The following is a 248997-nucleotide window of genomic DNA, read 5'->3' as shown; positions in this document are numbered from 1 at the left end:
AGACCAGTATCCCTTCTTTCTTTTCTCTCCAAAACTCTTGAACGTGCCGTCCTTGGCCAGCTCTCCCGCTATCTCTCTCAGAATGACCTTCTTGATCCAAATCAGTCAGGTTTCAAGACTAGTCATTCAACTGAGACTGCTCTTCTCTGTATCACGGAGGCGCTCCGCACTGCTAAAGCTAACTCTCTCTCCTCTGCTCTCATCCTTCTAGACCTATCGGCTGCCTTCGATACTGTGAACCATCAGATCCTCCTCTCCACCCTCTCCGAGTTGGGCATCTCCGGCGCGGCCCATGCTTGGATTGCGTCCTACCTGACAGGTCGCTCCTACCAGGTGGCGTGGCGAGAATCTGTCTCCTCACCACGCGCTCTCACCACTGGTGTCCCCCAGGGCTCTGTTCTAGGCCCTCTCCTATTCTCGCTATACACCAAGTCACTTGGCTCGGTCATAACCTCACATGGTCTCTCCTATCATTGCTATGCAGACGACACACAATTAATCTTCTCCTTTCCCCCCTCTGATGACCAGGTGGCGAATCGCATCTCTGCATGTCTGGCAGACATATCAGTGTGGATGACGGATCACCACCTCAAGCTGAACCTCGGCAAGACGGAGCTGCTCTTCCTCCCGGGGAAGGACTGCCCGTTCCATGATCTCGCCATCACGGTTGACAACTCCATTGTGTCCTCCTCCCAGAGCGCTAAGAACCTTGGCGTGATCCTGGACAACACCCTGTCGTTCTCAACTAACATCAAGGCGGTGGCCCGTTCCTGTATGTTCATGCTCTACAACATCCGCAGAGTACGACCCTGCCTCACACAGGAAGCGGCGCAGGTCCTAATCCAGGCACTTGTCATCTCCCGTCTGGATTACTGCAACTCGCTGTTGGCTGGGCTCCCTGCCTGTGCCATTAAACCCCTACAACTCATCCAGAACGCCGCAGCCCGTCTGGTGTTCAACCTTCCCAAGTTCTCTCACATCACCCCGCTCCTCCGCTCTCTCCACTGGCTTCCAGTTGAAGCTCGCATCCGCTACAAGACCATGGTGCTTGCCTACGGAGCTGTGAGGGGAACGGCACCTCAGTACCTCCAGGCTCTGATCAGGCCCTACACCCAAACAAGGGCACTGCGTTCATCCACCTCTGGCCTGCTCGCCTCCCTACCACTGAGGAAGTACAGTTCCCGCTCAGCCCAGTCAAAACTGTTCGCTGCTCTGGCCCCCCAATGGTGGAACAAACTCCCTCACGACGCCAGGACAGCGGAGTCAATCACCACCTTCCGGAGACACCTGAAACCCCACCTCTTTAAGGAATACCTAGGATAGGATAAAGTAATCCTTCTCACCCCCCTTAAAAGACTTAGATGCACTATTGTAAAGTGGCTGTTCCACTGGATGTCATAAGGTGAAAGCACCAATTTGTAAGTCGCTCTGGATAAGAGCGTCTGCTAAATGACTTAAATGTAAATGTAAATGTACAAAGCATGTGACAAATAACATATGATTTGAAAACCCACTACTGGTGTGCATGGCCAAAAAACATATGGAAGTGTCTGTGTCACGCCCTGACCTTGGAGATCCTTTTTATGTCTCTATTTTGGTTTGGTCAGGGCGTGAGTTGGGGTGGGCATTTCTATGTTTTATGTTTCTATGATTGTCTATCTCTGTGTTTTGGCCAGGTATGGTTCTCAATCAGGGACAGCTGTCTATCGTTGTCTCTGATTGGGAACCATACCTTGTGCTGCTGAATGAAAAAACAACGGCCTTTCTGAAAACGAGTCTCTCTTGTGCTGCTTACATGCCAGACTGGCCTGCCTACAGCATATTGATCGGCTTCAAGAACACTGAGGTCGTGCGATGAGAATATCTGTTTTAATCTTCAGCCACAGTCATTTTTTATGTCAAGTGATGTTTTAGAATTAACCAGATGTCCAACGGATTAATAATTTATGGAAGATCAATATCATATAATGACGAACAAATACAGACTGTACATCAGACACGGAATACCTTGAACTTTGTATCAATCCGTTGTTATTTGACAATGGCAAATATGTTGTGAAATTGAGGTCATATGTGTGAGTCGGGATATAGGCCATATATGTATGTGTATGGTATGGGTACTATAACAAGGACCCTGGCTTCCAGTTGTTAGGTGTCTGTGTGAGTGCCAGAAGGGAAGTGATCAGTGCCTGTCTGTTTGATAAACACAAGGCGGAGGGCTTTCAAAGGCCCACACTTTCCCTAGCGAGATAGACCTTATCTGGGCCGGCAGCCATTTCCCCTCCATGCCCCTGCTCTCCCTGGTCCTCTCACACGATGTGCCTCAATTGACACCCTATTGTCTATGTAGTGCACGACTTTTGACTTGGACCCTTAGGCTCTGATCAAAAGTTGTGCACTATATAGGGAATAGGGTACCATTTGGGATGTACACCCAGTTTCATTTAGTCATGTGTCGACACCAAACCACCCTGCCACTGGATAGTCCTGCTGCCCCACTTCTGCCCTCCAATCCTCCAACCACTGTCTGTCTATACGTCCAAGCCATGGCTAACCTGACTCGTCTGAAGTTTCGTTTCAAATAAAATTTGGTTTAGAAGTTTATTTCCTAGCAAAAATGTTTAGGTAAGATATTATATCCTCCATTTACTTAGTAGAACCCCCATTCTCTCCGTTCTGTAGCTGTTCTGAATACTGCTAAAAAGAGGAAGTTTCATCAGCTCTTATGAAACAGAGTCACGAGCAACAGCACATGTACGTGCACGTGCGTCCTGCTGTTGTAATGTTCAGAATCACCCTTGCTGCCTTTATCACCTTCTTTAATATCGACCCTCCCTTCTTGCTGCCAAGTTTACTGTAAACCTAAGCAGTGAGGGTACAATAACAGCTTTGGCCCAGACATAAATCATGTCGGAGCCTCTACTGAGATATCTTTCAGCTTGTTTCTTCACTTTTTCCATTATGTGTTCATACCATAAGATGAGTTTGATAGATAACCCAGAAGTTACAACCTCAGCTAGACATAAAAAAGACACAATCCAACAATGGATTGAATTGAGACATTCCCCTTCAATATACCGATAGAAGCGTATACATGTCCAAATAAGGGCAAAACCATTCATAGCAGCCTCAGCCACCAATGAGACCTTGTAGGCCTGTGTGTCCGTGTGAGCGGCAGACAAAAGAGGATGCGCTTTCGTTCGCAGAGGGAGGCGGAGTCTGATGATCTCTTCTGCAGGGGTTGGTGGCATGACCACATAGGCGGAGCTGACAACAGAATGAGCCTTCCCGACAGCGCCTGCCTACCCTGGCTTGGCCTGCGGTTGACAGGGGTTTCTGTACCGAGACGCTGATAGCTGGTTCACATGTTTTTTGTTTTTTTTCACCCACCAGCTTTCGTGAAATGACTCAGAATGCCCTAAACTATACATCTAGTATGTAATCAGAAGGACCATGCAAAATGTGATAGAAGTATAAAAATATATATATCATCTTACATACTACACATGCAGTTTTCCATTAGTTAGGGGAACATTCTATCTATGTTAGCAAAAACCTTCTGAGAACCTTTTTAGCATGTGTTTGGTGCTAAAGTTAGAACATTCCCTTAATTTCAAACAGAAGTTATCTAGAATGTGGTAACAATGTTCTCAGAATACGCAACATTAATGTTCTAGTTGCATTGCAAAAACATTCATGTTTTCTGAGGGTTAGTTACATAAACCATGTAGAACAAACATGTGTCTCTGATTAGGAATCACATCAGCTCTTGTCATTGCATTTCTATCTGAGAATATTCCATCAACGTTCCACCAAACATATATAGACCATCAAGGCCCTGATTGGTGAACCACTGAGCCATTCACAGCTCTTTTGGTAAGGGAGTCACCCATTGTGCCTTTAACATTGTGTTTTCAATGTACATATGTGACATACATGAATACATTATGCATGTTCATTTATATAGAAATTATTATTCAACGTGTTCCACCTGGGATTTGAACTCACAACCACTTGGTTCAAGGCATTCAGATCTTCCTGCTTCTCCACCATGTCAGTGTCATTTACCAGCTAATTTGACTATTCTCTCATCATTGATTTGATTGACTTATTTCAACAATTTAAGGGGCTTCTGTATAGTTATCTAATGTTGGTGGGGTATATTAACCTGTTTTAATGATACTCCTGAATCACTATGATCAATAAAAGTGTTTCTTGAGTGTACTTTTAACAGAGCTGAGATTTACTTCAAAGTGCATTCATCCTATTGCTTACACATATGAAGTTGTATCAGATATGCACAAGTGCCTAGGGAGGAAGAGGTTAAGGTTGCTTCTGGACAGGTCCTAATACTGGCCCAATAAGTACATGCAACAGAATATGCAACATTAATGTAGATGCGTTTTATGGGACGTTGCAAGAACATTCATGTATCCAGTTTTCTGAGGGGTAGTTACATAAACCATGTAGAACATTCTGATTAGGAATCACATCAGCTCTCGTCATTGCATCTCTATCTGTAATATTCCATCATCGTTCCACTAAACATACACAGAACATGGTTGCCCTGATTTCAGAATATATTATATTAATGTTCTAGACACCTTCCATGAGAACATTCCTGTTCATAAACAATGTAGAACAAACATGTCTCTGATTAGTAATCACATCAGCTCTCGTCATTGCATTTCTATCTGTAATTGTCATGGGTGCTCCCCCTGGCCTCTTGGTCTCTTGGTCTCTGGGCTGCTCGTTATGGCGCACACATGTCACCATCGTTAAACGCACCTGCACATCAACCAGACTCACCTGGACTCCATCACCTCCCTGATTACACTCCCTTTGGTTCCTTCCCCAGGCGTTATTGTTTATGTTCCTGTGTCAGTTCAGGGGCCTGTTGCACAAAAGTAGAATTAAGACATCCGGGATAAATGACTCAGCTGAGCTCAATGAAGCCAAAACATGTGCGTCCAGGCTTAATTGGTTGCACAAAGACCAAGCCAGGATGAGCAGACACGGATTCATTAAGCCAGGTGAAACCAATCCTGGATAGGTGCGCGCTCACGGCTCACTCAAATAGACCCCGCCACAGATCACAGATTAACTGATTTACCATGGCAACTAGAGCCGCGTACTTTTCCCCGTCGAAAGCACAAATCCTCATGGAGGCATACGAGGAGGTAAAAGATATAATTAAGAAGAAAGGCAACACCGCCACAGTGATAAAGCAAAGAGAAAAAGCGTGGCAAAGTATTGCAGACCGCCTGAATGCGTAAGTAGTGCACAATTACACACTCACCGCTCCGCTGAAACATCACAATTACAATTCAAATATTTAATTCACATCTCCAAAAATGCAGTTGTACTGTAATTATGAAACGGTTACATTTTTTAATTGAAATGCACTGCAGATATGAGTGAAATTGTGTAAAGTAACTCCATCACACTGTATAAAGCTATGATACATTTTTTGATATTTTTACTGAAAACAAGACAAAAATACCAAGTAATTTTTTGCAGTGTGACTCCATTAAATGTGTGTGTGTGTGTGTGTGTGTGTGTGTGTGTGTGTGTAGATTAAACATGAACGGGCCAAAACGGACATGGCAGCAGGTCAAAATCAAATACAAGAACATTCTGCAGAATGGTATGGTCCCTGACTAATATTTAACAAAGCACAAGCATATATTGTACCCAGAAGGTGCCTGCTCACACATTGTCTGTACTGTTTTAGCAGTGAAAAAGAATACCCACAGACAAGGCACGGGTGGTGGGTCACCAAAGGCTGACCTTACCCCAGCAGAGGACATGGCCTTGGAGCTAAATAAAGGCAGGCCCGTCTTAGAGGGGATCCCTGGGGGGAAAGAGACGAGCATAGGTTCCTCCCAAGATGCCACCCGCTTCATTCAAGGTATGTCCTTCCATCTCTACATGGGATACAACCACATTCATATTGAATCAATTTGGACTGTCTGACTTTGGTTTACCTATTGCCTTGCAGTGCCTGGCAGCACTGTGTTCCTGTTAGAGCCACCAGCACAAGCACCAGACGATGCTGATCCAGTGAGTACTCCATCAAAGGCATACTGTAGGCCTGGCATGTCTTGTCTACTAGCTTCAATATGAATCCGATTAAATGTGATAGGGTGAAGGCCCCAGTGCAGCAGCAACAGCACATGATGGAGACGATGATGAGGAGGAGACCATCTCTCTGGATTACAGAAGGCATGAGGTATCATGTTAAGACTTTGAAAGTACTATTTACTCTACAATGGTGAGGAGTCCTCATCAAAATCAAAAAATCTAATTTCTTTTACAGGACCCAGATGCTATACAGTGGGAACCAGCCTGGCAACATAGTGCGTATTAATAAAAGGACACCACATCCTGCCAAATTCCAGCTGCGCTAATTGTATTGTGTTCACAGAGCTCACAAGCTATCAGAAAGTTGTATGGCAACCACCTCCGGCGCCAAATAGAACTGGCAGACATAGACATTCAGTACAAGAAGAAAAAGATGGAAAATCTTGCACTGGAGTCCGAAATAAAAAGAGGACAATTAGGAAACTGGACCTTGAAATAAAAAACTTGAGAGGGAGGTGAGATATGCCTTCAATGTACACTGTATGCTAACTGTAACACAAATGTATTAATCATTATTTTCTTTCCTCCCCCAGCTCCAAGAAGATGACACAGCTCAAAATAAAAAATTAGGTATATTCTCGTAAAGTCAAGTGAGCCATGACATATGAGCTCTTATTGTGAGCACACAGGACGGTGGCATCTTTCTAAGGTTTTTTTTATTTTCCCAGCAATCAGTACAACCAAGTCATCGTTATAAGGCATCGCCCTCTTTTGCCCACCCCCCTAGCACCAGGTGTGGCCACTAGCCTATATGAAGGCCCAAAATTGTGTGTTCCTTTCTGCTCTGACAATGGCATGCCCATTCGTGCGAGATGTGGTGGATGAAGAAGCACTTGTGCTGAGGAGAGCCTTCAGGCGAGAAAGGGTCTTCAGGGACCGGTTGGACCCACTGGCCTTCCCTGATGACCATCTATATGAAGGATACAGGTTTTCTGCAGATGGCATCAGGTATCTATGCAGACTACTGGGTCCCAGGATTAAGCACCGCACTGCACGGAGCCATGCACTGAGTGTGGAGCAAATGGTTTGTGTGGCCTTGCGCTTTTTTGCTTGTGGAGCCTTCCTGTACTCAGTGGGGGATGCAGAACAGCTGAACAAGGCCACAATTTGCCGCACAATAAGGAGTGTGTGTCTGGCTATCAAAGCATTAGCAGATGTCTTCATCTCCTTCCCTGGCCACAGAAGACTCTGTGACATCAAAGAGGAGTTCTATAGGATTGCAGGTAAGAGGATCTACAAATTACAGGACAACTGTTAACACATAGTAGGATACTCATTACTTTGTGTGACAGGTTTCCCCAATGTCATTGGTGCAGTGGACTGCACACACATAAGGATAAAAGCCCCTCAGGTGCCCATGGGGCCGATTTTGTGAATAGGAAATCCTTTCACAGCATTAATGTTCAGGTGAACATAACTTTTTGATATTGTCCATTGACGAACACTCTGCATTGCCAGTGATGTGCATTGATTGGTGTAATATTCCTCATCTTATGATTTCAGATGGTCTGCAATGCTGACTGTGTGATCAGCAATGTTGTGGCAAAATGGCCTGGCTCAGTCCATGACTCCAGAATCTTTCGGGCCTCTGAAATCTATCAGTGCCTATCACAAGGTAAGCCACACAACCCCTATTTATAACCATCATGGCTGTGTCAAGAATATCACTGTGTTTATGAGGTAGTAATGATGAGATTTTGTGTTGACAGGTGAATTCTCTGGTGTGTTGCTGGGAGACAGGGGGTATGGCTGCCAGCCTTTTCTCCTGACACCTTTCACAGACCCCAGGAAGCACAGCAGGCCTACAACCATGCCCATGCCAGGACCAGGGCCAGAGTTGAAATGACCTTTGGCCTCCTGAAGGCACGCTTTCACTGCCTTCACAAATTAAGGGTCAGCCCTGTTAGGGCATGTGATATTACTGTGGCTTGTGCTGTCCTCCACAATGTGGCCTGCCTGAGGAAGGAGAGGGCCCCCAGAGTGCCACCAGCCATGGACTGGGACAATCCGGCAATCTTCCCTGATGACGACAGTGGTCGGCTGCTGAGGGACCAATATGTGTTGAATTATTTTAGTTAGTATGTGTGCTTTCAATTTTGGTTAAATATGTCCTGCGGTGGCAGAGGAATTTGGGTTTTTTTTTTGGGTTCGTTTTTGGCCAATTTGGCCTCTTATGATGTTTGTGCGGTATACTGTGTGTAATACAAGGCTGCAGGGAGGCTACTGCATCCATTCATTTGTCTGTTCAGTTGATGTGTATGGATTTGTCCTGCATTTATTTTAGTGTGCAGACATGCAGGGTGTGTTATATACAGACCTTTGAATGTGTATGTATCATTTTGTATAATATGCTTGGATTCTGTGCTTTCCATCTTGTAGAGTCACTGTGACTTCAGTTTCGAAAGGAGCTGATGGTTTACCTGCTTTGTTTTGTCCTTATTCAATAAAGGAACATAATGTTACACATTGTGTTTTTATATTCATATGGAATGTGTATTTGTTTATATGACAGAGTACTAGGGCCACACTGAAGAAAAAGGATAAAGTCATAAATTTATGAGGCTGGTTCTTTCTGCAGAAAAGCTACATATTGTTTTTACAGTTTTGATACTTATGACAATGTGATACTTAATATTCTGGCACATCAGCATGTCTTTGTTTATGAAACCATACTGAAGTACAATTTCACGAAATGCCCCACATCTGTCATTTTAACAACTGTCCTCCTTTAAAACAACTGGTTACAATATTATGACTTGTGTTTTTTCCCCTCTGTGGCCCTAATATTCTATCATTTTATATATAGCCTTATAGTCTATGGGAAACTGTAAATTATCTAGTGATAGCAACATCATCTAAAAATCATTTTTTATCCAAAATCATTGAAATTAATGATCACAAACGTTTAAATAATAACAGTGGGTCTAGTTATATGTGATAACAATGTATAGTGAGCAGTGAAATAACTATTGGTTTCCATTTGTGGTGACTGCTGACTGACATTAGGGATGAGATTAAATAGATCCTGGAATTTAGCCTGGTCTGGAGCAGGCTAGCTCCACAGAATAAATCTCCATGGTAATTTATACCATAACATATCCTCCTGCCCCCTATCCATCTTTAGTGCAACCGGATTACGGATCAATTGAGCCAGGATCACCAAGATATCCTGGCTTAATCCCTTATCCTAGTTTTGTGCAACAGGCCCCTGTGCGTTGGTTGTGTTTCTTATTTTGTATTATGTTTTGTGTTTATTTATTAAAACTCTCACTCCCTGAACTTGCTTCCCGACTCTCAGAGCACGTCGTAACAGTCCTAATGTATTGCCGAAACATGGCCCAATTGATAGCGTTACTTCTGATAGAAACATACCCAGAACATGGTTGTCATATTCTCAGAATATCAGATACAGTGCCTTGCAAAAGTATTCATCCCCCTTTGCGTTTTTCCTATTTTGTTGCCTTACAACCTGGAATTTAAATTGATTTTTTATTTGGATTTCATGTAATGGACATACACAAAATAGTCCAAATTGGTGAAGTGAAATGAAAGAAATTCAAAAGAAATTTAAATGGCAAAGTGGTGTGTGTATATGTATTCACCCCCTTTGCTATGAAGGCCCTAAATAAGATCTGGTGCAACCAATTACCTTCAGAAGTCCCATCATTAGTTATATAAAGTCCACCTGTGTGCAATCTGTGTCACATGATCTCAGTACATATACACCTGTCTGAAAGGCCCCCAGAGTCTGCAACACCACCAAGCACCATGAAGACCAAGGAGCTCTCCAACCAGGTCAGGGACAAAGTTGTGGAGAAGTACAGATCAGGGTTGGGTTATAAAAGAATAGTGGAAACTTTGATCCCAAATGGGGCACCATTAAATCCATTATTAAAAAATTGAAATAATATGGCACCACAACAAACCTGCCAAGAGAGAGCAGTTCATTCACTTACATTTCTCAAAATCACCAAACATTCAAGAAAAATCAAAAATTGTCAAATTATATCTCAGGCCTGGAGCATGTAATATCCAATGCTTATTTGTATGACTTATTAAAAACTGTCCATGAATGGCTGCAAAAGATATACAAAGCCTCATAGGCATATATTTTTTAAATCTGTGATTACACTGGCAAAATTGGAAAGAAGTGGAAAATGTAAAAAGTGTGAGGAATAATGGTAATGTCTGCTGACAATTACTGACTAATTACCTTTATATTTTAGCCTATTGTGAAGAATGAGAATTGTTCCACTGATCAGGTAAATAAAGTAGATAGATAATAAAATCTCCTGAAAACAAGATTACATAAATCTGCCCCTACACCCTTACCAAATAACTGTTCTATTTATTGTTCCCCCTTTAGAATCAAACTTACACTTTTGGATGATTTCATAGTTACAAATCAGTTTACTATACCAAAATTCCCTGATAAAATATACTGTAGGTCTGTCTGCTGCCTTTTCGTTGCCACAGCCTAAATGTCAATCCCCAAACGAGGGGATTAATGCAAGTGTGGATTACAATGACTTTAGTACATGCTGTCAAAAGGCTGCGTTCTGCAATAGGGACGGGAGTAACAGCAACCTACGTGAGGCGACGTTGGCTCCCTCTGCTGGGATTACGGGAGCTGGGCACCCCGACACGGACCGCTCTAAGTGGAGGTAATTAGAGAAAAGTGCCAACCAGCCGTGGAGGCCAAATAAAAGGAGCACGGTGGCACACCGCGAGAGAGAACGGGGAGAGACCGACACCAAGCCAAACCTAAGTGATTTTCTTTATTATGTTTGTTTTCTGTCTTAAAGTTGTTTTTGCGGACTAAAACCTCCCTGTCAATCTCTGCACGCTCAACCCAACACCCCACGGTTTACCACACCTAATTTTCTTGGTGGAGAAGGTTCTCTCTCCATTCACCGCTGCAATCTTGAGGGGCGTTTCTTTAAAACATGCACCCAATCCCCTTGATCCTTTACATAACTAGACCAATCATATGCTTCAATGTAGTTCAGTGTTGTGGCAAGACAGGACAATTAGTGGTTCCGCTCGTGATGTTTAATTGCAGGCGCAGATGCTACGATTTCAAAACGATTTGCAGCACAGTTGAAAAGTTAACACGCTGACTATACAATGGACTAATTAGTCAAATAAATGTAGTCCTTTTCAATGCGTTAGATATAAGAGGTGTGCCGTGAGAGTGTGAGAAGAGGGTCAAATACGTGTCTCATGGCCAATGCGTAAGAGTTGGCAGCTTTGCTTAGTCTTGCAATTAAATCAAAGGGGCAATCACAGATCTTTATATTTTTGTCTCAAATCCAGTATTGCGTCAAATCAAATATGGCTGCCATAAAAACTGAATTTTGTAAATAAGAAACATTGATGTGTACAACACTCATGCCTATAAGGACAGTTGGTGTGAATCAATTTTATTCTGAATCCAATATGGCCAACATGATTACACTCAAACACCTTAGCCAGCATAAACTAGCCCTTGTTCATTTTGTATTGTTATTCTGTCTTTAAAATTGTTTCATAAGGCTCTTGGTATATCTACTGCAGTACTATGAATGTATTTATTATGGATCCCCATTAGCTGCTGGCAAGGCAGCAGCTACTCTTCCTGGGGTCCAGCAAAATTAAGGCATTTGTAAAATTTAAAAAACATTACAATACATTCACAGATTTCACAACACAGTGTGCCCTCAGGCCCCTACTCCACCACTACCACATATCTACAATACATAACCCATGTGTACACGTGTGTGTGTGTGTATAGTGCATATCAAATTTTATTGGTCACATAGATGTGTTTAGCAGATGTTATTGTGGGTGTAGCAAAATGCTTGTGGTTTTAGCTCCGACAGTGCAGTAATATCTAACAATTACACAACATATACCCAATACACACAAATCTATGGAATGGAATTAAGAATATAAAAATATATGGACAAGCAATGTAAGAGCGGCATTAAAACAAGGTACAGTAGAATAGTATAGGATACAGTATATACATATGAGATGGGTAATACAAGATATGTAAACATTATTAAAGTGACTAGTATTCCATTTTATTAAAGTGACAAGTGATTTCAAGTGTATGTATATAGGCAGCAGCTTCTATGTGCTAGTGATGGCTATTCAACAGTCTGATGGCCTTGAGATAGAAGCTGTTTTTCAGTCTCTCGGTCCCAGCTATGATGTACCTGTACTGATCTCGCCTTCTGGATGATAATGGGTTGAACAGGCAGTGGCTCGGGTGGTTGTTGTCTTTGATGATCTTTTTGGTGTTCCTGTGACATCAGGTGCTGTCGATGTCCTAGAGGGCAGGTAGTTTGCCCCCGGTGATGCGTTGTGCAGACCGGACCTCCCTCTGGAGAGCCTTGCGGTTGTGGGCGGTGCAGTTGCCGTACCAGGTGATACAGTCTGACAGGATGCTCTCGATTGTGCATCTGTAAAAGTTTGAGGATTTTAGCCTCCTGATTTCTTCAGCCTCCTGAGGTTGAACAGGCACTGTTGCACCTTCTTCACCACACTGTCTCTGTGAGTGGACCATTTATGTTTGTCAGTGACGTGTACGCCGAGGAACTTGAAGCTTTCCACCTTCTCCACTGCAGTCCCGTCAATATGGATAAGGGGGTCAACTATAAGTGCTGTTATTGTGAAGTGGAAACGTCTAGAAGCAACATCAGCTCAGCCGCAAAGTGGTAGGCGACACAAGCTCACAGAACGGGGCCGCCGAGTGCTGAAGCGCATAAAACTCATCTGTCCCCGGTTGCAATACTCACTACTTAGTTCCAAGCTGCCTCTAGAAGCAAAGTCAGAACAATAACTGTTCATCGAGAGCTTCATGAAATGAGCTTCCGTGGCCGAGCAGCCGCACACAAGCCTAAGATCACCACGCGCAACGCCAAGCGTCGGCTGGAGCATTGTAAATCTCACCGCCATTGGACTCTCGAGCAGTGGAAATGTGCTCTCTGGAGTGATGAATCATGCGTCACCATCTGGCAGTCCGACAGACAAATCTGGGTTGCCAGGAGGACTCTACTTTCTCCATGGGGCAGGTAGTGTCCTCCTGGCATCTGTCAACTATAAAATTTGGTGGAGGAGGCATAATGGTCGGGGGCTGTTTTTCATGGTTCGGTCTAGGCCCCTTAGTTCCAGTGAAGGGAAATCTTAACGCTATACCATGCAATGACAATTTAGACTATTCTGTTCTGGCAACATTTCGGGGAAGGCCCAAAGCAAGGTCCATATAGAAATACTTTGTGGAGATTGGTGTGGAAGAACTTTACAAGCATGGCCAGTGCCCTGACCTCAACCCCAATGAAAATCTTTGGGATGAATTGGAACGCTGACTGCAAGCCCAACCTCACTAATGCTCTTGTGGCTGAATGGAAGCAAGTCACCACAGCAACGTTTCAACATCTAGTGGAAAGCCTTCCCAGAAGAGTTGAGGCTGTTATAGCAGCAAAGGGGGGAACCAACTCCATATTAATGCCCATGATTTTGGAATGTTTGATGAGTAGCTGTCCACATACATTTGGTTATGTCGTGTATCTAGGAGCATATGCGACCAAAATGGTAGCACTTTAGAGCCCTGGTCGAGTATTGAGAATATACAATTAACTGCCTTTGAACGTGACATACCTGGAGGTAACTGGCCTGTCACTGAAACAGGTTTCTCAAGTTTGGTATTTCATCCAGTTGCTCATCTTCAAAAAAAAAAAACGCACTCCTACAAGATAAATGGGGACTCTAGCTGAGCTCTTCATTTTGTTCTCCAACACAACTTTGGTCCGTTTCCCATTTTTTTGGACAACAGTCCCATCATCCTCGATTTGGCTTCTACCACCATTAGAATCTAGATCCACATTTGCTACTGCAATTTAGTCAAATAAAACCCTTAGGGTGTCTCTCACAGTTGCAGTGCATCTGCACATGACACGATAATTCAGACAGCCAAGCTAGCTTTGCCCTCATGTGGGTGCTAGCAAGCAGGCTGGGTCTGGAAGCTATAGTGAGCTTTGATTGGTCAATAGCATTGCTATATCGCAGAGTATTTGCATAAAGTTCAGCTTTCTCCTACTTTGGTCCTGCCCTGTTCACGCACCCTCGTCCATGTTCCCATCGCCCAACAGTACCTCCGCCAACTTCGCTTCTCTCCATTTCAAATGAATGGGGATCCTTTGTTTCATCGCCCCAATCATGTTATGTGGAAATGCACTGTTATAATAGATTTACACATGGAACGACAGGGGGAGATGACACATCCGAAGACATTCCGTTACTATTCTTTGGGTACTGAATTCATTTTACGTGACGTCGGCACTCTAGTCCAACCACACTAGTCAAATCAAAATCAAATAAAATGTTATTGGTCGCATACATATATTTTGCAGATGTTATCACAGGTGTAGTGAAATGCTTATGTTCCTAGCTCCAACGGTGCAATAATACCTAACAATACATGCAAATACAAAAAAATACAAATAAAGGAATTAAGAAATATAGAAATATTAGACCGAGCAATGTCAGTCTGGAATATAATATATATGATGTGATGGTGTGTATAGACTTTATGGACAGTATGTGAATAGAAAAGGTATACAGCAGTAGTTATATAGGATGAGCCTTGACTAGAATACAGTAAATATGTATAAGAGTTAAAATGGTTATTCCATCAAACTTAAGGTGACCAGATTTCTGAAATGAAAACCGGGGACATTTCCAGTTCGGCGGTCAATATATCGTTAAAATATCCAATGTTATTATCTATGAAATAAAAAAGGGGGACAATTCCGGTTTCATGTATTCAGTCTAACAGGCACCCTGTGATAGACAGAGAAAACAACTATATTACAGAAACACTACAGACAAGACAGAACTGTTCAATCTGAACAGCCATTCAGTGGTCCTGCTAGAATAAGAGCAGAAGAGAACATGAGCAAAATTGAAAAAACAGACAATAGTATATGTGAAATACTTAACATAAAAGAAATAAGATGCTAATAAGAAATAAGATGCTAAGATGGTAACTACATAATATACTTATACCAACCTAATCTGTATATTTCTCAAAATATAATTTTCTTCAGGATTGCTCTGCCTTTGGCCAGCTTCTCCATGAACTCCTGGCAGGGGAGGTTAAGGTTTGTCTTCACAATAAGCATGGCCTTGATGGTAGGAACAGTGAAGCTATTTCTTGCTGCTGTCCATATATCATTCATTTGGGAGAACACTCTCGACTGGTGCATTACTTCCAGGTAAGCACATGACAACAGACGCTAATCTAGCCAGGAGAGTGTGTGGGATGTCATTCTATTTGAAGTCTGTAACCACCGTGCTCCATCTCTGACTAAGCGGTGTCTCAGATGTTTTCCATTCTTCAAGCGATCCCCCCTTTAGGAACTCTTGCAGGCCAGAAACTTCGTAACACAATGCATCCTCATTGATGGTCACATTGGGGCATTTTTCCTGCAGTGTGCCTGCTGCCTTCTGGATCTCTTCACGCAGAGGTTGCCTTTTTAAAAGGAGACAATGTAAATCTTTTAGATTATCTGTGTGCTTTCCCCATGCTTGCAAGTAGTTCACAGCCATAGTGAAGAATGATTGGGCTGTTTTGAGAAAGCTCTCTTTAGACATGTCTCCATTTTCCTCTAGCTCTCTCAGAAGTCCTCTGACCAAAACCGGAATGAAGTTTTCATCACGTCTTGCAGTCAATTTTGCCTCAACGTTTCTCAGAATTGCAGCGGAGTCCACAGCACAGTGGTCCTGGCCTCCAAGCATCTTGATCGTGTCACTGAATACAGTCAAGTTTCCATGGACAAAGGCCAGCCAAAGTTCAGTCAGTGGATCTTCGAACATTGTTCGTAGGACAACAGGGCATTTGTCTTCAGAAATAAAAAAGGATTTCAATGGCACATACCTTTTCAGCACTCTTTCTAGAGCAGGGAGCCTGGACCGCCAGGGAACATTGCTGTGTCCTAAAATATTATGGTACTCCTGGCCAACAAACTCACAAAAGCCCTTCAGTCTTTCGACCTCTGACAGTGAAAATATGAACATAATTCAAATATCTTTGTGAGCAGATACTCAACATCATATCCAAAGCTGTTCTGGCCGTGTTATGAATGAAAACCTAAGCCAATCACCTCCCGCTGCAGAGCATTTTTAACTTTGGTATGGACATTGACCCTCCCCAGCCTATTCAGTCCTCCAAAGTTGGTATTTGTTGTCGGCAGAGAATGTTTTTCCAGGTTACATTTTTGGATGACCACCAGGACCTCAGCTGCAATTTCCTCTGCTGTTTCTCCATTCAATTCAACAAAATCAAGCAGTTTTGTTTCCACAGATGTGCTGCCATCATATATCTTACAATATCTGACTACTATTGGCAGCAGCTTTACATGTCCAAGATTGGACGCATCAATGGACAGGGACACAAATTCAACCTGGTCTAGGTCCTGTTTTTACCAAAGTAGTTGCCCATGTTACTAACACGTTACTCACTATGGCGTCACATTTTGTCCTAGCACATGTAAACTTTGGCTCATAAAGCTTCCGTGTCAGTTGTGCTGTGCAATCCATAGATCTGTAACTATGATTGTGTCTCATAGTGTGGTATGCAAAGACACCCTCCTGCACAGCTAAACCATATTCTTCTTGGGAAGGCTCTACCTTCTTGAAGAATGTGGTGACAGAGGACATACCAACACGGGCAATCAGAGGCTTTATGCTTTTTCGTCTGCTGATGTTCTACCACTGCCGTTCTTCACTGGCTGCCAATTGAAAGAGAGGATGCAGTGAACCATTCTATCGTCTTGACCTATGTGTATGAAATGGAAATTATCTCATCACGTTTATCATAAAAAGTGCATTTCCATTTCTTGGAAAGAGTCATTGTATCTCCTCTGTCTGCTCTTCTTCACTCTCCTTGTGCCACTCTTAATTACGCTCTTAACTTTTTATTCTCCTCCAATCTTTCTCCTCTTTTCTTCCTTTCCTTCTCTTCACCTTTCCACCTCACTCTCCTTGCTTCACTCTTTTTACTCCCTTCATTTTTCCTTCTCCTTCCTCTCCAATCTGTATTAATAAATAGCATACTATTAGATAACCAAAGTATTTTAACAGATTCCCATTGCTTGCCTCATGTTTGTATTTTATCTCAAAAACATTGTTTGGAATAATACATTGGCAGGCTCTGTAACCATATCTTTACCTTTCCTCCTCTGTCTCCTTCCTTCTCTTCTTCCTATCCAGTCTTCCTCCTCTCCACTGCTAATGCTATTCATGAACATTTCTAAATATATTTTCACACTACTTATTATAATGCCAAACCATTAAAATTGTAATCTACAAAAATATTTTCTGAATAAATTGTGCATTCATTTAATATCATATTTTCAAAATAGCCCTTCCACTGCATGTTTACATGTGAACGTTTTTTAACCTAGCTACCATAACAGTAGCTAGCTAACCTAGTCGACATAGGTTATGCTAGCTAACGTTAGCTATTTAAAACCTTATAGAGCAGATCATATATCTATATAATAAATTGTGACATTATGATATCACTAGCTAGTATCTCAAACTAGTGTAATTTACCTGGCTTGAAAAGACGTTTGTGGTGATGTTGTGGATTCACTTGACACTTGCTTCTGGACGAGTTTTCCACAGCAGTTTTCTCTAAAACTATCGCGAGCAAGTAGTTAGTAGAAGAGTGAATGAAGCTGCTATAGCGAGCAGGCCCCTCAGTTGGCCTAAAACAAGCACAACGCGATTGAGACGTCAACCCGTAGGCTCTGCTGCCCGGTCTTTCTTGCCAAGTAAAATATTTCACTTTGCGGTCTGTTTTTAACGCACAGTTAAAAACGGGGACATTTTCGGGGACAACTCCAGCCGGGGACAGGCCACCAAAAACGGGGACCTTCCCGGGAAAACGTGGACGTCTGGTCACCCTAATCAAACGTCAAATTATTAGAATAGTACGCAACGCAGAACAGAACAACCAGGTTAAGGGTCAGTGGCCGAAGCCAGCGAACAGGAATATTCCAAGTTCAGACAGAAGGGGGGAGTCAGATCGCTATGATCGCCAGGAACTTTACTTTTGGTGTCTAATTTTAATTGTTGCGCTACTTGTGCTGCCTGTTGATGTTAAGTAGGCAGCTACAGTAGCTGAATGATGTTAACATCTTCGGGTTTTATTTAATTAAATGTATTTTATTTCATCTGGGTGCTACGTCACCTACTAACACCCTAGTACTATCCGTAGCTCCGGTTCTCCTCAGTCCGAGAAAACACTGAGAGAAGGGCATGTTTTGCAAATGACTCCTTTGTAAAAGTCCATAACGTGAAATAAAACATCCTATGTTTGATGCTGTAGATATTGTTATAAGGGAGTGTGAGACTATTGATACATGTCACTTTCAGAGTTTTATTGTTATTGATCAGCTATTCCTACCCTAAACACTAACCTCTTACCCTAACTATAAACCTTACAAGCTCCCAGCCATCCAGGACATACATGCCAGGTGGTGTCTGAGAAAGGCACAAAAACTCAAGCCACTCGAGACATGGACTGTTCTCCATGCTCCCGTCCATCTGGCGGTACTGTGCATCAAGGATAAGACCAACAGACTCCTAAACAGCTAACTATATACTGACTATGCTCTTCCACCTACTCAGCCACACACACATTCACTGTCACTCTTACTCACACATACTCATTACTGACGCGACACACTTACACCCACATGTACACACCCCTGCACTGCTACTGCTAAGATGATTATTGATTTAGATGTATTTTCTTTCTACACACAAATACCCCATAATGTCAGAGAGTGAAAAGAAGGAAGCCTGTACAGAATAAAACAATTCCAAAACATGCATCCTGTTTGCAATAAGGCATTAAAGTAAAACTGCAAAAAACATGGCAAAGAAATTGCATTTATGTCCTGAATACAAAGTGTTATGTTTGGGGCAAACAACACATCACTGAGTACTGTACCACTCTTCATATTGTCAAGCATGGTGGTGACTGCATCATGTTATGGTTATGCTTGTCATGGGCAAGGACTAGGGAGTTTTTTGGGATAAAAAGAAACAGAATAGAGCTATGGTAAGTACAGGCAAAATCCTAGAGGAAAACCTGGTTCAGTCTGCTTTCCAACAGTCACTGGGAGACAAATTCACCTTGCAGCAGGACAATAACCTAAAATGGCCAAATATACAGTGGGGCAAAAAAGTATTTAGTCAGTCACCAATTGTGCAAGTTCTCCCACTTAAAAAGATGAGAGGCCTGTAATTTTCATCATATGTACACTTCAACTATGACAGACAAAATGAGAAAAAAATCCTGAAAAACCCTGGAGAGAAACAGCACACATAGAGATCGTTCACTACAATCTTGTGGGTGATAACCAAGTTTTGAGCCCAACACTAGAGGTAAAAATAGTGCCTGCAGTCCTGACGGATCATAAAGTCATATGGCTGACTGTAAGAATGTGCAGTAATTATGATAAGAAATACTCTGGATGTTATTGGAAATTAAATAACTCATTGTTATTGCATGATTTAAAAAATGTGATTAAGAATCTAATTTCTGTTTACTGGAATTTAGCTACCTCTAAGCAGAATATGGGAAATATTGGGAACAGCTGAAATGTAAAATCATCTCAGCCTGTATTACCTATGGGAAACAGCTTGCTTTAAGAAGGAGATGTGAGGTAGTTGTGCTCTCTAAGAAAATTGCTGACATCACAGAGATTGAGCATCTTGATCTTAATGAGGAAGCTAGGAAGGAAGCCTTCATAAGATCCAGAAAACAATGGCTTCAAAAAGAACAGTAGATACTTTTTTAATTTGGAAAAGAGAGAGGAAATCGACACACTTTGAAAATGTAAGATTAATGGGGTAACCTCTAAGGATAGAGAGGAGTTATCAGACTTTACCACTAAGTTTTATGAGAATCTTTAGTCTTTAGATAACAGTTTGAGTGACTCTAAGGATCTCCTTGATTTTATAGAGAATTGTGGTATCCTGGGAGGTCTATCGCAGGGGTTGGTGATAGAGGGGAGGTATGTACCGCGACGTTGGCTCCCTCAACTGGGAGTATACGGGCTGGGCACCCCGACGCTGATGGCCCAAGTCGAGGTAATTAGGGGAGAGTGCCAACCAAACGTGCATGCCACATAAAGGGAGCACTGTGGCACACCGTAAGGGAAGACACGGAGCAGAATTTAAGAAGGACCGAGCCCAAACCTAAGTTATTTTGTTATGTTTATTTTGTTACCTAGTAAAGTCGTGTTTTCTGACTACAACCTCCCTGTATCTGTGTTACTCTGTCCCTGTCTCTGTGTTAATGCACGCTCAACCCAACACCCCACGGTTTACCACATATGGTGGAGAATATGGGCACCTCAGTAGCTTTGGGTGCCGTGCGGTCGAGAGTACGGAGATTACCATGGAGGAACTGGACGCTCAGTTTATCCTCAGCCAGCAGAAGCAACAGGCTCTCCAGGAGCTAGCACTTGTGGAGCAGCGCCAACAAAACCTCAGACTGGTAGCGGAGGTAGCCCAGTTGAAGGGTGGGATGGTTCAGGAGTCTAGCCCGAATCAGTTCCTGGTCAAGTTAATGGAGGAAGATGACGTGGCGATATATTTGTGCACCTTCGAGAGGACTGTGCAGAGGAAGGATGGCCCAAGCCCAAGTCGGCCAGCCTTTTGGCACCCTATCTCTCTGGGAATGCCCAGAAGTCCCACTTTGACTTCAACGTCGACCACTTCAACGTCGACCAGGCAGCGAATTATGAGGGACTCAAACGTGAGATCCTGAGCCGATATGGATACAGCCTCGCACACTGTATACAACTGGTCCACCATCTCCCCCGCGCTCAGATTAACGACCTGATGCGTCTGACCAAGGGCTGGCTACTGATAATCTACCCGATAATAGATCATAGATTCAATTTAGACTACATACGCCTACAAACAATTACAATGGCAAAGTCACAAGAAGGGCTCTCGACTTTGAGCAGAAGCCATTCTTGTGATTATTGTGACTATGCCATTGTAATTGTTTGTAGGCTTATGTAGTCTAAATTGAATCTATGATTGTATGCTATCCATTTGTTTTTGTATGTTCTTTAATATTTGAGAATTAACTAATGATATTAGGCCATACTTGGACATGATTACAGACACCCGTGTGTGTGTCTTTTGGCACTATATAAATGAGTCCCCCTGCAGTGTTTGTGATTATACCCTGATGAAGACAGCTTGCCTATCGAAACGTTGGACATGACATTTTTTCATCTGAGCTCTTAGAGTGTGCGGCTCTCCTTTATTTTCAACCAGCTGCTAACCCACCTGATGTTCTCGGTGAGCGAGGTACCCCAAGCGTACACTGGGTTCTCCCCCGTTGAGCTCCTCTATGGCCGTAGGGCCCTGCGGACTGCTGGACCCAGTCAAGGAGGTCTGGAAGGAGCAACCGACCCCCCTTCGCAGCATGGTGGAACACATGGAGGAGATGAAGGAGAGGATGATACAACCGGAGGCCTAACCACAAGAGTTCCAACCGGGTGAGAAGATCTTGGCAACAATCTCTGCAGCACTCCACCAATCAGGCCTTTGTAGTAGGCCTGATTGGAAGCCACTCAGTAAAAGGCACATGACCGCCCGCTTGGAGTTTGCCAAAAGGCACCTAAAGAATCTCAGAACATGAGAAACAAGATTCTCTAGTCTGAGGAAACCAAGGATTGAACTCTTTGGCCTGAATGCCAAGCGTCACGTCTGGAGAAAACCTGGCACCATCCCTACGGTGAAGGGGATGTTTTTCAGTGGCAGGGACTGGGAGACTAGTTAGGATCGAGGCAAAGATGAATGGAGCAAGGTACAGAGCGATCCTTGATGAAAACATTATTATTCTACATTTTCCCCTCTCCCTTATTTCTATGTGTAATCCCTCTGGCTGTTCAGTTTGTGTTTTGCATGTTACTGTTTAATAAAATTGCACGCTGTCACCATGTGCCATGTGCTCAAGTTGAAGCCAAATTATCTTAGCCATTAGCCCAATGTTGATAGATGCATCCAGCTATATACTTATGTGGGTGAGTGTTTAATTATTATTTAATATGATAATAACATGTATTCAATATGATTGAATACATGTTATTAACACAGTGTGCTAATAACATATCTTGAGACTTCAGGAACTATCTTGACTGCTATGTTAAACAACTGCATTAATCGTTGCTTCGGTTATCAACAGCCTTGTTGTGGCTATTGTAGTCTTCACTGTAGAAAAACAGGGATCTCTAAAGTTGCCCCAGGTTGTAACGGTATTCGTCATCGGGAAGATGAGGAATCATCGGACCAAAGCGCAGCGCCGTAAGTGTTCATGCTTACCTTATTAAAACTGAACTCTAATAACAAAATAACAACGGGAATCACCGAAACAGTCCTGACAGGTGCAAAACACTAAACAAAAATTAACTTCCCATAAAAACCCTGTGGGAAAAAGCTACCTAAAGCCTGTTAGGGATGATGCGAATTTTCGCAGCTTTTTGTAAAAAATCGTCCTGCTACTCATGCCAGGAATATAGTATATGCATATGATAAGTATGTGTGTATAGAAAACACTCTGAAGTCTCTAAAACTGGTTAAATTGTGTCTGTGGCTATAACAGAACGTGTTTAGGAGTAAAAATCCCAGGGAAAACTGTTCACCAAAAACACAAAATAAATATTCATCCGCCAGTCAATGTATTGTCTAAGGCGATAGAAAATAAATGAGGTTCCCATTACAATGCCTACAGCTTCCACACGATGTCGCCAGTACTGGCATTTCATGGCTGGTTTATCCTTGGTGAGATGACGTATAGGCACTTCCTGTCTTGGGGCGCACCGGAGGATGTTATGAAAGTGGAAAAATGGACGATGATTTCAAGACTTGCTGCTATCGAATACAGATCGCCCCGTGATCAATTTGATCGATTATTAACGTTTATTAATACCTAAAGTTGGTTTACAAAAGTAGTTTGAAGTGATTTGTAAAAGTTTATAGGCAACTTTTGTAATTTTAAAAAGTGCGTCTTGTAAAGGTGAATTTTCCTGGATCAGACCGGCCTTCATAAAATGACATTTTGGGTATACAATGACGGATTTAATCGTGAAAAAGACCCAATTGTGATGTTTATGGGACTTATAGGAGTGCCAACAAAGAAGCTCGTCAAAGGTAATGAATGTTTTATATTTTATTTCTGCGTTTTGGGTAGCGCCGGCTACCGCTAAATCTTTTGTTTAGGTCTCGTTCAGGTATTTCGGGGGGTGCATGCTATCAGATAATAGCTTCTCATGCTTTCGCCGAAAAGCATTTTACAAAACTGACATGTTGGCTAGATTCACAACGAGTGTAGCTTTAATTGAGTACCTTGCATGTGTGTTTTAATGAAAGTTTGAGTTTTATCGAGTACTACAGGTGGCGCTCTGAAATTGCATGGATTTAGGTTCCTGCACAGGAACTAAATTCCGCATCATCCCTAAGAGGAAGTATGGTTCCCAATCAGAGACAACGATAGACAGCTGTCCCTGATTGAGAACCATATCCGGCCAAAACAAAGAAATACAAAAACATAGAAAAAGGAACAGAATGCCCACCCAAATCACACCCTGACCAAACCAAAATAGAGACATAAAAAGTCCTAAGGTCAGGGCGTGACACAGGTGAGGCAGGCAGCATGCAGACGCATTACCTAATCGGTCTGGAACCAATTGGCACGTTCGAGCGAATCACTTTTGTCAAGATGGTGACCATAGTTGGTCAACGTCTTTCAATGTGTGTTGAAATAGGTTATAAAAATTGTCCAACTACATGTCGACTGCATAAAAGTAATGTGATTAAAAGGTAATGTTTCTTATGAAGTCGCCTTCAAGTTGCTGCAGTTCTTCTTTGGGTTTGATTGGCGGATCGCAACCAACTTTTAGGTGTATACACCACCACCTGCACTGGTGTGAGGCCATTCACAGCGTACCTACATTAAATTCTTTGATACGGTATTAGTCAGGACGTGAGCTGGGTGGGCATTCTATGTTGTGTGTGTCTAGTTTGTCTGTTTCTGTGTTTGGCCTGATATGCTTCTCAATCAGATGCAGGTGTCTCTGATTGGGAACCATATTTAGGTAGCTTGTTTTGTGGGTGATTGTTTCCTGTCTTTGTACCAGATAGGACTGTTTTCACATTTGTTGTTTTGTAATTTGAAGTGTTCAATTGGGATTTATTATTAAAGAAGATGAACACTCACAACGCTGCGCTTTAGTCTTCTCTTTTTTTAAATTTGTTTTATTTTTACCTTTATTTAACTAGGCAAGTCAGTTAAGAACAAATTCTTATTTTCAATGACGGCCTAGAACGACAGATTTGTACCTTGTCAGCTCGGGGGTTTGAACTTGCAACCTTGCGGTTACTAGTCCAACGCTCTAACCACTAGGCTACCCTGCCGCCCCAGGAAGAAAGCTAACAACACTGTTTGACATCGCTAGAATTTCTGGATTTTCATCGTAAAATAAAAATAAACATTATTATGATAACATTCCACCCATGAATCCAAATAGGGAACTTATGGTCATTGACTGCAGGAAAGGGCTACAAAGCTAACTACTTTCATTAGCTATCAATATGCACTTGATTAAGTTGTCACTCTGATTTTGTTTGTTTTTGGATTCTCAAACAGCTGAAGATATGGAGCTCGAAGAAGCACACCTCACCATCCCCATCAACCCCAACAACTTCCCTACGAAACTGCCATGTGAATAACCCCAAAACTGCCATGTGAATAACCCCAAAACTGCCATGTGAATAACCCCAAAAATCAAACAATATGTTGGGGATCCCTGTGGTGTTAAAGCAGAGCTGCTGTCACCTCAGAAGCAAATGTTTGACACCATCGACTGCTTCAAAACGACCAACTTTACAAGTTTAAACCGCCAGCTGAATCTTTGTCGGTTCAGGAAGATGACCCATGGCCCCAGGGGCTCGGGAAAATAATGATTGCTCAATGGACAGGATACAACACCACTTCCAACCCCAACTTCAAACAAGATCCATCCAAACTGCTGGTGAATCTAAAGAGGCTGACGAGCAAAAACAAGGCGAAGATGGAAGCTGCCCAATAAGTGAACTGTCGGTCCCCCAAAAGTTTCCGGCGACTCATGGCCAATAGTGATGGTGGTGAGGAGGAGGTCAAAGTAGAGAAAAGAGCTTCACTCAAATTGTCAATCATGTCTGTAACCTGTATTTAAAATGAAACCAGTAACTACAGTAATTGAATTGCCAATAACTCAAAGAACAGTCTTATTTGTGCCATAACATGTGTTTCATAATTTCTCAGCCTTGCTATAATTCGATGTTTCCACAGGCTACATGTTTGTTTGACAGGTACACCGACCGTCTCCTTACCAACAGTACAACCAAAGCAGAATCCAGACCATGAAGGAGTATGATTGGACCCCCATCCCACCCCGTGGCTGTATCATGGGTCATGGGGATGTCCCCTCCCCTACGACCATCTACACAGACAAGGGAATCCCCATATCCGTCATCCACCGCTTCCCTTCAGACACTTCCTGCTCTGTGCAGCCCAGTCCAGCTACTGCACACATCCAGCAGGGTTCACAAAGCCTGGAAAACCCTAGGCCCAAGTTCAACACCTTCATCCCTCACCATGCTGGTTTTTATTCCCCTGGTAACTATAATAAACCGTGCCATGGAAGCACCCATTAACTACACACAGAAACACTGTGATTTCCTCATAAACTGCCGTAGAAGTTTAATTAACATACTTTTTGATTGTGTTTGTTTCAATGGACAGGTTCAATGTTCAATGGACTCAAACTGCCATAGTGTCCACCAGACAACTCCCTCATACTCTCATTACAGCTACTACCAGGTAGGTTGAAATCAAACTGCTAGGCCTACTCATACAGCAGCATGTCGGTGAATCTGCCCAGTTAGATCTAAAATTCATATGCATGGAAATATGGGGAGCATATAAGTCAAAATGTAATGCTTGAACATGAAATTGCGGGGCTTTTATGCATTGCTATGAAATTGATATGATTAATCCTGATTTCTAGCCAACCTGTCCTGTGGGGTTTTTGTATCATGGCAATCAAAACCAGGACTGGCAGAGCAGGGAAAACAAGGAGACCAAGAAGAGTGAAGTCAACTTGGACACAGTTTTCCAGATAGTGGACGAGCTGCACCACAGTTCTCCCAAAATACGCATGGTCAAACTGTAAACCCCAGAGCGCCAGCAGCCGGTCCAGGCCACCTCTATATCATCAGGGCCCCAGCCCACCACCAATATCAACAGCTCACCATCTCTTCCCAGATTGACTCCTCTGTCAAATCCAGCTTCCTGCCTGGCACAATACTGATGGATGCCAGCACAGTGACTCCACGAGGGTCCATCATTATAACAGTCCCGGTGAACATGCCTTCTCAAGGAATTGCCATCATGGTCGGTGGTCATGCAGCTGATCAGCCAGTCAAGAGGGAGGAGGAACCTTTGCCTGTTGACGCCTATCAGAAGGTTAGCTAGCCTAGCTTAGTAAAAACATGATACATGGAGGCTATTATTCATCAAGAAACAAACCAGTGTACCTAAGCTCATCGTATAGTTTAATAATTGGGGGTTTAAAGAATTTAGAATTGTGAATGTAAAGAGAAAGCAAAGATACTCAGTCCATATTCCTTGGTAATATTATTTTTTTTAAAACATGTATCGTATGGATGGTTATCAGGGATCCTGATGAACTCTGTTTTATAATAAGAGGTTGATCATGCTGCGATTTATCCCAGTGCCCTAAGGAAGCATCCAAGTACATCACCAAGGTGAAGGACGTAAAGGAGATCAAGGGGGTGGATGCAGAGGTCTGCAGTGTTCTACATGACGTTTCAGTGTTCTACATGACGTTTCAGTGTTCTACATGACAAGTTTCAGTGTTCTACATGACAAGTTTCAGCATCCTGGCAGAGGCATCTAGGTTTTTAGCTAAAATGTCCTGGTACTGGGTAAAGTTCACGATACCACCACCATATTTTACAGTAGGTATGGGGTTCTTTTCTGCAGATGCAACTTTCTTTCGATGGTGTGTGTGGCCAAAGAGCTTTATATCCATGTATTCAACAAATGTATATGCCTGGTGTTTGCTGAACGGCATTGGCACTTGGATTGCAACTACTGCTATGGTTAGATGAAAATGAAAGTAAAGCTCTTTGGCCACGCGCACCAGTGAAGAGTTTTGCGTCGAAAGAACAATGCATATGCAGAAAATACCTCATCTCTACTGTAAAATATGGTGGATGTTATGGGGCTATTTTGCTTCTACATGTCCTGGGGCCCTTGTTAAGATCAACGGCATCATGAGCTTTACCAAATACAAGGAGGAAATGTTTGCCAAAAACCTAGTTTCCTCTGCCGGAGTGGATCTTCCAGCAAGACAATAACCCCAATTACATAAATGGTTAATTGGCCACAAAATCAACAGTTTGCAGTGGCAGTCTCAGTCTTCAGAATTGAACCCAATTTGAAAATCTGTGGTTTGAACTGAAGAGGGCAGTCCATGAGCACAGACAAAGGATATCAAGGGCCTGGAAAGATTCTGTATTGAGTAATGGTTTAAGATCCCACTCAATGTGTTCTCCAATCTCATAAAACATTTTAGAAAAAGGCTGTGTCGTTATCCTCGCAAGGGGAGTTTTTTTTAAAGAAGTAATTTCTTGTTAAACAATCTCTTTCTCTGAGCAATTCTATTAAGTTTGAATTTTATACTTTTTTAAAAATTTTACATACACTATAGGATCCAATCATTTTGATAATCTTCCTGCGGCCATACATAACAAGACTTATTTGTCTTTTTTTTGTTTTTAGTTAAAGCACAAGTAACCTTAATTTTTATTCCTCATTTGTTTTAGTTTGACACCAAAAAGGGACATTTTTACATAATTTTGAAATGCAGAAAAGCAACAAATCTATTTTAACCTTGAGTCATAAAAAAAATATCTTATCATTATTATGATTCAAATGTGATATAATTAATTAGATGTTTGCATTTCATTTATTGCATCATGTAGTTCTTTATATGGGGCCCTCAAAGGTGGATTGTCTACATTCCAGAATCTTCGATCTAAACGAGGTCAAAAAGTGGCCTTTGGCTGTTACCAGGGTTGTCCGCTGGAGGCCGCCCGGTGTCGTCTTTAGTGTCACTGTGTAGCTCATGCTCCACCCTCCGTAACAGGCAGTCAGCAGGTAGACGGTCAATGAAAGCCCAGGGGAGGGAGACTACGAGAGGCAGGCTTCGGGACTTCGCTTAATGTACAGTGTCTTTTTCCAACTTTTCAATGTTTTTTTTATGAAGATCAATAACAGTGTTTTAACGACTTGCGTTCCTTCGATTCTACATTTTTCCTACATTTTCAGTATCTTCAGTAAATTACTGGAGTTTAGCGTATATATCTTTTTTCGGCAACCGCGGGAAGTATTTCGTTTCAGAATTGTTATACATTTCAGACGTGGTACTCGGGAAAAGACACAACTTTTTTGGAAGGTGGCAGGAAGCAAACTGGTTTTAGATGCGTAACAACTTTAAGCGGGCGATAGACATGTGAATGCGTCGGCTGCAGAAATGACACGTGATTTCTACTGCTAATTAATTAACTAGTTATAACATGCTATGTAAATAATTTCAACGGTTCCATTGGATTAGCTAGTTAAACATGTCAAAAGTCCGGAATGCTCCGTTGTCAACTTTATTGTGGCATTTTTGTCGAGATTTAGTCGCTACAGAGTTTATGAAAGTTACTATAGCATTTCCGTCGTTGTTAACTGTATTGTCGACTGTCATCTTGGAATCAGTCTTATCAACATCAATTTGACTTTGTTCATCTCGGTTTCTGAAGTTCAACAAACTTTGCCATTCGTTTGAAACCTATAGGTATACAGTGCGGTGGGGATAGCCTACATTCACACGTCCAGCGCAAAGAATAGTAGGGGGAATTGCTTTAGATACTTGTTGCATCTAGAGTCCGTCAGCGAGATTTTACCATTTTTTTCCTTGCTCTGGAAATGTGACATGGAATACCGGTAAATTGGATACATTTTTAAAACCAGACGTTACTGTAGCATGTTTATAGTGGGTTGGTCACATAATTAATTATCAACATTGTTGCTGCAAAAGGTTTTTTGAAATATTGCCAGTGGTGGAATATTACAAGAGCCGGTGTTTTGGAAGTGTCCGGACTGAACCGACTGACAACTTCAACCTGCACGTTGAAAATGAGAACTGGGCTACTGTTTATCTCCTGTAAGGACTGGAGCTCGTGTTGTATGTGAAGAGTGAAATCAATAACTTTTTCAACTGGAACAAACTTTTAAAGCGGGGTAAGAATTAACCAGAAATCCACAAGAAATGCATCCACAAAGACAACATGGCAGTCAGTGAGCCTTAAAACGTTGGATTTAACCCTGTTTTTCGAATAGTTTTCACGGGTTTGTACATTTTAGAACCCACAAAGAGGAGGACCGTTGCTGGGCCATATATTTATTGTCCTGAATCAACTCCGGTTGTTGCCAGCTTTGAAGTCCACGATGTGCGGCCGGAGCCCGCCGCTGCAGCCGATCCAATGACCGTTCCCCAGCGGCGATTGGCCGGGCTCTGGCCGTGGCTGCTCATAGCGGCCCTGCAGGTGGTGTTCGGCCAGACGGGCCTGGAGCTGGCGGCGGCCGTAGAAACGGAGCGCTCGGCCCCCAGGGCTGTCATCAAGGTGACACTGCTGAGACACGAGCCCACGGGGAAGCCCATCACTCTGGAAGGGCTGTTCGTCGGAGGGAGCGCCGGCTCTGCAGAGGGGAAGCTCATGCAGGTATGTGTCACGGTTATATGTTTCCAGGTCCACTTGATCATGTGCAATGCAAGTCAAGTGCATACTGGCTACATTTTCTTGGTTAGCTATCAATAACTCCGTGGCAATAAGTTTAGCAAAGAGTCGTTATTGTGTTAAAATATCCCATGCATCTTTAATCAATTATGTCACATGAATTCAGTCCATGGATACATCTTGTGATATAGGCTGGCCTGGTAGTCCATTGGACTGTGGAGTATTGTTTCAGATTTGTATGCATTGCTTGGTACAGTATGTCACATTGTGAAACATCATCCTCCAGAGGACCACTTTAGGCATCAGTCCTGTCCGATCTGATGGTTATGGCTTGTTTTGACAAGATTTGATTTGACTGTTCTTGCCACCCTGACTCTTCACCTTGGCAGATTCACCGTGGCAAACTCTGATGTTAACACTGTGCCATATCCTAAACCACAAAACCCCCATGGCAGTGTTACATTTCAGGCCAACTTTTTTGTCATCTTGTTGTTGATCTCAGTCACTATAATGTAATAGGTTATTGAGCTGCTAGTGATATAACCCTTCGTTGTCACTCTGTCTCATATGCATGCTGTCTGTGTCAACCATAGAATTAGGAATTAGAATTGAATAGGATACCTATATCAACATTCCTCATTAACAACAGTGTTGACATATATATTTATAGGGCTCTATTTGTTTTAATTTTATCTTATTCCCAGTTGTCTTCTTCCTGCCTGCCAATAAAATACTGGTTAGAGGTGAGAGTGCCAATATCTCCACCCAAACCTTTTATCAAGCTGATGGATTTGTAGAACCTAAATTATTAGGGACAGCCATGCCCAGAAGTTGCCAAAAAACTCCCTTTTTAATGTTTTTTTTTACTGAACAGTGTGATTAAATACCAAACAATGCATTCCATGCAAGTTCAACAGTTGAGATCAAAAGCTGCATTGTTAAAAAAAAAAAAGTTAGCTTGCTCGTGCCCCTACTGTAAACAATGCATAATTCAAATGCTAAACGCATAGGCTTACATGTGGGCTATACTATAAATGTTCCTATTCTGCAAGCCATGCCAGTTCCTGCGCTCTCTGTGGTGCATAGTTTGGATTCATGCATGGATTAAAGTTGTTGGGGAACTAATGCAAGGCTAAGTCAATTTATTTCCAGTCTGAGAAGAAAAGGGGACGACAGATATGAGATACATAGGGTCTTGTCTGTCCTCACTCACCAGGTGCATGAGGCATTTTGAATGGAGAACCAGATGCTGCAGATGGCCATAATTGATAAAGAATTAGCCTACACAGACTTTTCCACTGGGAATGTCCAATATTAGACATAGCGGTGAAAATGATGACAGTAGATTCATTTAATATAAAATATATACTCAGTACGTCTAAGTGTGTGTGCTTGCGTGTGTGTGATGTTGATTTTTTAGAGGTGTATTGCATAGCAGTGCTGCTGAAAAGATCAAAGGCATAAGTCAGCTTTCCGGGTCTTTGTTCATTTACATTGAGGCAATGAAGCCTTTCCTTTGCGCTGAGTGCTTCTTTGATATATCACCTTAGATATGAGTGATAACATTTGACCTGATTTTGAAGGAGTGGATTACAGTTTGAAAACAACACTGAGGTGTAGACCTAGGTCTGTCTGTCAGAAAGTGATTCCTAGATTACTGTTTTACTGAGGCTGCATCCCAAATGGCATCCTATTCACTATATAGTGCACCACTTTTGACCAGGGCCCATAGTTAAGTATACAGGGCCGATTCAGACTAAGGAAATGTATATCATTACGCCTTTCCTACTCTGCATCCCAAATGGCATCCTATTCACTATATAGTGCACAACTTTTGACCAGGGCCCATAGTTAAGTATACAGGGCCGATTCAGACTATGGAAATGTACATCATTACGCCTTTCCTACTCTGCATCCCAAATGGCATCCTATTCACTATATAGTGCACAACTTTTGACCAGGGCCCATAGTTAAGTATACAGGGCCGATTCAGACTATGGAAATGTACATCATTACGCCTTTCCTACGCAGGTGAGTAATGGGCTTTGCAGGCGTGGTTCCTTTGCTCGCGCTGAAAACATTTAATTCAACCAGGAAGAAAGGTAAACTAACGATGTAATGGAATGATGCAAAATGTTAGGAAACTAACTCTAGTCAGTGACAGTTATAAATGTATGTGGGTATAACTGATGGTGGCTACCGATAGTGGCCAATATTTAACACAATACAAATTCTAAAAAAATAAATACAGTGAAAGTCTGGGCATATAATTAAAACATTCTAGAAATCATAAATCAACTCGGTAGGTTTGGCGATATACTGCCATTTTCAGAAGCCTATAGATTGGGTCCCCAAATTTCATCCCAAATTATAAGACCAGGATTTCAAAAACTTCCCTGTGGAAAAGGTGATATGTTGATATGCTTCAGTTTGCTGCTATATGACTGGTTTCCAGTGATCATTAGTGTGTGTGTGTGTGTGTGTGTGTGTGTGTGTGTGTGTGTGTAAAAGGTCAAATAGATCTAAAACAATTGTCATTTATATTTACAATCCCCTTATCCAAATGGCTTCCTCATTTACTTCCTATCAATTTGTAAATTACAGTGCATGGCGAATGGTGTTATTTATAGGGGGAAAAAATAAATTAGATGTTGTTCCACTTAGAACCGACAGGTTGCTCGACCTTATTCATCGTTTCATCGCTCGTAAAGGTGGTAGAATCAGAATAAGGAGCATCTGTAGACACACGTCCACCACACCTTCATTTCTTTCATCTCGACACCCAACAAATAGCGGATGAATAGCATGCTATTCTCATGCTTAAGTTCAAGGTTAGAATACACTTAGAGAGAAAAGCGCATCAAAAGGGAATTAAGTTCCATTTACGCGAGCTTAACTCAGGTCGGAATTCCCCACATAGCGAATAAGGTGCTATTTAGGCTAGAGGTCGACCGGTTAATTGGAATGGCCGATTAATTAGGGCCGATTTCAAGTTTTCATAACAATCACTATTTTTGGGCATTGATTTGGCCGTTTTAATTATTATAATTTTTTTACACCTTTATTTAATCTATATTTAACTAGGCAAGTCAGTTAAGAACACATTCTTATTTTCAATGACGGCCTAGGAACGTTAACTGCCTTGTTCAGGGGCAGAACGACAGATTTTTACCTTGTCAGCTTGGGGATTCGTTTTTGCAACCTTCCGGTTACTAGTCCAACACTCTAACCACCTGCCTTACATTGCACTCCGCTCTAACCACCTGCCTTACATTGCACTCCACGAGGAGCCTGCGTGGCAGGCTGACTACCTGTTACGTGAGGGCAGCAAGAAGCCAAGGTCAGTTGATAGCTAGCATTAAACTTATCTTATAAAAAACAATCAATCTTAACATAATCACTAGTTAACTACACATGGTTGATATTACTAGTTTATCTAGCTTGTCCTGCGTTGCATATAATCGATGCAGTGCCTGTTAATTTCTCATCGAATCACAGCCTACTTCGACAAACGGGTGATGATTTAACAAGCGCATTTGCGAGAAAAAGCACTGTCGTTGCACCAATGTACCTAACCATAAACATCAATGCCTTTCTTTAAAATCAATACACAAGTATATATTTTTAAACCTGCATATTTAGTTAATATTGCCTGCTAACATGAATTTCTTATAACTAGGGAAATTGTGGAACGGTTCCGTATTTCATTGAAAGAATAAACGTTTTGTTTTCGAAATGATAGTTTCCGGATTTAACCATATTAATGAACAAAGGCTCGTATTTCTGTGTGTTATTATGTTATAATTAAGTCTATGATTTGATATAGCAGTCTGACTGAACGATGGTAGGCAGCAGCAGGCTTGTAAGCATTCATTCAAACAGCACTTTCGTGCGTTTGCCAGCAGCTATTGCGCTGTTTATGACTTCAAACCTACCAACTCCCGAGATTAGGCTGGTGTAACCGATGTGAAATGGCTAGCTAGTTAGCGGGGTGCACGCTAATAGCGTTTCAAACGTCACTCGCTCTGAGACTTGGAGTGGTTGTTCCCCTTGCTCTGCATGTGTAATGCTGCTTCAAGGGTAGCTGTTGTCGATGTGTTCCTGGTTCGAGCCCAGGTAGGAGCGAGGAGAGGGACAAAAGCTATACTGTTACACTGGCAATACTAAAGTGCCTATAAGAACATCCAATAGTCAAAGGTATATGAAATACAAATCGTATAGAGAGAAATAGTCTTATAATATCTATAATAACTACAACCTAAAACTTCTCACCTGGGAATATTGAACATTCATGTTAAAAGGAACCACCAGCTTTCATACCAGCTTTCATTCTCATGTTCTGAGCAAGGAACTTAAACGTTAGCTTTCTTACATGGCACATATTGCACTTTTACTTTCTTCTCCAACATTACTCCAACATTATTTAAACCAAATTGAACATGTTTCATTATTTATTTGAGGCTAAATTGATATTATTGATATATTAAGTTAAAATAAGTGTTCATTCAGTATTTTTGTAATTCTCATTATTACAAATTAAAAAATGGTCCGATTAATCGGTATTGGCTTTTTTTGGGTCCTCCAATAATCGGTATCGGTATCGGCATTTAAAAATCATAATCGCTCGAATTCTACCCCTTAGTTCAGCTTGTTTGGACTGGTGCGCACACTCTATCCGCACTCGCGGGCGCACAACACACCATGGTTCGCTCAAGGGCCGATTCAGTTCGTACTGCAATCAGATTTTAGCTGGCTAATGTTAGCATTGCTAGCTATTTTTGACGAACTTTGCTAGCTAATGACAACATTGCCATCTGTCTAAATAAAATTTGATGACATGATACTGCTGGCAAAGTTGTTTCCTACTAAATATATTACTTTAGCAATGTCATCGTATTTTCCAGGCACTATAGTGTAATTTAGACGAAACAGTACTTAGCCTCTGTCCAGAAAGACAAGGCTTATCACCACTTTAGGGCACCACTATGGTGCCGCCGATGGAGGGCGGCTTGAGAACGTTGATAACAATGGATGACGCGACCGAGTGATGGAGGTGCAAGCTACGAATAACTTTGGCAAATGCATTTCAATCTATCAGGCGTGATGCAGTTCCTCCAGAACCCTTCAGCAATGATTCTGTAAGTAAATAAATGCTGAAGTGCAACACTGGAGAGATGAGAGTTGCAGGCTCAAGGACATCAGAGTAGAGAGAGGGTGAGAGATCATATAAAGTTAATCTCATTTTAGTTCTGTGAGAGATACCGGCACGCTTCTCACACTTTGGTCTCAAACATACAGTTGAAGTCGAAAGTTTACATACACCTTAGCCAAATACATTTAAACTCAGGTTTTCACAATTCCTGAAATGTAATCCTAGTAATAATTCCCTGTTTTAGGTCAGTTAGGATCACCACTTCATTTTAAGAAAGTGAAATGTCATAATAATAGTAGAGAGATGATTTATTTCAGCTTTTATTTCTTTCATCACATTCCCAGTTGGTCAGAAGTTTACATGCACTCAATTAGTATTTGTTAGCATGGCCTTTAAATTGTTTAACTTGGGTCAAATGTTTCGGGTAGCCTTCCACAAGCTTCCCACAATAAGTTGGGTGAATTTTGGCCCATTCCTCCTGACAGAGTTGGTGTAACTGAGTCAGGTTTGTAGGCCTCCTTGCTCGCATATGCTTTTCCAGTTCTGCCCACAAATGTTCTATAGGATTGAGGTCAGGGCTTTGTGATGGCCACTCCAATACCTTGACTTTGTTGTCCTTAAGCCATTTTGCTACAACTTTGGAAGTATGCTTGAGGTCATTGTCCATTTGGAAGACCCATTTGTGACCAAGCTTTAACTTCCTGACTGATGTCTTGAGATGTTGCTTCAATATATCCACATCATTTTCTTTCTTCATGATGCCATCTATTTTGTGAAGTGCACCAGGCCCTCCTGCAGCAAAGCACCCCCACAACATGATGCTGCCACCCCCATGCTTCACGGTTGGGATGGTGTCTTTGGCTTTTCCTCCAAACATAATGATGGTCATTATGGCCAAACAGTTCTATTTTTGTTTCATCAGACCAGAGGACATTTCTCCAAAAAGTACGATCTTTGTCAATATAGGAATAATTTTACTGTGAATATAGATACTTTTGTACCTGTTTCCTCCAGCATCTTCACAAGGTCCTTTGCTGTTGTTCTGGGATTGATTTGCACTTTTTTCACCAAAGTACGTTCATCTCTAGGAGACAGAACACATATGCTTCCTGAGTAGTATGACAGCTGCTGGTGTTTATACTTGCATACTATTATTTGTACCCTTGAACGTGGTACCTTTGCGTTTGGAAATTTCTCCCAAGGAACCAGACTTGTGGAGGTCTACAATTTTGTTTCTGAGGTCGTGGCTGATTTCTTTTGATTTTCCCATGATGTCAAGCAAAGAGGCACGGAGTTTGAAGGTAGGCCTTGAAATACATCCACAGCTACACCTCCAATTGACTCAAATGATGTCAATTTGCCTATCAGAAGCTTCTAAAGCCATGACATAATTTTCTGGAATTTTCAGGAGCTGTTTAAAGTTTCAGTCAACTTAGTGTATGTAAACTTCTGACCTACTGTTAACAAGAAATTTGTGGAGTCATTGAAAAATGAGTTTTAATGACTCCAATCTAAGTGTATGTAAACTTCCGACTTCATCTGTAGGTTACAATGTTGCTCAAAACATAAGTCCACCTCAAATCACCTCTTAGAATATCAGACACATGCTGAAAATTACTTTTTCAAATAACTTTTTTGTTGTGGGGGAAGGATAATTAATGAAGAGGCAACACGAATGAACTTTGATCGCTTATTATAATGGTTTTATTTTAACAAGTCCTCAACTGGCAGCTTCATTAAATAGTACCCGCAAAACACCAGTATCAACGTCAATAGTGAAGAGGCTACTACGGGATGCTCGCCTTCTAGGCAGAGTTCCTCTGTCCAGTGTCTGTGTATTTTGCCCATCTTAATCTTTTATTTTTTGTGGCCAGTCTGAGATATGGCTTTTTCTTTGCAACTCTGCCTAGAAGGCCAGCATCCCGGAGTTGCCTCTTCACTGTTGACTTTGAGATTGGTGTTTTGCGGGTACTATTTTAGTGAAGCTGCCAGTTGAGGACTTGTGAGGCGCCTGTTTCCCCAAACTAGACACTCTAATGTACTTGTCTTGTTGCTCAGTTGTGCACCGGGGCCTCCCACTCCTCTTTCTATTCTGGTTAGAGCCAGTTTGCGCTGTTCTGTGAAGGGAGTAGTATACAGCGTTGTACAAGATCTTCAGTTTCTTGGCAGTGTCTCGCATGGATTAGCCTTAATTTCTTAGAACAATAATAGACTGACTAGTTCCAGAACAAAGCGTCTTGTTTCTGGCCATTATGAGCCTGTAATTGAACCCACAAATCCTGATGCTCCAGATACTCAACTAGTCTAAAGGACAGTTTTATTCCTTCTATAATCAGCACAACAGTTTCCAGCTGTGTTAACATAACTGCAAAAGGGTTTTCTAATGATCAATTAGCCTTTTAAATTGATAAACTTGGATTAGCTAACACAACGTGCCATTGGAACACAAGAGTGATGGTTGCTGATAATGGGCCTCTGTACACCTATTTAGATATTCCATAAAAAATCAGCCGTTTCGAGCTACAATAGTAATTTACAACATTAACAATGTCTACACTGTATTTCTGATCAATTTGATGATATTTTAATGGACCAAAAATGTGCTTTTCTTTCATAAACAAGGACATTTCTAAGTGACCCCCAATTTTTTAACGGTAGTGGATATTATTTGGATATTATTTTTGAAGGTGTATCTTATCGTTTTAACAAGATCGCAATATTATTTTTGCGCTAGTTTGCTGTACCTGAACCAAAACTCAAGTATTTTTCCTTTACAGCTTCTTAAATAGGGAGACAATTAGTTTATTCAGTTTTATTTACATGACTGAAGAACTCCTTTTCTCATGGCTCTCTCTTGTTCCCTCTGCAGCAGACATATGGTAAGCAATATGTTTGGAACCTTTGGTTCGCAATTAAATCACAGTATCGAATCATAATACTTATAGAATCGTGAGAATCACAATACATATCGTATCGAAGTATTGTGATAATATTATATTGAGATGTCCCTGGCAATTCCAAGCCCTAGTACGAAATGGCACCCTATACCCTATTTGGTGTACATCTTTTGACAATATAGGAAATAGGGTTCCGGTTCAGCCTCACCCTGTGCGATGATGTGTCTTTGTTGCAGTGCAGGGTAGTAGACCTGTTCAAACAGGCCTATATTGCCTCTGAGCGCTGCTTTATGTTCACCGCTTTATGTTCCTGTCTTCTTTCCAGGGAAAGAGGAGATTGGGGGGGGCAGGTTTAGAAAGGAAGAGGTTGTGTCTGTCCCTTTCTCTCTTTTTCACAAAAACGCCAACACACATTCCAGATTCCACAAAGTTCGTGACTTGTGTATTTGTTTTGTCTTAGACTGCTAAAAGCACTACCTATAGAGATATGAATTGTAATACCATTAAAGCTTGGATTCAATGAATAGGCTACACATATAACTGGTTTATCAAAGGTGTTTGTGTTTACATTGAAGTACTTCAGGGCTGAGTAGAGTGCAACAGCACTGAGTCTTCTAAGAGAGAAACACGGTCTTAGCTTTAGCCTAACTCACCTGTTCAGTATCCAGCAGCACTAGATAGATCTGTTTTTCTCTGTATCCTTCTCTTTTTTTGTCATCACTCAGGCGTGCCTGACTTGTAGCTCCTCAGGCTACTCTGAATTTGACTCTCTCAACCGTGGTGGAGCATGACAGCCAGTTTTCATAACCCACAGTAATTACACCTCTCTGGCCACGTTTGATCTTCTTAAGCATGTTGTTTCTCTGGGCCACAGGTTCTCGCTCTCTATTTGATCACAGAAGAAAAACAAGATCTGGCATGAGAAAAAATGAAGTTTTATTTGAGGAATTATCAAGCACCACAACCTTTGGGTTTTTTCCCATGGATATTTTTATTTTTACCTTTATTTATCTATGCAAGTCAGTTAAGAACAAATTCTTATTTTCAATGGCGGCCTAGGAACAGTGGGTTAACTGCCTTTTCAGGGGCAGAACGATAGATTTTTACCTTGTCAGCTTGGGGATTCGATCTTGCAACCTATTGGTTACTAGTCCAATGCTCTAGCCACTAGGCTACCTGCCGCCCCCACCTTAGCCCCTCATATTGAGTTTGTCCTGTATAGAATACAGTGTTTAGAATGTTATGATTTTCTGTTTGACAATACAGAGAAATCATTGTTGGTATTAAATGCCTGTCATATAATATTTGATCAATGTGAGCAGTGGGGGATGTGGGTGCTTTTCTTTTCCCTGATATACACTGAGTATACAGAACATTAGGAACACCTGCTTTTTACATGACAGACTGACCAGGTGAATCCAGGTGAAAGCTGTGTTCCCTTATTGATTTCACCTGTTAATTCCACTTCAATCAGTGTAGATGAAGGGGAGACGACCGGTTAAATAAGGATTTTTAAGGTCTTTAGACAATTAAGACATGGATTATGTATGTGTGAATAGGCAAGACAAAAGATTTAAGGCCTTTGAACAGGGTATGGTAGTGGGTGCCATACTCATCGGTTTGTGTCAAGAACTGCAATGCTACTGGGTTTTTCACGCTCAACAGTTTCCTGTGTGTGTCAAGAATGGTCCACCACCCAACGGACATCCAGCCAACTTGACGCAACTGTGGGAAGAATTGGAGTCAACATGGGCCAGCATCCCTGTCAAATGCTTTTGACACATTGTAGAGTCAATGCCCCAACGAATTGAGGCTGAAAAAAGGGGGTGCAACTCAATATTAGGAAGATGTTCCTAATGTTTTGTACACTCAGCTGAAATAGAATGTGCAAAGCCAACACTTGTTGGTAATAAACAAACACAGCCACATAAAGGACTCTCTAACATGCTGTTTGCTATTCTTATCTCTTTCATATCCCTCAGTGTATTCAGGTCAGGGGACTGTTGCCACATTCCCCCCTCAGAACTAATATCCAACGGTCTAATCTCTCTGGTAGGATGTCCTCAGGACACACACACAGCCTACATTGGCTGGCTGGCTTGGCTCAGGCCTGTACTGTATGTTTGGACGACTCGAGCGGTCAGGAATTTTGACTCCCTCTCTCTGCCTTTCCCGCTACAACGCCAGTCGAGTGGCTACGGAGAGCCAGCCTGTGGAGGAGAAGAAGAAGTGAAAAGGTTTCTGGGATAACTTTGAACTTGAAATGAAATCCAGCTGTCCTCTGGGCCCAGTGGAAAGGAGGAAGAGGAGGAGGTTACGCCTGCCGCACCTCCTTTTGAAGTTAATCCTCTGATGGGCTCTCTGTCCAATTAAAATAAGCTAAATGGTTTTAAAAGGGCTATTTTTTCCACTAAGTCCCTTTAGAATTATTCTTTACTCTCTCCTCTGTCTGTCGAGGGCTTTGTCCCAGTGAAAGGTCAGATTGACCTTTGTGAGGGCCCACAAAAACATCAGGTATAATTGGGGCAGGCAGGGCACTAGACAGTGCATACTTGTTAACTCTGCACCACTGTATGGCAAGCAGGCTTTTCATCCCTTCCTCCCTAGCCTGACGACCCCTGGGGAGGCCCTGTTTCTCAGCCACCTCTCTCCTCAGACCAGAGGAGTCCCAGTGTAGACCACTATCTCTCTCTGTGGCCAGCAGGCAGGCAGGCTCACCTAGCCCAGAGAGAGAGAGGCTTGGCCTGTCAGGTTGATAGTTAGTGGGCTGGGGATGAGAGGAGGAGGGGGAAGGGGGGCTGAGGGAGAAGAAGATCAAAGTGTGTGTTCAGTTAAAAAAACATGAGCTGGGATGATTAAAAAAGGATTCTGTTTACTCTGCACTTCCGATACACACCCAGCTCCCCTCCTTTCCCCGCCTCATGGATTTCCTGTCCGTATTTCCTCCCTCTCCTTTCCTATCTCCCTGGATGTGATAACAGCTCTCCAGGGCTCCTCATCTCCTCACTATGCTGCCCTGGTGGGATGAGCTGTTCTATCTGGGGGCTGGGCTGGCTGATTTCTTCTAGCTTTAGACTCACCGCCTCACTGACTGTCCTCTGGATGTGTGTGCAGTCACTGTGCACACCATAGCCATAGAATTACTTGCACAGACATCCATTAAATGATCTCAGGGGTTTTATCCATTGTAGTATTTCTATTTCTATGGTGTGCACAGCCTTTTGTTGTCATCTATCTAATGAGTAATGTTGACATTGTCATGATCGTCGTATGGAATGGACCAAGGTGCAGCGTGGTAAACGTACATTTTCCTTTATTTGCAAATGTCGCCAACAAAACAATAATAAAACAAAAACGAACGTGAAGCTCCGTAAGGCTACACATGCACAAACGAAGACAACGACCCACAACTACCAAAAGGGAAAAAGGCTGCCTAAGTATGATTCCAAATCAGAGACAACGATAGACAGCTGTCCCTGATTGAGAACCATACCCGGCCAAAACATAGAAACAAACAACATAGAATGCCCACCCCAAATCACACCCTGACCTAATCAAATAGAGAAATAAAACCGCTCTCTAAGGTCAGGGTGTGACAGACATATCTATTTCTTTGAAGCAAATTGTGTATCATTTGTTTATAATGCATTCTATTACACTTATAGCAGGGATGTACATCTTTCCCTTTCAAGACAATTCAATACGTATCTACAGTGCCTTTAGAAAATATTCATACCTCTTGACTTATTCCATATTTTGTTGTGTAACAGCCTGAATTCAAAATGGATGAAATAAAAAAAAAATTCACCCATCTATACAAAATATCCAATAATGACAAAGTGAAAACATGTTTTTAGACATTTTTGCTAATTGATTGAAAATGAAATACAGAAATATCTAATTTACATAAGTGTTCACACCTCAATACATGTTAGAGTAACCTTTGGCAGTGATTACAGCTATGAATTTTTCTGGTTAAGTCTCTAAGTGCATTGCACACCTGGATTGTGCAATATTTGCACATTATTCTTTAAAAAAATCTTAAACCTCTGTCAAGTTGGTTGTTGATCATTACTAGACCATTTTCAAATCTAGCCATATATTTCCAAGCAGATTTAAGTCAAAACTGTAACTCTGCCACTCAGGAACATATAGGGCTTTAGTTTCATCTGGTGTTAAGACAGTGCTAGTGTCAAACGTTGGTTTAGTTAGTTTGCAATTTCGCAATTGGCGCACTGGCATTTTCCAGCCGTAACGCCAGGTTCGGCAATTTACCTGTCTTACAGTTGAAGTCTGAAGTTTACATACACATATGCCAAATACATTTAAACTCTGACATTCCCTGTCTTGGGTCAGTTAGGATCACTACTTTATTTTAAGAATGTGAAATGTCAGAATAATTGCAGAGAGAATTATTTATTTCATATTTTATTTCTTTCATCACATTCCCAGTGGGTCAGAAGTTTACATACACTAAATTAGAATTTGGTAGCATTGCTTGAAATTGCTTAACTTGGGTCAAACGTTTTGGGTAGCCTTCCACAAGCTTCCCACAATAGGTTGGGTGAACTTTGGCCGAGCTGGTGTAACTGAGTCAGGTTTGTAGGCCTCATTGCTCGCACACGCCTTTTCAGTTCTGCCCACAAATTTTCTATAGGATTGAGGTCAGGGCTTTGTGATGGCCACTCCAATACCTTGACTTTGTTGTCCTTAAGCCATTTTGCCACAACTTTGGAAGTATGCTTGAGGTCATTGTCCATTTGGAAGACCCATTTGTGACCAAGCTTTAACTTCCTGACTGATGTCTTGAGATGTTGCTTCAATATATCCACATCATTTTCTTTCTTCATGATGCCATCTATTTTGTGAAGTGCACCAGTCCCTCCTGCAGCAAAGCACCCCCACAACATGATGCTGCCACTCCCGTGCTTCACAGTTGGGATGTTGTTCTTCGGCTTGCAAGCCTCTCCCTTTTTCCTCCAAACATAATGATGGTCATTATAGCCAAACAGTTCTATTTTTGTTTCATCAGACCAGAGGACATTTCTCCAAAAAGTACGATCTTTGTCCCCATGTGCGGTTGCAAACCGTAGTCTGGCTTTTGAATGGCGTTTTTGGAGCAGTGGCTTCTTCCTTGCTGAGCGGCCTTTCAGGTTATGTTGATATAGGACTTGTTTTACTGTGGATATATATACTTTTGTACCTGTTTCCTACAGCATCTTCACAAGGTCCTTTGCTGTTGTTCTGGGATTGATTTGAACTTTTCGCAGCAAAGTACATTCATCTCTAGGAGACAGAACGCGTCTCTTTCCTGAGCGGTATGGCAGCTGCATGGTCCCATGGTGTTTATACTTGCGTACTGTTTGTACAGATGAACATGGTACCTTCAGGTGTTTGGAAATTGCTCACAAGGATGTGCAAGACTTGTGGAAGTCAACTATTTTGTTTCTGAGGTCGTGGCAGATTTCTTTTGATTTTCCTATGATGAGGCATGGGAAAACGAGGCACTGAGTTAGAAGGTAGGCACTGAGTTAGAAGGCAGGACTTGAAATACATCCACAGGTACACCTCCAAATTATGTCAATTAGCCTATCAGAAGCTTCTAAAGCCATTAACGGCGAAGTGAAAAATCGATGTCAAAGCTGACATGCATACCTATATAACGTAAGTAGATTACGTAATGACACCTTGAAAAATACAGCGCTACACAGAACAAAAACAGAAAAATAATTACGCGCACATTTCCAACAACTAAACAAGTTAATGTTGAGCAGTCATTTGAAAGAGTAAGACACTTTCAGCGAGACAACTCAAAGGTGAAAACCATTAACGCCAAGATAATGGAATTCATTGCCCTTGACAATCCACCGTTCTCTGTCGTGGATGATGTTGGCTTTCGCCGACTGGTCGAGCACCTCGAGCCCCCGGTACACACTAGGTGCTATTTTTCAGATGTTGCCCTACCGGAGTTACACAGTTTTGTTGAAACACACATTCATGAGCTACTTGCTATGGGTGTCACCGCTATTAGCTTTACGACTGACATTTGGACAAGCGATGTCAGCCCCATGAGCATGCTGAGTCTGACAGCAGTGGGTCGATGAGGATTTCCTACTGAGGAAAGCTGTATTGCATGCTCAAGAATATGCTGGTTCTCATACTGCTGCTGCCATTTCAATGGCATTTGAGAACATGTTTGAAACTTGGAAACATAAACACACTCCCAGCTCCATTCGAACAACTGACTGGAGAAATAAGCTCATCAACTGCGTCTGCAGCAGACGTGATACCCTCTGTCATGGCATTGATACGCCTGGTCGTCAAAACTGACGACAATGACCTTGGGGTTAAAATTTGCACAAGTACTCAGCTGTGAACAAGCGATTCAGTGGCATTCTCCCTGAGTTTCTTTACTGTGTCGCCACCATGCTCGATGCTAGGTACAATGACCGCTACTTCCATGCTCGATGCTAGGTACAATGACCGCTACTTCCATGCTCGATGCTAGGTACAATGACCGCTACTTCCATGCTCGATGCTAGGTACAATGACCGCTACTTCCATGCTCGATGCTAGGTACAATGACCGCTACTTCCATGCTCGATGCTAGGTACAATGACCGCTACTTCCATGCTCGATGCTAGGTACAATGACCGCTACTTCCATGCTCGATGCTAGGTACAATGACCGCTACTTCCATGCTCGATGCTAGGTACAATGACCGCTACTTCCATGCTCGATGCTAGGTACAATGACCGCTACTTCGATGCAGACAAGAAACAGGGTTTACATGAAATGTTGCAGACACAGCTGGACAAGATGGAAACAAACATAGTGACTACGCACTGAGGAAGAGATGCCACGGACAGACAGAGCTGGAACTTCACTGCTTGACATGCATGATGAAATCCTGGTTGAGAATGAACAACGAAACAGCACAGCAAGTAAGTGTGTGTGTGTGTGAACTATTTAACTGTACTAGATTGCTTAAAAGGCTGCTAAAATTTTAAACATCGGTCATCTGTATCTCGTTTTTTGGCAAGGAATATTTCGGATATCGGTATTGGCCAAAAAGGTCATATCAGTGCATCCCTAGCAAAAATGGCTTGTTTTCCGTTTTTATTTCTTCAAAACCCAAGCGCTCCCTTAGGCCAACTATAATGAAGGCCGGTTCAACAGCAGTGCATATCTTTTTTATGCTGACAACGTCTGTGGTGCACTTGCCAATACATCTTGTGGAGATAAGTGAATACGATCTGATCCTTAAAATGGTTCTGATTATGTTCATAAAACATAGGCCTATTTGGGAGCCATATAACGGTGAGTGGACATTCTCCCTTATATTGGATCTTTGTCCAGCTACTGTGAAAAGTTTGGATGTGTGTAAAACCCTCCGTAGTCTGCGTTGTTTTAATATTATATGCCCACAGGGAAAAATGATGGTGCCTGTAAGTGTGACAAAGCTGATTTAAAACAAGTTTGAATCAGTGATGTTCAGGTTGGAAAGTCGAGGCTCTAGAAAGATGACAGAGTTCCGAGTTGGATGACCGCTCAAAAAACAAATATCCCAGTCGGGTCTATTTTTCTTGAACACACTGAAGTCTGAGATTTCCCAGTTGTTTTGAACACGGCATTAATCTCAGCGGAAGGGTCAGCAACTCTTTCCTTTCCTCCGGTGAGAATAGCCAGACTGAGACTGATGGAGAAACTCGAGTCGCACCGCAATTCCTGTTGTTCCTATGACCAGAGAAAGTGAAATAGTCCTCGACATTAAAATAAACATGACAAGCTGCTAATAATAATAAAAACACAGGTCTATTGATACACTTGGCTACTCATTCATTGTAGGTGCAGCGCGACTGGGAGTCGGGAGAAGGTGTTTTCTGTTTTGTAATAGTGTTGAATAAAAACAGTGACAGTGCTGAATAAAATGCTCAACTTGAACTCACTCATAAAAACAGCAGCTCTTTGCCATATTCTTTGACAGTCTCTCTCTGGTCATGTTTTTAAAAGTTATGAAATCTCACGTAGGCTAGTATTAAACTTGTAGGCACGGTGATTTGAGCTATTCGCAGAGATTGGCCACCGCAGTTGGTGCACTCGGTTTAGCAACAGATCTTCAGGTCCACCGGGTAGGTGGAGTATGTCTTTTCAGAGAAATGAAATGGTTCAAAATGGGAACACTTTGCCTACCTCATTTCCCTTTCCCCAGTGCTCAGGGCGTCTGAATCAAGTGCACCTACCTCCAAAAGCACAACGAATAATAATGAAAAAGGAGAGCAAGCCTTTATCGTTGGCGTTTTTACATAAATGTTTAATGATCGACTGGGAATACCCTGTAGATCGACCAGTTGGTGACCACTCCTCTAAGTTTTTGTCTAAAGTGCTGTTTGGGGATAACATTTTTTGTTTTTAATGCGCTTACTAAAACATCTTCATCTGGATTGGTAACAGATGGTTTTGTTCCGACTTCATATTTAAATAGCAGAGAAGTAGTTGTCATACCCTCTAACTTTTTGTCTAACTTGTAGGAAAAGTGGTCAAAGTGTCAGTTGTTCATGACAAGTTACAGAAAATGTTGTTGATGCGGTTACAAAAACAACTGTAATGTTTGATTGGTACCAGATAATTCTGTTCCAATTTCAGATTTGAATAACAGGGAAGTAGACCAAGATGTCATATCGTCTAACTTTTTATCTAAGTTGTTGGCAAATTGGCAAATTGGCAAATTGGTCAAAGTAGCTGATTTGTGTAGTAAGGAACAGATGGAGACAGAGTGTGTCCCATCCGATAGTGCAGTCTGATAACAAGACGATGACCCCGCTCCTTTATCCTGTCTGTCTCCCAGGGCATCTGATGCCCTTGCCTTCCCGGACTAACGCTTTAGCGATCTCTCTCTATCCCTGATAGTGAGTCCTGTCTCGTCATGTCTCGTCCCCGTTCCACTGGGGCTGGCTGTACTGTTGAGATGTTTCTCAGGGCACTGGCAAAAGGTACATACAAGGGGGAAACATGGCAAATCTCCAATGCAGCCGTTTTTATTTATCAAATCATTTCTGAGCAACAATTAAGTATCTTACTGTGATTGTTTTCAATTAAAATGGCCAAAACGAACAAAAATAGCTTCTTAGCGATGAGCAATTTCTCAAGTTAAAATCTAGCTAGGCTAAGCCCAGTCAAAGCTCTTCTCTGTCCTGGCACCCCAATGGTGGAACCACAGCAGAGTCCCTGCCCAACTTCCGGAAATTTCTGAAACCCTACCACTTCAAAGAGTATCTTAAATAATCCCACTGCACCCCCCCCCCCCCCCCCCCCACCTGGCCTGGAATTCCTGAATGTGTTTGCGTCTGTCAGGCCCATGTTATAAAACACATTTTCCCCTCCTTTTTCATGTCTCTCCCCACGCAAAAAACACTGAAGGCTTCCATCACTCTTCCTGACTGTCCTGTACACAAACACACACACAGGCACATACAGGCACACAAACACACAACTGTTCATACACACACTGTCTCTTACAAAAGTACTCTCTTCGTTACATGTATTTGCACACTCTCACTCACTCACACTCATCTACTATTAGTGTCCATTCAGGAGCCCTCCTGTCAGGCTGCGGGCCAAGTGGTGCCTGGACTCCAGTCTCACTCTGCTGATGTTTGTGGCTGCTACGTACTACAACACACACACACACACACACAGCACTCAATATGTTAAAGGCATTACTATTGGCCTTATCCTTGAACCGGCCCACAATTGGGATGAGCCTGAGGGGGAGGGAGGGAGGGAGAGCGAGAGAGAGGGAGGGGGGAAGTGGGAGATGCACACACGCTGAAACACACACGTCCTTACCAAATCAGCCCGCTCAGATTAAAGGGTGACCTGCCCTCCCGCACCCTTGTCACCCGCTAGTTTATCTACACAAATAGTCTACATGCCAAGTTAGTTTTGGAGGGTTGGCTAGCTAGCCTGTAACCTGTTTTGAACTGGGGCCCCCTTCCTTCCCTTTCTCGCTCCCTCTCTTCTCGCTGTTTTGTTGCATTGCAGAGCGAGAGAGGGGGCGGTTCCTGAATGATCCTCACCTGGAGCCTGTGTGTGTAGACAGACTGGGAAACAGACCATCTGTTGCACTGGGCACACACACTCAGGGTGAATCCCAAATCAGCCCCCCTACCAACTCGCATGGGTGACTTCCAGAGAGTGGCGAGGGCATCAATAAACCCATCAACGTCGGGACAATGAAATAATAAAACAAGCATTCAATTCAAATGAACCATTCCCCTTGTCTTTTTGCAAGATATAAACCTCAGTAACAGTTAACCATTTAAGGTGCCCGGGAATGTGCAAATGGAGGGCCAATGGGTGAGAGAAAGGGGAAGCATGTGATTTGGGATTTAGCCTCACACTCACACACACGTATGTTTTACTGTCCTGTGGGGACCAAACAATTGATTCCCATACAAAATCATATTTTCCATAACCCTTAACCTGACCTTAACTCCTAAACCTAACCCTAAATCTAACCCCTAATCCTTGTGGGGACCAGCGAAAAGTCAAAATTCTTGTTTTACTATCCTTGTGAGGACTTCTGGTCCCCACAAGGATAGTAAAACCAAAAACATACACTTACACAAAAACTCACACAGACACACACACACACACACAGCGACACGTACACAGAGAGACGCGCACACACACACTTAGATAACACTTCCGTGTGTAGGTTAGCGGAATGGTCACCTGTCATTCATTATTTATGTTGTTTTTCATGGCTCAAAGAAATCTTTAGGTAATCACTCCACTCACTAAAGGACCAGTCAGTGACTGTAGTCCGTAGTGTAGGCTGATCTCCGTGTGTGTGTGTGTGTATGTGTGTGTGTGTGTGTGTGTGTGTGTGTAGTGTAACACTCACCTCACCGCCTGAGTACTAGTGAACACACTCACACACACACTCCATGGAGGGAAAGCTGTGATGTTGAGAAACAGGTCAGGGTGGAGTCGGGTCAGTTGAATTCAATTATCCCAAGGTCACGGGGTCAAATAGTTGGTCAGAGTGAGTCAGACAGACCTTGGTGGATTATGGGTCTTGTCATTTCAAAGGAGGTATTTGTAACAGATGTCAGTGTTGCGTAGGCGCCCCTTGCTGAAACAAGCAAGGTGTTGTAGCAAATGATGAATAGAATGGGCTTGGAATCTCTAACTAGTGTTGTCACGGTACCGACACCAGGTTTAGTATCATGATTCTCGATACCATCATAATACTCAAAAACAAAACGATACCAAAATGATACCACTGTAAAAAAAAAAAAGGCATACAGTTGAAGTCGGACGTTTACATACACTTAGGTTGGAGTCACTAAAACTCGTTTTTCAACCACTCCACAAATTTCTTGTTAACAATCTATAGTTTTGGCAAGTCGGTTAGGACATCTACTTTGTGCATGACACAAGTCATTTTTCCAACAATTGTTTTACAGACAGATTATTTCACTTATAATTCAATGTATTAGAATTCCAGTGGGTCAGAAGTTTACATACACTAAATTAACTGTGCCTTTAAACAGTTTGGAAAATTCCAGAGAATTATGTCATGGCTTTAGAAGCTTCTGAATGGCTAATTGACATCATTTGAGTCAATTGGAGATGTACCTGTGGATGTATTTCAAGGCCTACCTTCAAACTCAGTGCCTCTTTGCTTGACATCATGGGAAAATCAAAAGACCTCAGAACAAAAAGTGTAGACCTCCAATAGTCTGGTTCATCCTTGGGAGCAATTTCCAAATGCCTGAAGGTACCACGTTCATCTATACAAACAATAGTACGCAAGTATAACTGAAAATAACTGAAAAGGCATGTGCGAGCAAGGAGGCCTTCAAACCTGACTCGGTTATACCAACTCTGTCAGGAGGAACGGGCCAAAATTCACCCAACTTATTGTGGTTAGCTTGTGGAAGGCTACCCAAAACGTTTGACCCAAGTTAAACAGTTTAAAGGCCATGCTACCAAATACTAATTGAGTGTATGTAAACTTCTGACCCACTGGGAAAGTGATGAAAGAAATAAAATCTGAAATAAATCATTCTCTCTACTATTATTCTGACATTTCACATTCTTAAAATAAAGTGGTGATCCTAACTGACCCAAGACAGGACATTTTTACTAGGATTAAATGTCAGGAATTGTGAAAAACTGAGTTTAAATGTATTTGGCTAAGGTTTATGTAAACTTCTGACTTCAACTGTATTAATTAACCAAAGTCACAGATTGGAGCTTGATCCATTTAGATCATCTCAGCTTCTGGTCTGTTCAATCGTTGGGCATCTTTTGAGTTCAATATCATTAAAATAGCATTACATTTTTTATGTAAACATTTTTCAGAGGCAGCCATGTAGGCTTATGCATTAAAGAATAAATCATACAATCAATTTGACTTTGTTTTTACCATTTTAAATATGTAACATAATAGTAATAATTTATTTGAATGGTAAATCTCTTGATAAACTGGGTAAATAAAATACATCTGAATGCATATTATTCATTAGGAGTGTGTGCATGCAGTGCATATTGAGCTTGTTTTGGCTGATTTCATGGGGCTACAGATGACAAACAATCTGTTTCCCTTCCATTTGGGACTTATTTTATTGTACTGATTAACAACATTTGCATAGAAGTAGCTTATTCTTTTTAAAGTGCACTCTGTCTTTAACCAGTAATGACGTCATTCCCATGACGAGGGGGGCGGCCCAGAGTCAGTTCACTGAGACAATAGATCATTTTCGGGAATCTGTCGCATTATTCAATTTGGTTAACTTTTGTGCAGCATGAGTGGGGAGCTAACATGATGCAGCCTAGACTCCCAGTACAGGCTAAGTGGAGCAGGCGCAGTGCTTTTGCGCTATAAGGGGGAAATCAGCTGTTTGACAGATGTACCGAAAGTAAAACAAATTCTAGTACCGAGCCGTTTTTCATGTTCTAGTATTCAAAAAATACAGAAGTTTCGGTATACTGTGCAACACTACTTGTAATCTTGCTAATTTGACTGGTAATCTCATGGGCTCACTCGCAATGGCTGCCTGGTATTGCGATGCAATAATTTCTATGGTAATGTAGAAGGTTCATTCAAATGATGTTAACTGATGTGGTTCATGCAATGGAATGTATTTTTTTAATGTCAGTTGAATTGAATCAACAATCACATCACAGATTGATGGGTACATTTCCTGCTTTTACTTCCTGCTTTGGTTGTAGGTTGAACAATTGCAGGTTAAGACAACGGTATTCTAATATCCCATAACTCTTTGCAACAATGGGACCAGCTACGCTAGTTAGCAACGGTACTGCTAGTTAGCAACGGTGCCGGTCCCAGATTTGTGATGACGTTGTCTTAACCTGTATATTTTCGACCTAGCTTCGCTATTATGGGTACACACGCAATGGCCGCCAGTCCACCCATTATGCAAGGAGAAAAAATGCTATTCTATACTTCAGTCATTTGTCTGGACAATTACCATCATCCAAAATTCTATGACCATTCCAGTCCTAATATTGTGTCATACTGTTCTGTACTGTATGGCACTGTAGTTCAAAGCTACTCAAACAACATTGAAAATGCATCAATGTTATAGGAATTTTTTATACATTTACCATTTGGCATGTCTCTGATGATGTTCACAGAAGCACTGACAAATGTGTTGACTTGACAACTGTGTCTGAGTTTTGAATGACCCTTACCCCACTATTGATCTGGCTGGCTAAAGAACTAGCTAGACAGTAACTAGCTAACACCAGACACAGATGAAATGGGAGACATAAGTATCTATGCCATAGATCATCAACTAGATTCAGCTGCGGGATTATTTTATTCTTGAGCGGATGGTCGGGTGGCCGGAACATAATTACAAATCATTTGTAGACTGCAAATTAACTGCCCAAACAGATATAATGTTTGAATACATTTTTTAAACCTTGCTTACATTTGTTTATGATCACGTGTCTCTCTATGTGTGAGAATATTTGGATTTTTAAATTTCTTAAAAATTAAATCACTTCCTGGTGTTTTTACATTCCGCTCAGAAAGATTTGGGGGCCAAATACAACCACCCATGGGCCAAATTCATCCGGGGGGCCCCCAGTTGAGGAACCCCGCCATAGATGAATAGGGTACATTTGAAATTATATACAGTCAAATTCTGGCACCAGTAGAGTAGCTATCCAGCTTTATAAACCACATTGTACCTGTCTTTGACTGCATCAAACCGAGAAAAGCTAGTTAGCTAAGCTAATTGAGACTACATAACCTGAACTGTGCGCTTTCTCCTCTTCCAAATCCTACAGTAAATAACAACAATGCCATTGAGATTATAAAGTAGCAGCCTAACTGTTGGCTCTTGGTGTCGTACGTAGCCTGTCCTTCTCAATGAACTTTTAGTTCTGTCATTTTAATTCCATCTTCCATTGATTAGCTTAGAGATATCTCCTAATAACTTGCCACACGGAGGCTCTAGCTCTATGACTGTAGCCTTAAAGCCAGTTTAATGACTTGTGATTGGATGACAACAACAACAAGCTACACGGGCCACTGTTGTGAAAATCAAGAGACCAGCAGCATAAATGATCACCTTTTCTCTCTGCTGGAAGCGTGATGTAGATCATCTGCATTGTGAATTAACGTGGAATGTTATGATTTTTTCGTAATTTTTAACAGAAAATTGATAAAGAAATTGCCATTTCAATTTTAAGAAAATGTTTCCATTTGTCACATCCCTAGCAGGAAGTACTTGGTTTGCTAAGAGAGTGGAGGAAAAGAGTCATTACCATACCGCACATAATGCTCTCTGACAAACTAACCCCCTCTGTCTTCTCATTGTCTCTCTCCGTCCCTCCCTCTGCCTCTCTCTCTCTCTTTCGGTCTCTCATTCTGTCTCTCATTCTGTCATTCTCACATTCTCTGTCTCTCTCAGTGTAAGTGGCTTTTTTAATAAAAATCCATATCAATCTCTGAATCTCAGTGAGAGAGTTAGATAAGTCACACATTCAAATTGGTATCAGACTAACTCAATTTACAGCCTAAACCCCATGTCTGGGTCAGTAGAATTAAACACAGCTCCCATTTGTGTGTGTGTGTGTGTCTATGTGAGAGGTTGTGTATGAACTATGAAGGAGACTGTAGCCTTGGCCCCTGCACTCTGTGATCGTTTACCAAACTCTATTAACCGGAGGATCAAAGTGACTTAGATCTGGGAGCGAGCGGCCATGGCAACAAAAACCATATTGTAACCCCCGATCCAGGCAAATACCAAAGCTGACAGAAAATGCTTTATGTCTCCACAGTCACATGGTCACCTCCTCCAAACATCCAGCAGAAATAGCATGTCCTGTTTCTGACCTTTTTGTTTCCTTATTCTCAGAAAGTGTTTAGTGTAACTCTGGCTCTATGATTGTGCTTAGCTTACCCTAGGCCTGCCCTGCTCAAATATCCTGCCCTGCTTAACAAATCAAAGGCTTCGAGACACACTGTCACATACACAAACATGTGCACACACACACACACACACACACACACACACACACACACACACACACACACACACACACACACACACACACAACACCTGCCCGTTTACTAGAAGCCCCTGAAAAGGTGCCTTTGGTTCGTCAAACAGTATTCCCCTGTGAAGATTAGTTACCATGACAGTTTCTTTGCTTACACTTCAACATATGTTTCATTTGGAGGAAAAAATAACACTTACGCCCTGCCGCTTCCAAGGATAAGACAGTTGCAAGTTGCAAAGTGGAGCGAGTAGCATTTAATTTGCAGTGTCATTGTCTGAAGAAGCTGTGAATGTTTCTGGTGAGATATGCTGTCTCGTGTTGGCCAGAGTAGTAATGGTCTCTCATTCAAACACTCACTGGGCACAGACTGGTGGTGCGCAGGTCAGCTTTTGTTCAACCTCAACCACCCGCAATTGCTAAAAACCCATCCGCAATCGCCCAACTATATGTGTTTAACTGAAAATCTGAGGCCCACACGCAACCCTAACCCGCAAAAATAGGAGATGCGCTATAGGCTACAGTCAAAGACTGCAGAATGATTTTTGACAAAGGGTGCAGATTATTAATTTTGTTTTGCCTGATATAGATATGTTTCTGCTTAATTAATTCCCGGCATTAATTCCCGGCTATTTGTTAGTCAACTTGTCTAGAATCAGTACTATTAGCCAACGTACAATCATTGGATAACAAAATAGACAAACTATGATCATGAATATCTTACCAACGGGACATTCACCGAGTCCTGGCTGAACGACGACATGAATAACATACAGCTGGCTGGTTTTACGCTGCATCTGCAAGATAGAACAGCCGACAAAGGGTGGCGGTCTGTGTATATTTGTAAACAACAGCTGGTGCACGAATTCTGATCGTTGACTACAGGAAAAGGGGGACCGGGCACGACCCCATTCTCATTGACGGGCTGTAGTGGAGCAGGTTGAGAGCTTCAAGTTCCTTGCTGTCCACATCACCAACAAACTATCATGGTCCGAACACACTAAGACAGTCGTGAAGAGGGCACGTCAAAGCCTATTCCCCCTCACGAGACTGAAAAGATTTCGCATGGGTCCACAGATCCTCAAAAAGTTATACAGCTGCACCATCGAGAGCATCCTGCCTGACTGGTTGCATCAATGTCTGGTATGGCAACTGCTCGGCCTCCGACCGCAAGGCACTACAGAGGGTAGTGCGTACGGCCCAGTACATCACTGGGGCCAAGCTTCCTACAATCCAGGACCTCTATACCAGGCGATGTTAGAGGAAGGCCCTAAACTGTTCTCTCTGCTACTGCACGGCAAGTGGTACCGGAGCGCCAAGTCTAGGTCTAAAAGGTTTCTTAACAAATGTAAGTGCTCTGAAATCATGTTGGCTCAGTATTTAAAAAGATGGAGAACTAGCTATAGGATGCCATAAGCCATAAGACTCCTGAACAGCTAATTAAATGGCTATCTAGACATTTGCATTGCCCTCCCCCCCCACTCTCCGTTTATTATTTTCTATGCATAGTCATTTTAACTCTAACCACATGTACATATTACCTCGACTAACCTGTGCCCCTCGCACATTAACTCTAAACCAGTACCTCCTGTATATAGCCTCGCTACTGTTATTTTACTGCTGCTCTTTAATTATTTATATTTTTTACTTATCTATTTTTAACTTAACACTTATTTTTCTTAAAACTGCATTGTTGGTTAAGGGCTTGTAAGTAAGCATTTCACTGTCAAGGTCTACTACACCTGTTGTATTCGGCGCATGTGACAAATAACATTTGATTTGATTTAAATACCCCCCAGCCTTCAGATGTGAGCTAAACGGCTAACTTGCACTTAATATGCGTCTTTAGGCTATGGATGAGAAAGTGAACTTGTTCAAATGTTTAGCTCAATTGTATGATGCTTTGCGATTTATTAACAACAAGGGTTGCATTAAATAGGCTCAGTATTATTTTTATCATGCATTTGGTGATGTTCAATTCATTCGCAAAAAAAACATATAAACAAAAGCATTCACTGTGAAAGTCGATACATGTAGACCCTTCGTATATAGGGTATGCGCAGAACTTCGTTCAATTTATCAAATCAGTTATTGTTTTCTTTCTCAAACCGCAAGCAACACCTGTAAAACTCAGACATTTCTCTCAAAAGGGATGCCGATTTGCACGGGACTGGTATTATCACAGGACTTTGAAGTTTTCCAAAAAAACATTAGGTTAGTCAATGTCCAGATTTCAGTTTCCATTTAACCCATCTAAACAGTAGGCTACAGTTCCCTTGACATGCCATAGGCCTATTTGATGTCCTATCTTGTGACTGTCGAATTTGTATAGAGCCTCACAATCATCACACGTCATAACAGTCACTCTCACTGCTATCATCCTCTTTTACCACTTCACCAAATCTTTTCCAAACATGACTTTTCTGTCCCTCCTTTCTCTTTATTTTCAACTCTCCTTTTCCAGCTTTTGTCTTATTGAATTAAACTTCAACAATGTCATTTTTGCCTCCGTGGATTGACGTGAACTTTTTCTGACCGTTACCAAAAGCATTATTTGGCGATTGGCTGTGTAGGATATTTAGCGACCTGAGGGAGAGAGCGAGAGTGTGTGTGATATGCTCTAAGGTTATCTGAGTGATGTGATGCATCCTCTGGTCACATGGGCTATTAGAGGCCAGCGGGAGGCCCCAGCCCAGTCAGCTTCTCCCTCTCCATGTCTCTCCCAGGGCCTGATGGGAGGCTTGGGGCCTGGCCTTGCCTGCCTGCTGTCCCTGCCCTCTAGCCTATCCTCTCTGCTGGGCCCTCATGGACTCTACTCTCTAGACCAAGGGCCATACTCTCACCAGGCACTCTCACTCTTTCATGAGTCTCTCTCTCGCTCCCTCCCTCTCTCGCGCTTTCCTCTTTCTCTTTCTCTCTCATTCCACCCGCTTTCTTTCTTTTTCTCGCTCTCTCCTCTTTCTCCATCTCTCTCTCTTTTTCTCTCTCACACAGCAGTCTGCTGTGATGTGTACCAGGGCTGGGAATTTCCAGGGACCCCACGATATGATATTATCACGATACTTAGGTGTCGTTACGATGTGTGTTGCGATTCTCACAATTATATATGTATTGCTAGTCGATACTGCGTTTTTATTACAATTTGATGTTCCAAATATATTGCTCACTAACTATACGTCTGCTGCAGAGAAAGAGAATGAGAAAATGTAAGTGCTGAAATCATGTTGGCTCAGTATTTAAAAAGAAGATGGAGAACAAGCTGTTGGATGGCAGTCTTCCTGGGGCTGTCACGAACCGGCTCAAAGCCCGTAACAAAGGGAGACAACATGGAGATAAGGAGTAGCAAAATATATATTTATTAACTAAAGCAACTAAGTATAATATACAATCAGTAATCAGTAGTGTAAGTGAGTGTTTTGCATGCATGAATGTGATAATGCAGGGTGTTGAAAGGTGCCAAAGCAAACAAACAAAAGGCCACCAAGAACCACAACACAATCTACAAAAGGTGTCTGCATGGAGAGAGTCTCTTCCATGAATGTGGAAGAGGTCTATTTATCCTGGGAGACACCTGGCCCAGGTGTTTCCCATGTAGCTGACGACCCTCTCAACTCCGCCCACCGGCATCCTAATAAGGAAACAAGAACAAAGACAGAATACGGCAGACAGAGTGGGAGGGTCGTCACAGGGCATACATCTGGAGAACAAGCTGTTGGATGGCAGTCTTCCTGGGGCATACATCTATCTATACATCTACATGATTATTTATTACATTTTTGCACCGCTGCTAAATTAGAGCCTCACAAAATCTGCATTGCAGAAAACGTAGACGGAATCACGGAGTCCAGACATTACAACGGAATTCAAACAATATTAAAAGCTTTATTGAACTTAGTAGGAAATCAGTTAAATGTATTGAACTTAATCATGAGATGAACAAAATGCATCAGTGAGTCATGTTTATTTCTGCAACTTTCTGAAACGGCACAGGATTGCCTCTGCACGTGTGTCGTGTATGTGTAATTACACTTTGTGAAGCTTAAATATTTTTGATCAATTAGCCTATGCCTACCTGCCAGAATGATATCGTGATTATTTTGCATCAATCCAGTGGCCATTTGTTTTGCAAACTCTGCAATCACACCAGTGCTACAGAAATGCCTCTAACCAAACAACCAACAGTCTCTGGCTGGTGTACATTGCATTAAAAAAATGATGTAGTGCTGCAAAGATCATTGTTCTTCTGGAAGGTTCTCCCATCTCCACAGAGGAGCCCTGTCAGAGTGACCATCATGTTCTTGGTTCCCTCCCTGACCAAGGATCTTTCTCCCCAGATTGCTTAGTTTGGCCAGGCGGCCAGCTCAAGGAAGAGTCTTGGTAGTTCCAAACATCTTCCATTTAAGAATGATGGAACCCACTGTGTTCTTGGGATACTTTAAAATTTTTTTTTTTTTTTTTAACCTTTATTTAACCAGGCAAGTCAGTTAAGAACACATTCTTATTTTCAATGACGGCCTGGGAACAGTGGGTTAACTGCCTGTTCAGGGGCAGAACGACAGATTTGTACCTTGTCAGCTCGGGGGTTTGAACTCGCAACCTTGCGGTTACTAGTCCAACGCTCTAACCACTAGGCTACGCTGCCACCCCTGACTTTAGACGTAGCTCTGTTGCTCTGTTTGTCCTAGTAGTGTGTTTGGTCTGCCTGCTCCAAGATTAGAGTCCCATATTGTCTGGTTTAGTTTGGACTGATGACACGTCTGGTCTGCCCTCTTGAGTCCTTGGACTGTCTGGGACAGGCGACAGTGGTGGTGGCAGCATGCAGTGCCACTTTATCAACCCCCCACCAACACCACCAGGCAACCGACACACGCGCGCACCCACACACACACACCGCTAATCCCACTGTAATGGCAGTTGATGTTAATTCAGACCATATAAAGTCACACACTCACACACACCATTACTCCCACAGCAATGCCAACTGATGTAATTTAGACCATAGTCTAAATCAGGGGTTTCCAAACAATTTTACACAGGCCCCTCTTCCAGCATTGGGGAACATCTGCCCCCCCCCCCCCACCCCAGTTGATCTAGACAGTTCTAAAAAGTTATAAATATCTCTCTAAGGTATGCAATGACTGACATGACAAGAGGAAAATTGATGATGCACAACCCCTCTCGCCCCACAGTTTGCGGACCACTGGTCTAAATGATTTGATAGTCTGTGTGTGTTGCTGTGGAAAGACACTTCTCTTTGTCGTAGCCTAAATAATGAACTGAGAAGATGCCTCTTTGGTGGTTAAAGCAACGTTTGAAGCTGTGACGTTGATGTTCCACGCTGAAATTAGTCATTACATGGTCGAGCAGCACTGAGAATTGATCACACCAGTCCCAGATAAGCTCTCATTCATCAAAAGGCTTTTAGTAATACCATTTTACTCTGTGCTAGTCAGCACAGCATTCAGTTGATCATTTCCATTCAGGCTTTTACAGCTTTGTTTTTCTGTCCTCCAGTTGTAGTGGTTTTGTAATACAGACTGTGGGTGTGTCCCAAATGGCTCCCTATTGCCTATAAAGTGCACTCGTCCCTGTGGGCTCTGGTCAAAAGTAGTGCACTAAAAAGTGAATAGTGGGCAATTTCAGATGCACACTGTGCGTATTAGAAGATGTAGGTGATGATGATGATGATGATGCTGACTGTCAGGTGATGATGAACATGTGGTGATTGAGATGGCCTGATGAATGCTTAAAGCCCCACTGCAGTCAAAAATTAGATTTTTCTGTATTTTATATCTACAGTTGAAGTCGGAAGGTTACATACACTTAGGTTGGAGTCACTAAAATTCGTTTTTCAACCACTCCACAAATTTCTTGTTAACAAACTATAGTTTTGGCAAGTCGGTTAGGACATATACTTTGTGCATGACACAAGTAATTTTTCCAACAATTGTTTACAGACAGATTATTTCACTTATAATTCACTATATGACAATTCCAGTGGGTCAGAAGTTTACATAAACTGAGTTGTCTGTGGCTTTAAACAGCTTGGAAAATTCCAGAAAATTATGTGATTGCTTTAGAAGCTTCTGATAGTCTAATTGACATAATTTGAGTCGATTGGAGGTGTACCTGTGGATGTATTTCAAGGTCTACCTTCAAACTCAGTGCCTCTTTGCTTGACATCATGGGAAAATCAAAAGAAATCAGCCAAGACCTCAAAAAAATTGTAGACCTCCGCAAGTCTGGTTCATCCTTGGGAGCAATTTCCAAACGCCTGAAGGTACCACGTTCATCTGTACAAACAATAGTACACAAGTATGAACACCATGGGACAATGCAGCCGTCATAACGCTCAGGAAGGAGACACGTTCTGTCTCCTAGAGATGAAGGTACTTTGGTGCGAAAGTGCAAATCAATCCCAGAACAACAGCAGAGGACCTTGTGAAGATGCTGGAGGAAACAGGTACAAAATTATCTACAGTATATCCATCATAAAATGAGTCCTATATCGACATAACCTGAAAGAACACTCAGCAAGGAAGAACCACCATTAAAAATCCAGACTACGGTTTGCAACACCATCCCAACCGTAAAGTGGCAGCATCATGTTGTGGGGGTGCTTTGCTGCAGGAGGGCCTGGTGCACTTCACAAAATAGATGGCATCATGGGGAAAGAAAATTATGTTATAATATTGAAGCAACATCTCAAGACATCAGTAAGGAAGTTAAAGCTTGGTCGCAAATTGGTCTTCTAAATGGACAATGACCCCAACCATACTTCCAAAGTTGTGGCAAAATGGCTTAAGAACAACAAAGTCAAGGTATTGGAGTGGCCGTCACAAAGCCCTGACCTCAATCCTACCAAAAATTTGTGGGCAGAACTGAAAAAGCGTGTGTAAGCAAGGATGCCTACAAACCTGACTCAGTTACACCAGCTCTGTCAAGAGGAATGGGCCAAAATTCACCCAACTTATTGTTGGAAGCTTGTGGAAGGCTACCTGAAGCTTTTGATCCAAGTTAAACAATTTAAAGGCAATGCTACCAAATACTAATTGAGTGTATGTAAACTTCTGACCCACTGGGAATGTGATGAAAGAAATACAAGCTGAAATAAATCATTTTCTCTACTATTATTCTGACATTTCACATTCTTAAAATAAAGTGGTGATCCTAACTGACCTAAGACATGGAATTTTTACTAGGATTAAATGTCAGGAATTGTGAAAAACTGAGTTTGAATGAATTTGGCTAAGGTGTATGTAAACTTCCGACTTCAACTGTATTTACATTATGAGGTAATACTGTGAAATTGTGAAAATTATGATAATGCCCATTTATTGTAAGAGCTGTTTGAAAAGACCGCCTGAATTTTCAGCCTGTTTTGGAGGGATGGAGTTTTGACCTGCCTTGTGACATCACCATGCAGTAAATTAGTTAATAGACCAATGAGAAAGAGAGTTCCAAACCTCTACTTAGTTTCCCCCTCCCCATTCAGACCACTCCGACAGTCTTTTCTAAGAAGCTATTTTTGTTTATTTTTTACCATTTTCATTTAAGTTAATCACAGTAAGGTACTTCATTGTTACCAAGAAATGATTTGATATTAAGATAAAAACATCTGCATTAATACAGGGGCTCAATTAGCATTGAATTCGCTCAGGACTCAGTTTCACATTCCTTCTATTTTACGCACATTCACAGACACACGTGTGTTCGGACATGAGAGGAATGTGTGCTCCCTTCCCAAAGAGAATTTAATGTTTCGACACATCAGTGTATTCACTGCCAGGGCTGATACTCAAGTAATCTGTAATGGATGCGTAATGGTACTTTCAGCGGTTTTCATACATCTCATACTTCACTCTGCCCCAGATGGCACACTTTTACCTTTATAGTGCATTACTTTTGGCCAGGGCCCATAGGGAATGTTAGGGACAAATCCTCTGTGTCTGTCCTGATGTCTGTGGAAGATCATGCCTTCCTATCCCGAAACCCACAAAATGGCCACTTTTAAAGATGACAAGTCTTTACGGTCCCCCATGATAAAAACAGACTGTTACAGATGTCATTTTTTAATTTTCAAGATATGGGGCAATGAAACATTTTATTAGATGCTCAAATAGACAGTGTTCTTATGCAGCCCTTTGACGAGGGCATGGTGCTGTGCTGTGGTATGATGGTGTGAGACTGTGACACAGAAAATATAGTTTACCAAGCTACCAATTACTTTACACTGGAAGAAGTTACACTACACTGAAGCTACCTTTTTAGAAAAACATAGTTTACTTAACTAAAGTTACTTTGAAAAAGTAGTTCACTACATCCAAACTAGAGAGGGAGTTAGGGAGACGGACAGAGAGAGAGAGAAAAGCTGTGTGTAATGCAGGAACTCCCTGACCTATCTCCTCTCGTCTCCACACCGTTGCCTTCCTTCCACTGTTTGCCCACTCTGTTAACTGTTACGAAAGGCTGCTGTGTACTTTGGCTGCATCCCAAAAGTGTTAAACACACGCATCGACTGGCGGGCCATCATCAAAGAGGACCGACCTGCACAGCACTACCACTAATGGAGAGAGGTCCTTGTGGAACGCAACAATCAGCATTCATTTCTTAGCTGGGAGCTGCGTGGCCTAGTTCTGTGGGGGGCGCAGCACAGGCCTGGTTCTCAGGACAGCATGTAACTGATTTCTGTAGCAGGTCAGAAGAACATTTTCGCTAACCCCTTTTACTTACCTTAACCTAAGTCTCCTAACCTGCTATGTTAATTCTCCTAACCTGCTACGTTAATTCTCCTAACCTGCTACGTTTATTCTCCTAACCTGCTACGAAAAGGTCACTTCGGTATTGAAGTGGCCTGAAACGAGTGTTTCCCCTGTGCTGTATGCAGCTTCCCATATACACTTTGGGGTGGCAAAGGTTTGATGGAATAAATAGTTCCCCACAAGCCTCTGATCAAATTGATAAATAATATCCTCTCCAAAAAAATAGCTTTCTATGTTTATTCACACCTTTATATATCTCGTTGTATGGGAGTCTATGCAATAGAATGTTTTCAGGCTGATAAAAGAAAGTTGGAATGTTCACCTGCTCATTGAAAATGACTGTCAAACAACAATGGGACGTTCTATTGGGTGGATCTCATCTTAAAAACCATGGGATCTGACGATTTACCTAGACTGACTCATCATTGAAACAATGTTACAAATTGCAGAACTGCATTTTAATTGCATTGTTTTAGGGAAATTGGTCATACTGGGAAATAATACAAGTCCAAGAGATAGAAATCTGGTAGAAATCTTGTATTGTTTTGATAGTTGCCACTTGTAATAGTCTGTTGTATAGCAATACTCTGCATACTAGGATGAAAGGCTAGATCTGCCATTTGTTGTCTTGTCCCAGCAAGTTAACTCAAAGATTTATGCAAACACAAATTATCTCTAAAAAGGAACGTTGTTGATTATAAGCTCTTCTGTCCCTGAACATCTTAAAATGATGTTCTCTAACCTTCTACCTTATTTATTTAAGTTATTTAATTAAATATGTTATCTAATGATTTTGTAGCCATTAGTTCAGTGGCTGTTTGTCAAATTTAATTGAAATTGAATTATGCAATTGGTGATTAGAAAAAAATCCAGCCTTTTAGCAATTGGTCTATTGCTGATGCCCCCGACAAACCTCAGCAAACTAACCAACACATTTTTCAGTAGGCCCTATACTACAATATGCAATTATTTAATAAATAGTGTAACTAGACACCATCTATAAAGGCTTTAATACTTAACCAGCTATGTAAGTTGATGGCTTGTTAGAATGTTATGTTGGAATGTATATATGACAGGATTCAAGAAAGGATGACAGGATGCAAATACTGACCAAAATAAATTGGCATATTTTGTTAACAAATTTGCTAATATTTTACAGATGATATATTTTGCAAACGTGGCTAAATTAGTTGTGATATCTGCATACCTATAAGCATTTTTGTATTATCCTAGGCATATTCCACCTATTATTGAAAGAATTGTGGCAATGTCAGACCAATCAAAATGAAACCGATGGAGCCTGTTGACAGACATATTGGATAATGTGTACCCTATGGTTAAATCGGCAATAGCTAAACATAATTGTTTAGACTTTTCCTAGCTTTCTGTACAGTTTGGTGCACTCATTATGAAGGCATTTTGTGAAGAATGTGTTCCCTGTACCGCTTTGCTGGGCGTAATGCATTCCTGTGGGATTTCATATAGAGTGCAATGTACAGAGCAGGTTTCACATTTCTACATGTTAATGCAATTTACAGAATCATATTACATATCATTTGAATCAATAGACATCAGTGAAAGCTTCTAAAACATTTTCTAAGTGTTTTAATGTAATATATTTGAAACCACTACAAAACTCAGCAATTTGGACAGCTTTTCTGCCATATTTTCCCCACTATTCTGCTAAATACATATAACTGACATATGTGGGCCATCATTTTGTGTTGTCCTCATTGTACCACACATTTTAAGCCATTACCCTTACAGAAAAACCACATGATGTGGAAAATCACAAGATTTTGGAACACTTCACATGTGATGATATTCAACAGGAAGTTTCACATAATCACAACCTTTCACATCTGGATTCAAATTTTCACTTGAGATTTCACAGGTGATGCAGTGCAAGGAATTTTTGGGGGTTAGGATTTCCTTGGAATGTCATGAAATAGTCAAAGTTTTCAACTTACATATTTGACACATGATTATTTATTCTTATTTATATAGAAATTGTTGCTCAACATGTCCTCACCTGGGATTTGAACTCACAACCTCTTGGCCCACTGTATTCCGATCGTCCAGATACGCCACCATGTCTGTGTTAATGACTGATTTCACCTGTTTTGCTACACTTTGGGGTTCAAACCTTAAAACTCTGATAAAATGTCATTACTTCACTTACAAAAAAACATGTGAAATTTGAAATCGTGTTTTCACATTTAAAGCAACTGTTTTCACATGTTGAGCTGAAATGTTGACATGTGAAAACAAAAGAGACATATGTGAGGTCGAACCATGAAACCATACACGCACATGTATTACATTTAAAGTTCACATTTACATTTACATTTAAGTCATTTAGCAGACGCTCTTATCCAGAGCGACTGTTAACACCAAGTTTACAAATTTCAGGAGAAGAACACATTTGCAGTTTCACATGTGAACACCTAACTCTCACATGTGGAATTGCATGTAAAAATCAAATTTGCAGTTCTACATGTAGGACAATTTCACATGTGAAAATCGAATTTGTAGTTTTATATGTGAAAAACGTTAAAATGTTGTCACAGGTGTAGTTTCATGGTATTGCACATTGAAATGTGCATCCCCGTGTTGTCACATTTATTTCACGTCACATCGAAAGGGTTTTAGTGGAGCGGGTCAAGAGCTTCAAGTTCCTCAGTGTCCACATCACTAAGGAATTATCATGGTCCACACACACAAACACAGTTGTGAAGAAGGCACGACACTGGTTCATCCTCCTCAGGAGGCTGTAAAGATTTGCCATGGGCTCCTCAGATCCTCAGAAGTTCTACAGCTGCACCATTGCGAGCATCTTGACTGGCTGCATCACCACTTGTTATGGCAACTGCTTGGCATCTGACCGCAAGGCGCTACAGACTGTAGTGCGTAGGGCCCAGTACATCACTGGGGCCGAGGTCCCTGCCATCCATTACCTCTATACCAGATCTCTATACCAGAGGAAGGCCCTAAAAACATGTTTTCATAGACTGTTTTCTCTGCTACCTCTCTGCTACCGCACGGCGAGCAATACCGATGCACCAAGTCTGGAACTCACAGCACCCTGAACAGCTTCTACCCCCATGCCATAAGACTGCTATATAGTTAGTTAAATAGTTTACTAATAGCTAGCCAGAATATTTGCATTAACTCTTTTTGCACTAACTCTTTTGACTCGTCACATACAGTGGGGAGAACAAGTATTTGATACACTGCCGATTTTGCAGGTTTTCCTACTAACAAAGCATGTAGAGGTCTGTCATTTTTATCATAGGTACACTTCAACTGGGAGAGACGGAATCTAAAACAAAAATCCAGAAAATCACATTGTATGATTTTTAAGTAATTAATTTGCATTGAAGCATGTGACAAATACAATTTGATTGAATTTGGTCCCGTGTGGCTCAGTTGGTAGAGCATGGCGCTTGCAGGGCACGGGTTGTGTGGTCAATTCCCACAGGGGACCAGTACAGAGAAAAAAAGAAGAAATGTATGCACTCACTACTGTAAGTTTCTCTGGATAAGATCATCTGCTAAATGACTTAAAATGTACAAAAATAAAATCACGTGCAAAAGAAACCCACGTGTTAGTTTCATGGTATCACATGTTGCTTTTACATGTTATCACATTCACTTCACAAAAGATCACGTGAAACACATGATCACATGTGAAATTCATATGGTTTTAGCCGCATTTATTTATTCAGCTATGCAAAGCCAATGCAGTTTCTCCCCATTGACATGAATGGCGGCCATCTTGAAAATAGGCTGCTGGGACTGATTATAGACTAAATATATGATGACTATATAGCAAAGAAATATATAGCATAAATGGGTTTCCTTGTTCTGTGTGAAATTTGGTGTAGTTATCTTCTATGGTACTGTAGGTTGTAAGGCCATATTTGCATATTTCCCAGCATGCCTTTCGAGTGGATGTGAGAGACCTACCCATGACTGTGTTTGTTAATAATGACAGAGAGACATGGTTGTTGTATTCAATCATTTCTATTCCTGAAGCATTCACCAAGTGACTGCCTAAGTAAATGTGTTTCAATTAAAAGTAAACCATTTATGACCACATACTATACAGTTCGTAAGGCCTTTAGTTATGGATTACTTATCCTCCAAATTCTGGTCTGTGAATTCTGGTTCTTGGGTTGCATCAGACCTGCAGGTCACAATACACTGGTTTCTGAGGTGGTTATTTCTATCGGAAATCCATCCAGAGGGAAGCTATCCAACAGAATATTTTATCCCCTACAACTTGCACACAGAATGACTGCTATGGTAAAGGACGATCAAGACCACCTAAACCATTTAAACTGGTTCAACTGTCGCAGTAATGGGTGCAATAAGTCCAAACCCTTACAGATTGTATTAGTTTAGAATTTAAAAAGCATGTTTAATCTTGCATTCTAAATGCCTAATGTTTTAGGTTTAAACACTGACATTTAGGTTATAAACGTGTCATGTTCATGATTTTACAGTGTAGAGTGCATCCCAATACTGCCCATTCTGTCTCGATGTACCCCAAAATTCATACATACTGTATATGACATTTGAACCCCCAAGGTGGGCCCCTAGAGATGTCATTATCAATCCAGTTGTTTCCCACCTTAATTTGTGTTGTATTAGGAAGTTAATAATATATCAATTGCCTTAGTATGAGATGATAGTTCCCTGATAATGCTAAATTACATTTCATACCCTCAATCCTATTGGCCCAACTGACCACATAGGGGTCATAAAATATAATGCTGTGATAACCACATTTAGCTACCTCCGATAAGTGGTTATCATACTAAAACATACCCACAGACATGGTCCTTAATAAAAATCACCATCATCAAATGTAGCCCTCTGGCCCATGGACTATGAGGCTGGAGTCCTTCCAACAACCCACAGACAGACAGACAAGACAGCTGGGTTGGTTCTGCTTGGCTCAGTCACTATGGTCAGCACCACAGCACAGCAGAACCTCTCTCTCCATCTCTCTGTTATCTCCTTACCACTTACTTATCACTCATCTCACTACCTCTCTCTTTCTTCTCATTCTCTCTCTCTCTCCCTTTCTCTGTCTTTACCACACATAAATTCACTAACCTGGCCTCACTATGTGCCTCACCCACTCCCCTCACTCACTCACTCACTCAGTCCCTCTTCATTATTAACTGCTGCTTGATCAAAGAGCCTGTGTGTGTGTGTGTGTGTGTGTGTGTGTGTGTGTGTGTGTGTGTGTGTGTGTGTGTGTGTGTTTGCCCACCCTCATATTTCCTACATTACCAGGGCTGATTGGTAAATGGATGCATTCCTTCTTATTTTCTTTGCTTCAACAAGGCTTTATTTCCCTTTCCATATTTACTGTGTGGTGCCACCAGGTCTGAAAATTAAAGCAAATCACCTCCACTCTAGCCGTGCTTTCTGAGTAATGATGATGATGAACAGTTCTGGTGGTATTAAAGAATTACATTAAGGGGGAGTTTGATGAGGAGGATGGTATGATTCTATCTAACTGGTATATGAACAATGAACATAACATAGCGGTCGTCTGAAGTGCAGCTATGTAGCATAGCTCTAGCTAATTTGAGACAAATAGCTAATTTGACAAATTTCCACATTGCGTGGACAAAAACGTTTTTCAAATTTCAATTAGCTGCTGTGTGTGATGTCGGAGAACCACCATGGTCTTGTGTGTTCTCCAGAGCCAGACCTATACTGTAGTAACAGTAGAGAGACCCTCACCCACGACTTCCACCCCATACCCTCCCAGCCAGGGCACGGCACTCTGACTTCCTCTCCCTAGCAGGAAGTTGGGGTGCTTCGCTGGCTGTTCCACTCAGACCAGGGTGTGGAGACGGGACCTTCTCATTGGAGCCCTTATCGCCACCAATCGGAATCGATTTAGTGGCTGTTACCTCACTGCCCTTTCATCACCGCTCTGCCTTTCCTTTCATGCCAGCAGGAGGGAAAGAAAAAAAATAGGGTGATTTTAAAAAAGGAAAGCGGAAGGGCAGACAATGGCAGAGCCTATCTATTTCATCCAGTGACCTGAATACATGATTCACACACACAGAGCCAATGCTAAATACTGTAAGTCAAAAAAGAAGAGCTGCGAGCTGCTGACTGTTCTGTTCCTCTAACCCACATATGTCAGAGTCAAGGCCCTGGTGCAGAGGTTTTTTACTGCTGACTGTTCTGTTCCTCTAACCCCTAGGGACATGGAACAATGCTACTGTCTGGCTGGTGTGGAGAGGTGCACCGTGGAAGTCACGGGGACAGGAAGTGGATCTGGGCCCGTATTCACAAAGGGTCTCTCCACACCAGCCAGACAGTAGCGAGTGCTGATCTAGGATCATTTTAGACTTTTAGATCATAATAAGATTATACAGACAGATTCTAGATCAGCACTCTTACTTTAAGATGGTTTGTGGATACGGGCTCTGGTGAGGGGACTTACTTTGTTACTATACTACACTAGACATGGATAGGCTATAGATTTGTCAGCAAACACAGGGCATGTATTCTGGGTGTCTTTCTGTCTGTCATTCTGAGAGTATGTGTGTGTGTGTGTGTCCACTTATCGTATGTGGTTGGATCAGAAAGTCACAAAACAGGTACAGATGCTAGATGTAGAGTACGAGGCAGAGATGGCGATGAAATTATCAGTCGTATGTTCTGTGCCTTTAGATGTGACTTGGGTGACTTTGTTGTTGGTTATATAATGAGCATAAAGTAGCCAGTGTTGGTTGCATGAGGCTTTTGTTACAGGCTGTTAAGTAGAAACCCAGCAGTGGCAGCAGACTTTGATAAAGCATTGGTTCATTTAGTGGTGTCTGGTGTCTCAGCCCCTGAGGACAGACACAGTGATTCTGATCCAGCACGGTGTCAGTGGGTTGGTTATAACCCTGATTTGGGGACAATCATGGACACTTGGGGAGACTTGATCTGGCAGAGTCTGTGAGTATGAGAGAAAGTGGAAAACCCCATACACACATATGCATAATTGCAATGACCTGAGTGGAGCCGAGGGGAGGGAAGGGAGATGGGGGTAAACCAGCAACCTTTAGAGGGGACCCTCCACGCCTGCCTGCAAAAGGGTTCAGCGCTTTTGTTGTCTCCAATAATGATTTCCTTTTGGGTCACTTTCACCAGCTTTCAGGCCAGTGAAAGTGGATCTGGCCAGGTAGCTAGCGGCCTAGTGTCTATTCAGCAGCCTGGTGGTCTGGGGGTAGAAGCTATTGGCTAGTCTGACCGTTTTTTGCTGCTCCCCCTATGGATGTTCTACTCCCACCCCCCAATGGACCTGTATCATTGTTACAGCTGTAAATACACATCTCATTCCAGAATCATGGGCATTAATATGGTGTTGATTCCCCCTTTGCTGCTATATTAGCCTCCACTTTTCTGGGAAGGCTTTCCACTAGAAGTTGGAGGGACTTGCTTCCATTCAGCCTTAAGAGCATTAGTGAGGTCGGGCACTGATGTTGGGCGATTAGGCCTGGCTCGCAGTTGGCGTTTCAAGTCATCCCAAAGGTGTTCGATGAGGTTGAGATTCAGTACTGCCTTGCATACTCTTGCCTGATCTAGGGTGTCATCATTTGCAAACAATAATTTCTATTGGACAAATTCAGCTATGTATGTCACCATTTTGTTCCGTTTAAGAAATGATTTTCAACAGAATTGGCTGAATGAATACACCTCTGGTCATGCATAGTTCACATTCATAGCAGCCATGTTGTATTACTTCTTGCATCTATGTGCTCTCCTCCTCCCGCCTTTTCCCTTCCTGTGTGGACTTCAATGCACAACACATCAGCTGTATGTGACCAGGCGGAAAAACCTTTCCAAGCCAAATCACATCCTAACTGATTCACACAGCTTACATCGTTGTCACCATATTAGCTAAAGTAACGTCACAGTCAACATGGCTAATAGAACTAACGCATTAGTAAATCTGCTACAATCATGCAGTAACTTTACAATGTATAGTCAGTAAGAAGTTTAGCAGTTACACCGGCAGGCCCCGGAGGCAATAAATGAGTAAAACCAAAAGTTTACCTTGACTTGGAAGAGTTCCAGTGTTGTGTTGGATAGTCATAGCCAGCTAGCTAACATAGCATCCCTCTATTTGAGCAGGATATTTAGCTAGGATATTTAGCTATTTAGCTTTTTGAGTAGGCTAAACTAGCTAGTTGCATTTGCTAGCTAAGTAAGTGAAACTGAACGTGAAAAAATTGACAATGTCTCTCTTGCTTCTCCTTCATTTTTGAAGAAATTAATTTGTTTAAAACTGTTCAACTATTGTCTTTCTCTTTAACTTCTCTAGGTTAGGGGGCAGCATTTGGAAATTTGGATGAAAAGCATGCCCAAATTAAACTGCCTTCTACTCAGGCCCAGAAGATAGGATATGCATATAATTAGTAGATTTGGATAGAAAACACTCTAAAGTTTCCAAAACCGTTAAAATAATGTCTGTGAGTATAACATAACTTATTTGGCAGGCGAAAATCTGAGAAACATCCATTCAGGAAGTAGGTTTTTTGTTGTTTGTAGTTCAATGTTTCTATTCAATGCCATTACAGTATCCATTGACTTAGGACTCAAATTGCAGTTCCTATGCCTTCCACTAGATGTCAACAGTCTTTAGAAATTGTTTCAGGCTTGTATTCAGAAAAATTAGGGAGTAAGAGCAGTCAATGAGTGGACCCTGCCGTGTCACAGAGCTTTTTCATGCGCGCGACCGAGAGAGTGCCTTGTTTACCTTTTTTATTGACAACGTTATTGTCCGGTTGAAATATGATAGATTATTTAGGATACAAACAACCTGAGGGTTGAATATAAACATCGTTTGACATGTTTCTATGAACTTTACGGATACAATTTGGATTTTTTTTGTCTGCCTGTTGTGACTGCGTTTGAGCTTATGGATTACTGAAGAAAACGTGAGAAGAAAACGGAGGTTTTCAGATATAAAGAGAGTCTTTATCGAACAAAAGAAACATTTATTGAATAAATGAATGTCTTCTGAGTGCAAACATATGAAGTTCATCAAAGGTAAGTGATCCCAAATCAAATCAAATTTATTTATATAGCCCTTCGTACATCAGCTGATATCTCAAAGTGCTGTACAGAAACCCAGCCTAAAACCCCAAACAGCAAGCAATGCAGGTGTAGAAGCACGGTGGCTAGGAAAAACTCCCTAGAAAGGCCAAAACCTAGGAAGAAACCTAGAGAGGAACCAGGCTATGTGGGGTGGCCAGTCCTCTTCTGGCTGTGCCGGGTGGAGATTATAACAGAACATGGCCAAGATGTTCAAATGTTCATAAATGACCAGCATGGTCGAATAATAATAAGGCAGAACAGTTGAAACTGGAGCAGCAGCACTGTCAGGTGGACTGGGGACAGCAAGGAGTCATCATGTCAGGTAGTCCTGGGGCATGGTCCTAGGGCTCAGGTCAGTTGAAACTGGAGCAGCAGCACGGCCAGGTGAACTGGGGACAGCAAGGAGTCATCATGTCAGGTAGTCCTGGGGCATGGTCCTAGGGCTCAGGTCAGTTGAAACTGGAGCAGCAGCACGGCCAGGTGAACTGGGGACAGCAAGGAGTCATCATGTCAGGTAGTCCTGGGGCATGGTCCTAGGGCTCAGGTCCTCCGAGAGAGAGAAAGAGAGAATTAGAGAACGCACACTTAGATTCACACAGGACACCGAATAGGACAGGAGAAGTACTCCAGAAATAACAAACTAGCCCCCCGACACATAAAACACTCTCTACACTCGCCAGTTTTAGCTTTAGCCAGCACCATCTTCAGATTAGCCTTAACGTCGGTAGCCCTGCCCCCTGGTAAACAGTGTATGATCGCTGGATGATTTGTTTTAAGTCTAATACTGCGGGTAATGGAGTCGCCAATGACTAGAGTTTTCAATTTGTCAGAGCTAATGGTGGGAAGCTTCGGCGTCTCAGACCCCGTAACGGGAGGAGTAGAGACCAGAGAAGACTCGGTCTCTGACTCCGACTCGCTGCTTAATGAGCAACACCGGTTGAGCGTTCCTACAGCATTTCCTTCCAAAAACCGTGAGAAAGTTGTCCGGCTGCGGGGACTGTGCCAGGGGATTTATACTACTATCTGTACTTACTGGTGGCACAGACGCTGTTTCATCCTTTCCTACACTGAAATTACCCTTGCCTAACGATTGCGTCTGAAGCTGGGCTTGTAGCACAGCTATCCTCGCCGTAAGGCGAGTACAGCGACTGCAATTAGAAGGCATCATGTTAATGTTACTACTTAGCTTCGGCTGTTGGAGGTCCTGACGAATCGTGTCCAGATAAAGCGTCCGGAGTGAAAAAGTTGAGTAAAAAAATATATATATATATAAACGGTAATTAAAAAGTAAAAACCGTAAAGTTGTCAGGTAGCAAAATAGGTTGGCAACAAAACGCACAGCAACCCGAAAACAAAGTCTGCAAGTTGTGACCGGAAATGACGTCCATTTTATCTATATTTCTAACTTGTGTAACTCTTCTACTTGGCTGGTTACTGTTTGTAATGATTTGTCTGCTGGGCTATGTTCTCAAGTAATTGTAAGATGTGCTTTCGCTGTAAAGCATTTTTTAAATCTGACACCATGGTTGGATTCACAAGAAGTTAATCTTTAAACCTATGTAAAATAGTTGTATTTTTTCTGAATTTTTATAATGAGTATTTCTGTATTTGAATTTGACGCCCTGCAATCTCACTGGATGTTGGCCAGGTGGGACGCTATTCCCACATACCCTAGAGAGGTTAAGGCAACTACTCACCATATTTTATGCACTGCAGTGCTAGCTAGCTGTAGCTTATGCTTTTAGTACTAGATTCATCCCCTGATCCTTTGATTGGGTGGACAACATGTCAGTTCATGCTGCAAGAGCTCTGATAGGTTGGAGGACATCCTCCGGAAGTTGTCATAATTACTGTGTACGTCTATGGAAGGAGGTGAGAACCATGAGCCTCCTAGGTTTTGTATTGAAGCCAATGTACCCGGAGGAAGACAGAAGCTATCTGTCCTCTGGCTACACCATGGTGCTACCCTACAGAGTGCTGTTGAGGCTACTGTAGACCTTCATTGCAAAACGATGTGTTTTAATCAATTATTTGGTGACAGGAATATATATTTTTTTATAGTTTTATCTAAAAAGGAGGAAATGTTTTACCATTTCTATTTTTATGAAATTCACGAGGAGGATGGTCCTGAGGAGCCTCCACATACGTGTATATATATTTTTTTTACATTTAAAAAAAATCTTATTCACTTCTCTTTTTTTGAACTGCACTGTTGGAGCTTGGAGCATAAGAATTTCACTGTACCTTGCAATTACATTACAAGTCTTCCAGTATTGTGTATTAAATACCACCTCCAGAGATAGTGTCCACACAGACACATACACAAACACCCACTCTCATGAATACACCCTCACATACACCCTAACACACACACACACACACACACACACACAGTATAGTTTCCTGCTTATTCAGCCTCTCCAACCTTTCAGGAAGCTTTATGGAGCGTATCGTAAACGAGTTAACCCCCCACCATGCCCCCATACCCTCCCCCCTCCTTCCAGTGCAGCAGAGGGAGAGCAGAAAGCTTTTGCATCACAGGTTCAAAGTTCATCCACTGGCCCCAGCAATCATTGACCCGGTTAGGCAATTGACACCTTTTAATGGGACTCGATCTACTGTGAAATCAAAGGGAATAGAAGGAAGAACCAAGTCTTAGTCCCACATGGCACCCTCTTCCCTATCTAGTTTAGTATTGGTCAAAAGTAGTACACTATATAAGGAATAGGGTGCCATTTGGAAGATATACCAATCCTCCCTGGCTGGCCAGAGAGTAGAGAGATAGACAGAGACAACAGGTAATAAAGTCTGTCGGAAAATAAATAGTGGGCTAGGGTGAAATGACATACCTGCCTTGTTTGTGGTTATAGTATTGCAGGGCCATGGTTTAGAATGACAAGGGAGGCAACCCTAGCCATGAGTTAGTGTTTCCCCCACTCACTCCTCAATTCTTCAGAGGTACAAGTAACTGCCAAAATAATGGAAACACTTGAGTAAATGAGGGATTCAAAGTATATTGAAAGCAGGTGCTTCCACACAGGTGTGGTTCCTGGGGTAATTGAGCAATTAACATCTCATCATGCTTAGGGTCATGTATAAGAATGCTGGGCAGGCCATTCTTTTGGCTACCATGGCTATGCCCCCATCCACAGGGCAGGAATGTTCACTGAATGGTTTGATGAGCATGGTTTGATGAGCATTTGATGAGTTATGTAAACCATATGCCATGGCCGTCTCAGTCACCAGATCTCAATGCAATTGAACACTAATAGGAGATTCTGGAGTGGTGCCTGAGACAGCGTTTTCCACCACCATCAAGAAAACATGAAATTATGTAATTTCTCGTGGAAGAATGGTGTCGCATCCCACCAATAGAATTCCAGACACTCATACATTCTATGCGAAGGTGCATTGAAGCTGTTCTGGCTCGTGGTGGCCCACGCCCTATTAAGAAATTTTATCTTGGTTTTTCCTTTATTTTGGCAATTACTTGTATGTGATACAGACCACTGTTTAGGCAACAGCTAATACGCGGCCTGCCCTTCTCTTGTTAATCATTTTTCAGGGTGATACATTTAGGGAAATCACTCATTGTCTCTAGTGTAGCTACTGTACTGTACTACAGGGCAGGTGCGTTCCACCTAAGCTCCAAACACAACCCCCATTTTACCCCATCCCTCGTTGGGCTTGCTGGGACCATTGCTTTCTGGAAAGACGGGACACATTTGACACACTTTTGTGTTTTGCATCATGCTCCCTCCCTCCTCCCTCTCAATACCGCCCTTCTTCTCTCAATACCTCCCTCCCTCCAGTCTTGTGCATCCTAGGGTTTGAGTGGGCGGTGGTTTCAGCAGGCCTATCATATGAAAGCACATCCAACATAGGCCTATCACACAAGAGTGTGTACAGTGTGGCTAATAGCAGCTGAGGTCAAAAGACGTTTCACTCATATTTATCAAAGCGGAGTAAATAACCACAGTGACTTTGGCTCAGTGGTAATGAATCTGTGCTCTGTTATACTGCACTAATATTGGTTTGGACTGTATTGTACTATACATTAGCGAGGCTATATCCCAAATGGATTGCATTAATTTACTGTACATTATCGTTCATTTCTTCCATAGTATTTTTAATCTCTACCATATCCACCGTTTGAGAAACTTGGAAACGTTGCATTGCTCATTGTTCAAATTCTGACCTGGAGGACTAATGTAAATAGATGACAAGTTCTCAATTCCAGTTGGCTATTTTAAGGTTACAGCCAGGCTCAACAGATCCACGATCCACGCAATTGCCATTGTGCTGAAGAAATTTGGCTTGGCCCCTAGACCCTCACAAACTTCTACAGATGCACCACCGAGAGTATCCTGTTGGGTTGTATTACCGCATGGAACGGCAATTGCACCGCACGGCTCTCCAGAGGGTGGTGCAGTCAGCCGAACGCATCATCGGGCAGATTGCCTGCCCTCCAGGACAACCACAGTACCCGGTGTCACAGTAAGGCCAAGAAGATCATCAAGGACCGTAGCCATCCGAGCCACAGCCTGTTCAACCCGCTACCATCTAATATATGCCATTTAGCAGCCACTTTTATCCAAAGCGACTTACAGTCATGAGTGCATACATTTTATGTATGGTCCCGGAAATCGAACCAAATACCCTGCGTTATAAGTGACATGCTCTACCAACTGATCTACAAAGGACTACTAGAAGGTAGAGACTGTACAGGTGCATCAAAGTTGTGACCAAGAGACTGATAAACAGCTTCAATCTCCAGGCCACCAGACTGTTAAACCGTCTCCACTAGCCGGCCTCCGCCCAGTACACTGCCGTGAACCTTACACTGTCATTAGCCGGCTATCACCCAGTACTCTACCCTGCACCTTAGAGACTGCTGTCCTATGTACATACAACTTGGTCAAAATATTTCTTTTTTAAAGACTATCAGAAAGAATGTTGGTACTTATTTATTTTTATCCAAAGCCACGAAAGAGTGAGTCACTCAGCTTTATGCTGCAAAATAGCCCAAGTCTAATTGAATATATTAAGTTGCCTAAATAAACTACTACATTTCAAAAATAAATGAAGTAGCTCAGGTCTTGAAAATATGGGCAACTTTTTTCCCCTCCCTATCCTCACTAGACTCTTTTTCATTCACTTTCTTCTTCACATCAGCAAAGAAGGACTCTGTGTTTCAGAAACTCTATATAGAGGGGCTATCAGTCTTTCACACAGTGGTAAATGAAGCCAGTTTGTTATTTAGAATGATTTCTTTCTGTTTTTAGAGGGAGAGAAACCAAACCATAATCAGCGTTCTATCTCCCCCTTGTGATAGTGTGGCGCAATGACAGAATGATGCAATTTACCACAATCTGCCACCATCTACCACAAATGGTCGCGGCATGAGCTCTAGACTTTTAATTGAGGAACCACTGTAGAGTCATTGAACACTGGTCATTTAAAATTATATTTACATACTGTTTTACCCACTTTATATGAACAGTATATAGTGAATTTCTGTCATGGCTCATCCTATATAACTACTAATATACCCACCTTTTCTATTCACATACTGTCCATACTGTCTATACACATCAATCACATATATGTATATTTATATTCCTGACTCTGGTCCGGAAGCTAATTTCCTGCAATTCTATCCATTTTGCCATGGGGTTTTGTACGGTGTATTTAAATTCTGTATTCTCAACATAGCACATGCTAATATTTCTACTACTGTACATTGCATTTTAGTTCAAATATTTATACACACTGTCAAGAATACTGGATTCTTGACATAGCTTACTCTAATATATCTACTGCTGTATCTCATTCTTAGTATATCTTGGTCATCTGGTGTATAAACGTATAGATTGCATTTGAATTACTGTTACAGTCCTATTTGGGTTGTTAATTGTATTTGTTCTGACATTTCTCAATTTATTTTTTAAGGATTATCTATATACTTGTTTGACATTTTACTGCATTGTTAGGAGCGGGTAACATAAGCATTTCTCTGCACCTGCTATAACATCTGCTAAACTGTGTACGCGACCAATACACTTTGATTTGATTTGAGGCTCTGCTCTGTTCAGCTTTGCAAGGCTCGGGGCTTTGTATTACCCTCCATTGAAATCTGTCCGCTTTAATCTGCATGTTTGTCTCACTCTCCCTGAGTGACAACTGACAGTGACAGCCCCTTACCACATTATAGATCATTTACACATCTATCTTCATATATTAATATTTTGTTCAAGTTCAAGTTTGGTTACTCTTTGTATATAAGGTTACTTTATGTACCTGCTGCATGATAACTGTGTTATATCAATAGGAATGAAACATTGAAATGTTCCTTCATTCACTGTCAATGGGAGTGTAACTACTACAGTAAATATACATAGATACTATGCAGTTCAGTTCACCAGGGATGTGTTGTTTTTGCCCTGTGATTGTATCCAATAGCGATGTAAGACGAAGGCATTTCCTTTTTACAGTATCTTCTAGAGTTTCCTCCCTCCGCCATACAGAGTCAGTCAGTGTGACGTGCATGCCACTCTGCCACAATATATCCACCTCTTTACCCCCTTTTATTTTTAGATCTGTTATCTGATATTGTCATGACAATGCAGCGTAAACAAACAGTGCTGATAGGTGCATTTCTTAGTTGTAACCTGCCTGGATCCCTTTGATCAGAGAGGGCATTCTATTCTGCCAAGCAGCCAAGGAGAGGACAAGGGAGCAGTGACAGGGGAGGAGTGACATAGGAGAGGAGAGAGCAGATTTCATGCCTGAGAGTTCAAGGTTTAAAACTGACTGAGTGACATAGGAGAGGAGGAGAGGAGAGAGCAGATTTCATGCCTGAGAGTTCAAGGTTTAAAACTGACTGAGTGACATAGGAGAGGAGGAGAGGAGAGAGCAGATTTCATGCCTGAGAGTTCAAGGTTTAGAACTGACTGAGTGACATAGGAGAGGAGGAGAGGAGAGAGCAGATTTCATACCTGAGAGTTCAAGGTTTAAAACTGACTGAGTGACATAGGAGAGGAAGAGAAGAGAGAGCAGATTTCATGCCTGAGAGAAGAGAGAGCAGATTTCATGCCTGAGAGTTCAAGGTTTAAAACTGACTGAGTGACATAGGAGAGGAGGAGAGGAGAGAGCAGATTTCATGCCTGAGAGATCAAGATTTAAAACTGACTGAGTGACATAGGAGAGGAGAGAGCGGATTTCATGACTGAGAGTTCAAGATTTAAAACTGGGATGGAGAAATGAGATAATCCATAGAGTTTTGTTGTGTATTGTTTTTGTTTGGTACTCCATCTCTGTTGGTTGGTGAATCAGCCGTGTTGATTTGAGGTGTTTCAGCTGGAGTGGAGTGGATGAGGTTTGCAGCGCTGTGTCTGTGCCCCGTGCTCACAGTTGCATGGCAGCATTGTGAGATCCGGTGTCCTTGGGGGATGGTGGTGGTGTGTTGTGTGTGTGTACATATGCTGAGCCCATACATGGTGATGTCATTCCTTGTTGGCCCCGGTGCGGGGTTAAGGTGGGGGAAGCGAGCGGAACAGTGAGGCTGGTGTGGGAAAAACTGCACACCCCATACAGTACATACATGCATATAGCAGGGCTGGAGGCCGGTTGACTAGGGGCTGAGACAGACAGACAGACAGACAGACAGACAGACAGACAGACAGACAGACAGGCTGTGTGTAATGCAGGAACTCCCTGACCTATCTCCTCTCGTCTCCACACCGTTGCCTTCCTTCCACTGTTTTCCCACTCTGTTAACTGTTACGAAAGGCTGCTGTGTACTTTGGCTGCATCCCAAAAGTGTTAAACACACGCAGCGGCCATCATCAAAGCGGACCGACCTGCACAGCACTACCACTGATAGTCCAATGGAGAGAGGTCTTTGTGTAACGCAACAATCAGCATGTTAATGTCTTAGCTGGGAGCTGGGTGGCCTAGTTCTGTGGGGGGCATGATGGTTGTCACGACAGCATGTAACTGATTTTCTTAGCAGTTTAGGAGAGCATTTTGGCTAACTCTAACCCTTTTCCTAACCTTAACCTCAGTCTCCTAACATGCTACGTTAATTCTCCTAACCTGGTGTGAAAAGGTCACTTTGATATCGAAGTGGCGTGAAAAGAGTGTTTCCCCTGTGCTGTATGCAACTATCCATATACACACACACACACTAAGCCCCTCCCCCTATGGAGGATCAAACCTGACATAATTAGAAATATATAACAATTTAAAAAATGCACACATAAATTGATAAATAAATGAATAAATAAATCCATACATAATTATATAAATGAGCAAGGAAATATAAAAATACTGCCTAAAATAAATAACTGTTTTCTACATATCTATGTATTTAATAATTGATCTATCTATTATCTAATTATTCAAAGTTTAATTCATTTGATTAATTTATATATTCATTAATTTACTTATTTCTGTATTTCTTCCTCCAATATGATAATGGGGGGGTGTCAATCAAATGTCTTCCAAGTATATTACTCGCTAATGTTCAGTCTCTGGATAATAAAGATGAGCTCAGGGCGAGGATCTCCTTCCAGAGAGATGTCAGGGATTGTAACACACTCTTTCACGGAAACATGGCTCTCTCGGGATATACTGTCCCCGTCCATACACCCAGCTGGGTTCTCAGTACATCGCACAGACAGGAATAAAAAACTCTCCGGGAAGAAGATAGGCAGGGGTGTATGTTTCATGATTAACTACTCATGGTGTGATTGGACTCCCTTTGGACTCCTTTTGTTCACCGACCTAGAATACATCACAAGCAAATGCCGACCGTAGTACCTCCCAAGGGAATTCTCTTTGGTTATAGTAACAGCCGTGTATATTGCCTCTCAAGCCGATACCATGTCATCCGAATACATACATTGTAGTTATTCCCTCCATAAGGCAATCAAACAGCAAAATGTCAGTACAGAGACAAAGTGGAGTTGCAATTCAACAGCTCAGACACGAGATGTATGTGGCAGGGTCTACAGACAATCATGGAATACAAAGGGAAAACCAGCCATGTCGCGGACACCAATGTCTTGCTACCAGACATGCTAAACACCTTCTTCGCCCGCTTTGAGGATAACACACTGCCACCGACGTGGCCCACTACCAAGGACTCTCCTTCTCCGTGGCCGATGTGAGTAAGACATTTAAGTGTGTTAACCCTTGGAAGGCTGCCGGCCCAGACAGCATCCCTAGCCACGTCCTCAGAGCATGCACAGACCAGCTGGCTGAAGTGTTTTTGGACATATTCAATCTCTCCCTATCCCAGCCTGCTGTCCCCACTTGCTTTAAGATGTCCACCATTATTCCTGTACCCAAGAAAGCAAAGGTAACTGAACTAAATAGCCACCTTTTGCCTTGATTACAGCTTTGCACACTCGTGGCATTCTCTCAACCAGCTTGTTTTCCCAACAGTTTTGAAGGAGTTCCCACATATGCTGAGCACTTGTTGGCTGCTTTTCCTTCACTCTGCGGTCCGACTCATCCCAAACCATCTCAATTTGGTTGAGGTCGGGGGATTGTGGAGGCCAGGTAATCTGATGCATCACTCCATCACTCTCCTTCTTGGTCAAATAGCCCTTACACAGCCTGGAGGTGTGTTGGGAATTTGTCCTGTTGAAAAACAAATGATAGTCCCGCTAAGCCCGAACCAGATGGGATGGCGTATCGCTGCAGAATGCTGTGGTAGCCATGCTGGTTAAGTATGCCTTTAATTCTAAATAAATCACAGACAGTGTCACCAGCAAAGCACCCCCACACCATAACACCTCCCCACTGTGTTGGGTTTAGGTGTGAGGGATCTGTGCACTTGGTCGAGCTCCGGCGGCTTGTCAAAGACATCATTGCCCATGACTTCTATCAATATGTCGGATTCAAATTTCACAGGGTTAACTCCCAATCTCATTTCCTTCCACCATGTTAACATTCCCTCCTGGTATAATTCTCCAATGAATCTAACTTTGAAAGTAGAGCTGTGCTGTCCATTTTCAGACTGTGTGACAGCCATATCCTCTTTTAAGCTACTTCGCTATTTAGCTAGCTCAGCTAGAAGCGTGGTCATAAACAAAGTCTGCAGCTGCAGGGCTGGCCGCGGCAGTCGTTTTCAGTGCTCAAACAGTTGAGTCGGCCTTCGTGGATGCGTTGGTCGTATCTGTTCTTCTTGGGTTGGTCTTGACCATGGCACCACTACATTTTGAAGAATATTACCAAAAAATATATCAATAGGAAAACTAGATTTGGCGTGTAAAAACTTTAAAATAAAAGTTTAAATGGTAGCCTCTCTCAAACATGTCTTCTTACGTTTCCCAACCGGAACTTCCTCGTGTTTTCTTTTCTAAGCACAGTTGACTCCCTCTGGAACAATGTCAATGGGAATTGTGTGATTTTTTTCCCACCCTCCCTCCCTGCAGTTAAATCTTAACTGCCAGCATTCAAAGCCTGTCAATGAAAGACCAGCTGTTCTTCCCTCCATCCTGCCTGCCCCTCGCCCTCCTCCACCCCCTGCCGCCCTTATGCCGCCTTGCCTTGCCGCCCAAACTTCCGTTATCCACTCCACACTGCCAATGTGCGCCAACCGTCATGTCCCCCCTCGTCCCCCCATCCCACACCCCCGGACCCCTCACACAGAGAGAGCAAGGCCGCTTCTGTGAAAGCATGAAATGCCATTATCAGCAGGCGTCAGGTTACCCGGGTGCAGCACCAAGATATTTCCCCACTGTTAGAGAGAGAAAGGCTGCATCACAAATGGAACCCTGTTCCCTTCATAGTGCACCCCCTTGGTCTTGGGTACCATTTGGGACACAGCCTAGAACTGACTGGGGGCACTAGGTGGGGTGGCCTAGACCGCTCGACTCGGTGGTGAAGACCCAAATTTGTAAATTTGAACCATATGACCGAAATAGAGAGCGATGCCCTTTAATGTTGCAGTAGTCCCAGAAAAAACACGGGATGCGACTGGCCGCTATTTAGTTGAAGTTCCAACCTTAGAGGACTCCTTGAAGTAAATTATGGCTTATGTAGGCGGTCTATATGTTCAGTCTCACAGCGTCGCCAACTGGGAGAGATTCCTCACGACTGGTTCCAGGCAGCATCCTCAAAGCCTGTTATAACATTATATCCCATGGTATCCTGTCCAACACAGCTCCATCTAAGTATGTCCTGGGGAATGAATAAGGTATGAGAATAAAAAGCACTATTTAAATGTAATAATACATGCAATAACAGTTCCAAAACATACACTTGCTTTAACTGATTGAGTGTTATTATAAAGCCTTTATTTGTGCTCACTTCAAGTACTTCATTTCATTTCCAATTTTTCCTGATGTGAAACACCTATCAAGCATGTCTGAGTTAATATTGGAGTTAGTGTTTTGTTTTCTCACAAGTCATAAGCTCGCAGTGGTGGCTACTATTGTGCTATTGCTCATGGTGGCAAACGGGGACCCTTTGATCATTGTTTTATTTCTGCGTCGAGTGGGAGGGAGGCTGGAGGCTTCCTCTCCACTGCTTTGCTCTGCTTGGCCCGGGGCCACAGCTCTCTCTGATACCATCTGATAATATCTGATATTATCTGATCACACACTTCCATTGCCTTTATGAACTCACTTACAGCAGAGCCTGGCAGAGCAGAGCTGTGACGAGGAGGACACACCTGCTGTATTCTACTAGCCTGGTTCAACCAGACTCAACACTGTGTTCATCGTGGTTGGTCACCATTCAGCCCGGTTTAACTAAGCTACTGCACTCTTCCCATCCTTGACCAGACACTCTCTATCCCTGCTGTCTGATAAACGTTGTCAAAGGTTCATATTATTATATGATATATAACATATGCCAGACACTTTTCTTCAAAGTCACCTAGAGTACAGTGAGTGCATATGTCTGGGGGAATTGGACCCACAACCTTGGCCTATCTTGGTCCTGGTTTTGCTTCGGCGTCACCACTAAAACATGGTTCACCATTGGAACAAAGTTGTTTTTGCTGTCGAAGAACAGTCGCCGCAAAAATCTGTTGTAGATTTCTAGAGAGGGGGGGAGAAACACATCTTGTGAAAATTAGCCAGGTCTTAAGGACATTTTTATTTTCCTCTTCTCCTTCTTTCCTTCTGTTGTTTTTCTTTTTCATCGTCACTCTCTCTCTCTCTCTCTCTCTCTCTCTCTCTCTCTCTCTCTCTCTCTCTCTCTCTCTCTCTCTGTGTGAGGGAGTCGGTGGGGAAAGTTTTAATAAGAGAAGGCCATTGTTTCTGGGGGCTACCGCCTGCTTGCAGCTGTGGATGAAACTATCCGGCGTATTTGGCCCGGTGCCTGCCATCAGCCCCACTCCACTTCTTTTTAAACAGGAGGAGAAGAGAGAGAGGGAGGGAGGTGGTGGAGGAGAAGAAGTCAGGACAGGCTGGCCGGGTAACGTTGCGCTACACGCTGCACGGTCTGGATGTGCTGCTTGATGTGGGCTGATGAACATAGGACAGCTTGCTGAGGTTGGGTATCCTCCGGCTCTAACACACTGCTTTGGTTTCATAACCCAGTTACAAAGTAATCTGTGGACTGCAAGACAAAATAGAGGCAAATGAGGGAGACTGTTCATTGTGCGTTGGTTTATAGTCATGCATCTTTGAAAAGACTGGTCGGACCCGTAGCAGTTAGTATAGTATTATTGACATCTTTAGTTTGAGCTTCGTTGATATCAGTGGACAATTTCACTTTCTTTCCCATCTTGGTCCATTGTGTGCCACATACTGGAGATCTGCATGGCTTCCCTATACCTCTTTAGGCCCCTACCTACGGCCCCCTCCCTGTCGCTGAGACAGCCCCTCTCCTTTTATCACTGCCTGCCTGTCAGATACTGTTGACAGTCAAAACATGAGGCCCTTATCCCCATGGCCCATCTCCTGGTCAGGAGGCCCCTAGGCCTCTCCTCTACACAGAGAAGGCCTCTGGCCCAGCGGGCTGTCTCTGCCTCGGGTGGGGTGGGCACGGGAGGTAGTTTCCTGGTAGAGCCCGACTGATATATCGGTTCACCAAAATTATCAGCTGATATTAGCCTTTTAGCACTATATCGGTATTGGCCGATAATTAAAGCGATAACCGATATTCAATAAATAAGATGGACAAATGAAATATCATGCATATCTGAACACTGTTCACATGATGCCATTATTGTCACAATGTATGAAATCAACATTTGAATCATAGTTATTGGACAATTGCTCATTTGGATGGCAATTTATGAGAATTCAGTGTGAAAAAATGACACTTTCATTTCCCCCCGTAAAACAGTATATCTGCAGATTTCGTTCCACAAAAAATCGGAATTTGTATTGGACCCCCCAAAAAAACACATTGGTCGGGCTCTATTTCCTGACAAAGGTAATAAAGCCCTGGTTATCAGAATTAGGCTGTGCCTACTGTAAATGGACCGTTCCCCTACTTTCTCTCCCTGACATTAGCCTACCTGTACCCTGACACCCTGACTGATCACATGACAACAGAAGAGAGAGAGGTGTGCTTTGACTAAAGTGCAAATCACAGTCCACAGAAGCTGAGACACGATAGTCCGGTGTCCCATTGTGACATAGCTACGCAGCTCTGAGACCACCATCCGTGTGGGGGGCACGGCCTGAACACACACCTCCCCACAATTCCCAACCAACGCAGCTCTGAGACCACCATCCGTGTGGGGGGCACGGCCTGAACACACACCTCCCCACAATTCCCAACCAACGCAGCTCTGAGACCACCATCCGTGTGGGGGGCACGGCCTGAACACACACCTTCCCACAATTCCCAACCAACGCAGCTCCGGTACACGTCCTCTATTCACTTGAATGAGCCGACAGTTGGAGAAATTGCTTGAGCTGCGCTGAGAATTAAGCCAACAGTCCAATATTCTAGAACACTTCTGTGCGTATGCGTCCAAGTTTTGGACTATGATAGACGCTTAACAGGACTGGCTCATCCATCATCACCACTGTGACATGCCAGACAGACAGTCAGTCCTCAAAGGGTCATAGAAATCCCCCTGATCTGAAAAGAAAATGGACAAAGTGTTCTTCTGTGGTATTATTGTGTCTCTATAGCAGGACATTTCTAATACATTTCTAAAACTTTGTATAATGGAATATGTGTGTAAACATCAGATCACGAAGTCTTATGCTGTTGGCTTAGTGTCTGTATAGTCTCAAGTACAGTATTGTTTCCGGTGTGGTGGGTACTGTGCCTCTGTCTTATTCCCCAGGCTTTTGTGTGACTTGTGTTATGTGTCATGTCCGGGTGCTTTCCATGCGACTAGGAGCTCAGTACAGGAGCAGTCAAAGGGGACAGGGTTCATAATAAAAGAGGAGGATGAATGAAGACAGATTATGTATTCATCTGGTCTATTGAGAGGAAGTGATGCCTATAGATGACGTCCCTGCCTGCCTGCTGAACCAACCAACCAATGCACCAACAGACTGACAGACTGATGATTACTCACAGGTGCAAAGAGGGGACAGCCTGGGCCCTTTATAATTCCCTTCTTCCTTCCCTGTCTCACACACACACTCACTATTTCCCTCTTTCTGTATCCCTCTCTCTCTCTCTCTCTCTCTCTCTCTCTCTCTCTCTCTCCCACTATTCCCACCTCTCTCCAGAACCCACTGTTCTGCCACCTTCAGTGTGTGTGTGTGTATGTGTTTGTTATCTCAGTCCTCCATCTCTCTGCTCTTGGCGCGTTTCTGCACGTACAGCCCTTTGTCTCGTATCAGTAATCCACATCTCTTATCCCTTTTATGTGAAAGCTTTTTTCTTTTTCCTCCCTCACTCTGCAGTCGGCAACCTTTTATATTTCACAAACTCCTCAGCAAACAAGGCCCTGGTCCAAAAGCAGCGAGGTCTCTCCAAACATAGTAGGAATGCCAAGTTACCCACTGAACCTACAAGGTGCTTTCTACTAATATTGCTGTCATAAAGGAGACTGAAGGGGAGAGAACGAGGAAGGGAGAGAGTTGAAAGGTGTGAGGGGGAGAAAGAGCGATGGAAGGTGTGAGGAGGAAGGAAAGAGGTGGAAAGTAAGAAGAAGAATTCTAGAGATAGAGAGAAGGAAAGTGTTGGTCGGACAGTGGGGCTCATTTCCATGCGAGCATTGACAGTAATGTGTTCTGTGTGCTCCAGTAAAGAATTAATCTTTAACCTGAATTTTTCCCTTACAGAAATGCCTGGAATTTCATAGGCCTTGTGAATAACCTGTGGCTGACTGACTGACTCACAACCTAGAGAACTACAGCACAGCATTTTGTTTTTGAACTGTGACTGGACCATGCTATCTACTGTTAATAGTAAAGTAGCAACTAGTGTTTCAATTAATAATAAGTCATTTTATAATCAGGACCAACAGATAATTTAATTTTGAATTTGTATTAAGATATTGAAGTTGAATGTAATATTTTTGAATTGCAGAAATTGAATCATTGAATTCCTAAATGTAACTTGTACAGTATTTCATGATTTTAAACGGAATTTTCAATAATTTCAATATGGTAGATATTACATTCATTGTCTGTTTATCAAGTTTAAAAATGATAATTTCAAGTGTATCAAAGTTCTATGTGTTTTCAAATTCAGTTCTGTAAATTCAGATTCAAAACCAGTCACCATCCTGGTACTTTGCTAGCCAGGAAAGGTAGAGGAGAACAGTATCGTGATAATATCGAATCGTGACGTCCCTGACAGTTCCCAGCCCTACCAAACCACCTGTTACACTTCAACCCCCTTTGACCTCCTTCTTGAAGAGACCCATCCAAGTCATAGGACCAATGCCTAGGCTTTAGCTCAGCAGGCTAACAGTCTTAACCCAGTCAGTCATGTTACCCTTATAATGTCTACCCTTGCCAGAGACTTGAAACTAACACATTTCTTCAGGTCTCAGGCAAGGTCGCTCATCACATAAGCATGGACCATAAACACACTCTTTTGATGAGTAACCTTACTGGATCTTGAAAATGTGTGTTAGTGTGGCAGATGGGTATCTGTGAAACTCACTCCTCAGCCTAAAGTGTCTCTCTTGTGCAATTGAGGAAGGCCCTTTTTAATAGCAAGATTGGTTGGAATGCTTCAGGAGGGCGGTCAGGTGTGTTTTGGAAGCAGAAGTCCTGTGTTCAAATCTCCGTATGAGCTGAATCAGGGGTACGTTGTACTCGCTAAGCAGGTAGCGTGACGTCCTTTACAATGGTGCCACTGGACTCAGATCTACAGTTGCGCTGGTTCAACCACTGGGGTCGCTGGAGAGTGAGTTTGGGAGGTGTATACAACGTAGCAGATGGGGATCTGTTAAACTCACTCATCAGCCTAAAGTTTCGCCCCTTACGCAATTGAAGAAGACACCTAATAGTTGGGTTGAAACGCTTCAGGAGGGTGATCACGTGTTTGCAAGGCAGAAGTCCTGAGTTCGAGTCTGAGCTGAATCAGAGGGAAGCGGTACATGTTAAGCAAGTAGCGTGTCGTCCTTTACATTAACTTCCTGATCTGATCCCTATACACTTTGGCTAAGTGGACTAACAAAGTCTTGTGACATGCAGGATATCTGGTTCGAACACAAGTCAGCCACAAGAGTAAGATTAAATAGGGAGGGCTCTTCAACTATATTCTAATGGGGACCAAATTGCGTTTTTTGTCACACTCCCTTCTAACGTGTCCTTATAGCCAAAACGGTTCAAATGCTACAACCATATTCAACATACCACATAAAATCCAATGTTATTCGTCACATGCTTTGTGAACAACAGGTGTGGATTGACAGTGAAATGCTTACGGGCTCTTCCCAACCATGCAGAGAGAAAGATAATAGAGGCATAATAGAAAAGTATTATTGTAAAAGTAATCAGAAATACAACAATAACTTGGCTATATACTTGGGGTAACGAGTTGATATTTAGGGGTAGAGATAGATATGTACATACTGTATAACTAGGAATAAAGTGACAAATAGTAAACAGTAACAGCAGAGTATGTAATGAGTCAAAAGGTTTGTGCAAATAGGGTCAATGCAGATAGTCCGGCTGTTTGGTTAACTAGAAGCTGTTCAAGGTCCTGTTGGTTCCAGACTTGGTGCACTGGTACTGCTTTCCGTGTAGTAGCAGAGAGGACAGTCCATGACTTGGGTGGCTGGAGTCTTCGACAATTTGTAGGGCCTTCCTCTGACACCACCTGGCATAGAGGTCCTGGATGGCAGGGAGCTCGGGCCCAGTGATGTACTGGGCCGTCCGCACTACCCTCTGTAGTGCTTTGCGGTCGGATGCCAAGCAGTTGCCATACCAAGCAGTGATGCAACCAGTCAAGATTCTTTCAATGGTGCAGCTGCAGAACTCCTTGAGGATCGGAGGGTCCGTGCCAAATCCTTTCAGCCTCCCGAAGGGGAAGAGGCAACGCCATGCCTTCTTCATGACTGTATTGGTGTGTTTGGACCGTGATAGATCCTTAGTGATGTAGACACTGACTCCACTACAGCCCTTTCGATGTGAGTGGGGGAGTGCCCGGCCCTCCATTTCCTGTAGTCCACAATCAGCTTCCTTGTCTTGCTGACATTGAGCTTGTCATTGGCTTCAGAAACCGCCAGAAGCTTCGGTTTACCACAGAGAGTGTTTGATTCCATCTGTTCCCCTCTACCTCTCCTGGTGGGCAAAGTACCAGGATGTAGTCACTGGTTTTGAATCTGAATGTGAAAATTAAATCTGAAGATATAAACCTGAAATGATAGTTTGTTAACTTGATACACAGACAATGAATGCAATATCTCCCATATTGAAACGGCATATATACATATTCAATTTGGGTATTCAATTAAAGTAAAATTGAATATTCAAATGGAATACAATATTCAATATTTATTCAATTCAGTTTAAAATCATGAAATAGACATTCAATTTAGGAAGTCAATTATTCAATTTGTGCATTACAAATTCAAAAATATTACATTGTAATTCAATATTCTAATACTTATTCAAAACTATGGAATTCAAATACAATTTCTGTTGGAACTGAAATCTCTTCATAGTTGGCACCAGTTGGGAATTTATTAATTGTAATGATGGGAAATTTATTAGGAAATTGATGGTGAAATGTATGATTTATGCTGTTTGAATTGAAACTGTAACACTCTTTTGGGCAGTTGCCAAACGGCATCTTTGCTTACTCTAGCAGGACTGGTCAAAACCCCCATGTGCAGAGTGTTATGCATTTCTCCATTCACCCACCCCTCAGATTACTATTCCGTCTCCTCTGTTCTAGCTAAACTCTGCTGTAATGTATCTGTACAGTAGCCTACACACAGAGAGGCATGTGTTGGCCAACACTAGCCCAGGGGTTTGTATGTGTCTGTATGTGTGAGACAGAGATCTCTGGTGCCCCCTCTCTGTGGAACAGTCTGATTTCTGTATTCCTAGATGGCCAACAACAACCACAGTAACTGACACACATACATTACAGAGGTTAAGCCAGTTGATAAAAAGACAAAAGGCCAATTGTAAGCTTTGAGATAGGACTGTTTAGAAAAGGCATTATTGTTTACCTTTGTGATTAAAAGCGTTGCTTGTATTTTACCCCGGACGTTTATGGACCTCTCTGGGATAGATAACAAACATTACCACCATTAAAACCCAACAATCACCTTGACACGTTATTCTCATGCTCATAATCAGCCTGATTTACCACTTCCTAAACACAAAGATTAGACATTCACTAAAGATCGTCTCTCTCAGCTCTATCAAGTCAAGTGTGCTGCCTAAGCATAACATACACCTTGTATTATTGACATCAGGCTGTTTCAAAGGGAGGAAGCGATTCTCTAAAAATCATGGTTTAGTCCAAACAATGTGTCTCGGCTCTACACAGGATAAGACTGATTGTTTTGGTGTGCGTGTGTGCACGTGTTTTGGGGGGTGTAAATTGGTTTGTTGATTGACTAGGGTGACTGCTCTGAGTGGGAATGGAGACTCTTTCCTGTACTCCCCCTCCGTGCCCTTTGCTCTGTAGCCTGTGGCTGATCAGCAGTGCATGTTTGGGGCCAGGTAGTTAGGTAGTAGTTTGGGTAGTTGGCCTCCTTGTTAGGTTATGGAGTATACTATTATTTAGCTCTACCTCTACCATGGTCTTCAGTGTCTCTCCTGCTACCTGCCTGCATGGGGTCTCCAAGGCTGGCAAGCATGTATCCCTTCTTCTCCCCCCCCCCCCCTTTCTCAGCTTCTCTCAGCAAGACAGTGTGCCTTTGAGTAGATCTACACCAGTGGTCACCAAACTTTTCTGAGATCCCTCAAAATGCAGGCGGAGTAGTAATAGAATATGTTTCTTAACACTTCGGCATTAATGTGGATGCTACCATGATTACGGATAATCCTGAATGAATGGCATTCATTATTTACGATTCATTCAGTATTATTCATAATCATGGTAGCATCTACATTAATGTAGAAGTGTTTAGAAACATATTATATTCTTCTTTACAATAGAAGTGACTCCAAAATGACACAATACATTATTTGCCATTCATTTCTATTGGGCACAAAATAATCTGAAACACAACCCCCCCCCCAAAAAAAATGCAAATGCATCCAACAACTTTGTAGAGTCACAAATTTGTAGTCATTGCGTGCTATGAATATGAGACCAAATACTTAACTTTTTGCTACTTTAATACACATATAAGTGAATTTGACCCAATACTTTTGGTTCCCTAAAATGCAGAGTATGTACAAAAAGGCTGTAATTTCGAAACGTTTCACCGGATAGGGATGAAAATACCATGAAATTGTTGTTTGATTTCAAATCCAAACTTTTGGAGTATAGAACCAAAATATGAAAAAATGTTTTACTGTCTGTAATTATGGAGGGCACTGTATCTGATTGGCCAGTGGTAGGCCTATAGGTGCACTTGATTTGGTCTCCGGGCCGGGTAGCTGGGAACACTTTGTCTACCCGGCACGCAGGGCAGCTGAATCAAGTGTACCTACTGCAAACAGTGTGAAACGAATAAAAAAATAAGGACACAAGGATTTTTTTTTTTTTTTAGGAAACTCCTCGTCTGTCCTATTAAAAGGAAACTGTTGTGTGTGAAACTGTTGTGTGTGCGAGTGTATGTTTATTTGAATCAACCTGTGTGTGTACTGTGTGTGTATCCGTATATGTGAACGGTGTGTATCTGTGGGTCAGTAGTAGCGGGATCACTGTTACAAGATTAGGATGACTCCTCCAGATGAGCGTTGTGTGTAGCAGTGCAGAGCGGCAGGGTGCAGCTGGAATTGCTATCTCCTTTGATATTGGGCTGCATGTAATGTGGAAAACACCCTGAGCTCCACTTCCTTCTCAAACGATACGGGCTTCGCATGCCAGTTGGTTTTATAATCCCTTGGAGATTAAACGTTTATTTCCACAGAATTCGCCCTTTGTCAAATACTTCTCAGTTTTTCCCCGAAGGGACTTCTTTACTGTGGAGATAATGTCTAGATTCTCACTTTGTGTTTGTGTCAAAAGCCACATGCCCTGGCCGCTTGGCTGAGGGAGTGAGCGGTGGTTTGTTGATTGGCAGTTTGCTCCAAGACTGTCTCTCTCTCAGTCATACAAATACAGAATTTTTATTTAGTTTTCACACATGCCTACTCTCTCTCACAGACACAAATTCAAACTTGTGCTTTATAGATAAATCCTAACAGTTAAATTGGCAGTCTAGCCTTTGAGTTAGAGTTAGTTCAAGTGAACTTTCATCCACTAATATTTAAACTGCAGGGCCTGAAGGTGTGTCATCAATAAGCTTTAAAGATGATAGAGATGAATGTTTGTCTGTATGAAGTTCTCCCCTCCCAGTCTATCTATCTCTACCTTTACAACATGTTCTGTAGATGTCAGGGGAAGGAGGAAGTTCTTTGGACGTCCTTGCCACTCTCCCTAGAGGGGCTGCATGTCGAGACACAGCCCTCTCCTCCCTCCCTCTCTCCCTCCCGCCTTCTTCCCCGTGGTCTCCCATCCCACCGCATTCATCTCTCCTCCGGGGCGACAGTCACTTCTCCTTATTAGATCTGCCTCTTCTCTTCTTCTCTCCTCGGATGCGTTCCAAATGGCACACTATTTATTCCCTATAGGGCTCTGGTCAAAAGTAGTGTACTATGTAGGGAGTAGGGTGCCATATGGGACACTATCCTTGTCTCTCTCAGGGCTTCCTACTAATGGGACAAACATGGACTCACTCTAGAGCAGTCAACACAAACATCAGTCATATTCAAACCAAATATGCAGGTGTGTTAGTGAGTGTTCTAGGAAGTCTTGAGTAAACCACCAATAAGGAACTGTCTAGCCAGCAGCTGTCGTTCCAAGTAGACACAAACACAACGCCTAACTCTGAATCAAGATAAAGCACCTGTACCACAATTCTTTTCATGTGGTGCCAAATTCTGATATGAAGTTTCTGATCCCTTCGCCAGAGCACACCATAGAAAAGTAGATTTACATGATTTCAGACTATCTTGAGTTATGCATTGTCAGTGAAATACTTTTCCTTATTGTTCCAGTCCATGTTGATGTGAGGTCTAGTGTAGTTCTCTCCACCTATACAGATGTTGGCTTCTGGATGTTAAATTGCTCCTCCTCACACCAGATAGTGAGATGTCTGTTCATTGGTCAAACTGTCATTTTCTCTCTTGTGATCTGTACATCAGAGCTCAGTGTTCATTGCTATTAGAGAAAGGAGGAGTCGCTATGAAAGTGGAGGAGGGAGGAGAAAGACCTATATCCTGGGACGTATGTGATGGTGTTCCTCAGGGAACCACTCCTCGGCCCCCTGCTTTTCTTTGGTTGCGTCCCAAATGGCACCCTATTCACTAAATAGTGCACTACTTTTGACCAGGGCCCATAGGCGATAATTGGAGGACTGACTGAGTTGAGTCAGCTCACCTCGTGGAGGCAGTATAATCACTCGGTGCTGAGTCAATGTGAGTCGCCCACTTCACAGGGAGGAACCAACCGACCAGTTACACTGTGATTTCAAGATGGCTGCCACATTAAAGGCTGCCCCAGGCTAATTAATGCTGAGTAATATTGTCACTGTGGGGTTGCTGCTCTGCTCTGCTATGCAGTTGAGCTTCATCACCACTGCTCTTCCAGGAAATGTCTCATGTAGCCTGCTAGCCATTAGTGTGTGTGGGTGGTGTAAGATGTACATGTTGAAAGTTGGGTATACTCACTATGGAACATTATTTATTATTTTGATACCCCAATGACTACTACTAGTGTGGTTCATAAATGCGAAGAAAGAGAGAGAGAGAGAGAGCCATACCAGTGTGTGCGTGTGTGAAACCACTGTTCCTATCGCTGGGTTTTGAAGAGGCTTCTGCTGAAACAATAAACCACTGTACTTCATATGGTTCAGTATGACACAGAGGGCAGACGACTTTTCCCTTGTCACTGGGATGGCAGACTGGGAGTTGGAGTTCTAGGAAGATGATTCAACTTTGTCTCTTTATGTTAAGGTTCATTCTAAAGGCATTTAATGAGTTGTTGGTTTTACACAACTGAAGGGAGTTGTGTTCCTGAAGTTGAGGAGCGGCCCCGCCTACCTAACTAATTATGAAGGCTGTCATGGAGGAATTGGACTGTATAAACTAACGACCTACTTGTCAGTTATTATTACACATAAGGAGTCCAACCTCAAATTACATCCATTATGAGCTGGCCTCATGGACTATACTAGAGAAACAGTCATAGGCTGCATTGAGGTGCCTTGTTGTTCTTACCTTAACAAGTGATGTGCATAACACATATACAGTGCCTTCGGAAAATATTCAGACCCCTTTACTTTTTTCACATTTTGTTACATTACAGCCTTGTTCTTGAATGGTTTAAATAAAACAATTTCCTCAGCAATCTACACACAATACCCCATAATGACAAAGCGAATACAGATTTTTTTTAAATTTTGGCAAATGTGTTCAAAACAAAAAACATAAATACCTTATTTATATAAGTATGTTGTGACCTTATGCTGTGAAACTCAAAATTTAGCTCAGGTGCATCCTGTTTCCATTGATCATCCTTGAGATGTTTCTACAACTTGATTGGAGTCCACCTGTGGTACATTCTAGAGGTCGACCGATTAATCGGAATGGCCGATTAATTAGGGCCGATTTCAAGTTTTCATAACAATCAAAAATCTGTATTTTTGGACACCGATTTTGCAAAAAAAAACAAAAATGTTACACCTTTATTTAATCATTATTTAACTAGGCAAGTCAGTTAAGAACACATTCTTATTTTCAATGACGGCCTAGGAACTGTGGGTTACCTGCCTCCTTCAGGGGCAGAATGACAGATTTTCACCTTGTCAGCTCGGGGGATTCAATCTTGCAATCTTTCAGTTAACCAGTCCAACGCAATAACGACCTGCCTCTTGTTGCACTCCACAACGAGACTGCCTGTTACGCGAATGCAGTAAGCCAAGGTAAGTTGCTAGCTAGCATTAAACTTATCTTATAAAAAACAATCAATCAATCATAATCACTAGTTAACTACACATGGTTGATGATATTACTAGATATTATCTAGTGTGTCCTGCGTTGCGTATAATCTGACTGAGCATACAAGTATCTAAGTATCTGACTGAGCGGTGGTAGGCAGAAGCAGGTGCGTAAACATTCATTCAAACAGCACTTTCGTGTGTTTTGCCAGCAGCTCTTTGTTGTGCGTCAAGCATTACGCTGTTTATGACTTCAAGCCTATCAACTCCCGAGATGAGGCTGGTGTAACCGAAGTGAAATTGCTGGCTAATTTGCGCGCGTAAATAGCGTTTCAAACGTCACTCGCACTGAGCCTGCGGTTGTTTCCCATGCTCTGCATGGGTAACGCTGCTTCGAGGAGAGGGACGGAAGCTAGTGAGGAGAGGGACGGAAGCTATACTGTTACACTGGCAATACTAAAGTGCCTATAAGAACATCCAATAGTCAAAGGTTAATGAAATACAAATGGTATATAGGGAAATAGTCCTATAATTCACATAATAACTACAACCTAAAACTTCTTACCTGGGAATATTGAAGACTTGTGTTAAAAGTAACCACCAGCTTTCATATGTTCTCATGTTCTGAGCAAGGAACTTAAACGTTAGCTTTCTTACATGGCACATATTGCACTTACTTTCTTCTCCAACACTTTGTTTTTGCATTATTTAAACCAAATTGAACATTTCATTATTTATTTGAGGCTAAATTGATTTTATTATTGTATTATATTAAGTTAAAATAAGTGTTCATTCAATATTGTTGTAATTGTCATTATTACAAATACATTTTTTTTAAATCAGCCAATTATTCGGTATTGGCTTTTTTGGTCCTCCAATAATCGGTACGGTATCGGCGGTGAAAAATCATAATCGGTCGACCTCTAGTACAATCAATTGTTGGACATGATTTGGAAAGGCACACACCTGTCTATATAAGGTCCAACAGTTGACAGTGCATTTCAGAGAAAAAACAAGCCATGAGGTCGAAGGAATTGTCCGTAGAGCTCTGAGACAGGATTGTGTTGAGGCACAGATCTGGGGAAGGGTACCAAAACATTTCTGAAGCATTGAAGGTCCCCAAGAACACAGTGGCCTCCATCATTCTTAAATGGAAAATGTTTGTAACCACCAAGACTCTTCCTGGAGCTTGCCGCCCGGCCAAACTGAGCAATCGGGGGAGAAGGGCCTTGGTCAGCGAGGTGACCAAGAACGCGATGGTCACTCTGATAGAGCTCCCCAGATCGTCTGTGGAGATGGCAGAACCTTCCAGAAAGACATCCATCTCTGCAGCATTACACCAATTAGGCCTTTATGGCAGATTGGCCAGACGGAAGCCACTCCTCAGGAAAGGCATGACAGCCTGCTTGACATGACATCCCGCTTGGAGTTTGCCAAAAGGCACCTAAAGACTCTCAGACCATGATAAAACAAGATTCTCTGGTCTGATGAAACCAAGATTGTGGCCTGAATGCCAAGCGTCACGTCTTGAGGAAACCTGGCACCATCAGTACTGTGAAGCATGTTGGTGGCAGCATGATGCTGTGGGCATGTTTTTCAGCAGCAGGAACTGCTAGACCAGTCAGGATCGAGGCAAAGATGAACGGAGCAAAGTACAGAGAGATCCTTGATGAAAACCTGCTCCAGAGCGCTCAGGACCTCACACTGGAACGAAAGTTCACGTTCCAACAGGACAACGACCCTAAGCACACAGCCAAGACAATGCAGTGACAAGTCTCTGCATGTTCTTGAGTGGCCCAGCCAGAGCCCGGACTTGAACCTGATCGAACATCTCTGGAGAGACCTGAGAATAGCTGTGTGGCAACGCTCCCCATCCAACCTGACAGAGCTTGAGAGGATCTGCAGAGAAGAATGGGAAACTTCCCAATTACAGGTGTGCCATGATTGTTGCATCTTAACCAAGAAGATTCGAGGCTGTAATCGCTGTCGAAGGTGCTTCAACAAAGTACTGAGTAAAGGGTCTGAATGCTTATGTAAATATGATCTTTCAGGTTTTTTCTTTAATAAATGAGACCTGGTACAGTGCAAGTCATTACTGTGGCCTGTGTCGGAGTAGTGGCCTTACTAGCCTGTCCATGTGCTAGCCTGGTCCCAGCTCTGTTTGTATTGCCTTGGTGTTGACTAGACGTCACAAACAGATAGGTCTAAAATGTCAGAATGACTGTCCTTTTATAGTTGAAGCCAATATGTAGCCTAGTCCAAGATCTGATTGGTGTGATAACTGGCGTGATAATTGGCGTGATCATTTCCATAGGAGTTGGCAAGACGGCACAAAAAGATCTGGGACCAGGCTACATCTGTGCCACATAGCACTGGCTGGCTGTGAGGCTGGGTCTGACTTGTGGCCCACCCACGTGGTAATAGCTTGAATGGACAGACTGAAGGAACGTTGTGTTTTCCCTCTATCCTTCGTTATCGTTTCACTGCCAGGACTAGGAGTATCATTTTTGTGGTTATTTACTGTGGTTGACTGGGAAGTTGGATTGATCTGAGAGTTTAGTGGGGGTTTTTACTCTCCGTTGCAGGTGTGTGTGCACTTGACCCAGGCGATGTGTTGGTTTGTCTACAAAGGCTCCAATGTTACAAATGGATCAGGAATTTCTGCTTCCACTTTATATGGACTCCCCCCATCCTCCCCTCCTTGGTGTCATAAAGCAACCCCCTGACTAGCCCACCCACTGCGTCAAGAAAAGCTATTACGGATATGTTATTATATAGCTGAATCCATTGATGTTGCCACCTCTCTACAGAGCTTCTTTCTGCCTTTAGAGTAGCACTGTCTCTTAAGATGGTGGTCCTCATTGGAGACCAAATGCATGGTTTGAAATACAGAGGTGGAGGGGTTAGGAGGGGCTGCCTGGGAACCCCCAATAACAAATCAGGCCCCCCTATAAGAATTAAAATACAGATGTTGGATCTTAATTTGATCAACCTGTTGTAGGAGAACTTTCCTGAAATGCAGAACATTTTAAATGTGTAGTTTGAGGTTTAAAATAATAGTAACTTCAGGCTTGATTTTCCATTACAAAAAAATGTAGCAACCCCTACAAAGATTAATTATAATTCATAATAATTCACATTTCCTGTTTGCTGCAGGATTATTTTGGCTCAAATTAAGATCCTACATCTGTATCACTGTTTTGCTTTTGCACCCCTCTCTCTCTCAATTAAATTAAATTAAATGTGGCTTTTTTGGCATGGGAAATATACAGGTAACTGGCAATATAAAGGAAACACCAACATAAAGTGTCTTAATAGGGCGTCGGCCACTACGAGCCGCCAGAGATTCCAGAACAGCTTCAAATATCCCTTGGCATAGATTCTACAAGTGTCTGGAACTCTATAGGAGGGATCTGACATCATTCTTCCACGAGAATTTCCATAATTTGGTGTTTTGTTGGTGGTGGTGGTTGAAAACACTGTCTCAGGCGTCACTCCAGAATCTCCCATAAGTGTTCAATTGGGTTGACTGACACACACACACACACACACACACACACACACACACACACACAACCCCTCTTTCAAAGTCACTGAGATCTTTTCTTCTACTCATGGTAGCCAAAACACCAGTTTTTTATATTTTTTATTAATGTTTATTAATTATGAAATTATGAAAAAAAATATGAATTATATTGCAGGAAAGGGCTACTTCTTTCCAATGTGTCAAATAATTACATTTTTGTTTTCCCATGATTTGGTTGGGTCTAATTATGTTTCTGTCCTGGGGCCCTGTGTCAGAACCAGCTGACTGAGGGGGGACTGAGGGGTTCATCTCTCTGTAGGTGCGGGCTTTGTTATGGAAGGTCTCTCTCTCGCTCTCTCTCGCTCTCTCTCTCTCTCTCTGTCTCTCTCTCTCCAGTCCTCCCTCCCTCTATCTCTTCTGTAAACTCGTAAGTCAGGAGTCGCCTTTCAGAGAGCTCTTAAGAGGTCGCCCCCTATTGTCCTGGCATCGGACATGCACAGACACACACACACACACACACGCACGCACACACACACACACTTCCTCCCCCCTGTTCACACACCTTCACGCACACATAGTCCCGCTGCACTGAGGGCTAGAGGAAAATGCCATGCCACAGGAGGAAGACAGAGGAAGTGTAAGAGGTTAATGTGAGGCTGTTGAGTGACAGGGAAAGGACTGAGACTAGATCAGGTTGCAGGAGGAGAGGAGCAGCTCTCTATTGTCAGGATCAGAATGGCCTGAGCTGTGTCTCTATGAATGAGACTCTTCTCTCTATTAGTGGGGTCTCAGATCTATAGATCTTCCCTGAGATCAGATTAATGAATGGCGGTTTGAATCCCATTGTATTCAAAATAAGGACGCATGAGCTCATTGAGGAAAATGTTTCAACGTCTCTCATTAAAAGGGACATTTTTATTTGATGTAAATCAAGACATCCGCTACAATTGGAGCATTTTAATCTCAATATTATTCAATTTCCCAAGCCTAAAATATGAGTGAGTACACAGGAGTACACTTCCACAGGGGCCTCAATCACCTACAGGTCAACTGAACAATCTGTTGACAGTCTGTGCAATGTGACTAAGTATCCGTGAGCCTGAACTGAATGCAACAGTGCTAGGCTAGCAGCTGTAGCCTGCTGTTTATGTGCGTTAGCAACGGAAGGGTAGACAGGGGAGATATGTGCCATTGAGGACGTGCCAACTCTGTCTGTCTGTCTGTCTGTCTGTCTGTCTCTCTGTCTGTGTCTGTCTGTCTGTCTGTCTGTGTGAGTGAGTGAGTGAGTGAGTGTCAGTGGGCCAGGCTTGAGAGGAGCTGCAATATTAGGAAACAATAAATCTGACCCTGAAGACGAGGCGAGGACAGGGAGAGGGAATGTGGACAAGGAAGAAAGGAGAGGAGAAAGGGAATGTGGCAATGGATGAGAGAGGAGAATAGGACTGACCCTTTGAAGAGCAGAGATTGAAATATATATGCCAGCAGGAAATTATTTAAGGAGCCCCCTGGAATTGGAACTGTCCCTGGTTTAGTCATCTGTCAGAATCCAGAAAGGGGGGGTTGGAGATAGAGAGAGGCTAACTTTCTGCCAGCATCGTAGCATTGTTGTTTTTTTCTTGGAGGAGAGAGGAGACTGCAAACGAGCATACACAATCTATGTTTACGGTGAAATGCTGCCAGCGAACGACAGAAGAAGGAAAAAAATAAGCTCAAAACATGGACAGGGTCTGAGTGTATCTGAGAAGCTGCTTTCCTTCCCTGCCAGGAATCTCCTGAAAAACATTCCCAGACCATCACTGGCCAGCTTTAGAGTTTGAAAGTTCACGGCAGCATACCTGAAGTAGCTGAGCTGTTGGAGTTGTTGTTAGTGGTTGGTACTCCAGAGCAGCCGAACTAGCCTGATTCAACTAATGACGGACTTGCCTTGGTGATTAGTTGACTAATTGAATCAGGTGTGGCCAAATAAGTGGAACGGCCTACATCAAATAAGTGGAACGGCCTGGGGTACTTAAGGAGAGGGTTGGGAAACACTGCTCCAGACTGGAGCTAGGCCCTATACTCTCAGTCAAAGTGGAATGGAGTGGTGCCTGCCTGTTCTTGCTATCTCCAGTCATCTACTTTAAATCATAGACTACCAGTCATGTTATATAATAAAGTCTGTGTCACTGGTAGAGAGATTTATCTGTTGGGCACCAGAGTGCCCCGGCTGACAGACCAGCTCAGAGATCCCTGCTCTAGTCTTTATGCATCATGGGTACCAATTTAAAAACAAGAACCATGATATCACAGTGAAAGAGCAATTGGGATGAACGGGCTCACTGGCTCTCTGTTCAAAGTCTGGATGTGGCTTTGTCCCCAATGACCCCCTATTCCCTCTTTTTTTTAAAATTACTTTTGACCAGGGGCCATAGGTGGTAAAGTAGTGCACAAAATAAGAAATAGGGTGCCATTTGGGATGTATCCTGTGTTCTCTGCCCTTCCCAGCTTTCATCGTTCTGTCGTTCACATCACAACCCAAATGCTGCTTGACGTTGTTGAGTCGAAGGAATCAACAGACTGAGAAACTTTTCAAGTTCAAATCCTCTAAAATATGACAGAAAATATTGGGCTGTCTTGTGGTACAACGGCGCCCTGTGTTTTGTTGTCTGAGGCAGAAAGAGGCCGAGTGCGAAGGCCTGCCTGGAAGATGGCTCAAGATGTTTTCCCTTCTGTAATTATGTCAAAAATATATTTTATTGAGGAATGATGTCGAAATAAATGTCATTTACCAAACGGCCATTTTGCTCTTTTGTGCAGTTTCTGAGGATATTTTGGAGCCAGTCGTCTGCATTCCCTTGTCCTCTTTAATGGGCTCTTCCACTGGCGCCCAGAGAGGAGTCAGACAGACACACATGTAGTCAGTCAGTATGAAGGCTACTGCACTGTGTGTGTGTGTGTGTGTGTGTGTGTGTGTGTGTGTGTGTGTGTGTGTGTGTGTGTGTGTGTGTGTGTTTATTCCTTCATCCACGCTGAAGCCCTCTGCTGACGTTCAAAGACGCCAGAATTCTCTTCCTCCTGAGGTGGCACTGGCCTGTGAAAATGGAAACGGTGTCAAAATCTCCTGCAGCCTCAGCTCAATTGTGTACACTGTGTGTACTGTACCAGCGAAGGTGTGATGTGTGTGTACAGTAGAGAGGGCTTTCTATGTATCTGAATTGGTCTGTGATATGATCTGTGTAGACACTAGGCCAGGGGATTCAAATCCCAGCCTGGAGATCTGGAGTACTTCTGGTTTTCTTTTCTACCTGATCATTAATTGCACCCTCCAGTTGTCCCAGATCTAAGTCAGCCCTTGATTAGAGAGGAAGAATTTGCTTGCACTAGGCAGATGATAAGATGACTAGTAGAGCAGCAGTAATCAGAGTTATTGTTGCTTCCATCTCCAGTCGCAAAGCCTTCAGTAATGAGAGATAATAATAGGTTTGAGTCGATTAGCAGGTCTGGGTGTTGGATACTTTAATCTCTGACTCAATTAGACTGTCTATGACTGGGAGAATAGCTTAGGATTTATGACTGGGTCTGTTGTTATCTTACATATACAGTATATAGATACACACAAACACACACAGAGATACTCACCTAACACAGACAAACGGGTAGTCAGGGAACACACACACATACTGTGTGTGTTTACCTAACTGACCACCACTTGGAGTGTATCCCTCCCTCCACCCGCTGGGCTGGCTGTCTCAGACATTAGGGCAGCTAGAGGCTCTGGTGCCTGCCTGTCTACTGTCTACACTGGACACATTCTTACCCTGATATCAGTGCCCTGCTCCCAACAAAGATGTTGAAATCCCATATTGAAACACATCTAAGGAGGGGGAGAGGGTTCTGGAGAGTGGGGTGGGAATGGAGAAGGAGTGGGCGTTAAGGCTGGCGCCTACCCAAACTCGGCTAGGTGAACCGAACAAGTGTGCTTGCATACTCCCTTAAAAGACCTTTTCTTGAAAAACAAGAAAAAAACGTCAATAGGGCTGTTTATCCGTCTTATATAGTTTACATTTTTACGTTTTTCCCGAAGAGATCTTAGTCGCACATTTTTACATCTAACTAAGATGAAGTATTTCTCAAGAGAAAAAATGTGCATGAAAACAAGTTGTCTATTGTTGAATGACAACAAACACTTAATTGAAGAATCCCTACTGTTGACTAATGACCGAAGAAGGGGTGTTGACTTCGCTTGCCAAAATTTGGCTTGCCTCTAGAGAAAAATGTGTGTGCACGAACAACGGGAAGAAAACTTGCCGTAGACCAAAATGAACAAAAACATCAGGAAATGACTGTTCGATTTCAGATGGGAAGCATACAGAAGCCTTCAGATGACTGGCCTCATAAATCTCCATACTGAAAAATAAATGTAGCTACATTTTTTAGGATACATGTGAAATATAAAAAAAATGGTCAAATAAATGTATTTTTAAAAAAAAACTATATTTAATAGATTTTAAATACATTCCAACATATATTATGGAATGTATTTAGAATGTATATATTAATGTACAGTATGTAAAATGTATATCACAATATACACTGGGTATACCAAACATTAGGAACTGGATGTCCTTTGGGTGGTGGACCGTTCTTGATACACACAGGAAACTGTTCTTGACACACTCAAACCGGTGCGGCTGGCACCTACTACCATACCCCGTTCAAAGGCACTTAAATCGTTTGTCTTGCCCATTCACCCTCTGAATAGCACACATACACAATCCATGTCTCAATTGTCTCAACGCTTAAAAATCCTTCTTTAACCTGTCCCCCTTCATCTACAGATTGAAGTGGATTTATCAAGTGGCATCAATACGGGATCTTAGCTTTCAACTGGACTCAAATGGTCAATCTATGTCACGTGTCAAACTCATTCCACGGAGGGCCGAGTGTCTACAGGTTTTCTCTCCACCATTGTACTTGATTGATTAATGGTGGTCACTAATTGTTAAGGAACTTAATGATGAATTAAGGTCACTAATTATTAAGGAGCTCCCCTCACCTGGTTGTCTAGGTCTTCAGTTAAAGCAAAAACCAACAACCCGCAGACACTCGGCCCTCCGTGGAATGAGTTAGACACCCCGGGTCTGTGCCATGAAAAGAGCGGGTGTTCTTAATTTTGTACACTCAGTGTATGTTAAACGCACCGGAAAAGGTATTTCAAAATACATTCTGAAATACATTAAATAATGTATTTTTGAATACATTTTAAAATGTATTTGGAAATGTCTTGTTTGTATTTGTAAGAAATACATGTTTACATTAAAAAGTATGGCAAATATAAAAATTTGGCCAAACCATATTGTAATGAAATGATGAATGTCTTAACAATGGAGCTCTGTAGTATCACTTATGTCAGTCTCATTAACACTACAGAACAGAACAAGCTCAACCATCATTAACAGAGTACAGTACAACATAACAACTGAACTGAACTTTCCCCCATGGGTGGCCTAAAGAGAGCCACGCCTCCATCAAGCCACGCCTCCAGATCCTCTAATATATAAAAATATATATTTAACTTCTTGAGATGGGAAAATGTGTTTTTTATGAAGTTGAACATTTGATATAATGTTAAATTAGGTGAGATCAAACAGTTTTTTTTACTCACCATAACCAAAGCATTTCTGGAATTGTCAGGCATTACATGCATTTGAGCATTTCTGGAATACATTTTAAATGTATTTTAGCAATGATTCAAGTATATGTACATGTATTTGAAATACATTTTAGGTTAAGTTAATACATTTTTCTACATGGGTCCTCTGTCGTCAATGGGCTGGAAGCCTTAGAGGGTAGAGGGAGAGCAGGTGTGAACTTGTGTGTTTGTGCGATTGCGTGACTGAGAGTGTGTGTGTGTGTGTGTGTGTGTGTGTGTGTGTGTGTGTGTGTGTGTGTGTGTGTGTGTGTGTGCTTGCTAAAGTACAGTACTGAGGACGTGGCACTGTGCGGGGTAATATTTGCTGTGCATACCCGCATGAGATATATCATCAGACACTGTTTACGTTTTTTGGGAGCTTACTTTTTTCTCTTCCCTGATCTGTTCAGCTAACTAGCTTGAAGCAACTGTAGGCCAACAGGGTTTCAGTTTTGTTGCTGCCTTTCCCTCGTTGTCTTCAACTCTTTTTGTCCTGCTATCTGGGCTGATCACGGGGCGATAAGGAGAGGAGGAGGAGGGTGGAGGAACGGAGGGAGGAGAAAGGGAGGGGGGGGATCAGTGACTTCAAAGTGGCGTGGCAGCATTCTCCCGACCAGGGCTGTTTACACTGCTCAGTGGAGTCTGCATTCCTGCCTCTCATTTTTCCATGGCATACCAAGAGGAGCTCCATGCTCCTGGCCGAGTGCCAAAGGGCTCAGCGACGTTAACCCCCCCAACCCCTACTACACTCCTCTGTTCCACCCCTCTCCCAACCTCCTTTGCAGCCATTAAAGCGAGACGAGGTCAGAATTAGAGGAGCACGGAGCACATGCACCACTCTCAACAAGGTGACCCAGGGAGAGAGGTGGGGGAGAGGTTCTCATGCATCAGGGCACCACAGGAGCCTTCTGAGGTGGGTGGGGTGACGGTGAGGGTTCAGTCGGGTGCTCCTTCTGTTCTTCCTCCTTATTGTCACTCTACAATTATTTTTAATTGTTTTCATCCTCTTCTTTTTCCTCTTCCTCCTTCTTCGTTCTCCTCATCCTCCTCCTTTTCTTTCTGCCTCCCTCTCCCTGTCGTCAGTTATTCCCTGGACAGAACCAGATGACATTCACTACACTCTTAGAAAAAAGGTGCTAAGTAGAACCATACAGAGTTCTTTGGTTTGTCCCCATAGGGGAACCCTTTTTGATGCTGGATAGAACCCCTCTATGTACAGTAGGATTCTTCAAAGAACCCCCTATATATGGTTCTACCTAGAACCCTCTGAATGGTTCTGCCTATAACCTTCTATAAAGGGTTCTACCAAGAACAATTTTTTCTTCTAAAGTTTTTTCCTAGAACCATCTATGAAGGGGTCTTTCCTAGAACTCTCATTGAATGGTTAAACCAGCCTTATTAGCCTTTAAAATGTATAATTTATGACAATAATTACATATCTCATTATTTAAGGGCCTAGTTATACCCTAACACAGTGGTGTTAGGAATCTCCTGGTTTACAGGCCACATCAGGCCTGTAAGTCTCATTAAACTGGCTTGCAAAGTGATGTGTAATTCCTATTGGAATCCAGCCAGAGTTAAGGTCTCCAAGAAGTGCCATTTTTAATCACCCACAACCTTCATTCAGAATGACTGCCAGGGTAGGGAAGATTGAATTCTGAGACAACCAACAATCATCTAAACTGGAACAAGCATCTCAGTAATGGGTGCATTAAATCCAACAGATGTATATTTGTGTAGCATAAAAATCAACCAATCAACGCAAAAACACAGATAATACACATAAAACAAACAATTCTGAAAATCTCCCTGCAATAGAGCATGCTGGGAAATATTATATATGGTTCTATGTAGAACCCTTCTTGACTTCCAACGAATCATCAAAGAACTCTTTCTTCCAGAAAGGGTTTTTCTGATCAAAATGATTCTTGGTAGAACTGTATGCCTACCCTATCCCATTAAGAACCCTTTTGGAACCCTTTACCTCACATTACAGCCTACACCTTGTTTACTCTTATTCTGAAGGATTTCTCAATGTATTCTCACTAGTCATCAATCACAGTAAGCTTTACATCCCTTTCTTTCTAAAGGGAAAGTGAAATAATGCGGTGTAAATAACAATTACTCCTCCCAATTACAAGCTATTGTAAGAGCCGTCACCACATCACAGCGAACCCAGCTGATTCGTTTATGTGTATTTACTCCAGCGTTGTCAAGGCTGTTTGTGTCCCGGCCATATTCACATGCAGCAAGAACAACAATAACAACCCAAGGGATTTAATTTGTCTTCTTTTAATTGGCTTGTTTCTTCATGGCTCCGTCTTTCCTACAAAGACTGCAGAGGACTGATTATGGGTTCCACTTTGGAGCAGAGGAATGGATGGAGGGATGGAGAGGTCCTGGGTCACATGGAGAGAGAGAGGGGGGAGAGAGAGAAAGAGAGGAAGAGAGAGAGAGAGAGAAAAAGAGAGAGAGAGAGAGTATGTGTTTTTGTGCAGGAAGACGTCAGCTTTTGGGTCTAGTTTGATGTGTTTTTCTTCCACAAGTTCCTCCATCCTCTTCAATTACTCAAAACATGTTTCAGTAACCCATAGAGGGAGGGGATTTCCAATGGAAGAACTGCTAGCTAATGATAATGCCACATACAGTACATACTCAATGTCTCTGTAGTATGTTGCAGGCAGACAGAATCTGACCTATCAATGGACATCTGAAAGTGTTGGTATTGATACAATCCAGATTGCATGTTTGTGTCTTTATTGGAGACTGTAAAAGCTGAGTAGTGTGGTTGTGTGTGTGTCGGTATGTGTGAGTTTAGCTGGCTATCCAGTAGAAACCTGATCTCCTTGCGGTCTCCGAAGGTGTTAGTCACTACAGGCACTGTAGCATTCCACTACATTACGTTAGGCTCCCAAAACAGTCTCAGTAACCATCATCTGAATTCTAAACACCTTCATATACACACACACACACACACACACACACACACACACACACACATATAGAGTGTGTAAGAGAACGTGTGTGTGTGTGCAAGCTTATTTTTTTGTCTCAGGTGCTGAGTTTCCAGCCTTTTGTACTGCCCTTGTGAAGAGAAAAGAGAAATTCCACAAGGTCCTTACACACAAGCACTGTATAGTATGTGTGTGTGTGAGAGAGGTTGAGTGAGGTGGTGTGGGGGTATATTGTGAAAGTGCTTCATCTGCAAATGAAAGGAGGATATTAAAAACACGCCCGACAGCCCATCGTTTTTTATTTTATGTGGATGTGTGTAAAAAACACACCTGTCTCTCGTTAAAGGCGAGCGTACTAAAACCAACCCTGCTCTCTCTCGGTGTCATCTGCCAGCCTGTGTGTGTCTTTATATGGGCGCAGGCTTTTATTTTTATGCGGGGGTTTTATTTAGGCTGACTGACTCTTCACAGTAGCCTTGGTTAGCCAACAGCCAGGTTGTGTCCTAATAATATACCATTTAGTAGACTAGAGGTTTTTTTTTAAATTCAAAGTGACTTAAAGTACAGTGAGTGCATATTGTACATTTGTGGCTCCAGCGGGAATAGAACCCGCTACCCTGGCATTGTTAGTGCCACACTCTTACCAACTGAGCGACACAGGGCCTATAGCTACTCTCTACTCTACTTAACAGTAGAGAGTAGACGAGAGTCCTGATTTCAACCATAATGACCCAAACAACAACACAGGACCTAGAACAGTTGCTAGGGGGTAAATTAATTTGAATTCAATCACTTTTTGACAGCGCCCCTTTTGATTTGAACAATGCCTTCCATACATATTTGCTCATTGTAGAAGTGCTCAGACAGTGACTTTTTGGACATTAATGCCAAAACATTCAAGAGATTAAGGTGCTCAAGGTTGACCTATTTTGCATAACCCACCATACCAATACAGAAAAGAAAAACAGTTGAAATGTATATAATTTAAAAGCTTACAAAGCAGGGTAGCCAAACTGTTTTACAATTATGATTAAAAATATATATATATTATACTTTTTTACATTAAATGTCAATGATCTAAAAACGTTTTTCATATTTGTATATATATTGTTATAACTTAGACCCTACTTGACATAATCTGAGGTGTTTGTGTTGTGCCCGCCGTCGGATGAGACACAACATGCTCTTGAATACAGGGTGGGTGTCATGTTTTGGCTGATAAATGTACTAAAATTGGAATAAAATAGAAATTTAGAATTTCAAATGGTACCACAAAGATGGTTGGAGGTCGACACATCCGAGAATGTTGCCTTGAATATCTGTTGTTTTAAATTATACTATAGAAAACCTATTGAAATCTTAGAAATATAGATACTAGAATAGTAACATGACCATTTATGTTGACATTCGATGGTGGGTGGACCAGCAGCCATCTTTGTGGTAGTAATTAGAAGTGAAAATTGTAATTACATTTACATTTCAATGGTGTACCAGTTCAATTGCTGTGGACCAGTTAAATTGCTGTGGTCTGAAAGGATAGGTCCATTCTATGAACTCTATTTCTATGATTGAATTGACACCCACCCTATATTCAAGAGCATGTTGTGTCTCAACCGAAGGCGGGCACATATGCTACGACATATGCAAATATGGAGGGAAAAAACGGGAGTTTTCATGTTTTAGATAATTGACATTTAAAGGTGAAGAAATGTCATCATTTTTATTCAAAAACATATTTTTCAAGAAATTATCCAATAATTTGACAACCCTGTTTGTAAACTTTTAAATTATATCACACTCAACCGTTTATCTTTTCCAGTGATGAAGACACTGGTATGTCTCATGGTAGGGTGAGGTATGCAAAAATGGTCAACTTTGAGCATCTCTATCTCCTGAATGTTTTGGAATTCAGGTCCAGAAAGTCACTTTCTGACCACTTCTTCCATGGGTAAACATACATGGAAGGTTTTATTTAAATTAAACAGCTGCTGTCAAAAAGTGATTGAATTCCTATGGATTTCCCATAAGGGCATAATGTATGGCAGTGCTTCTCCACTTCCCCCGTTGACCGACACCGGGCCCTGAGATGGCACTCATTTAGTCAGTTCTACAGTGTTAGTTTAAAGGGATATGCTAGTATAGCATGCTAGTTGATCCTGTAGACTTCCAGTCATTGTGCTAACTTTAGTTAGCAATGGCTCCATCAACTAGCTTCAACTACCTTCAAACTGCTCACAGAGAAGTAAAAAAGGTATCCATGACTTCATCTGACTCTCGGTAAGTAGAAAAAAGGGCTTAATTCACAAAATGTCGCAGTATCCGTGTCCCCCCAAGGAGGAAAAAACACAGCTTGTCGGTCCTGATATTAAAAAGAATAAGAAACATTAGTGTATGTATGGTCCCTCTCCAGCTTCCAGCCTAGAAATCGGTGACTGGTGCAGTACACTACAGCTCATAGTGGTGCTTTGGCACTTGGGCGTCTGTCTGATGCGATGTGGCCGGGTGGTTAGGGCTTTTTTAGAGGAGAGGAGGGGGAGGAGGAGGAGGAGGCACAGAGCTGGAGATGAACAGAAGAGAGAGAGAGCAGGTCCAAAGGCAAGGCTGGTTACAGACGACGGCTCGGCCCGGCACGTTCCTCAGATCCACCCATCCCAGCAACGTTTTCCATATGTCTCTCGCCTGCCCTGCCTCCCCTGCACCGACTTCTCTCCCTCTCTGCCTCCTCCTAGGCTAATTCTCTCCCTCCACTTTCTTCCAACTTGTGTTTGTTAGACGAATCATATGATGTAGAGAAGGCCTGATTTTTCCCTTTATCCGTAATCTCACTTTGGAGGACCCTGTCTACTACTATATTACACTGTACACAAATATAAACGCAATATGCAACAATTTCAATGGTTTTACTGAGTTACAGTTCATATAAGGAAATCAGTCAATTGAAATCTATGGATTTCACATGACTAGGAATACAGATATGCATCTGTTGGTCACAGATACCTTTAAAAAAGGTATGGGCGTGAATCAGAAAACCAGTCAGTATCTGGTGTGACCATCATTTGCTTCATGCAGCGCGACACATCTCCTTCGAATAGAGTTGATCAGGCTGTTGATTGTGGTCTGTGGAATGTTGTCCCACTCCTCTTTAATTGCTGTGCGAAGTTGCTGGATATTGGGGTGAACTGGAACAAACTGTCGTATACGGGTGACATGTCTGGCGAGTATGCAGGAAGACATTTTCAGCTTCCAGGAATTGTGTACAGATCCTTGCGACATGGGGCCTTGCATTATCATGATGAAACATGAGGTGATGGCGGCAGATGAATGGCACGACAATGAGCCTCAGGATCTCGTCACGGTATCTCAGTGCATTCAAATTGACATCGATGAAATGCAGTTGTGTTTGTTGTCTGTAGCTTATGCCTGCCCATACCATAACTCCACTGCCACCATGGGGCACTCGGTTCACAACATTGACATCAACAAACCACTCGCCCACAGCTGTTTCTAGCTACAATAGTAATTTACAACATTAACAATGTCTACACTGTATTTCTGATCAATTTTATTTTATTTTAATGGACAAAAATGTTGCTTTACTTTCAAAAACAAGGACATTTCTAAGTGACTCCAAACTTTTGAACAGTAGTGTATATCTACAACTACTACTGCTGCTATACCACTGACAGTGATTGACTGTCACAGCTACTACTAGCGTATAGGTGCATGGTTCCCCAACTGGCGGCCCTTGAGACAATTTTGGCCCGCGGGTGATTTCATGACGTTTTCTGAGAAGAAAAATATATATATATTTTTTTTAATTGTTGGACATAGAAAACTGTATAAACAAGTGATTTCAATTTTGGAAATCTGTTCCAAAGTATTCCCACATATAATAGAGAGATGTATGCGATTGTATACAAATGTAAGCAAGGTTTGAAATTATTATGTTTTAGTCCAATGTTATATCTGTTTGGGTTTCTTGCGGTCAATTTGCAGTCTACAAATTATTTGTAATTATGTTCCTGCCCTGTGAACATCCGCTCAAGAAAAAAATTGGCCTGTGGCTGAATCTAGTTGATGATCCCTGACCTAGAGGTTTGACATGGATAGTGTGGGCCTGGGGGTGATAGAGTGGCGATAGTGTGTTCTTGTCCAGTGTGTTCTAGAGTGTGTGTGTGTTCTAGTCTGTGTGTGTGTGGCAGAGATACTAAACCTGTGAAGAACTAAGGAGGGGAGGGCAAAGGTCACTGTCTCCAAGCTGTCTCCAAGCCATCTCCATGGCAATACGCATGTTACTGACCCACTTGTGGCTTGTATTGAAAAGCATTGTGACACTGGACACAAAGAGCCTATAGAAATTGAACATTGCCATTTTGCTGTGTCATTCATCTTTTACTTCATTGTTAGAAGAAGCAGTGTGTGTGAGTGTGTCTCATACAGTGCATTCTGAAAGTATTCAGACACCTTGACTTTTTCCACATTTTGTTACGTTTTTCTCAGCAATCTACACGCAATACCCCATAATGACAAAGCGAAAACAGTTTTTAGGAATGTTTTCAAATCTATTAAAAAACATAAATACCTTATTTACATAAGTATTCAGACCCTTTGCTGTGAGACACAAAATTGAGCTCAGGTGCATCCTGTTTCTATGAATCATCCTTGATATGTTTCTACAAATTCATTGGAGTCCACCTGTGGTAAATTCATGATTCATGATTTGGAAAAGGACACACCTGTCTATATAAGGTCCCACAGTTGACAGTGCATGTCAGAGCAAAAACCAAGCCATGAGGTCGAAGCAATTGTCCGTAGAGCTCCAAGAAAGGATTGTGTCGATGCACAGATCTGGGAATAGGTACAAAAATATTTTAAAAAGAGAGGTGACCAAGAACCCGATAGTCAACCTGACAGAGCTCCAGAGTTCCTCTGTGGAGATGGGAGAACCTTCCAGAAGGACAACCATCTCTGCAGCACTACCCCAATCAGGCCTTTATGGTAGAGTGGCCAGATGTAAGTCACTCCTCAGTAAAATTCACATGACAGCCCGCTTGGAGTTTGCCAAAAGGCACCTAAAGACTCTCAGACAATGAACAACAAGATTCTCTGGTCTGATGTAACAATGAATTAACTCTTTTGGCCTGAATGTCAAGTGTCACGTCTGGAGGAAACATGGCACCATCCCTACGGTGAAGCATGGTTGTGGCAACATCATGCTATGGGGATGTTTTTCAGCGGCAGGGACTGGGAGACTAGTCAGGATCGAGACAAAGATGAATGGAGCATACTACATAGAGATCCTTGATGAAATCTTGCTCCAGAGCGCACAGGACCTCAGACTGGGATGAAGGTTCACCTTTCAACAGGACAACGATCCTAAGCACACAACCAAGACAACGCAGGAGTGGCTTTAGGACAAGTCTCTGAATGTCCTTGACTGGCCCAGCCAGAGCCCGGACTTGAACCCAATCTAACATCTCTGGAGAGACCTTTAAAATAGCTGTGCAGTGACGCTCCCCATCCAACCTGATAGCCTGAGAGGATCTGCAGAGAAGAATGGGAGAAACTGGGAGAAATACAGGTGTGCCAAGCTTGTAGCGTCATACCCAAGAATACCCGCTGTAATCGCTGCCAAAGGTGCTTCAACATAGTTTTGAGTAAATGGTCTGAATATTTATGTACTTTTATTTTTATAAATTAGCACCAAAAAAATTAAACTGTTTTTGCTTTGTCATTATTGGGTATTGTGTGTAGATTAATGAGGGGGAAAAAACTATTTAATAGATTTTAGAATAAGGCCGTAATGTAACAAAATGTGGAAAAAGTCAAGGAAGGTGTCTGAATACTTTCCGAAGGCACTGTATGAAATCCTCTCAGAATGCTCTTATTGTACTCATATTGTACAATACGGTAAATCCTTGTGATCTTTCAACTCTATCAGTTCCTGCTGTTTGTATCTGAGGAATGAATTAAGTGTTAATGTTGGAGCTAGGGGACAGACAGACAGAGGTAGGTACATTCCCACTGGGCTCTGACGTAAGTTCATCGTCTAGTTTTGATTTACATTTGGTTGAATTATCAACTAACGTGAATTCAACGTGAAATCAACAACACATTTCAGCATGTCATTGGATATAGGTTAAAAGTTGGGTAAAGAAAGATGAAATGCCCTTACGTTAATGGCTTTTTGCAAGTCCAATCAGTTTTCCACGTTGGTTCAACGTCATCACATTGATTTTTGGGGTTGAAATGACGTGGAAACAATGTTGATTCAACCAGTTTTTGCCCAGTGAGTGACTGTAGACTTAACCAATAGGGGTGACTGTCTGACCCCTATCTGCCCAATCGGAGTGTTTGGTTGTGTGTCCGCGCGCGCGTGTGTGTGTGTGTGTGTGTCCGCGCGCGTGTGTGTGTGTGTGTCCGCGCGCGCGCGTGTGTGTCTGCGCGTGTGTGTGTGTCCGCGCGCGCGTGTGTGTGTTGTGTCACACTTTTAGCTGGGGACTGAGGTCCTCTTGTCCCTTTTAGTGCTGTGAGGCTGGATGTAACACTGCACATCCTGCTGGCAACTCTGTGTAACTGCACTGTCTGTAACCCCATTTATTCAAGAGTGTTCATTGCTGGCTGGGGTGCTTAGGCCTTAACGAGTCTGTACTGTCATTCCGTCATATGTGAAATACACACACCGTTGTCTGCTGCAGACAGGCAAAAGAGAACATGAGAAAATTAGTTTAGATTATTCATGGGACTAAAAGTGCTGAAAACATGTTGACTCTAAAGAGAAGATGGAGAATGAAAAATACCGGAGTTTTGGCTCAGTTACAGCCGACTAGCACTAGATAACGCTACCGAGCAAAAACAATAACAATGAAACATTTTCATTTATTTTTTACAAATCAATATAATATAGTGCAAAATAATATTGTGATATGTGCCTGTAAAGATTTTTTTCTCCCATCACTAATGATAATTAACCTTCAAGTTCCCTGTGTTTGCTTTCATTCCTTGACCCTCCTTCTTCCTCTAATACTAATCCCCTTCTAAGTGAGGAGAGAAAGTCAGACGGCGCTCATTGTGAGAGGAGTCATGATTCAGGTCAGGATCGGGAGAGCTCATACTTTAAGAAAGCACCCTTGCAGGTTTGGGTCTGGGCTGGCTGGCCGGGGATAATTATTTTGTCCTCATTATGGGATCTGTTTTCCCCCGAGTCCTTCTCTGTGGCGAGCGGTACTGGATCTGGGACTGACAGCGTCAATAAAGCCAGGGGGAAATCTGACACATACGTACGCAGGCCAGCCAGGCCTCTTGTTTTGACAGGGCTGAAGCGGTAATGCTTCCTTTTCCTGAAGTATTTGGAAGGAGCGAAAAGGGGCTGTGAGTTGAGAGTCAATACCAACTTTCCAGATGCTTCTGTAGATCTCAGAAAAAGAAAAGGAAAGAGTTCCTCAATCAGGAGTCTCTGGTCTCAGTCTGTAATCTATCCGCACTGAACAAAAATATAAACGCAACATGCAACAATTTCAGAGATTTTATAAGGAAATCAGGAATATAAGGAAATCAGTCAATTGAAATAAATGCATTAGGCCCTAATCTATGGTTTTCAAATGATTGGGAAAACAAATATGCATATTTTTGGTCACAGATACAGTACCTTAAAAAAAAAGATAGGTTGGGGCGTGGATCAGAAAACCAGTCAGTATCTGATGTGACCACCATTTGCCTCATGCAGCACGACACATCTCCTTCGATTAGAGTTGATCAGGCTGTTGATTGTGGCCTGTGAAATGTTGTCCCACTTCTCTTCAATGGCTGTGTGAAGTTGCTGGATATTGCTGTAAGCTGGAACACGCTGTCGTACACATTAATCCATAGCATCCCAACATGCTCAATGAGTGACATGTCTGGTGAATATGCAGGCCATGGAAGAACTAAGAAATGTTCAGCTTCCAGGAATTGTGTACAGATCCTTGCGACATGGGGCCTTGCATTATCATGCTGAAACATGAGGTGATGGCGGCGGATTAATGGCACGACAATGAGCCTCAGGATCTCTTCATTCAAATTTCCATTAATAAAATGTTATTGTGTTCGTTGTCTGTAGCGTATGCCTGTCTGTACCATAACCCCACCGCCACCATGGGGCACGCTGTTCACAACGTTGACATCAACAAACCGCTCGCCCACACGACACCATACACACGCTTGCCCACACAACGCCATACACACATCTGCCAGGTACAGTTGAAACCGGGATTCATCCGTGAAGAGCACACTTCTCCAGCGTGCCAGTGGCCATCAAAGATCAAATCAAATGTATTTATAAAGCCCTTCTTACATCAGCTGATGTCACAAAGTGCTGTACAGAAACCCAGCCTAAAACCCCAACAGCAAGCAATACAGGTGTAGAAGCACGGTGGCTAGGAAAAACTCCCTAGAAAGGCCAAATCCTAGGAAGAAACCTAGAGAGGAACCAGGCTATGAAGGGTGGCGCCAGTCCTCTTCTGGCTTGTGCCGGGTGGAGATAACAGACCATGGCCAAGATGTTCAAATGTTCATAAATGACCAGCATGGTCAAATAATAATAATCATAGTAGTTGTCGAGAGTAAATGTCAGTTGGCTTTTCATAACCGATCAATGAGAGTATCTCTACCGCTCCTGCTGTCTCTAGAGAGTTGAAAACAGCAGGTCTGGGACTGGTAGCACGTCCAGTGAACAGGTCAGGATTCCATAGCCGCAGGCAGAACAGTGGAAACTGGAGCAGCAGCACGGCCAGGTGGACTGGGGACAGCAAGAAATCATCATGCCAGATAGTCCTGAGGCATGGTCCTAGGGCTCAGGTCCTCCGAGAGAGAAAGAAAGAAAGAGAGAATTAGAGAGAGCATACTTAAATTCACACCGGATAAGACAGGAGAAATAATCCAGATATAACAGACTGACCCTAGCCCCCTGACACATAAACTACTGCAGCATAAATACTGGAGGCTGAGACAGGAGTGGTCAGGAGACACTGTGGCCCCATCCGATGATAACCCGGACTGGGCCAAACAGGCAGGATATAACCCCACCCACTTTGCCAAAGCACAGCCCCCCACCACTAGAGGGATATCTTCAACCACCAACTTACCATCCTGAGACAAGGCCGAGTATAGCCCACAAAGATCTCTGCCACAGCACAACCCAAGGGGGGGCGCCAAACTGTACAAACTTCTGTACTGTCATGATGATGATTTGCCCACTGAAGTTGGTTACGACACATAACCGCATTCAGGTCGGGTGATTATTGGTCCCTTGGACCTGGGTGATTATTGGTCCCTTGGAAAGGGGTCGTTCCCCACCCCTTTGTGCCCCCTTGCCTTAACCCTGAGGAAACACACACATGCTCACACACGCACACACGGTTTCTTGTCTCGCACACACACTTGCATAGACAAGCGGAAAACACAAACATAAGACACACTCCCTCGCACAATCACAGACATCCGTATACACCTAGTCCATTGCACACACACACACACAGACTTACTCTCAGTCTCTAATACCCAGGATAAGGACAGTATCTGCGTCAAACAAGCGGGCGGGTGGGCAGCAGGCTAACTCATCTTTTCCCCAGGAACCGTCCGTCTGTTGTTCACACAAATCTCTGATGGGGACAGGAAGTTCACGCGGTTCACAGGAAGTGTTGCTGTTTGAACGTGTCTAATTACCTCAGACTCCTACTGACTCCCTGAGCTGGAGAACATGAGACAGACATGTTGGTCCTGAGAACCAGGCTGGGGGGGGCTCTAGACTGGCTAAACCACAGACCCTCAGCTGAAACTCCTCAACGTTACTCCTCTCTTCTTGACTCTTTAATCCAGTCTCCGTTTTTCTTTTTGTGTGTGTGTGTGTTGGGCCAGGTGTCTGTTTGATGGTAGAGTGGAGGGATTTCCACTCTGGCCTTGCAGCCAGCCAGCCAGGCCCCAAAAAATCTCATGGTTTGACAAATTTGACTTCAGATTCTGATATTTGTCCACGTTTGTCGAAACGTTACATTTCGAAAGTTGCTCCAAACGTCACATTTTGAGATGTTTTGGAAACCCTGGTTTGCTCTTCCTGCTGCAGCTGCTGCTCATTAAGTTTAGTCATTCATTATGAATGGTTAAGTTAAGCGTTAACGTTTATGATAAGGTTCAAACTAAATTGAACAAAAGTGAGTGCCTCACTGGGCTTGAACACGTGACCCTTGGAGCCTGAGCTTGTGGTTTATGCCAATCTCCGTCCACAATGCCCTATCAAAACCCAAGCCTACTTGATGGTAATAGCACTCACAGTTTCCCCTAATGGATGGTTTTGAACGCATCTCCCGATGTCCTGGGTACCTGGACGGACGTCAGATTTCAAATGGGATCTTGAGCAACCTGGCTGAGCTAGCCAGAGCAGTTTGGATCAGGCTCACAGAGTCGGAGTGTCTCTCTGGGGGAGAGAGATGCATGCATGTGTCTGTGTGTGCGTCAGCCGGTCAGCTGAATGCCTGTGCGACTGCTTCACAGCTGGCCTCCAGACGCACACACAGACACATGCATGCGCACAGACACACACACACACCAAACACACATACACTGAGTGTACAAAACATTAAGAACATCTTCCTAATATTGAGTTGCACCCACCTTTTCCCCTTAGAACAACCTCAATTTGTCAGGGCATTGACTCTACAAGGTGTCAAAAGTGTTCCACAGGGATGCTGGCCCATTTTCCCCCCAATTTTTCCCACAGTTGCGTCGATTTGGCTTGATGTCCTTTGGGTGGTGGACCATTCTTTATACACACGCAAAACTGTTGAGCATGAAAAACCCAGCAGCATTACAGTTCTTGATACACACAAACCGGTGCGCCTGGCACCTACTACCATACCCTCTTCAAAGGTACTTCTACACTGATTGAATTGGATTTAACAGGTGACATCAATAAGGGATCATAGCTTTCACCTGGTCAGTCTATGTCATGGAAAGAGCAGGTGTTCCTAATGTTTTGTACACACCGTGCACAGACACACACACACACAGTTGACCGGCTCTACTGGAAATCTGAGGGTCAGAACGGAGACCAGGTCAGCAGCCACATATTTTGATATTTTGGTGGTGCTGGAGGGAGAGGAGGAGGATGAGAGTATGTCTGTGTGTTAGCTGGGGGCTGGGTTAATATAATTATTTGTTGACGTACACTAGCTTGGCAGGCTTAACTGGCCTCGGGTTGAACTCCTTTGAAAAGCCTTACTCCCTTCTCCTCCCCAATCTCACCCCTCCTCACCCACACCCTACATTTACATGATAGAATAGACACTTTGAGATATTTATTTGATCTCCAACTGAATTGATCGATTTTACTTCTGACTTTTAATTTTATTGTGTGGTATTTCATCAATCGTGTAGGCGGATCGGCCTTTAAAAGGCTTGAGCTTTGCTGAGTCAATGGATGGCAATTGAAGTGTAGAGGCTGTCGATGAGAGGTGCAAGCTCTTTCTCTCTTCTAACTCTTAGTTCCCTTTTTTCTCTTTTTGGTTCCACCATACTCTCTACTCTTAACGCCCCTACTTTTTGGGACCCATCTCTTAGCTTTTCCCCTGTCTCTTTTTGGTTCCCCTTCTCTCTTGTCTCAGCCTGAAATAAGTAGCTGGCTCAACTCCTTCCTGCCTGGTTCCCCCTCTTTAACGGTCCCCAGTCTCTTAACATTTCCCCAAGATGTCTTATTTTGGTTCCCCCTCTCTTCTCTCCTCTAACTCACCCTAACATAAGTGTCTAGGCTCAGCTCCTTCCTGCCTGGCAGCAGATGACCAAGTAGAACGCTTCTCAGTCGCAGAGCTGCCGCTTATTGGCACATGAAAAAAGAAGAGCCACAGGGCAAAGAGGGGGAAAGAAATGATTGACTTCTCACCACAGCTACTATTTATTTTCACATTTTTTCTGATGGTCTGTTTGTTTTTGAGGCTGTTAGATTCTTGCCTTGGAGTATTTTGAGACAGTCAGACTTTGATTGAGCTGGATAGGAATGTCTTTAATCGTGGCTACAAAGGAGTGGAGAGAAGAAGGAGGATGAGATCTCTCTCCCCCAGCTTTTTAAACAGATATAGATGGAGGAGAAAAGGAGTAGACAGAGAAGAGGAGGAAGAGGAGTGACCATTGTTAACAGAGCAAGGAAATGTGTGTGCGCCCTGCGGTTTCTAGTCCCTTTGAAATGGAGACTCAGTGATTTTGGTTCCCAGGCCCCCTTTTTCTCAGGCCCGTACAAAAACCAAATGAAGACATTTCAGTGTGTCTGTCTGTGTGTCTATGTTTGATGCTGTTTATAGCCCAGCGCCAGACTGCTGCTAACCGGACCAAGGTACAAATAGTGGCATCTGGACAATGTTCACAGTCGGTTGATTGTAAGTGAAGTGTGGGCGTATCTAAAAAAGAAGATAATGCATAGTCTTGTAAGCAATGCAAAACATAGACACTGTCACAAACAACAGCATTTTATGCTGAACAAAAATATAAACACAACATACAACAATTTCAAAGATTTTACTGAGGTACAGTTCAAATAAGGAAATCAGTAAATGTAAATAAATGCATTAGGTCCTAATCTATGGATTTTGCATGACTGGGAATACAGATAATCATTATCTGTAAGGGAGGGGAACAGAAAACTAGCCAGCATCTGCTGTGAACACCATTTACCTCATGCAGTGCGACAGGTCTTCACATAGAGTTGATTAGGCTGTTTATTGTGGCCTATGGAGTGTTGTCCCACTCCTCTTCAATGGCTGTGTGAAGTTGCTGGATATTGACGGGAACTGGAACACGCTGTCGTACATGTCGATCCAGAGCATTCCAAACATGCTCAATGGGTGACATATGGAAAATATGGAACATTTCTGGCATCTTTTATTTCAGCTCATGAAATATGGGGCCAACACTTTACATATTCAGGGAAGTCAGGAACCAATATACTCAGTCAGTTAGGAAAGCTAAGGCTAGCTTTTTCAAACATAAATTTGCATCCTGTAGCACTAATTCCAAAAAGTTTTGGGACACTGTAAAGTCCATGGAGAATAAGAGCACCTCCTCCCAGCTGCCCATTGCACTGAGGCTAGGAAACACTGTCACCACCGATAAATCTATGATAGTCGATAATTTCAATAAGCATTTTTCTACGGCTGAGCATACTTTCCACCTGGCTACCCCTACCCCGGCCAACATCTCAGCACCCCCTGCAGCAACTTGCCCAAGCCCCCACCTCCCGCTTCTCCTTCACCCAAATCCAGACAGCTGATGTTCTGAAAGAGCTGCAAAATCTGGATCACTACAAATCAGCTGGGCCAGACAATCTGGACCCTCTTTCTAAAATAACCCCTATTACTAGCCTATTCAACCTCTCTTTCGTATCATCTGAGATCCCCAAAGATTGGAAAGCTGCCGCGGTCATCCCCCTCTTCAAAGGGGGAGACAATCTAGACCCAAACTGGGATTGACCTTTATCCATTCTGCCCTGCCCTTCTAAAAACTTTGAAAGCCAAGTTAACAAACAGATCACCGACCATTTCGAATCCCACCGTACCTTCTCCACTATGCAATCTGGTTTCCGAGCTGGTCATGGGTGACCCTCAGCCATGCTCAAGGTCCTAAACGATATCATAACCGCCATCGATAAAAGACAGTACTGTGCAGCCTTCTTCATCGACCTGGTCAAGGCTTTCGACTCTGTCAATCACCGCATTTTTATCTGCAGATTCAATAGCCTTGGCTTCTCAAATGACTGCCTCACCTGGTTCACCAACTATCTCTCAGAATGAGATCAGGGTGGCAAATCAGGGGGCCTGTTGTCCGGACCTCTGGCAGTCTCTATTGGTGTGCCACAGGGTTCAATTCTCTGGCCGACTCTTTTCTCTGTATGTATCAATGATGTCGCTCTTGCTGCTGGTGATTCTCTGATCCACCTCTACGCAGACGACACCATTCTGTATACATCTGGCCCTTCTTTGGACACTGTGCTAACAAACCTCCAAACGAGGTTCAACGCCATACAACACTCCTTCCGTGGCCTCCAACTGCTTTTAAATTCAAGCAAAACTAAGTGCATGCTCTTCAATCGATTGCTGCCCGCACCCTCCCACCCGAATAGCATCACTACTCTGGACGGTTCTGACCTAGAATATGTGGACAACTACAAATACCTAGGTGTCTGGTTATACTGTAAACACTCCAACACTCCTTCCAGACTCACATTAAGCATCTCCAATCCAAAATGAAATCTGGAATCAGCTTCCTATTTCGCAACAAAGCATCCTTCACTCAAATCAAAATCAAATCAAATGTATTCATATAGCCCTTCTTACATCAGCTGATATGTAAGAAGGGCTATATGTGTAACCCAACCTAAAACCCCAAACAGCAAGCAATGCAGGTGTAGAAGCACGGTGGCTAGGAAAAACTCCCCAGAAAGGCCAAAACCTAGGAAGAAACCTAGAGAGGAACCAGGCTATGAGGGTTGGCCAGTCCTCTTCTGGCTGTGCCGGGTGGAGATTATAACAGAACATGGTCAAGATGTTCATAAATGACCAGCATGGTCAAATAATAATAATCACAGCAGTTGTCGAGGGTGCAACAAGTCAGCACCTCAGGAGTAAATGTCAGTTGGCTTTTCATAACCGATCATTGAGAGTATCTCTACCGCTCCTGCTGTTTCTCGAGAGAGTTGAAAACAGCAGGTCTGGGACAGGTAGCACGTCAGGTGAACAGGTCAGGGTTCCATAGCCGCAGGCAGAACAGTTGAAACTGGAGCAGCAGCACGGCCAGCTGGACTGGGGACAGCAAGGAGTCATCATGCTAGGTAGTCCTGAGGCATGGTCGTAGGGCTCAGGTCGTCTGAGAGAGAGAAAAATAGAGAAAGAGACAATTAGAGAGTGCATACTTAAATTCACACAGGACACCGGATAAGACAGGAGAAATACTCCAGATATGAACAGGAAGATCACGTCAGTGACTCAACCCACTCAAGTGACGCACTCATGCTGCCAAACATACCCTCGTAAAACTGACTATCCTACCGTTCCTTGACTTCGGCGATGTCATTTACAAAATAGCCTCCAACACGCTACTCAAACACGCAAACTGGATGTAGTCTATCACAGTGCCATCCGTTTTGTCACCAAAGCCCCATATAATACCCACCACTGCCGACCTGTATGATCTCGTTGACTGGCCCTCACTACATATTTGTCGCCAAACCCACTGTCTCCAGGTCATCTATAAGTCTATGTTAGGTAAAGCCCCGCCTTATCTCAGCTCACTGATCACCATAGCAACACCCACCCGTAGCATGTGCTCCAGCAGGTATATTTCTTCAGTCATCCCCAAAGCCAACACTTCCTTTGGCCGCCTTTCCTTCCAGTTCTCTGCTGCCAATGACTGGAACAAATTGCAAAAATCACTGAAGCTGGAGTCTTATATCTCCCTCTCTAACTTTAAGCATCAGCTGTCAGAGCAGCTTACCGATCACTGTACCTGTACACAGCCAATCTGTAAATAGCACACCCAACCTCATCCCCATATTGATACTTATACTCTTGCTCTTTTGCTCCCCAGTATCTCTACTTGCACATCATCATCTGCACATCTATCACTCCAGTGTTAATACTGAATTCTAATTATTTTGCCTCTATGGCCTATTTATTGCCTTACTTCCCTACTCTTCTACATTTGCACACACTGTACATAGATTTTTATATTGTGTTATTGACTGTACATTTGTTTATGTGTAAGTCTGCGTTGTTGTTTTTGTCGCACTGCTTTGCTTTATCTTGGCCAGGTCGCAGTTGTAAATGAGAACTTGTTCGCAGCTGGCCTACCTGGTTAAATAAAGGTGAAATAAAAATAATAAACAGGTTGCGTTTCTATTTTTGTTCAGTGTAGAATGTTCAATGTGGGCGAAGATTAGATACTGAATTTGCAAAGTTAGCAAGTATTGGATACAGTACAAGGACAGTGAAATATTTTCTCCTCCCATTATTGACAGATTTTGATATCAGTAGTTTTATATCAGTAATTCCACAACTTCCACAATGCTAGGTGTTGTGTTGCATGTGAACATGATCGTATGGTATAGGCCAGTGGTCACCAACCGGTCGACCGTGATCGTAGACTGTAAAAAGAAGCCTCGAGCGCACAGCAAAGTTGATCATGTGAGATTTCAAAACTTTTAAAACCATGACTAAAGACTGAACGAATAGCTGCTGTTTTATTAGTAAGTTCATGTTTAAGTTGTTATTCAGCACTGTCAACACTTTCAACAGTTTTTAAGTCAGAAAATGCTTGTTTGCTACTTCCACTCACTCCACAACCAACCAGCCCTGCAGCTGCAATTAATGAGTATAGCAAAGTGTTTCAATAAGCTTGCATTGGTATTATTTGCAGCTTGTGTATTTTTTTATATCAAGGAATATTTCACTTTCTCTGGTCATAGGAGTAACAACATGCATTGATGCGACTTAAGTTTCACCATCAGCTGGAAGACTGTGTCCCCTTTTTTCAGCGAGAGGCAGCTCTGCTGCTCCCTCCCTCCCCTCAGACTGCACTTCAGATGCAGGCCATCAGTACAGTAAAACAAAACATATTATCTATTACTGAGCGGTAGACCTCGACTTACATTTTGACTCAGAAAGTGATCTTGACTAAGAATACGTTTGATGACTACTGGTATAGGCTATACAATAAAAAGAGATAGTGAAACCTGATTTAAAGCTAAAACCCTGAATTAAGGATATTATTTCCAGACGTTTCCTCTAAACCTATGTCAGGGCGTGGTGATGGCGGAGTAGTAGTTGTCATTATCTTTTTATTTTTTACTTCCTTTTTCTTTGTTAAAGGACCAAGTTCCGCTGTGGGTCTCTAATTTGGGCCTAGTAAACATGGATAGGGAAAGCAGCTGCCAGGCTCCATAATGTAGTCTAGCGTGGCAAGGCTGGGCCTTGCCCTCAGACATGGCTCTAGACTAGAGATTCCTATGGGTTGTAGAATCCTATGGCGCCATAGGAATAACGCCATGTCTCAGGGCAAGGCAGGGACAGGACAGGACAGGCGTTCAAGCTTCCTCCTCACTACTCAGACTGGTCCTTCATTACAGTAGCAACCTCTGTCCATCTGTCGTATGGGAGACACACAGCTAGAGCAAGTCGAGCAAGGTATTTTAGGGGGCAGATTTGGCCCGGCATATGGGTGTGTGCGTGTGTGTGTACAGTATATGTCTCCAGCTGTAGCTGTGACTTCACACTGTCCTCTGTTTACAATAACATCTCCCCCTGTCCATCTCTGTAAATACATAGTTCACATCCAGTTTACAATGTTCTCTCTGATTTAGCTTCTGTTATTGTTGTGTTTTGGGGACGACCCAGCTGCATCTGCATCTGAATGCCAGATGTTAGCTGCGTCCCCTATATAGTGCACTATTTTTGACCAGACCCCCATGGGCCCCGATCAAAAGTAGTGTACTACTAAATAGGGTGCCGTTTGTGACAGATCCGTTGTTTAGATTAGTCTAACCCTGATCTGGTGCAGACAGACTTCTTGGCTCGGTAGTGCACAAGTCACTCTGTAATGATCAATGGTGTTGTAGTTTTAGTTACGTTGCCAATGCTCAGATGTCCATAGTTGTATATCAATCAGTTGTTGCACATGTATAATGGTCATAAACTAGGGCCCCACCCATGCGTGAGGTGGATGACTTCGGATGTTTTTCTCCCTCTCTCTTCTCTTATTCTCATTCTTGTTCTCGCTCCCTCTCACTTTCTCCTCTCTCTCCCTCCCTCCCTCCCTCTCTCCTTTCCTCTGACACGCTATAGCCGTGCGTGACTCATGACGTCAGGCCCCTTATCCCTTCTCAGGGTTCGTGCCAGCTGTTGATGTCACCCCTGGGTCTTTTTAATTTGGGGATTTTCGTTGGGGCCTGGGTGAGATCAGATCAGGGGGAGTCCCATGGTCCCATGACCTCAGCCCAGTGAGCCCATAGCCACATGAAGGGACCAGCGGGTGGGGTGGGGTAGAGAGTGGGTGCTGGCGGGGTCTGGCTGTGTGATTTACACTGACAGACAGCCATACATCTCTGCCCTTGTTGTTGATGTCACCCGGAGGCATTTTCCTCTCGGAATGACAAATGCACTGGTCACCCATTTGCCTGGAAACCCAATGTTGAATTGGATTGAATTCTACGTCGGGCAGAAATTAGCGTTTGCATGAGGAAAGTTTCCTCTCATTACCTCTAAAAGCTAGAATGTTGAATATTTTACGAACTTACTTTGTCGGTTGCCCATGCGGTTGGTCCCTTTGCAGATAGGAATGCGACACAATATATCAAATCAAATTCAAATCAAATTTATTTATATAGCCCTTCGTACATCAGCTGATATCTCAAAGTGCTGTACAGAAACCCAGCCTAAAACCCCAAACAGCAAGCAATGCAGGTGTAGAAGCACGGTGGCTAGGAAAAACTCCCTAGAAAAGCCAAAACCTAGGAAGAAACCTAGAGAGGAACCAGGCTATGTGGGGTGGCCAGTCCTCTTTTGGCTGTGCCGGGTGGAGATTATAACAGAACATGGCCAAGATGTTCAAATGTTCATAAATGACCAGCACGGTCAAATAATAATAATCACAGGCAGAACAGTTGAAACTGGCGCAGCAGCATGGCCAGGTGGACTGGGGACAGCAAGGAGTCATCATGTCAGGTAGTCCTGAGGCATGGTCCTAGGGCTCAGGTCCTCCGAGAGAGAGAGAGAAAGAGAGAATTAGAGAGGGCATACTTAAATTCACACAGGACACCGGATAGGACAGGAGAAGTACTCCAGATATAACAAACTGACCCTAGCCCCTCGACACATAAACTACTGCAGCATAAATACTGGAGGCTGAGACAGGAGGGGTCAGGAGACACTGTGGCCCCATCCGAGGACAGCCCCGGACAGGGCCAAACAGGAAGGATATAACCCCACCCACTTTGCCAAAGCACAGCCCCCACACCACTAGAGGGATATCTTCAACCACCAACTTACAATCCTGAGACAAGGCTGAGTATAGCCCACAAAGATCTCCGCCACGGCACAACCCAAGGGGGGGCGCCAACCCAGACAGGAAGATCACATCAGTGACTCAACCCACTCAAGTGACGCACCCCTCCTAGGGACGGTATGAAAGAGCCCTAGTAAGCCAGTGACTCAGCCCCTGTAATAGGGTTAGAGGCAGAGAATCCCAGTGGAAAGAGGAGAACCGGCCAGGCAGGTCCGGCCAGGCAGAAAGGGCGGTTCGTTGCTCCAGAGCCTTTCCGTTCACCTTCCCACTCCTGGGCCAGACTACACTCAATCATATGACCCACTGACGAGATGAGTCTTCAGTAAAGACTTAAAGGTTGAGACTGAGTTTGCGTCTCTTACATGGGTAGGCAGATCATTCCATAAAAATTGAGCTCTATAGGAGAAAGCCCTGCCTCCAGCTGTTTGCTTAGAAATTCTAGGGACAATTAGGAGGCCTGCGTCTTGTGACCGTAGCGTACGTGTAGGTATGTACGGCAGGACCAAATCAGAGAGATAGGTAGGAGCAAGCCCATGTAATGCTTTGTAGGTTAGTAAAACCTTGAAATCAGCCCTTGCCTTGACAGGAATCCAGTGTAGGGAGGCTAGCACTGGAGTAATATGATCAATTTTTTTGGTTCTAGTCAGGATTCTAGCAGCCGTATTTAGCACTAACTGAAGTTTATTTAGTGCTTTATCCGGGTAGCCGGAAAGTAGAGCATTGCAGTAGTCTAACCTAGAAGTGACAAAAGCATGGATTAATTTTTCTGCATCATTTTTGGACGGAAAGTTTCTGATTTTTGCAATGTTACGTAGATGGAAAAAAGCTGTCCTTGAAACAGTCTTGATATGTTCTTCAAAAGAGAGATCAGGGTCCAGAGTAACGCCGAGGTCCTTCACAGTTTTAGAGAGACGACTGTACAACCATTAAGATTAATTGTCAGATTCAACAGAAGATCTCTTTGTTTCTTGGGACCTAGAACAAGCATCTCTGTTTTGTCCGAGTTTAAAAGTAGAAAGTTTGCAGCCATCCACTTCCTTATGTCTGAAACACATGCTTCTAGCGAGGGCAATTTTGGGGCTTCACCATGTTTCATTGAAATGTACAGCTGTGTGTCATCCGCATAGCAGTGAAAGTTAACATTATGTTTTCGAATGACATCCCCAAGAGGTCAAATATATAGTGAAAACAATAGTGGTCCTAAAACGGAACCTTGAGGAACACCGAAATTTACAGTTGATTTGTCAGAGGACAAACCATTCACAGAGACAAACTGATATCTTTCCGACAGATAATATCTAAACCAGTGCACTCTAAGTGCAGTCTCAGTGCTATGATGGGGTCTAAACCACTGCACTCTAAGTGCAGTGAGTTGCTGCGCAACAGCCTTTTCTCAAATTTTTGAGAGGAATGGAAGATTCGATTTAGGCCGATAGTTTTTTATATTTTCTTGGTCAAGGTTTGGCTTTTTCAAGAGAGGCTTTATTACTGCCACTTTTAGTGAGTTTGATACACATCCGGTGGATAGAGAGCCGTTTATTATGTTCAACATGGGAGGGCCAAGCACAGGAAGCAGCTCTTTCAGTAGTTTAGTTGGGGTCCAGTATGCAGCTTGAAGGTTTAGAGGCCATGATTATTTTCATCATTGTGTCATGTGATATAGTACTAAAACACTTGAGCGTCTCTCTTGATCCTAGGTCCTGGCAGAGTTGTGCAGACTCAGGACAACTGAGCTTTGAAGGAATACGCAGATTTAAAGAGGAGTCCGTAATTTGCTTTCTAATAATCATGATCTTTTCCTCAAAGAAGTTCATGAATTTATCACTGCTGAAGTGAAAGCCATCCTCTCTTGGAGAATGCTGCTTTTTACAGTATCAAAAAGGAATTTCGGATTGTTCTTATTTTCCTCAATTAAGTTGTAAAAATAGGATGATCGAGCAACAGTAAGGGCTCTTCGGTACTGCACGGTATTGTCTTTCCAAGCTAGTCGGAAGACTTCCAGTTTGGTGTGGTGCCATTTCCGTTCCAATTTTATGGAAGCTTGCTTCAGAGCTCGGGTATTTTCTGTGTACCAGGGAGCTAGTTTCTTATGATAAATGTTTTTAGTTTTTAGGGGTGCAACTGCATCTAGGGTATTGCGCAAGGTTAAATTGAGTTCCTCGGTTAGGTGGTTAACTGATTTTTGTCCTCTGGCGTCCTTGGGTAGACAGAGCGAATCTGGAAGGACATCAAGGAATCTTTGTGTTGTCTGTGAATTTATAGCATGACTTTTGATGTTCCTTGGTTGGGGTCTGAGCAGATAATTTGTTGCAATTGCAAATGTAATAAAATGGTGGTCCGATAGTCCAGGATTATGAGGAAAAACATTAAGATCCACAACATTTATTCCATGGGACAAAACTAGGTCCAGAGTATGACTGTGACAGTGAGTGGGTCCAGAGACATGTTGGACAAAACCCACTGAGTCGATGATGGCTCCGAAAGCCTTTTGGAGTGGGTCTGTGGACTTTTCCATGTGAATATTAAAGTCACCAAAGATTAGAATATTATCTGCTATGACTACAAGGTCCGATAGGAATTCAGGGAACTCAATGAGGAACGCTGTATATGGCCCAGGAGGCCTGTAAACAGTAGCTATAAAAAGTGATTGAGTAGGCTGCATAGATTTCATGACTAGAAGCTCAAAAGACGAAAACGTAATTTTTTTGTTGTAAATTGAAATTTGCTATCGTAAATGTTAGCAACACCTCCGCCTTTGCGGGATGCACGGGTGATCTGGTCACTAGTGTAGCCAGGAGTTCCTGCAAGCCGAGTTCCTGCAAGTGTTTACATGGTCTGCTCATGCCAGAACTTTGATTTGGTGATTTAATTCTACTTTCCTGTGGCTATATTGTGTCACATTTTTACCAACAAAAAGACCAACAGCGGTAACATGTATGTTCAAATGTAATTTTATTCAACATGCTGACTTCAATGCAATTCATTGTTGGGTTTTGATGCAAGTCACCCATGTGTAGTGTTGTGCTGGATGAGGCGTTGCCTATCTTCTTGGTTTCTCTCATGCATCGATACCCTGATTGATGTCATGGTGTGTAGTGTTGTGCAGATGTGTTGCCTATCAGTGATGCCTAGTCTCTCCCGGCCTGGTTGTCGTGTGTGTCATGGTGTGCGACTGACTCCAGTAGTTTGTGTCACTAACTTGGCTGCTATCCCCTTGAGCTCTTAAATACAGCTTTTTCAGCAACTATCTATCCCGTCCCTTTCAGACGGGATCAAATGTGCCAACCAGAGACTAGCTCCTGTTTCCCTCCTAGCTTTAAATTAATGTGATGAGTGGATGGGCTAAGCTGAACGTCTCCCTCTCACCGTTTATCCATGGAGTTGATTGTGTTACGAATGTTCTCTCGTATTTAATTAATAAGGACTGGGGATGTGGTATATATGGAATATACCATGGTTAAGGGGTATTCTTAGGCAGTAACATGAAGATTTGATCTTTTATTCTCTAAGTGTGACAGCGTGTTGTCTTTTTGATTTGATTTATTTGAAAGAAAAGCTTTATTTTTGTTGTGTCACTATTCAGTTATATAGATACAGGTAACTGCCAAAATAAAGGAAACAACACCAAAGTGTCTTAACCTCTTGCCTCTACTTGGGACGCTTGCGTCCCAACTAGAGCTCTGGAAATGCAAATGCGCTACGCTAAATGCTAATAGTATTAGTTAAAACTCAAAAGTTCATTAAAATACACATGCAGGGTATCAAATTAAAGCTACACTCGTTGTGAATCCAGGCAACAAGTCCGATTTTTAAAATGCTTTTCGGCGACAGCATGAGAAGCTATTATCTGATAGCATGCACCAATACACTACAACAGAAAAGCACAGCAGGGGACGTAAACAAAATAATTAGCATTTCGGCGTTACACAAACCGCACAATAAAATAGAAAACAGTCATTACCTTTCACCATCTTCTTTGTTGGCACTCCTAGATGTCCCATAAACACTATTGGGTCTTTATTTCGATTAAATCGGGCCATATAAAGCCAAGTTATATGTAGACTGTGTGATAAACGAAAAAAACAGCGATTTCACAACGTAACGTCATTTTTTTTAATTCAAAAAGTAGACTATAAACTTTCACAAAACACTTCGAAATACGTTTGTAATGCTACTTTAGGTATTAGTAAATGTTAATAAGCGATAAAAATCATCCGTAGGCGATGTAAATATCATTAGCTGTCGTCTTGGAAAAAATTTCAGGAGAGAGCTCTTCCGGAATGATCTGGGCGGAGACCGGAGGTAAGCGGTGCCCCTGTTTCGGTTCAACCAAGAATCAAAGATGATTCAATTCACAAGACTCTAGACAACATGGGGATGCTGTGGGAGTTGAATGCTCGGTCTTATCTAATTCGGCTCACTGTTAACAATTGCTGGAAGTGGCGCAAGGATATTTATTTCCATTTTCTGTGATCAGGTTTTCCTGCGCTTTCCGATGTAACGCACGTTATGTAATAGCCACAGTCGTGATTTAACCAGTTTTAAAAATGTCCGAGGGTTTCCTATCCACACATTCTAACCATATGAACGTACTATATTCCTGGCATGAGTAGCAGGACGCTGAAATGTTGCGCGATTTTTAACAAAATTTTCAAAAAAGTAGAGGGTCGACTGAAGAGGTTAATAGGGCGTTGGGCCACCACGAGCCGCCAGAACAGCTTCGATGCGCCTTGGCATAAATTCTACAATCTGGAATCCTATTGGAGGGATGAGACACCATTCTATTCTATTCATAATTTGGTGTTTTGTTGATGGTGGTGGAAAATGCTGTCTCAGGTGCCGCTCCAGAATCTCCCATAAGTGTTCAATTGGGTTGAGATCTGGTGACTGACACACACACAGTTTTTAAACCCTCTATGCTCCTTTGAGACCCCTCTTTCAAAGTCACGGATATCTCTTCTATACTTCTATTACTATTACTTCTATTACTTCTATTTCTATACTTGACCCTAAGCATGATGGGACGTAAATTGCTTAATTAACTCAGGAACCACACCTGTGTAGAAGCTAGAGGTCGACCGATTATGATTTTTCAACGCCAATACCGATTATTGGAGCATGACAAAAAGCCGATACCGATTAATCGGACGGTTTATATAGATAGATATATATATATATAGATATTTGTAATAATGACAATTACAACAATACTGAATGAACAATCATTTTAACTTAATATAATACATTAATAAAAATCAATTTAGTCTCTCTCTTAGCACTTCCGGGTTGGAGCGAGCGGTCGCATCTGCACTCGGTCCGCAGGTAGTATTACATTTCATTACATTTCATTATAGTACAACGGTTTGATTTGTCTAATCTTAGCATTTTCTTCTTAGCTAGCTACACAGCCGTCTTTGTATCATAGATAATTGCGTAATTATCGTATTTCGTCGTCCTAACGCAGTCTACACTGCCCTGCAGCTAGCCAGCTAGCTAACGTCCACCGTTAGCTAGTCCACCGTCTACCGATTAGCAGCACAACTATTACACTCAACTGAACGACTTGATTAGTGTAGTGTTAGCTAGCTACATAGTTGTCTTTGCTGTCTTCGTACCCAAGATAATTGTGTAGTTTAGAGTGTGTAGTTTTATGTCGTCCTTAACATAGGAGACTCTGCTAGCTAGCCAACAGCTAGCCAACGTCTACCGAACAGAACTTCTGCACTCAACAATCCGTCGCATTTCGCTTCGCTCCACAGGTAGTATCACATTTTTCATTTCATTTCATTACAGTACAACGGCTTGATTTGTTTGATCGTAGCTAGCTACATAGCTAGCTACATAGCCGTCTTTGTATCAAAGATAATTGTGTAGTCTAGAGCGATTTCCTAGGTTAGCTAGCCAGCTATTGTCGTTCTTTTAACGCAACGTAACGTAATCAACACTGCTAGCTAGCCAGCTAGCCCCGAATAGCAGCACAGTAGAAACTATTACACTCAACGGAACGACTTGATTAGTGTAGTGTCAACAACGCAGCCAATGCCAACTAGCCTACTTAGTCAACAACGCAGCCTCTGCCAGCTAGCCTACTTCAGCAGTACTGTATCATTTTAATCATTTTAGTCAATAAGATTCTTGCTACGTAAGCTTAACTCTCTGAACACTCGTGACGTGTAGTCCACTTGTCATTCCAATCTCCTTTGCATTAGCGTAGCCTCTTGTGTAGCCTGTCAACTATGTGTCTGTCTATCCCTGTTCTCTCCTCTCTGCACAGACCATACAAACGCTCCACACCGCGTGGCCGCGGCCACCCTAATCTGGTGGTCCCAGCGCGCACGACCCACGTGGAGTTCCAGGTCTCCGGTAGCCTCTGGAACTGCCGATCTGCGGCCAACAAGGCAGAGTTCATCTCCGCCTATGTCTCCCTCCAGTCCCTCGACTTCTTGGCACTGACGGAAACATGGATCACCACAGACAACACTGCTACTCCTACTGCTCTCTCTTCGTCTGCCCACGTGTTCTCGCACACCCCGAGAGCTTCTGGTCAGCGGGGTGGTGGCACCGGGATCCTCATCTCTCCCAAGTGGTCATTCTCTCTTCTCCCCTTACCCATCTGTCTATCGCCTCCTTTGAATTCCATGCTGTCACAGTTACCAGCCCTTTCAAGCTTAACATCCTTATCATTTATCGCCCTCCAGGTTCCTCGGAGAGTTCATCAATGAGCTTGATGCCTTGATAAGCTCCTTTCCTGAGGACGGCTCACCTCTCACAGTTCTGGGCGACTTTAACCTCCCCACGCCTACCTTTGACTCATTCCTCTCTGCCTCCTTCTTTCCACTCCTCTCCTCTTTTGACCTCACCCTCTCACCTTCCCCCTACTCACAAGGCAGGAAATACGCTCGACCTCATCTTTACTAGATGCTGTTCTTCCACTAACCTCGTTGCAACTCCCCTCCAAGTCTCCGACCACTACCTTGTATCCTTTTCCCTCTCGCTCTCATCCAACACTTCCCACACTGCCCCTACTGGATGGTATCGCGCCGTCCCAACCTTCGCTCTCTCTCCCCCGCTACTCTCTCCTCTTCCATCCTATCATCTCTTCCCTCTGCTCAAACCTTCTCCAACCTATCTCCTGATTCTGCCTCCTCAACCCTCCTCTCCTCCCTTTCTGCATCCTTTGACTCTCTATGTCCCCTATCCTCCAGGCCGGCTCGGTCCTCCCCTCCCGCCTCCGTGGCTCGACGACTCATTGCGAGCTCACAGAACAGGGCTCCGGGCAGCCGAGCGGAAATGGAGGAAAACTCGCCTCCCTGCGGACCTGACATCCTTTCACTCCCTCCTCTCTACATTTTCCTCTTCTCTCTCTGCTGCTAAAGCCACTTTCTACCACTCTAAATTCCAAGCATCTGCCTCTAACCCTAGGAAGCTCTTTGCAACCTTCTCCTCCCTCCTGAATCCTCCTCCCCCTCCCCCCCTCCTCCCTCTCTGCAGATGACTTCGTCAACCATTTTGAAAAGAAGGTCGACGACATCCGATCCTCGTTTGCTAAGTCAAACGACACCGCTGGTTCTGCTCACACTGCCCTACCCTGTGCTCTGACCTCTTTCTCCCCTCTCTCTCCAGATGAAATCTCGCGTCTTGTGACGGCCGGCCGCCCTACAACCTGCCCGCTTGACCCTATCCCCTCCTCTCTTCTCCAGACCATTTCCGGAGACCTCCTCCCTTACCTCACCTCGCTCATCAACTCATCCCTGACCGCTGGCTACGTCCCTTCCGTCTTCAAGAGAGCGAGAGTTGCACCCCTTCTGAAAAAAAACCTACACTCGATCCCTCCGATGTCAACAACTACAGACCAGTATCCCTTCTTTCTTTTCTCTCCAAAACTCTTGAACGTGCCGTCCTTGGCCAGCTCTCCCGCTATCTCTCTCAGAATGACCTTCTTGATCCAAATCAGTCAGGTTTCAAGACTAGTCATTCAACTGAGACTGCTCTTCTCTGTATCACGGAGGCGCTCTGCACTGCTAAAGCTAACTCTCTCTCCTCTGCTCTCATCCTTCTAGACCTATCGGCTGCCTTTGATACTGTGAACCATCAGATCCTCCTCTCCACCCTCTCCGAGTTGGGCATCTCCGGCGCGGCCCACGCTTGGATTGCGTCCTACCTGACAGGTCGCTCCTACCAGGTGGCGTGGCGAGAATCCGTCTCCACACCACGTGCTCTCACCACTGGTGTCCCCAGGGCTCTGTTCTAGGCCCTCTCCTATTCTCGCTATACACCAAGTCACTTGGCTCTGTCATAACCTCACATGGTCTCTCCTATCATTGCTATGCAGACGACACACAATTAATCTTCTCCTTTCCCCCTTCTGATGACCAGGTGGCGAATCGCATCTCTGCATGTCTGGCAGACATATCCGTGTGGATGACGGATCACCACCTCAAGCTGAACCTCGGCAAGACGGAGCTGCTCTTCCTCCCGGGAAGGACTGCCCGTTCCATGATCTCGCCATCACGGTTGACAACTCCATTGTGTCCTCCTCCCAGAGCGCTAAGAACCTTGGCGTGATCCTGGACAACACCCTGTCGTTCTCAACTAACATCAAGGCGGTGGCCCGTTCCTGTAGGTTCATGCTCTACAACATCCGCAGAGTACGACCCTGCCTCACACAGGAAGCGGCGCAGGTCCTAATCCAGGCACTTGTCATCTCCCGTCTGGATTACTGCAACTCGCTGTTGGCTGGGCTCCTGCCTGTGCCATTAAACCCCTACAACTCATCCAGAACGCCGCAGCCCGTCTGGTGTTCAACCTTCCCAAGTTCTCTCACGTCACCCCGCTCCTCCGCTCCCTCCACTGGCTTCCAGTTGAAGCTCGCATCCGCTACAAGACCATGGTGCTTGCCTACGGAGCTGTGAGGGGAACGGCACCTCAGTACCTCCAGGCTCTGATCAGGCCCTACACCCAAACAAGGGCACTGCGTTCATCCACCTCTGGCCTGCTCGCCTCCCTACCACTGAGGAAGTACAGTTCCCGCTCAGCCCAGTCAAAACTGTTCGCTGCTCTGGCCCCCCAATGGTGGAACAAACTCCCTCACGACGCCAGGACAGCGGAGTCAATCACCACCTTCCGGAGACACCTGAAACCCCACCTCTTTAAGGAATACCTAGGATAGGATAAAGTAATCCCTCTCACCCCCTCCCCTGAAAAGATTTAGATGCACTACTGTTCCACTGGAGGTCATAAGGTGAATGCACCAATTTGTAAGTCGCTCTGGATAAGAGCGTCTGCTAAATGACTTAAATGTAAATGTAAATGTCTCAAATAAATAATGAAACATGGTCAATTTGGTTTAAATAATGCAATATAACGCAGGAAAGTGCTGTTTGAATGAGCCTGCTGCTGCCTACCACCACTCAGTCAGACTGCTCTATCAAATCATAGACTTAATTATAAAATAATAACACACAGAAATACGAGCCTTTGTTCATTAATATGGTCGAATCCGGAAACTATCATTTCGAAAACAAAACGTTTATTCTTTCAGTGAAATATGGAACCGTTCCGTATTTTAACTAACGGGTGGCATCCATAAGTCTAAATATTGCTGTTACATTGCACAACCTTCAATGCTATGTCATAATTATGTAAAATTCTGGCAAATTAGTTCGCAATGAGCCACGTGGCCCAAACTGTTGCATATACCCTGACTCTGGGTGCAATGAACATAATAGAAGTGACACAATTTCCCTAGTTAAAATAAATTCATGTTAGCAAGCAATAATAACAAAATATGCAGGTTTAAAAATATGTACTTGTGTATTGATTTTAAGAAAGGCGTTGATAGTTATGGTTAGGTACACATTGGTGCAACCACAGTTCTTTTTTCGCGAATGCGCTTGTTAAATCACCCGTTTTGCGAAGTAGGCTGTGATTCAATGATAAATTAACAGGCACCGCATCGATTATATGCAACGCAGGACAAGCTAGATAAACTAGTAATATCATCAACCATGTGTAGTTAACTAGTGATTATGTTAAGATTGATTGTTTTTATAAGATACATTTAATGCTAGCTAGCACCTTACCTTGGCTCCTTGCTGCACTCGCATAACAGGTAGTCAGCCTGCCACGCAGTCTCCTCGTGGAGTGCAATGTAATCGGCCATGATCGGTGGTGTCCAAAAATTCAGATTACCGATTGTTATGAAAACTTGAAAATCGGCCCCAATTAATCGGCCATTCCGATTAATTGGTCGATCTCTAGTGGAAGAACCTGCTTTCAATATTCTTTGTATCCCTCATTTACTAAAGCATTTCCTTTATCACCTGTATGTATACAGTTGAAGTTGAAAGTTTACATACACCTTAGCCAAATACATTTAAATGCAGTTTTTCATGACATTTAATCCTAGTAAATATTCCCTGTCTTACATAAGTTAGGATCGCCACATTATTTTAATAATGTGAAATGTCAGAATAATAGTAGAGATAATTATTTATTTCAGCTTTTATTTCTTCCATCACATTCCCAGTGGGTCAGAAGTTTACATACACTCAATTAGTATTTGGTAGCATTGTCTTTAAATTGTTTAACTTGGGTCAAAAGTTTTGGGTAGCCTTCCACAAGCTTCTCACAATAAGTTGGGTGAATTTTGGCCCATTCCTCCTGACAGACCTGGCGTAACTGAGTCAGGTTTGTAGGCCTCCTTGCTCGAACACACGCTTTTTCAGTTCTGCCCACAAATGTTCTCTAGGATTGAGGTCAGGGCTTTGTTATGGCCACTCTAATACCTTGACTTTGTTGTCATCAAGCCATTTTGCTTGGGGTCAAGTATGCTTGGGGTCATTTGGAAGACCCATTTGTGTTCAAGCTTTAACTTCCTGACTGATCTCTTGAAATGTTGCTTCAATATATCTACACAATTTTATTTTCCTCATGATGCCATCTATTTTGTGAAGTACACCTTCTGCAGCAAAGCATCCCCACAACATGATGCTGCCACCCCTGTGCTTCACGGTTGGGATGGTGTACCTGGAGCAGTGGCTTCTTCCTTGCTGAGCGGCCTTTCAGGTTATATCGACATAGAACTCTTTTTTTACTGTGAATATAGATACTTTTGTACCTGTTTCCTCCAGCAGCTTCACAAGGTCCTTTGCTGTTGTTCTGGGATTGATTTGCACTTTTCGCACCAAAGTATGTACATCTCTAGGAGACAGAATGGGTCTCCTTCCTGAGCGGTTTGACATTTGTGTGGTCCCATGGTGTTTATACTTACGTACTATTGTTTGTAGAGATGAACATGGTACCTTCAGGCATTTGGAAATTGCTCCCAAGGATGAACCAGACTTGTGGAGGTCTCCAATTATTTTTCTGAGGTCTTGGCTGATTTCTTTTGATTTTCCCATGATGTCAAGCAAAGAGGCACTGAGTTTGAAGGTAGGCCTTGAAATACATCCACACGTTCACCTCCAATTGACTCAAATGATGTCAATTAGCCTATCAGAAGCTTCTAAAGCCATGACATAATTTTCTGGAATTTTCCAAGCTGTTTAAAAGCACAGTTAACTTGGTGTATGTAAACTTCTGATCCACTGGAATTGTGATACAGTGAATTATAAGTGAAATATTCTGTCTGTAAACAACTGTTGGGAAAATGACTTGTGTCATGCACAAAGTAGATGTCCTAACCGACTTGCCAAAACTATAGTTTGTTAACAAGAAATGTGCGGAGTGGTTGAAAAACAAGTTTTTATGACTCCAACCTAAGTGTATGTAAACTTCCGACTTCAACTGTACCACCAGTCATGCCATGCCTGCTCTTGTCATCATGTGTCAATCGTGCTGTATTTTTACAGGCAATTTTTCTGTGCGTGCATGCATATGTTAATTGAGCCCCTGTCATGTTGAGGGGAAGTGGCTGGGAAAAGAGAGAGAGGAGAGCTTATTTTCTCCATAGATTTTCTTTCTGTAATCTTCATAAGGAGACTATTAGTCAAATCTTTGCCCACTTGTCCAGGAAGTTCAATGCATACAGTATATCAACAGTAGATTCAGTACACACTCATGGAGCTGGATTTTATGTTAAATGAGCACACCTCATTCTAATCTTCTCTTGCTCTGTTGATATCTTAATGTACTCTAATGTTTTAAAGATACATCAATAGGCCTATGCTACTATATGTTTTGGTGGTCACAGCAAAGCAAAGCTGACTGATGTGATAGAACCACAGAGTTTGGAGCCGCTATTGCGTTACCTATTGTAATGTGCAACTTGGTAAGATCACAGCCGATTTGGTTCCCTGTCTGTCCCTCTGGTTTGGTTCTGAATCCTTGTTCGATCTCTCTCCTTTTCAGTCTCACCCTCTGTCCCTGTGCAACACCAGTGAAGATGAGCGCCAGGAGTCTGACTTCATCAGCATCGTCAAGCTGGAGAGCCCGGAGCGCAAGGTGCCTCAGTGTCTGCCCCTGCTCAAGAAGGTAAGACCATTTTACCCAGGCATACTGTTGAAGTGCTATGGGAGGTTTGAGTGGTGGCAATGATACAGTTGAGCAGTTGAATAAGTATCTTGTCCAAGTGAACGGATCATACTGTATCTGTTCGGGATGGAAATGGCCTGTGACCTCACAATACTATATTATCACAATACTTAGGTGCCGATATGATATGTATTGCAATTCTCACAACTCTATATGTATTGCGATTCGATACTGCGATTTTATTCTGATTTGATGTTCCAAACATTTTGCTCTGCTGCAGAGAGACGAGAGAGCATGAGAACATTTGTTTTGATCAGTCATAGAAATAAAGTACTGAATACGTTGGCTTACTATTTAATATGAAGATGGAGAACAAGCTATAGGATGGCAAAAAAACATTTTGTACAAAACCGCGATATGTAACTGCATATCTTTTTCCCTCATCACTATCTGCCCTCCCCAAAAATTTCTTGGGGCTCTGTAACCTACTGTAAGTCTGTGCCATACAACATTGAAATGCTCTCTACTGTGTAGCATACAATGGTTGTTTGCTATTTCTTTCTGTTTGTTTACTGTGTGTATCTTGGTTGGAACCAGGCAGTTGTCCTTGTTTAAGATGACCTTATCCATTTGAATGGAGAAGAGCCAGATTACTAAACCTTTTCCCCTCCCTTTTTTTCTGGCGCACTGTCCACTCTTAGATCCACGGTGCTTTAAGGATCCACACTTAAGTTAGTAGAATGTAGAATGTTGGCTGGCATTGAATGTGATTGTGAGGATGTTATGCTGCCATGGCTGTGATCTCTCAGCGTAAAGGGATGTGATGGGGTAGGGGTGGGTGGATGTGGCAGAGAGCCCCATGCTTCCTGGCGCTGGATGTGAGTCACTGAGGCCACAGCTGTCACTGGTTTTACCCAGGACCCTGGGCCAGGGTAGTAAGGCCAGGTGCTGAGCCAGGACACCTGCTGCTCCACGTCTCTCCAGGACAGATACAAATACGTCCATAGACACAGATAACGTTAATTACCCATGTTGCTATTGTTGTTACATGTGTAAGATTGCATCCAGTATGAAGGAAGTTAGCCGTAGTTTCGGGAGCCAATGCTAACTAGCGTTAGCACAATGACTGAAAGTCTATGGTAGCAAGCTAGCAGTTATCAAATCCAATTGTATTGGTCACATGCTTGTGTTCCTTGCTCCAACAGTGCAGTAGTATCTAACAATACACACACATTTAAAAGTAAGAGAATGGAATTAAGAAATATTAAGACTAGCAATGTGGGAGTGGCACTGACTAAAATACAGTAGAATAGTATACAGTATATATATATGAAATGAGTAAAGCAGTATGTAAACATTATTAAAGTGACTGGTGTTCCATTATTCAAGTGACCAGTTATTCCATGTCTATGTACAGTTGAAGTCGGAAGTTTACATACACCTTAGCCAAATACATTTAAACTCAGTTTTTCACAATCTTAGATCAGTTAGGATCACCACTTTATTTTAAGAATGTGAAATGTCAGAATAATCGTAGAGAGAATGATTCATTTCAGCTTTTATTTCTTTAATCACAATTTAACCCACTGTGGGTCAGAAGTTTACATACACTCAATTAGTATTTGGTAGCATTGCCTTTAAATTGTTTAACTTGGGTCAAACGTTTCGGGTAAGCTTCCACAAGCTTCCCACAATAGGTTGGGTGAATTTTGGCCCATTCCTCCTGACAGAGCTGGTATAACTGAGTCAGGTTTGTAGGCCTCATTGCTTGCACAAGCTTTTTCAGTTCTGCCCACAAATGTTCTATATGATTGAGGTCAAGGCTTTATGATGGCCACTCCAATACCTTGACTTTGTTGTCCTTAAGCCATTTTGCCACAACTTTGGATGTATGCTTGGGGTCAATGTCCATTTGGAAGACCCATTTGCGACCAAGCTTTAACTTTCTGACTGATGTCTTGAGATGTTGCTTCAATATATCCTTTGTGAGCGGTATGACGGCTGTGGTCCCATGGTGTTTATACTTGCGTACTATTGTTTGTACAGATGAACATGGTACCTTCAGGCGTTTGGAAGTGGCTCCCAAGGATGAACCAGACTTGTGGAGGTCTCCAATTTTTTTTCTGTGGTCTTGGTTGATTTCCTTTGATTTTCCCATGTCAAGCAAATAGGCACTGCATTTGAAGGTAGGCCTTGAAATAAATCCACAGGTACACCTCCAATTGACTCAAATGATGTCAATTAACCTATCAGAAGCTTCCAAAGCAATGACATCATTTTCTGGACTTTTCCAAACTGTTTAAAGGCACAGTCAACTTAGTGTATGTAAACTTCTGACCCACTGGAATTGTGATACAGTGAATTATAACTGAAATTATCTGTCTGTAAACCATTGTTAGAAAAATTACTTGTGTCATGCACAAAGTAGATGTCCTAACCAACTTGCCAAAACTATAGTTTGTTAACACAAAATGTGTTTAGTGGTTGAAAAATTAGTTTTAATGACTCCAACCTAAGTGCATGTAAACTTCTGACTTCAGTTGTGTATAGGTCAGCATCCTCTAAGGTGCAGGGTTGAGTAACCGGGTGGTAGCCGGGTGGTTGATGTCCTTGATGATCTTCTTGGCCTTCCTGTGACATTGGGTTCTGTAGGTGTCCTGGAGGGCAGGCATTGTGCCCCTGGTGATGCGTTGGGCAGAGATCACTACGGTTGCGAGCTGTGCAGTTGCCATACCAGGCGATGATACTGCTCTCATTTGTTCATCTGTAAAAGTTTGTGAGGGTCTTAGGGGCCAAGACAAATTTCTTCAGCCTCCTGAGGTTGAAGAGGCGCTGTTGCACCTACTTCACGACACTGTCTGTGTGAGTGGACCATTTCAGATTGTCAGTGATGTGTACACTGAGAAACCTGAAGCTTTTCACCCTCTCCACTGTGGTCCCATTGATGTGGATAGGGGGGAGCTCCCTCTGCTGTTTCCTCACGTCCACAATCTATTCTCAAAAAAGACAAGAAAAAATTGCTGCATGTTGGTATGTATTTAAAGACATGGGGGGATTCTGTGCAAATCTCTTCTTCATGGTTGAATTAATTGGGTTTTAGGTTTACATCTGCGGTTACACTAAATGTTTTTATATAGATCAATAGGTATGATCATATCTATCTATCTTTAACATTTCATTTTGACAGGTATATGTTGGCTAAACAAACAGGAATGCAAGTATGTATTAGCCAAGATCTGCCTGTGTAGTTGTGTAGAATGATCAGCTTGTTTACATGAAGATGCTTTCCTACAATCTAAATGAAATGTTATAGATAGATAATAAACATTAGCCTGCTTGTTAGCCCACATTTGTGTAGTCTGTCCCCCAGCAGCCATAGCCCATGTTCCAGTCAGATGTCATTTGTTTACAGTGCAGCCTTGCTATAGCAGCCTGGCAGGCAGGCAGATCTATAGATAGATAGATACACAGACAGGACGTTGGTCGGCCGGCCACAGAGCCAGGCCTCATGTTTCACCCACCGCCATCACACACCGTTCAGAATAGACCTTTAAGCAAACAAAGTGAAGCAGCTACAAACCTTGGGGGATAAGGTTTCATTATAGTCCTTTAAAAAAAAAAATCTAGATGGTTCCTATCCCTGGCAACAGACACTGTGCACCCTGGGGATGTGTTAGATTCCTGATTTGTGGTGACTTTTCGCTCAAATGACCTCTATAAGCTTTTTTTTTCTTCGGTGGCTTGGATTTCACAGTTCATTTTGAGCAGAGCTTTTGAAGTCCAGTGCTGAGCTGAGAGGATGCCACATGTTTCATTACGATCAGGCTTTATCTCTTAGGGATGGTGCTCTGCTGTAGTAAACATATCTTCCTTTTGAGAAAGAGATACTTTACTTTAAACCACAGAGCATATATGCTATTTGGCTGTGCTGCTGGTCTGGCTGAACCTGTCTTTTTCCGTTATGTATCCAGAATGTAGGAGGTACGTAAGCCTACTGTAGGACTGTGGGGCATGAGTTAGGTGTCCCATCAATCGCAATCTCCTGGAACTGCACAACCATAGTTAAAGACTACCTATACCGGTGTTGCTGACACAGATTCATATCCATGCTAGCCTCAAATGCAGATTTCTCCCCATTTGCATTTGTAAACCGTTCTCTTCATGCAAATGTCTGGTTCAGGATTTCTCCACAGCTTTTCACCACATCAAATGGCTGACACTGACAGGCAAAAGCCCTGCTTTTTTTTACCCAGAATGTACTGCTTTGCAAGGACCCACCTGCTCAGTCTCAAACTACGCCCTGCACAATGCTAAACTCTGGCTGAAAAGAATTCCCAGCAAATATCACAAAACAGCCAGTAGGCCGTGGTCTAAACATTCTACGGAAGTTCCGTTTGTAATGAATGTAACTAGTTCACAGTGGGGCTGGATAGGACAAACTGTGATAATATTCCTAAAGTCTAAACCAGTGGTGTCAAACATACGGCGTGAACAAACTCGATACATTTTAAAATGACTAAAACCAAATCTAAACTGTGTAGAATAAAGGGTCTACATTCATATAGGTTCTTGACTTTCCAGCTCGCTAATAATCACTAGACAGTCAGGCAGCATTAAAGATTCCAAAAATGATGGATAGAGGATTATTTTTTTGCATATTTTGATGGCATGGAAATATAAAACGATGTCAGTGTGGCCCTCCAGACCTCATTGAAGACCGAATGCACACACAGACACACATACACACAGAGGGTGACACTGACCCCAGGCTCTTCCTGCCTGCCTGGTGGTTTCTGAGCGGGGGTTGGAGTGGAAACGCGTGGCCTGCTTTGCTTCTTGGCCTGTTTTCGTTCAGTAGCAAAGATGTCAAATGTTTATATCTAGGGAAGAAGAATCAAGAGCAGAAAGTTCTTGAGAACATCTGGAAAAGGGGCCAATCTGAGGCTTTGAGGGTTTAAATGCAAAAAGGCTGTCTGTCTGTTGTGGCTGTCTGAATCAGTTCTAATTAGTCTGGATCTGTAAGTGACAATAAAATAATATTCAGTACTCAGCTCAAAAGTGTTGAGTCTGGGACTACCCACATTTGATTATATCAGGACGTACCGCATAGCTTAATGCTGTGTGTCTTCAATGTTTCTCTCCCTCGACCCAGAGATATGTTCCCACAGTGAGTGGACCCACACTGGCAGCCCTTCCCATTTTCCATCCCTGTTTCTTGGACACCCAGGCCAGAGCAGCACCTGGCCTCCCTCTCAGCTCTCCCCCAGATTCCTATCTCTCTGTCCTCTCTCTGTCCCTCCGATCCATCGGCTGCGCCGGGGCCCCTGCGGCTCTGGGCAGAATCCATTTAAGCACGTTCAGTTCCTTTGAAGCATTGCAAAACAAAGAAAATAGAACAACATTTTTGACCACGGAGATTTGTAACTTGTTTGAGAGCTTTTCATGCAAATGAGCTTTTCATATTATATGAATAGATGGAAACCACGTCAGCCTTTTTGCTTGTCAAGGTAAAGAGTGGCCCCTCTTCTTCTCCTTTCCTTTTGCTGGCATGTCTACCGATTTATCAAACTGGGGGGCACTTCTTTGAGGCAGACTAATATAGTTTATGGTTCATTCATCTACTCTACTCTAATTAGCTGACTAGTCTGTCTGATAGTGACTGGATAGTGAAGCACTAAACACTGACTGACAACCCCCCTTAATGCTCCCTCCCTGCTTTTACCTGGAGCTGTTTGACATGAACTGTTCAAGCCTTTAGTTTTCACCCTAGGCAATGCATGCTATCACCATCATTCTTTCTCTGTGGCAACCGCAACATTCATATATAACCTCCTCTCTGTCTCTGTGGCTTTCTTTCAGGTGTCTTTTCTACTCTCCAAATGTACATTTGTGTGTGTGTGCGTGTACATGCTGGTGTTAGGGCTGGGTGGTAAACCTTAGAAGATATACTGGTATTCATTCACAGATTGGTTTGGATTTTTACTTTACCTTATATAACTGTATTTTAATGTTTGATTTGTTATATTATTTATATTAAATAATTCAGTAATGACTAAAGAATTATGGCAATCATCTTTTTTTATCGCCAATAAGAAACTGCTAACAGCTGAGAACTGCTAGCTAGCTATCTTGCTAGCACAACTCTAACTACTAAGCACAACAAGTCAACCAAACAGCATGATCATTGCACAAGTGCACCTTGTGCTTGGACAATAAAAGGCCACTCAAGTTTTGAGGGAGCGTGCAATTGACAAGCTGAATGCAGAAATGTCCACCAGAGCGGTTGCCAGAGAATTGAATGTTAATTTCTCTACCATAAGCCAACCTCCAAAGTCATTTTAGAGAATTTGGTAGTACGTCCAACAGGCCTCACAACCACAGCCCATGTGTAACCACTCCAGCCCAGGACCTCCACATCTGGCTTCTACACCTGGGGGATAGTCTGAGACCAGCCACCCAGACAGCTGATGAAACTGTAGGTTTGCACAACCAAATCCTTTCTGCACAAAATGTCAGAAACTGTCTCAGGGTAGCTCATCTGCGTGCTCGTCGTCTTCACCAGGGTCTTGACCTGACTGCAATTCGGCGTCATATCCGAGCTCAGTGGGAAAATGCTCACCTTCGATGGAGAAGTGTGCTCTTCACAGATGAATTCCGGTTTCAGCGGCACCGGGCAGATGGCAGACAGCATGTATGGCATCGTGTGGGCGAGCGGTTTGCTGACGTCAACGTTGTGAACAGAGTGCCCCATGGTGGCGGCTGGGTTATTACATTTACATTTAAGTCATTTAGCAGACGCTCTTATCCAGAGCGACTTACAAATTGGTGCGTTCACCTTAAGACATCCAGTGGAACAGCCACTTTACAATAGTGCATCTAAATCTTTTAAGGGGGGGGTGAGAAGGATTACTTTATCCTATCCTAGGTATTCCTGAAAGAGGTGGGGTTTCAGGTGTCTCCGGAAGGTGGTGATTGACTCTGCTGTCCTGGCGTCGTGAGGGAGTTTGTTCCACCATTGGGGGGGCCAGAGCAGCGAACAGTTTTGACTGGGCTGCGCGGGAACTGTACTTCCTCAGTGGTAGGGAGGCGAGCAGGCCAGAGGTGGATGAACGCAGTGCCCTTGTTTGGGTGTAGGGCCTGATCAGAGCCTGGAGGTACTGAGGTGCCGTTCCCCTCACAGCTCCGTAGGCAAGCACCATGGTCTTGTAGCGGATGCGAGCTTCAACTGGAAGCCAGTGGAGAGAGCGGAGGAGCGGGGTGACGTGAGAGAACTTGGGAAGGTTGAACACCAGACGGGCTGCGGCGTTCTGGATGAGTTGTAGGGGTTTAATGGCACAGGCAGGGAGCCCAGCCAACAGCGAGTTGCAGTAATCCAGACGGGAGATGACAAGTGCCTGGATTAGGACCTGCGCTGCTTCCTGTGTGAGGCAGGGTCGTACTCTGCGGATGTTGTAGAGCATGAACCTACAAGAACGGGCCACCGCCTTGATGTTAGTTGAGAACGACAGGGTGTTGTCCAGGATCACGCCAAGGTTCTTAGCGCTCTGAGAGGAGGACACAATGGAGTTGTCAACCGTGATGGCGAGATCATGGAACGGGCAGTCCTTCCCCGGGAGGAAGAGCAGCTCCGTCTTGCCGAGGTTCAGCTTGAGGTGGTGATCCGTCATCCACACTGATATGTCTGCCAGACATGCAGAGATGCGATTCGCCATCTGGTCATCAGAAGGGGGAAAGGAGAAGATTAATTGTGTGTCGTCTGCATAGCAATGATAGGAGAGACCATGTGAGGTTATGACAGAGCCAAGTGACTTGGTGTATAGCGAGAATAGGAGAGGGCCTAGAACAGAGCCCTGGGGGACGCCAGTGGTGAGTGGTGTTATGGTACGGACAGGCATAAGCTACGGGCAACGGACACAATTCCATTTTATCGATGGCAATTTGAATGCACAGAGATACTGTGACGAGATCCTGAGGCCCATTGTCGTGACATTCATCGACCGCCATCACCTCAATGTTTCAGCATGATAATGCAAGGTCCCATGTCACAAGAATCTGCACACAATTCCTGGAAGATGAAAATGTCCCAGTTCTTGCATGCTCACCAGACATGTCACCCATTGAGCACGTTTGGGATGCTCTGGATGGACGTGTACGACAGCGTGTTCTTGTTCCTGCCAATATCAAGCAACTTCTCACTGACATTGAAGAGTGGGACAACATTCCACAGGTCACAATCAACAGCCTGATCAACTATATGCGAAGGAGGTCTTGCTGCATGAGACAAATGGTGATCCACGCACCTACCTTTTTTTTAAGGTATCTGTGACCGACGAATGCAATTCTGTATTCACAGTCATTTGAAATCCATAGATTAGGGCCTAATGAATTTATTTGACTGATTTCCTTATATGAACTGTAACTGAAATTGTTGCGTTTGCGTTTATATTTTTGTTCAGTGTACATTCTGTTCTCAGCGTCAATAAAACTCTATCTTGTTAAGTGTGTTCAGGTGTGCTGGCCATCCCTAAATTGCAGAAATTGCAGAGTGCCAAATTCAAACTACAGAAATATAAATATTCAACATTCACGAAAATATAAGCGTAATACATCAAAATTAAGCTTAACTTCTTGTTAATCCTGCTGCAGTGTCAGATTTCAAAAAGGCTTTACGGCGAAAGCACACCATGCGATTATCTGAGGACAGCGCCCCGCATACAAAAACATGAAAAAAAATTTTCAACCAGGCAGGTGCGACACAAAAGTCAGAAATAACGATATAATAAATGCCTTACCTTTGAAGATCTTAATCTTTTTGCAATCCCAAATGTCTCAGTGACACAATGAATGGTCATTTTGTTCAATAAATTCCTTCTTTATATCCCCAAAATGTCCATTTATTTGGCGTGTTTGATTCAGAAATACACCGGTTCCAACTCGCCCAACATGACGACAAAGTATCTGATAAGATACCTGTAAACTTGGGCCAAACATTTCGAACAACGTTTCTAATCCAACCTCAGGTACCCTAAAATGTAAATAATCGATAAAATTTAACACAGGATAAACAGTTTCCAATACCGAAGAAAAACAACACCGAGCGCGCTCTTGTTCACGCGCACCAAAAGACTAGAGACCTTCTGATTGACACATATAAAGTGAAAATACTGCCCCCTATCCCGAAGAACTTTTAAAGGGACAATTAAAAAAAAAAATATTGATCTCCATTACCACATCAACATACACTACATTACCTGAAGTATGTGGACACCTGCTCGTCGAACCTCTCATTCCAAAATCATGGATATTAATATGGAGTTGGTCCCCCCCTTTGCTGCTATAACAGCCTCCACTTTTCTGGAAAGACTTTCCACTAGACTAGATGTTGGAACATTCCATTCAGCCACAAGAGCATTACTAAGGTCTTGTTAGGTGATTAGGCCTGGCTCGCAGTCGGCGTTCCAATTCATCCCAAAGGTGTTCGATGGGGTTGAGGTCAGGGCTCTATGCAGGCCAGTCAAGTTCTTCCACACTGATCTCAACAAACCATCACTTTGTGTACAGGGGTTGTTGTTGTTGATGCTTCACAAAAAAAATACAGTTTTATATCTTTATGTTTGAAGCCTGAAATGTGGCAAAAGGTCGCAAAGTTCAAGGGGGCTGAATACTTTCGCAAGGCACTGTATATATAAGAATCGGCAGATTAATTGTCATCGGCTTTTTTTGGTCCTCCAATAATCGGTATTGGTATCGGCGGTGAAAAGAAATCATAATCGGTTGACCTCTAATGCAAATGGTAACCATTGGTCGAGTACCAGAGTTAGATGCTACAAAAGAGGACTTTGATTCCTATGCAATGCTCTACAAATAGGACTACTTCACTGTCAGTTTTGTCCTGGTTGAAGCTTGCTTTATACTGTTCAACCAATTAGAATGGAGAAAGCCACTTAGAATTCCTAGGGTCATGCACTACCCATAAAACATATTAAGAACTTTTATTATTTAGAAACTTAAAATACCGTCAAATGCTGTGATACCATCAAAAATGAGAAAATGTATGTGATATGATATTTTGGCCATATCGCCCAGCCCTAGTGTGCGTGTGTGGATGTCATTGTGGTAAGGGATCCCCTTAGTGTAGGAGTAGGCTACACTTAACCTGACCCCAGTCTGAACAGTACACATTTCCCCTCTCACTTCCTTACATTCTAAAGTTAGCTACGTTTTAGACGCTGGAACCTCACACTGTCAGGAGGGAGCAGACCCCTGCATCCAGCCCTTACCTCACCCTGCTCCTCGAAGGCTTTTCCATTTCTAATTCACTTGGATAATTAACTCATTTATAAAAACATTTTACACTGAGCATCAGTTCTTCTCCAAAGGAATTCATTCACTTAGCCTGGTTAAACCAGACTGAACTCTGTGCTCTCCAATGTTTTACCTCGGTGCCTTGGCTATTTTATCTTTAAAGCAGGCAGCAGTGTAGTCTGTGTCATCTGCCACAGTGGAGGTATGGCAGTAAATAAAATAAAATCAAAGTTTATTTGTCATGTGTGCCGAATACAACAGGTCCTTACAGTGAAATGCTTACTTACAGGCTCTAACCAGTAGTGCAAAAAAGGTATTAGGTGAACAATAGGTAAGTAAAGAAATAAAAACAACAGTAAAAAGACAGTGAAAAACAGTGTCGAGGCTATATACAGTAGCGAGGCTATAAAAGTAGCAAGGCTACATACAGACACCGGTTAGTCAGGCTGACTGAGGTAGTATATACATGTAGATATGGTTGAAGTGACTATGCATACAGTGGGGCAAAAAAGTATTTAGTCAGCCACAAATTGTGCAAGTTGAGAAAAAGAAATCCAGAAAATCACATTGTAGGATTTTGAATTAATTTATATGTAAATTATGGTGGAAAATAAGTATTTGGTCACCTACAAACAAGCAAGATTTCTGGCTCTCACAGACCTGTAACTTCTTCTTTACGAGGCTCTCCTTATTTTTGCTTGTTATTCTGGCACCACCCGGCCAGGTCTCTGACCTCCTCCCGTCCACTGTTGTGTCGTCTGCAAACTTAATGATGGTGTTTTAGTCGTGCCTGGCCATGCAGTCGTGGGTGAACAGGGAGTACAGGAGGGGACTGAGCACGCACCCCTGGGGGGCTCCAGTGTTGAGGATCAGCATGGCAGAAGTGTTGCTACCTACCCTCACCACCTGTGGGCGGCTCGTCAGGAAGTCCAGGATCCAGTTGCAATGGTAGGTGTTTAGTCCCAGGATCCTTAGCTTGGTGATGAGGGTTCTATGGTGTTGAACGCTGAGCTGTCGTCAATGAATAGCATTCTCACATAAGTGTTCCTTTTGTCCAGCTGGGAAAGGGCAGTGTGGAGTGCAATAGAGATAGCATCATCTGTGGATCTGTTTGGGCGGTATGAAAATTGGAGTGGTCTAGGGTTTCTGGGATAATGGTGTTGATGTGAGCCATTACCAGCCTTTCAAAGCACTTCATGGCTACGGATGTGAGTGCTACGGGTCTGTAGTCATTTAGGCAGGTTGCCTTTGTGTTCTTGGGCACAGGGACTATGGTGGTCTGCTTGAAGCATGTTGGTATTACAGACTCAATCAGGGAAATTGAGTCTGTAAAAGAATGTCAGTGAAGACATCTGCCAGTTGGTCAGCACATGCCCGGAGCACAAGTACTGGTAATCCGTCTTGTCCCTCAGCCTTATGTATGTTGACCTGTTTAAAGGTCTTATTCATGTCGGCTACGAAGAGCGTGATTACACAGTCATCCGGAACAGCTGATGCTCTCATGCATGCCTCAGTGTTGCTTGCCTCGAAGCGAGCATAGAAGTGAGGCTCGTGTCACTGGGCAGCTTGCGGCTGTGCTTCCTTTTGTAGTCTGTAATAGTTTGCAAGCCCTGCCACATAAGACGATGTTCAGAGCCGGTGTAGTATGATTCAATCTTAGCCCTGTATTGATGCTTTGCCTGTTTGATGGTTCGCCGCAGGGCATAGCAGGATTTCTTGTAAGCTTCCGGGTTAGAGTCACGCACCTTGAAAGCGGCAGCTCTACCCGTTAGCTCAGTGCGAATGTTGCCTGTAATCCATGGTTTCTGGTTGGGGTGTGTACGTACAGTCACTGTGGGGACGATGTCCTCGATGCACTTATTGATAAACCCAGTGATTGATGTGGTGTACTCCTCAATGCCATCGGAAGAATCCCGGAACATGTTCCAGTCTGTGATAGCAAAACAGTCCTGTAGATTAGCATCTGCTTCATCTGACCACTTTTTTATAGACCATGTCACTGGTGCTTCCTGCTTTCATTTTTGCTTGTAAGCAGGAATCAGGAGGATAGAGTTGTGGTGGGATTTACCAAATGGAGGTATTTTCCCGATCCAGGCAGTGGCCTCCGTCGTTCCTGGTCCTCCCATTACGTTTACGGGATGATATTATGAGGGATGCGCCGGCCACGCTCACAGGGCTTTTGATGAAGGAAAACAATGGGAACCTTTGTAGGGGCCTCCCCTCCCTGCCCTTCACCACCAGCATACACACACACATACACACACACAAATACCGCACACACATACATACCACCCACATACCATACACACATACCGCAAACATACACGTACCACACACTCACCACACACACACACACAAACACACACACGCATACACACACAAACCTCACACAGCACATACACACACACACACACCCTGCCAACATCAGCAGCATTCTCCTCCAAAGCAAGCTCTCTGACTCCACAGTGCCAGAAATAAAAAAGTATTCAAACAATGTGGAGGAAGGAACAAAGTAGAGTTAGCCTGGGCCCCGAGCCGTGGCTTTCAGTGTTGTGACTGAGGTCAGTCTCTCTCTTTCTCTAGTGGTGGTTCTGTCTTCGTATTTTCTGTTAGGGCTGACCCCCACTCTGACCTCTGACCTCCACACTCTGACAAGCGCTATTCTATGGAGAGGTTAAACTTCACTACAATACTATGATCTTCCGTTTCACTGCTGCAGTTGGAATACACTTCACTACTCTGCAATTTCAGTTTTTTGCAGTGTCCTAAATTTCCACGAGGAATGGACTAGCTAAATTTGATATTGTCGATGTACCATACGTTGCTGAAGCTGTGCCAGGGTTTAAGTCAGGTTAGTTGTACTTTGCGGGACCCACTTACTTGTTGCATAGTCTCGTCCTAGTGTTCCACCTACCTATTGTAGCCTCTATGTCATTTTTCCTACAGCAATCAAACTGGCTGGCATCTCTTGTTTTGATTCTCTCCACTGAATGTTTTGGGACTGAGCTTTCGAGTGTGAGCTCTGTGATGACCATAGAATAACACCGATGTGGGTGATGGGGCAATCTAGACTAGATAGAGAATAGATGACATCAGCGATACAGAAAGAGGGGCTCTTCTTTTCTGACAAACAGACGGCAGTCCTGAATTAAAATACTATTTCAAATCCTTGAGCATTTGCTTTAGTCTGCCTGGAGTGCCACATGGGCGCGGTTTCCACTTTTGGGGCTCTTTGGGGCCCATTGCAACAGCAAGCTCAATCAAGCACAGTATGAAACTATTAAAAATACTATTCAAACCTATTTCTAACAGACAGACACACAGACAACATTTCAGTCAGTGCGCTAGGCTAGCTCCTTGTCACTGAGAAAAAGGAGCCAGTTGTCGTAGGCTAACGGTGAAGCATCTGCTGTGTTTGAAGTCCAAGGCCAGGCGTACCAGGCGATAAGTCTTCTGTTGTCGCCACGGAGACTGGGGAGTGCATTTCCGTGGGAACGGTCCAACGGATACTACTAGAGGGGGGACAGAGCGGCGGTGGGTGATGTCACTGAGGCCCTACTACTAGCCTAAATTATATAAATAAATACATAAACTTAGGCTCTACTACACATACAGTACTGTACCCTTAGTCACTGATTCTAGATTTGAACGGTCAGTTTTTTGTGTATTTACTATTCACACATTATGCAAACTGCTAAAGTCTTTATAATAATGACTTCTGCACTGTAAATATGAATTTTGCACCATATATATTTGTTTTTAAATAAAGAGGTCCTCTGTGGCTCACCCAGAGACTAGAGTGAATCTGCTTTAATCTCTGCATCCCAATAGCCTGTTAGCCTCCATTCACCCTCCCTCCATCGATCTGTTGGACCTCCTTCTCTGTCCTCAGCTCTCAGGCTGCATCAAGTGGGGAATAAACACAGAGCACACAGCCAGTCAGCCAACCCCAGCTCCATGAAAATAAAGAAGCAAAGTTCTCTCTCTGCCTGGCCTCTAATTCCTTTCTTTAATTAGACATTTTCAAAATATGTTTTGGTGTTGTTCTTTTCTTTTTAAATGGGATACGACCTGGAATAATAGAAATGAGCAGTGATCCTTTCACATTGAAGAGGAGGCTTCCACTTGTCACTTCATACTGTATGTGTATTTACCTGGTGGCAAATGGCTCACTGAGGTTTTTGCTGTTTGTGTGGATGTGAAGTGCTAGGAGAGAGGAGTGTAACAGCTTCTGGTCTGTTCAATCGTTGGGCATCTTTTGAGTTCAATATCATTACAATAGCATTACATTTTTTATGTAAACATTTTTCAGAGGCAGCCATGTAGGCTAATGCATTAAAGAATCAATCATACAATCAATTTTACTTTGTTTTTACCATTTTAACTACTTAACAACATAATGGTAATTATGTTTTGGAATGGTAAATCTCTTTATAAACTGGGTAAATCAAAATGTAGCCTCTGGTCTATTCACAATACAGGTGAATGCATATTATTCATTAGGAGTGTGTGCATGCATTGAGTTATCAACCTTGTTTTGGCTGATTTCATGGGGCTACAGATGACAATCTGTTTCCCTTTCATTTGGGACTTATTTTATTGTACTAATAACATTTTATTTTATTGTATTAACAACATTTGCAGAGAAGTAGCTTATTTTTTTAGAGTGTACGCTGTCTCTAACCAGTAATGATTTCATTCCCATAGCAAGATAGATCATCTTTTGGGGGGACGTGAGAGAGAGAACGATTAAGTGAATGAATGAAGGTTTGGTGGCAATCCGCTATGAAATCAGCATATTTTGCGTTATGGTTTGCATATTATCACAGACAAAGCACCAGGGTAGTGAATTGATGATAGCTTCAGCTGTAAACTAGTCAGGAAAGTTAGCCTACAAAGCTGGAAGCTACTGGTATCTTATTGCATTGTAAAGTATTCTAGCCTGTATGGACATTCTTTTGCGAACAATAATTAACGTTTCTTCATGCCGTTTTGCATTGTTGAAGTGTGTTAACTTCTGTTGCAAAATGAGTGGGGGGAACTAACATGTTGCAGACCAGACTCCCAGTGCTCTAGCATTGAGTAAGTGGAGCAGACAAAAGGCACGGTGCACTCGCGCGATCCTCTCAACCAGTATACTACGTGAGACACATTTTGACAGCAGTACCGAGAGCAACAAAAATGTGAATACCGAACCGTTTTTCATGTTCTTTTATCTCAAAAGTACCAACGTTTCCCTTACTGTACAGACCGTTAGCCACCCCAGGGACTGAGTGAGTGACTATGTAACATGGAGATTAGTAAGGTAAAAGAGAAGCCTTTTATCCCAGAACACCTTTCTGCACTCTGCTATTGTAGGAGGCAGAACAATAGCACTGGAATACTTCAGGTTCCCTCCTCAATGGAAGAAGTGCATTCCTCCCTTTTGTCCCACACACACTCACTTCAAAACAAGTGGGATGGAATGCCTGCCTTTCTGAGTCATTTAGGTTTGGGAGCTGGAGCCGCCGCCAGTCTTTTATTATCTGAGTTGGACAGATGAAATTAGGACTGTTCTTGTGTGCTGGGTGGGGGTGGAGAGGGTTATAGGAGGCAGGTGACTGTAAACTGGGAGGGGGTGGGGAGCAGACCGACGGCTGTGGGTGTGTCTAAGGGGGGGTAACTGTGTTTGGGGCTGGTGTGAGCTTAACACATGCTAAGGTTGTGCTTTGGGGTGGGGCAGGTCAAATCAAATTATATTTGTCATATGCTTTGTAAACAACAGGTGAGGACTAACAGTGAAATGCTTACTTAAGGGCCCTTCCCAACAATGCAGATAGAAAGAAAATAGATAAATAATAGTAAAGTAAACGTGTAATAATGAAGGTAATAATAGGTACACAATGAGTAATGATAACTTGGCTATATACAAGGGTACCAGTACTGAGTCTATGAGTAATGATAACATGGCTATATACAAGGGTACCAGTACTGAGTCTATGAGTAATGATAACATGGCTATATACAAGGGTACCAGTACTGAGTCAATGAGTAAGGATAACTTGGCTATATACAAGGGTACCAGTACTGAGTCTATGAGTAATGATAACTTGGCTATATACAAGGGTACCAGTACTGATTCTATGAGTAATGATAACTTGGCTATAAACAAGGGTACCAGTACTGAGTCTATGAGTAATGATAACATGGCTATATACAAGGGTACCAGTACTGAGTCAATGAGTAAGGATAACTTGGCTATATACAAGGGTATCAGTACTGAGTCTATGAGTAAGGATAACTTGGCTATGTACAAGGGTATAAGTTCTGAGTCTATGAGTAAGGATAACTTGGCTATATACAAGGGTACCAGTACTGAGTCAATGAGTAAGGATAACTTGGCTATGTACAAGGGTATAAGTACTGAGTCTATGAGTAAGGATAACTTGGCTATATACAAGGGTATCAGTACTGAGTCTATGAGTAAGGATAACTTGGCTATGTACAAGGGTATCGGTACTGAGTCAATGAGTAAGGATAACTTGGCTATGTACAAGGGTATCAGTACTGAGTCTATGAGTAATGATAACATGGCTATATTCAAGGGTACCAGTACTGAGTCAATGAGTAAGGATAACTTGGCTATGTACAAGGGTATCAGTACTGAGTCTATGAATAAGGATAACTTGGCTATATACAAGGGTACCAGTACTGAGTCAATGAGTAAGGATATCTTGGCTATGTACAAGGGTATCAGTACTGAGTCTATGAGTAATGATAACATGGCTATATACAAGGGTATCAGTACTGAGTCTATGAGTAAGGCTAATGGCTATATACAAGGGTACCAGTACTGAGTCTATGAGTAAGGATAACTTGGCTATGTATAAGGGTATCAGTACTGATTCTATGAGTAAGGATAACTTGGCTATATACAAGGGTACCAGTACTGAGTCAATGAGTAAGGATAACTTGGCTATGTACAAGGGTATCAGTACTGAGTATATGAGTAAGGATAACTTGGCTATGTACAAGGGTATCAGTACTGAGTCTATGAGTAAGGATAACTTGGCTATATACAAGGGTATCAGTACTGAGTCTATGAGTAAGGATAACTTGGCTATGTACAAGGGTATCGGTACTGAGTCAATGAGTAAGGATAACTTGGCTATGTACAAGGGTATCAGTACTGATTCTATGAGTAAGGATAACTTGGCTATATACAAGGGTACCAGTACTGAGTCAATGAGTAAGGATAACTTGGCTATGTACAAGGGTATAAGTACTGAGTCTATGAGTAAGGATAACTTGGCTATATACAAGGGTATCAGTACTGAGTCTATGAGTAATGATAACATGGCTATATACAAGGGTATCAGTACTGAGTCTATGAGTAAGGATAACTTGGCTATGTACAAGGGTATCAGTACTGATTCTATGAGTAAGGATAACTTGGCTATATACAAGGGTACCAGTACTGAGTCAATGAGTAAGGATAACTTGGCTATGTACAAGGGTATAAGTACTGAGTCTATGAGTAAGGATAACTTGGCTATATACAAGGGTATCAGTACTGAGTCTATGAGTAATGATAACATGGCTATATACAAGGGTATCAGTACTGAGTCTATGAGTAAGGATAACTTGGCTATGTACAAGGGTATCAGTACTGAGTCTATGAGTAAGGATAACTTGGCTATATACAATGGTATCAGTACTGAGTCAATGAGTAAGGATAACTTGGCTATGTACAAGGGTATCAGTACTGAGTCTATGAGTAATGATAACATGGCTATATACAAGGGTACCAGTACTGAGTCAATGAGTAAGGATAACTTGGCTATGTACAAGGGTATCAGTACTGAGTATATGAGTAAGGATAACTTGGCTATATACAAGGGTACCAATACTGAGTCAATGAGTAAGGATAACTTGGCTATGTACAAGGGTATCAGTACTGAGTCTATGAGTAAGGATAACTTGGCTTTATACAAGGGTACCAGTACTGAGTCAATGAGTAAGGATAACTTGGCTATGTATAAGGGTATCAGTACTGATTCTATGAGTAAGGATAACTTGGCTATGTATAAGGGTATCAGTACTGATTCTATGAGTAAGGATAACTTGGCTATATACAAGGGTACCAGTACTGAGTCAATGAGTAAGGATAACTTGGCTATGTACAAGGGTATAAGTACTGATTCTATGAGTAAGGATAACTTGGCTATATACAAGGGTATCAGTACTGAGTCTATGAGTAAGGATAACTTGGCTATGTACAAGGGTATCAGTACTGATTCTATGAGTAAGGATAACTTGGCTATATACAAGGGTATCAGTACTGAGTCTATGAGTAAGGATAACTTGGCTATGTACAAGAGTCTGAGTCAATGAGTAAGGATAACTTGGCTATGTACAAGGGTATCAGTACTGATTCAATGAGTAAGGATAACTTGGCTATATACAAGGGTACCAGTACTGAGTCAATGAGTAAGGATAACTTGGCTATATACAATGGTATCAGTACTGAGTCAATGAGTAAGGATAACTTGGCTATGTATAAGGGTATCAGTGCTGATTCTATGAGTAAGGATAACTTGGCTATATACAAGGGTACCAGTACTGAGTCAATGAGTAAGGATAACTTGGCTATGTACAAGGGTATAAGTACTGAGTCTATGAGTAAGGATAACTTGGCTATATACAAGGGTATCAGTACTGAGTCTATGAGTAAGGATAACTTGGCTATGTACAAGGGTATAAGTTCTGAGTCTATGAGTAAGGATAACTTGGTATTATACAAGGGTACCAGTACTGAGTCAATGAGTAAGGATAACTTGGCTATGTACAATGGTATAAGTACTGAGTCTATGAGTAAGGATAACTTGGCTATATACAAGGGTATCAGTACTGAGTCTATGAGTAAGGATAACTTGGCTATGTACAAGGGTATCGGTACTGAGTCAATGAGTAAGGATAACTTGGCTATGTACAAGGGTACCAGTACTGAGTCTATGAGTAATGATAACATGGCTATATTCAAGGGTACCAGTACTGAGTCAATGAGTAAGGATAACTTGGCTATGTACAAGGGTATCAGTACTGAGTCTATGAATAAGGATAACTTGGCTATATACAAGGGTACCAGTACTGAGTCAATGAGTAAGGATATCTTGGCTATGTACAAGGGTATCAGTACTGAGTCTATGAGTAATGATAACATGGCTATATACAAGGGTATCAGTACTGAGTCTATGAGTAAGGCTAACTTGGCTATATACAAGGGTACCAGTACTGAGTCTATGAGTAAGGATAACTTGGCTATGTATAAGGGTATCAGTACTGATTCTATGAGTAAGGATAACTTGGCTATATACAAGGGTACCAGTACTGAGTCAATGAGTAAGGATAACTTGGCTATGTACAAGGGTATCAGTACTGAGTATATGAGTAAGGATAACTTGGCTATGTACAAGGGTATCAGTACTGAGTCTATGAGTAAGGATAACTTGGCTATATACAAGGGTATCAGTACTGAGTCTATGAGTAAGGATAACTTGGCTATGTACAAGGGTATCGGTACTGAGTCAATGAGTAAGGATAACTTGGCTATGTACAAGGGTATCAGTACTGATTCTATGAGTAAGGATAACTTGGCTATATACAAGGGTACCAGTACTGAGTCAATGAGTAAGGATAACTTGGCTATGTACAAGGGTATAAGTACTGAGTCTATGAGTAAGGATAACTTGGCTATATACAAGGGTATCAGTACTGAGTCTATGAGTAATGATAACATGGCTATATACAAGGGTATCAGTACTGAGTCTATGAGTAAGGATAACTTGGCTATGTACAAGGGTATCAGTACTGATTCTATGAGTAAGGATAACTTGGCTATATACAAGGGTACCAGTACTGAGTCAATGAGTAAGGATAACTTGGCTATGTACAAGGGTATAAGTACTGAGTCTATGAGTAAGGATAACTTGGCTATATACAAGGGTATCAGTACTGAGTCTATGAGTAATGATAACATGGCTATATACAAGGGTATCAGTACTGAGTCTATGAGTAAGGATAACTTGGCTATGTACAAGGGTATCAGTACTGAGTCTATGAGTAAGGATAACTTGGCTATATACAATGGTATCAGTACTGAGTCAATGAGTAAGGATAACTTGGCTATGTACAAGGGTATCAGTACTGAGTCTATGAGTAATGATAACATGGCTATATACAAGGGTACCAGTACTGAGTCAATGAGTAAGGATAACTTGGCTATGTACAAGGGTATCAGTACTGAGTATATGAGTAAGGATAACTTGGCTATATACAAGGGTACCAATACTGAGTCAATGAGTAAGGATAACTTGGCTATGTACAAGGGTATCAGTACTGAGTCTATGAGTAAGGATAACTTGGCTTTATACAAGGGTACCAGTACTGAGTCAATGAGTAAGGATAACTTGGCTATGTATAAGGGTATCAGTACTGATTCTATGAGTAAGGATAACTTGGCTATGTATAAGGGTATCAGTACTGATTCTATGAGTAAGGATAACTTGGCTATATACAAGGGTACCAGTACTGAGTCAATGAGTAAGGATAACTTGGCTATGTACAAGGGTATAAGTACTGATTCTATGAGTAAGGATAACTTGGCTATATACAAGGGTATCAGTACTGAGTCTATGAGTAAGGATAACTTGGCTATGTACAAGGGTATCAGTACTGATTCTATGAGTAAGGATAACTTGGCTATATACAAGGGTATCAGTACTGAGTCTATGAGTAAGGATAACTTGGCTATGTACAAGGGTATCGGTACTGAGTCAATGAGTAAGGATAACTTGGCTATGTACAAGGGTATCAGTACTGATTCTATGAGTAAGGATAACTTGGCTATATACAAGGGTACCAGTACTGAGTCAATGAGTAAGGATAACTTGGCTATGTACAATGGTATCAGTACTGAGTCAATGAGTAAGGATAACTTGGCTATGTACAAGGGTATCGGTACTGAGTCAATGAGTAATGATAACATGGCTATATACAAGGGTATCAGTACTGAGTCAATGAGTAAGGATAACTTGGCTATGTATAAGGGTATCAGTGCTGATTCTATGAGTAAGGATAACTTGGCTATATACAAGGGTACCAGTACTGAGTCAATGAGTAAGGATAACTTGGCTATGTACAAGGGTATAAGTACTGAGTCTATGAGTAAGGATAACTTGGCTATATACAAGGGTATCAGTACTGAGTCTATGAGTAATGATAACATGGCTATATACAAGGGTATCAGTACTGAGTCTATGAGTAAGGATAACTTGGCTATGTACAAAGGTATCAGTACTGAGTCTATGAGTAAGGATAACTTGGCTATATACAAGGGTACCAGTACTGAGTCAATGAGTAAGGATAACTTGGCTATGTACAAGGGTATCAGTACTGAGTCTATGAGTAAGGATAACTTGGCTATATACAAGGGTACCAGTACTGAGTCAATGAGTAAGGATAACTTGGCTATGTACAAGGGTATCAGTACTGATTCTATGAGTAAGGATAACTTGGCTATATACAAGGGTATCAGTACTGAGTCTATGAGTAAGGATAACTTGGCTATGTACAAGGGTATCGGTACTGAGTCAATGAGTAAGGATAACTTGGCTATGTACAAGGGTATAAGTTCTGAGTCTATTAGTAAGGATAACTTGGTTATATACAAGGGTACCAGTACTGAGTCAATGAGTAAGGATAACTTGGCTATGTACAAGGGTATCAGTACTGAGTATATGAGTAAGGATAACTTGGCTATATACAAGGGTACCAATACTGAGTCAATGAGTAAGGATAACTTGGCTATGTACAAGGGTATCAGTACTGATTCTATGAGTAAGGATAACTTGGCTATATACAAGGGTATCAGTACTGAGTCTATGAGTAAGCATAACTTGGCTATGTACAAGGGTATCGGTACTGAGTCAATGAGTAAGGATAACTTGGCTATGTACAAGGGTATCAGTACTTATTCTATGAGTAAGGATAACTTGGCTATATACAAGGGTACCAGTACTGAGTCAATGAGTAAGGATAACTTGGCTATGTACAAGGGTATAAGTACTGAGTCTATGAGTAAGGATAACTTGGCTATATACAAGGGTATCAGTACTGAGTCTATGAGTAAGGATAACTTGGCTATGTACAAGGGTATAAGTTCTGAGTCTATTAGTAAGGATAACTTGGTTATATACAAGGGTACCAGTACTGAGTCAATGAGTAAGGATAACTTGGCTATGTACAAGGGTATCAGTACTGAGTATATGAGTAAGGATAACTTGGCTATATACAAGGGTACCAATACTGAGTCAATGAGTAAGGATAACTTGGCTATGTACAAGGGTATCAGTACTGATTCTATGAGTAAGGATAACTTGGCTATATACAAGGGTATCAGTACTGAGTCTATGAGTAAGCATAACTTGGCTATGTACAAGGGTATCGGTACTGAGTCAATGAGTAAGGATAACTTGGCTATATACAAGGGTACCAGTACTGAGTCAATGAGTAAGGATAACTTGGCTATGTACAAGGGTATAAGTACTGAGTCTATGAGTAAGGATAGCTTGGCTATATACAAGGGTATCAGTACTGAGTCTATGAGTAAGGATAACTTGGCTATGTACAAGGGTATCGGTACTGAGTCAATGAGTAAGGATAACTTGGCTATGTACAAGGGTATCAGTACTGATTCTATGAGTAAGGATAACTTGGCTATATACAAGGGTACCAGTACTGAGTCAATGAGTAAGGATAACTTGGCTATGTACAAGGGTATAAGTACTGAGTCTATGAGTAAGGATAACTTGGCTATATACAAGGGTATCAGTACTGAGTCTATGAGTAAGGATAACTTGGCTATGTACAAGGGTATCGGTACTGAGTCAATGAGTAAGGATAACTTGGCTATGTACAAGGGTACCAGTACTGAGTCAATGAGTAAGGATAACTTGGCTATGTACAAGGGTATAAGTACTGAGTCAATGAGTAAGGATAACTTGGCTATATACAATGGTATCAGTACTGAGTCAATGAGTAAGGATAACTTGGCTATGTACAAGGGTATCAGTACTGAGTCTATGAGTAATGATAACATGGCTATATACAAGGGTACCAGTACTGAGTCAATGAGTAAGGATAACTTGGCTATGTACAAGGGTATCAGTACTGAGTATATGAGTAAGGATAACTTGGCTATATACAAGGGTACCAATACTGAGTCAATGAGTAAGGATAACTTGGCTATGTACAAGGGTATCAGTACTGAGTCTATGAGTAAGGATAACTTGGCTATATACAAGGGTACCAGTACTGAGTCAATGAGTAAGGATAACTTGGCTATGTACAAGGGTATCAGTACTGATTCAATGAGTAAGGATAACTTGGCTATATACAAGGGTATCAGTACTGAGTCTATGAGTAAGGATAACTTGGCTATGTACTGATCGGTCTGAGTCAATGAGTAAGGATAACTTGGCTATGTATAAGGGTATCAGTACTGATTCTATGAGTAAGGATAACTTGGCTATATACAAGGGTACCAGTACTGAGTCAATGAGTAAGGATAACTTGGCTATGTACAAGGGTATAAGTACTGATTCTATGAGTAAGGATAACTTGGCTATATACAAGGGTATCAGTACTGAGTCTATGAGTAAGGATAACTTGGCTATGTACAAGGGTATCAGTACTGATTCTATGAGTAAGGATAACTTGGCTATATACAAGGGTATCAGTACTGAGTCTATGAGTAAGGATAACTTGGCTATGTACAAGGGTATCGGTACTGAGTCAATGAGTAAGGATAACTTGGCTATGTACAAGGGTATCAGTACTGATTCTATGAGTAAGGATAACTTGGCTATATACAAGGGTACCAGTACTGAGTCAATGAGTAAGGATAACTTGGCTATGTACAAGGGTATAAGTACTGAGTCTATGAGTAAGGATAACTTGGCTATATACAAGGGTATCAGTACTGAGTCTATGAGTAATGATAACATGGCTATATACAAGGGTATCAGTACTGAGTCTATGAGTAAGGATAACTTGGCTATGTACAAGGGTATCAGTACTGAGTCTATGAGTAAGGATAACTTGGCTATATACAATGGTATCAGTACTGAGTCAATGAGTAAGGATAACTTGGCTATGTACAAGGGTATCAGTACTGAGTCTATGAGTAATGATAACATGGCTATATACAAGGGTACCAGTACTGAGTCAATGAGTAAGGATAACTTGGCTATACAAGGGTATCAGTACTGAGTATATGAGTAAGGATAACTTGGCTATATACAAGGGTACCAATACTGAGTCAATGAGTAAGGATAACTTGGCTATGTACAAGGGTATCAGTACTGAGTCTATGAGTAAGGATAACTTGGCTTTATACAAGGGTACCAGTACTGAGTCAATGAGTAAGGATAACTTGGCTATGTATAAGGGTATCAGTACTGATTCTATGAGTAAGGATAACTTGGCTATGTATAACAGTACTGATTCTATGAGTAAGGATAACTTGGCTATATACAAGGGTACCAGTACTGAGTCAATGAGTAAGGATAACTTGGCTATGTACAAGGGTATAAGTACTGATTCTATGAGTAAGGATAACTTGGCTATATACAAGGGTATCAGTACTGAGTCTATGAGTAAGGATAACTTGGCTATGTACAAGGGTATCAGTACTGATTCTATGAGTAAGGATAACTTGGCTATATACAAGGGTATCAGTACTGAGTCTATGAGTAAGGATAACTTGGCTATGTACAAGGGTATCGGTACTGAGTCAATGAGTAAGGATAACTTGGCTATGTACAAGGGTATCAGTACTGATTCTATGAGTAAGGATAACTTGGCTATATACAAGGGTACCAGTACTGAGTCAATGAGTAAGGATAACTTGGCTATGTACAATGGTATCAGTACTGAGTCAATGAGTAAGGATAACTTGGCTATGTACAAGGGTATCGGTACTGAGTCAATGAGTAATGATAACATGGCTATATACAAGGGTATCAGTACTGAGTCAATGAGTAAGGATAACTTGGCTATGTATAAGGGTATCAGTACTGATTCTATGAGTAAGGATAACTTGGCTATATACAAGGGTACCAGTACTGAGTCAATGAGTAAGGATAACTTGGCTATGTACAAGGGTATAAGTACTGAGTCTATGAGTAAGGATAACTTGGCTATATACAAGGGTATCAGTACTGAGTCTATGAGTAATGATAACATGGCTATATACAAGGGTATCAGTACTGAGTCTATGAGTAAGGATAACTTGGCTATGTACAAAGGTATCAGTACTGAGTCTATGAGTAAGGATAACTTGGCTATATACAAGGGTACCAGTACTGAGTCAATGAGTAAGGATAACTTGGCTATGTACAAGGGTATCAGTACTGAGTCTATGAGTAAGGATAACTTGGCTATATACAAGGGTACCAGTACTGAGTCAATGAGTAAGGATAACTTGGCTATGTACAAGGGTATCAGTACTGATTCTATGAGTAAGGATAACTTGGCTATATACAAGGGTATCAGTACTGAGTCTATGAGTAAGGATAACTTGGCTATGTACAAGGGTATCGGTACTGAGTCAATGAGTAAGGATAACTTGGCTATGTACAAGGGTATAAGTTCTGAGTCTATTAGTAAGGATAACTTGGTTATATACAAGGGTACCAGTACTGAGTCAATGAGTAAGGATAACTTGGCTATGTACAAGGGTATCAGTACTGAGTATATGAGTAAGGATAACTTGGCTATATACAAGGGTACCAATACTGAGTCAATGAGTAAGGATAACTTGGCTATGTACAAGGGTATCAGTACTGATTCTATGAGTAAGGATAACTTGGCTATATACAAGGGTATCAGTACTGAGTCTATGAGTAAGCATAACTTGGCTATGTACAAGGGTATCGGTACTGAGTCAATGAGTAAGGATAACTTGGCTATGTACAAGGGTATCAGTACTTATTCTATGAGTAAGGATAACTTGGCTATATACAAGGGTACCAGTACTGAGTCAATGAGTAAGGATAACTTGGCTATGTACAAGGGTATAAGTACTGAGTCTATGAGTAAGGATAACTTGGCTATATACAAGGGTATCAGTACTGAGTCTATGAGTAAGGATAACTTGGCTATGTACAAGGGTATAAGTTCTGAGTCTATTAGTAAGGATAACTTGGTTATATACAAGGGTACCAGTACTGAGTCAATGAGTAAGGATAACTTGGCTATGTACAAGGGTATCAGTACTGAGTATATGAGTAAGGATAACTTGGCTATATACAAGTACTGAGTCAATGAGTAAGGATAACTTGGCTATGTACAAGGGTATCAGTACTGATTCTATGAGTAAGGATAACTTGGCTATATACAAGGGTATCAGTACTGAGTCTATGAGTAAGCATAACTTGGCTATGTACAAGGGTATCGGTACTGAGTCAATGAGTAAGGATAACTTGGCTATGTACAAGGGTATCAGTACTTATTCTATGAGTAAGGATAACTTGGCTATATACAAGGGTACCAGTACTGAGTCAATGAGTAAGGATAACTTGGCTATGTACAAGGGTATAAGTACTGAGTCTATGAGTAAGGATAACTTGGCTATATACAAGGGTATCAGTACTGAGTCTATGAGTAAGGATAACTTGGCTATGTACAAGGGTATCGGTACTGAGTCAATGAGTAAGGATAACTTGGCTATGTACAAGGGTATCAGTACTGATTCTATGAGTAAGGATAACTTGGCTATGTACAAGGGTATCGGTACTGAGTCAATGAGTAAGGATAACTTGGCTATGTACAATGGTATCAGTACTGAGTCTATGAGTAAGGATAACTTGGCTATATACAAGGGTACCAGTACTGAGTCAATGAGTAAGGATAACTTGGCTATGTACAAGGGTATAAGTACTGAGTCTATGAGTAAGGATAACTTGGCTATATACAAGGGTATCAGTACTGAGTCTATGAGTAAGGATAACTTGGCTATGTACAAGGGTATCGGTACTGAGTCAATGAGTAAGGATAACTTGGCTATGTACAAGGGTATCAGTACTGATTCTATGAGTAAGGATAACTTGGCTATATACAAGGGTACCAGTACTGAGTCAATGAGTAAGGATAACTTGGCTATGTACAAGGGTATAAGTACTGAGTCTATGAGTAAGGATAACTTGGCTATATACAAGGGTATCAGTACTGAGTCTATGAGTAAGGATAACTTGGCTATGTACAAGGGTATCGGTACTGAGTCAATGAGTAAGGATAACTTGGCTATGTACAAGGGTACCAGTACTGAGTCAATGAGTAAGGATAACTTGGCTATGTACAAGGGTATAAGTACTGAGTCAATGAGTAAGGATAACTTGGCTATATACAATGGTATCAGTACTGAGTCAATGAGTAAGGATAACTTGGCTATGTACAAGGGTATCAGTACTGAGTCTATGAGTAATGATAACATGGCTATATACAAGGGTACCAGTACTGAGTCAATGAGTAAGGATAACTTGGCTATGTACAAGGGTATCAGTACTGAGTATATGAGTAAGGATAACTTGGCTATATACAAGGGTACCAATACTGAGTCAATGAGTAAGGATAACTTGGCTATGTACAAGGGTATCAGTACTGAGTCTATGAGTAAGGATAACTTGGCTTTATACAAGGGTACCAGTACTGAGTCAATGAGTAAGGATAACTTGGCTATGTACAAGGGTATCAGTACTGATTATATGAGTAAGGATAACTTGGCTATATACAAGGGTATCAGTACTGAGTCTATGAGTAAGGATAACTTGGCTATGTACAAGGGTATCGGTACTGAGTCAATGAGTAAGGATAACTTGGCTATGTATAAGGGTATCAGTACTGATTCTATGAGTAAGGATAACTTGGCTATATACAAGGGTACCAGTACTGAGTCAATGAGTAAGGATAACTTGGCTATGTACAAGGGTATAAGTACTGATTCTATGAGTAAGGATAACTTGGCTATATACAAGGGTATCAGTACTGAGTCTATGAGTAAGGATAACTTGGCTATGTACAAGGGTATCAGTACTGATTCTATGAGTAAGGATAACTTGGCTATATACAAGGGTATCAGTACTGAGTCTATGAGTAAGGATAACTTGGCTATGTACAAGGGTATCGGTACTGAGTCAATGAGTAAGGATAACTTGGCTATGTACAAGGGTATCAGTACTGATTCTATGAGTAAGGATAACTTGGCTATATACAAGGGTACCAGTACTGAGTCAATGAGTAAGGATAACTTGGCTATGTACAATGGTATCAGTACTGAGTCAATGAGTAAGGATAACTTGGCTATGTACAAGGGTATCGGTACTGAGTCAATGAGTAAGGATAACTTGGCTATGTATAAGGGTATCAGTACTGATTCTATGAGTAAGGATAACTTGGCTATATACAAGGGTACCAGTACTGAGTCAATGAGTAAGGATAACTTGGCTATGTACAAGGGTATAAGTACTGAGTCTATGAGTAAGGATAACTTGGCTATATACAAGGGTATCAGTACTGAGTCTATGAGTAATGATAACATGGCTATATACAAGGGTATCAGTACTGAGTCTATGAGTAAGGATAACTTGGCTATGTACAAAGGTATCAGTACTGAGTCTATGAGTAAGGATAACTTGGCTATATACAAGGGTACCAGTACTGAGTCAATGAGTAAGGATAACTTGGCTATGTACAAGGGTATCAGTACTGAGTCTATGAGTAAGGATAACTTGGCTATATACAAGGGTACCAGTACTGAGTCAATGAGTAAGGATAACTTGGCTATGTACAAGGGTATCAGTACTGATTCTATGAGTAAGGATAACTTGGCTATATACAAGGGTATCAGTACTGAGTCTATGAGTAAGGATAACTTGGCTATGTACAAGGGTATCGGTACTGAGTCAATGAGTAAGGATAACTTGGCTATGTACAAGGGTATAAGTTCTGAGTCTATTAGTAAGGATAACTTGGTTATATACAAGGGTACCAGTACTGAGTCAATGAGTAAGGATAACTTGGCTATGTACAAGGGTATCAGTACTGAGTATATGAGTAAGGATAACTTGGCTATATACAAGGGTACCAATACTGAGTCAATGAGTAAGGATAACTTGGCTATGTACAAGGGTATCAGTACTGATTCTATGAGTAAGGATAACTTGGCTATATACAAGGGTATCAGTACTGAGTCTATGAGTAAGCATAACTTGGCTATGTACAAGGGTATCGGTACTGAGTCAATGAGTAAGGATAACTTGGCTATGTACAAGGGTATCAGTACTTATTCTATGAGTAAGGATAACTTGGCTATATACAAGGGTACCAGTACTGAGTCAATGAGTAAGGATAACTTGGCTATGTACAAGGGTATAAGTACTGAGTCTATGAGTAAGGATAACTTGGCTATATACAAGGGTATCAGTACTGAGTCTATGAGTACAAGGGTATAAGTTCTGAGTCTATTAGTAAGGATAACTTGGTTATATACAAGGGTACCAGTACTGAGTCAATGAGTAAGGATAACTTGGCTATGTACAAGGGTATCAGTACTGAGTATATGAGTAAGGATAACTTGGCTATATACAAGGGTACCAATACTGAGTCAATGAGTAAGGATAACTTGGCTATGTACAAGGGTATCAGTACTGATTCTATGAGTAAGGATAACTTGGCTATATACAAGGGTATCAGTACTGAGTCTATGAGTAAGCATAACTTGGCTATGTACAAGGGTATCGGTACTGAGTCAATGAGTAAGGATAACTTGGCTATGTACAAGGGTATCAGTACTTATTCTATGAGTAAGGATAACTTGGCTATATACAAGGGTACCAGTACTGAGTCAATGAGTAAGGATAACTTGGCTATGTACAAGGGTATAAGTACTGAGTCTATGAGTAAGGATAACTTGGCTATATACAAGGGTATCAGTACTGAGTCTATGAGTAAGGATAACTTGGCTATGTACAAGGGTATCGGTACTGAGTCAATGAGTAAGGATAACTTGGCTATGTACAATGGTATCAGTACTGAGTCTATGAGTAAGGATAACTTGGCTATATACAAGGGTACCAGTACTGAGTCAATGAGTAAGGATAACTTGGCTATGTACAAGGGTATAAGTACTGAGTCTATGAGTAAGGATAGCTTGGCTATATACAAGGGTATCAGTACTGAGTCTATGAGTAAGGATAACTTGGCTATGTACAAGGGTATCGGTACTGAGTCAATGAGTAAGGATAACTTGGCTATGTACAAGGGTATCAATACTGATTCTATGAGTAAGGATAACTTGGCTATATACAAGGGTACCAGTACTGAGTCAATGAGTAAGGATAACTTGGCTATGTACAAGGGTATAAGTACTGAGTCTATGAGTAAGGATAACTTGGCTATATACAAGGGTATCAGTACTGAGTCTATGAGTAAGGATAACTTGGCTATGTACAAGGGTATCAGTACTGAGTCAATGAGTAAGGATAACTTGGCTATGTACAAGGGTACCAGTACTGAGTCAATGAGTAAGGATAACTTGGCTATGTACAAGGGTATGTACTGAGTCAATGAGTAAGGATAACTTGGCTATATACAAGGTATCAGTACTGAGTCAATGAGTAAGGATAACTTGGCTATGTACAAGGGTATCAGTACTGAGTCTATGAGTAATGATAACATGGCTATATACAAGGGTACCAGTACTGAGTCAATGAGTAAGGATAACTTGGCTATGTACAAGGGTATCAGTACTGAGTCTATGAGTAAGGATAACTTGGCTATATACAAGGGTACCAATACTGAGTCAATGAGTAAGGATAACTTGGCTATGTACAAGGGTATCAGTACTGAGTCTATGAGTAAGGATAACTTGGCTTTATACAAGGGTACCAGTACTGAGTCAATGAGTAAGGATAACTTGGCTATGTACAAGGGTATCAGTACTGATTCTATGAGTAAGGATAACTTGGCTATATACAAGGGTATCAGTACTGAGTCTATGAGTAAGGATAACTTGGCTATGTACAAGGGTATCGGTACTGAGTCAATGAGTAAGGATAACTTGGCTATGTACAAGGGTATCAGTACTGATTCTATGAGTAAGGATAACTTGGCTATATACAAGGGTACCAGTACTGAGTCAATGAGTAAGGATAACTTGGCTATGTACAAGGGTATAAGTACTGATTCTATGAGTAAGGATAACTTGGCTATATACAAGGGTATCAGTACTGAGTCTATGAGTAAGGATAACTTGGCTATGTACAAGGGTATCAGTACTGAGTCTATGAGTAAGGATAACTTGGCTATATACAAGGGTATCAGTACTGAGTCTATGAGTAAGGATAACTTGGCTATGTACAAGGGTATCGGTACTGAGTCAATGAGTAAGGATAACTTGGCTATGTACAAGGGTATCAGTACTGATTCTATGAGTAAGGATAACTTGGCTATATACAAGGGTACCAGTACTGAGTCAATGAGTAAGGATAACTTGGCTATGTACAAGGGTATAAGTACTGAGTCTATGAGTAAGGATAACTTGGCTATATACAAGGGTATCAGTACTGAGTCTATGAGTAATGATAACATGGCTATATACAAGGGTATCAGTACTGAGTCTATGAGTAAGGATAACTTGGCTATGTACAAGGGTATCAGTACTGAGTCTATGAGTAAGGATAACTTGGCTATATACAATGGTATCAGTACTGAGTCAATGAGTAAGGATAACTTGGCTATGTACAAGGGTATCAGTACTGAGTCTATGAGTAAGGATAACTTGGCTATATACAAGGGTACCAGTACTGAGTCAATGAGTAAGGATAACTTGGCTATGTACAAGGGTATCAGTACTGAGTATATGAGTAAGGATAACTGATATACAAGGGTACCAATACTGAGTCAATGAGTAAGGATAACTTGGCTATGTACAAGGGTATCAGTACTGAGTCTATGAGTAAGGATAACTTGGCTTTATACAAGGGTACCAGTACTGAGTCAATGAGTAAGGATAACTTGGCTATGTATAAGGGTATCAGTACTGAATGAGTAAGGATAACTTGGCTATGTATAAGGGTATCAGTACTGATTCTATGAGTAAGGATAACTTGGCTATATACAAGGGTACCAGTACTGAGTCAATGAGTAAGGATAACTTGGCTATGTACAAGGGTATAAGTACTGATTCTATGAGTAAGGATAACTTGGCTATATACAAGGGTATCAGTACTGAGTCTATGAGTAAGGATAACTTGGCTATGTACAAGGGTATCAGTACTGATTCTATGAGTAAGGATAACTTGGCTATATACAAGGGTATCAGTACTGAGTCTATGAGTAAGGATAACTTGGCTATGTACAAGGGTATCGGTACTGAGTCAATGAGTAAGGATAACTTGGCTATGTACAAGGGTATCAGTACTGATTCTATGAGTAAGGATAACTTGGCTATATACAAGGGTACCAGTACTGAGTCAATGAGTAAGGATAACTTGGCTATGTACAATGGTATCAGTACTGAGTCAATGAGTAAGGATAACTTGGCTATGTACAAGGGTATCGGTACTGAGTCAATGAGTAATGATAACATGGCTATATACAAGGGTATCAGTACTGAGTCAATGAGTAAGGATAACTTGGCTATGTATAAGGGTATCAGTACTGATTCTATGAGTAAGGATAACTTGGCTATATACAAGGGTACCAGTACTGAGTCAATGAGTAAGGATAACTTGGCTATGTACAAGGGTATAAGTACTGAGTCTATGAGTAAGGATAACTTGGCTATATACAAGGGTATCAGTACTGAGTCTATGAGTAATGATAACATGGCTATATACAAGGGTATCAGTACTGAGTCTATGAGTAAGGATAACTTGGCTATGTACAAAGGTATCAGTACTGAGTCTATGAGTAAGGATAACTTGGCTATATACAAGGGTACCAGTACTGAGTCAATGAGTAAGGATAACTTGGCTATGTACAAGGGTATCAGTACTGAGTCTATGAGTAAGGATAACTTGGCTATATACAAGGGTACCAGTACTGAGTCAATGAGTAAGGATAACTTGGCTATGTACAAGGGTATCAGTACTGATTCTATGAGTAAGGATAACTTGGCTATATACAAGGGTATCAGTACTGAGTCTATGAGTAAGGATAACTTGGCTATGTACAAGGGTATCGGTACTGAGTCAATGAGTAAGGATAACTTGGCTATGTACAAGGGTATAAGTTCTGAGTCTATTAGTAAGGATAACTTGGTTATATACAAGGGTACCAGTACTGAGTCAATGAGTAAGGATAACTTGGCTATGTACAAGGGTATCAGTACTGAGTATATGAGTAAGGATAACTTGGCTATATACAAGGGTACCAATACTGAGTCAATGAGTAAGGATAACTTGGCTATGTACAAGGGTATCAGTACTGATTCTATGAGTAAGGATAACTTGGCTATATACAAGGGTATCAGTACTGAGTCTATGAGTAAGCATAACTTGGCTATGTACAAGGGTATCGGTACTGAGTCAATGAGTAAGGATAACTTGGCTATGTACAAGGGTATCAGTACTTATTCTATGAGTAAGGATAACTTGGCTATATACAAGGGTACCAGTACTGAGTCAATGAGTAAGGATAACTTGGCTATGTACAAGGGTATAAGTACTGAGTCTATGAGTAAGGATAACTTGGCTATATACAAGGGTATCAGTACTGAGTCTATGAGTAAGGATAACTTGGCTATGTACAAGGGTATAAGTTCTGAGTCTATTAGTAAGGATAACTTGGTTATATACAAGGGTACCAGTACTGAGTCAATGAGTAAGGATAACTTGGCTATGTACAAGGGTATCAGTACTGAGTATATGAGTAAGGATAACTTGGCTATATACAAGGGTACCAATACTGAGTCAATGAGTAAGGATAACTTGGCTATGTACAAGGGTATCAGTACTGATTCTATGAGTAAGGATAACTTGGCTATATACAAGGGTATCAGTACTGAGTCTATGAGTAAGCATAACTTGGCTATGTACAAGGGTATCGGTACTGAGTCAATGAGTAAGGATAACTTGGCTATGTACAAGGGTATCAGTACTTATTCTATGAGTAAGGATAACTTGGCTATATACAAGGGTACCAGTACTGAGTCAATGAGTAAGGATAACTTGGCTATGTACAAGGGTATAAGTACTGAGTCTATGAGTAAGGATAACTTGGCTATATACAAGGGTATCAGTACTGAGTCTATGAGTAAGGATAACTTGGCTATGTACAAGGGTATCGGTACTGAGTCAATGAGTAAGGATAACTTGGCTATGTACAAGGGTATCAGTACTGATTCTATGAGTAAGGATAACTTGGCTATGTACAAGGGTATCGGTACTGAGTCAATGAGTAAGGATAACTTGGCTATGTACAATGGTATCAGTACTGAGTCTATGAGTAAGGATAACTTGGCTATATACAAGGGTACCAGTACTGAGTCAATGAGTAAGGATAACTTGGCTATGTACAAGGGTATAAGTACTGAGTCTATGAGTAAGGATAACTTGGCTATATACAAGGGTATCAGTACTGAGTCTATGAGTAAGGATAACTTGGCTATGTACAAGGGTATCGGTACTGAGTCAATGAGTAAGGATAACTTGGCTATGTACAAGGGTATCAGTACTGATTCTATGAGTAAGGATAACTTGGCTATATACAAGGGTACCAGTACTGAGTCAATGAGTAAGGATAACTTGGCTATGTACAAGGGTATAAGTACTGAGTCTATGAGTAAGGATAACTTGGCTATATACAAGGGTATCAGTACTGAGTCTATGAGTAAGGATAACTTGGCTATGTACAAGGGTATCGGTACTGAGTCAATGAGTAAGGATAACTTGGCTATGTACAAGGGTACCAGTACTGAGTCAATGAGTAAGGATAACTTGGCTATGTACAAGGGTATAAGTACTGAGTCAATGAGTAAGGATAACTTGGCTATATACAATGGTATCAGTACTGAGTCAATGAGTAAGGATAACTTGGCTATGTACAAGGGTATCAGTACTGAGTCTATGAGTAATGATAACATGGCTATATACAAGGGTACCAGTACTGAGTCAATGAGTAAGGATAACTTGGCTATGTACAAGGGTATCAGTACTGAGTATATGAGTAAGGATAACTTGGCTATATACAAGGGTACCAATACTGAGTCAATGAGTAAGGATAACTTGGCTATGTACAAGGGTATCAGTACTGAGTCTATGAGTAAGGATAACTTGGCTTTATACAAGGGTACCAGTACTGAGTCAATGAGTAAGGATAACTTGGCTATGTACAAGGGTATCAGTACTGATTATATGAGTAAGGATAACTTGGCTATATACAAGGGTATCAGTACTGAGTCTATGAGTAAGGATAACTTGGCTATGTACAAGGGTATCGGTACTGAGTCAATGAGTAAGGATAACTTGGCTATGTATAAGGGTATCAGTACTGATTCTATGAGTAAGGATAACTTGGCTATATACAAGGGTACCAGTACTGAGTCAATGAGTAAGGATAACTTGGCTATGTACAAGGGTATAAGTACTGATTCTATGAGTAAGGATAACTTGGCTATATACAAGGGTATCAGTACTGAGTCTATGAGTAAGGATAACTTGGCTATGTACAAGGGTATCAGTACTGATTCTATGAGTAAGGATAACTTGGCTATATACAAGGGTATCAGTACTGAGTCTATGAGTAAGGATAACTTGGCTATGTACAAGGGTATCGGTACTGAGTCAATGAGTAAGGATAACTTGGCTATGTACAAGGGTATCAGTACTGATTCTATGAGTAAGGATAACTTGGCTATATACAAGGGTACCAGTACTGAGTCAATGAGTAAGGATAACTTGGCTATGTACAATGGTATCAGTACTGAGTCAATGAGTAAGGATAACTTGGCTATGTACAAGGGTATCGGTACTGAGTCAATGAGTAAGGATAACTTGGCTATGTATAAGGGTATCAGTACTGATTCTATGAGTAAGGATAACTTGGCTATATACAAGGGTACCAGTACTGAGTCAATGAGTAAGGATAACTTGGCTATGTACAAGGGTATAAGTACTGAGTCTATGAGTAAGGATAACTTGGCTATATACAAGGGTATCAGTACTGAGTCTATGAGTAATGATAACATGGCTATATACAAGGGTATCAGTACTGAGTCTATGAGTAAGGATAACTTGGCTATGTACAAAGGTATCAGTACTGAGTCTATGAGTAAGGATAACTTGGCTATATACAAGGGTACCAGTACTGAGTCAATGAGTAAGGATAACTTGGCTATGTACAAGGGTATCAGTACTGAGTCTATGAGTAAGGATAACTTGGCTATATACAAGGGTACCAGTACTGAGTCAATGAGTAAGGATAACTTGGCTATGTACAAGGGTATCAGTACTGATTCTATGAGTAAGGATAACTTGGCTATATACAAGGGTATCAGTACTGAGTCTATGAGTAAGGATAACTTGGCTATGTACAAGGGTATCGGTACTGAGTCAATGAGTAAGGATAACTTGGCTATGTACAAGGGTATAAGTTCTGAGTCTATTAGTAAGGATAACTTGGTTATATACAAGGGTACCAGTACTGAGTCAATGAGTAAGGATAACTTGGCTATGTACAAGGGTATCAGTACTGAGTATATGAGTAAGGATAACTTGGCTATATACAAGGGTACCAATACTGAGTCAATGAGTAAGGATAACTTGGCTATGTACAAGGGTATCAGTACTGATTCTATGAGTAAGGATAACTTGGCTATATACAAGGGTATCAGTACTGAGTCTATGAGTAAGCATAACTTGGCTATGTACAAGGGTATCGGTACTGAGTCAATGAGTAAGGATAACTTGGCTATGTACAAGGGTATCAGTACTTATTCTATGAGTAAGGATAACTTGGCTATATACAAGGGTACCAGTACTGAGTCAATGAGTAAGGATAACTTGGCTATGTACAAGGGTATAAGTACTGAGTCTATGAGTAAGGATAACTTGGCTATATACAAGGGTATCAGTACTGAGTCTATGAGTAAGGATAACTTGGCTATGTACAAGGGTATAAGTTCTGAGTCTATTAGTAAGGATAACTTGGTTATATACAAGGGTACCAGTACTGAGTCAATGAGTAAGGATAACTTGGCTATGTACAAGGGTATCAGTACTGAGTATATGAGTAAGGATAACTTGGCTATATACAAGGGTACCAATACTGAGTCAATGAGTAAGGATAACTTGGCTATGTACAAGGGTATCAGTACTGATTCTATGAGTAAGGATAACTTGGCTATATACAAGGGTATCAGTACTGAGTCTATGAGTAAGCATAACTTGGCTATGTACAAGGGTATCGGTACTGAGTCAATGAGTAAGGATAACTTGGCTATGTACAAGGGTATCAGTACTTATTCTATGAGTAAGGATAACTTGGCTATATACAAGGGTACCAGTACTGAGTCAATGAGTAAGGATAACTTGGCTATGTACAAGGGTATAAGTACTGAGTCTATGAGTAAGGATAACTTGGCTATATACAAGGGTATCAGTACTGAGTCTATGAGTAAGGATAACTTGGCTATGTACAAGGGTATCGGTACTGAGTCAATGAGTAAGGATAACTTGGCTATGTACAAGGGTATCGGTACTGAGTCAATGAGTAAGGATAACTTGGCTATGTACAAGGGTATCAGTACTGATTCTATGAGTAAGGATAACTTGGCTATGTACAAGGGTATAAGTTCTGAGTCTATTAGTAAGGATAACTTGGTTATATACAAGGGTACCAGTACTGAGTCAATGAGTAAGGATAACTTGGCTATGTACAAGGGTATCAGTACTGAGTATATGAGTAAGGATAACTTGGCTATATACAAGGGTACCAATACTGAGTCAATGAGTAAGGATAACTTGGCTATGTACAAGGGTATCAGTACTGATTCTATGAGTAAGGATAACTTGGCTATATACAAGGGTATCAGTACTGAGTCTATGAGTAAGCATAACTTGGCTATGTACAAGGGTATCGGTACTGAGTCAATGAGTAAGGATAACTTGGCTATGTACAAGGGTATCAGTACTTATTCTATGAGTAAGGATAACTTGGCTATATACAAGGGTACCAGTACTGAGTCAATGAGTAAGGATAACTTGGCTATGTACAAGGGTATAAGTACTGAGTCTATGAGTAAGGATAACTTGGCTATATACAAGGGTATCAGTACTGAGTCTATGAGTAAGGATAACTTGGCTATGTACAAGGGTATAAGTTCTGAGTCTATTAGTAAGGATAACTTGGTTATATACAAGGGTACCAGTACTGAGTCAATGAGTAAGGATAACTTGGCTATGTACAAGGGTATCAGTACTGAGTATATGAGTAAGGATAACTTGGCTATATACAAGGGTACCAATACTGAGTCAATGAGTAAGGATAACTTGGCTATGTACAAGGGTATCAGTACTGATTCTATGAGTAAGGATAACTTGGCTATATACAAGGGTATCAGTACTGAGTCTATGAGTAAGCATAACTTGGCTATGTACAAGGGTATCGGTACTGAGTCAATGAGTAAGGATAACTTGGCTATGTACAAGGGTATCAGTACTTATTCTATGAGTAAGGATAACTTGGCTATATACAAGGGTACCAGTACTGAGTCAATGAGTAAGGATAACTTGGCTATGTACAAGGGTATAAGTACTGAGTCTATGAGTAAGGATAACTTGGCTATATACAAGGGTATCAGTACTGAGTCTATGAGTAAGGATAACTTGGCTATGTACAAGGGTATCGGTACTGAGTCAATGAGTAAGGATAACTTGGCTATGTACAAGGGTATCGGTACTGAGTCAATGAGTAAGGATAACTTGGCTATGTACAAGGGTATCAGTACTGATTCTATGAGTAAGGATAACTTGGCTATGTACAAGGGTATAAGTTCTGAGTCTATTAGTAAGGATAACTTGGTTATATACAAGGGTACCAGTACTGAGTCAATGAGTAAGGATAACTTGGCTATGTACAAGGGTATCAGTACTGAGTATATGAGTAAGGATAACTTGGCTATATACAAGGGTACCAATACTGAGTCAATGAGTAAGGATAACTTGGCTATGTACAAGGGTATCAGTACTGATTCTATGAGTAAGGATAACTTGGCTATATACAAGGGTATCAGTACTGAGTCTATGAGTAAGCATAACTTGGCTATGTACAAGGGTATCGGTACTGAGTCAATGAGTAAGGATAACTTGGCTATGTACAAGGGTATCAGTACTTATTCTATGAGTAAGGATAACTTGGCTATATACAAGGGTACCAGTACTGAGTCAATGAGTAAGGATAACTTGGCTATGTACAAGGGTATAAGTACTGAGTCTATGAGTAAGGATAACTTGGCTATATACAAGGGTATCAGTACTGAGTCTATGAGTAAGGATAACTTGGCTATGTACAAGGGTATAAGTTCTGAGTCTATTAGTAAGGATAACTTGGTTATATACAAGGGTACCAGTACTGAGTCAATGAGTAAGGATAACTTGGCTATGTACAAGGGTATCAGTACTGAGTATATGAGTAAGGATAACTTGGCTATATACAAGGGTACCAATACTGAGTCAATGAGTAAGGATAACTTGGCTATGTACAAGGGTATCAGTACTGATTCTATGAGTAAGGATAACTTGGCTATATACAAGGGTATCAGTACTGAGTCTATGAGTAAGCATAACTTGGCTATGTACAAGGGTATCGGTACTGAGTCAATGAGTAAGGATAACTTGGCTATGTACAAGGGTATCAGTACTTATTCTATGAGTAAGGATAACTTGGCTATATACAAGGGTACCAGTACTGAGTCAATGAGTAAGGATAACTTGGCTATGTACAAGGGTATAAGTACTGAGTCTATGAGTAAGGATAACTTGGCTATATACAAGGGTATCAGTACTGAGTCTATGAGTAAGGATAACTTGGCTATGTACAAGGGTATCGGTACTGAGTCAATGAGTAAGGATAACTTGGCTATGTACAAGGGTATCAGTACTGATTCTATGAGTAAGGATAACTTGGCTATATACAAGGGTACCAGTACTGAGTCAATGAGTAAGGATAACTTGGCTATGTACAAGGGTATAAGTACTGAGTCTATGAGTAAGGATAACTTGGCTATATACAAGGGTATCAGTACTGAGTCTATGAGTAAGGATAACTTGGCTATGTACAAGGGTATCGGTACTGAGTCAATGAGTAAGGATAACTTGGCTATGTACAAGGGTATCAGTACTGATTCTATGAGTAAGGATAACTTGGCTATATACAAGGGTACCAGTACTGAGTCAATGAGTAAGGATAACTTGGCTATGTACAAGGGTATAAGTACTGAGTCTATGAGTAAGGATAACTTGGCTATATACAAGGGTACCAGTACTGAGTCTATGTGCAGGGGTACGAGGTAACTGAGGAACTAGGAATAAAGTAACAGATAGTCAACAGTAGCAGCAGCCTATGTGATGAGTCAAAAAGGTTAGTGCAAAAAGGCTAACTATTTACCTAACTATTTAGCAGTCTTATTACTTGGGGGTAGACACTGTCCAGGGTCCTGTTGGTTCATCAGTGACTTGGGTGGCTGGATTTTTAGGGCCACCCTGACACCGCCTGGTATAGAGGTCCTGGATGGCAGGGAGCTCGGCACCATTGATGTACTGGGCCGTCCGCACTATACTCTGTAGTACCTTTTCGGTCGAATGCCAAGCAGTGATGCAGCCAGTCAAGATGCTCGCAATAGTGCAGCTGTAGAAGATTTTGAGGATCTGAGGGCCCATGACAAATCGTTTCAGCCTCCTGAGGGAGAAGAGGTGTTGTCATGCCCTCTTCATTACTTTTTGAGTCATGCTTTGCCAAGCAGTCGTGGGTGAACAGGGAGTACAGGAGGGGACTAAGCACGCACCCCTGAGGGGCCCCTGTAGCCTACCCTCATCACCTGGGAGCAGCCCATCAGGAAGTCCAGGATCTAGTTGCAGAGGGAGGTGTTTTACCTTAGTGATGAGCTTGGAGGGAACTATGGTGTTGAACGCTGAGCTGTAGTCAATGAACAGAATTCTCACGTTGTGTTCCTTTTGTCCAAGTGGGAAAGGGCAGTGTGGAATGCAATTTAGATTTTCTCATCTGTTGGGGCATTATGCGATTTGGAGTGGGTCCAGCGTGTCTGGGATGATGCTGTTGATGTGAACCATGACCAGCCTTTCAAACCATTCCATGGCTACAGATGTGAGTGCTACGGGGCGATAGTCATTTAGACAGGTTACCTTGGCATTCTTGGGCACAGGGACTATGGTTGTCTGCTTGAAACATGTAGGTATTACAGACTGGGTCAGGGACAGGTTGAAAATGTAAGTGTAGACACTTTCCAACTGGTCAACGCATGCTCTGAGTACACATCCTGGTAATCAGTCTGGCCCTGCGTGGATCACATCGGGCTTAATTGATGGATCATACCAAGCGGAGTCAGTAAGGGGTCAGACAGGAGATGACCACTAAGCACGCAAGCCAGTGGTGTTGGTGTGTCCGGATTGAGCCTGAGTCCCCCCCTTCTCCAATCCCCCATGAATGCCTTTGGCTGTAGGCTTTGGTGTGGTCATAACTTTTCTGACCCCCCATCCCTGTAGGCTCTGTCTGGGGTGGCCCTAGCTTCTCTGAGCCTCTCCCCCCACCCCTAAGGGTCAAACCATGGTTAGCCCCTAACCCAGGGGTTAGAGGTCACAGCTAACCATATGTCACCTTCAGGAGCAGCATTGTTCTCATTCACTAGAGATCAGCTGAGAGGCTACTGCCACAGGCAGTCATGTGATGATAGGAAGTTATTTGAGAGCCTTGTTTGGGTAAAATTTGCCAGTTCTGTGATGATCTTAGACAGATAATGTGGAAGGTAATGTTTAATTACTAGGGTACTATATTATCTAGCATAATTGTAGTGTGGCGTCTATGTAGTTTTTTTTTCCATTGATATGATTATATTATATAATATGATCATATAATATGATCCAACCAGATGGTTTTGGTCGTTTCAGTTTAGTTCAAACAACTTCCCTTGCGGTGGTGTGTGTGTGCATGTATGTCCGTGTGAACATTCATGTGTTGGTGTGTGTGACTGCCTCTGGCGCGTGTGTTGCAGTCTGCAGTCGGATGGCACACTGTAATTAATAAGGCTGGCCTTGTGCTGCTACTCTACTGATCTTTGCCTTTTATGAACAGACTGACTGATTAGAAGCTCTGGGTTCTCTCTCTCACTCTCCCTTTTTCTCTCTCTGTGTGTCTGTCTCTCTTTCTTTCCCTCCTCTGTCTCTCATTCTTTCTCCTTCCTTCTCCCTCTTTCTCGCTCTCTCTATCTCTCTCTCTCTCACACACACACACACACACACACACACACACACACACACACACACACACACACACACACACAAAGAGAGAGATAGAAAGAGAGAAATCACACATACACCCTTTTTCACACTCTGGTTCTCTTCCCATTCTGATCTTTTATGACCTGTCAATGACACCTGAATAAGCTGGACTCCTGCCAACACTTTTCCTCAGGCCTCCCTTTCTGCCTCTCTTTTCCTTTGCCTAGCTCCCTCTCTCCGTCTCTTTCTCTGTGTCTGTCTCTCTCTCACTCATTCTGCCACTTCAAAGTGATGGGAAATGTTCCACCCTAAAGTTGTGTACATTACATAATTCTCCCTCTGGCTGTCACAGGGCATATTTACTACAGAACCCCCCAGATCGCTCATCAGTTAGAGTTAGGTCCGTACAGGTTCTCTCTTTATGGGGATCTATCCTGTCCACACCTGGGTTCACATACTACTTGAAATCATTTCAAATCATGTATCTGTGCTTGGTTGAGCTTGCCTGTGGCAATGTAACCAATAGAAACATCCCAAAAGTGCAAACCCTTCCCCACCTGTGGCTCCAGGCATTGAGAAGTATTCAAAATATTTGAAATATTATTTGAACATAGTTTTAAATGTAAATGAACAATAGTATCACATGTAAACTGTAAAGACTTTTTGCCTGGAATGTCTTTTTCGTTATGTTTCGAACTTCAGGAAGACTAGCTGGTGTCATTGCATCAGCTAATGGGGATCCTAATAACATCAATCCCGGGTCTGATCCTGTCCTGCTCCTGCTGCCGTTGGCTGGTGTTTTTCTAAATACAGGCTCAAATGTGAAGATCAAAACTTGCCCTCAGATCTATAGAACATACGGCTTAGGAAGAGATATCTGCTTTTAAGGATCTATGTTTGATTGCCCGTTCTCTCTTTTTCCCTCTTCTTGGCTATAAATGAGTGGCAGCTTGTTTCTCTCTCACTTTATCTTTCTCCTCTCTTCCTCTCCCTTCCTCCCTCCCTTTCATCTCCTCTCTCTCTCTCTCTCTCTTCCCTCTCTCTCTCCATGGCATCTGTCCTGGCTCTGCTCTGACACCACATGAGAGGCGAGCTGAGATCTCTTGGCGCTCACAGTCCTTCTGCTCTTCTTTCAGAACATTATTATTGTTGTCGTAATTATGGTGGCTGAATTGCATGGAGCTCTGTTGGTCTGCAGTCAGATTTGGGTTTGTTGACAGCACCACCGCACAACTTCTATATGCAAACTGTGGGAAGGCTACAAGGCCACGGGGCGGGAGGTGCAGCTCAAAATAGCAGCAGCAGTCGGTGGGTGTTTGGTGTCTTTCTGTGTGTATGCACTATTTGTGCGTGTCAGTGTGCATGTGTGTGAGCATTAGTGTGTGTGTGAATGGCTCCACGTGCACTCGCGTGTTTACTGTATCTGCTTGCTCCTGGACCGAGTTTGGGAAACGTTTTCTGTAAGTCTTCACAAGGTTTTCACACACTGTCGCTGGGATTTTGGCCCATTCCTCCATGCAGATCTCCTCTAGAGCAGTGATGTTTTGGGGCTGTTGCTGGGCAACACGGACTTTCAACTCCCTCCAAAGATTTTCTATGGGGTTGAGATCTGGAGACTGGCTAGGCCACTCCAGGACCTTGAAATGCTTCTTACGAAGCCACTCCTTTGTTGCCTGGGCGGTGTGTTTGTGATCATTGTCATGCTGAAAGACCCAGCCATGTTTCATCTTCAATGCCCTTGCTGATGGAAGGAGGTTTTCACTCAAAATCTCACGATACATGGCCCCATTCATTCTTTCCTTTACACGGATCAGTCGTCCTGGTCCCTTTGCAGAAAAACAGCCCCAAAGCATGATGTTTCCACCCACATGCTTCACAGTAGGTATGGTGTTCTTTGGATGCAACTCAGCATTCTTTGTCCTCCAAACACGACGAGTTGAGTTTTTACCAAAAAGTTATATTTTGGTTTCATCTGACCATATGACATTCTCCTAATCTTCTTTTGGATCATCCAAATGCACTCTAGCAAACTTCAGACGGGCCTGGACATGTACTGGCTTAAGCAGGGGGACACGTCTGGCACTGCAGGATTTTAGTCCCTGGTGGCGTAGTGTGTTACTGATGGTAGGCTTTGTTACTTTGGTCCCAGCTCTCTGCAGCTCATTCACTAGGTGGTTCTGGGATTTTTGCTCACCGTTCTTGTGATCATTTTGACCCCACGGGTGAGATCTTGCGTGGAGCCCCAGATCGAGGGAGATTATCAGTGGTCTTGTATGTCTTCCATTTCCTAATAATTGCTCCCACAGTTGATTTCTTCAAACCAAGCTGTTGCAGATTCAGTCTTCCCAGCCTGGTGCAGGTCTACAACTTTGTTTCTGGTGTCATTTGACAGCTCTTTGGTCTTGGCCATAGTGGAGTTTGGAGTGTGACTGTTTGAGGTTGTGGACAGGTGTCTTTTATACTGATAACAAGTTCAAACAGGTGCCATTAATAAAGTTAACGAGTGGAGGACAGAGGAGCCTCTTAAAGAAGAAGTTACAGGTCTGTGAGAGCCAGAAATCTTGCTTGTTTGTAGGTGACCAAATACTTATTTTCCACCATAATTTGCAAATAAATTCATAAAAAATCATACAATATGATTTTCTGGATTTTTTTTCTCATTTTGTCTGTCATAGTTGAAGTGTACCTATGATGGAAATTACAGGCCTCTCTCATCTTTTTAAGTGGGAGAACTTGCACAATTGGTGGCTGACTAAATACACTTTTGCCCCACTGTAGTTATGCTCTCTTAGGTGGATTTACGGACCTGATTCAAACCAAAAAGCTGAGAGAGAACATGTGATGCTGGTGCAGGACATGCGGCCTACAAAGTTACAATTATAAGCTTGCGGATTTGATAGTAGGCTATATATATATATATATATATATATATATATATATATATATATATATACAGTACTGTGCAAATGTTTTAGGCAAGTGTGAAACAATGCTGTAAAGTAAGAATGCTTTCAAAAATAGACATGCTAATAGATTATATTTATCAATTAACTAAATGCAAAGTGAGTGAACAGAAGAAAAATCTAAATCAAATCCATATTTGGTGTGACCACCCTTTACCCTCAAAACAGCATCAATTCTTGTAGGTACACAAACACAAAGTGAGGGATTTTGTAGGCATATAGTCAGTTGTATGATTAAACAATTATACCAAACAGGTGCTAATGATCATGAATTCAATATGTAGGTTGAAACACAATCATTAACTGAAACAGAATCAGCTGTGTAGGAGGAATAAAACTGGGTGAGGAGCAGCCAAACTCAGCTAACAAGGTAAGGTTGCTGAATTCTCCCGGATCCGGGATGGTTAGTTCCAAGAGGTTAAAAGGCACATGACAGCCCGCTTGGAGCCAAAAGGCACCTAAAGGACTCTGACCATGAGACAAAATATTCTCTAGTCTGGTGAAACCAAGATTGAACTCTTTGGCCTGAATTACAAGCGCCACGTCTGGAGGAATCCTGGCACCACCCCTATGGTGAAGCATGGCTATGGCAGCAATATGCTGTGGGGTTGTTTTACAGCTGCAGGGACTGGGAGACTAATCGGTATCGACTGAAAGATGAACGGAGCAAAGTGCAGAGAAATCTTTAATGACAATCTGCTCCAGAGCGCTCAGGACCTTAGACTGGGGCGAAGGTTCACCTTCCAACAGGACAACAACCCTAAGTACACAGCCAAGACAACGCAGAAGTGGTTTCGGGACAAGTCTCTGGATGTCCTTGAGTGGCCCAGCCAGAGCCCGGACATGAATGAACCCGATCGAACATCTCTGGAGAGACCTGAAAATAGCTGTGTAGCAACGCTCCCCATCCAACCTGACAGAGCTTGAGAGGGTCTGCAGAGAAGAATGGTAGAAACTCCCCAAATACAGGTGTGTCAAGCTTGTAGCGTCATACCCAAGAAGACTCAAAACTGTAATCGCTGCCAAAGATGCTTCAATAAAGTACCGAGTAAAGGGTCTGAAAACATATGTAAATGTGATATTTCTGATATTTCTATAAACCTGTTTATGCTTTGTCATTATGGAGTATTGTGTGTTGATTGATGTTGGGGGGGGGAAACTATTTGATAAATTCTAGAATTAGGCTGTAACGTAACAAAATGTGGAAAAAGTCAAGGGGTCTGAATACTTTCCGAATGCAGTGTAAATCTCAATCTTGAACAGGATTAGGCCTATCTATTTTGGATGCAATTTGATTGGAATTGATGGAGAGAGAGAAAGACTGAGACAGTACTAATGTGCACACTGATTTAAAGCAGCGATATTCGAGTGATAAGCTGTTTTAAAACTCTGCAGCTTCAATTTAAAAAATGCCTCTTTACAATCAAAAAATGAATTGACCCCCGCAAGCCAGATGAAGATGTGTAAATTGGACGTGCATTTAGTCCTTATATTACTGAGCATAGGCTATTCTGCAGTAAATGTAGTCCTTCCTTTCACAATAAAAACAGTTACCACGATGAGATGATACATGCATTGTGAACTGTGCTCCATACTGAGATGTGCTATCTGTCCGCACGCTAAGTGTTGATGATTGATCGTGCAAATGGCAGCGAGAAGGCCGTGGCCCATAGTGAAGCCAGATTGCAAAGAATTTAACAGTTCCATTTCACATCATGTTGTTCATAGAAATGATTTGTTATAATTGACTGGTTTCTCGCAGTTATTTATACCGTGAAAAGGGAGTGGGTTTGAGTGGGAAATCTCGGTAACCCGGTTCCCACTATTCAACCCAAAACTAGAACTATAGAACTAGCTTCATTCAATCAGATCCTCTCATTGCCCTATCAAACTCTGGAACGTTGTGTTATCTGATGTTACACACATAAGCACAATCATAAATATGATCATATCTCCTCTTTTTCAGATGAACTGTAAACGTCTCAGTTAAAGATGCTAAATGACTGGATCCCACAGATTACTTATAGTGCAAGGCAAAGCACATTATTATTATTATTATTACTACTCAGTATTAGCCCTTTGACCCCCAATGCTGTTTGAAGATTGAAGGTTTTCAGCTCTCTAGTGTGGATCAGGCCTGGTCTTGTCCTGCCTGAGAGAAAAAGGGGTGAGTGTTATCCAACGGACTGGGGTACAGTCAGTACCTCTGAGGGTGAATAAAGGGGGTTAGGGCCTCTGGATTGGAGAGAGGAACAGACAGGTTGGGACTCGGAAAGGGACCCTCGGATGAAACACAAGACAAAACTACACACTTGGTTGTTCTCTGGGTTTGGATTCAAACCTTGATTGAAAAGTGTTACGAAAGGGACCCGGTTTATCACAGCTCGGTTCCGTAACCGCTCTGTAATATTGTTAACCACAAAGTATTAACATCTACTGCATGTTTGACCCTCTGCCCACCCTGTTCTCCCCCAGGTGTATTTATGGCTGAATGGCTCATAGAAAATAGGGAAAGCATTTGCTCCATAGATCTTTGTTGACCACATGAAACATCTTTCCCAAAACATCTGCTGGGCCCTGTTCCTGAAGCTTTCTGCTCTGCTCTGTCTGAGCTCCTCTCAAGACTCAACATAAAAACTGTCCCCCTTACAGCACACATTCCTCAGTCGTTTGCAATAGGCAAACACAAAGCTTTGCGGTGAAAGAGTAACAGTCACACACAGACAACACAGAAACAGAGAGTGAGAGATTGCGCGTCGGAGAGCCAGGCCCAGCCCAGGCCACCGGTGTTTTTCAATTATCTGCTTTTATTTAGTTCCCTCCCTCCTTCACACTCTCTCTCTCTCTCTCTCTCTCTCACCCACAATTCCTCCCTCTTTCTTCACTCCCTCCCTCTTCTCCTCTATCCCTCCTTCCTTGTCTTCCTCCTCTCCCTCCCTCCCTCTCTCCTTCAATTCTCCCTCCCTCTCGTCACTCTCTCCCTCCTCTTCCTCCATCCCTCTCTAGGGCCCGGCCTGATTCTCTCATTGAATGTTGTTTTTATATGGCCAAGGGAGGGAGGGATGTAAGAGTGTGTGCAGAGGCATGTGGAGCCTCAATTGAACTGCTCTGTGTAAACAGATGGAGGTTTTTAAGCTGCCTTTATGTGATTAAGAGAAACATTCCCATAAAAAAATTCCCTCCATTCCCCTGTGCTCCTATCCCTTCACTTTCACTCCCTCTCGCTCTCCCTCTCTTGCATTAAGCCTCAGGCCTGGGCAGGGGCACGTTGAGCACTGGACGCCTAGTGGAAAGTAGAGTAAAATGCCGCGTCACCCTAAAATGCTTCCCCCTAACAACAAACGCTCAGCAGCATCTCTAAGAGGTTAGAGCAAACTAACATTCACGTCTTAATGCAATCTATGTTGTTATCCCTGCTCTGTGATTGAGATAATTCTGGATCTGCTCTGCTGCTTGTCTCCGTGTTCTAGGTCAGGGGTTCTCAAACCTTTTCAGGCCCCCCCTTCCACATTGGGGAACATCCCACGGCCCCCCTTCCACATTGGGGAACATCCCACGGCCCCCTTCCACATTGGGGAACATCCCACGGCCCCCTTCCACATTGGGGAACATCCCACGGCCCCCCTTCCACATTGGGGAACATCCCGCGGCCCCCCTGTGTGTCACGTATATTTCTATGGGCATATGCACTGTTCATGACACAAACTGTTCACACCCTTCTTGTTGGTGGAGAGAAAAATGTGCAGGTTTAAAGCTTTTTTCCTGCAATTATACACATTTTGTCACTGGGTGCAGAGAACATTTTGCGGTTTTAAAGCTACTTTTCTTGAAATTCTATACGTTTTGCCATGTCTAATATGTATTCATGTGATATGTGAATGACTTAAAACATTACAACAAAATCTATGAGCTAAAAAAAAACTAGCTAAAATGTGGTGTGGGCTAGTTGACCTGAACATTTGTGACAAGTTTTAAAGAAGGTATGCAATGACTGACATGACAAGAGGAAAACTGATTCTGCATTTCCCAATTTCAGGATTGAATCCTACCCTGTGATGTCACAGAGAAGCATTTTTTTATGTAGTGGTAGAATACTGGATGTTGGTGAAACTCCATGCTGTTTGGCCCCGCTAATGTTGATTTCACTTCTCTACTAACCCTCGTATAATAGCATGAAACTTATGGCCTCGTAGGTGTTTTACAGCTTTCCAGCCTCTCTGCCCCTCTTCACTTGTTTCGTATATCGAGCGTGTGGGTGTGTGAGTGTCACTGCTGAGGCTGTCTGCCATTGGCGTGTAGGTTTTTATGTGTGTTTGCTCTGCAGAAAGACACGGCTCACAGCATAGCCTGTTCCGAGAGTGAATTCCTGGCGGCTTACAAGAGATGTTGAATGAGATGGAGGGCTCAGAACAGGAAGAGAGAGGACAGAGGGAGGGGGACGAGGGTAGCTACACGGTAGGGAAGAGGTTAGAGGGGTTAGTGTAGGACTGTAGGAGTAGTGACAGAGGGAGGGAAGGGGATGAGGATAGCTGGCTAGGGGGTATCGGGGATTGGTGAATTATAGGAGGGGGGCAGGCTCTTACTAAGAAGAAGGGAGGGGTGTCAAGCTCTCACTAGCACGGAGGGGGGAGGGAGACAGGTAGGGGTGGAGGGGGGACGAGAGGTGGCAGTCAGGCTCTCACCAACAGCTATGAATAAATAGCAGGATGCTCTATGAAAATAGGAACATTATCTGCCTCTTGAAAGGGCAGGAATGGCGCTCTAATTGGCTTCCCCCTAGTCTCAGTGCTACCATCCCATTGGTGGGAGAGAGACAGCAGCATGGCCTCATCGACAGGCCTTGGACTGAGGTGGAGGCACACTGTCTACACCTCATCCAAATTATCTACCCTTCGGTCCTAAGTGTGCACTTGTTCACTTCCTTTATGGAGTGAAAAGGAAAGAACAGATATGATATATATGGTGGAAACTCCATCAAGACTAATCCATGCTTAAAACAATCCAATGTGTACACTTCCCAGAGAATCAGGGCACAGGAAGGGTTCATCTCTCAGCATGGAGAATAAAACACTGTTTTTCCTTTCATCAGCTTGATAGGAATGTAGCAGACTAGTGTCTGGAATTAAATGTATTTCACCCCTCAAAGAGAAGCGAAGGCTGGCCCTGGCAGCTGAGCCTCTTGATTGAGTGCAATTCAAATAATAAAGAGGGTTTATAAGTCCTCTGTGGGATTTGATGTTTCTTCACAGCAGAGATTTGAAAGTAGTTTGGAACAGGACGGCCTGTATGAAGGAGAGGAGAGAGAAAAGACTGATCTCTCTGTGTAGGAGGTATGGAGAGATGGAAGGATGAAGAGAGGTTATGTGTTTGTGTTCCAACTCAGATTAGAACAGTCAACAGAGCATGGCTACTCTCCCTAAACGGACACTCACAGCCCCACACCAAAGTAGGATTCAGGCAGGATTTGTTTTCTTTCAAAATACTTTGGGCGTATTACGTGTTGTAGTATTAGTTGTATAGTAGAAAAATAGCACTAAAAATAAGAACACTATTGGAGATTGTACATTAGCCTAATTCTTGTGCTGAGGTGGTACAGTCAGTGTCCGTGTCTGGTGTGGTCTGTCGTGTGAAAGGTCACATGGCTCTGTCTGTATCTGGGATGTGTTTAACAAGTGATAAGCTATCAGATGACAATGGCCTTTCTCTGTCACCTTGTGTTTTGCATTTCAAATCTATGTCACTGTACAGCCATAGCACAGCCAAAGACTGCAGTGTTGTAGGGAGAGAGAGAAACAGCAGGCAGTCAAGGAGAGGGAAGGATCAAAGAGGGAGAGAGAGGAAGGGATCAGAGACAGAAGGAAAGAGAATGAGTGGAAAAGAGGGAGGGAGAGGGAGAGAGTGAAATGCTCCCATTGACCCTAGGGCTGTAATGCTAGATTAGAGCAGTAACCTCCCATACCTCCCATCCATCCATACATCCATCCATACATCCATACATCCATCCATACATACATACATACATACATACATACATACATACATACATACATACATACATACATACATACATACATACATACATACATACATACATAGTGTACGTACAGGTAACTGCCAAAATAAAGGAAACACTTTAGTAAATTAGGGAAACAAGTATATTGAAAGCAGGTTCTTCCACACAGGTGTGGTTCCTGAGTTAATGTATAAAAATGCCCAGTTGCCCATTATTTTGGCTACCGTAGCTAGAAGAAGAGCTTTCAGTGTATTTGAAAGAGGGGTCTCAAAGGAGCATAGGGGGTCTCAAGGGTGTGTGTGTCAGTCACCAGATCTCAACCCAGTTGAACACTTATGGGAGATTCTGGAGCCCCAGTATCTGGGATGTGTTTAACAAGTGATACACTATCAGATGACAATGGCCTTTCTCTGTCACCTTGTGTTTTGCATTTCAAATCTGTGTCACTGTACAGCCATAGCACAGCCAAAGACTAGCGTTGAGAGGAGAAGGAGAAACAGGCAGGGAGAAACGGCAGGCAGCCAAGGAGAGGAAGAGATCAAATAAAGGACAAACAAGTAGTGAGAAAGGGAGGGAAAGAGAGAGAGTTAAATGCTCCCATTGACCACGGGGGTGGAACACTAGAGCAGAGGCATAACTATCCATACATGCATACATACATACATATGTACGTACGTACTTACAGTAAACTGCCAAAATAAAGAAAACACTTGAGTAAATTAAGGATTCAAAGTATATTAAAAGAAAAATGCTTCCACACAGGTGTGGTTCCTCAGTTAATTAAGCTATTTGTCACGGATGAATAGGAATGGAAGGTAGGAGTCAGGTGCAGAGAGCAGAGGGTTCAAGAAAAATATGTAATTTATTCCGGCACAAACGGTCATACCCAAACACACTGACCAACCCAAAACACAGGGTAAAACAAAATCACATCCAACACTAAACGTGAACACAAAATAATCCTGCACAAACTAGAGCGGGCCTAACAATCTTAAATAGACTAGAAAATCAAGAAAACACAAATAGGAACAGGTGCAACTAATAAGACTAATAAAACTAACAGGAAAGGAAAAAGGGATCGTGGCGGCTAGTAGGCCGGTGACGACGACCGCCGAGCACCGCCCGAACAGGCAGGGGAGCCAACTTCGGCGGGAGTCTTGACACTATTAATATCCCATCATGCTTAGGGTCATGTATAAAAATGCCCAGTTGCTGTATAATATTGGCTACCATAGCTAGAAGAGATCTCAATGACTTTGAAAGAGGGGTCTCAAAGGAGTATAGGGGGTTTAAAGGGTGGGTTGGTAGGTGCGCGTGTGTCTCATTCACCAGATCTCAACCCAATTGAACACTTATGGGAAATTCTGGAGCTGTGCCTGAGACAGTGTTTTCCACCACCATCAACAAAAGACCAAACAATGGAATTTCTCGTGGAAGAAGGGTCTAATAGAGTTGCAGACACTTGTAGAATCTATGCCAAGGCACATTGAAGCTGTTCTGGCAGACCCTGGAGGCCCAACGCCCTATTAAGACACTATGTTGGTGTTTCCTTTATTTTGGTAGTTACCTGTACCTGCAGCTCAGCTCACAGGGATATCGATACAGTTACATATCGCAATATTATTTTTGGACTATATTATATCCATATTTGACTTTGAAATAGTGAACCAAAACTCGTTTTCTCATGCTCTCTCTTGTCTCTCTGCAGCAGAAATAGTGAGCAATATGTTTGGAACACCAAATTGAAGTAAAATCGCAGTATCGAATCGCAATACATATAGAGTTGTGAGAATTGCAATACATATCATATCGGCACCTAAGTATTGTGATAATATAGTATTCTGAGATCCCTGGCAATTCCCAGCCATAGTTGGTGGGTTGAAGGGGGGGGGGGGGGGGGTATGAGTGTGTATCTGGGTTGTTGGAGAGGGGTGAGAGAAGGTAGAGGGGTTAACAAGGTTTGAAGGGGGTATGCGTGTGCCGGGGGTAGAGAGGAAGGGGTTTTAGGGAGTAGGAATAGGAGAGAGTTGAAAGAGGTAGTTCAGTCTATGATTCAGTCCCCTTTGGCTAGTCGGGGCACTCCTGAGAGTGTAGCATCTACCTGCCCTGACACGCCACTCCCCCCCAGCCCCACATCAAAGCAGCCCTGTGAGTAATGGATACCAAGTGGTGCGACGCCCTTTCCTCCTCCAACCAGCTCGGCTGCCTACAGCCAGCGGCAAGCACCCTGTGCTCACACACACACAGTATAGACAGAGACTCACATACAGTATGTGCACACACACTTATTACGTCAGCAGGTCAGAGAATCAGTCTAGTCCGAAGTGTAAAGTTAATACAATTTGTTACTACCATGAGGATTGCAATTCAAATACACAGGGTCCATTTAACATTTACATTTACATTTAAGTCATTTAGCAGACGCTCTTATCCAGAGCGACTTACAAATTGGTGCTTTCACCAAGATGCTTTAAGATTTAAGGAATTAATTAATTATAGTTATGCCCATTAAATGTAGAATTTGTAGTGTTAGAGTTTTGGGCACAACGTTGACGCCAGTGACAGTGAGAGTAATTGTATGCCTGCACTTGAACACAATTTATCTCGTGCCCCATGCTCTATGAGCGTGCTAGACTGACGGCCTGTCCGACGGAGTGCCTGCTCACAATTGGACTCACCATTGATGTTCACGAAAGAAAATGTTTGGACTCTCGTGGAGCAAGTTGATAGCAGTGACAAAAAAACTGTATTTCTACAGTAGAATATTTTTTGCTATGGAGTTGTATAGTCATGTAAACAATAGTGCAAGCAACAAGCTCCTCATCCACTGCAGTACACAACTAAATGCTTAGTTCGATAATGTACATTTACAACAGCTCGCGCACATTAGCTAGTAAACCAAAGATAGTTTACAGCTTTGGTCAAAACTCATTGCCTCGATCAGCTGTTTCTGTCATTGGTTCAAGAAGTGCATTTTGACATGACACAGATGTTGGCTAATCTAAAGCACAAACGTCAATTTGCATTTGAAACATTAAATAAATATAGAAATATATTATATTACGTGAAACCAGCTAATAGCAGAAATGTTCATACTTTAGCAATGAAAACTATTCAGGAAATTACAAGTGTTCACTTCATTACTATACATATGGGGCTGTATTGCATAAAAAAAACGTTACATGAAGAAGACAGGCAAATCAATGGTTTAGTTTATATTCAAATGTATACAGAGACACAACAATGGATCATCAAACCCCACCACCCACAACTCAACATCCTAGTATCCAACCATTTAGATATTTCCTGTGGTAGCCGTAACATTACAGTCTTGCCATCCTATCTGAGTGACATTGATGTTGTACAATGTGGCAGTTGCTAGTTCTCCTGTCTTTTGCATAGGTTAGGTTATTAGTCCTAGGCTTCTTCTTCGCATCCCCTGATCAGATGTACCTTGCTCCCCCAAAATATCTCTTTGGAGGTCTGAGATGTACATACAGTTCTTTATTCTTGAATGCCTATACCCTTTGTCCACAGGAGGTTGGGGAGGATGGGCTCGTGGTAATGGCAAGAGCAGAATGAGTGGAATTATATCAAATACATCCAACACACGGGGTGTTTCTCAATATGCATACTACCATGCTCCACACTCTCATCCAAGTGCATTCTCCGACCACGTTCTCTTGAGTACGTTCTTGTGAGGACGAGAGTGTGGAGAATGGTTAAAACAATTCATTTGAGAAGCACCCCCTACTTTATTACCTCACGCTTCACCTCCCCAGTCACTGAACCTTCTTCCAAGATATACACAAAGCAAACATTCAAAAAGTAGCTACAAATTAAAGTGTATTGATAAACTTCAAAGAAATAGTTTCAACGGTATTGGCAGTATTGAAAAACCATCCCGTGCCTATTTCCAAATACCCTGGTATAGGGTATATACGGTATACCGCCCAAGTCTACTCTGGATAAGAGTGTCTGCTATATGACAAAAACGTCAAAATGTAAATTGTACTCTGTGGGAATAGTACAGAATGAATATGTCTATAATACCTTTGACACAGCTAGCTCTGGTGTTGTCAGACTTTAATTGATGACATTTGTATGAAGTTAAATCTGTCGTGATGGCACAAGTGGAGAGTTTGCTTTTGGCTCAAACGCCAAGTGGAGGTGCTTTCTATCTACCGATCAAATCTGTCCTATCATGTTGTTGTATCACTAGGATGGATGTTTGCTAACCACAAAGAAGGCTGTTACAGTACTGTTCCTCCGACCATAACAAAACAGGAATGTTTCCAAATACATTTTGGCTCTCATTGCCTTGTTTTAGTCTGCATTTAGTTTTCATTTGTTAAAGGGATTGTAAAAAAATAAATAATCGTTTAATATAATTCCAAGAATCATGTCATAGCATGAGTTCTTTCTGTTATTTGAGTTTGTTTCCTTTCCGTCTTTGTGGCTTCACAGAAACCTATGGGATTATTAGCCAGCATTTGACCACTGCCACCGGTCCACATTGTGATACTATAATGACATAATATAATATTATGATGTATTCCTGAAATGGCTACTGTGGTTCTTTAGTGGAGTAGTCTTGCAGCTCTGTGGTCGAGGCCATTTAAATGTATTTAGTAGGGAGAGAGTGTGTGTGTGTGTGTCTGTGTCCCCGTGTGTGTGTGTGTGTGTGTGTGTGTGTGTGTGTGTGTGTGTGTGTGTGTGTGTGTGTGTGTGTCCTCAGTACCATACCACAAGTATAGTTTTTTTCTCCATGTATTACCTCGATTAGAAGACATGTGCTTCTTGCTGGGTAGAGAACTCTTGAACTCCAGGTAAAGCAGATTCCCACATGTTGAAGCTCTGCTTCTTCTTACTCATGTCGCTGCGCCCCATTTAGTCTCATGCTGCGTACTACAATTACAGCCCTAATGAAATGATGGGTTGGAGGTTGTTGACTTGGGCCAGTAGACAAGCATTGGACGTTACAACAAAAGGATACATGTACACGTTCATTTTCTATCTGACCTTCTTATGACCGTTGACACTGTGAACTTTGATCCCAACCCTAGTCATCTGAGTGGCTCGAGGTAGAGGAATACTGGACCATTAGAATATGCAGTATGCCCCACTTTCCCACATTGACACTCATAATACATGCACGCACACACACAGACAGACAGATGCCGTATCTTAATTTGAACTAGTTTCTCACAGCAGACAAATAATCCTGCAGGAACAGGAAATGTGAAATATGATGTGGATTATAATTAATGGACATTTTTTTGTAAGGGTTGATAAATGTTTTGTTAGGGCAAATCAAGTCTGAAATGACAAATTACAAACTTTAGAAGCCTTTTTAAACCTTGAATACACTTCATGCAACAACATGATGATCAAGTTTAGATGCGGCATCTGTACAGTACTCAACAGCTTTTACATGTCACAATACCCACTCAGGAAACAGGGGAAGGAGGGGTGCACCTCTAGCTCTTGACAGTTTGTGTATACAGTCAAATGAAATGAGTGTGTTTCTAGTCATGTATTAACTCTTTTTCTAGTCATGTATTAACTTTCCCTCTTGGTTTTTTGAAGTGTTAAAAAGTGATCGGAGTTCAATGGAGCCGTTCCTCTAACTGTTTTTTTCATTAACTTGTGATAAATGGTTTAGCTGAGTGATGTCTTCACCTGGATTTGTGGTGTGTGTGTGTGTGTGTGTGTGTGTGTGTATGTGTGTTTACCTCTTGGCTCCCTGCCACCTGGGGCTGATTTTAACCTGCTAGACATTGTTTAGTGTTGTGTTTGACCTGGATGATCAGTTGTTTCAGCTTGTGGCTCCACTTCATTAAAGACATTGGCAGCCATTCAGTCATTCAACCAGGAACGCAACCCTCTTCACAGCATGTGTTGAGACATTGATGAAAAGGTTGATCTCAATGATTTATTCAGGGACACTCTTAAAATGCCTTTGGTTAATGTAGAGTACACCACCTTATTCTTATTCAGAAAGCTATATTTTCCCAACATTGGGGAATTTGTATGTAAACATAACATAATGCAAACCTCATAGAACCTTTCAGGACAGGGCCCATAGGAGCTCTTTAGAAAGGGAAAAGGCTAGGGATAGATACAGATATCGGTTCACCAATATTATCGGCCGGTATTGGCCTTTTAACGCTATATCGGTATTGGCCGATAATAAATAGGATGAAAAAAGGGAATCTCATGCTTGTCTGAACACTTGGGGCCATTCTCATTATGTCATTATTGTCACGATGTATGAAATCAACATTTGAAGCATAGTTATTGGACAATTGCTCTTTTGGAAGGCAATTTTACATTTTATTAATTTAGCAGACACTTATCCAGAGCGGTTAAGGTTAATTGCCTTGCTGAAGGGAACATAGACAGATTTTTCACCAAGTCGGCTTGGGAATTCAAACCAGTGACCTTTCGGTTACTGGTCCAACACTTAATCACTGGGCTACCTGGCACCCCAATTTATGAGAATTCTGTTTGGGGAAAAATTACACTTTTTAATTTCCCCACTGTAAAACAGTACATTGGCAGATATATCGGTAAGGAAAGTTTTGACCCCCAAAAATCGGAATCAGTATCGGACCCCAAAAAAAGATATCGGATAGGCTCTAAGATACAGGAGGTGCTGGGTCAGTTGTGCCTTAGTGTATGTTCTGTCCTCCGGTTTCCACCCACTGGACACACCACGTCATTTCAACATGAAAATGTTTAGTTGAGACATTGATCAATGAGATTTCACCCTTTATTCACCGACTCAAAAAGACAGCCAGAAGTTGATGCTTTCAACCATCTAAAAGCGTAACCAAATTCCAATGTTAAAACAATGTCAGATTTGGGGGTTTCATTGTCATCTGAATGTGTTATCACTGCGCTTTCAACCATTTATAACCAGAACCAGAACAATATTACATATTTTGTATTTATACAACAACTTAATGTGTTATCACTGTGCTTCATCTAATAGCACAACCAAATATCCAGTTGAGACTATCATTAAAAGTGCAAGTGATCAATGCTGTTAGAAAGCCTGCATAGGTCTTCCGACCAAGGCAAAGCTCTAACAACACACGTCTCTCAAACTTCCAAACACTTTTTTTGTTTGTTTGTTGTTTTTTCTCCCCAATTTCATAGTATCCAATTATTAGTAGTTACTATCTAGTCTCATCGCTACAACTCCCGTACGGGCTCGGGAGAGACGAAGGTCGAAAGTCATGCGTCCACCGAAACACAACCCAACCAAGCCGCACTGCTTCTTAACACAGCGCGCATCCAACCCGGAAGCCAGCCGCACCAATGTGTCAGAGGAAACACCGTGCACCTGGCGACCTTGGTTAGCGTGCACTACGCCCGGCCAGCCAAAGGAGTCGCTGGTGCGCGATGAGACGAGGATATCCCTACCGGCCTAACCCAGACGACGCTAGGCCAATTGTGCGTCGCCCCACAGACCTTTTATCAAATCAAATCAAATGTATTTGTCACATACACATGGTTAGCAGATGTTAATGCGAGTGTAGCGAAATGCTTGTGCTTCTAGTTCCGACAATGCAGTAATAACCAACGAGTAATCTAACCTAACAATTCCAAAACTACTACCTTATACATGCAAGTGTAAAGGGATAAAGAATATGTACATAAAGATATATGAATGAGTGATGGTACAGAACGGCATAGGCAAGATGCAGTAGATGGTATCGAGTAAAGTATATACATATGAGATGAGTAATGTAGGGTATGTAAACAAAGTGGCATAGTTTAAAGTGGCTAGTGATACATGCATTACATAAAGATGCAGTAGATGATATAGGGTACAGTATATACATATGAGATGAGTAATGTAGGGTATGTCAACATGATATTAAGTAGCATTGTTTAAAGTGGCTAGTGATATATTTTACATCAATTTCCATCAATTCCCATTATTAAAGTGGCTGGAGTTGAGTCCGTGTGTTGGCAGCAGCCACTCAATGTTAGTGGTGGCTGTTTAACAGTCTGATGGCCTTGAGATAGAAGCTGTTTTTCAGTCTCTCGGTCCCTGCTTTGATGCACCTACACTGACCTCACCTTCTGGATGATAGCGGGGTGAACAGGCAGTGGCTCGGGTGGTTGTTGTCCTTGATGATCTTTTTGGCCTTCCTGTGACATTGGGTGGTGTAGGTGTCCTGGAGGGCAGGTAGTTTGCCCCCGGTGATGCGTTGTGCAGACCTCACTACCCTCTGGAGAGCCTTACGGTTGTGGGCGGGGCAGTTGCCGTACCAGGCGGTGATACAGCCCGACAGGATGCTCTCGATTGTGCATCTGTAGAAGTTTGTGAGTGCTTTTGGTGACAAGCTGAATTTCTTCAGCCTCCTGAGGTTGAAGAGGCGCTGCTGCGCCTTCTTCACGACGCTGTCTGTGTGGGTGGACCAATTCAGTTTGTCCGTGATGTGTACGCCGAGGAACTTAAAACGTACTACCCTCTCCACTACTGTCCCATCGATGTGAATAGGGAGGTGCTCCCTCTGCTGTTTCCTGAAGTCCACAATCACCTCCTTTGTTTTGTTGACGTTGAGTGTGAGGTTATTTTCTTGACACTACACTCTGAGGGCCCTCACCTCCTCCCTGTAGGCCATCTCGTCGTTGTTGGTAATCAAGCCTACCACTGTAGTGTCTTCCGCAAACTTGATGATTGAGTTGGAGGCGTGCATGGCCACGCAGTCATGGGTGAACAGGGAGTACAGGAGAGGACTCAGAACGCACCCTTGTGGGGTTGAGGATGTTGAGGATCAGCGGGGTGGAGATGTTGTTACCTACCCTCACCACGTGGGGGGTGGCCCGTCAGGAAGTCCAGTACCCAGTTGCACAGGGCGGGGTCGAGACCCAGGGTCTCGAGCTTGATGACGAGTTTGGAGGGTACTATGGTTTTAAATGCTGAGCTGTAGTCGATGAACAGCATTCTCACATAGGTACTCCTCTTGTCCAGATGGGTTAGGGCAGTGTGCAGTGTGGTTGAGATTGCATCGTCTGTGGACCTATTTGGGCGGTAAGCAAATTGGAGTGGGTCTAGGGTGTCAGGTAGGGTGGAGGTGATATGGTCCTTGACTAGTCTCTTAAAGCACTTCATGATGACGGAAGTGAGTGCTACGGGGCGGTAGTCGTTTAGCTCAGTTACCTTAGCTTTCTTGGGAACAGGGACAATGGTGGCCCTCTTGAAGCATGTGGGAATAGCAGACTGGGATAAGGATTGATTGAATATGTCCGTAAACACACCAGCCAGCTGGTCTGCGCATGCTCTGAGGACGCGGCTGGGGATGCCGTCTGGGCCTGCAGCCTTGCGAGGGTTAACACGTTTAAATGTTTTCCTCACGTCGGCTGCAGTGAAGGAGAGTCCGCAGGTTTTGGTTGCGGGCCCTGTCAGTGGCACTGTATTGTCCTCAAAGCGGGCAAAAAAGTTAATTGGTCTGCCTGGGAGCAAGACATCCTGGTTTTCTTTTTGTAATCCGTGATTGACTGTAGACCCTACCACATACCTCTTGTGTCTGAGCTGTTGAATTGTGACTCTACTTTGTCTCTATACTGACGTTTAGCTTGTTTGATTGCCTTGCAGAGGGAATAGCTACACTGTTTGTATTCGGTCATGTTTCCGGTCACCCTGCCCTGGTTAACGTGCTTTCAGTTTCGCGCGAATGCTGCCATCAATCCACGGTTTCTGGTTTGGGAATGTTTTAATCGTTGCTATGGGAACGACATCATCAATGCACTTTCTAATGAACTCGCTCACCGAATCAGCGTATTGGTCAATGTTGTTGTTGGACCAAATGCGGAACATATCCCAATCCCAATCCACGTGATCGAAGCAGTCTTAAAGCGTGGAATCAGATTGGTCGGACCAGCGTTGAACAGACCTGAGCGTGGGAGCTTCTTGTTTTAGTTTCTGTCTGTAGGCAGGAAGCAACAAAATGGAGTCGTGGTCAGCTTTTCTGAAAGGAGTGCGGGGGAGGGCCTTATATGCGTCGCGGAAGTTAGAATAGCAATGATCCAAGGTTTTACCAGCCCTGGTTGCGCAATCGATATGCTGATACAATTTAGACACAGTTTACCTGTTCGTTAATTGTGAGTTGGAAGTTATAATAGATGTTTTATCACCAAAGCAAACTGCGAACTTGGATACAGTAGATAGTGAACTGTTAGCACATGAGAAAACAACAAAATTACACATATGATCGACTGGCCGGCTGGCTGGATGGCTGGCAAGGTAAAGGTGGATCATAGCTTATGTTGGCTGAGCTATTTAGCCAGCTCGCTAAGTTTACAAGGGTGTAGCTATAGCTACTATACATCCACTCTATGCCAGGTAGTTACATTTTTACTGTATACCTTTATATTATGCAGAGAGGTCCATTCGGGTTTGGTTAAATACTTATGTGACTTTTGACTGGGTTTCAAGCCTAACTATGTTGTTTATATTACTTCAGGGAATTTTAGCTACTATTATGTTTGCTGGCTTGTTTATTGTTAGAGATGTATGCTAGCATTAGTGAAACCGAGGCAGGGAGAAGCTACACGCTGGCTGGCCGCCTAACTGCCAGCTAGCTGATAGCTTTACATTTGTGTATGTGCATACATGTGTGTGTATATATACTATTTTTCTTTCTAGTTCCTGAATATTTCCTGAACAAAACCCTCCTGTCTGTAGGAAAGCTAGTAGGGGTGATGAACCATGACTATGCCCATGTCCAATTGGTTTGATTGTTATTGGAGGATTTCTCTGTGAAGTTAGCTCTTCTAAGGACCACTTGGCCATTAATAGAATCCCCTCATATCTAGTGCCCCTCTCAATGGTGCACGACATATTGACCTCAGCTACTAAAACCAGGATAAGGCCGTTACAGTCACATTTGGCCTATAGTCTGGGGTCGAAAATCCCAATACATGCTGATATTAATCGTTATGAAGTGGGATTTTTACAGATGCTGCTGTAGGTTGAACTGTACAATATCTATAGATTGATAATGGTTCTAAATGTAGGATTTTGGCGTGACAGTACCCACGTGAAAATTGCCACTCCCCCAGTCGTAGTTTATCAGGAACACAAGTGGAGTTGGTAGGGAATCGATGGTTGGTTAACACACCGTTCGCGTCCTCCACTATGACTTTTGCGAAGTGTTTCCTTGAGTTACCACAAGCCATTCAAAACCAAATCCAGGACGAGGGACCAATGACTGTTGATCTTAGCATACTGGATGAGACACTGTTAGTTGACCCGACTCACTACAAGCCAAAAGATTGGTCTGTCTTGGACGGTGTCGAACAGTATCCTGACTGTTACCATGATTCTTGGTCTTATTTCCCTTGGTGTGTGTACCTACTACGTACACAGGCTCACACGTGCAATGGAGACCGAATGAGGTCTCATACTAGGATCACCCGTGAGACGGAAGTGATCCCGATTTTCAGAAATTTGGCAATAGATCCTGAAACCCCCTCAGGGGGTCCATCCACAGCATCCCCAGCCTCCTCTCCCGAATTCGCTAGGTCAGCCCTGTAATGTCCCCAATGTAAGATTTGACCTTCAGGGTGCCATTTTTCCAAGTGCCTTAACTACCCACCTTTAAGTAGGATCTAGATATGACATTAGAGACATTGGACATATATAGAACATAGTCCAAATTAGATGATTATGGTGTGTTAGATATATTTGGTATATCGTTCCAAGATGGCATAGCAGTTCAGACGTCTTTTGTCCTCGTCTTGTCGTGTCCCGTATATATATTTACAGCTTTTTTCGTATACCTTTTTATATATATATTTTTATTTTCCATAAACTCATCTTCAAAACACTCTCCTGCAACCCGCCTCACCAATTTATATTTATTTAAAAGAAGTATTATTTACCTCAAATCTGTAATCCTCCATAGAAGCTAACCAGAAGCTAGCCAGAAGCTAATCCAGAAGCTAGCCAGAAGCTAATCAGAAGCTAATCAGAAGCTAGTTAGCTTCTTTACTGGCTAATCGTTAGTATTCAGCTAACCACGGTTTGTGGTCATCAGCTATCCTTTAGTTCGAAAATCTATTGCCAGTTTTGTACGGTGCAGCTCGGAACGGAACATACCGGACCTATTTTTCTCTCCATGTCCCTTTCAACCGCTAACTCTGGACATTCATACCTGGATCTCGCAGCTAGCTAGCTGCTATCCGTGTGACTATCGGCTTTCGTCGATTCCGGAGCAAACATCAATTATTCCGGAGCTAGCCAGCTGAAGAGTTCCATCAATCACTCCTGGGCTACAATCACCTATCCGGACCCGTTTTACTGCCAACGCGGAGCCCCACCGGGCCTTCACAACTGGACTACCGACGTTATCTACCTGAAGGAGTTATCCGGCTGGCTCCTCCGTCGCGATGTTACCTGAACGCCCATCTGCGGTCCGCTAACCGTTAGCTGTCTTATCGGCTGCTATCTGAATAGACCTATCAGACAATTTTTTATTATTATTTTATTTTATTTTATTGGGACTCTATAACTATATATATTGTTTTTTTGTGTGATTTGGATTCATCCCCTCTACCACACGGAACCCCTCTAATCCTACCGACGGAAACGCACGAGGTGGCTAATAACAGACCTCCATCCTATGCTAGCTTGCTACCGATGGCCCGGCTAGCTGTCTAAATCGCCGTGACCCCAACCAACCTCTCTACTCACTGGACCCTTTTGATCACTCGACTAAGCATGCCTCTCCTTAATGTCAATATGCTTTGTCCATTGCTGTTCTGGTTAGTGTTTATTGGCTTATTTCACTGTAGAGCCTCTAGTCCTGCTCACTATACCTTATCCAACCTATTAGTTCCACCACCCACACATACAATGACATCTCCTGGTTTCAATGATGTTTCTAGAGACAATATCTCTCTCTTCATCACTCAATACCTAGGTTTATCTCCACTGTATTCACATCCTACCATACCTTTGTCTGTACATTATACCTTGAAGCCATTTTATCGCCCCCAGAAACCTCCTCATACTCTCTGTTCCAGACGTTCTCGACGACCAATTCTTATTGCTTTTAGCCGTACCCTTATCCTACTCCTCCTATGTTCCTCTGGTGATGTAGAGGTGAATCCAGGCCCTGCAGTGCCTAGCTCCACTCCTATTCCCCAGGCGCTCTCTTTTGATGACTTCTGTAACCGTAATAGCCTTGGTTTCATGTATGTTAACATTAGAAGCCTCCTCCCAAATTTGTTCTATTCACTGCTTTAGCACACTCTGCCATCCCGGATGTTCTAGCTGTGTCTGAATCCTGGCTTAGGAAGACCACCAAAAATTCTGAAATTTTAATCCCAAACTACAACATTTTCAGACAAGATAGAACTGCCAAAGGGAAGCGGTGTTGCAATCTACTGCAAAGATAGCCTGCAGAGATCTGTCCTGCTATCCAGGTCTGTACCCAAACAATTTGAACTTCTACTTTTAAAAATCCACCTCTCTAAAAACAAGTCTCTCACCGTTGCCGCCTGCTATAGACCACCCTCTGCCCCCAGCTGTGCTCTGGACACCATATGTGAACTGATTGCCCCCCATCTATCTTCAGAGCTCGTGCTGCTAGGCGACCTAAACTGGAACATGCTTAACACCCCAGTCATCCTACAATCTAAGCTTGATGCCCTCAATCTCACACAAATTATCAATGAACCTACCAGGTACCTCCCCAAAGCCTTAAACACGGGCACCCTCATAGATATCATCCTAACCAATTTGCCCTCTAAATTACACCACTGCTGTCTTCAACCAAGATCTCAGCGATCACTGCCTCATTGCCTGCATCCGTAATGGGTCAGCGGTCAAACGACCTCCACTCATCACTGTCAAACGCTCCCTGAAACACTTCAGTGAGCAGGCCTTTCTAATCGGCCTGGCCGGGGTATCCTGGAAGGATATTGATCTCATCCCGTCAGTAGAGGATGCCTGGATATTTTTTTTTAAATGCCTTCCTAACCATCTTAAATAAGCATGCCCCATTCAATAAATTTAGAACCAGGAACAGATATAGCCCTTGGTTCTCCCCAGACCTGACTGCTCTTAACCAACACATAAACATCCTATGGCGTTCTGCCTTAGCATCGAACAGCCCCCGTGATATGCAGCTGTTCAGGGAAGCTAGAAACCATTATACACAGGCAGTTAGAAAAGCCCAGGCTAGCTTTTTCAAGCAGAAATTTGCTTCCTGCAACACTAACTCAAAAAAAGTTCTGGGACACTGTAAAGTCCATGGAGAATAAGAACACCTCCTCCCAGCTGCCCACTGCACTGGAGATAGGAAACACTGTCACCACTGATAAATCCACCATAATTGAGAATTTCAATAAGCATTTTTCTACGGCTGGCCATGCTTTCCACCTGACTACTCCTACCCCGGTCAACAGCACTGCACCCCCCACAGCAACTCGCCCAAGCCTTCCCAATTTCTCCTTCTCCCAAATCCATTCAGCTGACGTTCTGAAAGAGCTTCAAAATCTGGACCCCTACAAATCAGCCGGGCTAGACAATCTGGACCCTTTCTTTCTAAAATTATCTGCCGAAATTGTTGCCTCCCCTATTACTAGCCTGTTCAACCTCTCTTTCGTGTCGTCTGAGATTCCCAAAGATTGGAAAGCAGCTGCGGTCATCCCCCTCTTCAAAGTGGGGGACACTTTTGACCCAAACTGCTACAGACCTATATCTATCCTACCATGCCTTTCTAAGGTCTTCGAAAGCCAAGTCAACAAACAGATTACCGACCATTTCGAATCTCACCATACCTTCTCTGCTATGCAATCTTGTTTCAGAGCTGGTCATGGGTGCACCTCAGCCACGCTCAAGATCCTAAACGATATCTTAACCGCCATCGATAAGAAACATTATGCAGCCGTATTCATTGATCTGGCCAAGGCTTTCGACTCTGTCAATCACCACATCCTCATCGGCAGACTCAACAGCCTTGGTTTCTCAAATGATTGCCTCGCCTGGTTCACCAACTACTTCTCTGATAGAGTTCAATGTGTCAAATCGGAGGGTTTGCTGTCCGGACCTCTGGCAGTCTCTATGGGGGTGCCACAGGGTTCAATTCTTGGACCGACTCTCTTCTCTGTATACATCAATGATGTCGCTCTTGCTGCTGGTGAGTCTCTGATCCACCTCTACGCAGACGACACCATTCTGTATACTTCTGGCCCTTCTTTGGACACGGTGTTAACAACCCTCCAGGCAAGCTTCAATGCCATACAACTCTCCTTCCGTGGCCTCCAATTGCTCTTAAATACAAGTAAAACTAAATGCATGCTCTTCAACCGATCGCTACCTGCCCGCCTGTCCAACATCACTACTCTGGACGGCTCTGACTTAGAATATGCGGACAACTACAAATACTTAGGTGTCTGGTTAGACTGTAAACTCTCCTTCCAGACCCATATCAAACATCTCCAATCCAAAGTTAAATCTAGAATTGGCTTCCTTTTTCGCAACAAAGCATCCTTCACTCCTGCTGCCAAACATACCCTTGTAAAACTGACCATCCTACCAATCCTCGACTTCGGCGATGTCATTTACAAAATAGCCTCCAATACCCTACTCAACAAATTGTATGCAGTCTATCACAGTGCAATCCGTTTTGTCACCAAAGCCCCATATACTACCCACCATTGCGACCTGTACCCTCTCGTTGGCTGGCCCTCGTTTCATACTCGTCGCTACAAGACCCTGCTAGGTAAAGTCCCCCCTTATCTCAGCTCGCTGATCACCATAGCATCTCCCACCTGTAGCACACGCTCCAGCAGGTATATCTCTCCTTCCAGTTTTCTGCTGCCAATGTCTGGAACGAACTACAAAAATCTCTGAAACTGGAAACACTTATCTCCCTCACTAGCTTTAAGCACCAACTGTCAGAGCAGCTCACAGATTACTGCACCTGTACATAGCTCAACTACCTTTTTCCCTACTGTATTTAATTTATTTATTTATTTTGCTCCTTTGCACCCCATTATTTTTATTTCTACTTTGCACATTCTTCCACTGCAAATCTACCATTCCAGTGTTTTACTTGCTATATTGTATTTAATTTGCACCATGGCCTTTTTTTGCCTTTACCTCCCTTATCTCACCTCATTTGCTCACATCGTATATAGACTTGTTTATACTGTATTATTGACTGTATGTTTGTTTTACTCCATGTGTAACTCTGTGTCGTTGTATGTGTCGAACTGCTTTGCTTTATCTTGGCCAGGTCGCAATTGTAAATGAGAACTTGTTCTCAACTTGCCTACCTGGTTAAATAAAGGTGAAATAAAAATAAAATAAAAATATCTATTGTTTATGTTTTTATTCATTTCTTTTTTAAATTTTCTTTGACACTTAGGAAGTGATAGAGCCATAAACAAGTTCCCCATACAACCACCAATTAGAGCCACAACGCCGCTCATTTGGGGAAGAAATGTAATGATGTATTGCCTGAGTGTTGTGCGTTATTAACGTCTGCCTAAGTTACTGCCTAGATCCACAAGCCAGGACAGCCGGAACACAGAGCCACCGCCGACCTCCCATGTCCATTCTGGTGGTGATCTGCAGCTTTCAGAAATCCTACCAGGGTAAAACGCCAGTGTGGGACTGCTACGATGATCCACAAACCAGGACATCCGATTGTCATTCTAATGATGGGTTGCAACATGCAGAATCCTTCCAAGTTTAACCCACCAGAGGGGGATGTCATGACTGGCCAGTTCGGGTCAGGTTAGTGTGGACCAAAGTCCTACAGAGATATCTCTCTCACCAGTGGGGGAGAGATTGAGAGGTATGGAGGTGGGTGGTTTCATGACACCTCACGCCCATTGTAAATCTTAAGGCAGCAGACAAAATCCCTTTTGTCCTCTCAGTATGGAGGGATGGAATGTATGATGGGCCTATGGAGAATCTACCTCTGAACAGTAACTTGCAATAAATGGACTTGGGGACAATATGTTTCGTCAGCCAAAATGGTAGATGGAATATGACGATAGATGGAATATGAAAATGAATGTTGTTTTTGTTATGTTATTAGAAGTTAAATGACGACGTTATAATGAAAACATTGTAACTTGAAGAGTTTTCACACTATGTACTTGAGGTTTGCATACTGTACATTGTGTGTAAAATGTCCAGATCAAAGAGAATGTTTTCGTAAAGATGAAATGTGAAGTTAGTTGTCTAAATTGGATCTGAGTCAAATCCAGACCTTGCCTCGTAACTAGTTACCCCCAGAGAACTTGCCCTAAAGGCGGAAACTTCCATTTCTGACCCGAGGATTTAAAACATGTGAGTTAAGAATGAACCTTTTTGGAATAGGAGGCAGCATTTTCACTTTCGGATGAATAGGTTGCCCAGACTGAACTGCCTCCTACTCTGTCCCACATGCTAATATATGCATATTATTATTAGAATATTAGAAAACACTCTGAAGTTTCTAAACTGTTTGAATGATGTCTGTGAGTATAACAGAACTCATATGGCAGGCAGAAATCTGAGAAGAAATCCAAACAGGAAGTGAGAAATCGAATCCCAGTGAGATATGAATGAGGATGCACATCCTAGGGCTTCCACTAGATGTCACCGTCTTTAGAAACTGGTTTGAGGATTCTACTATAAAGGAGGGGCTCATAATAGCTCTTTGAGTGAGTGGTCTGGCAGAGAGCCTCGGTCTCATGACGCACGCTCCCGACAGAGTTTGCTCCCGTTCCAATGCTTTTCTTCAGTCAATGAAATTCTCCGGTTGGAACCTTATTGATGATTTATGTTAAAAACATCCTAAAGATTGATTGCATACATCATTTGACTTGTTTCTACGGACTGTAACGGAACTTTTCGAGTTTTTGTCTGGAGGATGTGCTCTTTCCTCATGAAGATGGATTACTGGGCTGAACACGCTAACAAACAAGTGGCTAAATGATGGGCTTTATGGAACAAATCAGTCATTTATTGTCGAACTGGGGTTCCTGGGAGTGCCTTCAGATGAAGATCATCAAAGGTAAGTGAATATTTATAGTGTTTTTTCTAGCTTCTGTTGATGCCAAAACGGCGGATATTCCTCTGGCTGTTTTGGGTTCTGAGCGCCGTTCTTAGATTGTGCTTTTTCCGTAAAGTTTTTTTGAAATCTGACACAGCGGTTGAATAGAGGATAAGTCTATCTTTAATTCTGTGAATAACACAGTATTTCTGCAAAATCACCGGATGTTTTGGAATCAAAACATTGCTGCACGTAACGCGCCAATGTAAACTGAGATTTTTGGATATAAATATGCACATTATCGAACAAAACATACATGTATTGTGTAACATGATGTCCTATGAGTGTCATCTGATGAAGATCATCAAAGGTTAGTGATTCATTTTATCTATATTTCTGCTTTTTGTGACTCCTATCTTTGGCTGGAAAATGGCTGTGTGTGTTTTTGTTGTGCTTTAGCTGGAAAGCATTCTTGAAATCGGACACGATGGGTAGTTTATCTTTCATTTTCTGTATTGGACTTGTTAATGTGTGAAAGTTACATATTTCAAAAAAATATTTTTTTATTTTGCACGCTGCTTTTTCGGCGGGATGTTGTCGCTAGCGGAACCCCTGCCCTAGAAAGGTTAACATAGCAGACTAAGTGACCACGAGCTGCAGCCAAGGTTCAAATTAGTTGTAAACCCAAAAGCAACACGAGGTTGAAGAAGACAAAGGAACCTTTTTACAATCTATGCTACAGATGAGTAGCTGTGTCTAAGAGGGTGAAGTCAAGCAGGACCACCCGGTTACCACTCTCCAAGGAATCGTATGTCTACATCGCTTTCATTCCCACGCTGGAACCATCCACGGGGCTGATTAGCCCTCCTCCGAAGACCCCTGTTTAGAGCAAGGGCGAGGAAACAGACCACTAAGAGAAAGGACACTGGCATCGTGCGGACAAACAGAGAGTTACACCCGGTAACCAAAGACGTACTGTCATCAGAGATGTCGGAACCCGGTCCACGAAGAGACACCCCATCGGAGACCTTCAACACTTACTTACATCATTATATTCTGACCCATAAGAGCGGCAGTTCGGGGCAAGGTTAGGGTTAAAATAAGCATAGTTGACAAATGTACCCATTTGTGCTTTTCTCTCGTGCACTCTCTCTTTCTCTCTCTTTTGAAATCCCCATTTTGTGTAACACGTGTCATATTGTGTTGGTCTGCTAAGGACCTGTTTCATTGTGCTAAGTTCTAATCTATAGCATAGACTGTGTGTTTGTGTATGTATATCTTACATTTTCATTTTAGCTTGTTAGTAAATAAATAATCAACTCAATTGGTGTGGTACAGACTTATTTAGCGAGACTCGGGTTTGTGCAGATTCATGGATTATGCGACGTTCAGAATGAAACTGTAGAGGAAGTTGATTGATTAGCGATTGTTGTCAAATTTATATTCTGATATTCTTTGAGTTCATTTGGGAAATTAAAACTCAATGAAGCCAAAACTTTCCCATGGTGCCCCAGGTTAATGAGTATTAATCACGTAATTATAAACCGTTAATCATTCGATGAGCAGCAGTCGTCACATTAACCAATACAACACTACGACAGTGCCTTGAATTCTAAATAAATCACAGACAGTGTCACTAGCAAAGCACCCCCACACCATAACACCTCCTCCTCCATGCTTTACAGCTGGAAATACACATGCAGAGATCATCCTTTCACCCACACCGCGTCTCACAAAGACACTGCTGTTGGAACCAAAAATCTCCAATTTGAACTCCAGACGAAAGGAACATTTTCCACCGGTCTATGTCCATTGCTTGTGTTTCTTGGCCCAAGCAAGTCTCTTCTTCTTATTGGTGTCCTTTGCAGTGGTTTCTGTGCAGCAATTTGACCATGAAGGCCTGATTCACGTAGTCTCCTCTGGACAGTTGATGTTGAGATGTGTCTGTTACTTGAACTCTGTGAAGCATGTATTTGGGCTGCAATTTCGGAGGTTGGTAACTCTAATGAACGTATCCTCTGCAGCAGAGGTAACTCTGGGTCTTCCATTCCTGTGGCGGTCCTCATGAGAGCCAGTTTCATCATAGCTCTTGATGGGTTTTGCGACTGTACTTGAAGAAACTTTCGAAGTTCTTGAAATTGTCCGTTGACTGTCCTTCATGTCTTAAAGTAATGATGGACTATCGTTTCTCTTTGCTTATTTGAGCTGTACTTGCCGTAATATGGACTTGGTCTTTTACCAAATAGTGCTATCTTCTGTATACCCCCTTTACCTTGTCACAACACAACTGATTGGCTCAAATGCATTAAGAAGGAAAACTGACTTCAGTTGTCAGTCGAACAGTGTTTCCTCCAACACGTGGGTGCAGCTGACTTCCAGGTTAAGGAGTGTGGTTTGACGGGTCATGTTTTGGAGGGCACATGACTCGACTTTTGCCTCTCCCAAACCTGTTGGGGAGTTGCAGCAATGAGACAAAATCGAGAGGGAAAAAAAGAATAGGATCAAATCAACCTTTATTTAATGTTTGATTTCATTTGGTCCAATTCTTTAACTTAGATGTTTGTTTCAGATGAATACGTTAATCCACCATTCCAAATGTAGAAAAACTGGAATTTAAGCCAGACTAAGTCAGTGTCTCAACAGATACACAGATGGGTCTAGCTAAGCAGAAGATCTCCTTAAAATGTTGATATTTTTATATCCAGTTTGTCTACAAATTCATTACTGAGATGTTGGATTCACGTCTCCATCTCAACCAAAAATCTAAACTTAAAGAATAGGACTAAATCTAATCAAACTTTAAATGCACTTTAAATTAAGTTAGTATTTAGTCCTATTCTTTAACTTAGATTTTTGGTTGAGATTGACACGTGAATCCTACATATTATTGATTAACTTGAGATTCAATTTGAAATCAAGCAAAGCTTGAAACCCTAGTCCTTGAATGTATTGTCTGTTTTTAGTTGAACCGTGGGTTGAATTGAAACAATAACTGTTGATGACTTTGAAAACGCCATATAGACCTATCATCGATGAAATACGATTTGTAAAGTATGGTTACATTTCATTTGCTCTGTTAAACCTACCCTTTGGATTGACTTCTATGGTAATAGTGAATATATTTAGAACTCTCAATAGTTATTCTCACGATAGCACATCGGGAGTAGTCAGTGACAAATATAAAAGCTGGGTTGGGTCTGGTTAAAACCCTTGATGGGAGACTAAATGAATAGTTGTACATCAACTCTCCAGTAGGAGGTGTTGCCCAGCCTATTTATTTTTTCTTCTGATAGTGAATATAACGTTGAAGATCTGACGTTGTTCAAAGGTACAAATGTAACATATTTGATACAAGGTTTGCCTATGTTGAAAATTGGTTACAATGATGACATAATCCTGTGGTTGAAATCTCACCCTCAAAACAACAGTGATTACAAATCCAATGTATTTTCCACGTAGAGATCCATGCCACATGCTTACGTTGAAACAACAACTCGTTTGTGCCTAGTGGGCAGTAGTGTACTCTCTGCTTCCAGGTTCCCCAGCCCTGCTGCTCTGCTGCCATGTTTGTTTTGGTGTGAAACTGGAGATGGCATACAGTCCTCCCTCAGCCCACAACACAGCCCCTCTCTGCCCTCTCATTGCTCTCTCTCTACCCTCCCCCCCTCCACGTGCCCTACTGCAGGCACCTCTACCTTCTCATGTGTTCTCTGTCCATCCCTCTCTCCCTCCAACTTGCATTGATTCTTATCTCTCTCACTCCCCCATCTCCTGTCTTGTCCGGGCTTAACAATGTTATTATGTGTGTCACTGTCACTGTCATTATGTGTGTACTCCATTAAGAATAGTGCTTGTGCTGTGCAGGCTGCAGTCTTTTCCCATTCAATAATACTTTGTGTAGTGGGTTGTCTAGAGCCAGCCAGGTTGGGATTGTGTAAGGAAGAAGGGCTGTAATTTGGCTTTGTTTGGCATTTGGAGACAGTGGGGTATGACTGCCATGTAGTCTTGACTATGCAAACCATGTACAGTAGAAGATTACTACACTGCTTCGAAATACAGGGGAGTTTTGTTTTGCACTCTATTGTGAGATCCAATTGTGAGCTTTTCATTTTACCTTCTCTCCTTTCTCTCTCTTCCTCCCCACTCTCTCGCGTTCTTTCTCCTCTTTATAACAACATGTTATGTTAACAGTCATCTCTCCTGTGTCGTCTCCCTCAGGCTCGCCTGGCACTGGAGAGAGGTGCTCAGGCTGTCATCTTCGATGTCACCGACGACAAAGACGCTGCTCTCGAGGTGAGGAATGGTGGAAACCGTCAGAGATAGCAGAGGACAATAAAGTAGCATAGCCTGACCTGACCGAAAGAGACATTGTTTTAGTGTTACTGATTTATCAATGATTCATTTTCGGTCTTCCCCTCCTCTATGCATTGTATGTCTTCCCCCCAACACACGTGTAGCTGCATGAGTCTGACTCCCTGCCGCTTCCGGTGGTGCTGGTGAAGGCTGAGGATGCTGAGGAGCTGATGGGACTGGTTAACAAGAACGAGGAGGCTAGAGTCCGTATCGACATCAAAAAAGAGGACCCAAAATGGGTAAGGAACAAAATACACACATGCCGAATATCACATATTATATAAATACATGATATATGTTTTTATACATGTTTTCTATTTATTATATAGCCATATATTTGTATTGTATTTATTATTATTATATATATGCATATCAAGAGACACATAATGGAAGTTGTTAGTTACATTCCCTCAAAGGTCCGCTCTAAATGCATGTCTCTGTAACGGGATTCTTCCTGGGAAGGAGAGGTGGACCAAAATGCAGCGTGGTTATAATTCATGGTTCTTTAATAACGAAACTATACATTAATAAACTACAAAACCGTGAAAACCCGAAACAGTCCCGTGTGGTACAAACACTGACACATGAGACAACCACCCACAAAACCCAACACAAAACAGGCTACCTAAATATGGCTCCCAATCAGAGACAATGACTAACACCTGCCTCTGATTGAGAACCATATCAGGCCCAAACACAGAAACAGACAAACAAGACATCCAACATAGAATGCCCACTGAGATCACACCCTGACCAAACAAAACATAGAAACATACAAAGCAAACTATGGTCAGGGTGTGACAGTCTCCCAATCTCTACTATGAAATAGTAATAACATCCACTCTTTCTCTCTCTTTCCAGCCCCACTATGATGTTGGTATCTTGCTTACTATAGTCCTGGCTATTCTGGCCATCGTTTTGATCTTTGCCTTCCGGTACCGATGCAAGTCCAACAGAACCTGGGTGAGTCAGTCAACAACACATACACTTTACACAAGTCTCAATACAAAGCCTTTATCTCTGCAAAATGCAGCCATCTGAAAGTGGTTTAGGTCTGGGCCCGGTTGCATAAAACATCTTACTGTTTCCCTTAATGCATCATTTTCCCTTACCTAAGGGAATTGTTTAAGGGTGTTGCAGAGAACCCCTTAAACCTTTCCTTAGGTAACGGCATCATTTAAGGGTTTTACAGTAGTAAGGAACATATGGCAGAAAGAGTCTCTGGTGACTATGGAGACGACCTGATTCACTGACTGAACATCTCATCAAAGAGATGCATTTTGGGGGGAGATCTCAAAATAGAATTTCTACATTCAAGACAGGTGAAACAAATTGATTCAGAAGATAAACACGTTTATGTTAGTTACTTTTTTCTCAGCTCTTACTTTCTATCACGTCAAGTGAACCTAGAGTAGCTAGATAGATGGCTCACCAACAGCTTTGTAGCCATGGATTGTGCACCTTACATTGTTTAACTAAGTAGCTGGCTGGTGGATGTTTTCCTTTTGAAACCAGGGCAGAGGAAAGCAACATGTTGGATTCACCTCTCCATCTCACCCAAGAATCAAAGTTAAAGAATAAGACTAGGGCCTCCCGAGTGGCCCTGCTGTCAAAGTCACTGTGTTGCACAAATACTGTTTACATTGATATCCATACATGGGCACCCTTAACTTTTTCACTTCATTTAAAGGGAAAATTCACCTTAATATGTTTTGTGCAACTGACTTAAAGTTAGGGAGACTTGAAGCAAAAAGATAAGGGGAAAAGTGACTTACGATGTTTTATGCAACCAGGTCTTGTCTTGACTAACTGTCGACCAAACACAAAAGAAAGTGTCCACTGTATATACAGCTCGAACATACACCAGAAAACCCTCAGAGAGGAGCAAAATGTGAACTTTGAGACATCTCAGTCAGTTCTGAAGTCCAGTTCTCTAACCTCCGTCCCACACGGCCTCTTCCTCTATGACCACAGGACTCAGTCCATCAGCAGACCATGCGAGCCATCAGTCGTCTGGAGACGCGAATGTACAGCGCTCAGGGCTGCGGGGGCTCACAGCGCCACCGTGGGGGCTGGGGGTCTAATAGCAGCTCCAACTCCAGCCCCGTCTGTGCCATCTGTCTGGAGGAGTTCCTGGATGGACAGGACCTGAGGATCATCTCGTGTGCTCATGAGTTCCATAAGGAGTGTGTGGACCCCTGGTTGCTGCAGCACCGCACCTGTCCTCTCTGCATGCACAACATCATGGGTAATGACATTGCATGACCACTAGGGGACGCCTACAACAGGCCTTAGAATGGGGGAAGCAGAAGACTACTTTACCCACTCTTGAGCACAAGTACATTTTTCCACAAAAAATCCAGTTTTATAAACTGTGTGTGTGTAGTCTGCTTTACTGTGTGTATTCCTATGCTCCACAGGTACAGAGCTGTCACGTCAGCCCCAGAGGAGCAGACTGCAGCAGACCCCCGAGCACAGCCAGGGTTTCCTGCACCCCCACCCCTACCCACACGCCTTCCCCCAGCATCCCATCCCCTTCTCCATGAGGCCTCACTACCCCCGTGGCCCCTCCGGCCCCTACCCCTCCCTGAGCCACTACAGCAGCTCCCCACCCCTGGACCCCCAGACCCTCCGCTTCCTCCCTAGCTGGCCTCTTGGCTCCGGCTGTGGATACATCCACCCTACAGAGGGCCCCGGGAGGCCTCACAAGGCCGGGAGCAGCTGCAGGACGGCAGGTCACCCTCTGGGGTCCCACTACGGCCCCGGGTCCCACCGCTCCTGCCACGCCTACCGCTCCGGCTGCCCTGCCCAGCGCAGCAACTCCAGTTCCAGGCTCCACCACACCCCCTCCTTTGCTCCCCACATCTCCGAAGGGGGAGCCCATAGCCGGGGGGCCGAGGGAGGCAGCTGCTCTGGGGGAGCTACCGGACGGAGCGCAGTGGCTACCTGGCAGACGGGCCGGCCAGTGACTCCAGCTCTGGCCCCTGTCACGGTTCATCCAGTGACTCTGTGCTCAACTGTACCGACGTGTCCCTGCAGGGTGTGTATGGTAGCTGGTCCACGTTCCGCAGCTCCCTGAGCAGTGACTATGATCCGTTTGTGTACTACGGGCCGGGTTTGGGACGGACAGGCCGCAGGGACAGCATGGAGGCAGGGGCCCAGAGACCAAGGTCCCTGGACTCAGTGATGAACAGAGACAGAGGACGAGGGAGCCCTGAGGAGCAGCCGCAGGCTGTGTTTAGCCACGTCCACTACCACCGCCACAGACACCACCACTACGGAGAGGACGGGGAGCGGGAGCACGCCCAGGGACAGGGGCCAGGCAGGGGGTCAGACGAGGAGCAGAGGGCTGCTGTTGCTATTGGCTCTGGTACTGGTTCTCCCCCGGCTCTGGACAAGGACTTCCCAGTGTGCCCTCTGAAGCACAGCCCCTGTCAGTGCCCTAAGGCAGAACACACAGACAGTAGGGAGGTCCACGGCCACGGGATAGAGGGTCAGGACCATGAGCTTAGCCTCAGCCCCCCGTCAGGCCCCCCTCCTGCCCTGGTAGCACCAGCACCCTTGGCAGCCCCAGCCCCCTGCTGCCACCAGGACCACGGCCGTGGAGGCCACCCCCACCGGAGAGCAGACCGGCTCGGCGGCTGCGTCCTCGATGGCCCCTCGGTGCTCTTCCACCAGAGCCTGGAACTGCAGGATGACTGTAGCATCCACATTCACTACGGCCAGGGCCCCAGCTACTGCTGCCCCCCGCCTGACCTGCCCATGCCTGTGCCTTTCATTCTGGACTCTGGGGGTATGGGGGCCCTAGGGGGCCTAGAGGACTGGCCCTGCTGTGGAGGGCCCCACCATGTAGTGTGGCAGAAGCGGGTGCAGCAGGCCCACTCTGAGCCCCAGTTGCTGGGGCCAGGGCTGGGGGGCCCTATGGACAGACCCCCGCCCCCATGCAGCAGGCGTCACCACGGTCACCACAGCCCAGCGCACGACCGCAACACAGACTTTTGTTTATACTGCCAAACATTACACAACAATCAGGGTGGGTGTTCAATCAGTCCTTATATTATAGCTACATGTGATGTGAACAGCTGCTCCCGTATTCTAACTTGAATGTGCTGGTATATTCTATGGTTCTATCGCACTTTCCGCGATTCTTTGCGTCTCCTCACCGCCGAATTGGAGGGAAGTTTAATTGAATTACATTTTGGGAAAGAAGGCAAGGAGAGAAGATGTGATTAATCGAGGAAAGATCATTTAGAAAGATGCCCATTTGTGTTATTCTTCCTGTCATCCTGTGTGTCATATGAGTGTCTCTCTGTGTATTACAGGGGTAAGTAAACCTATTGTCTGTTTCTCCCCCTCCAGGATCAGAGGAGGAGTCCGGTGTGTGATAACTAACTAACTCGAGAGGTGCATCCCCAAACTCACGCTGCTACGTACACAGGAGCCGGAATGGACAAACACGTCATCGGCGGCCATCTTTCTCAAGTCTTCAAAATAATTCCACATGAAATACCTGCATTCAAACTACACTTCCCAGAATCCCCCAGTCAGTGCTGAGTTACATCTGTCAACAGAGATCAAAATTAGTTAGATTATGATTATTTTGAACATTTGTTTCTTTTGACCATCAAATCAATGAAAACAAAGTAGAGACCTGTCAATTAGAGACCTGAAATTGCTCATATTCGTTGTTGAATTCAAGTATGTCAATGTGTTTGATTTAGACTTTTCTTATCGCTAAGTGGTGTACTTGTTTAAAGATGAAGACTGACTGGGAGATGCTGGGAAAACAACTCCTCCATCACAAAGGGGAAATTTGTTTTATTCTCTTCTGCCTTGTTGTTTTGTTTTGTAAATTACACGAAGAATTAAATACCTACATGATATTACAAGTTCCCAGTTTGCCTTAGTGACCGCTAGGAATTCTCACTGCTCAGGACTTGAGCCTTGATTCACAGTACGAAACTCCCCTACTGTTTCTCTCAGTAGAAATCACATGGACAAATTGGATATCTAATTCCTTGAGTGGTTAAGCACTTAATCGATTATATTATGAGGTACTACTCAGTAATACTTGATTTTCCCTCATTACCCCCATAGATGCTCAGTTGGAGGTTTCTTGCTCTTTCCAGCCTGCCTCAAATCAGATTCAGAAATGTGTTCCAGTGGCGTAGGTATCGCAAAGGTACTCAGAGCTACAGAAAAGAGCCTAGAAGCTTCTCTCTGGGCAACCTGCCCCATTGGGGGAAAACAGTTATTTTCTTAGCCGGCCTTACAAGCAGTGTGCATCCTGAGAGGTCACTAGAGGCTAGCATGGGGACTTGTGTTGGTTAATTCAATAATGGCAGCTGCTTCCATCACATTTTGTTTGCTTTGTGTTTCGGTAAAAAAATGTAGTCTGTAATTTTGAACCAGATTCACTGAAATGTGTTATTATTACAAGCTATTTTAGTTTTGCTCATGTCATTTCTCATGTTGCCAGTGGTTACTTATTATGTTTGATCTGAGTGCTGATTTTGTGGCCAGTGAAGGAGGGAGGGGTCCACCAGACAGACCTGGGTTCAAACTGTATTTGACATCTTTCAAATACTGTAGCTGTGCTTGAATAAGCTTGCCTGGCTCAATGGGACAAATGTAATCATCCCAAAAGTGCAAACCCCACCCATCTGGCATGTACTCTAAAATATGCAAATGCTCCAAGTATGTGAACAATTTCAAATACTATTTGAACCCTGGTAGGTCTGCCTCCAGAAAATCAAACAGTGTGAGTGAAACTTCGCTCAGCTCAGGAAGGACATCCGCCATGTCTCCTGCTCTTCACCCCTGTCCTCTAACCACATGTCCTAGTACATGACCCAATCAATCTCTCCCTTCCATTTCCCAAATACCAGCAGCTAAAGCTCAGCAAGGGTGCTCTTATCTTGGAACATTACAGCAAAATATTGTATACAGTGCATTCGGAAAGTATTCAGACCCCTCGACTTTTTCCACATTTTGTTACGTTACAGCCTTATTCTAAAATTGATTAAATAACAATTGTTCCTCATCAATCTACACATAATACCCCATAATGACAAAGCAAACACAGGTGTTTAGAAATGTTTGCAAATATATTAAAAATAAAACAGAAATACCTCATTTACATAAGTATTCAGACCCTTTGCTATGAGACTGGGGGCTCGTGAGTGGCACAGCGGTCTAAGGCACTGCATTTCAGTGCTTGAGGTGTCACAACAGACACCCTGGTTCGAATTCAGGCTGTATCACAACCGGCCGTGATTGAGAGCACAATTGGCCCAGCGTCGTCCGGGTATGTCCAGTGTAGGACGTCATTGTAAAATTAGAATTTGTTCTTAACTGACTTGCCTAGTTAAATAAAAGGTTAAATAAACATTTAAAAAATACTCCAAATTGAGCTCAGGTGCATCCTGTTTCCATTGATCATCCTTGAGATGTTTCTACAACTTGAACGGAGTCCACCTGGAGTAAATTCAATTGATTGGACATGATTTGGAAAGGCACACACCTGTCTATATTAGGTCCCACAATTGACAGTGCATGTCAGAGCAAAAAAAACAGGCCATGAAGTCGAAGGGATTGTCTGTAGACAGGATTGTGTCGAGGCACAGATCTGGGGAAGGCTACCAAAAAAGGTCTGCAGCATTGAAGGCATCCAAGAACACAGTGGCCTCCATCATTCTTAATTGGAAGAAGTTTAGGACAACCAAGGCTCTTCCTAATGCTGGCCAAACTGAGCAATTGGGGAAGAAGGACCTTGGTGAGGGAGGTGACCAAGAACCCGATGGTCACTCTGACAGAGTTCCAGAGTTCCTGCAGCACTCCACCAATCAGACCTTTATGGTAGAGTGGTCAGACGGAAGCCACTCCTCAATAAAAGACACGACAACCCGCTTGGAGTTGCCAAAAGGTACCTAAAGGATTCTCAGACCATGAGAAACAAGTTTCTCTGGTCTGATCAAATCAAGATTGAACTCTTTGTCCTGAATGCCAGGCGTCCCGCCTGGAGGAAACCTGGCACCATCCCTAGGGTGAAGCATGGTGGTGGCAGCATCATGCTGTGGGATGTTTTTCAGCGGAAGGGACTGGGAGACTACTCAGTAGTCGGAGCAAAGTACAGAGAGATCATTGATGAAAACCTGCTCCTGAGCGCTAAGGACCTCAGACTTGCAAAGGTTCACCTTCCAACAGGACAATGACCCTAAGCACACAGCCAAGACAATGCAGGAATGGCTTCGGGACAAGTCTCTGAATGTCCTTGAGTGGCCCAGCCAGAGCTCGAACTTGAACCCAATCGAATAACTCTGGAGAGACCTGAAAATAGCTGTGCAGTGATGCTCCCCATCCAACTTGACAGAGCTTGAGAGGATCTGCAGAGAAGAACGGGAGAAACTCCCCAAATACAGGTGTGCCAAGCTTGTCGCGTCACACCCAAGAAGACTCGAGGTGTCACACCCTGATCTGTTTCACCTGCCTTGTGGTTGTCTCCACCCCCCACCTGGTGTCTCTTGTTTGTCCCCATTATCTCCTGTGTATTTATACCTGCGTTTTCTGTTTGTCTGTGGCCAGTTTGTACAACCAGGGCTCAGGCTAAGACCCAGATGCAGACACAGGATACATATAGTATGAGTCTCAGAGTTTATTATAGTACAAGGGGCAGGCAAAATGGAAGTCAAGGCAGGCAAAGGGTTGTAATCCAAAAAGTCAAGGGGTCTGAATACTATCCGTATGCACTGTACATAATTACTATGTAACTGGAGGAAAGTCATGATAATTCATAATTCATTCAACTTTGGGAACATACATTATTCACTACCTTGTAAAAAAAAAAATATTGATTCAACGTACAATTATAAGGCAACCAGCTTCAATAGGATTGTGAGTTTGCTCAACCAAAATTGTATTGAGCAAACTCAATACAAAAATTTGGTTGGAATTTTATGGAGAAAACTCACAATCCTATCGCTGCTGGTATCCTTACAATTGTACGTTGAATCAGCATATATATATTTTTTTTTCACGGTGTACCAAACATTGACTTAACAAAGCTGTGGCCTTTTATGAACTTAAGTTAACTTAAATGGAAGCCTGGTGAAACATCCTAGAAAGAAACCCTGGGAGAAAGAAAAGTCTTGAAATGTGCGTAGTTATATCCCCCAATATATTTTATTTCTTAGTGAAAATATGAAAGGTGACTGCATTAAGACAGACAGTAAATATGGAGCATTAGTATTTAATGGAATAAACCTATTGATCCCCAGACTATTTTCGAAAGAGCTGGAAGCACTTAAACAACCGTCTGATCTAGTAACACTCTGAATTTGTAATTGAGATAAGTCTGTCTATGCTATTTACTTCAATTGTGCCTTCCGGATTCACTTTTCAAAGGGGTTAGTTGTGGGATCTGCATTCACTACTTCCTGTCAATGGGTTGAAGTTTATTATGATATAAGATCAGCAAATTACCTAATACATTAAAGCTCTTGTTATTTTACCAAAGAAACACAGTTTTGAATGCAATCAACCTGTGCCTTTTATTCCTTCTCCATGAAACTTAAACCCAAGTAAATGTGTTTTACCTAACAAGAGAAATCTGAAAATGGAATCGTATGCAGTCAAACAGTGGAAAATCATGGATTACAGCCTTATATATATCGATACCTCGTTTCTAATGTTTTTTGGAGACAGCTTCTCTTGCTAATACTCCAGGTTGTGTTTCTGTTATATATATTTGTGTAGAGAACAGTCCTATATAGCCTGGTTAAACCAGACTGAACACTGCACTCACCATTGTTTCCCTTGAAACAACAGTGAAACATTGCAAAACCTGTCTGGATTCCAGGCTACAGTTCCCTAGCCTTAGCTGAAATGACTAAATCACAACCAACCAGCACTGGAATCCACAACCAACCAATATTTTTCAGTCAAAACTGAAAGCAAGGCAAATCAAGACACTATAACTATGCCAACAACCAGAACAAGGAAATATAAAATTTAAATTAATCAAACATCTCTGAAATGTTTGGGGCGATTTTATTATCCTCTTTAGGGTTGTTTTTTTGTTTGTGTTCATTGTTTTGTTTTTTAACGCATAATGAGCTGAAACTGCCTTTTTTTCTAATAGAGCACAATCCCAATAGAAATTGAAGGGATCTGTCAGTATATTTTGGATACTTTGTGTACAAAAAGAGAAATACAAAAACAGAAATGAAATAAAGTGTTGTATTTTATATATAATAGAACATTTCAATATGGTGATATGTCACTAATATATTTATTTACTAATATATTTATCCATTTTTGTCCAGGTCCTGAAAAAGAATGCATGGTTTCTGTATAGAAACGATATCTATATGAAACTAAGTGCCATCACAGATGTATCAACATGGCTTCATTCCAATTATATGCAAATAAATTATTTTGAAATAAAACCTCTGGTGCTGATTATGGTCTCAATTGTATGATCTTCATCTTCAAAATTAAGTATCTATCTGACAAATCTCATTGTAAGACTTGGTCATTCCATTTCCAGTCATCAGAAGTATCATGTTGGCACTGGCAATTATTTAATTGACAAAAGTACCAAACTTTGAATTGGTTCTTACCTTACAAAGGTCAAAGATGGAAAGCTGGTGCATGTTATCACAGTGATTATACAATGAAGAAATATCACAGAATGCTTAGTAATTGCTTTCAACAACTTGTCCCATACATTTCTCAAAATAGGTGCTAAATCTCTTAACAAAGCTAAGAACATACAGTAGAACATAGTGGCAAGAAAAGTATGTGAACCCTTTGGAATTACCTGGATTTTTGTATAAATTGATCATCAAATTTGATCCAATCTTCATCTAAGTCACAACAATAGACAAACAGTGTGCTTAAACTAATAACAAACACATTATTGTATTTGTCTTGTCTATATTGGATACATCATTTAAATATTCTCAGTATAGGTTGGGAAAAGTATGTGAACCCCTAGGCTAATGACTTCTCCAAAAGCTAACTGGAGTCAGGAGTCAGCTAACCTGGAGTCCAATCAATGAGACAAGATTGGAGATGTTGGTTAGAGCTGCCTTGCCCTATAAAAAACACTCACAAAATGTGAACCATGCCTCGAACAAAAGAGATCTCAGAAGACCTAAGATTAAGAATTGTTGACTTGCATAAAGCTGGAAAGGGTTACAAAAGTATCTCTGAAAGCCTTGATGTTCATCAGTCCACGGTAAGATAAATTGTCTATAAATGGATCAAGTTCAGCACTGTTGCTACTCTCCCTAGGAGTGGCCGTCCTGCAAAGATGATTGCAAGAGCACAGCGTAGAATGCTCAATGAGGTTAAGAAAAATCAGCTAAAGACATACAGAAATCTCTGGAACATGGTAACATCTCTGTTGACGAGTCTATGTTACGTAAAACACTAAACAAGAATGGTGTTCATGGGAGGACACCATTGAAGAAGCTATGCTGTCCAAAAAAGACATTGCTGCATGTCTGAAGTTCGCAAAAGAGCACCTGGATGTTCCACAGCGCTACTTGCAAAATATTCTGTGGACAGATGATACTACAGTTGAGTTGTTTGGAAGGAACACACAACACTATGTGTGGAGAAAAAAAGGCACAGCACAGCACACCAACATCAAACTTCATCCCAACTGTAAGTATGGTGGAAGGGAGCATCATGATCTAGGGCTGCTTTGCTGTCTCAGGGCCTGCACTGCTTGCTATCATCGACGGAAAAATGAATTCCTAAGTTTTATCAAGACATTTTGCAGGATGATGTCTGTCCGCAAATTGAAACTATTTTTTTGTGAAGTTTACCCCCTTTTCTCCCCAATTTCGTGGTATCCAATTGTTAGTAGCTACTATCTTGTCTCATCGCTACAACTCCCATACGGGCTCGGGAGAGACAAAGGTCGAAAGCCATGCGTCCTCCAAAACACAACCCAACCAAGCCGCACTGCTTCTTAACACAGTGCGCATCCAACCCGGAAGCCAGCCGCACCAATGTGTCGGAGGAAAACCGTGCACCTGGCGACCTGGTAAGCGTGCACTGCGCCCGGCCCGCCACAGGAGTCACTATTGCGCGTTGAAACAAGAATATCTCTACCGGCCAAACCCTCGCTAACCCGGACGCCGCTAGGCCAATTGTGCATCGCCCCACGGACCTCCAGGTCGCTGCCAGCTGCAACAGAGCCTGGGCTCGAACCCAGAGTTGGGTTCGCAAATTGAAGTTCAACAGCAGATGGGTGATGCAACACGACAATGACCCAAAACAGAAGTAAATCAACAACAGAATGGCTTCAACAGAAGAAAATATGCCTTCTGTAGTGGCCAAGTCAGAGTCCTGACCTCAGTTCACGTCAGACATCGCAAGAATATTGCTGAACTGAAGCAGTTTTGTAAAGAGGAATGGTCCAAAATTCCTCCTGACCGTTGTGCAGGTCTGATCTGCAACTACAGAAAACATTTGGTTGAGGTTATTGCTGCCAAAGGAGTGTCAACCAGTTATTAAATCCAAGGGTTCACATACTTTTTCCAACCTGCACTGTGAATGTTTACAAGGTGTGTTTAGTAAAGACGTGAAAATGTATAATTGTTTGTGTGTTATTAGTTTAAGCAGACTGTGTTTGTCTATTGTTATGACCTAGATGAAGGTCAGATCAAATGTTTTGACCAATTTATGCAGAAATACAGGTACTTCCAAAGGGTTCACATACTTTTTCTTGCCACTGTATTATCTCAGCTTCGTTGGTGTAGCCGTACAATCATGTTGTAATATTAGTTAGAAATGGCGAGGTTGCCCCTGGCATCCTGTTCCTTCTCAATGCACTCGAACAGAGACTTGAAATTTCCTGCCCCAAGCCCTGTGGTGGGAAACACACACGGGTCCAACTCAGTCAATTAATGAAATGTATTTATAAAGCTCTCTTTACATAAGCAGTTAATTCAAAGATCTGCCTTATTATGTGTAATGGCTATTGGATGTACTCACTGACAGCTTTTGTAAAGGATAAGGTATTTGCTTTGGCTTTATTGTCTTTTGATGTTGCATTATTGAGACCAAGGCTAAATACGTAAATACTCTCCCAGGGTTTTATGTTCCAGCTTGCCTCACACCGTGTGCCCCCCCAATACATTTTTGGGGCTGCCTCTCGGGCTTCCAGCCACGCTGCTGTGCTGCCTCCTCATACCAGCGCCTCTCTGCCTTCGCTGCCTCCAGCTCTGCTTTGGGGCGACGATATTCCCCTGGCTGTGCCCAGGGTCCTTTGCCGTCCAGAATCTCCTCCCATGTCCAGGAGTCCTGTGTTCTTTGCCGCTGCTGCCCTTTACCACGCTGCTTGGTCCTTTGTTGGTGGGTGTTTCTGTAATGGCATTATTCCTCCTCTTCTGAGGAGGAGTAGCGAGAAGGATCGGAGGACCAATGTGCAGCGTGGTAAGTGTCCATAATGTTTATTTAAAGACATAAACTGAACACTACAAAACAATAAACGTGAAACGGAAAAAAACGAAACAGTACCGTGTGACAACAAACACTCACACGGAAACAAACACCCACAACTCAAAAGTGAAACCCAGGCTACCTAAGTATGATTCTCAATCGGAGACAACTAACGACACCTGCCTCTGATTGAGAACCATACTAGGCTGAACTCGAAAACCCCAACATAGAAAAACACACATAGACTGCCCCCCCCATCTCACACCCTGACCATACTAAATAAAGACAAAACAAAGGAAATAAAGGTCCGAACGTGACAGTGAGCTTTGTTTGCGAATGGTATGAACTTTGAACTCTTATTCACTACAAAAGTGATACCTCCTAGCCGTTGAGTTAGCAACAGCAGCTGCAAACGCAGGTTAGGAAGGAACAGACAGGGTATCCCGTCTACCATACAGCGACGTTACTACACCGTATCCAATTTACCAGCAGAGACATTCTTCAAAGGACAAAGAACTCGTTTGGATAACACGACCTTCCATCTACCACCAACCTACCGAAGAGCAGCTCAGAGTAAATATTTATTGCATTTTCCTTTTCCAAATGGGTGGTAAATTTAGAATGCATAAAATACTGTATTTACGATAGCACAGCTTCTCCCTGTGTCCCTCAGTCTTCCCGCTCTTTCACTCAAATCCCAGCCCCTTTTCTTTTGTGTAACCAGCTGTCATATCTGTTCCGCCTGCTAGGGCGTAATTTATAATTATGATGTAATTTGTAATCAAGTTATGATTAATTATGTGTATATGTAATTCTGTGTGATTAGTTAGGTATTTAGTAAATAAATAATTAAACCCAATTTTGTATTGCTGATTCAACTTGTTAGCCAGGGTTCGTGCAGAACCAAGAATTTACAACTTTCAGATGAGACTGAATTAAAGTGACGATTAATATTGACTGCTATTGAGGTAAAATATTACTAGGTCTTTAAGAGTTTATTCGGAAGATAACAGCACTATAAATATTATTTTGTGGTGCCATGACTCTCTAGTTCATTACATTTACATTATTTGCTCAATCAGGTAATATTAATTACGGAGAAATTATTTTATAGAATAGCATGTCATATCACTTAATCCGGCATAGCCACACGACAACCCCTATAAAAAATATTTCAAAAATAAATAATTATAGTCACAGATACTTCAGTTACAAAGCATAGCCCTTGTTCAATTTTCCAAACAATGGATGTTAATAAAATACAGGTAGATGGGCTCAACACTGCCCTGATGGCTGGCCCAATCTTTCAGTGTTTGCCAGATGTTGTCATCATGTCTCCAAAACAACATCTCCTCCAGAAGCCTCTTCTGCTTTATTAAGGAGGAGTGCTCAGTCTTTGTAGGCTGCACCATGAACCATGACACATGTAGTGTTGTTTTGTTAGATAAAATCCTTTATCCCACAAAGTCTGTTAAGTTGGCACCATCAATTTGAGTAATCCACTCGTTCACCATGCAGAGAAAGGAAACCATAAATCTACCCCTAAACTGTGTTTCAACAAGTCAAAATACCTTTCTATTTACTCCTCAGATACCCTAAAATGTAATCAAACTATAATATTTATTACGGAAAGAAGTATGTTCAATAGGAAACCAATTTTAGCAGGTGCATCTTGTCTTCATGGAGCGCGCAAACACACATTTTCAAGACTGTGTCCCTGTACTAAAACTGATATTTATTTTTCGTTTTGGAAGTTACAAGCCTGAAACCTTGAACATGGACTGCTGGCTCCCTGTGGAAGCTATGGGAATTGCATACTGGGAGATAGAATTGAGTATACCCTTATACTTGCCGTTGTAAGAGCATGGTCTCTCAAAAAAATAAATTCTGGTTGGTTTTTCACCTACCATATCTTTTGTGTTATATTCTCCTACATTATTTTAACATTTCTACAAACTTCAAAGTGTTTTCTTTCAAATGATACCAATTATATGCATATCTTGGCTTCAGGGCCTGAGCAACAGGCTGTTTACTTTGTGCATGTCATTCAGGCGGATATAGAGAGAAAAGGGGCCTAGCGCACACACTCTTCATTGAAACTAACGGAGACGCTGTGAGTCGAGAAGCAGGTGCAGCGTTTAATATAATGTGTCCGGCCCTGTCATTTATTCATTATGAAGGCACAACTGATCCTAGATCAGCAGTTACTCTGACTGAAATTCTTTGTGTACACAGGCTCTATTATTCATCATCTGATGGATGAACTGGCTGGGGTGAGGTTCAGTGGAGGCTGGTGGGAGGACGGCTCATTGAAATGGAGTCAAACATGGGGATTCAAATCAAATCACATGGTTAGCAGATGTTATTGCGCGTATAGTGAAAAGCTTGTGCTTTAGTTCCAACAGTGCAGCAATATATAACAAGTAATCTAACAATTCCACAACAACTACCTAATACACACAAATCTAAGTAAAGGGATGGAATAAGAATATGTACATTTAAATATATAGATGGGCCATGACCAACCGGCATAGACAAGATGCAATGGATGGTATAAAATAAAATATATTCATCTGGGATGAGTAAGATATGTAAACATCATTATTAAAGTGGCATTAATGAAGTGATTAGTGATCCGTTTGTTGGAGTGGCCAGTGATTTCAAGTCTGTTTGTAGGCAGCAGCCTCTCTGAGCTAGTGATGGCTGTTTAACAGTCTGATGGCCTTGAGATAGAAGCTATTATTCAGTCTCACGGTCCCAGCTCTGATGTACCTGCACTGACCTCACCTTCTGGATGGTACCGGGGTGAACAGGCAGTGGCTAGGGTGTTCCTGTGACATCCCGTGCTGTAGTTTGCCCCCGGTGATGCGTTGTGCAGACCGAACCACCCTCTGGGGAGGGTGATGCCCTGCGGTTGTGGGTGGTGCAGTTTCTGTACCAGGCGGAGATACAGCGCGACAGGATGCTCTCAATTGTGCATCTGTAAAAGTTTGTTGGTGTTTTAGGTGACAAGCCACAATTCTTCAGCCTGCTGAGGTTGAAGAGGCGCTGTTGCGCCTTCTTAACCATACTTAACCATACCATACATATCTGTGTGGGTGGACCATTTCAGTTTGTCCGTGATGTGTACGCCGAGGAACTTGAAACTTTTCACCTTCTTCACTGCTGTCACGTCGATGTGGATAGGGGTGAACTCCCTCTGCTGTTTCCTGAAGTACACGGTCATCTTCTTTGTTTCGTTGACGGTGAGTGAGAGGTTATTTTCCTGACACCACACTCCGAGTGCCCTCACCTCATCCCTACAGGCTGTTTTGTCATTGGTGGTGATGAAGCCTACTACTGTTGTGTCGTCTGCAAACTTGATGATCGAGTTGGAGGCGTGCATGGCCACGCAGTCATGGGTGAACAGGGAGTACAGGAGGGGGCTGAGAACACACCCTTGTGGGGCCCCAGTGTTGAGGATCAGCAAAGAGGAGATGTTGTTTCCTACCTTCACCACCTGGGGGTGGCCCATCAGGAAGTCCAGGACCAATCGCAGAGGGCAGGGTTGAGACACAGGGCCTCAAACTTAATGATGAGCTGGGAGGGTACTATGGTGTTGATTGCTGAGCTGTACTCAATGAGTAGTATTCTTACATACAGTAGATATTCCTCTTGTCCAGATGGGATAGGGCAGTGTGATGGTGATTGCATCGTCTGTGGATCTATTGGGCCGGTAAGCAAATTGAAGTGGGTCTAGGGTGACAGGTAAGGTGGAGGTGATATGATCTTGATTAGTCTCTCAAAGCACTTCATGATGACAGAAGTGAGTGCTAGAGGGCGACAGTCATTCAGTTCAGTTACCTTTGACTTCTTGGGTACAGGAACAATTGTGGCCAACTTGATGTGGGGACATCAGACTGGGATAGGGAGAGATTGAATGTGTCTGTAAACACACCAGCCATCTGGTCTGCGCATGTTCTGAGGATGTCACTAGGGAGGCCGTCTGGGCCGGCAGTCTTGCAAGGGTTAACACGTTTAAATGTCTTACGTCGGCCACGGATAAGGGGAGGGGGGGGCCGCAGTCCTTGGTAGTGGGCCGCATCGGTGGCACGGTATTATCCTCAAAGCAGGCAAAGAAGCTGATTAGTTTGTCTGGAAGAAAGATGTCGGTGTTCGTGACGTGGCTGGTTTTCTTTTTGTAGTCCGTGAATCCCTGAGACCCTGCCACATACGTCTCTAGTCTGAGCTGTTGAATTGCGACTCCACTTTGTCCCTATACTGACGTTTCGCTTGTTTGATTGCCTTGCAGAGGGAATAACTACACTGTTTGTATTCGGTCAATTCCCGGTCATCTTTCCATGGTTAATTGCGGTGGCTCGCTCTTTCAGTTTTGCGCAAATTCCGCCATCTATCCATGGTTTCTGGTTAGGGTAGATTTTAATAGTCACAGTGGGAACAATATCTCCTATGCACTTCCTTATAAACTCACTAGCTGAATCAGCGTATAAAGGTCCCAGTCCGCATGATCAAAACAATCTTGAAGCGTGAATTCCGATTGGTCAGACCAGCATTGAAAGGTCCTAGACACGGGTACATCCTGTTTGAGTTTCTGCCTATAGGAGGGTAAAAGCAAAATGGAGTCGGATTTGCCGAAAGAAGGGCGGGGGAGGGCCTTGTATGCATCGCGGAAGTTAGAGTAGCAGTGATCCAGTGTTTTGCCAGCACGACTACTATAATCGATATGCTGATAGAATTTAGGTAGCCTTGTTCTCAAATTTGCTTTGTTAAAATCCCCAGCTACAATAAATGCAGCCTCTGCATATATGGTTTCCAGTTTGCATAGTCCAGTGGAGTTCCTTGAGGGTTGTCGTGGTGTCGGCTTGGGGGGGATATACACTGCAGTGACAATAACCAACGAGAATTCTCTTGGGAGATAATACGAACAACATTTGATTGTAAGGAAATCTAGGTCTGGTGAACAGAAGGACTTGAGTTCCTGTATGTTGTTACAATTACATCATGAGTCGTTAATCATGAAACATACAACCCATGAACCATGTTTCCGTGAAATAGAGTATTTTACAATCCCGGATGTCTCTCTGAAAAGCAACCCTAGCCCTAATTTAGTCTACCTTGTTATCTAGAGACATTAGTGAGTAAAATACTCGGAAGCAGTCGGTGGTGTGCGCGCCTCCAAAGTCTGACCAGAAGGCCGCTCCGTCTATCTCTCCTGCGGAGACGTTGTTTTGGGTCAGCCTCTGGAAACAGTTCGAATGCCTTGGGTGGTTCGAACAAAGGATCCGCTTCGGGAAAGTTGTATTCCTGGTCCTAGTGCTGGTAAGTTGACGTCGCTCTGATATCCAATAGTTCTTCCCGGCTGCATATAATACCACTTAAGATTTTCTGGGCTGACAATGTAAGAAATAATACATAAAAAAATAAATACTGCATAGTTTTTAAAGGACTAGAAGCGAGGCGACCCTCTCTGTCGGCGCCATCTTGATTCCATATGTTTGATGTGTTTGATACCATTCCATTTATTCCAATACATCCATTTTAATGAGGCCATTCTCTTATAGCTCCTCCCACCAGCCTCCATTGGTGATGTTATCATCTGAGAACCTTTCTTGGGGTGAGGTTATTCATCTGAGAACATTTCTTGTATCACCCATCTCACCTCTAGATGGAGCTGTAGCACCATCTTCACCCATTCATCTGAGAGGACAAACACAAAGAACCTTCTAGTCTAGTCCTTCTACAAAGAAATCTAAATCTAATGCATCTATTATTTCTGAGACACTAAGAATGTATATGGGCTGTTCACTTTGTCTCAAATACTGAGTGAAAGGCTGCCTCCTTGCTTCACTCGAAAACAGGTTTGGTCAGAGTGATCTGGTCTAACCATTTCCATTGGACACCTCATTTTTAACACCCAATGAAGATAAATAGATTTCAATTTACATTCTCAGTAAAATTACTTTTACCCCTGGCTGAAACAATGAACCAGAAAGATGTCTATCTCTTTCTCTCATTAAATGGAATGTAGGCCTGTTGTGCAATTTTGAGCTTAATATGCATTAAAAGTGGGTTAAGGGAAGGAGGAGAGTTGTGACTAGCCAAGCTGTGAGAGAGGGTCAAAGGTCCTAGGCTGGTAGTATACTTAGAAGTGAGGTGAAGGGTTGTATGACTGTTGACTAGTACGCTTTTGAACTTTTGAGGTCAGAGCAGGCGATTAGAGGCGAAGGCCACAAGAACAAAAATAGTGCCAGGCCTTACCATGCTCTGTGCTGTAAACATAGGGAGTGACAATGTGTCAGTCTTTGACTGTTGGCACACACACACATGTTCATGTGTCTTGACTAGACTTGACTTGACAGAAGAACACACCTCTTTACGTACTACTTTTGCAGCTTGTCTGTTTGATTCATTTATACAAATCAGAATGTAAAGTCCATCACATACAGATGACAAATTCATATAACATGAATGTGTGTGTGTGTATTTTGCCTCTTATATTAATGATTGACTTGTTGTCATATTCAGTCTCTCTCTCTCTGATGTTCCTCTTTTGTTTAATCTCATGACCTGGATCTCAATGACGACATTGAATGACATTAGAAAACCCAAATGGGGTCTTCATGACGACCAATATGAAGATTATAGTCTATCAGCTGGAGTAAGAATTGCATTAGATGCAATAGATTCAAATGAAGTAACGACCGCTTCAACAAAGCTTCCCCATGATGCGCCATAGCATGTGATCAGTTTGTGCTAGATTCTGTGATTTTCTATTGGCCCCCAACTACCATGGCACTTTCCGCGTCTGATGCCACGTTGTGACCAGCAACATTCTAGATGCACAGATCTGGCTTGATTGGCTTTGATCTGGGTTTGTGCGCGCCATTCACGTTGCTTCAAGGCCTTGTTCACCTGTTGTAAGATATCATTGTCTGCGCCAACAATCCAGTCTAATGCTATGTTCATCACAACTCGGAACTCTGAAATCTATGACTTCCAACTTCAAGAAAACTGGAAACTCTGGGGGAAAAACTAGCTCTGACTTGGAAAAATCGCTTTGAATGGTCATCCAAGTCAGACTTCCTGACTTGACGATCACTGACTTAATGATTTGACCTTGCTTTTTCTGAGTTTCCAGTTGTCTTGAAGCACCATTACCTAATGTAGCAGTAGCAGGTGTAAAATAAACTCCTGGTGGAACTGGAAGCATCTGGTTTTCAGGCTTCCCCTCTTCCTCTATGCTTTTGTCCAAAGCTTCTGGTGCTATCGACCCTGCTGTGGGTGTTATTGGTATGGATTACAGATCAAGAACTTTGTCAGGGTCCCTTCACTCAAGCCATGAACTAACCATCTCCATCTTCGGAGGATGCAGCTTTCAAAGACCTGGCCTCTTATTGGTTAACCTGTCATGATATATCGCTTGTTTGTTTTTTGCTTTTGAAGAGCTTTGAGATTCTATGAAAAAATGCTATAAAAATGCCATTTATTATTATTATTGTTATTAAAATGTATGGATCCTCTCAGACCATTGGTCAAAATATAGGCTTTACCAAAGATGATCTATTAAATTGACAAGATAGTCCTCAAAGATGGAAGGCAGGCGGGAGGAGGCGAGATCAGGTGGGACCATTCTAGCCAATGAGAGGGCAGATACAAGTGTGGAAAAACAGGTACAACTCCAATATAAAGTGATTTTTTTCAAAGTTGCCATGTGTCTACTTATATATATATATATGTGCTTTCGAAACAACCTACTGTAGCCATTGCAAAACTTATATTCGATCAAATAAGTCTCACGTAACAAATGATCTCTCATTGACCTCCATACAAAAATTCCTCACTTCCTGGTCTTATTTTCGTGGACAGATTTTGGGGGGAGTAAACCAATCATGTATATAAACCCTCGATTGCTAATGCTATTTTTTGGCCCGTGAGAGGTTTTGAAGCCACTCGTCAGTCATATTGGCACTCCTCAGAAGAAGCAGTCCTCCATAGGAATGAATTAAATTCTACAGTATTTCAATTAAATGAAATAGGACAAAGGACAAAATTACATGTAGGGATATTTAAGTATATATTTGTTGTAGTGGGGACAGTAACATTAGTATTTAAAAAATACATACACTACCATTCAAAGGTTTGGGGTCACTTAGTCATTTCCTTGTTTTTGAAAGAAAAGCACATTTTTTGTCCATTAAAATAACAGTGTAGACATTGTTAATGTTGTAAATGACTATCTACATAGGCGTACAGAGGCCCATTATCAGCAACCATCACTCCTGTGTTCCAATGGCATGTTGTGTTAGCTAATTCAAGTTTTGCATTTTAAAAGGCTAATTGATCATTAGAAAACCCTTTTGCAATTATGTTAGCACAGCTGAAAACTGTTGTTCTTATTAAAAAAGCAATAAAACTGTCCTTCTTTAGACTAGTTGAGTATCTGGAGCATCAGCATTTGTGGGTTCGATTATAGGCTCAAAATGGCCAGAAACAAATACCTTTCTTCTGAAACTCGTCAGTCTATTCATGTTCTGAGAAATGAAGGCTATTCCATGCAATAAATTGCCAAGAAACTGAAGATCTCGTACAACGCTGTGTACTACTCCCTTCTCAGAACAGCGCGAACTGGCTCTAACCAAAATAGAAAGAGGAGTGGGAGGCCCCGGTGCACAACTGAGCAAGAGGACAAGTACATTAGAGTGTCTAGTTTGAGAAACAGACGCCTCCCAAGTCCTCAACGGGCAGCTTCATTAAATAGTACCAGCAAAACACCAGTCTCAATGTCAACAGTGAAGATGCGACTCCGGATGCTGGCCTTCTAGGCAGAGTTGCAAAGAAAAAGCCATATCTCAGACTGGCAAAATACAAAGAAAAGAGTAAGATGGGCAAAAAGAACACAGACACCGGACAGAGGACGATTGGAAAAAAGTGTTATGGACAGACTAATCTAAGTTTGAGGTGTTCGGATCACAAAGAGGAACATTCGTGAGGTGCAAAAAAAATGAAAAGACGCTGGAGGAATGCTTGATGCTATCTGTCAAGCACAGTGGAGGCAATGCGTTCTGGGGGTGCTTTGGTGGTTGTAAAGTGGGAGATTTGTACAGGGTAAAAAGGATCTTGAAGAAGGAAGGCTATCACTCAATTTCGCAACGCCATGCCATACCCTGTGGACGGCGCTTAATTGGAGCCAATTTCCTCCTACAACAGGACAATGACCCAAAGCACAGCTCCAAACTATGTAATAACTATTTAGGGAAGAAGCAGTCAGCTGATATTCTGTCTATAATGGAGTGGCCAGCACAGTCACCGGATCTCAACCATATTGAGCTGTTGTGGGAGCAGCTTGACCGTATTGTACCTAAGAAGTGCCCATCAAGCCAATCCAATTTATGGGAGGTGCTTCAGGATGCATGGGGTGAAATATCTTCAGATTACCTCAACAAATTGACAACTAGAATGCCAAAGGTCTGCAAGGCTTTAATTGCTGCAAATGGAGCATTCTTTGACGAAAGCAAAGTTTGAAGGACACAATTATTATTTCAATTAAAAATTATTATTTATAACCTTGTCAACGTCTTGACTATATTTCCTATTAATTTTGAAACTCATTTCATATATGTTTTCATGGAAAAACAAGGACATTTCTAATTGACCGCAAACTTTTGAATGGTAGTGAATTTTTTTTATGTTTAGCTCACATAAAATAGCCTAATAAAGTATGCTATATGCTTTAATATTAATAAAATACACATGGCAAAAACAAATGTCGACATTACTAAATGCATTTCTATAGCTTCCAAAATATTTTTTACAATGGTGGGGAGGGCCAAGATGGGGGTGTAGTGGCTTCATAACAGTGCCCCTGTTAGTCGTCTAGTATATATATATAAATCATTGGAGTAAACCCTCTCACGTCACCTCTTCCTCTCTGGCCATAGATACTGGAAATAATGAAGAGATGCTAGTGGGAACGTTCACAAGGATAATTTTTGTGTTGCATTATGGGGATAAAAATAGTCCGACGTGGACTGCATGAACAAAAATCATGTGATCAAACGTCCTGAAGTTTTGACTGCAGTCAACTGCAACTTTTTGCAGTCGCTCTTCACCAGCTTCATCCTGCCTACATTGTGGGAGGCTCTACTGTCAACCAATCACTAGGGTGTTTTTGTTTGATCAGCCCGAACGTGACCAAAGACCTGACTGAAACAGCAACCAACCGCAATTAATGTAGACAGTGGATATCACAGGAGGTTGGTGGCACCTTAATTGGGGAGAATGGGTATCCTGGTAGTGGCTGGAGCGAAATGAGTGGAATGGTATCAAATGCATCAAACACATGGTTCCCAGGTGTTTGATGCTATTCCATTTGCTCCATTCCAACCATTATTATGAGCCGTCCTCCCCTCAGCAGCCTCCTGTGGTGGATATGTACAAATTCATGTGATATATGAAGCTCTCTCACCAATTGATTGTATAATGTACACACATATATTTTCAGTTTGTGAGTGAGTGATATCGGGGTTGGAGATGTTTATTTCGGCATTATAAAGGACAGCTTTTATAAACAATGGCAACACTGTGATGTTCCCATGAGCTTTGCTTTTGGAAAACCACGTCAGTGCCCGACTTTCGGCTGTTGCAGATGCACCTCCCCCGACTTCACCTTACCACTCAAACGAGCCCTGTGTCTTCGCTCTTAACAATATGATTTGTTGTCCACAGAGTGGAATGGAGGGCTGTCAAGTGCCAGCCTATTCCTCTCTTTAGATGCATCTCGTTCTTTGAATACTTTTTTAAAAAATCGATAATTGACTGTATTCAATGCAGAGTGAGATCCTTTGCGAGCCTCATGAATTGGCATAGGTCGTCTCGAAATTCAAAAGCGACAACTCTGATATAAACAGTTTTTTTCTGAAAGTTGCCAGGATGTCATGTGCATCACACTTATATCAGTACAGCCGTAACAACCTAAGCATTACGAAACTTCTATTAGATCAAATAAGCCTTACATATCAAAATAGCAGTTAATTTTTATCTTGACCAATTCGACACTCTCTCAATGGACATATCCGAGAGCATCAAAACCGTGATGTATCATGGCCTAATTGTGACTGACTAATCTACAAACAATAATGAGTTGTTATTTATGATACAAGATCAGTCAGTCAGCAGTCACATGCACTGTTGGCTGCAATGTCGAACAAGCCCATAGCCACCCAAAAACTCCTGCACATGAATGATGATCTGCTTAATGTGGACAGATTTTGGGCAGAGTAACCCCGAGCTCCGACTGGGAAAAAACTTTTTGAACAGTCATTCAATTTAGAATTCCAAGTCTCGAAATATGGGCTCTTTCTAGACCTCCACTTTCCAAAAGAAACATTACTTTTGCGAATTGTTCGACGGTGAGTGATACTGAGAGGATTCTTGTGAGTAGGTAGAGACCAAGAGAGAGTTATTGGAAGAATATGTGCTTCAGTAAGGTGGGCATTTTAGCATTAATAGCCATGCTTGTCAATTGTACTTGTGGCGGCTGAGAAATACTTGGGATTGTGAGGATTTACTGCGGAACAGTAGAGTGGTATTGTTTTGTCCTCTCGGACCATTGTTCTGGAGTAATATTAGATAGGGTTACATTGTGGAATGGGGTGGTGATTTTTTTATTATTATAGAGGGCTAATAGTTGGGAGGGCAATTTTCATTTTCCCCAAATGTGTATTACCGTATTAACAATTTAATGTAGGTATGCGTGAATGGCCTCACACACGAGTACATTAGGCAGAGCTGTATGCACCTGAAAATAGCCTCCAATACCCTACTCAACAAATTGGATGCAGTCTATCACAGTGCAATCCGTTTTGTCACCAAAGCCCCATATACTACCCACCATTGCGACCTGTACGCTCTCGTTGGCTGGCCCTCGCTTCATACTCGTCACCAAACCCACTGGCTCCATGTAATCTACAAGACCCTGCTAGGTAAAGTCCCCCCTTATCTCAGCTCGCTGGTCACCATAGCATCTCCCACCTGTAGCACACGCTCCAGCAGGTATATCTCTCTAGTCACCCCCAAAACCAATTATTTCTTTGGCCGCCTCTCCTTCCAGTTCTCTGCTGCCAATGACTGGAACGAACTACAAAAATCTCTGAAACTGGAAACACTTATCTCCCTCACTAGCTTTAAGCACCAACTGTCAGAGCAGCTCACAGATTACTGCACCTGTACATAGCCCACCTATAATTTAGCCCAAACAACTACCTCTTTCCCAACTGTATTTAATTAATTTATTTATTTTGCTCCTTTGCACCCCATTATTTTTATTTCTACTTTGCACATTCTTCCACTACAAATCTACCACTCCAGTGTTTTACTTGCTATATTGTATTTACTTTGCCACCGTGGCATTTTTTGCCTTTACCTCCCTTCTCACCTCATTTGCTCACATTGTATATAGACTTGTTTATACTGTATTATTGACTGTATGTTTGTTTTACTCCATGTGTAACTCTGTGTCGTATCTGTCGAACTGCTTTGCTTTATCTTGGCCAGGTCGCAATTGTAAATGAGAACTTGCTCTCAACTTGCCTACCTGGTTAAATAAAGGTAAAATAAATAAAAAAGTTGGATGCGATCCGCCAACCAAGTTCTAAAGAAGATGAAAAAGAAGATTGGTCGAAAGGAGGCGTCACAGCGAATGAGGACATCGTGGAGTCCACTGAGTCACGGTTGTATCAGCTGATTCTTTCTGAGTGAGTAGCTAACCTGATGTTTGTTTATTTTGAAAATAAAAAACTATGTAAAATATTTTAAAGTATTTGCATTATGTTGCACGGCAAAATATGCCGTATATTACCTACATGTTGATATGTGTCTGCGTTTTGAACAGCCCACTTCGTAATCTCGTGCTAGAAGCAATTGTAGTCGTCTCCCCCTAGTAGCTGGTGTGTTTGATGGTTCACCACCACTCTCGCTAGCTAGCCAGCTACATTGGTTAACGATACTAGCCAGCTCCTAGTTTTCATACAACACCCTTTCTGCCTTTGGCACCTGTTTGGTTACACCACTTTGTTTTTGGTTGTGTGCAACACGGTGTGACCATTGGGCTAGGCATTTAGCTGTCAAACTGTGCTGTTTAGCGTGATTTTAGATGCTTTTCTAGGCTAGTTAATTTGCACCCTAATGTCAATTTGAAAGACCATGTCACAGCAAAGGAGTACCCGAAAAACGCAGCCGGGTCGCGGATGAGCTGTCGGTGACACAACAGTATCTAGCTTGTCTCGAGGGGTGGCGAAATGTCATATACCAGATCATAATAAAGTAACGCTAGTGACTTTGCACTATGGTTTATGTATCATGCTAAATAGCTGATTTTAGTATTACTTTAATATTAGCACCATGTGCCAAGCTTCTTTGCCCCTCCCGAAATGTCAAGGGAGTATGCTGGTGTGTATAGTTACAGATTTTATGCCAGAATGTGATATAATCAAAGATAGTTCGTGTCAGATACTGGCGTTTAAAGGAATGCCCCATACAAACCACCAGCATAGATTTGAACTAACTTGTTCTTGGCGATACTTTTTGTAACAAATCTAGAATGAAGAAAGTATCTTACAAATGTCAGTTTCTAGTTGCAGGTGGTTCTACAAAAAACAGCGAGAACGCAGAAAATATCAGATATCGGCCAAAAATGTCATATCGGTTCATCACTAGTATAACCCTTATCGGTCTCTCCGACATTTGCAACATTGTAATTTGATCTCCAGCTGTTCCATAGTAAGGAGACGGAATGAGACAGACAGCTCTCACCACTCAAATCATGAATCAGCTGGCATCATTTTTATGGATATATACAAAGAAATGTAAAACTAAGTCTTTCCAGCTTCTTGCCTAGTTAAATATATGTTACACACACACCACACAGACCCAAAAAAGTTATTTTATTTGACTTGTTAGGACCTGAATATGACTACAAGTCACATCATTTAATGCGGTCATTAATTTAAGTAGTTATTATACATTGATTACATTATCACTCGTATGTGATGTCACAACCATTCATCGATACGTATGCTATGATGCTGGTAGAGTTGTATTGCACACCTACAGTACTGGTCATTAAAAAAAAGCTAGCTAGCTCATGGATGCAAACAATATTCTTTCCCAAACACATAGCAAAATTACATCTGTTTCAGTAGCTATAGTTAGCTAGCTAACTATAAAGCCTGGTGTCATCTAAAATAACCCTCATTTATAAGACAGTTCTTAGTTGATTAATGGTGGTCGAATCCATCTATGTGAAGCTAGACACAATAAGGATTAGCCACAATAGTGGACTTTGCGATTAGCCTTCAAAATAAAAGTATGGCATAATTCTACTATTTTTATTCATTTGCATCACTGTCAATGACATACATTTATTTTGAAGGCAAACTGCAAATTCCACTATTGTGCCTAATCCTTATTGTGGCTAGCTTCACAGCACATAACCCGGCCCGGTCGAGCATGACTAGCAAGATAAGCTGGCTGGCTGCTTATAACGTTAGCTTTGGGCAACAGGGTTAAGTAGCTCGATAGCTATTTTTTTTCAATTAAATTTCAGTTCAACTTCAATAGGTGAACAACAAGTGGCAACCTAGCTCATACTTACAAGGATTCCTAAATCATTGCTAAGAATAATGAAAATGTCTGCAGTTTCTACTGGTCATTGTTTTCAGGCTGGTTGTAGTGGTGCTAGCTAGGTACCAAGTTAAAGCTAGCTACCACAGAATTTGCAGTCAAAAAAATTATGCTTTAAAACTGTATTTTTTTGTGAAGAATCAACAACAAGTGGGACACAATCATGAAGTGGAACGACATTTATTGGATATTTCAAACGTTTTTTAACAAATCAAAAACTGAAAAATTGGGCGTGCAAAATTATTCAGCCCCCTTAAGTTAATACTTTGTAGCACCACCTTTTGCTGCGATTACAGCTGTAAGTCGCTTGGGGTATGTCTCTATCAGTTTTGCACATCGAGAGACTGACATTTTTTCCCATTCCTCCTTGCAAAACAGCTCGAGCTCAGTGAGGTTGGATGGAGAGCATTTGTGAACAGCAGTTTTCAGTTCTTTCCACATATTCTCGATTGGATTCAGGTCTGGACTTTGACTTGGCCATTCTAACACCTGGATATGTTTATTTTTTAACCATTCCATTGTAGATTTTGCTTTGTTTTGGATCATTGTCTTGTTGGAAGACAAATCTCCGTCCCAGTCTCAGGTCTTTTGCAGACTCCATCAGGTTGTCTTCCAGAATGGTCCTGTATTTGGCTCCATCCATCTTCCCATCAATTTTAACCATCTTCCCTGTCCCTGCTGAAGAAAAGCAGGCCCAAACCATGATGCTGCCACCACCATGTTTGACAGTGGGGATGGTGTGTTCAGGGTGATGAGCTGTGTTGCTTTTACGCCAAACATAACGTTTTGCATTGTTGCCAAAAAGTTCAATTTTGGTTTCATCTGACCAGAGCACCTTCTTCCACATGTTTGGTGTGTCTCCCAGGTGGCTTGTGGCAAACTTTAAACAACACTTTTTATGGATATCTTTAAGAAATGTCTTTCTTCTTGCCACTCTTCCATAAAGGCCATATTTGTGCAATATACGACTGATTGTTGTCCTATGGACAGAGTCTCCCACCTCAGCTGTAGATCTTTGCAGTTCATCCAGAGTGATCATGGGCCTCTTGGCTGCATCTCTGATCAGTCTTCTCCTTGTATGAGCTGAAAGTTTAGAGGGACGGCCAGGTCTTGGTAGATTTGCAGTGGTCTGATACTCCTTCCATTTCAATATTATCGCTTGCACAGTGCTCCTTGGGATGTTTAAAGCTTGGGAAATCTTTTTGTATCCAAATCCGGCTTTAAACTTCTTCACAACAGTATCTCGGACCTGCCTGGTGTGTTCCTTGTTCTTCATGATGCTCTCTGCGCTTTTAACGGACCTCTGAGACTATCACAGTGCAGGTGCATTTATACAGAGACTTGATTACACACAGGTGGATTGTATTTATCATCATTAGTCATTTAGGTCAACATTGGATCATTCAGAGATCCTCACTGAACTTCTGGAGAGAGTTTGCTGCACTGAAAGTAAAGGGGCTGAATAATTTTGCACGCCCAATTTTTCAGTTTTTGATTTGTTAAAAAAGTTTGAAATATCCAATAAATGTCGTTCCACTTCATGATTGTGTCCCACTTGTTGTTGATTCTTCACAAAAAAATACAGTTTTATATCTTTATGTATGAAGCCTGAAATGTGGCAAAAGGTCGCAAAGTTCAAGGGGGCCGAATACTTTCGCAAGGCACTGTATTATGTATGTCGTGAAGCTAATAGCAGTGACGCTATTACTGTGTAACTCCGGCAGGGCAACATATGAAAAATGGCGCACTTGGTAGTGTGTACCGGTGCTCGACCAGTCAGCGAAAGCCAACATCACCCACAACAGAGAACGGTTGATTGTCAAGGGCAATGAATTCCATTATCTTGGCTTTAATGGATTCCGCCTTTGAGTTGTCTTGCTGTAATTTTCTTACTCTTTCAAGTGACTGCTCAACTTGTTGACTGCTCGATCCACATTGTGGGCTAGGTTAGGAATGCTGTGTTGCACGTGTAGTGCAACATTTTATGTGGCGTCATTACGTCATGTACCTACGTTATATAGGTATGCATGGCAGCTTTGACATCGGTTTTTAACATCGGCGTTAAACTAGACATCGGGCTGATATTGTCATTTTTAGCTAATATCGGCTGATTCCGATATGTTCACCGACTTATATCGTGCATCCCTAGTTTATACAAATCTCCGCTGTTGAAAACCAAGTGATGGTCTAAAACAAATGGGAGATAATGTCTAGATACTTTTTATAGTGGAGATCAAGTTTAGAAATTGCCTTGCTGGGCTGATTAGACAGTGTGTTGCAAAGTGAGATGGAACAGAGTAAATAGGCATTTCAACGTCATCGCATTAGCCGGCGGTAACTTGTGGAATAGACACTGGCTGGAATGTGGTTTTAATCAATCAGCATCTCTAGGTTTAGACCCACCCAATGTATAAGTAGATGACAGCACCACACACATGTAAGAGGCATATCTCACTTGATACAAAACATGGATTTACTATATTTCTGAAATTTTCTATAGTTTTTGTAAAACCAACTGGAAATGGACATTTCTAAGATACTTTCTTCGTTCTCAATTCAGTGAAAAAAAAAAGTATCACCAAGAACAGGTTAGTTTAAACATCTGTGGCAGTGGTTTGCATGGGGCTTTCCTGTAACACCCAGTAATGGACACCACTAATCTTTGTACGCCGGATAATGTGATATAACCAAACTGTAGCTAGCTCGTGCGAGTCGTGCCCAGCCAGACCCATGTGTAGCCCCATCCCCCAAGGTATACAACATGCCATACCCTGCTGTGTCACATGATGCTTTATTAATTTCCCTCTGATCATGTTACAGGTCAGACTTCTTTGAATAGCCCATAGACATGTTTGAGGCTAGCCTAGATGTTATGCTAGAAAGATAATAACATGTGCTTTTAGCCAGCCACCCACCTCATCATGGAAACAGTCAAGAGAGCTGTAAAGAGAATGTCACATGTGAACTGTAACAATCAGCTGGTGCGAAATAATCAGATTAGATAGTGCAGCTAGAATAATGTTATTCAAAATGTTGGTGTGGGAGGAGAGTACTGTCGGGTTAGCCTAATTGTTACAACTCCTGTATCACTGTGTTTTTAATATTTCTGCCTCCACTCTTTGACACACATTTGTTTTTTCTCTGAGAGATTCCATTTCTCCTTTTGGCCCATATCTCGTGTGGACAGGACTGAACTAGAAACATAATTGCTCAAAAACCTTGCCATTTCTGTTATCAGTTGCATGGTGAACTTTGACATGGGTGTTGATGTGTGATGACAGGAAAGCCTTTGTGACTGGACTGGAGATTTTGTTTATGTTAAACACTCTTGTTTGAGCTTTTGAAGGACTGGGGTGTATTCACTAGAAACTAAACAAATGAGGGGGACCTACCTGAATTTGCCCAATAGAAACTCTTGTCTTTGTTGCAAAATGTTTTCTGTTTGCTACGGTTTGGACTAATGATTTCACCCCCGGGTTGTATTCACTAGGAACCAAGCAGAAGCAAACGAACGGGCAGGGACCTACTTGAATTTTTCCAATAGAAACGTTCCGTTGCGAAACTATTTGCAACTGTTTGCTGCGCTAATGATTAGACTTCTGATCATGACGCAAGAATATGTGGAGGAAGTGAGAAGAGTCACAAGGTTAGGTCTATTTACAGATGGGCAATTCCACGTAACAGAAATATATATATATATATACAGAATCTTTGATTTTTCACATTAAAATGTATGCCAAAACAAAAACCATTGATTTCAAAGTTTAACAAACCATACAACTCAATGCATAAGGAATACTTTGAAGAATTTACTCAGAACATTTCGCTAAAACACATTTACTGGAAGAACTGTGTAAATTTAACAGAATTACTGTAAAATCTATTTTTTTTGTACCCATGCTTTCCAAAACATCTGTTAAATATCTGCACTGAATTAAGATTCAAAGATGTCTGCAGAAAGAATGGGGTGTCAGGTATAACATGACCCCTTGAGTTTGAAAACGTATCTTTTGGTTATTGAACTACAATTAAATAAAGTTGATTTGGGTGGTTGACGTTTTTAAAGGGAAGATTGCAGAATTGGGTTGCTGTTAAGAAAGTGTATTGGTTTCATCCTTCCAACTAAAAGTCCCAATACGACATATCACTTTACATTTTGTATTTTGGGCCCGAAGTCATGTCGGAAAAGGGTTCGGAGTAGTGATGTCGAGAGGAGAACTACGCAAGCAGAAGTGAAGCCACTGTCCACATAAGACATTAAAGACCCATACTCATATTGTTTAAAAATATATATTTTTTGCACTCTGAATAAAGCCAATTTATCTGACCATATCCTGTGATTTCTTTATCTTGTCAGCATTTTTTTATTTAATAACACTTATACAGTGCGCAGGCTTTTAGCATAGCCCCTTATCCACCCCTGCTGGCTTACCCATACTAGCTAAGCACTAGCAGGGTTAAAATGCATAATTTATTATCAGTTCAACACATCAGCATTTCTCGTACTCTTACACAAATTAAAGATGTACCTTTACCATCATAGACAGTGAACGTCTAAAACCAAACTGGCTTAAACTCTGTTGGCCTATGGTAGCTATAGCTAGCCACATGCCAAGCTGAGTGCTACTACTGTGTAGTAGTAAATCCAGGTATAATGGCTAACAAACATGCCTTGAACTAAACAAAGACAATGTGAGGCCCGCGTATGACTGAAGCACCAGGGTTCCCTTGACCCAGTCTGCCTGAAGTGGTAAGACTTTGATCCCATCTACTCGCATTTCGACCGAACATGCATGCCGGTAAACATCACCAGGCCATTCCTCTCTTCACGTCAAAGCTGCAATGTAGCCTATTTTTTGGGGTATATAAGTTTTTGATAAATTATGTACTTTAAATTACATTTCTCTTTTATATGAACTTTTGAATAAAGACCATTTTTAGATGGAATATCATCAATCTACATTGTTAGATTTGTGGAAATATATTGCGCAACCTGTCATTTTTAAAGCATGGAAAAACAAATAAAAATGTACCCCTTCAAATATGAGGTATAAAAAATATACTGGGATGATAAGTCTGAATATGAAAATAATAATAATGTGGTCGGTTATGAAATAACATACTGGGGTATTTGGAAAAGCCATGGGATGGTTTTTCAATACAATTGAAACTATTTGTTTAGATTTTTTTTAAATACATTTTGAATATTCTTAGCTACTATTTAAGTAAATACCTGCAGTCAATTTGTGCAGTATGTTAGGAGATAAAGAACACAGAACATTCTTCATTACATCTGTCACATTATGAAGCTTACGGTAGCCCCCAGTCAGGTGTCACAATGACCGGAGCCTTGTTAGTCACTCACTGTCGTGCAGAATTTGCCTGGTGATCTAATTACAGTATGGAATTCACAGCTAAATGTTTGCTAGCTATATACAGTTGAAGTCAGAAATGTACATACATTAAAATTCATTTTTTAACCACCCCACAAATTTCTTGTTAACAAACTATAGTTTTGGCAAGTCAGTTAGAACATCTACTTTGTGCATGGCACAAGTCATTTTTCCAACAATTGTTTACAGATTTAATTCACTGTATCACAATTCCAGTGGGTCAGAAGTTTACATACACTAAGTTGACTGTGCCTTTAAACAGCTTGGACAATTCTAGATAATGTCATGGCTTTAGAAGCTTCTGATAGGCTAATTGACATGTGAGTTATTTGGAGGTGTACCTGTGGATGTATTTCAAGGCCTACCTTCAAACTCTGTGCCTCTTTGCTTGACATCATGGGAAAATCAAAAGAAATCAGCCAAGACCTCAGAAAAAATTTGTAGACCTCCACAAGTCTGGTTCATCCTTGGGAGCAATTTCCAAACGCCTGAAGGTACCACGCTCATCTGTACAAACAATAGTACGCAAGTATAAACACCATGGGACCACGCAGCTGTCATACCGCTCGGGAAGGAGATGCATTCTGTCTCCTAGAGATGAATGTATTTTGGTGCGAAAAGTGCAAATCAATCCCAGAACAACAGCAAAGGACCTTGAGAAGATGCTGGAGGAAACCGGTACAAAAGTATCTATATCCACAGTAAAACGAGTCCTATATTGACATAACCCGGAAAGGCCGCTACGGTTTGCAACTGCACATGGAGACAGATTGTACTTTTTGAAGAAATGTCCTCTGGTCTGATGAAACAAAAATAGATCTGTTTGACCATAATGACCATTGTTATGTTTGGAGGAAAAAGGGGGGGGCTTGCAAGCTGAAGAACACCATCCCAACCGTGAAGCACGGTGGTGGCAGTATCATGTTATGGGGATGTTTGCTGCAGGAGGGACTGGTGCACTTCACAAAATAGATGGCTTCATGAGGAAAGAAAATTATGTGGATATATGGAAGAAACATCTCAAGACATCAGTCAGGAAGTTAAAAGTTTGGTCTCAAATGGGTCTTCCAAATGGACATTGACCCCAAGCATACTTCCAAAGTTGTGGCAAAATGGCTTGACTTCTTGACGTTTACCCATCCTGGTACCGGGATAATTGTCATCAGCAACCGCTGAATAGCATAGTGCCACAGTCAAATAATATTACAAAAAAATATTCATATTCATGAAATCACAAGTGCAATATTGCAAAACACAGCTTAGCCTTTTGTTAATCCACCTGTCATCTCAGATTTTGAAATGATGCTTTACAGCGAAAGCAATCCAAGCGTTTGTGTAAATTTATAGATAGCATAACATTATGTACACTAAGCATTAAGTAGCTAGGTCACGAAAATCAGAAAAGCAATCAAAAAATCGTTTACCTTTGATCTTCGGATGTTTTTACTCACGAGACTCCCAGTTACACAACAAATGTTCCTTTTGTTCCACAAAGATGATTTTTATACCCAAAATACCGACGTTTGTTTGTCGCGTTATGTTCAGAAATCCACAGGAAAGAGCGGTCACGACAACGCAGACGTATATTCCAAATAATATCCACAATGTCCACAGAAACATGTCAAACGTTTTTTATAATCAATCCTCAAGTTTTAAAAAAATAATATATTCGATAATATATCAACCGAGTGTGTAGCTTTTTCAATAACAGTGGGAGAAACAATGGCCGCTTTACTCAGTTGCACAAAACTCACTCCCACCTATCCACTTACGCAATGTGATCCTTCACGCTCATTTTTCAAAATAAAAGCCTGAAACTATGTCTAAAGACTGTAGGGAAGCCATAGAAAAAGGAATCTGGTTGTTATCCTTTTAAATGGAGGATAGGCATGCATAGGAACACAGAGGTTTCAAAATAAGAGGCACTTCCTGATTGGAAGCTTTCGCCTGCAATATCAGTTCTGTTATACTCACAGACCATATTTTTACAGTTTTGGAAACTTTAGAGTGTTTTCTATCCTAATCTGACAATTATATGCATATTCTAGTTTCTGGGGCTGAGAAATAGGCCGTTTCAAATGGGTATGTTTTTTTTTGCCAAAAACGAAAATACACACAAAAGGTTAAGGATAACAGTCAAGGCAATGAATGTGGCCATCACAAAGCCCTGACCTCAATCTTATAGAACATTTGTGGGCAGAACTGAAAAAGCGTGTGCGAGGAAGGAGGCCTACAAACTCCGTTACACCAGCTTTGTCAGGAGGCATTGGCCATAATTCACCCAACTTATTGTGGGAAGCTTGTGGAAGGCTACCCAAAACATTTGATCCAAGTTAAACAATTTAAAGGCAATGCTACCAAATACGAATTGAGTGTAATGTGAACTTCTGACCCAGTGGGAATGTAAAAAAATAAAAGGTGAAATAAATAATTCTCTACTATTCTGACATTTCACATTCTTAAAATAAAGTGGTGATCCTAACTGACCTGAAACGGGGAATGTTTACTAGGATTAAATGTCAGGAATTGTGAAAAACTGAGTGTAAATGCATTTGGCTAAGGTGTATGTAAACTTCTGACTTCAACTGTAGCTATTAAGTTAACTGTCTGACATGTGCCAAATCCTCTGAAGTTGTGCAATTGGTTTGCTAACTTAGTAACTAGTTAGCTAAGTGTGTAACTTCTTCCCAAATCAAGCATGTGCTTGGTAACAGCAGCGAAACCCCTCCTGGAGGAGGGTTGCCAGTTGTACAGGAGGGTTGCCAGTTGATTTCTGAGGATTCCTTTAATTCTTAGCATTTTGTTAGCTTTCTGGTAAGTATTTGTTTTTTTGGGGGGGGGGCTTTGAATATTAGTACTTTTTAAAGTCAAATTGTACACTGGGTAATAATGCAGATCGTGTTCAGAATTTCGCCCGTTCAAATTTTTTATTTATTCTGAAGCTTTTTCATTATGAAGTTTACCTGTACAAATGTCCCAAATAAGCCATTTGAGCACAACAAACATAATGGGAGCTTCGTAAGGTGAGTCACTCCTGCAGCGTAACTTAAGTTAGGTGATCAAGTTACACTTGTTTGCAATTCACTGCTAATAATCCCCAGCTATATATCTTTTAACTATTAAATTGACTATCTAAGATTTGCCAAATAAATTCTCTCCAGCTGGGTTTTGCTAATGTTAGCTAACGTTGGCTTGCTTGATCAAGCTTCTTGTTAACAGCAGAAGAGTCTATCCTCCTCCTGGATTAAGATCCCTGCTGCCTAATATTAAATTTGTGTGTGCTGCAAACTTTGTTTTGAGATACTTCCATAACTTTATGAGCTGGGTTGTCTGTCCTAGTAGTAAATGTTCGCATGTGCTCGGTAGTATTTAGCTAGCATCAGCTATGAGAATTCCTTAGTACTTGTTAGCATTTATTTTGCATAAGTAATGTTATGATAAGTAATGTTATTTGGGCTTTTTTTTACATTTGGAAAAAATATATACCACACCTTATGTGCGTT

The 248997-nt window shown here is 42.4% G+C and overlaps 1 protein-coding gene, 1 long non-coding RNA gene, 1 other non-coding gene and 1 pseudogene across 3 annotated transcripts; 3 read left to right on the top strand and 1 right to left on the bottom strand.

Annotated features, from left to right (window-relative positions):
* The first annotated feature begins 6678 nt into the window (after positions 1 to 6678).
* LOC135563888 (uncharacterized) lies at positions 6679 to 8280 on the top strand. The gene is made up of 3 exons (XR_010460631.1): positions 6679 to 7367; positions 7648 to 7759; positions 7854 to 8280. It is a non-coding gene; the product is annotated as an uncharacterized LOC135563888 (long non-coding RNA).
* Positions 8281 to 24691: 16411 nt separating this feature from the next.
* LOC115104639 (heat shock factor protein 5-like) lies at positions 24692 to 27865 on the top strand (annotated as a pseudogene).
* Positions 27866 to 28463: 598 nt separating this feature from the next.
* LOC115105388 (E3 ubiquitin-protein ligase RNF43) lies at positions 28464 to 222425 on the top strand. Its single transcript, XM_029627371.2, is given in 9 exon segments — positions 28464 to 30063; positions 138638 to 138760; positions 212832 to 212906; positions 213071 to 213205; positions 213828 to 213929; positions 214941 to 215214; positions 215387 to 215884; positions 215887 to 216999; positions 217326 to 222425. Coding segments are annotated over 9 exon segments (2586 nt in total). The 5' UTR covers positions 28464 to 29823; the 3' UTR covers positions 217352 to 222425.
* Positions 107801 to 107876, bottom strand: trnav-aac (transfer RNA valine (anticodon AAC)). Its single transcript has one exon. It is a non-coding gene; the product is annotated as a tRNA-Val (tRNA).
* Positions 222426 to 248997: the final 26572 nt, after the last annotated feature.

This window comes from Oncorhynchus nerka, linkage group LG22, assembly GCF_034236695.1.
Source record: "Oncorhynchus nerka isolate Pitt River linkage group LG22, Oner_Uvic_2.0, whole genome shotgun sequence".
Lineage (NCBI taxonomy): Eukaryota > Metazoa > Chordata > Actinopteri > Salmoniformes > Salmonidae > Oncorhynchus > Oncorhynchus nerka.
The sequence above is the reverse complement of the archived record's forward strand: the minus strand, read 5'-3'. Positions and strand labels throughout refer to the sequence as shown.